The sequence below is a fragment of the Artemia franciscana genome, chromosome 3, assembly GCF_032884065.1.
Source record: "Artemia franciscana chromosome 3, ASM3288406v1, whole genome shotgun sequence".
NCBI lineage: Eukaryota > Metazoa > Arthropoda > Branchiopoda > Anostraca > Artemiidae > Artemia > Artemia franciscana.
In genome coordinates, this window is record NC_088865.1 from 33661913 (window position 1) to 33920980 (window position 259068).

General features: G+C 35.7%; 4 protein-coding genes across 4 annotated transcripts in view; 2 read left to right on the forward strand and 2 right to left on the reverse strand.

Moving 5' to 3' along the window:
- The window catches only part of LOC136025199 (solute carrier family 25 member 44-like), a 22115-nt gene extending 21393 nt beyond the window's left edge, over positions 1–722 (reverse strand). The window contains exon 1 of the mRNA XM_065700999.1: positions 634–722. The gene's annotated coding sequence lies outside the window, so the exon portion shown is untranslated. The remainder of the gene's footprint in view (positions 1–633) is intronic.
- Positions 723–23192: 22470 nt separating this feature from the next.
- LOC136025198 (uncharacterized) lies at positions 23193–27869 on the reverse strand. The gene is made up of 2 exons (XM_065700998.1): positions 27396–27869; positions 23193–24345 (listed from the first exon to the last, which is right to left on the reverse strand). The coding sequence occupies exons 1-2, from the start codon at positions 27810–27812 to the stop codon at positions 23362–23364; spliced, it is 1401 nt and encodes a 466-aa protein (XP_065557070.1). The 5' UTR covers positions 27813–27869; the 3' UTR covers positions 23193–23361.
- A 15260-nt stretch (positions 27870–43129) lies between these two features.
- Positions 43130–94644, forward strand: LOC136025200 (programmed cell death protein 4-like). Its single transcript, XM_065701000.1, has 10 exons — positions 43130–43209; positions 46620–46750; positions 52966–53111; positions 56906–57063; positions 62066–62285; positions 66828–66987; positions 70038–70260; positions 72478–72588; positions 81319–81458; positions 92559–94644. The coding sequence occupies exons 2-10, from the start codon at positions 46623–46625 to the stop codon at positions 92611–92613; spliced, it is 1341 nt and encodes a 446-aa protein (XP_065557072.1). The 5' UTR covers positions 43130–43209; positions 46620–46622; the 3' UTR covers positions 92614–94644.
- A 13221-nt stretch (positions 94645–107865) lies between these two features.
- On the forward strand, positions 107866–243301 carry LOC136025201 (DDRGK domain-containing protein 1-like). The gene is made up of 7 exons (XM_065701001.1): positions 107866–108048; positions 121397–121504; positions 124349–124500; positions 156838–156942; positions 182494–182649; positions 227587–227692; positions 243060–243301. The coding sequence occupies exons 1-7, from the start codon at positions 107964–107966 to the stop codon at positions 243233–243235; spliced, it is 888 nt and encodes a 295-aa protein (XP_065557073.1). The 5' UTR covers positions 107866–107963; the 3' UTR covers positions 243236–243301.
- The last annotated feature ends 15767 nt before the right edge of the window (positions 243302–259068 follow it).

The window sequence follows — 259068 nt, forward strand, 5'->3', positions numbered from 1 at the left end:
ATTCTAGGTAAACAGCCCTTGTTTTATATGGGTCATTCTTAAATAATTGGAACGAAAAGTCACACTTCAGCGGAAAGAGCAAGGTACTGAGGAGAGGGCAGCCCCCCTCATATGCATAATAGCCTGATTTTTGTTCGTTTCGGGTTTTAATGTTGCTCCTCAGCTGAAAAAACTTGTTTTTTTATTTAGTATTTATAAATGGCCTCTGCACCTTTTTGTTATTACTCAACTTTGGGACTTCATTTCATCTTTTCTGAATAAATGGAAATCAACAAAATTAGTATTTGCTAGAAATTATATTAATTTACAATCACCAAAATCCTGTTAGGGTGGAAAATCATAAATTAAGTACAAACTCAAGTGTCACTCTACGAGATTAGCTATCTATTTTGTTGTTTATCTTGCAATAAATTATCGTATTCTTATCAGTTTATATCATTTCTGTCTTACCCTCTAAATGGAATCATGAGCTTTCTTATGAAGATGGGGCTGCAAACTAATAAAAAGTGGATATTAAAAGGGGATACACCTCTTTTTTACTGTTGGGTGATAAAACCTCTAGTTATTAGTCATGAAAAGGGTAAGTGGTAAGCATAATTCATATACTGATTGAAACAAGTCTGAAAGATTTACCTGTAAAGTTCTTATTTCAACCCTAGAATTACTATTTTAAAGATGGCTCTATTGTGCACTATTTAGACCAAACAAAATTAGCAAATTGTGAGCTTCCCTTGCAGTGAAAATCAAGGGTAATTTTTTAGAAGACGCTTATAATGTAATATAAGGGGTTGAATTTCAACATAAACTCACACTAAATTATGCCTAAGTAAGAAAGAAAGTATTTACTTTATATCCTTCATCTTTTTAGTTTTAACTTTGAAAAGGCTGATTGACTATTGATATATCAATAAAACTACTAAGTTAGAATTCTTTTTTCAAATACATTTATGTAAAAAATATATTTCCTGAGATTCTAAGAATTACTTATATTTTATGTCATAAGGGCAAGAATTCTTTAATATTTATTTTGTTTTTCATAAAGTGTAAATGACACTTTTCTTAAGAAGAAGAGGTGACAGTCCCACTTCTTTTTGCCCAAAATTTGTAATCTTTTCATTTATGTCTTGGCCACACATTTTAATTTCGTTTTTATTTAGATTTTAATCATTCACTAATAGCAATTTCTGTCGTTTCAACTTCCAGTTTATTATTCATTTTAGTTTCTGTTCACCTTGTGTCTCATTTACTTATTCATAGCAGTTTTATTTAGCTTAAATTTAATATATTATATGACTCTATTTATACATGGTATCAAACAGCTCGTGGTACTTACGAACTTTAAGTAAGGAGTGACACGACGCAATAGTAACCGAAACTCAAAATCTGGAATTTTGATATCACTAAATGTATAAAAAAAAATTAGCTTATTATGCTGATTCCAAATATATAAGATTCATGAAGTTTAGTGTTACTCATAAAAGGCTATGAGCCTGAGAAAATTTGTCTGATTTTCGAAAAAGCAGGAAACTCCCGATAAAAGTCAAGGAATCTTAATGAAAATCAAATCATCAGATTCGGCATATCACAGAATCCTACTGTAAAGGTTTTAAGTTCCTATCCGCAAAAATATAGAATTTTGTTTTTGTGGTAAGAAGAAAGATCACGGATGCATGTTTTTTTTCTTCTTCTTCTTTTCTCCAGGGGTGACCGTATTCAACTAATGTTCCTACAATATCGGTAGACGGTTCATTTGAACGAAAATTAAAAGTTGTAGTGCCCTTCATAAGTGACCAAAAAGATTGGAGGACAACTAGCACACCTCCCATGCCCCTTTTTTCCCAAATTATCTAATCAAACTCTGAGATAGCCATTTTGTTTAACATAGTTGAAAAGTTAGAAAAAGTATGTCTTTGTAGAGAACATGGCCCCTCAGCCCCTGGGGATAGGTCTTTAAATTATAAAATTTGCACTTTTTTTGCGTATAGTATTTGTTACTGGGAAGTAACAAAAAGTGTTTTTGGGAAAGGGGGATTTTGTGCTTGGGATAGGTTTCTATGAGGATACTTTTCCATCTGGAGAAAAATTTCTGGGGATGAGCTTTCCAGGGGAAGTTTTAGACTGGGGAGATTTGACAGAATTCCGATACAAAATTATTTCTATTTGTCTTACTTTGTCTTTGCCAGTTCACTTTTGCGTGTGGGGATCCCCCGAGGAAATAGTCTGAGGGAAATTCCTTGCGTGTTTGAATTTCAAGGAAATAATTTTCACGGAGGGGGGAATTTCTGGAGTGAACGAGAAAGCGATTAGAAGTTAGTCTTTTCAAATGAACGCATGCTTAGGAGAATTTTTCAGGCCAAATCGTCTGCAAGAAAGTTTACGGACCGTGGGGGGGGAATTTTCAGTGAGGATCGAATTGTCCGAAAGAAATTTCAGGGGGGATTTTACACGAGAGAAACTTTCCAAGGAGGAGTTTCTCATCAGGGAGGGGAGGGTAAGCAAGATTTACCGGGATTATTCGAAAAACAATCGGAAACTAAATAAAAAACAAATTTTTTCAACTGAAAATCGGGAGCAACTTTACACATTAAAACTAACAGAAATTATTCCGTATATGAAAGGGTTTCCCCCTCCTCAATTCCTTGTTCTTAACGTTAAAATTTGACTGTTTGTCCCAATTTTTCAACACGGACTCCTGAAACATAAGGGCCATTTAATTTGAATAGGAATCTTTTTGAAAAGTGCTAAAATTCTTAGCGTGAAGAGGAAGGTATTTAGGAGAATACAACCCGTTCATATATGAAATAATTTTTGTTCGTTTTGAGTTTTATTTTTGGTCCTTACTCTCAGTCGAAAAAGACTTATTTTCTTTTAATTAATAGGTTTTAAAATCGTTCTCAGCTTTTCTTTAAAAAACCTTTATTTTGATTTTTTTTAAATACAATGCTCTTTGTTTTTTAATAGACATAGTTTTTTTTTGTGTTAACTAGCAGCAAAGTCTATTGGACGAAAAAAGCCCAAGTATTTAAGTCTGAAAACTTATCATAGGTAGCACAATGATGCTGACTAAGCAAAGAGCGAAGTGGGCAAAACATATTATTTTTTTTCCAACCAAGGTACTTCGCATAGAAGGAATTGTCATAGAAGCTTCAGAAGGAGCTCATTCGATTGAAAATTGAAAACAATAGTGCCGTTTTTAAGAGTCAAAAGTGATTGAAGGGCAGCCAGTCTCCCCTGTCCATTACTCCTCCAAACATATTCAATTCAAATTTTGTTGATAGCCATTTTGTTCAGGATAGTTGAAAGGTCCAGTAATTATGTCTGGAGACGTCAACCCCCTCTCTTCAGCCTCAAGGGAAAGGGCTATAAGTTATGCTAGTTGCCCATTAACCTTTGTGGTTTTTACGGAAGGATCGGTTGCATAAACTGCGGAAAGGGCTGCTTTGATTGGAAATCGGAAGTTTTTGTGTCCTTTTTAAGAGCCAAAGTAATCGGAGGTTACCTAGCCCCCCACCACGCTCTTTTCCTCCAAATACATCCATTTAAAAATTTTAGATAGTCATTTTTTTTCAAATTAGTCCAAAGATCAAACAACAATGCCTCAAGGGTTAACAAAATCCCTCAGAACCCAAAGGAAAAGGTTGTAAGTTATGCCCTGTGGTCATATTAGGTTTTTACGGAAGGGATGGTCGTGTAAACTTTGGAGGATGCTCATTTAATTGGAAATTGAAAGTTTTGGTTCCCTTTTAAGAGCCAAAAGTGACCGGAGGGCAACTAGCCCCCATCCCTCCACTCCCTCTTTCTCCAAATACGTCTGATAAAAACTTTGAGATAGTGATCTTTTTCAAAATAGTCCAAAAGTCTTCTCCTGGGTTGAAAAAATCCTCCACAACCCCCAAGGCAAGGGCTGTAAGCTATGTAAGGTGTCTATTGTTCATACATACGGTAAGGATTTCATGGAAGAGTTGGTCGTATAAACTTCGGAGACGGTTCGCACAATTTGAAATCAAAATTTCTGTTCAAACCAGTCGAAAGGTCAAATTAATATAGTTAGGGGTTAGATAATCCCCCCTTGGCCCTTGGAGCAAGGGCTATAAGTTATGCTTGTTACCCATTGTTACTCGATTTGAAATCAAAAGTTATAGTTGCCTTCCTTAGAGTCAAAATAGGAGTGCAACCAGTCCCACCCTTTTCTCCCAAATGCTTCAGATCAACATTTTTAGATAGCCATGTTCTTCATAATAGTTCGAAGGTCAAATAACTATTATTCAGCCCCCCCCCTCCAGACCTCGAGGCAAGGGCTGTATGCTGTATTTATTCCCCGTTTTAACGTATAAGGTTTTTATGGAAATAGAGATCGTATAAACTTTGGAGGGGGCAGCTTTGATTGGAAATTGAAACTTCAAATGTCCTTTTTGAGAGCCAAAATTGATTGGAGGGTAACCAACCCCCTCCATCACGCACTTTCTTACAAAATGCATCCGATCAAAATTTGGCGATAGCTATTTTGTTCAATATAGTACGAAAGTCAAATAAATGTAACTCAGGGGCTGAAAAAATTCCCCCAGCCCCTGGGGCAAGGGCTGTAGCTTATAGGGCATAAGTTGCCCCTTATTAGCATATTGGATGGTTTTTGTGGAAGGTTGGTCGCATAAACCTTGGAAGGGGCTCATTCAATTAGAAATTGAAAGCTCTAGTTCCTTTTTTAAGTGCCTTTTAAGGTCAAAAGCGATTGGAGGGCAACAGCCCCCACCCTTTTCTCACGCCAATAAATTCCCCAAGCACAGGCAATCACAATTTTAAGATAGCCATTTCGTTCAGCATGGTTGAAAAATCCAGTAACTTTGTCTTTTGGGTTATCCACCACCCCTTAGCTCTCAGGGCAAGGGTTGCAAGTTATGCAACTTTTGTTTGCATTGTTCCAATTAATCAAGCTATTGTCCACATTTTGAGTTGTTTCGACTATTTTTCTAGCGTTTCTAACTTCACCAATTTCTGTTTTCATATTGCTAAAAATTTCATTCGTATGCCTTTTTCTTTTTAAACTATTTGTTCGCGTGTTTCTGAATTGATCAAGTTTTTTGTTAAAGATGATATTAATCCACTTGAAATTTTCCTTCGGATTCTTAAGTCATAAAAACTATGCTTGAAAGTTGATTAGCGTCCCATCATCCATGTGATACTATGCTGTGGCTGGGTACTACTCTTGAAAGACCAGAAATTAATTTTTGAAAACTAATACTCATAGTTCCCAATTTTATATTTCTACCAAAAATCGCTGAAACTTATAAATACATTTAAATTTGAAAGAAGTACCATATTGAGTGCAAGCGATTCGATTGGAAGTATTAATAAAGCTTTAACCTATTTAAAGATGCTTTAGAATATCAAAGCACTTACGGGAAAGAAATAGAAACGACGATTTGATAAAGGCGAATTGATAATTTGATAGATCTACAAAGTCAAAATCAGGTAATAGAAAGTGTTGTTTTTAATTCAAGTAATGTCTAAGCAAGTAGATGGACAGTAGTAGAATAACATAGATATTAGTCTACCACAAATCTTATGAGATAAAGTAAAATACTATATTTCCTAGTTCAGCAGGGTGAAGGGCAGACATGCTGTTTTTTTCGGTAGAATATTCTCAGTGACTGCTGGAGAAAGGTTTACAGGCTTACAAAACAGCTGGCGAGGATTACTTTTTGCTTGTTTTCAAACATGGTGTTTCCAGTTGTGTCGGAGAATTTTGAATGCCTATATAATCAGTTTATAAAATGTTGTAATTTTCCTGATTGTCTTAAGTCCGCTAAGGTTATACCATTATTCAAAGGTGGTGGTAAGAATCCTTTGCATAATAATTTACCCAATTCTATTCTCCTAGTGTGGAGTAAAGTTTTGGGTGAAGTGTTGGAAAGATAACTAATGTTAAATTGGCTGTGCTTCTTAAGTCACGAAGACTTTTAAGTCCAACCCAGCTTGGATATTAAAAAGAGTATATACAGACCAGGCAGAGCTTTTATGTTGATGTTTGTTAATGATGTCCTAGATGCTGGCTCGAAATTGGCTTCAGTTTTTTTTATTGTCAAAAGCTTTGATTCAGTTGATTGCTATATTTTGCTTACAAAATTTGATAGTTATGGATTCAAAGGTTTTTTAGTAACTTATAGAGTGTCTTTTATACTCACTCTTCATTTGTGAGTGTTGGTGATTTCATGTCGGGTATAAAGAAAATTGATATGGTACCCTCCAAGGTACACTGCTCGGGCCAACAGTGTTTTTCTCATTTACTAACCACTTGCGCGGACGGTCTATCGTTTGGCTTAATATTTCCTGCCATTGATTTTTATGGAGTCAATTGCTGAACTATTTATGGATAATGTGCGCTTCACTGTGACAGTGAAGACAAAATGGTTACTCGCGATTAAGCGGATTTCGGGTTTATTCCCAATTGAGAAATGGACAAGATCTACCAAATTGAGATTGAATAGCACCAAATTACAATCTCTAGTTTATGGAAAAGCTCCAATTGCTACCAGTGTATTAACAAACTAAGACTTGGTGGTACCTCAATTGAAAGACTTAAGTCTGTTAAATACCTTAGTGTCCTAATAGATGAATCCATAAGTTATGGACCCACATAAAGCTTTTATGCATTAAAGCTCTTTGAAATGTTGAAGAAGCTGAAGAAAATTTTTTCCAAATGGAGTAATAATTTCTATATTTTCGGTTATTGTTCATCCTTACCTTTAGTACTGTAGTGCCTGTACAATTACTTTCCCAGACCATTTACTTCCTCTTTGTGCGATCCAGACACCAGCAATCAGTGTACAATATACTTATCAAAAAATTGTGTCAGTAAGTCAGAGATATATTATATTATGTATCCTTCATTGATTTCTAGTTTCTAAGTTTTAATCAGCGTTATTTATTTTTAAATATCAGCACATATAACTTCCACAATTTGAGTAAAATATGCGTGGCTGGTAGTGATCTCTCCGGACGCTGAACCAGACACACATCCCCAATAGAACATAACCGTGCTTTAGTTTGAAGATCATTTTTCTATGTTCTTAACGTTGAGCCGGTGTCTTAAAATAGTTTATCAAAACAGTATTAACAGAGGGAATTGTAGCAAGTCTTAGGACTAGGCCAAAATCTCTGAATTTCTCTGAGATCTCTCAGTTGTTATTTTTTGTTTTATTTTGCTTTTTTTACAAGGTGGGATTGAAAGAAATGTAATTGAGAGTTGTATTTTGGTGATTTATCTTTATTTTGTTTTCTGCTTTTCCTGTCTGTTTTCTTATTTTGTTTCGTTCTTTTTGTTGGTTGATAACAATGAAAATAATAATGGTCTTGTTTTAAATGGGGGTTTAGCGTAAACAAGATGGCTTCTGGCGTTCGTTGTATTTGTTTGTTTAATGTTTATGAATAAAAAAAAACTTTCCGAAAAAGAAGTTTTTCAAAGAAAAATAAAGGCTATATTAAACTTAAGATTAGCAGAGATAAAAAACCTACAATAATTCAAATTCAAAACGACCTACATTAGTATTAAAGAATAAATGAAACCCAAAACGAACAGAAACTAGACCTACGTTTCCTGAGCAACGTGAAGTGTTGCGGCAACCTTTCTCCGGCTTCGCCGAATAAAGTGTTGCGAGAGCAACACTTTGGTTTTGTTTCTTTGCTATCGGTTAAACGCTGAAATTGTCAAACAATTTCGAACATAAAACGTTATGTTCAAAGAAGAACGCAATCAGTAATCACATCATCAAAGGCTATTTCTCAGTGTTGAAAAAACAACAATAACAAAAGAATATCGAAAGAAGGGACTAAATTAACTTTGCAGCCAGTTGAACTTTATCCTTTTCAATCGTAGACATCGTGACGGATGAAAACTTGGAACAATATCTTATATAGTCTAGTGGGTATTATAAAGCTATCCGTAACTTTTCAGGATTAAAATACCATGAGTGACACTAATTATTACGAAACTACCTCATTTTTTACGTTATCCTTTGTACCCGTTGCGTAAACACTTAATTCTAGGTTACAGTGAGTATGGGTAGGCTACACCAACCAGCAAAAGTTACAAACCCCTCTTCACTGAAGATGATTGTAGCCTAACAGACGATTATTACTTACGAGTCCCCTGCATGTCTTACCGCTGGAACCAAATCGGTATTACCATCAAACACGCCGGAAACAAATAATAGGTACACCAACTAGCCAAAGTTGCAAGCCCCTTATTTCCGAAGGTGATTATAGCATAACAGGTGACTGTTGCTTACAAAATAAGTTGCTTACAATAAAAAGTTTGTTTGTATACATATGACGTCATTATAAGTATATAAGGCTTTGTATATGACGTTATTATAAGTATATACAGAGGCGATTCAAAGACAAAGTTTAATATAAATCCTACAATGGCAGAAGAAACAGCCGAGCAAGCGGCTCAAAGAGATAATGCCAAAAGGTTTGCGGCTAAAAGACTAAGTAAGAAAAGAAAGCGTGCCGAGGACTCACAAGAACAACGTAAAAACAGGCTTGCGGCTCAAAGAAAAATTACCAAAAAAATCGTGCCGAGGAATCACAAGAGCAACGTGAAAACAGGCTTGCGGCTCAAAGAGAAATTACCAAAAGAAAAACAGGCTTGCGGCTCAAAGAGATAATGCCAAAAGAAAGCGTGCCGAGGAATCACAAGAACAACGTGAAATCAGGCTTTTCCCATGGACAATTATATGTTGCATGTTCAAGAGTCGGTAAACATGACAATCTATTTATATGCACAGACAATGGGACAGCAAAGAATGTTGTATATTCGCAAGTTTTACGTAGTTAAAAACACATATATATATATATATATATATATATATATATATATATATATATATATATATATATATATATATATATATATATATATATATATATATATATATATATATATATATATATATATATATATATATATATATATATATATATATATATATATATATATATATATATATATATATATTCACAGGTGGGACACAGGGACACAACTACAATGGCGCGTAACTAATATGGCGCGTAACGACTTACACGTGTGGGGGGCTTGGGGGTAACGAAGCGCCCCCACCAACTAAGTGTTGGTGCTTCAAAACCACAGTTTTGGGTTTAACAAATCTTGTATTCGCTTCCAATTTAGAATAATAGATTTTCCAATGTGATGAAGAAATTTGTTAATGTGAGGTGTGTAGAAAGCATATAGTAGGCCAAGAGGATCGAAAAATTCAATATTCTTTGCTGGTTGAAAGATGAATATCCAATGTCCCGTCTTTATAGTTAATGGACTACTATTAACAATGATAAGGGTGTTGTTGACCCATTGAATATGGTCGAAGAAATCTGGGGGCATGCAAAAGGATTTGTATTTGGATATATAAAGACCCAAATTGAATACATCGATTTATTGATTTATGTTCATGGTGCCAAGTCCAATAGAACACTGCCATCAGGGGAAATTTCCCAGTAGGTTTCAAATTGATTTAGCGAAGTTAATGCTTTACTCTCTGCTAATGACTGGGCAAAGGTGTACTCTTGTTGCGTACTCCCCGTTCTTACAATTCTCATATCTTGAGTGCTAGACAAGTCTAATACAATAACACCATGAGTTTTTCCGAACATTGTATCAGTTATTTCATTTTCAAGTCGTTGTGAATCTTGATCTAGAAACTGCAGTTATAACTCATATAGTGTCCTATAGAATTTATCAAAGGATAAATTGAAGAGGGGATTCCATTTACTTTATATACAAGAGAGAAAAGTCCAAACATTTCAAATTCATATTGGGAATTTGTCCACTATCCTATAGCACTAGCACTTTTTACAAATGCAAATGCCGGTTTGGAAGGAATTTTAACATTGATAAATGAAGAATTGTTGAAGGTACGTGAGCCCATGGCAATATGTCGCTGATTGCTGATTTTATGAGGAACAATTAGTTTGATATTATTTCCACTAGCTCTCAGGTTTTCCACTGCCAAAGCAACAGAACTCATAACCACTTGCTTCTGCAAATAAGGTATTACCAAGATGGGAAAGATTTTGACATCGGATACCTTTTGAAAAATGAAATTGGATGGATCAATCATTAATTTTAGGTAAACCTTAATATGCAATAATAGCCATTGGGATATATTAAATGTCTCGTGATCCTTTTTCCCAGCCAAATGTAATTCACTAGTTGTCGCCCCTTTAAGCGCATTTGTGGTGTCAGTATCTTGTTTTTACTCATATCTATTGGCTGAACCCCTAAATTCCTTATATGACTTTTATGTCATCAACATGAAATGTGTGCAGTTCGTATGATTAAAAGATTATTTCTAGTGATAACCCATGTTCTGTCTATGTAGACATTGATTGGTCGAAATAAATTATGCACTACACAATTTTTATAGGATATATCATCAGTAAAACTTGTCATTTCTTTGTCAGATTTCTTTACTACCACATGCAAATCTATAAATTTGGAAGACAAATCTACGAAATAATCTTTTTTGGAATAAATTTTGAAAATGAATGTTTCAGTTTGTGTGGGTGTTTTTGTTCATAGTAACCACTTTTGACACTCAAATCAACACTTTCAGCATTGAATATATTTAAAATTATACCGATTGATGGATGGGATTCCTTGTGTGGCAAATATGCCATTTCAGTCTAGGAAAGCGTTTTCTTTTTTGATTAGCAATTTTCTTCCTTGGTTTCATTGGCTTCTTTGACAAGAGTGATGTCTTTTGTTTCTGATCTGAGTACACACTGGTGAGTGATGCAGTGTTTTCTTGACCTTTTTAAACTTTTTTAAATTCGTGGAGATTTCAACAGCTCGCTAAGGGACCGTGCACCAAACCTGATAGTATCTGAAACATATTTATAAATTATTGCCAGAGCCACCATAGTGTAGTTTAGAGTATGCAAAATCCGTGGCTATTTTTCTAAGAAAAATTGGTTACAAATCCTTAAATTACTGGCAATAAAAGTGTAAAAAGGCTTTCATCCACATGTAAAAGGTGTTTTTTCTTAAATTTTAAATCTTTTCCTTTGTTATTCTTCTTGCTAGGACACGTACAATGGAACAATATTGCTTTGTCTGGTGCTTAACTACTTCTTGCAATTGAACATTGCTCTCGGTTAAATTCAAACTAAGTTCAGATATGAAATTAATGAATTCTTTGTCAATTCCATGTTTGAGTATGGCTTTCCTAAGCGCCAGTTAGTAACTGTTTAGAGTGGAAAATAAATGTATTTTTTCATTTATTTCTCATGATGGCAACTAATGACCTTTTTTACTATCCAATGTAAAGATGTACGGTAATTTCATTGTCATATATATCTATTACTACATGCAAATCCTCTGGTGAATTCTGATTGAGATCCAGTAGAATGTAAATATAGGGTTTATTTGTTCCCTGACGGTATGCTGAAAGTAGAAATTTTGGAGCACTGGGATATATTTGTTTATTGAGAATTATTAGAGAACTTGAATCACGAGCAACCGTTTAAATGAAATAGCTGGTATAATTAAAGGCAAGTTTTCTCATACACTTGCTCTGGCAAAAGAGATTGTGTAGAACTACGGTTGCGGAGATCTGTTCATGATAAAATTGGACAGTAAATAACCGTAGCATTTCCTGAAACCATTGTTCAATGGATTCAGCTAAATCATCATTCATCAACCAAGAGTTTAGTTTAATATATTTGAACACGTCCAGTCCCAGTATGAATTTTGTATCTGGTACATTAGCCTTTATTTATTATAGAAATTTTGCCAAACACCGTAGCAATAATACGTTTTTTGGGTTTTTCCAAAAACATTTGATTACGATATTGAATTATTTTGGGAAAAGTGTTTTTTTGCCTGAAATTGATTGACCACAAAGAAACGATGTAAGTGGTGTTTTAAATTATTACATATAGTCATCAACGTCTTCAACAACTTGAATACAACTAACTTAAATTATATTTGTCTAATGAATAAACAATTTCCCTGTCAATCCTACTCCTACTTCTACGATGTTGAAGAATAACAACTACAAATTTAGAATAATATATGTTTTTCCTTTATTTTTACAATAAACTTACAATGTTTTTATTCAACACACAAAAAATATCACAATTTAAAAAGCACTTTTTTATTCATACAACATTTTTTAATCAAAAATATCAGTGTTCAAAATACATTTAAAAAAGGATACCCCATCCATCACCCCAGTAAGGTGTGTTGGCCGCTGGTGGTGGCCGTTCGAAGACCGGACTCACTCCCAGGCCGGCTGTGGACTTTGGACCGAAACAAGTTTAAAAAATACATTGAAAATACAACTCTCCCTTGTGTACACACGTAATGCTAAGAAAAAATCTCTTCCCACATACTACTATGGAATTTAAAGAAATTTCTCCAGACCTAGACGTTGTCTATATTTTACACATTCATCTTCATCTGAAATTCGGTAGTACCCATGGGGCTGTACCCTCCCACCCTCACGTACATAGACTTTGTCTTATATGGCTGACATTTCCTACTCTACTTTGGCGTTTTTAAATTTTAAAAAAAGAATCGCCACGGCTTTGTTCTTGGTACTAAACTTCTTTTTACACAGGTTCTATAAATGCTAATATCAAAATTATTTTTAAAATAGTGTTTAGGCACCTCCTTGTAGACTTTTTTGTTATTCTCATTGAGCCTTTGCACGCAGTACACCTACGGACCCGCAAGCACACCATGGGATATCTCAGTCTCGGATTTTAGCATTAGTTGTTGATTGGGGTCTGGTACTTCACCATATCCAGATAAATGGACTCATCCCAACGGGTAGCGTCCATTCTAGAGCTAATATAGTCACCATTTTCCAAATCATTTAATAAATATTGAGTTTTAATTTTTAACAGGAGTGAATCTGTATACACTCCATAATACACTTGAACTTTCCCCTCCCTCGTCCATTGGAGCATACACACATTTAAAAGAATGACAACATGAGTATTCTAGAAATTTCTAAAAATGTGCTACAACCAGCAATATTTATATTTAAAATAACATTTAGTTTTTTCCTATGCAAAAGGACTATATTGGAGTCTAGGATGGGGAAGGATTTAAAGTTGGGATGGGTAAATATTCGAGCACATTCTCCTATTGCACATACTCTCGCACATTTTACCGAAGGCTGAATTTAAAATAAGTTTAAAGATTTCTTTTTCAACCTTCGTCTTTCCCTCTGAACATTTACTGACAAATGTGTCAATAAAATTTTCCATGTATGGCTTTTGATCAAATTGAAGAGATATATGAGTCCTTTCTACCTTAAAACCCTTAGCTACAATCTATCACAAAAAAGCATGATGAACGACAATATTCTGTTTCGGATCTGGATCGGAAATCAGATTTTCTGTTGAAGACGTCCACTGCCTAACCCCATCTGTATCAAAAAAATACTATGTGGAATGAAAGAGGCCACCGTTCTACTTAAGAACGGGAAAACAAAACCCTTTATCGATGCATGAAATTCCACCAATTTCAAAAAATTTACAATTCAATTTCAATTCATTATACCATCAATTTAAAAAATAAACATCCTTGCAGCCCATTCTTCTCAACAGTGGCAATGTCGAGGGAATTTGGAGGACAAGCATTGTCAAGCCAACTGTTATTCCTACAAGGCAAAGAAGAGTGAGATATTGTTAACGGATAAAGGCTATTCATATCCAGAAAAACTGCATTCGATTTTTCACTGGTGAGTTGGCCAGTTGGATCAGTTTGCAAGACACGATCCCCGTGAAAAACAAAACCACCCCTCATATATCTCTCTGTAAATAGATGCTGATTCAGGTCAGTAATCAGACTTATGTCTTCGTTACTGATTCTTTTAAATTAAATCCATCACCAGATGAGGCGTTTAAAATAATAACCCAAATACAAACCGGATTTCTGATTGATCTTATCCGTGTTTTTACAGACAGTATCCAACAACGTTAGTACATCACTTGCCAGGTACATTTTACAATAATCCTTCCAATTTCTACGCCCTCCCTTTGCCCAAAATTTTATAAAATTCGTAGTTGACAATGGTGCATTGACGATCGTGAAGTGAATCATAAAACGTTTCGATGGTGTTGATCATAAATCTTATCATCGGCATAAGTGCTGTTTAAGGAGGAGAAAACTATTAAAATCGCCACTTTTCTGTACTTGATTCAATCGACTTTACGATTTAGGGAAAAAATTATAGGAATCTAAAAAAAGGGTTTTATTCAAGCATGTACTACCATTAGCTATTGTTTTTAATAGGAGATCTAAGACTAGCAGCTTCTCAGATTGTTTGGTTATAATATTAGAAGTAAAAGAACCATCACCTATGTGTCATCTACACCATTGACAACCGGTAGAAAGTACTGTTGTCTAATATCTAAATTACATGATTTATGTGCCAGTCGAGAACTGACATCCATCCCCCACTACCCTCAGCAAATCCATTGTTACTAACCCAGCAAATTTTCTGATTTTTAAGGGCCAACCCCTCCTCTGGTGATAAAGTCATTGGATACTTTGTCTTAGTAGCATCATCACCTAGGGAAACGGATTTGTACCGAAACGGATTTGGTGTACACTTTGACATCCTTCTAATTCTCGATTATATTTAAATTTTTAGCCTTCCCCGCCCCGCCTCTTAAAATAAAATCTTTCTAAATTCACAAATATTTAAATTAAAATTTACAATAGTTTAAACAACTGCCCCACTCCCCTCTAATTATAGTTAGCAAGTTTTGCGATAATATTATGTAACCACTCTATAAATATTTCCTCAAAATTCTGCAATTTTGCAAATAGTGCATTTTGCAATTTTGCAAATTACAGTTTACAAATAGTGCTAATATACATCACTCGACTTTTTACTATTCCCCCCTCACGCCCATTTTTTTACAAAACACTTCCGATCAAAATTTGAGATACTCGTTCTGTTCAACGTAGTTGAAGGATCCGGAAATTATGTCTTTGAGGATGGCAACCCAACCAAACAATCAGGGCAAGGGTTGTAAGTTTTGCTCTGAGGGTATATAAGGTTTTATAGACAGGGTGGTCATATAAACTTCCAAGGGGACTCATTGGATTCGTAATCAGATTGTCAAAAGGGCGTATCTCAAGAATTAACTTGGTTATTAAGTTAAACTTTCAGAGAGTACTTAAAGGAGAAAATCAACTGACAGAAAGGTAATATATGCATCTCGCTACTAACACTAATACCACTGCTACTTTTACTTATGCTATTACTGCTACTAAAATACTTCAACTACTACTTCAATTGCAATAACTTGTAAAGCTTAGAGTGTTAGAGTCAATGAAAGTTGCATCAAAAGGGTGTCAAAAGCGCACATCGCTTATATTTTTGGAACGGCTTAACGTGTCAAGGTGAAACTTCCGGCTTTATTAAAAGTTAATTTTAAATGTTTTAACTTTATAACTTAAATAAATCAAATGTTATTAAATTTTCAAGGAATAAGTATCGGTATATGCATATCAAACTGACAATGCATAGGCTATTCATTTGTTTTTTTTTCAGTCAAGTGCAACTTATGTTGTTCCTCAGGAATGTATTGGGGTTTTGAGCCCTACTAGTATTAATTTCTGCTCGTTTTGAATTTGACTCGATTATTTATTGTAATTTCTGTTCGTTTTGGCTTTCCTTTATTTATCGATACTGGTTTTTGGTAGTTTTATGGTTGATTGATTATTCGTTTTGATTTTTGAACATTTCTGTTTTAATGAAGTTCTTTAGTTTACTTTGTGGCAAAAGTTTTTCTTTTAACAAATTCCAATAAAAGGAGTCCCGTCTAAAGAGTATATGACCACTCCTTCCACAAAAACCTTATATGCCCACGAGTTGTAACTTTCAACACGTACCCCCAGGTTCATTGGAGTTATCTTGATCCCGAAGTTCTTCTTATCTGATCTTTGAACTATTTTGAACGAAATAGCTGTCTCATAATTTTGATTGGTGGCATTTTGGGAAAAGAGGGCCTGGGGGGTGTAAGGAGGCTAACTACCCTTCAATCACTTTTTGATAAAAAAAAGAGCACTAAAATTATATATGTCCAGTCTAATGAGCCCCTCAATAGTTTTACTATAAATTTTTCCATAAAAATCTTATATGCCTCTGGGACATAACTAAAAAAACTTGCCCCCGGGCTCTGGGGTGTTGTGTCAACCCTGGGTAATTTTACTATTTGATCTTTGAACCTTTTTGACCAAAATGGTGATCTCGAAACTTTGATAAGATGCATTTGGGAAAGTGGGCGTGGAGGGCGGAGGGGTCTACTTGCCCTCCGATTACTTTTGACTCTTAAAAATGGAACTATAATTTTCCAATTCCAATCAAACAAGCCCCGTCTGAAAATTATACAATCACCCCTTCCACGAAAACCGTGTATGCCCCTGTGGGATAACATCCAATACCAGCCCCCAGGTTCTGGGAGGTTTTATGGACCCTGGAATTCTTCATCTGGTTTTTGAACTATTTTGAACAAAATTACTATCTCAAAATTTGATCAGATGAATTTGGGGAAAAGAGGACGTGGGGAAAGGGTTTAGCATCCCTCCAATCACTTTTATCTCTTAAAAAGGGCCCTAGAACTTTCAATTACAAATCAAATGAGTTCCTCTGAAGTTTTTACGATCCCCCCTTCCGTTTAAGCCTTATATGCCATCGGAGGATAATTTTCAACACATTTCTTGGGGCTCTTGGGGTTTTGTTGACCAGGATCTTTGTTTTATCTGATCTTTGTACTATTTTGAACAAAAGGCCTATCTAAAAATTTTGATTGGAAGCATTTGGGAAAAAGAGTGCTTCGAGGGGGGCTAGTTGCCCTCCGGTCACTTTCGACTCTTAAACATGGAACTAAAACTTTCAAATTCTAACAAAGGGAGCCCCATCTGAAGTTTATAAAACCACTCCTTCCGCAAAAAACCTTATATGTCCCCGGGGCATAACTTTCAACACCTCTCCCCGTTTTCTTTAGGGTTGTGTTGACCCCAGAGTTTTTATTATCTCATGTTTAACTATATTGAACAAAATGGCTATCTCAAAATTTTCATCGGATGCATTTTGGGAAGAGAGGGCTTGGAGAGATAGCCGCCCTTCAATTTCTTTTAATCCTAAGAATGGCTCTAGAATTTGTAATTTTATATCGAATGAGCCCCCTCCAAAGATAATATGACCACTCCATAAAACCATAAAACCTTATATACCCCGGTTGCACAACTTACAACGCTTGACCCAAGGTTCTAGGGTGTTGTGTCAACCCTTGGTATTTTTGTTATCTGATCTTTGAACTATTTTGAACAAAATGGAAATTTCAAGTATTGATCAGATGCACTTGTCGAAAACTGGGCTTGGGGGAGGAGTCTAGCTTCCCTCTAATTACTTTTGACTCTTAAAACAAGAACTAGAACTTTCAAGTTCAGATGAAATGAGTCCCGTCCAAAATTTAAACGACCACCCCTTCCACAAAAACCTTATATGACCCCGGGGCATGACTTTTAACGCATGTCCCCGGACTCTGGGTGGCTTTGTCGACCCCGGAATTTTTGTTAAATGATCTTTGAACTATTTTCAACAAAATGGCCATCTCACTATTTTGCTTGGATGTATTTGGAGAAAATAAGACATGGGGGAAGGGGCAGACTGCCCTCCTATCGCCTTGCGCTCTGAAAAGTGGCAGTAGGACTTTCAACCTCCATTGGAATAAGCTGTCTCTGAAGTTTAGACGACCACGCCCTCAGTTAAAATCTTATATCCTCCCGGGCCATAACTTTAAACACATGCCCCCAGGCTCTTTGAAATTGTGTCGACCCAGGAGCTTTTGTCATCTGTTTTTTTTTTACCTATTTTAAGCAAAATTGATCTCTCGAAATTCGTATCAGATGCATTTGAGGAAAAGGTGTGGGGGGGTCTAGTTTGCCATCCGATCACTTCTGATCCCTAAAAAGGGAATTAGAACTTTTAATTTCCAATCAAATGAGACTCCTCCAAATTGCACACGACAACTCCTTCCATAAAAACCCTATATGCCCCCAGGGCATAAGTTTCAACACGTGCCCCCGGGCTCTGGAGGTTTCGTTGACCCCAGAGATTTTCTTATCTGATCTTTGAACTATTTGAAACAAATAAACTACCTCAAAATTGATCGATACTTCTATCTGATCTTTGAACTATTTTGAACATTAAAAAAAAACTAGTTTTTTTTAACTGAAAGTAAGGAGCGACATTAAAGCTTAAAACGAACAGAAATTACTTCGTATATGAAAGGGGCTTCCTCATCAACGTCCTGCTCTTTACGCTAAAGTTTGACTCTTTCTCTCAACTCTACTTTTTAAAACAGTAAAAAACTTTAGCGAAAAGAGCGGGACGTTGATGAGGAAGCAGCCCCTTTTACCTGTATATTGTACTTGTATATTATGAAACTTGTATATTTAAAATCAGCATTAAAATGCGATTCTTTTGATGTAAATATTGGTATCAAAATTCCATTTTTTAGAGTTTTGGTTACTATTGAGCCGGGTCGCTCCTTACTACAGTTCGTTACCACGAACTGTTTGACAATGGCTGTCACAAAATTTAGATCGGAATCATTTGAGAAAAGAGGGCAGGGGGGATAGTTTCCCACTGGTCACATCTAGCTCTTAAAAACAGAATTATAAATTTCAATTTCCAATCAAATGAGCCCCCTCCGAAGTTCATATGACAATTACTTCCATAAAAACCTTATATCGTCCCAGGGCATAACATTCAACACGTGCCCCCGGGCTCTGGGAGATTTCGTTGAACCCAGAGTTTTTCTACCTGATCTTTGGACAATTTTGAGCAAAACTGCTATCTCAAAATCTTTATTGGAATCATTTGGGGGAAAGAGGGCATGGGGCTAGTTGCACTCCGGTCACTTTTCGCTTTAAAAAAGGGCACTAGAACTTCCCACTTCCAATCGAATGTGCCCCCTCCGTATGAAGTATCTACAGCCACCCCTTTCGTATGAAGTCTCTCTGGCTTCAATATCAAAAACATTGAAGCCTTATGGCCTTTAAAATAGGCACCGCTATAGGTTTGCCTCTGATAAAATCCTCATTGATTGATTTATTATGGCTGAACTTTCCAGGGAAATTTTACACTATGGGGATTTGAAAAAATCCCATTGCTACATTTTTTTTTATTTGTCTTACTTTTTCTTTACCAATTCAATTTTGAATTTGGATATGTCCCAGGGGAATTATCTGGGGGCTATTTTCAGCCTATCTGGATTTCTGGGAAAAAATTTCCACGGAAGGGGGGTTTCCGGATTGATCAGGAAAGCGATTAGAAATTAAAGTCTTTTTCAAATAAAAGTATGCTAATGAGAATTGGGACTTTCTGCAAGGATGGAATTGTCTGTAGGGAATTTTAAGGGGGTATATTGTGGGTGGGGGGAGATTTCCACAAAGAACCTTCCAATAAGGGGGAAGGGGGAGGGGATTTTTCATGAAAGGGTAGCCAGATTTGCCAGCATTATTTGAAAACAATGAGAAATTAAACTAAAAAAAACAAGTTTTTTTTAACTGAAAGCAAGGAGCAACACTGAAACTCAAAACTAACAGAAATTATTCCGTATATGAAGGGGCCCCTCCTTCCTCAGTACCTTGCTTTTTACGTTAATTTTTTACTTTTTGTCCCAATTTTTTAAGGACAGCTCCTGAAATACAAGTGCCGATTAACTGGAATAATAACCTTTTTTTAGAATTTCTAAAAAAAAAACCGTTGAGAATTTGTTGAGAATTTCCAGTAGAGAATTTGGTTCTATCAGAGGTAGTATCCTAGTGATGTATAGGTAAAAAGTCATATACCTTCAATGTATTATCTTTCATCTACTTTTTTCCATGGCCACTGCGTATGGAAAGAGCAATTTTGGTAGTTTTCGGATGGGTTCATCCAATTGGAAATCGGAAGTTCTAGTGCCTTTTTAAAGAGTCAAAAGTGATTAGAGGATAATCAGTCTCTACGTAATACTCTTTTGCTATCCGTCCCGTAATGTCATTGTCCCCTAACATAGCTGATCGAAATTTTTTGTAGCTATTTTGTCTAAAATGATTGAAAGATACAATAGAAATGCCCCTGGGGATGACATGATCTCCACGGTTCCGGGGACAAGTGCTGTAAACAATGGAAATCGCCAGTTCTTTAGAAACAGGCTCTAAAATGGAAAAAGAGGGTTTCTCTATTTTAAATATATATTTGGCTTCAAACTATTAGGAGTCGTTTAATAAACGACTCTAACATAACTTAAACATATTTTTTAATCCATCCCCATCCCCAAAACAAATTATGAGGGCTTTTCTAAATTTTCCATCGATAGACCAAAAATCTGTTTTTCTAGCCGCTTCGAATAGAAGGGGTGAATGTAAAAGCTTTATTGGGGGCTCGTTCCATTGGAAATTGGAAGTCCTAGAGCCTTTTTTGAGGCCCAGAAGTAATGGAAAGGCAAATAGCCTTCCTCTTTTAATTTTTTGTGCTAAGGTGCCATAAGCCTGTGAGCAATGGCCCATAAGCATATAGCAATGTGCCTAGGCATTTAACCCTTATGGGCTAAAGGGGCTATAACCCTCATGGCACAACTTTCAAGTTAAAAAAGTTGTATAATGATAAAACTTTGAGACAGTTATTTTGCTTAGAAACCTCAAAAAGTCTAATGTGCATACCACCAGGGTCAAAATCAGACGATAACCGCATTGGTAAATACCCTAAATTATTTAAATTATGCATTGTCTATAGATAAGTTTTAGTAGAAAAGGCGACCATGTTTGATTTTGGTTGGTGGATTAGCAATGAGCTCTTAGAGATCGTTTGCTAGTCCAAGATTCTCGAAGTTTCCCGAGGGTTGTTTCCGAAAATGACACACCTGCCTGAGTATATCAAAAGACGATATGTGCACCCAAGTTTTAAAATTATCTGCAATTCCTTGGGAATAGCTTGGGGGATGAAGTTGAAACTTTCAAAGAGAGATGGATAAGGGTTAAGTAAACATCAAATTTTAAAATGGAGGAGGGGGCAGAATTAAACCAAAATAAGCTCTCTGCATCCAAGTCATCGTACTAGCATACCGGCAATATCTCGGGAACGGCATGGGGAAGTGTTAAAACTTTCTGGTACTGATGGGAAAGGGAGGGGTAGCTGGGGGCTTCAAATTCTGATTCAGGGGGAGGGAGAAAGGACTTACCGATTTTTGTTTCTGACCCACGAAAATATTTCTCTACAATAAGATTCTATAGGATTTATAAACTATGGACAGTTAATTGGACATGTAAATCAAAAGACTGTACATTATTAGGTTATCGAAAAGGTGTAACTGCAATAATATGGCTAAAGGTATCAAATTGATACTCTCAGGGAATGCTGGGGGGAGTGGCAAGTGGAGTCAAAACTTTAACTTAGAGTTTAACTTTAGGGTAGAGCTAACTCAAAGATTATTATGTTCATCATAGATATTAAAATATCGTTTTGGCAATATCTTGGGAACAGCTCGGGGATGGAGTTGAAACTTTCGCGTAGTGTAAGAGAAGGAAGGCCCAGAGAGACAGGAAATTCTCAAATTGTTTAGTGGAGAAGTGGCTAAAAGTTTTTTCTTGTTAATTTTGACGTTTTTCAGCAGAAACTGGTTTGGGACTTATAATATAGTCACAGTTAAGTAGTGAGGTAAATCAAAAGACACTGTGCACTCCCGGATTATCAACAAGGTCATCAGCAATATATTAGGAACATATTATAGGCAGAAATTTCCGAGGGGTTATTTTGCTAGCAGAGGAAGAGGAGGGCCAGTTCACGTGGACTTCAAAATTCAAATTGGGAGAGGGGAACAGAAGGCCTATATATTATTTTTATATATATTTATATATATTTTAAGTGATAATCGAATTCTTATTTGTAAACCATGAATAATGTGACATAATTTTTGTTGGTTGTTGTCGGTGTTATTAAAAATAGAAAACACAGTGCTCGAAACACAAATTGTTTCCAGTTAAGCGTGAATGACATTATGGTATTTAGAAGGTTTACGCAGCGATAGTCTTATAAGTACTGTTGGTGCTATCCCTCCCCCCACTAACCTTCTAAAAACACGATATATTGCTTCATGATATATGACTTCAGCTTCATTCACGATATATTGAAATGGTTTGTATTTGAACAAAGTGGTACTTATTAGTCAAAACATTAACAAAGAAAAGAATAAAATGACTATAATAATTCAAGTTTAGTAGGAAGAACTTGTGGAAGCAGACTGGTTATCGAATGTTTTCAGACTGGATTTAACGGTATTCATTCCTGGAAGTCTCAGCAATAGTTTTTTTTCTGATGCAATATGAAAATGATCCGATGCAGACGAATGTTTTCAGACTGGATGTAACGGTATTCATTCCTGGAAGTCTCAGCAATAGTTTTTTTTCTGATGCTATATGAAAATGATCCGATGAATTTGTTTAAAATATGTTTTCTTCTCTGTAGAGTGCAGATGAAATTCTGGTCCTTAGAAGTTTTAGGACGTGGTAGACCTAATAAGACTTGTAGTAATTTCTGTTCGTTTTAAGTTTGACTTAAACATTCTATTTCAGTTTTGTTCATTTTAGAATTTATTTATTCACCTGTAGCAATATATTTTACCATCGTGCTTGATCTGATTATTCATTTTAATTTCTCTTCGTTTTAGATTTCATCTATTCAATGGTAATAATCTATGTTGGTTTTGTGTTTGACTTATAAAATGACTTTATTTCTGCTTCTCTTTGATATTTACTTGGTTCTTCACTTTTCTTTGAAATACTTCTTTTCTCAAAACAGAATTTTTTCAAAATACTAGCTAAATAAGATGAAAAGCTAATCCAAAATAACATTATTTAGTGCCACAATTCGCCGAATTTACGGTTTTTGTTTGGTAAAAATTACTGATTTCTTCTAAAAAAAGGTGCTTTTGCGAATTTTGCCTTGTTATCAATTTTTTCATTGAAAACATGGCACTGAAAGCCTAGTATTTAAAAAAAATATGATTCATACTTTAGAAAATAGCATGACAGAACTATGCCTTTACCGTTATGCATAAGGGGCAAGTTCAAACAAAGAAGGAATGTTTTCCTACTCAAAAAATCATTTAAGTTTTAATAGTATAATACATAGGAAAACATTTGTACAAAAAACTGTTTAATTATATCACAACTCATTTATTTGATAACACGCTTTGCCAAATGCAGGTAATGAATCAGTAAATCCCATATATCAACGGAAAAAGTAAAAGCTAAGGAATATCGAAAAACAGGAATTAGGCACAAATAGGAGTCAATAAAGAATTGATAAAGCCTGAAACAGAAGTTGGCACAATTTTTGATAACATACAGTAGTTCCAAGGAAATATTGAGCACTTTTCGACGGGATAAACTACATAAGTGTCCAAAATTTTGAGGGCCAAATCCAGAGGGGGCAAATAATCAACATTTGATATGCCTTTAAGCTTCATATCGTCTTTTAGAACCTTAAGGACATCTTGAACATCAATTTTGTCTTTATAATCAGCCCATTTCTGCTTCATTTCTTGACTCTCAAAACATCTTGATCGCCATACCAAAGATATTCTCAGATCAGAAGTTTTATACAAAGCAATGATCTCATCATTGGCCTTCAACTGCCAGAAATCATCACCAGCATATACAAGGCTGTTCTTATCACTGGGGTTAATTATAGGAGGAAGTTTCTTAGGTTGGTAAGTATTAACTCCGTGGATTAAAACAGAGCCATCAAGGACAAGGCCAGTGTTAAATTCAGCCGGAACAATCTCTGCTCTGCCACCTGTTCCCTTGGGATAAAAATAAAAACCTCCTCCATCTTTTTCGTGATTCAACCATTTATGCAAATAAGCGACTCCTTGTGATTGCCGAACTCGAATATTTTCAAATAATCCCGAGCTTTCCATTGCAATTAAAAGCCACTGTGGAATATTAAACCTTGTGGCACCCCAATACCATGGTACATCATAATGCATAGCAACAGTTTGTCCTGGTAAAAGAACAATTATACCAAGTTGAATAGGATCAAATACTGTCATTCCTCCGCATGATGCTGTTGCTGCATCTTTGTATTGCTGCGATTTAAATAGTCGGTCAAGAACGGAGCTGTTCAGACTGTCAAAAATGAATCCTGCAAACCCTTGCAAACGGCTGGACAACGATGGATACAACTCTTTCAAGCAGTCCCTTCCACCATACTTGAGGAAATGTTGAGCAACGTCAATACGAGATGGCAGAATGCACTAAAAAGAGAAAAATTAAATTTTGAAACTCGCAGGATGTACAGATCGATTCGTGTATACGACACCATCAACTGACTAGACAATAATTATACAAAAGAACAAGTTATTCAAAAACATTTAAATTTTGTGTATAAATTTTTGCTTTCTTGTTATGCTGAAATAAAATTATTATTTTAGATTTCTAAAATAAATCTTTTGGAAATCTTTTAAAATAAAAATATTTTTTTATATATTGCTTCAATCTGAATTTAAAAAAAAGGCTTATTGACTGACACACTGTATGATAGTATGAATTGTCATCACGATTTTAATATCGCAAATAACAAACATGAGCCTATATGGGCTCTTCCGTTTCCAAGTTATGACTGGGTCAATAGTTATAATCTAAAATGTCTTGACGAGGCAACTTGATTGTGGCAACAAATGAAGTGGAACAAACAAAAGAAGAAGACTGCTCACAGCTTTTCAACTAGCTTGGTAATAAGTCAATAGGATAATAATGGCAAATAAACAGAACTTTCGATAATATTGTGCTTATTCGGGAGATCTTAAAGTTTGTTTCCTCAACAACTTATCTTCACGGAAAAAATGCAAAAATATTACCTTATTAATTTTTTTGGCGTTTTTGGAAAAAATACGAGCTTTTCATATTGTAAAAAAAATGACATACTAATCAAATTATGGTCACGTGAAAAGCGAAACATACAGATGATCAGAAAATTAACCTTGGCTAATGCATGTTCGATAGTTAGTTAAATTTGAGTCACTGATGTCTGACAACTGAAGGGCTTGTCTATGTTGCGTGACCAAGTAATCTTTGGCGCTGGCCATAATAAGAGAAATAAGCTGTGAAAAAAATCGAAGAAACATTGCGATACATTAGGCTCTGCTGTCTAAGTTAGAACGTATGTAGGAACAAAAACTTGATTATTGCAATATAAGCCTATGTTTTTATTCCTATAACTCAAGCTAGAGCTCTGACTTAGCTAGTAATTAGACTAAAATTGTGTTGTTGTACCACCGCCTGGGCGGGTGGCAAAACTTTTTGCTGTTATTTATTTACTTTTTTTGGTGTTCAGGAGACAGAAAAACTAGAGAAAACTGAAAATAAACATTCAAAACACGAGATTTTTTCGATTCAATATCTTTGGACCTATAATGCCAATTGGATCAGCACACGTATCTTAAGTCAAAAAAGTCACCTAAGCAACTTAACGAAAAAAAAAATTTAAAGAAAAATTTGAAAACTCAAATATCTGATTTTTTAATTGATAATTAAAAAAAAAAACAATTACAAATCAACTACAAAATCAAGGCTTTATATAAACAGATACTTAGAGGTATACCCCGTCCTCTTTATTGTAAAGATTTCTCCATAATTCCTATACTTTTCATGTAACTCCTCTGCGGTGTTTTTTTGTCACTCCCCGTCTCCTCACCGATCCAAAATAAATACCTATGAACACGCCTGATCTCCACGGCTGTTAACCCGTAGTAGGTCACATGTTTATGTCACAAATATTAGTTACAAAACAATGATGATACCTCTTTCCATTTCAATAGAGGGGAAGATTTCTTGTTCAATTCAAGATGGGGCAAATGGTTTACGGCAATCAGCCATTGGATTTGTCTGTGCGACGCAGTTTCTGGTGAAAAAAAATGCCCCCATATACTTATAATGCGGTTTTTCACATGAATTTGACAATTCAATAAAACTTTTTACTTTCACTCCGGTATTTGTGTAAGGACTTTTTTAGTTTTTTTGTGAAATTTTGAGATTTTGACCTTTTCAAACAAAAATATGTTTTATTGTTGAGGAAACTTTTTCTTTTGTGACTTCTTATCCTGATCTTAAAATATACTTACATAAAAAAAAAACTATTTTTTTAACTGAAAGTAAGGAGCGACATTAAAACTTAAAACAAACAGAAATTACTCCGTATATGAAATGGGTTATCCCCTCCGCAATCCCTCGCTCTTTACGCTAAAGCTTTTAATTGTTTTAAAAAGCAGAATTGTGGCAAAGAGTCAAACGTCATCCCCAAAGACATAATTATTATGGTTTTTGACTATGCGGAACAAAATGACTATCTCAAACTTTTGATTTGTTGACTTTGGGGAAAAAATGAGTGTGGGAGGGGTTGTAGGTGCCCTCCAATTTTTTTGGTCACTTAAAAAGGGCACTAGAAGGCACTAGAACCCTTCCTATATGGTTCTCTGATACGCCGAATGCGATGGTGTGATTTTCGTAAAGATTCTGTGATTTTTAGGGGGTGTTTTCCCCTATTTTCTAAAATAAGGCAAATTTTTTCAGGCTCGTAACTTTTGATGACAAAGACTAAATTTGATGACACTTATATATCTAAAATCAGCATGAAAATCTGATTCTTTTGATGTATATTTTAGCATCAAAATTTCCGTTTTTTAGAGTTTCGTTTACTATTGAGCCGGGTCGCTCCTTACTACAGTTCGTTACCACGAACTGTTTGATCAATTGTTGTCTAACCCACATAATTTTACTACCATGATATTTTTGATCTGCAAAAAAAACTAGAATACACCAGCAACAACTAAAATGACAATGGTGAAGAAGCTTTGAGTAATAAAAAAAAATATATTCAAAATTACCTCCCCCCCCCCCTACTACTAATAGTTCTCTTATGACTGCTACTACCATGAACTCTCATACCACCCCAACTTTCACAACAACTGCTCTTACCATAAGAACTCCTAAGAGAATTACTACCATCGTTATTCGCGGTCCAACTACTTCCACTCCAACTACTTCTGCTCCTTTTTTCCTACTACTAGTATTCTTACTAGGACTACTCCTGCGAGAGCTTTTTCCTTGAAGCCAGCTACTACCGTGGCTACTTCAAGCAAAATTACAATCACGACTACTTCCACTATCACGACAATTGTTACCAAATTTTTACTATTAGTTGAATTAATCAGACTAACTAAATATAGTCGAGCTGTTGATATTAATGTAACTGAACCTTGGGTTACAGCCTTAGTTATAAATTTGATACAAAGAAATAAATTCTTACTTCAGAATGATTTTGGTTGGGTACCAATAAAAAAGGACATTGACCCTTTTCGTCAAATGGTGCCGCTTCGCCAATATGTTCAGAAACAGATGTAAGGTCTGATGCTGTGGTTGGGAATTCTCTTAAATCCTTTACGTAATCAATTAAATTGTGAATGTCTTCATCTGTCCAAATATCTCGTAGAATATAATAATCACTTCGTGCCGGAACGATATTTCTCCTAAAGAAAATCCTGTGCACTACATCAGGTCCATATTGCTGCAGTAACAGGGTAATGCCAGCAGTTACAAAGAAAAACTTGAAATAAGACGCTCTTCCCCGTTTAGGGACATTTTGCAAGCCGTTCTTTTCCACGCCACTGTTTTTCTCAAGATTTTCTTTTTTTGTAGCATTTCTTTGTCTTATTTTTTGTCCCATATTTACAGTACTTGACGACACACGGAATTAAAAAGTTAACTAACGGTTTAGATAAGAATTCATTCAAGGACAAAAGTAGCAAAGAACTAAAAACATTTTTATTTTGTTTGTCTAAGCCAGATAAGGGCCATAAATAGAAATAGAACTGCAAATAAACGAACAACTTAAATGGAAAACAAACCTTTTCAAAATTCACAAAAGAAAATTAAAGATGAGAAATACTTCATAAAAACACTTGAAACAAACTATTACCGGTTTAAATGGCAAATTATTATGTAAACTGAGTTACGAGGGAAACGGTTCTTTTGAATTTTGCTTTTCATTAGAAAAATAGACACTAAAAATGTATCAGTAACACAATAAAAAACTACAAGCAAGAGAAATATGGTAAAAACATTTTGACCTATGAACACTTCTAGGGGGGCAGGGGCAAAAAGAAACTTTTAGATCGTCTGGTTAGCCAAGCAAAAAATTTTACGTTCTAGATGAAAAATTTAGCTTCTAAATTCAAGGAAAATCCAAATTTACTGGATCCCTCACCTTGGTTATCGGCAATCATTCAACTTAAACAACATTTTTCCAAACTGTGGAAATGAAAGGTAATGAATTATGTATTACCTCTGCTATTCTTTCAATTAAGGAAAACGTATCTTTTTTCAAAGCACTTATTTTATAGAAACATATTCCCAAAAAAAAAATTTATGTGAAAAGTATTGAGCTAAACAAACAAGACGAGCAGAAACAAAGTTAAATCCTAATCCGAACTTATTATGAAAAGAAATTATTATTAATGAATAAACGAAGCCCAAAACGAACAACAAATAAAAAGCATGAGCAAGTCAAACTTATAATGCGAAGGAAACTAACACAAATAGGATTAAGGCTATTGCACAATGAAACTGCTAAAAGTCAAAGCGTGCTTGGGCCCATTTTCAACGAAAATAGATTTCATTTCAATTTTTTTTTGTTCTTAAGGGTTCTCTTGACTCAATAGCTTGGATATAGGTTTTTAACTTTCAAGAAAAAAAATTTGACCCTTTTCTAGAACGAGCCAATTTTAGGGAACAAAATGTCAAGTTACTCATTTTCTTTTTTGCTCATAATCTTTTACTTTACTTGTTCTTTGAACTCGCTCCGTGAATTTTTTTTTTAATGTACCTTATTATTTCACAATGGAAAGACTGAAAGTGCTACTACACATAATAGGACAAATCCTTTTTGGTTGATCAGAGACACACGTTCTTTTTGCCTCCTCCATCTACATACTCTGACGCTCAAAAACTTCCATTTAGATCTCCACCCATCATTCCCCGAAATGTTGCAGATATGCCATTTTGACAGTTTAATACAAAGTTTATTTCAGTTTACCCAGTAGTATCCTTGTATGCACTACAAGAAAAGCCCAATCCACAGCTTCCACGGGTCTCTTCCTTCAAGCCTTAAGATCATGAAGAAGGTTTAACGTTGATTTACCCAATGCTACCATCTACGTAACTAAAGTCATAGATGGTGTTATTTTAACTACAATTATAGATGGTGACACGTTTTTTTCCAGCGACAAATTTCTTAACTTCTAAGCAATATTTCATATTTACAGTTTGGTTTCTACGGTTTGGTTTTGATTTCTATGGCTTGGTCTGGATTTCAAGGGTTTTCCCTGGTTTCTATAGTTTGGTCTTGATTTTTATGAATTTTTACGGATTTATATGTATATGTCATAATTTATTAGAGGTTAGCCATTATTTCTAAAGTTCGGTCTTGATTTCCATGGTTTGATCTTGATTTCTATGGTTTTTTCTTGTTTTCTAGGGTTGACCCGGATTTTTATTAATTCGTCTCCATTCCTAAGCATCGGTTAAGATTTCTATGAGATTTTTCTTTTATGAGTCCATCGTGGTTTCTATGTATTGGTCATGATTTTTTAGAGGTTGATCATGATTTCGGTAGTTTGGTCTTGATTCCTGTAGTTTGGACTTGATTTCTGTGGTTTGGTCTGGATTTCTAGGATTGGCACTAATTTGTAAGAATTTGTCTGGATTTTTATGCATTGGTTAAGATTTATGTGAATTCCAGGGAATTCCTATGCATTGGTTATGATTTCTTTGGGGTTTTTCTGCATTTCAATGGACCAATTATGATTTCTACAGTTTTGTTTTGATCTCTTTTGTTTGGTCTGGATTTTTAGGGTTGGTCCTGATTTTCGTGAATTCGTTTGGATTTCTCAGCATTGCTTATGATTTCTATGAATTCTTGATTTTTATGAATCTGTCTGGATTTCTTTACATTGAGTATGATTTCTATAAAATCTCCTGAATTTCTATGCATTGATTATGACTTCTATGGGATTTTTCTGGGTTACTATGCTTATGGTTTCAATGAATTCTTCCAGATTCCTATGTAATGGTTATGATTTTTTGAATTCATCGGGATCTCACTGTATTGGTCAAAATTTTATGAAGTTTTTGTCTGATTTATGGATAGAACTTGAGACCCTTGACTTCATGTAGTAAAAGAACGATATGTTACTCGACTGAGCCAACAAGCCATTGAAAATATACTCTTTGTCCTTTGAAATATCTTCTAGGCAGTCAATGTATTATTTCTGGGACGCTAGCCGATTAAGCGTCGCAATATCGTAACAAGTAATTCGTGCAATCAATTTCTCAATTGGAATTTTGGTAAGTGTTATCAGTGATCTGTTTCCGGGTACATTTTATTGTCATCATTCTGTTTCCGGGCATCATTCTGAGAACATGCATACCACGTTGATTTGAGATGCACACTGGATAGATGTATTCTTTCGATGGTTAATGAAACTTTATCTCCAAAAAATTTAGTGACTACAACTGGCCAGGTATCATTATTGTTATGTTATTGTCTTCAGCGCATCGGCTTTTTACTACTGGGCTTGCGCATGAGTCTGGATCCCCACATTCCCATCCAGGACCCAATGCCCCCCAAAATGGCTTCATATCCCTCTCCAGAGTTCCAAGTTCCCCTCCAGGCCCCCATGCCCCCCTTTAGGTGCCCTATACTACCCACCCCCAAGTTACCCCCCCAACTGTTTTTTTTTACTTTTTATTTTATTTTTATGAATTTGTCCGAATTTTAAGACGAGTTCCAAAAAATTGTAATAACTACAACCGGCAAGGTATTATTGTTGTAATGAATTGGTCCTTAGCACATCGGTTTTCAATTACCGGGCTTGCGCATGAGTTTTGGTTCCCACACTCATCCAGGACCCAATGCCCCCACCAGGGCCCAATTTACCCCTCTAGGTCCCCACGTCCTCTTCTAGGGCCCTAATTCCCCCTCCGAGTTTTATCCTCCCAATGATTTTTTTTCTTGATTTTATAAATTTTTCAAGATTTTAAGAGGAGGGTTTTAATCATAATTTTTTAGAGGTTGGCCATGATTGCAACAGTTTGGTCTTGATTTCTATGGTTTGGTCTTTATTTCTGTAGTGTAGTCTGGATTTCTAGGGTTGGCCCTGATTTTTATGGATTCCTCTGGATTTCCATGCGTTGGTTATAATTTCTATGAATTCCCATTCATTTCTATGCATTGATAATGATTTCTATGAGATTTTTCTGGATTCAAATAGACCGGTCATGTTTTTTCAGTTTTGTCTTGATGTCTCTGGTTTGATTTGGGTTTTTAGGTTGGACCCTGTTTTTTTTATGAATTTTTGTGGTTTTCTATGCATTGCTTATGATTTCTATCAATTCTTCCGAATTTATCTGTATTTGTTATGATTTTTATGAATTTGTCGGGATATTTATGTGTTGGTTATGATTTTTTAGAGGTTGGCCTTGATTTGTACAGTTTGTTTTTGATTTCTATGGTTTGGTCTGGATTTCTTGGGTTGGCCCTGATTTCTACAGTTTGGTCTTTGGTTCGATACGATCACCCTGGCAAAGAAAAAAACAAACACAAAAAAAAGAACAAATAAACACAAATCCTTGATGAAGAAAATTTCACATTTTTGCGGATGGATGCTGGAAAACCTTACAGCATGGTTGTTTGATATGTCAAATCTAATATGTGATTTTTATAAAATCTATTGAATTTTTACGGATGCTCCTGCCCTTTCTAAAAAGCATACACATTTTCTCAGGTTCTTGGCTTTTAATGGGTACATGAAACTTGATAAATTCTATATATCTGAAGTCGGTATAAAATCCAATTCATTTAATGTATCTATTGTTATAAAAATTCAGTTTTTTAGAGCTTCGATTGCTTTTGGCTGTGTTGCTTTTGGCTGAGAATTTGGCTGAGTTGCTCCTTACACACAGTTTGTTACCAGAAACTATTTTATTAGGTAATAAGGCTTGGAATCCAATTTCAGAAAGTATATTGATGGCAGGCAAGGATATTTATTTTGTGGTAACTTCGTATATGTATTTCTTAGACCCATATTACAAGACGGAGTGAGGTATGTGGCAATTTTGTCGAGTGTGATCTGAACCACGGTTACCAACTTGCACCCTTTTTGTATGAAATGCACTCTTTTTCCATGCACTCTTTCACACCACGGACCCGATATGCACTCTTTTTGCCCATTATTTGCTCTTTGCACTCTTTTATGGAAGGATTATAGAAAAAGTATTAAGAAATAAAAAATGGTACTTAAATTGTCAACAGTAAAGTCAGCTCTAGCTTACGACTAGTTATTTAGACCTCTTATATTCCTTTCAAAATATTTAGATAAAAATTGGGCAAAACTTTAACTAAACATTTGATGCAGTCAACTATAGTTCAGGTAAAGATCCAAATTATCGAAATAAATACCTGCAAATTTTCAGCAGAGGATTACCTTTTAAGCTAAAAGAATGATAATTATTATATAAATCATTATTTAGAGGTTGATTTACGTAGGGATTCCTCCATATTTTCAACCCTGATTGGAACAAGGCCTAAGGAGGCCTAGGAGGTATTTTATCCAGCCAAACCTTTGGGAGGTTCTCAGAATCGTTTGAGTGTCCACCCTCACTAAACGTAGTTTATGAACAAGCTATGCCATCTTTTAGATACAGCTGTTTATGTTGTATATCAGCATATATGAGCATGGATTGTTCTGCTTCTCTGCTATTTGCGAAAAAACTTTTAATGTTCGATCTTTTCAATATTTGATGCAATATATCGCTATTCAGTATCGCCCAACACTACATTTAACCCAGGGAACAGGGTTGCCAACTTATATACTTTTCGTGTTAAATGCACTCTTTTTCTCCTCAGAGTCGATTCAGAAGAGGGATGCGCAAAATTTGTGACTTGCACTCTTTTAGAGCAAAAATCACTCTTTTTTGGCCTTCATTTGCCCTCTTTTTAGACCTCGCCAGTTGGTGAACCTGCTTTGGAGGAAATTTTCTAGCTGCTAGTATGGCCATTTGGATGATACTTTTGACATTTCTGATTGCCAAGGGTATAAGATATGGCTAATATTCTCTATATGTTAAGCACAGTTCCCACCGTAAATGAATCGTTATCAAATATGATGATTTTAAAAATTATTCAACAAACAAAGTTCAATCAGGGTTAGTAGATTCAATATTTTTGTTTCCCAACAAGCTGGAAATTCAGCAATGATTTGGGAATTCCAACGAAGCCGAAAATTTTCAATTATTAGCCGTTTTAGTGATAACCATTAGGAACATTTTTTTATAGTATATAATTATTGAATCTCCAGTGTAGATTCAAAGCCCCTTAATTATAATTGAAACGTCTAATAAGCGCTCATAAAGTCGTATTCCTTACGTTTTGGATTCATATATTTAGAGCTACCTCAATGCAGAATAACATACTGTGTAACCGTTATTTTCTCTTTTTTAAGTATTTTTTCTAACCACCTCCAATAAAAGAATAGACATAAATGTATGGGTCACATAAACGTAAATGTTACGGGTCCAGTTTCACATAATACCAGCTCTATTTGTGAGATATTTATCTTTGCTTCACAATGCTGAAGAAATATCTCCTAGTAGGATAAAGTGAATTCGAGCAATGCATGAATATTTTTCTCAAAATTTAGAAATTATGCATGTACCAACCACACAGTTTGAAATATTGTAAGGTTTCTGCCGCAGTGATGCCAAGAACTGTTCAGATTTTCTGGACAGTTTTTTAAACAATGTCGAACGGTTAAGTTAATAATTCTAGCTTTATTTTGCGAATAAACTTAAATTAAAAATACCGTCGCTACTTTAAATGTAGCTTAAAATTTACAGGGAAGTATTATCCGTATGGGAGAATTTTCCGCAGAGGTGAAAGGTATTTTAGGTGAAATTTTTTCGCAAAGTTTTTTCATTGGACAAAACCTTTTTCGTTATCTTCATTTTAAAAATGGGTAAACACCCTGAAGTGTACTTTTTGGGTGCCACTTACCACTTTGTGATTGTCTTATTAAGTTGAATTTGAAAAAAGGCAATTAAATATAGAAATTTTTGCAATGAGATTCCTTTATTGGTCAATTCAGAAAACGAAAAATCAAATTAAATAATCATAGCCACTACTAGAAAGTCAAGTAGCCTGTGTGCTGTGACTCAATTAATTAATTAATTCGCATAATCAATAAAATGCAAATTAACACACTAAAAGAAAATGAAGAAAATAATAAAAAGCAGAAGAAAAAACAAAAAAAAAAGAAAAAAGACTAAACCATCGCAAGGGCCTTGCTCTCATCCTACATCTCGACCAAGTAGGAACTTTTTAACCTGCGATTTAAATGAAGAACCCATAAGGCTGTCGAGAGTTATTCTAGTGGGTTACACTTAAGTAACGAAACAAATGAGCTGATCATGCTGTATTTCACTTCTAATGTGCTAGCTTATCCGCATTCCTAGTATGATAAGAATAATAATCAGAATTAGAATAAAAATGCCCGCACAACAAGCTGGTGAAAGACTATTTAAAGATTGGTATACCGATGTTTTAACTGGTGATCCAGTAACTGACCAGCATTTAAAATTTTAAATGGAAGTAACAAATAAATATATCACTAATATTAGCACATTCTCCCAAAAGAAGAACTGCTTTATTCTGAATCATCTGGATTCTTCTATAATTAGCTGAAAACTGCATGCCTAAAGAGCATATCCACATACAATATAAGGTTGGATAATCGTACCATAAATAATCTTTAAGGCTGAACAAATTAAAATCAACAAATCGCAAACACATCGTTCCAAAAATTTGATTGACAATAATACCAAAGTAAATACCATCCAAAGAATTTATCACAACACTGGTACGGCTAAAAAATCATATAATTAGTTTTACTAACATTAACACTTAAAAAACTAAGACTAGTAAATGTATTCAGGTACTGCAGGGCATCATTTGCGTAAACTACAAGATTTAGAAGGTTCGCCTCTGCAATTGCTATTGCTGTGCCATCTGCAAATGCTGTAAGAATAGCACATGAGAGGTGATATCTCAACGTATCAACATATACTAAAAGTGAAAATGGTCCCAAAATAGATCCTTGCGAAACTCCACAAGTTACTTGTGATGCAGCACGGTATCGTTATTGGCAACCTGCATTGATCTTCCATGCAAATAGGATCCAAACCACTGGAGACAATTATCCCTGATACTCAAATCGCTAAGCGTGCACAGCAATAATTCAAAATCAACTGTATCAAATGCCTTTTTAAAATCAATAAGCACTGTTAACGAAATGTTTCCACTTACAAATGCAATGTTGATATTATCAACCAAATGATACGTCGCATGACTTGCTGAGTGGCCCTTTCTAAATCCAAATTGAGCATTTCATTGTAATCCCAAGAAACCAAGATATCTGCAAAGTCGCCCATATATAATTAAAAAAAAAAATTTGAAAATAGAGGTAGGATTGATATTGCTCTCCAACTACTCATCTCTTGCTTATTTCCACGCTTGTGCAGTAATATGACTCTTGCCTGCTCTAGAGCGTCTGGAAATGGGCCTTTCTTCATTAAAAGATTATCAAAAATAAAGGTGATGGTATTAAATAGCATGCAACAGCTTTAGAAGCTTTAAAACTTCGGCTATCCATCCCGGCAGAATTTGACTTAATTATCTTAATAACCTTTTCAAGTTCCGGCATAGTACAGAGCTCGATAAAATGTGTTAGACTGAGTTAGACTAGTGTTAGAGTAGTTGTGTTAGAATGAGCAAATCACTTTTAATTAAGCCCCAATCTTTGAAAGATATTTACAAAACTAATAACCAATATGCTTCGGTTCAACCACTCGCCTTCCATTCATTAAAAAATTTCATAAATTTTACAATTTTTACGCTTACCCTTCAATACATCATTTATAATTTGCAAGGTATCTTTTGTATCACCAACATTTTCACTGAAATTTTCCGAATAATAATTTCTGACAGCGAATTCTCTCAGAGAATTCACCAAGTTCCTTGCTCGCTTGAACCTTGCCATATCTGCTTACGTATTAAATTCTAGATACATACGGTAAAGCTTGTTTCTTTCTTCAATATTTTCTATTATTGCAACATTGATCAATGGTTCTCTGGGCTCTTTTTTCCCTTTCTTCACAATTCTTATCGGGCAACAAGAATTGTAAACCGGGAAAAGCAAATTTAAAAGCTTATCAAAAGCAACTGAAGCATTTTCCTTTTCTTCTAAAACTTCATCCCATGATATACAACTAATAGCCCCTTGAAATCTTCTCGAATTTGCCGACTTAAGTTGCCTTATTTTCGTTTTTTTCTCGACTTCTCTTTGCTCAAGGACTTGAAAGAACAAACTATTGGGAGATGATCAGATTCCGACACAATCAGAACATCATAGACGCATTTAGAAATCAAACTTCCAGGCACAAAAAATTATCAATTAAAGCTTCTGAATAATCTACTAATGGTCTACTATTACTATTTGGTGACATTTAATGGCACAATTTCTAGTTGGAATTCCAGTAGTGGGAAAATAATAAGGCGAAACCCTCAAATTTAAGAAAATAATCAAGATTCACTCCATTAAGATATAATAGGTTAAAATTAAAATGATCCACATAAATACAAACTAAATTTACTCGCTCTTATTCGCTACATAAAACATTCAAAACTTCTAAAGAACTTCTCAGGAACAGCACAAGGTGGCCGGTACACCAGGCAAAACAAAATCTTTTTGTTTTCTAGCTGCACCTCTAGTGTAACAATTTCAATCTTACCTTCAATCCTACAAGTCAAATCATCCCTCACCCTGTACCTTAGTTTGGTCCTTCAGTGCTCCACTCTGCTGCATTTCAGTTCTAGGTTTTGAGACCAATGAATAAACTGGGGAAAAAATACGAGGAGAGAAGACTATCCATGGTAAGAAAAGACTCAGACACGCCAAGAATATCAATTCGAACATCAGAAGACTTTAGAAAATTCAACACACCTAAAGACGATGACGTAATATGGTAGTTACGCTTCTAAAGACACAGTGGTAAATCCTCCAGTCCATTTATATCCCCACTCGTAAAAATGCAAATATTAACTATATCGACACAGCTTGAAATTTGTATATGCAACATCATTCATAATATTTGATGCTAAAAATCTTATCCGTTTGAAAAGGGTTACTTTCAAACAGCTTATGCTGTGAACGTTGGACTATATTATTACTATTTGGTGTTTAATGGCATAACTTGAATAAGGGATTAACAAAGGGAAAAGGGTTTTAATTCATAAAGTACAACCATATGATTAAATAATTCATAAACGAAACTTTCCAAATTTGATGATTTTAACATTTTAACACTTTTACGATCTCCTTTTCACGGAATGTAATCAGCACAAGGGCAATTTTATCATGCCGAACAGAAATTCCAAAGGCGAATTGGTGCACTTTATTTATGTCAGCATCAGTTATTCTGGCGATTTCCATCTTTTCTTGGAGGATATTCAACATGGTAGTTATAAGTCTAGCCGAGCCTCTCCATTCCAGAAATGTCATCCCATTTGCACTTTTAGTTTACCATATGGCACTTTTTGACGGCTTATTCGAGTCTAATTTATAAGAAAAACGATATGATAGAAGAATTAGCTTTTAAATGAGGCCTAAAACTGTTCTCTATGCTGTTCCAGTCCCTCGATATCAATGAAAAAAGCAAACATTTCACTGCTGTCCAAGCAATAAGTTTAATTTTTCATTGTTTTTCAAGGGGGGAGTTTTCTGTTTAAGGTCTCGTCAACGGCGATTTGAAGGTAGTAGTTAATGATTTGCTCAGACACTGTTTTTAAATCACAACTTACTGAATAGCGCGATGTACAGGGCTGTTGGAATGCCGCTTGGTTCAACTACAATATTGAGAATCCTGGGTTGTGCTTGGGGGTTGCTGAAAGTGAAGGAGTCTAGGAACTGCATCATAAGTGGTGAGGTTGGATAAAAAAACGAGTGTATGTCCACCTTTCCCCACCCGAAAGCTTGTTTAAACTAGACTAGTTTCGTTTGCAACAACTCGTTACTGAAATTTTAATAAAAGGCGAGCACTAGTACTTTATTTTATGTGTTTTTAATGTAAGGCTATTGTTTATTATATGTTGCACAATGTCTCGAATTTAATAAGCACTATCTTTGCTAAATAGTAACTTTTCTTCACTACCGCTTGAAGAAAATTGTGAAATTGAAGACTTAGCGCAGACATATGACCCTTTAATGTTTTTTTTTTTAGTGCTCAATATCCATTTTAAAAGAATCTCAAAAAACAGTTTTCATACGTCTTGAAAACACATTTAGACTCTTGTTTTCACAAATGTTCTAGCACCCCTTTCCCTGAAGCATATCCCATGCCCATTGACTCTCCCGGGCTGTGAACTCATCATACACCTTCCCCACAATAAAAACTAGACCTATGTTGCCCGGGCAACGTGAAGTGTTGCGGCAACCTTTGTCTGGCTTCGCCGAGTCAAATTTATAAGAAAAACGTTATGATAGAAGAATTAGCTTTTAAATGAGGCCTAAAACTGTTCTTTATGCTGTTCCAGTCCCTCCATATCAACAAAAAAAAGCAAACATTTCACTGCTGTCGAAGCAATAAGTTTAATTTTTCATTGTTTTTCAAGGGGGAAATTTTCTGTTTAAGGTCTCGTCAACGGCGATTTGAAGGTAGTACTGAATGATTTGCTCAGACACTTTTTAAATCACAACTTACTGAATAGCGCGATGTACAGGGCTGTTGGAATGCCGCTTGATTCAACTACGAAATTGAGAATCCTGTGTTGTGCTTGGGGGTTGCTGAAAGTGAAGGAGTCTAGGAACTGCATCATAAGTGGTGTGGTTGGATGAAAAAAACGAGTGTATGTCCACCTTTCCCCACCCGAAAGCTTGTTTAAACTAGACTAGTTTCGTTTGCAACAACTCGTTACTGAAATTTTAATAAAAGGCGAGCACCAGTACTTTATTTTATGTGTTTTTAATGTAAGGCTATTGTTTATTATATGTTGCACAATGTCTCGAATTTACTACTACTACTACTACTACTAATAACTCACTGCAGCACCAAGCCGCCTGAGGCCAACACAGCTACGCACGCTCCTCCTCCAACCTAATCTATTTAAAGCCTCCCTCTTTACACCCTCCCAGGAAGTTCCCATTTCCTTTAAATCCTTATTTATGACATCCTCCCAACCCAGACAAGGACGACCTGCTTTCCGTGTAGCCCCAGACGGTTGGCCAAAAAGGACAATCTTCGGTAATCTGTCATCCTTCATCCGTAGAACGTGGCCTACTTTGCTAAATAGTAACTTTTCTTCACTACCGCTTATAGAAAATTATGAAATTGAAGACTTAGCGCAGACATATGACCCTTTAATGTTTTTTTTTTTAGTGCTTAGTATCCATTTTAAAAGAATCTCAAAAAACAGTTTTCATACGTCTTGAAAACACATTTAGACTCTTGTTTTCACAAATGTTCTAGCATCCCTTTCCCTGAAGCATATTCCATGCCCATTGACTCTCCCGGGATGTGAACTCCTCATACATCTTCCCCACAATAAAAACTAGACCTATGTTGCCCGGGCAACGTGAAGTGTTGTGGCAACCTTTGTCCGGCTTCGCCGACAAAAGTGTTGCGAGAGCAACACTTTGGTTTTGTTTTTTCGTTATCTATCAGTAATCACATGATCAAAGGCTATTCCTCAGCGTTGAAAAAACAACAACAAAATAGTATCAAGGAAGGGACTAAATTGACTTTGCAGCCAGTTGAACTTTCTCCTTTCAATCGTAGACATCGTGACGGATGAAAACTCGGAACAATATCTTATATAATCTAGTTGAAATTATAAAGCTATCCCTAACTTTTCAGGATCAAAATACCATAGATGACATTCTATTGATTATTACGAAACTATCTCATTGTTTCACATTCTCGTTTGTGCTTGTTTCTTCGCTATGGGTTAAATAATGAAGTTGTCAGCCTATCGAAGTTTTGAAAACGGTATGTTCAAACAAGAACACAATCAGTTATCGCATGACCAAAGGCTATTCCTCAGCGTTGAAAAAACAACAACTACAAAACAAAATCGAAAGAAGGGACTTTGCAGCCAGTTATACGTTATTCTTTTCAATCGTAGACATCGTGACGGATGAAAACTTGGAACAATATCTTATATAATCTAGTTAGTAGTATAAACCTATCCGTAACTTTTCAGGATTAAAATACCATAGGCGACACTAATTATTACGAAACTACCTCATTGTTTTACGTTATCGTTTGTACCCGTTGCGTAAACACTTAATTCTGTCAGATTTAAAGAGATCGAATACAATATGCACAAATTCGCACAAATTTCTAGCCCAAAGTGAACAGATTCTTACTTACAAGTCCCTCTCCCGTAATAGACATCAAGTTCATCGGAAACAAATAAATGGGTACACCAACTTGCAAAAGTTGCAATCCCCTCATCGCTGAAGATTATTGTAGCCCAACAGCCGATTATTACTTACAAGTCCCCGACATGTCTTACCACTGGAAACAAATTGGTTTAACCTTCAAATACACCAGAAACAAATAATAGGTACACCAACTAGCAAAAGTGGCAAACCCCTCATTGCCAAAGATGATTATGATCTAACAGCCGTTTCTCATCCAAAGTGAACCGATTTTTACTTATAAGTCCCTCTCCCGTGATAGGCATCAAGTTCACCGGAAACAATGAATGGGCACACCAACTAGCATAGTTGCAAACCCCTCGTCGCTGAAGTTGACTGTAGCCTAACAGCAGATTACTACTTACAAGGTTCCCACATGTATTACCACTGGAACCAAATTGGTTTTACCATCAAATACACTGGAAACAAATAATAGATGCACCAACTAGCAAAAGTTACTAACCCCTCATTGCCGAAGTTGATTATTAGCAACACACTGGTCAGCTCATCAAGAGCTATCGATTGCCGTCAAAATTTTTTTTTTTTTATCTGTTTTAGTTCAAAAGTTGATTTTTTTTTCGCCGTAGGCCAACTTTCTAACGTCACCAATTAGAAGGGAGCAAAGGATAAGCTCCAATTTCTTTAGCAATGAGAGAACTTTTAAAGTTTATTAGGCACATCTGATACCATTTCTCTAATGCAGTCCCAAGTCCGAAAAACCAAATGATAAAATCAGCTGAAATCACGAACAGAAAAGGGTAGAAACAATAGATGGCAGCACTTTCGGTCCCGTGAGAAAATGCCACATTTTTGTTTCTGTAAATTTTTTTATTAATCACTCAAAGAAGACATATTGGCTGTGGAGCCGGGTGACTGCTGCATATATTTAACACTTATAGATTTTAGTCCATCTTCAATTTGAAGTGGTGCCTGCCTGCTTGCCTGCTAGAACAGAGCTTTCCACTCGAAAGCAGAAACATGGTTTGATGAAACGAAAGCTTGGCTGCACAACTTAAGATACTCCTCTCTGACATAGGCTATATAACTCCACTTCACTTCGCCTACCATAGGCTCTGGCTCGTGGACAAGCAAAAGCCATCCTCTTTGGCCCCAGGCAAAAGTTATGTGGAGCATTCCAAAATGTAATGTCATATTTATCAATCCGGCCTGAGGTCCACACTTGCCGTAAAAACCGCACAGGTTAGACCCTTACTAGATTCCAGGAATAAGCTGAGATCGGCGACAAAGGAAAAAAAAAAAAAAACGGGCAAAACCTAAGTGTTGCTCTCGCAACACAATACTGAAGCTACATCCTTGATTGGACGCTTCAAGTACGCTAAACGAAATGGTTACCTCAAAACATAGATTAGATGTGTTTGAGAAATTGATGGGCATGGGAGGGGCTGGTTGCCCTCTAGTCAGTTTTGGTTCATTAAAAAGGGGCACTAAAACTTTCAACTTCCGTTCGATTGAGCTCCTTTTGAAGTTTTTACGGCAACTCCTTCCATTTGAAGTGCCTTGGTGAAAAACAAAATGAAAATAGACAATATAGTGTGCACCCATCTTTTGCTAGAAAAATTTTATGAAAAATTGCAAATTTTTCCTGGTCAGTTTGGCTATTGCATTTGTAAATGCTTTGTTTTCATTATATCAAAAATTGGAGAATTGTGAAGTAATTTCTTTTGGGGTAACTAAGTTAATACAGTGGGTGGTTTAAGAAAAAGATAATTACCCAATGCTAGTTTCTTTTTTATAACAATATGAAGAAAAAACGACTCTCATTACAGTTTGTTGATAAAAATAAATCATTTTTTCTCAGCTTGCATGGTTTCCAATTCGAATTGACAGCAAATTTTTACCAACATAGTCCAGTGCTAACTTTGACTTCTCTGGTCTTAATTCGATTATTAATTAATAATCAATAGATTTTCCTTGGGCCATATGAATGCTTTGCTGAGAAAAAATTTGGATTTACAAAGCTTAAGCATCTTTCAGACCCTAAGCCCTGTCTTGAACTCTTTTTCAAACGGGTTGGCAGTTTCAGATCTTGTCTTGAAACCCCAGTTCAACATTATTCACTTTTAACCAATAAGATCTATGGAAATTGGCAATGTTTTAAAATAAAATATGTGGATCAACTTTTAAGACCTTAATCTTAAAAATTTTGAAATTTGAATTGTTTTTCAGCGTAGAATCAACATCAGAATTTGCTTGATTCTATTTTTATCTTAGTGCTACTTGTTCCGCTATCCAAGCAAGCCAGCTGTTGAAAAAGAAATGAAAAAGAAGATGGAGGACTGAGAAACTTTCTGAGGATGAGAGACGCCAGTTATCTGGGCCATACAATTAACTGCTGATCTTATCTCTTCGCCTGATGTCCGACACTGCTCAGATTATATGAGAATGTTTCAGAAACGGCTTACTGATTGACAACATTAGTTCAATATTTCTTGCTCGACTGAAGCAAAATATCTTTCATTGAAGAAGAAAAAGACTAATCTTGTCTTGATTTTGCTGTTTGCTGAATTTATTTACGTTTGTATGCTAATAGATTACCTTATTCGTATCTAAGAGCTGTGTAAAAGAATTAGGGAAGATTAAACATAAAACCTTGCAGATGAAGATGCAGATTGCCCACTTCCCCTCTAGACCGTAAAGAAACCTGGTAAAAGTGTTAACAATTTCAGAATATGAATTTGGTGGGCCTATTAACCAACAATTAGGGTCATTGAGAAGAATAAAAAGCTAAAATCGTAATGTGCGAAAAATTGTAGTTAACATATTTTGGAGATGCTTCCATTATATGCTACTAGGCTACATCCCCAGTCCCTAATATGCAAATATATAGGCCTAGCTCAAATTGTAGGCCTACCTCTATATTTCCTATGTGCTTTTCTATTATTGATGCGTAGGTTGATGCAAGATATGAGAGATATAACAGCAGTGCTACTTAGCAGTTTTCATGGCCTAGTGAAATTTTGGTAAATTTATAGCTAACCATATAACTGGCTTTGGTAAAATTCTAGTTAATTGACTTCTTGCTATCTTGTAAAGGATTTAGGTTAGGGAAATGAAACTCAGGGATGGGTCTACAGGCTAAAGTATTTCCCATGAAGGTATTTTAAAGTACCCACCTCCACTCTTTCTCCCTCTAGAGGGCCCTGAAGTTTGCCTACATGGCAGGTCTATAACTATTGAAATTTTGACAAAACAACATTTTACCTTAATTTTCAGTTACTAGTTGCCTTTTCTCTGCCTTTAGTTCTGAAAATGCAATTCCTGTTATTTGAGTAGAATTTGGAGCCATATCAATGTTTTTTTTTTCAAAATTTAGGAAATGTACTTGGATATCTTTAAAACCTTATAAAATGGAATTGAGCAAAGTTATGAAGCTGAAAACAATTTTGTTGTACTTCAATTAAGCAGAAGATCTATTTTGCAAGGTTTCACTTTTATAACACACATATTTTTAAAGGTCAGGGCCCTCTAGAGAGAGAAGGAGTAGAGATAGTTCCTTCAAAATACCTTCCTAGGACATACTTTAGTCTGTAGATTCATCCCTTAAAGTTTCATTTTCCTAACCTAAACCCTTTCTGAGATAGCAAGAAGCCAATTAATTAGAATTTTACCCCAGCTTTTTGTATAAAGTGAATATACCACTTGATGTCTTTTTTATGCTCTTTACAAATATAATAATCACTCCTAACATAAAGTCAGATTTAAGTACTTTTAAACCTACCCTAAACTAACCTTATTATAAATAATTTTAGCACTAAGAAAATGCAGTATTATTTTGTTGAAAACAGCACAGAGAAAACATAGTATTATTTTGTTGGAAACAATAGATAACTCATACTTTAATTGAAAATTCATCATTTTTAAGAGCTTAAAAAGTGCTTAAATTTGAATTTGTGGTAGAAGCAATTATTATATTTGTAAAGAACATAAAAAAGGCATCAAGTGGTAGGTTTGCTTTATTGGTAAGTCAGTTTGTATGAACTGTCATAATTTTTTGGCAATTTGTCATTTTTAAGAGCCAAAAAAGTGCTTAAATCTGAATTCATGGTAGAAGCAATTATTATATTTGTAAAGAGCATAAAAAAGGCATCAAGTGGTAAATTCATTTTATAAAAAAGCCAGTTACATGGTTTGCTATAAATTTACCAAAATTTGTTGGCAGATTTGGCAGCTTTTGGAATTCTGCTACTGGCAGCTCTGGAACTTTTGCCATACCTGCTGGTGAGCATACCACAAGGAACCATTCTTTTACACCTGTTTAATAGAATGTAAGGTAGCCTAAGGTGATACAGAGGCATAATCACATGAAGGATTTCCAATTTTATTAGATTTGATCATAACATAGGCTACCTATGCATATGGAATATATAATTGAATTGTCAACATAGCATTGACTTTAGAATTCTGCAGTATGTTTTAGTTTCGTTCTACAAGCAAAAATACAAAGACTTTTATAAAGTTATATCATCCTAAGGTAGAAGTCAGATAAGGAAAAACAATGGTAAATATTTTGCAGTTCATATAATTGATTTACCAATAAAGTAAACATTCTACTCAGTACCTTTTTTATGTTCTTTAAAAGTATAATAATTGCTTCTGTCACAAATTTAAGCACTTTTCAAGCTCTTAAAAATGATGAATTTTCAATTAAAGTATTAGTTATCAGTTGTTTTTGACAAAATAATACTACATTTTCTCAGTGCTGTTTTCTTGGTTGTTTTCAACAAAATAACAGTTGTTTTCAAATATGAATTGCAAAATATTTACCAAAATAACATGCCATTATGCTCTACATTCAATGATTTTTGTAAATGTAATAACCACTGCTTAGTCTGAAGCATTTCTAATGGAACTTTATTTTAAATGATTCACTAGAAAATATAGAGTTATATACATTTGAAAATATTTTAAAAGTATAATCTTAATATTTTGACAAAGATATTTTTGTGTAAAGCTGTCTATTCTATGTTAAATTAGAAGTTTTCATTCTACATAAAAAACAAACAGCCAAAAAATTACCATTTAAAACTGGAATATTTTTAATCTTTTTAACAACAATCAAATAGTTTCTGCTAGGAGATGGGAAAGAAGGCTACTACCTTATCTACAAAAGATCAAAAATGCATAAAAATTGCATGCTCAGTAAAATCTGTATTACTTGCAAAAGTTTTTTTTTCAACTCTTCTCCCTTAAAACAATGATTTAATTGCAACTTTATTGTAAGTAAAAACAGCTGTATTATAGTTCAGGTTTTTAGTATAAAGTCTCACTGGTAGTAGTTTTTTTTTACTTCATATGGGGGGTTGGGTCCTCAGGTTGGTTTTACTTCCTCCTAAAAGTGTTGAAAATATAGAGGCCTAAAAAGGTAAAATGTATTTTTGTGTTCTCATTTCCTCCCTCCCCCTAAACATCAAACCAGTACAGTGTGCACCCATATTTGCATTGTATGGTTATGTGTAAATAAATTAAAAACATTTTTAGGTTGACTCCTATTTTTGTTTTAAACCATGAATTGAACTGATTAGGTAATTTGGGCTTGTTGCTAAAAAGAGAGGAAAAACATATTTTTTTTTTAATTATTAATCCATTTCGAAAATTATGAGGCTGACTATTATACTAGTCCCACTGAAAATATATTCACTTTTAATTCTAGTGTCATTAATAAAGATTTTTTAAAGTTGAACTTCTTAAACTATTTAGGATGACTACAGAAACATGGCAGAGATTTGCATAGTTGGAGTTAAAATTGTGACAATTTGCTAATGGAACTTGCATGCTTAAAGACTTCAAAATTCAAAAGCCAGGAAGTGTGGGTGTCTTTTTTACTTATAGCTGTTGATACTGTAGGACTATTTATTAAAAAGTATTCAAAATAACGTGAGATTCTTTTTTTAACATATTTTAATATTGGTATAAAATTGTTCCAGGTCATGGATCAGTCTGAGCCCTTAGATTTGACAAGCACAGAAGTAGAAATGGTAAATACTGCAACTGGTGAGCTGCAGGATAGAGCTTCTTCTGATCCTGGTACAACACCACTTGACAGACCACAGAGGAGGTAAACAATTCTGTTTTATGGAAATACTTTATTATATATAATTTCTGCACTGCAGTTCCATTTTACAAGAACAAACTAATTCCAAGAAATTAGGACTTTCCCCTGTCTAAAACAGTGAAAAGCAAACTAATCTTGATATTAGTTGTGTACAGTAATTTGCCTGCAGACCAATGATCCATGCAGGGAAGGTACCAATATTTAGGCCTTCTGTTCTAGGTTAGGAGTGCTATCCATGGTTGGGGGCAAATCATCTGATGTTTCCACTGTGTTTCCCCTACATTTTCCAGGTCTGTCTGTATCTTCCCTTCATAGCTTGGTCAACTCTAGCTGAGCTTATGGTTTCATACCACTCACTGTCATCCCAGAACAAATAACCAGTGACACCAGGATGTGAACTTTGCCACAGAGGAAATAGGATTTTGGATCCAGTATGCCAACCCCTTGTCTGTGACACTCCTAGAAAAGGAGTAGCAGGAGTTTCAAGATTAACTAAAACTGAGTAACCATTCTCAAAACACTAATTATAAATCATTGAATAACTTAGAATTAAAACTCTGTCATGAGGTTTTTTATGGCACTTGCCTGTTGGGAAGGTTGGTCTGTCAGTCCCAGTTTTACTAGTTCAGGCACCTCCAGATAAGCTAGGACAATGAAAGTTGGCAGGCATATCAGAGACCAGACCCGATTGAATTAGAAATAATCATTTCCACAGTTTGACCATCTGGGGGGGGGGGGGTTGGAGGGATGGTTAATTTGGAAAAATTAGAAAAAATGAGGTATTTTTAACTTACAAATAGGCAATTGTATCGTAATGAAATTTGATATTTGAAAGAACCTCGTGTCTCAGAGCTCTTATTTTAAATCCCAATTAGATCTGGTGGCATTGGGGGAGTTGGAGGGGGAAACCAGAAATCTTTGAAAGTGCTCAGAGTGGACAGATCAGGATGAAACTTGGTGGGATGAATTAGCACAAGTTCTAGATACATGATTAACATAACCAGATTGGATCTGTGTTATTTGAGGGAGTTTGGGGGGGGGGATTTCCAGTGCTTTGGTGGGTTTGGTGCTTCTGGACATGCTAGGACAAAGAAAATTGGTAGGCATGTCAGGGACCTGCACGCATTCACTTGATAGCAGTCGTTTCCCCGATTTGACCGTCTGGGAGGGCCTGGAGGGAATGTAAATTGTGAAAATTGAGGTATGTTTAGCTTATGAATGGGTGATCAGGTCTTAAATTAAACTTGATATAGAGAAAGATCTCATGTCTCAGATGCTCCATTTTTAATTCAAATCAGATCCAGAGACATTGCAGGTGGAGGGGGGAAATGGGAATCTTGGAAAACGCTTACAGTGGAGAGATTGAGATGAAACTTGATGGGAAGAATAAGCACAAGTTCTAGATACATGATTGACATAACTGGACTGGATCAGATCTCTTTGGGGGAGTTGGGGATTTCTAGTGCTTTGGTGAGTTCAAGAATAAGCAGAAGTTGAAGATGCATGATTGACATAACCAGACCAGATCTGATCTCTATAGGGGAGGACAAGGGATTTCTAGTGCTTTGGTGAGTTTGGTGCTTCTTGATGGGCTAGGATGATGAGAATTGGCAGGTGTGTCATGGACCTGCACACTTTGACTTTAGAACAGTCTTTTGCCCAGTTTGACAGTCTGGGGACCTGGAGGGAGAGGAAATAATGAAAATTAAGGTATATTTTTCTTATGAATGGGTGCTAGGTTCTTCTAGTACCAAGCCTAATTATAGGTTCCAACCTTGTTACAAGTGCCATATGAGGCCTTGTTTCTTGTAGCCTGTGCATGACTATTGGTTGTATGGCCAAAATCTTTGTATCTGCATGTGTAATTTTGCCTATCATGTTCTTATTTGGGAAATGTCTTGTTTTTCAGTGGCATTTTGTTCTTATATGAGAAACACCTGAAAGTGTCTATTTTTAAGGTGAGATATAATCATCTCTCCAGTATTGTCAAACTCATAATCAGGATCCCTACCTCATAGTGAGGTTTGTATTTTCAGTATTCAGTATATAAGTATGTACAGGATTGTTGGAAAAATGTGACTGCATTATATTTATTTTCAGTTTATATAAAGAATAACAATTAACTGGTGTTAGTGCAAATTTTCTCAGCAACCTTTTTATTCTTTCAACAGGTTTCTGAATTTCATGTCAAAATATATGTATAGGGCTTGACAAGGCTTAGAGATAACGTTCGTGTCTCCAATTTACCAGCTCTATTTTTTTTTTTTTTCTGGTTCTGTTATTTTAAGCAGATGATTATAGAAAGCTGTGGGAGGACTAATTTTCAGCTAATTTTGAGATCCAGCGCCTTTTTTAATTTACAAAATTGATAAGAAGATGGCTAAATTCCTTTTGTACCTTCCCCCCTCCCCATATTAAATCAATGCCTTAGTTGACATTGGATCAGAATCAGATAGCCGTGCTAATCAAAGTTGTATAAAAGAAGTGACAAAATGATGCCAGAAACTTTCCTGATTCCTGCTCTAGCTCCAATTGAACATTGATGTCACAAATCTGATATGATTCCTGATTCTAAGAATAACTAGACCTATGTTGCCCGGACAACGTGAAGTGTTGTGGCAACCTTTGTCCAGCTTCGCTGACTAAAGTGTTGCAAGAGTAACACTTTGTTTTGTTTCTTCGCTATCGATCAGTAATCATGTGATCAAAGGCTATTCCTCGGCGTTGAAAAAAACAACGAAAAAATAGTATCAAAAGAAGGGACTAAATTGACTTTGCAGCCAGTTGAACTTTATCCTTTTCAATTGTAGACATCATGACGGATGAAAACTCAGAACAATATCTTATATAATCTAGATGGTATTATAAAGCTATCCCTAACTTTTCAGGATCAGAATACCATAGATGGCATTCTATTAATTATTACGAAACTATCTCATTGTTTTGCATTCTTGTTTGTGCTTGTTTCTTCACTATCGGTTAAATGGTGAAGTTGTCAGCCTATCGAAGTTTTTAAAACGTTATGTTCAAACAAGAACGCAATCAGTTATCACATGACCAAAGGCTCCTCAGCGTTGAAAAAATAACAACTACAAAATAATATCGAAAGAAGGGACTAAATTGACTTTGCAGCAAGTTGAACTTTATCCCTTACACTCGTAGACATCGTGACGGATGAAAACTTGGAACAATATCTTATTTAATATAGTTGGTATTATAAAGCTATCCGTAACTTCTCAGGATTAAAATACCATAGGTGACACTAATTATTATGAAACTACCTCATTGTTTTATGTTATCGTTTGTACCCGTTGTGTAAACACCTAATTCTGTCAGACTTAAAGAGATCAAATACAATGTGCACCAATCTGCACAAATTTCTAGCCCAAAGTGAACAAATTCTTACTTACAAGTCGCTCTCCCGTGATAGGCATCAAGTTCACCAGAAACAATAAATGGGTACACCAACTAGCAAAAGTTGCAAACCCCTCATCGCTGAAGATGATTGTAGCCCAACAGCCAATTATTACTTACAAGTTCCTTACACGTCTTACCGCTGGAATCAAATTGGTTTAACCGTCAAATACACCAGAAACAAATAATAGGTACACCAACTAGCAAAAGTGGCAAACCCCTCATGGCCGAAGATGATTATGAGCTAACAGCCGTTTCTCGCCCTAAGTGAACCGATTCTTACTCTCCCTCTCCCGTGAATGGCATCAAGTTCACTTGAAACAAATAAATGGATAAACCAACTAGCATAGTTGCAAATCCCTCATCGCTGAATTTGACTGTAGCCTACCAGCAGATTATTACTTACAAGTTCCCTACATGTCTTACCACTGGAATGAAATTGGTTTTACCATCAAATACACTGGAAACAAATAATAGATACACCAACTTGAGAAAGTTGCTAAACCCTCATTGCTGAAGGTGATTATTACCTAACAGCCGACTGTTGCTTACAAGTCATCTATATGTCTCACAATTTGTATCAGCCTAGATTTCGTTTCAGTGTGTACCTTAACACTGAAGTTTTCAACCCTTGAAACTTTCAAACTGGTATACCTCATGAAGGAATTTTTGTACCAAAAAATGGATGTCATATACTTTGATCAGCTCATCAAGAGCTATCGATTGCCATCGAAAAAAAATTCCATCTGTCATAGTTCAAAAATTGAATTTTTCCCGTAGGCCAACTTTCTAACGTCACCACTTAGAAAGGAGCAAAGGATTAGCTCCAATTTCACTAGCAATGAGAGAACTTTTAAAGTTTATTAGGCACATCTGATACTATTTCTCTAATGCAGTCCCAAGTCCAAAAAACCGAATGATAAACTCAGATGAAATCAAGAACAGAAATGTGTAGAAACAATAGATGGCAGCACTTTAGGACCCGTGGGAAAATGCCACATTTTTGCTTCTGTAAATTTTTCTATTTATCACTCAAAGAAGATATGTTGGCTGTGGGGCCGGGTGACTGCCACATATATTTCACACTTATAGATTTTAGTCCATCTTCAATTTGAAATTGTTGCCTGCCTGCTGGCCTGCAAGAACGGAGCTTTCCACTCGAAAGCAGAAACATGGTTTGATGAAACGAAAGCTTGGCTGCACAACTTCAAATACTCCTCTCTGACATAGGCTATATAACTCCACTTCACTTCGCATACCATAGGCTCTGGCTCGTGGACAAGCAAAAGTCATCCTTTTTGGCCCCAGTCAAAAGTTATGTGGAGCTTTCCAAAATGTAATGTCATATTCATCAATCCGGCCTGAGGACCACGCTTGCCGTAAAAACCGCACAGGTTAGACCCTTACCAGTGTCCAGGAATAAGCTGAGATCGGCGGCATAGGAAAAAAAGGGACAAAACCAAAGTGTTGCCCTCGCAACACAATTGTATTTTTCTCTTTTGCATTATTGATAACAACTGCAAGACTTTAAAGTAGTCACATTGCCTACTTGAATATTAATAACCAAGTTTTTTTCTAGTGGAAATAAATGGCAACTTTAGAACTGAAAACAAGCAGAAATAATCATGTACGTTTAGGGACTGCAACCACTCTCAACCTCCTGCTCTTTATGCCAAATGTTTACTGGTGCTTATATTAAATACATTTTAGTATACAATATGTATACCAGCTAGTAATTCATCCAAGTATGTGTTTGACCTAATGCCTTGCAGAGTATTTGATCTGAAAATTGTAATGTTTAGCACATGCTTATGAATAAGATTTTTTATTCTTCAAGCGCTATGATGTATTCACAAAAAAAAAAAAAATGTTGCAAGATAACTGTATTTTTTGTTGTTGTTGTAACCAATATCAGCTAGGATTTGTAATACTTTCGTTTTACACAGTTGCTTGACTTTTAATGTCTTGGATGATTCCCAACTAAAGCACTAAAAGACTCGGGATGCACACAAATGGGGCCTTAAATGTTGTCTCTCCAATTGGCTAAGGAATGACATTCATAGGTTTTTTGGCCAGTTGGACCCTTGTGTGAATAACGAGTTCGAAACTAATTTTGACCTTATTGATTCATTATGCCCAAAATGGGCCTAAAATTGGTTTTGTCTCCAATAAGGCTGAAACTTGCAGGGCATGTAGATAGGACCGGGTGGTCCTCAATGAAGACAAAACATTATGTGACACCTGAAACTGGATTACAAATGTGGTTTCCCTTGATTGATTTAAACACAAAAATATTTCGATAGCAATAAAGTTATCTCAATGAGCACAAAACTATTGAAGAAGACATTATATTGATTTGTGATGCCCATTTATAATTTTTTAATCCATATGAATGAAAATCCGCTTTCCCATCCAACCATAATTGTGTCATTGGCCGAAATTATAGCTGATTGTACATTTTGACTAAAATTTCAGATTGTACTGGAACTTAATTAAAATCTTAACATTTTAGATCAAAAATAATTAACAAAAAAAAAAAAAAAAGAAAAATGCAAAGATTCCTACAGTTAACCAATACTAAGAATATTTCAATTAAAAAGCAAATAGAATAAAAATTTAAAAACATTAGAAAAAAACAGTTTTTCAAAGAAAGGTAAATAGTCATATTAAAACCTCAAACGAGCAGACACAAAATCATGGAATAATTCTTGCTTGAAATGAACAAAAATTACTATGAATGTGTTTGGAGTAGGCTACAGCACATTGGGACATAACTTTGTATTCATGTACAACTTAATTTTCAGGGCTAAAAGACCCTCGAAGCACTTAATCAAATTGGCGAAAGAGCATGCAATAGGGAAGGACAGATTTCCTGGCCCAAACACTGTGAGATCAATAAAGAACATGAGAAAATCAAGAACTGGCTATGGCCGAGGTCTTGCAAAAAAAGGTAGGCAAATTTGTATTTGTATTAATTGAAATTTTTACCCATTTTGGAAAATTACACGCCATGAAATTTCTATCTTTCAACAATACAATAATTCCACTTAAAACATGCTTTATATGAAGTTTATTCTGCTTGGATGTTTGGTTCTTATAACCTGTTCAGATATCAAAGTCCTTCAAGAAGCTTTAATGGTCTACTTGCAAGGACACCTTATTGGCCTTTAGGTAAGGGAGGCTATTACCTGCCCTACATTTTTGTGTCCCCTCTGTTTTTATTACGTTCACTGAAATAAAATAACCATGAAAATAACAAAGAATTTCCCGCTGTAGATTTTGGAAAATACGCCCCCCCCCCTACATTTTCTAAATTGACGCCTCTGCTTTATAGGATGTCTATACTGCTGACTTCTCAAGAGGAAAGTGTCTGTACTTTTGTAAAACTAGAACGAATCGTTGAAGGACATGAACAATTATGTATGATTTAAACCTTTCAATGGACCATTTGGACAACTCTTTAGAACAAACGGAGGAGAAAATTTGATTTTACGCATGTATTTTATAATTAAAAGCTTTAAACCAATTAAAATTTTTGAGTTAGAGTAAGTATTCAAACGAGACTTGGGTTTATTTTAAATGATTTAATTAATTGATCTGATTTAAAGTCTAATTAAGTTAAATGTCTTCAAAAATTTTACTTTGAGTTTGATGGCAAAAGCTTTTTTGCCACTGTTCATTATGAATCCTTATTAGCTTCCTGGGCATTTTCTATGAGTGTAAAATTTAACAAGTCATTCAAATACATTGCCGCAAAAGCCTTAGAATGTAAAAATGGACTTAGTCAGATTAACATCTCTGACGACAAATGAAGGAGCTTTTGCGTTTGTTAAGTATTTTCTTTTGCTTGATAAAACTAAAACTCTTAAATATAATAACAGCATTTGAGATTGGAATGCTGTTGTAGTTACTGGAAAGGAATCTGTGGGCTAAGTTGCTTTAGAAACCATCCTTAGTTCAAAACACCGTTAACATAAATATTTTGCTGCCTTCAAGAAATTTTTAAGTAGTCACTCCAACTAAAAAAAGTATATAGCAATTTTTACCTTGTCAAGTTTTTCACAGATGTAAATCCAATAACTTGAGCATAAAATAACCTTTTTCTTCTTTTTTTGTATAAATTACGCAAATTTGTATTTAGGGAAAAAAAAACAAATAAAATTCAATTCTAACAGTTTTAAAAGTCCTCAGCCGTAGCTGTTCCAGTCCTTATTTGAATTTAAACCCTCAAATGAACATTCAAATAACTAAGTTACATTCTTTTGATTCAGTTTGCTGTTGTCAGATGCACAGGTTTCTTTTTTGAAAAAAAAATTTTCAGTCTCTCAGGTGAAAAAGTGATTGTTTTATAACAATCTTTGGGATAAAGGCGAAACTAACATTTTTACGAATGCCCAACTTTAAATAGTTGTAATACCTTTGCAAAATGATGGAGTTGGGAAATACCTGCTTGTTTTAACATTATCGACGAAGGAATTTTCAGCCAAGACCCTCATGGACTCTAGGGGTCCGTGTGATCCTTTTAAGGATCCACTGACAAAACATAAGAAATTAGGTATATTATACCTAATTTGTACTTCAATATTTGTATGGATGATTCTTTTATTTTCTATCTTTTTTTTATACTCACCTATCAGTCAGTGGCAAGAGCAAACGATAGTAAAGTCTTCTATCATTTCTAGGCTAGCAGACGGCGAGCTTTGATGTTTATTTTAAAGCAAATATCTGCCTCTCAATGCATGGTACCTAATCTGGCCCTATATCAACATTTTACCTTTTATTTAGTTTTGATTTAGTAGGGTTTCTTAACTGTAACCGAAAGCTTGCTATAGATTTATTATGAAAATAGGTGATTTTTATCTGCCATTAGTATCAATAGAACTAGATAAAAAGAAAATTGTTGAGGAACCTCTACCAAAGGAATTTCGTTATATAAATATGCCTGTCTCATTTTTTTTCGCAAACTTAAAAAAACTCAGTCAGATGTGACATTTCAGATGTCACAAAAAAGCTCAATCAGATATGGCATTTTCCCCTAATCTCCCTCAAAGTAGTCCCCTTGGGCAGTCACACACTCCTCCCAACAATTCCCAACAATTCTGCCACTTCTGGAAGCAGCGCTGGAACGCTCCTTTTGAGACGGAGTGTAGCTAGTACGTCATATTGTGCATGATGTCTAGTCTGGACTGAAATTTGGTTTCTTTCATTGACATTTTCACCTTGGGAAAAGCCAGAAGTCATAAGTAGCCGTGTAGAGAGAGTAAAGAGCCTGGCGGAGCACAGATGAGGTGTGTTTGGCCACGAAATTGTACATCAAACGTGAAGGACGGGCAGGTGCGTTGTCGTAATGCCGATTGTCCGGTACCCATAGGTCTGATCAATTGCGTTTTACAGCCTCACAAAGGTGACGCAAATCCTTTTGGTAGTATTCCTTGGCGATGGCTGTGTCCTGTGAAGCGTACCTGTGACGGACCACGCCACTGGAGTCAAAGAAGATGGTCAGCATGACCTTGACTTTTTTTTTGCCTTGGGGACGTTGGATAAATTGGTTTCATGGTCATGCCCATAAACCCAGGTCTCATCACCAGTGATCAGTGTGTTAAGTAAATTAAGAATACTGTTCATCGTCCCTAGCATGTCTTGTGCGATCTTCATACGAAGTGGCTTCTACTTGGTGACTGGCAGCTTTTGCACGAACTTCGTTGAGACTCTCCTAAGGCCCAAATTCTTCATGAAAATGATATCATGGATCCAATACTGATGGTCAATTCGTCTGCAATGTGATCTTTATTCGACGACCCTTTATTGACTTTATTGACTTTATTCGAATATTGTCAAAGAAGATACTGAGTGCAATAGATTATCATTGTAGTTATTCTTATGATTGTCAGATAATTTATTTCTATTAAGTCAGTTTTCATTTAAAATAGAGTTCTTCGACTTTAACCTCAAAATTGATTTTAATGAAAAAAGGTAAGTTTTTTTCTCCAATAGCTATGAGGAGGCTCATCAAAGAAAAAAGGAAGGGCTCGTAGTATAAAAAAGATCCCCAAGAAAAGGGCCCATGGTATAAAAAAAGGTTGAGAGCCAGTGATGTGTAAAGTAGATTATACCTGCAAACAGAAGGGGACAAGGGGAATTCCCTCTGAGACTGATTCAGAACCCTCCCACTACTGAAAAAAATTAAGAATATTGGTATAAAATTCACTTTTTTCTGAAATTTCAAAAACTCTTTTCATCCAGATAGGTGAACTACATGAAATACGTTAATTTTTGAGCAAATTTTAGTAGTCTTGATGGTGCACTTTTGATTACAGTTTATTTATACCAGCTCTTATGAACTTTCTAGAATTGATTTTGTTCACACGAATAATGGGTTTTAGTGCTCACAAAATTTTTGCTGAAGTTAACGAACAGAACTCACGTTTGTTGCAAAGCTAATTTAAAATACTATTAATTGGATAATTGATCTAAGCCTAGTGCTAAGTCTGTTGTCATGTTCTAAATGTGTGTCGAAAAATTAAATAAGCAAACTTGAAACACTCATAAATATACTTTTTTGGTAAAAAAAAAAGATATTTCAACAAGTTGAGTTTGGGCTTAAACCCTATATTTTTTTGTTTTTTTCTTCTTTTTTTTAACAAAATTTGGTTTCACATTTGTAAAAAGAAAGATGTTTGTAACGGAAAATTGACTTCCCATAAGATTTGTGTGGCCTCTGACGCTTTTAATATCTTTTCTCAGGTGGTGATGGTGGAAAAGGTGTTTGGGGTAAACCAGGCTCTGAACTTGTACCAGTGGAAATAGACCCAGAAGACCCAAATTATGAAAGTGATTCGTTTGAGACGAAGGAGGTTACTATTCATCCTGTTGTACTCGAACCCTCTGATGGAGAAATAAATGTAATTTTTTTTATTTACATCTAAGGATTCTTATGTATTTCTAGGGTGGTTATGAGAATTACTTCTCGTACTCTAAGCTTAAATAGAAGTGTAGAAGCTTCTCTTTTCCATAGAAATTGACAGATATAGAACGTTAAGATTGTATATTTATTCTTATAGTGGTGGTGTTTTTCCTTTTCTTTCTCTTTTTTTTACTTAGTAACATCGGAAAATTGCAAGCGATATAGGCCTCCCATTTCAAGGATATTCTAAAGCAGTACTACCAATAAATATATTGATGTCAACATAACGAACTCCTACGAAAATTCCGAAAAGTTGAAAACCAAAGTTTGTTTCAGTGCCTGGTTATGGTGCGAACAATTGCTTGAATTCTTTTTGAAAGTACTGTCACTGGCAGTAATTAAAGTTGATAGGATTTCTTAGTAAATAATTGCAGCTGGAAATTTTTAGTCTATACTGCCTGATTGCGCAACCTACCTTGGGGTCTGCATTTTCAATATTTCTCAATAAATCTTCAGACTAACTAGATTCTTTCTCCCCAGTTATTGCGGATGTAAGTAATGCAAGAAGTTGTTCTTCTTCGAAAACTGCAGAGACCATGGTAAATAGTATAGATTCTTGTAGACCTGGTATTTTGAAGATGTAGAAAATACTTGAGTCAGTACTATCAGCCATTTTCCAATAAAATTGGCTGTAGGGTATTGCTCGCCAATAATTTAGTTTACCTGGTTTTATCCTTAAAGGACTTTATCCGTTGCATTATGGGGCGGGGAAAATCGTTAGCCATGTAATATTCACCGAGAGACTGAATGCTTTTCTAGACTCACAAACTCTGAAGGATATTCCAAACTTGGATCATCACTGTTCTGATTTCATCCCTCCTTATAGCTTGCCTTATTTTTTGTTTCTTAATTATCATGGTGTGAAAATTATATATATTTTTTTAAGAGTTAAATGAAATTGTGTCTAAAGTTAGAACTTTACCCTTTAAATGCTCATCCCCCTTTGTCCTGCAACTGCTAGTGCTGGAAATCATTATAATGACACAAATGGGCACTGTTGGAGTTCCATTCCTTGCTCTCTTCTATTTTCGGATAAACATCTGTTTTCGTTTTTGTAATTACACATGCTTAGATTTGCCTATAGTATAATTTTCAATGATAAGTTAAAATCTCGTTGCCAAGCTAGTGATTTTGCAATAAGTAAGCTTCCAAGCTAAATTCTATTTTTATCTTCTTGATCAGGGCCTTTGGGGGATAATATTATTCAAAGGAAGCCGGTGGTTTGAACTTTAATTTAGCGGATTGGCCAGGGCCAATCGAAGACCCCCCCCCCTACGCAAGTTTTTTGTATAGAACAAGTGATTTAGTTTTTAGTCTGCATTGAAACTCCGCTTAGGGAGTCTGTCTTCAGAGTTTATAGATGTGTGTTTAAGTGACCTTTGTTAGAAATACAAGTGAGTCATTTTCTACAACCGTATTAGAATATTTTTGCAGGAATCCAGGCAGGTTAGGAAAAGAGTTTATAAGAAACTCCGTCATTAGTATATCGACAGAGGGGCTCGTTTATCCTCCAAAGAGATAGCTGGAGATATTAGCGGTGATCGAGGTGGGGACACCCTTGGCCTAGAGTTTATCCCGTTTGACCGTTCGATCACGTTAACATATCCGGGAACAAGGTATACCGTAATAGGGCATAGCCATACCATTTATTTACGTTACAGTAGTGGTTGCCGTGAGGCTCTCCATTACAATATCTGGTGCTGGCGTTGATTCCACCACAACAAGTGGCTCAGCATCAATTTCCATGCCACTAGGCACCGTCCATTTCAGTTCTACTTAATTCGGTTTCTCTTGATCAACGAAGGTCATGAAATAACAGAACTTAAAGCACCCTAGAGTCGGTCTGGCTCCTGTCAGTAAAATTTGAGTCCTTAAATAGATGTAAGCCGAAGTAATGACCGTTATTTCTTTTGTTTGTGGTTTTTTTTTGTGATATACCACGAGCTTAAGTATGCCATTAGGCATTTGCGCTGTTTGTTTATATGGTCTAATTCTTGTTGTAAATAAATATGTATCTATCTATCTATCTATCTATCATAATCTGACGCTCATGCAACTTTATTTTTCAGATAATAAAATGCACATGAGCGTCAGATTTTGTTTTATTTTTTTCAGTAAGGATCTTTTTACATTACTTGGTAATTTTCTCTAATACCTATAATAACATGTTATAAACAGAACTTAGACCAGGAACCATCCTTGTATGATTCTTAAAGCATTGGACTGGAGCAAGCGAACAAATTTTGTCATGATATATTATATAACTATTCAGGGACTTTAAAGACACCCTATCTTAGGATGGGAACATAATGACCACATCACATGATTATCAGGAAGTCTTACAAGTGTTTATGTCGTGAACTTTCCACTATTTCGTTTCTAGTCGTATAAATTCTGCATATTTAATGGTGAAAGGTAAAAAAGTATTTTTAACATTTCATGCATTTGAAGATGAGGTATGTTCTAAAAAACAAATTTTGTTTTTATAATTAATTTTTTGGTCTTTCCCATCTTTGGTAAAAATTTTGTGATGATTTTACCCCCTCTCCTTCATGCCTGCATATGTTTTATGTAATTGAGTTGGAGTAAGATACATTTTTGAGGGATTTTTTTATTAATACAATTATTACACAAAAATATAAATATACCCTTGTTAAGGATTAGTGGAAGCTTATAGATTAGCACTACTTTATTGTGTTTTGAAGACACAATGCTATATAAATAGAGAATTAACTAAAATTAATGAACTATTTGATTATAAATTATTCATGCATTGTCATCTGAAATCATACATATGCCAAATTTCAGCTCAATTGGACCATGGGAATGAGTTTAATACTCACTGCAAGATTTGAAGAAAAAAGGAAACCCCTTGGTATGACAAAATATTGTATGTGTCGTATTTTTAGTGGGTTGTTCCATGATGTCTAAAATTACAGTTTTAGATCTTAAAATTTTTGTGAAATCTTTTGGACTAAAACTTTAGAAATCTCAACGAAGAGACAAAAATACCACCCTCCATTACCTTTAAAAGTTGCAGTTTAGTCTTAGTTGCCTTTAAAAGTATCACTGAAGCTTTTTTTTTTAATGGGCTATTTGGACAATTTGGAACTTTTTGAGATGAAGTGATTTGGGGTATTCAGACACAAAGGGCATAAAGGACCCTGAAAGGGTGGCTGTTTATTTCCAATAGATTTTGATCCTTAGAAGGACCACTAGAACTTAGAATTTTAAATAAAAAAACCCTCACTCAAGTTTCTTTGATCTTTTTTTTCCTGAATGCCAAGGCTCAGAAAAAAAAACAATAACAAATAAAAGACACATTGATCTCTGTTGTCAGCGCATTATCTTTAAACGATTCGTGGAGTAGGAAATATTGACACGAATCACGTGTGGTAACATAAAAAAATATGGCGTATTTTGCAACGTTCAAAGGCAAGTTATCAACGTATATTTTGCCACTTGCAGTTCAGCCTTGAAACTTAGCATCAAAACATTATTTTTACCGCCACTTCCTAGCATAAAAGCCTTGGAAGAGAGACTTGAGCTTGAAATAAAGTAAATTTCATATTATCATATCCATACAATTTTTTAATCGTGTCAAATGATAAGTATTATCGATATTCGCCAATTATTATTAATTATAATAAATATATGTTGTCAAATATTGTCATAAATCAAATATGGATTTGTCATAAATCAAGTATTGTAATTCCATATTGAATTGTATTTTGTATTGTATTGCATTGAATAATAATTGAGGTCCTTTAATAATTGAGGTCCTTTTTATGTTATCAAATATTTGTTGTAAATATTTGTTCCTGGGAGGGTGTAAGTAGGGAGGCTTTGAATAGATTGGGATGGAGGAGAAACCTGCTTAGCTGTGTTGGCCTCAGGTGGCTTGGTGCTGCGATGATATGATGTTACCACCTTCATCCTAAATGGCTCATAAGTAAAATTCTGTCCTTTATATACTTATAACAAGCAATGGCTGTTAACATTTTTGCTATTAAACTTATTTATTTTATTTATTTGTTTTTAATTGCAAAGAATTTACTAGTTTTTTTTGTTATCTCGTGTTTTGAAGTGCAAATAATAAGGAATAATTTATCGTTATTAATAATAACTTCCTTATGGAACGCTCCTGGTGACTTTTGTAATCGGCTCGTCTTATCTTTTTGAACAGCAGTCCTTATTGGGCGATAGACATAAGAATAATCCATGGTGTGTATTCTTTTTTTTTGATTGGAGGAAACTGTTGGCGTTTAAATCCAAGATCCTTTCATTAAGAATCCTATGAATCCCACGCTCTGCTCACTTAGCTAGCGTTGGTTGCTACTTGGTTTTATACCTTGGTGTATTTATACTTGTAAATAAACTGGTATCAAATGGGTTTTCTCTAGAGTTGCGGGTATTGCCAAACATATAGGTAGATGTGTTTATAATATTTGATTACAATTAGCAGTTTCTGGGATTCAACAAACGAAACTTCAGTCTTTTTTTGTTTGTTTTTGGTACTTACAACTAAGAACAATGGTTTTTAGGTAGTACGTAGTTCGTCTTTTCTTATTCAAATTGGAGATGACTTAGCAGAAGTATTCCAACCCAAGTTGCTTTTAACTGGAAATATAAGATCTAAAGACGTTGCCATCAAAATTAGTAAAATTTAAATTGTGGTGACTGTTGATGTTCTAAGACAAATTTGGTGTAAAGATCTTAAATTACTTTTTGCAGTCAAACACAGGAACCAAGTTTTGGAATATATACGAATCTAAATATAAGCTAGCAAGTTCAAAATTAACATTATTAAATTAAGTAGAGGTGAACTTTAGAGACAAAAAGTGGCGCTGGGAGCATGGTTATATTTTTAACTCATTATTTTATTTATTATATGCATTTAGGGTAACCATATCTAAGTCACTTTAATGAAACTCTTTTAGAAAGCGATTCATCCCGTTCTCCTGGAGTATTTTGATAATGGAGACACAAACGAAGTATTACTGGCTTTTGAGGATATTGCATTTTCCGGCAAAAAGTACCGTGTTGTCGTTGATGCCATTGAGCTGTCCATGGATCATAAACCGTCTCACAGAGAAATGATCAGTGTCCTAATATCTGATCTGTATAATTGGTTCCTCTCTGAAAGGGATATTGAAAGAGGTAAATCACTTATTTTTGTGCTTGAATATTGGTGAATGATGATGATGATCATTGATGATCATAATGAATGAATTAGACGTGTTATAACTGTGTCTTCAAATGTGACGTAAAAATTTGTAAATACCTAAAAATTGATTACAACAATGGAAGCATCGTCAATTCTTATACGACTTTGTTACATGCAATATGCTATTATTTTTACTTGCCTGTCTTTTAAGCTAGTTTTGCTGTCCATTGGTTTTTTGCGGCTAGTCCTTTTTTGCTACTAAAACATGTCTTGTTGGGAAGACCCCCCTTAGATTTAGCAGCAAAGTACCAACATCAACAAAATCAAGAAATTTTAATCAAAATCTCAACCAAAATGAAATTTTGGTTTTGTTCTTGGATAATGCTAAAATCATGGTAATTGAATTGCATACGTCTTCAAAAGTGACATAACTGTAAAACTTTTAAACTTTGCACCTATCTATTTATTTTATATATCTATTTATTTTTTCTGGTATTTTAGCCTTATTTAAATCTGAATATGTTTCTTTTCACAGATATTTTAAGCAATAATAGCAGAATAGAGATGTTAAATACATACTAATGCCAGTGATTTAAGCAAGAACACTCTGTACAACGTCTTTGTACTCTCCCAAGATATCTTAAGTGTTGACGTGGCCTTTGCCATTTTTTTTGTGTTTCTCAAAGTGACGTGGCTTCATAAGGCCAAGTTTTAAAACAGGATCGCACGTATACGAGCTTTTGATTCGCTCAAACGTCAACTAAACAACAACAACAACTATTTTGTACCTAGTTTGGTCGACCATTGACCAACTGGTGCTACCAGTTGTCATCCCATAAAATATGCCTCAGGATGTTAGCGGCGTTATAATTTTCCTTTTTTTGTTTGACACACCTTATTGATAGTATCAAGACGGGGAGGGGAGCAACTAGAAGCTGTTAACCTGGCAATGCTTATTGAAGAGACTGTTTGTTCAAACCTCAGAGTCTGGCATGACTGACGCGCATTTACAGATCAGTCATAGTAACTAATAATTTAGAATTTTTGTTTGTTTAAAGCCTTTAGTAAGACCACCCAAAGAGTATGGGTAACTTAAGAGTGAAAACTGGCGCTAGTGTCGACAAAAAACTATCAACGTCGTCTAGTATCTGGAAAAACTTGGCATTTTTTCAAGCTTTGTATTCGTTTTTTTTTCTCTGTCAGAAACTATGATCAGAGACTTATTAATACCATAATTCTACCAATTATACTAATTAAATTCCTTATTTTTATTATTAGACTGAAAAAAATGCCAAGTGTCTCCAAACGCTCGATGGCTTTGATAGTTTTTTTTTTGTGGACACTAAACACGAAGTTCGAGTTTCCCAATTTTTAGTATTAATACCTCGAAAGTAGACTCAAACTATGTAAGATTTTGTTGTGAACTTATCAGTGTTAGGTCTTAATTGCCACTTGAAGCATTCTCATGGAAGTATATCCTTTAGCAAGATATGACTAAATGCATAAGTAGAATAAGCAACAAGGTATAACTAAATGATGCCATTTTACAGGAAGCGAGCACGATACGGGAGGAAATGACTAATTCTTTTATAAACTTGATTTTGTTTCTCATTACTTGTATTACGAATACAGGGAATAGCGTTTTATACGTAACACATACAGAATATGTTTCATTAGTGGGCTATTGAACTTCTTGGGAGGGTGTAAAGAGAGGGGCTTTGAATAAATTGGGATGGAGGAGCATATGCAGCTGTGTTGTTCTCAAGCGGCTTGGCGCTGTATTGAGTTGTTAGTAGTAGTAGTAGCAGTGGATTATGTGTTAGTTTGGTATGTTTAGACCACTAGAAATTTGGTCGAAAAAAAACAACATCGGGTGACAAGATTAAGTGTCCTTGTCTTTATGCAACCAACCATATAGACGTATTTCTTTCTGTTGAAATATCTATGTTTTTTAGAAAGTTCTGAGCTAATGCATGAGTTTTGGAATGCCCTTAATGCTCATACACTTTTTTCTTAAATTTTTTTGTAATTTATAATTTACAGGCTATCATGATCATCATCGTTTTTAAGGGGAACACAAATCTAGAAGAAAAATCTCAATACACATGCTGATTTGAGTTCTTAATGTCTTAACTACAAATAAATTTTGACTTCTTTAGTTACTTATTTTGGAAAAAAGCAGTTTTTCTCTATAAAATTATGCCCCCCTCCCCTTTACAGCCAGTGTAATAAAAGCTCCAAATTTTTCCTCGATTGCTTTTCCATACGCTATGGATAATAAAAAACAGTTCAGAGATCTAAGGAAATTCTACTGATTGGTAAAACTATATATAATAGCAAACACTATAAAGATCTGGTGTCTGGAGGAATTAAATAAAAGAACAAAATTTTTCAACTGAAAGTAAGAGGCAATATTAAAGCTTAAAACAAACTGAAATTATCACGTATATGAGGGGGTTTGCCCCTAGTCAATATCTCGCTCTTTACGCTAAAGTTTGACTTTTTTTCCAACTCTTTAAGAATGAATCACAAAGGCCGTTTAATTAGAACAAATAGCTGTTTGAAGATACTAAAAAGAACTTTAGCGTGAAGAGCAAGGTATTGACTTGGGGAAGAGCCCCCTCACATACGTAATAATTTCTGCTCTTTTTAAGTTTTAATGTTGCTCCTTACTTTGAGCTGAAAAAACTTGTTTTTGTATTTAATTTCTGATCATTTTTTAAACAATGCTGGGAAATCCGGTGCCCCCTTCATAGAGATGTCCCTTCCCCCATGAAAACTTCCTCCATGGAATGATCCTCCCACGTAATCCCCTCCCTGGACCCCCTCCCCGATAAGAAAAAATTCCCCTTGAAAATTTCTGTATACTTTTCAATAACCAATACTATGTGTAAACAATGGACATATTTCATTACTTGCCGCCCTTCCCCCGGAGACTTTGGGGGATTAATTCATCCTCAAAGACATAGTTATTAGATTTTTCGACTATGCTGAACAAAATGGCTGTCTCAAAACTTTGATCGGGTAACTTTGGAGAAAAAAGCATGGAAGGGGACCTAGTTGCCCTCCAGTTTTTAGAACTTTTAATTTCCGTTTTAATTAACCTTTTCGCGATATTCTAGGACCACTGGGTCGATACAATCACCCCTGGGAAGAAAAAAATAAAAAATAAACACGCATCTGTGATCTTTCTTCGGGCCAAAAATACAAAATTCCACATTTTTTCAGATAGAATTTGAAACCTCTACTATGGGGTTCTCTGATACGCTGACTCTGATGGTGTGATTCTCAATAAGATTCCATGACAATTAGGGGTGTTTCCCCGCTTTTTTCAAAAATGCGGCAAATTTTCTCAGCCTCGTAACTTTTGATTGGTAAGACTAAACGTGATGAAACTTATTTTTGAAATCAGCATAAAAATCTAATTATTTTGATGTATCAATTAGTATCAAAATTCCGTTTTTAGAGTTCCAATTACTATTGAGCCGGGTCGCTCCTTACTTACAGTTCGTTACCACGAACTGTTTAATATTGGATGCTTGTACTCAAAATAACGGTTAATATTCGCATCTTTAAATTGTTTCTTAGCAAAGAATAAGAAAGCCTACAAACAGTTAGGATAGTTTATCTCTTGCATTGCAATTGTAATCTGTCCATCAGTCCATCAAGAGCACTGAGGGTGGAGTAATTCCCAAGAGTATTAAGGTGGTATATTTAATATTCTTTTTTTTTATTTACGTTTATACCCTTCCCTCCTAAACTATCGTCTAGTTACTTTCTTTGTACCTAATTTCAATTTTCAAGATACTTAGAGGATTTTAATGTTAAGACGAATGCTATTTAATAACTTGCCAAATACTTTTAGAATGGATTGTTTAATACTAAACACCTCGTTTTTCTTTTCTTAGATACCTTAAAATTTTTATTTATTTATTTTTACTTTTTTACAAAATTGATCACTGCTAAATGTCAAGCAACCCGGAAATAATTTGTAATGTTAAATTACCTCTTCTTTTCCATTCCGGGTCGAGATAGTGGTACATCATAGGGGACAGACCCCCCCCCCCTCTTTTCGGCGTTGATTCAGTTGTCACTATGTTTAAATGAACTGGCAAAAAGGCAAATTTCAAGCTATGAAGTGACAATTCTAAGCCATGACCCTCCCACGTATATGTGAGATAAAGTAAGTTGTATAAGTTAGAGCCACAAGTTCTTCCCTGCAATTAGTCCAATACCTGCCGCAATACTTTTTTAATATTCTTCGTACAGTCTTATACTTGTAAAGGGCTTAAACTTAAATTGGCTTAAAACTTGTTTCATGCACGGAATATGTTTTGATTTTCAAGGTATGCAGAATTGCAAGTTTCTTGTGTGCTAAAAAAGTAATTAAAAGTTAATCATCCAGTCAGAAACAATACTCATTGTCATTTTAGTAGAAATTGTATTAGCGAAGCCTATTAGTCATTAATCAAAATAGATTTGTGTATATCTCAAGCTAGAGGAAGGTTCAACTTGCTTAAAATATTTTTTTTTAGGGTTGGATCAGCTGTTATCAAATTTACCTGATTTGGTGTTGGATTTTCCCGAAGCCCCAGTGATCCTTGGGAATTTTATTGGTCGTTTTATCGCCGATGACTGTTTATACCCCCGCTTTATTCGTAACTACGAGGGAAAAGTTAAATGTCCTCTTGCCAAGTAAATCACATGTTTTTTTTCTGATTTTTTATTTGTTTATTTGTTTTTTTATATTTATATTTATTTATTATATTTATATTTGTTGAGTCTGATACTATATCTTACTCGCCACCTTACAAAACAAGAAAACTTGGATGGCTCTGGCTCTGATACTATATCAGACTCGCGGCCTTACAAAATAAGAAAACTTGGCCGGCTCTGGCTTTGATACTATATCAGACTTGCCACCTTACAAAACAAGAAAACTTGGCTGGCTCAGGCTCTGGCTATGATACTGTATCAGACTCGCCGCCTTACAAAATAAGAAAACTTGGCTGGTTCTGGCTCTGATACTATATCAGACCCGCCACCTTACAAAACAAGAAAACTTGGCTGGCTCTGGCTCTGATACTGTATCAGACTCGCCACCTTACAAAACAAGAAAACTTGGCTGGCTCTGGCTCTGGCTATGATACTATATCAGACTCGCCGCCTTACAAAATAAGAAAACTTGGCTAGTTCTGGCTCTGATACCATATCAGACTCGCCACCTTACAAAATAAGAAAACATGGTTGGCTGGCTAGCAGAGTGATAATTTAGTTTGTTTATCTTGAAAATGAAGGGTTTTTTTTTACAGAGCCTCAATATAATTTGGGAACTGCTCTTAGTCCTATCTAGAGTTTATTGTAATATAGATAGTGTCGCAAAAAGCATACGCCAGATATCGGGTTACAATGCCGCAATCTACATTCTGACTTCCAGAAATAAGTCACGGCACGAAAAGAGCTGGACACAAGTGTTTTCAAATTAGAAATGGCTGTATTTTGTCATTACGGATGTATTTTACCCCGGCTGTCAGCCCAAGAATTTTACAAAGAAAACGGATGATAACAAATTGAGGAAATTTTAAGACAGTGAATTACATAAGAAAATTAAATTAAAGTTTTGGCTATATGTCTAATATTCGTCGTCAGGAAAACAGAAACTTAGAATAAAAATAAAACTCAAGTTAAGATAACATGAACACTAAAAATAAAACTAATATTAGATGAGACTTGGCAGCACTATTACTCTATGCAAGTTCAGGAAAGACTAATGAAGGGAATTCATTTAGAAAGAATCAAAGTAAAAGTCTTTTTTTCTTTTCTTTTTTACTGCTAGCCTTGTATGTTTTTTAGATACGGGCACTCTGTGGTTTCCTTTTGGTTTCTAAAACACTAGGCAAGGTTTATTGCTGTAAAAACAGAAAAAAAATGGTTTACTTGCATATCTATAATTCAGTGACTTAATTTCGTCAAATTCCTGGTGGGGGGGAGGGGGGTAAAGTATAATTTTCCTAAATCAAGTGAGTAACAGGGATCAATGAAAAATGAGCCATGTAGTACCATAAAGGTAAATATACATCACAGAAACTGTCATTTTGTGGATGCTTGAATTATGCAGGCTTATCTTAGTTTTGAGAAGATTTTTGAAGAAACTAAATTTCATTTGGGGGTAAACTAAGGTCAGAGGCGGGAGGGGCAAACCGAGGCCTGGAAGGGGTGGTTGCCCCTTCCCTGCCCCATAGAAATTACGCCCCTGTTATAATTACAATAACAAAACCGATTCGTAACTGTCCCTCACGCACATTAAAAATTAAGAGGGGTGTATATAAACAAAGAATAAATTCAGATTGCCTTATATGGTCTTTAGCCTTAATATTTGAAACGTTCACAAGTCAATTTGACCAAGTCCCCAAAGAAATAAGATACATTGCTGGGTTTTATTTAATTGCCAAATTGACTTTTAAACTGCCAAATCTTAAATACAAGAAAGAAGAAAACGTGCAATACTTGTATTTTGCTGATCAAAATGAATCTAAAGCAGATCTATTTTAATATTGGTTTCAACAGCTCTCCGTGGTAGTACACAGGGTGTTATACTCATCAAATGAACTCTTAAATTTTAGAGGATATTTGAAAAAAAAAAGTTTTTAGGAAATAAAAATCTGTTTTTAAACTTTTTAACAATTCTGTGTGCTAAGAAGTTTTTTTAGGCATTTTACACGTGACAATTGATATCTACAGCTCAATTTTCTAACTATTTAGATGAGTAGGAAAGGGGAATAAAGTTTTAGGAAAAAAACTTCTTAGTTTTGTCGAGAATCAAATAAGATACGGAGAAAAAGGTTGATCCACTCGACTGAGCGTGCTTAGTTTAAGAATACTTGGCTATTAGTTTCTGTTTGCCAAGAAAAAGCTGTCGCAAAATGCTTCTTGAATTACCCCAGCTGAACTTCATATATCTTATTGGGAAATATCTGCATTTTCTCTATTTTCCTTATCAGGTGTTTTGAAAAGAGGTAGATTAGGCTAAAATATGGAAAAAACTGAACAAACTCTCTACAAATTGAGAATGTTGTTTTACAGCCTGATAAATGATCTGAGTAGTGCAATACCAGAATAAAAAAAAATATATTAAAATAAAAAGTTGTATAAAATTTAACTATAAAAATTATATATATATATATATATATATATATATATATATATATATATATATATATATATATATATATATATATATATATAAAATAAAATCTGTAATTATCAATCGTCACATGTAAGATTCCTAAAAAAATGGTGATAAAAAATCCATTGTATTAGAGAACTCAGAATGTGAAAAAGCTAGAAAGCCCCTAGCCCAGAACTCAATTATTATTAATAATCATCCAAAAATTGACATATAACAATAAATTTAGCGTTTAAAATGCTAATAATACATAACAGGGGCTGACATTGTAGTCCTTTCTGTACTTGTAATGACACTGATTGCTCATATTTTTGTGTTATTTATTGGCTTGGAACGGAAATCGTAACAAATGGTTGCTTGTTAATAGTAATTTAGTTTTGAAATATACTCCTAATCTTAATTCAGAAGACAGTTTATAAGGAAAACTTACTTGTATATTATTTATAATCGTTTCTGCATTTTCTCCTCAGCACTACGTCCATTGTTCTCTAGTTAAAAATAATAAGATGGATAGTTTCTCTGTTATGTTTTTCTTCGTTTTCACCTTTTATTGTTATAGGCAAGCCCTAGTGCGTGCTGATGTCCTGATCAGTATGAATCATGGTATGGTTCGTTTGGATAATGTTTGGGGCGTTGGAGGTGGATATCGCCCAGTCCGATCATTAATCAAAGCCATGAATTTGATACTCAAAGAATATGTAACCTCTCGAGATGAAAAAGAAGCAGCGAGATGTCTCAAGGATCTTGAAGTTCCTCATTTTCATCATGAACTAGTTTATGAGGTAAACCTAAAATACAGTTCTTTTATTACAATGTTTGTCGTTAGTGTCAATTGACTCACATTTGCTTCCAGCTTACAATCTTTTTTATTCTGGTATTGCACTAGTAAGGTCATTTGTCAGGCTGTAAAACAATATTCTTAGTTTGTAGAGCGTTCCAAGTAAGCCATCTACAAAGATCACTGGCAAACGCCTAATGAAGGGGTATTACTGCTAGCAAATGCTTAAGGCATTTGACAAAACGAAATTTGACAAAACCCGTATGACAAAACGAAAATAAAAAAATATCAAGGAAAATACAGAACTAAATGAGTGTAATTTTCAGCGTGCGAATAAAACGATATATATATATATATATATATATATATATATATATATATATATATATATATATATATATATATATATATATATATATATATATATATATATATATATATATATGTATATATATCTGTGTGTGTGTGTTTGTGTATATACATATATATTCTAAAAGAAAATTAGCGTTGTAAGTAAGGAGTGACTCGACGTTAACAACTGAAACTTTAAAAAAACAGAATTTTGATAACAATAGATACTTCAAAAGAATTGATTTTTTTATGCTGGTTCAAAATATGTAAAATTAATTAGGTTTAATGTTACTCATCAAAAGATACGAGCCTGAGAAAATTTAACTGGTTTTCGAAAAAGAAGGGAAACTCTTCCAAAAAGCTAAGCGATCCTAATGATAATTACACCATTAGATTCAACATATCAGAGGGGTCTTCAAGCTTCTATCTACAAAAATGTGAGGTTTTGTATTTTTTTGCCAGGACAAAGATCAGGGATGCGTGTTCATTTTTTCCCTAGGGGCTATCGTATCGAGCCAGTGGTCCTAGAAAATCGGTTGAGGGCTCATTAGAATGGAGAATAAAAGTTCTAATGCCCTTTTTAAGTTACCAAGAAGATTGGAGGGCAACAGGCCCCCTCCCACGCCACTTTTTTCCCCAAAGACATTCGATCAAAATTCTGAGTTTAAAAGAAATAAATAGGTAAAGAAAAAAACACTAAGAAATGTGACACCTGGTTTTATTGAAAATAATAAGGTATCAGTATTTCTGCTTTAAAAATCTCCTGATTAAAGTCTATTAGCTAGGTTTGTAGCTGCTACATAACCTTTTTAACATAGAATTGATTAGCAGCGAAGCAATAAAAGCTTTAGCCTCCCCCTTCTCCCAAAAAAGGTTATTTTAAGAAAAAAAGTTTTATTTCAAAGAATATATTTTTTTTCCTTTTTGCTTTTTCTGATGATGTTTTTTCTTCATTTTTAGGTTTTATTTTTGAATATTTACAAAAAAAAATTCATTTTACAGAAATTATAGTTTAGTTTTTTCGTTTTTATTTTTTTGCATAATTTTATGTTAAAAGGTTTGAAGATTCAGCCACCCACAGGAATTTATCTTTTATCCGGTTGTTTTGATTTTTGTAAAATGTAGTTGCGGTTATGTTGTTGCTTTTTGGTAAAATAAGGTATCTATATATCTAAAATCACTTTTTACACGCCTTCCAGAGGCTAGTCTGATCTAGTTCTCGCTGTAATTTTTGTCTAGGTTTCAGCATCAGAACACTTACTTAGCCGTGTCACAAGGCTAATCCTTAAAAATAAGTATTGTACAAAAATATATTCTATGAAATACTGACGGATTTCGTGTAGAAGGAAATTTGACTAACTTAATTCTAAATGCTCACATTCTCCATACTCGAGCAAATGATCAAATACTAGATAATTCTGAACGTTTTCACCCGATGACTAGTGCATTAAATCAAAAGCAGTCTTGAAGTCTCGTTCTGAAATCTTGATTTTTTCTTTCTCTCTCTCTTTTCTTTTTCTTGGGTTATGAGCGTCCATATTTCTTGCTCTAATCGACTTTTGATCGGTGCATCAAATATATTTTGTTTTAGAAGAGTTTTTACTTGAAAAGAATCCTTCTAAAAAAGACCTAAAACTTCTGGAAAAGGATGGCAACGTCTCGTTGATCCTTCATATTAACCCAAAGTTTCCCTCCCAAATGAAACTGGGAACCTAAAAAATGAAAAATGTTGTTCATTCGTAATCCCCTTTGTCTTGCTCGGATACGTCCTTTGTGCGCCTAGGGTTGCTATTACCCTCATCGTTTATGTTGTTTTTTCTATTGTGTATTCTAAATATCTTACATTGCTAAGTGTCACTTTCTCGTGCAGGCAATCATGTATGTGCTGGATAGTTGCAACGCGAACGTTGAGGACTTGATTATTCAGCTATTGAAGCATTTGTACGATACTGGCACTTTAACTTACGATCAGCTGAAAGCAGTAAGTTGTTTTTCTTACTTTCTTTAACCCCGATCAACACTGCCGTATTTAAGAATGGTTTATATGTTTTCCGAAATATCAAACCATTTTAACGTCTCATCCAGTGAGGATATTAGTACAGTCTAACTAAGGCTTAACCTCAAACAAATTGCACCAGTTTTGATTTTGGTACCATTCAAACCAGAAAAAAAAACATTGTCTGCAACATATAAAACATCGGCCGAAAGGAGGCGAAATTAACCGTCTTTCGTCTTTTCTTCTAAAATAATGAATTTTTAAAACAAATTATTTGCGCGTGTAGAATTTCGGTAATAGGTAAATCTGGTACATAGATGAAGAAAATGAACTTTGTTTTGTTTCGAACGCTCATGTTCAGTCCCCCCCCTCTCTTGCCCTTAAATCAAGCGTTGATATAGCTCTGAGAACAGCATTACATGAAGTTGAATTCAGACAGAAAAAATTGGACAGCTAATGCAGAAAAAAGTCATGATCATGTCAATTTATCAACTCCCACCCTTCATCATAAACGTGGCCACCCCAAACTTTTAGAATCCAATAAGCAACTTCTCAAAACTAGCTAAATCACTGATTTTAATTTGAACTAAAAGTCACAGATAATTTGAAATTGCAAAAGGATTGGAGAATCCTAACATTTATTTAGTTAATCATATGTCTTCTTCGTATTCGATTTGGATCTGAGCACTAGATCAACTAGTTCATTTGCAAGATTTGCAAGCAATGTCGCAATCGATGCCATTTCGATGACAGCTGCATCACTCACTATCACAGGATCCCTTACAACCACACTTCAGGACGGTGAGAATTTTATTTTTCGATGCTGGAGGATCCGTGAGGATAGGTTACAGTATGCCGTCCTGGAGTCTCCATTCCTAATTCTCAGGACAAGGGAAGGTCTCTGAAGCCCAATCTAATCTTGTACTTGAAGAAAGGTTCGGAAACACCGAAATTTCGCTGCTACTTAAATATGAGGTAGATCATGGGGATGGGCGATAGTTTTTGACGTTGCTGCTTTCTGCTGAAACACTTGGTGCCGGTAACTGTCAAGATTGCCAGTAGATTTTCCACTTTACAATATAGACAGTACAGCATCTTTGGCTGCTTTAATCTCTTCTTCCGAAGCATTAATTCGAGAAAACATTTAAGCATTTTCCTTAAACTGTTCGTTGTCTCTCAGCTGTTTAAGCGTAATCCCTTTGCCAAGTCCATGTAAGTGAGAATTTGTTTCGCAGCCAAGGATTGCGTAAACAAAAGGTAGTAGTTTGTAGGTTTCTGTCCCAATCTTCTTAACAATGGCTTCGTTGTCCCAAGTTGTACCTGAAGCGGTTGCCTTAGGCTCACTGTGCTGGTAGACCTTGTGTTGCTCAGCATTATAATGATGAAGCAGTATCGTCACCTCTAACTGGAGCGTCCCAAGTCTTTCAACACTCGACTTTTGTGATCACAATAAACAAGTCAGCATCAGCTTAACTCGATAATTCTAGACCTTTGCCTCGTAAATAATCAGAAAGTATATTGACAAACGGGGCTTATGTTTTTTACACGATAGAAATTCCTTCTTTTTTTGGTGGTCAGTCTCATTTCTGGGCTAAATAGTACTTCCCGTCCAGTAACACGGTTTCCCTTAAGGTGAGTCGTATCATTTGTCGAAGTAGGGATGTCGTAGCCATCAAAGACAATAGTGGTGTCTGGATATTTGACCAAAACTTGGTTCCAGTCTATGATCTCCGAATATGTTTCTTTCTTCGCCCAGTGAATCCTGTGAAGCAAAGTGCCGCTGTCTTATACGTTGGTGCAAGTTAGACTAAGTTTATCCCCAATAGTATCAATTTCTGAAAGTCGCTTGATAGCTTTTGCCAGCTCTGGTTTATTTGACTTTTGGAGCGTGCCAGAATCATCAAGAAGCGACGCAGGATAAGAGCAAAGTTCATATTTAAATGAAGATTCTTCGTCCATATTCAGTCTTTTGGATACAGTTAGCTTTAGTGATATATTTTCATTCTGAAATTTTGAAATTTTTGAGGTCACTTCTTTATCAACCCTCGAAGCCAAGTAGTTCTAGCCGAGTGGCTAGCGCGTAAGACTTAAAATCCTTTGTCCGAAGGACAGGGGTTCGATGTCTGATGTCCGAAGGACGAGGGGGGATCATCATGAAATGGGGATCTGCACCGCCGGTAAGGACTATAATAGTTCAATGCTGTATTACAACCCACAAACCTTGATCATAAATCTAAATAACACCGTCTTCCGACCTGACTTGATTGGGCTTGAAATACATAATTAGTAAAATGGGGCCTAGCCTATAAAGCAACGTAGAATATGGCAAACGTGAGATTGTTTATAAAAAATCAAGATAAAAAATGTTGAATAACAGTTTTCAACAGCCATGCATCAAAACTTAAAAACGTTTTGTTAAAGTCTATTTAATCTGGATTTGTTTTTGGTCATGGTCACTCATGGGAATTTTGTGACACAAGGGCCAAAAAGAAAACATCATTACAGGATGACATGTATTTTGTCCAATGTGTGGTAATTTATAAGATTTGGAACCTTTTAAGTCTAGTGTATTGATTTATGAGAATTAAGAGCGAATTTATCCGAGATAGATATATATGGAAGTGATTGGAGAATGGTAACCCTGAGGAGTAATTGCATCATTGACGTTAGTAATTTTGATAACTTCGTGTGGATAAGTATACAGTATAGGAATCGTTTTACTTGCAAAGAATCAAACCAGAGTACAGAAGGTGTGTATGACTGCCATCCATTTGTGTATTTGTTTATTTATTTAATTTTTCACCCAAACAATGCATAAAGTAAATATGGTGGAGTAAGAATAAATATAAAAAAACACAAAGCGAAAAACAAATACACAGAAATAATCAACGAAAAAACGGATAAGACGGTGGTGAGGGGATAGGCGCGCAGAAGCTGTACTGGAGAGTTTTCTGTGAAGAATCTCCAACTTTAAAGCTATATCAGGAACTGAAAACTGTCTAACAAGAGTCTGGTCTTTTGTCCAAGGTGTTAGATACAGAAGAAATTTGAAATAATTTGTCCGAATTCTTTTTAAATTACCATTACTGAGAAGGGGGAAAAGTCCTGAAGCATAAAGGACAGAATGTTCACAGAAAGTAGAATAAAGTGTGGCCAGTGCACGTCTATTATACTTCCCTCTGTTTGCAACAATCTTTGCATAGTCAATCTGAATCTTTTTACTTATATCACAAACAGTACGCTGACGTAAGCTCGAAAGATTGTTAGTAATAGAGGTACCAAGCCAACGAATACAATCAACAAGAGGGACATTGAAGTTATTACAGTGAAGGGGAGTAGCAGTAGTACAGTTATAGGGAAGAAACTCACATTTATCACATTAATATGTTTCTATGCAATATTTATTTGTGCTTAACAAATTTCGCGTACCAATTTCAAGATACACTCTTTAATGAGTGTATCTTTAATTCAGTCAGTACCGTTGAGCTCATTCAGTACCGTTGAGCTTCAATCAGTACCGTTGAGCTCATTAATTGATCCTGGAGGTCAAAATAAAGTTAACAAAGTTAAGATGATCCCCAATAAAATATATTACGGACTGACGAAATTCATGGTTGGAAAACTGTATTTCGTTGGTCTTATTATATTTTCTTTTGGTAATGGTGATTCTGCATTTTATTTTATGAATATTTTATTTGTTTTCTCTGTTTATTATGTTTTGAATCATGGCCCGTGTAGCTTTCCTGTTGAAATATATGCACACACACAAGCAAGGAAAGTATAGCCAAAGAACTGAACTATTTTACAGAAGCTGTTCATGATAGTAATCAATATACATTTTTATGCAATATTCATATTTACTTTAAAGATATCTTATACTAGTTTCAAGATACACTCTTTCCTAGAAGACACAAAAACATTTACAGGCCGTACTGTTTAAAATTCTGCAAAAATAAAATTATTCCAGGATCCATTGAGCTTATTTATTAGTCACTGAGGTCAAAACAAGGTTAAAGCAGGCTAGATATTCGTTCATAAAAAATATCATGAAACATGTTTATTACTATAAAATTGATTTTTGTCCAGTTACAATGGCAAAACCCCACATTGTGGGCCTGTCATTTTTAGTCGCGATTTTGCTCATACATATTGAATGTAAATTGGGATAAAGATGGGGGGCTTGAAAACGCAGCTATTTACAATAATAGATGATCTCCTGGTGCCGTCAAAGACGTAGTTTACTGTGAAAAGACCGATTTTTGATTACGGTCTTTGGAATTTTTCCTGCATATCCCCAGGCCCAGATTTACCAATAGGCACACTAGGTTGTGGTTTAGGGGCGTATAATGCCAGGGGGGCGCAATAAATTATCACTGAGTGTTTTTTCTCTTAACAAAAACTGGACCTATGTGATTTATCGTCAAAGTGCCAGGTAATCCGCCGCCGTGCTGTTGATTCCCAGAAAAGTGATTTTGAAACAACACAGGAATTCCGTGGCCACTTACAAACCATTAGATGTCTCCTAAGAATGGCAGTGAGAAGTCCGTATCACCTCTCTCTTTTATTACTTTTGGCTCATCAGTTGTGTTCTGTTCATTGCTACGACTTTCATCAAATTTTTGGTTATATCCCCGAAAATTTGGTAAAAAAAAGTAGCGGCAAAACCACTTGGGCCTAGAAGCTTCAAAGCTTTAAATCCGGTCCTGTATGTCCCTAAATTAGTGCCACGCAGCAAGGGGGTAGATTTCTAGCTAGCAATTATGCTCTTGCACTTTCCTTCATTGGTTCCACATAATCCAAGATGGCCGGCACACTTCAAGTTGAGCATAGTCTATCGTCTCCTTGTAAACCTACGCTGATAACTTCCTCTTGTTTTTATACAAAACAAAATTCATCAGAATAATTCAACCGGAAGAAGAATTGAATCAACCACTTTAGGATCAGGCTCTGCTGGAGACCATCCGCTAAGCATGTAATCTGCATTTACACTTAATATCCCTTTATGCTTGTTTCTTTTCATAGAATGTGCTAAGTAGTTTAGCATACTTATATTGTCTTCCATACAGAGGACTGAATCGAAAGCCTGTTCATAACCAATATACCAAGACACGTGGTATAAAGCACCAGACGAACTTTCAAACGTATGGTGGCTTATTTTTCAAGGTTGATTCTAATCTATACATAGTCACAAATAATTTTATTTACTTATCATATTGTTTTTTCTCTATTATAAATTGGATATATTTTTCATTGTTAAATTTTCTTTTCTTTTTTTTTTAGGCATTTTCATTGATTTTAATTTGGTTCATTTTGATTTGTTTATACAGAGGCGGTGTTTAGATGTATATGTATACAAGCTGTTGGGGTGGCGCTTAGCGCCACCCCAACATCTAGTTGGTGGGGCGCTTCGCGCCCCCCAAACCCTCCCGCGCGCGTAAGTCGTTACGCGCCATATTAGTTACGCGCCATTATAGTTGTGTCCCTGTGTCCCACCTGTGAATAGAGATATATATATATATATATATATATATATATATATATATATATATATATATATATATATATATATATATATGTTTTTAACTACGTAAAACATGCGAATATACAACATTCTTCGCTGTCCCATTGTCTGTGCATATAAATAGATTGTCAGGTTTACTGACTCTTGAACATGCAACGTATAATTGTCCATGGGAAAAACAATCCGTATTCAGATCTATACCTCATTATTCTAATGATGTGTCCCTGTGTCCCGGTCGTCATTTATATTCCCTGTGTCCCGGTCGTCATTTGTGTCCCGGTATCCCAGTTTGTAATTACTCTTTGAGTGTCCCGGTCGTCATTTATATTCCCTGTGTCCCGGTGTCCCGGTCGTCATTTGTGTCCCGACCTGTAATTTCTATTCGAACAATCCCTGTGTCCCGGTCGTCATTTATATATCCCGCCTGTGCCCCCGGCGTCCCTGTTGTAGTTGTGTCCCTATGTCCCGGTCGTCATTTATATTCCCTGTGTCCCGGTCGTGAATTGTGTCCGGGTGTTCCAGTCTGTAATCTCTCTTTGAGGTTCCCGGTCGTCATTTATATTCCCTGTGTCCCGGTCGTTATTTGTGTCCCGGTGTCCCGGTATGTAATTTCATCAGTTGACAAACATGACGTCAGTCGACAAACAACTTCATCACGCATACAGCTCAATCCTTATAATGACGTCAGTCGACAAACATGACGTTAGTCGAGACACAAACATGACGTCACTCGACACACACACACAGACAACTTATTTTTATATATATAGATATATATTTGCGTGCAGGTATTTATGTATGGTTTTGGTATATCCGAATGAAATCTCTCCCCCCTCCCTATCTTTTTTTATGAATAAATGTTTAAAATTTTTTTATGTTTAAATGATTGATAGTTTAATTTTCAAAAAGTTCAATGTTCAAAGTCTATTTCGTCATCCCCTTCTTTTACAGGCCCCAAAGCCTTTTTAGGGATTTATGATTTTATTTATTGAATAATTTTGGTTTTTGTTCGAAATATATCTCATCTATCTAAATAAATCTCTGTTTATCGCTGCTTTCTTTAATTTCTCTCTCTTTTCGCGTGCTCATTCAAAATCCAGAATAAAAATGTTACAGGATGGTCAAAAACTATAATAAATGACAATTTCAAATTTAGTAATTATACAACAATTATTGGGTGCCTAAGACTGCGGTTTATTATCAAAAAAATTTTATTCTTCCGAATATTAGCACGTCCTTAAGATAAGCTTAGTTCTGTGTGGACATGTTCATGGTCCGCAGTAAACAAAGCAAAAATAAATGAATAAATAAGTCATAAAACGAGTAAAACTTCAGTTGAATATGCAAATCATGCTTAAAAGGAACAAAAATCACTGCAAACAATTTTGTCTACTGCCCCCTTCCCGAACTGTAAAAGTCTACTGCCTACTAGTAGTAGTAGCAGTAGTAGTAGTACTGCTTTATTAACCTGCGATAAGCCTACTTCTGTGTGGACATCTTCCTGATTCGCGGTAAACAAGGCTATGATTATGCTGCGAAATGGTTTTAGAAAATAATTTCCTTGTTTATTGATATGTTTTTTCTCTTTTGTCAGAAGGAGCAATTAAATCGTTGATTTATCATTTTTATCACATTTTTATGCTTGAATATAATTCCTTTCTGTTATCCCAAGCATTTATGAGCAGATTATCAATACCTAAGTATTACAATGAAATTTGTGAGAACAATAAAAAATACTTCAATAACAATTTTTTTATAACTGGTAAATAAATCATTATCTCATCGCTTCTCCAGATCCAGTCCATATTGTCTTTTTGCAGCTAACTCAGTATTTATCAAGTTTTTATTTTTTATTGCTGAAGAAATCACTCTGATAATTTTGTTTATTGCTATGCATCCACCCAAAGAATAGAAAACTTACAAGAGTTGTACCCTCAGCGATTTAACATACAAACATAGGGAATAAAAACTACTAGTGCAGAGTAGGGAATAAAAACTACCACTAATAGAGCAGTGTCTGGCAGTCTCTTTACAGAATAGAAAATCAATCGTTTGTCGTTTTCAGGAACAAATTTGAGCCGAAATCCAATATGCTTAAAAGCAGTCTCAGGTTATCTTAGATAAATCTTAAAAAACGTTAAATACATCAAAAAATGTGTTTATATGCACTTTTCGTACGTTTTTACGAGTCTGTCAAAAATTTTGTTGGTGTGGGGTCAGATCCCTTTTACTCTGGTCACCTCTGTTATTAGCCTTAAATTTTTCCTTTTCCTAGGAAATGGAAAGGGATAAATCTTGACATATTAAGTAGGCTTGTTGACAGCGACAGGATTCAATCTTGGCTGAACTTACGCTAAGTAATGATGTTAAGACTATTTTAATTTTTGATTTTAGTTTGAATTATCAGGTATCTTATAGTAAATCTATTTTATTTTTATCTATGTCTTTTGCTGATGACAGCTCTTACATATAAAACCAAAATATTCACTTACTATAAATTTCACCGTTCTAAAATGATTCCTCTTCACTTTACCTTCTGCTATATGTATAATGGAAAGGCAATGGGGTCTTCGTCGTTATTTTTAAAAGCTTGTTGAGGTTTACTGTAGTTCAGTAGAGTTCAGTAAGATATTTCAGCTGAGCAAGAATGATGCTTTCGTCATGCTGAATTAATGACTGAAAATAAGCTCCTGTTTACAGGAAGTCTCATCAAGGCTTCAATTTATCTCATCCTGGTGCTAGTTGTTGAACACGGCTTGCAACGAGGTAGCCTCTATGGTTTCCAACTTAAATGGAAATTTTAGAGTCAAAATGGCGTCTCAAAAATTCGGTTTCTCTCTTTATCTAAACAATTTTCGGAAATACATTTTCAGGCTATATGAATCTAGGTGATTGTAGCTTTTTATAGTTTGGCTGCCAAATCAGGAAATCTCCATAATGAAGAAAAAACTAAGCCTTGCTTTGAAGACAACTGAAACATATACAACAATGATTCCATTAGCATATTTGCTTGGATATTTTGAAAAACTGGTATAAAAATGAGAATTAAATAGTGTATTAAATCTTAAAGTGCTGTAACTAAATTACACTCTAGAAATGTAGTTTTGGGCTAATAAATAAAATGAACGCGCGTATGTTTTTCTGCAACCAAAACAACTCGAATTAGCAGGGTCATTAACACTTTTCTCTTATAGGGTTTCCAACGCGTTCTTGATGAGATTGATGATATTATAATTGATATCCCTAATGTTACTCATTTGCTTGAGCATTTTGCGCAGAAGTGCAAGAAAGCTGGAGTTGTTCAAGAGGAATTACTTGGGAAAATCCCTGTTCGGTAAGCTTCTTTACCTTGTCCTTAAAATTTATTAAAAAGCCCAAAATTCACCACTGGAACATGTTTTTGGAAAACCCTTGGTCGGTCTATTGTCGCATTTCTTTTTTTATCAATGCCGGTGTGGGGGCAAGGGGTTCAATCAATGGGGTCGTACGTAATGAATAATGCTATCTTTTTGCCTAAAATGCATAAAAAATATGAAAATGTGTAAGCATAACGCGTTATATATAAAAAAGCGTAATGTGAACAAGAATTCTGAAAAGGTACATTTTCGCAATTAAATGATCTGATAACCACATTTAATATTGCTTTGAACTTATTTGGTAATCTACCAGTGTTGTTTATGCTTTACTTTCATTGGAGGACATGTACAATATGGATCTCCTGCCATTTTAGGCTCCTCTCCAAATATCTTTATTTTTACCACATGGTCTCGTAGGGCAACCTGGTAAACTACAAACTCTAGCCGATAGTAAGCGCAACTTTAAAACCACGTTAAAAAAAGCCTGTCAAGTAAGGAAGAATCGTCATTGAAACTTATTCGGGAATGGTAACTATTGTTTTTATTAATTTTAATGATAAAAGTTCGTGCCAAAAAAATGTCGCATGGAAGCGGAAAATGCACCATTGGAAATACCATAGTCGAAAACCGCATTTAGGAGAGTTACAGTCTTGAGCAACAAGGAAAATCACTCTTCACGTTGGATGCAGCGATGTTTCTCCTTTTTTTTTTTTCCTTTATCCTTTAGGAATGCATATTTTCCTTTTTTAAAATTCCTTTTTCACGTTGGATACACCTGAAAAAGTCCGTTGATTTTTGAATTAAAATGGAATAGTTGTGGGCATCAAGTCATGACTAATTGTAGAAAAAGCCATGACAGATAGTCCAATTGAGTGAGAAGAAAAACCTAGCATTAATTCCTCCCTCATTGCCGACGGTACCATCTCCCACTTATGCTACACCTCTCATGTTACTCTACAATCCCGAACTTGAGTCAAGCATATTCAGTTCTCCCAAGCATGTCTCCTTTTTTTCTTTCCTTAATCCTTTAGAAGTGCATGTTTTCCTTTTTCAAAATTACTTTTTCGCGTTGGATGCAGCGGTGTATCTCCTTTTTTCTTTCCTTTATCCTTTAGGACTGCATATTTTCCTTTGGATAAGCGTCAAATATGCTGTCTTTGACAAAAATAGTTTGGATTCAACACTATCGATCGCATTAATTATCACCGCCCTTTGACTTATTTGTAGTCAAATGGTATTCAGTGTCAAATTTATTCCTTTTCTGTAAATGTGTTTGATCTTTGTCAGAACAATCCATTGTTTGGAAAATAAGTTTGTGGGTCAATCTGTTTTAAAAGTCCATGCAAGGCCAAGACTGAACTATACTGAGTGGATGATTGGTTGATTTGATGTATGTTTGAAGATATCGTGCAGATAACACTGAGTTAAAAGACTAATGATTGTCAGGAAACAACTTGTTTTTTGTTGTTTTTTATTCCAGCAACCGTTTTGTCTTGCGTTTGTGTCTTTGTGGCCGTGTATATGGGCCTCAGACAAGTGTACGTGTACTAACTATGCATCGGCACTGTTTCTGTTTTCTGTTTCTGTTTCTGTTTTTTCTTGCCTGTTTCTGCCTGTTTCTGTTTCTGTTTTTACAAAAAACAGAACAGAAAACAGAAACAGGCTACCTGTTTTTGTTTTACCTGTTTCTGTTTCTGTTCTGTTTTTTTTTCATCTGTTTTTTTCCGTTTCTGTTTTTTATGGCACTTGGTATTAACCAAGTGACATATAGCAGTCGCCAATTCTGTCGGTCTGTCTGTCGGTCTGTCGGTCTGTCTGTCGGTCTGTCGGTCCCGGTTTTGCTACTTTAGGCACTTCCAGGTAAGCTAGGACGATGAAATTTGGCAAGCGTATCAGGGACCGGACCAGATTAAATTAGAAATAGTCGTTTTCCCGATTTGACCATCTGGGGGGGAGTGGGGGCCCGGTTAATTCGCAAAAAATAGAAAAAATGAAGTATTTTTAACTTATCAGCGGGTATTTGGATCTTAATGAAATTTGATGTTTGGAATGATATTGTGTCTTAGAGCTCTTATTTTTAATCCCGACCGGATCTGATGACATTGGGGGGAGTTGGAGGGGGAAAACCTAAAGTCCCGGTTTTGCTACTTTAGGCACTTCCAGGTAAGCTAGGACGATGAAATTTGGCAAGCGTATCAGGGACCGGACCAGATTAAATTAGAAATAGTCGTTTTCCCGATTTGACCATCTGGGGGGGGAGAAGGGGCCGGTTAATTCGGAAAAATAGAAAAAATGAAGTATTTTTAACTTATGAGCGGGTGATTGGATCTTAATGAAATTTGATGTTTGGAATGATATTGTGTCTCAGAGCTCTTATTTTAAATCCCGACTGGGTCTGATGACATTGGGGGGAGTTGGAGGGGGGAAACCTAAAATCTTGGAAAACACTTAGAGTAGAGGGATCGGGATGAAACTTGATGGGAAAAATAAGCGCAAGTCCCAGATACATGATTGACATAATCGGAACTTATTTGCTCTCTTTGGGGTAGTTGGGAGGGGGGAGTAAGTCTTAAAAATTAGAAAAATGAGGTATTTTCAACTTACGAACGGGTGATCGGATCTCAATGAAATTTGATGTTTAGAAGGATATCGTGTCTTAGAGCTCTTATTTTAAATCCCGACCGGATCTGGTGATGGGGGCGGGGAGTTGGGAGGGGGAAACCTAAAACTTGGAAAACACTTAGAGTGGAGGGATCGGGATGAAACATGGTGGGAAAAATAAACACAAGTCCTAGATAGATGATTGACATAAACGGAACGGATCCGCTCTCTTTTGGGTATTTGGGGGGGGGGGGGTTAATTCTGAAAAATTAGAAAAAATGAGGTATTTTTAACTTACGAATGGGTGATTGGATCTCCATGAAATTTGATTTTTAGAAGGATATCGTGGCTCAAAGCTCTTATTTTAAATCCTGACCGGATCTGGTGACATTGGGGGAAGTTTGGGGTGGGGAGACCTAAAATGATGGGAAACCCTTAGATTGGAAGGATTGGGATGAAACTTGGTTGGAAAAATAAGCAAAAGTCTTGCATACGTAATTTACATAATTGGAACGGATCCGCTCAATTGCGGGGGGGGGGGGGTAATTCTGAAAAATAAGAAAAATAACGTATTTTTAACTTACGAAGGAGTGATCGGATCTTCATGAAACTTCATATTTAGAAGGACCTCGTAACTCTGATATCTTATTTTAAATCTCAACCGGATCAAACGTAATTGGGGGGGGGCAGTTGGGGGGACCGGAAATCTTAGAAAATACTTAAAGCGGTGAGATCAGGATGAAACTGGATGGGAAGAATAGAAACCTGTCTAAGATACGTGACTGACATAACTGGACCGGATCTGCTCTCTTTGGTGGAATTGGGAGGGGGGAGGTAATTTTGAAAATTGAGGTATTTGTAACTTACGAAAGGGTGACCAGATCTTAATGAAATTTGATATTTAGAAGGATCTTGTGCTATAAAGTTTAACTTTAGGTTCTGACCTTCTCACAAGTGCCAAATGAGCTCTTGGCTCTTGGCTCTTCCGACCTCGTCCAAATGAGCTCTTGGCTCTTCCGACCTCGTACCATATGAGCTCTCGGCTCTTCCGACCTCGTCACAAGTGCCATATGAGCTCTTAGCTCTTGTTTTTTATCTGTTTTCTTTTCTTTTTTTTTCTGTTTTTTTTTTCAAATGCCGCGCTATCTAGCGGGCATGATACTGAAACACATGATACCTACCTGTACCTACCGTACCGAAACGCACATCTAGCGGGCATGATACCATGATACCGTTGATTTTTGAATTTAAACAAAAAGGGAATAGTTGTGGGAAAAGTCAGTCATGGCCAATTGTAGAAAAAAGCTAAGACAGATTGTCCAATTAAGTGGGCAACCCAGTCAAGGTTAATTTTACCCCTTTGATTGCCGTTGTGACTGTCTCCCATTTATGCTACACCTCTCCGTGCATGCATGTCCCTTGACAATGCCAAAATAGAGTCAACCCGTTGACTACGGGTTGACTACTTGAAAATTTTCCTCTCATGCATGTCACTCCACAATGCTCAACTATAGTCAACCTCTCATGCTAATTCACGGCGGGGTAAATCTGAGCGAAAGAGAGAGATAGAGAAAGAGAGAGAAGCTTGAACGCTATACAGTGGACATGGGCTAGATGGGAACCCCATATGACAATGTCTCTACTGTTGGTATATGTGTAGCGGATGGCTATTACCGCTTGAGCAACGGTCTAACCATTGACGGCTTTAAGGATTCGTGCTTTAAGCAGCAAACATGGGCTCAATGAAATCCCATATAAAAGAGGAATATAGCGTTGGTATTTACTTAGAGCAATGGGTTACCGCTAGAACAGCGGTCCAACAAGCCACGGCTTGAAGGCATCCGTACTTTAAGCGGTGAACCTAGACACCTTGGTATGTGTGTAGCGGAGGGTTATTACCACTTGAGCAATGGTCTAACCATAGAGCGTTATAGAGCGTTGGTATTTGCTTAGAGCAAAGGGTTACCGCTATAGCGACGGTTTAAATAGCCTCTAACTTAAGCGGTGGACATAAGCTAGATGGGATGACTCTGTGTCTGTCTGGTATATATTAGCAAGCAGCGGTCTAAGTAGCCTCGGCTTGAAAGCATCCGTGCTTTAAGCGGTGAATATAGTGTTGGTATATGCTTTGAGCAATGGTTTACTGCTAAAGCAACGGTCTAAGAGCAACTAGGGTAAATTGTCAATTATAAATTACATTTAAGCTTGAAAGGAATATAGCGTTGGTATCACCCGATTGGACACATTTTATGACAAATTTCGCCCCCCCCCCCCCTAAAAATACGCTAGTGTGTTGAATTACACGAAGTTGCTCATCTTTTGTATGTGACTACAAGGATTTAACAAGAAGATGTTTTCTTTCCTATTAGAAATAGAAGAAGTAAGGAAAAAACAGGAAAAACAGCTGTTAAAACAGCTGTTTTTTTTTAAAAACAGCTGTTTTCTGTTTTTTCGAAAAACAGAATAGATTACAGAAACAGGTCACCTGTTTTTGTTTGACCTGTTTCTGTTTCTGTTCTGTTTTTTTTCTAACTGTTTTTTTCTGTTTCTGTTTTTCTCAAAAACAGAAACAGTGCCGATGCTTAGTACTAACCCAAATCCCTATGACTGGTGGGGGATTATCTTGGGCCAGATTAAAACCAAACAGTCCCCGATTGGAGTCGGAAGAGGTCGTAAGAAACGATTCAAAGGAAATCAGAACTTCTTGGGAGGGTGCAAAGAGAGAGGCTTTGAATGGATTGAGGTGGTGGAGGAGTAAAGTGCGCAGCTGTGTTGGCTTAGGCGGCCTGGTGCTGCAGTGACTTGTTAGTAATAGTAGCAGGAGCAACCCAAATGCCACCAGTAAAAACAGTGGCCTGTAATAAAGCACATCAATGCCATTTCTGAAATTTTGAAAGGGTAAGCATTTCAATTGAGCTGAAAACTGATGGTTGTGCGATACTTCCGGCTGAAGCATGGACAGAGCACATAGTATCATCGTGAATTTAGGTAGGACCCTAAGATTCGACTAACCGTGTCAATAATATACATATATATCTTCGATCTTTTTTTTTTTTTTTTTTTTTTTTTTTTTTTTTTTTTTTTTTTTTTTTTTTGCTCGAATTAATGAACTCTTCGCTTTGTCGAAGTTCAATAACAAAAATTATAATTAAAGAGTATTTTGCACTATTTTTTTAAACATTGGATAATATAAAAACAAGCTTCGATGACATAAATGCTTACCACAAAAATCTGGATTTGAAATTTAACGGACCCAGCCTCGGGATAAAGAAACAAACCTCAGACTATTTTTGGCTACTCAAAATCACCGATATTTCAATGTTTTTCCCAGAGAATTGTTTGTGCCTTTGAGTGATTTAACAAAAAATAAAGCAGATTTTTTTCAACTAAAAGTAAGGATCAACATTAAATCTTAAATGAAATGAAATTATTACGTATATGAGGAGGATACCCCTCAACAATACCCTGATCTTTATGCTAATGTTATTTAGAATGTTTAAAAAGCTATCTTATTTTAATTTAACAAATCTTGTCTTTCACTTGATGCTCGTAAAGGATTGGGATGCAAAGTCATATTTTAGTGTAAAGAACGAAGTATTTAAGAGGGGGACAACCCACCACTGAAAATTCCCCCAGAGAAAATTTTCCTCCCGAAAAACTTTTTTTTTATTATATATATATATATATATATATATATATATATATATATATATATATATTGAATAATATATATAGATATATTCAAAAAATATATTGAATATATATTCTTTATTTTGAATATATATATATATATATATATATATATATATATATATATATATATATATATATATATATATATATATATATATATATATATATATATATATATATATTCACTTAAACTCAGAATTCCGCATTAACTCAGACTTCTTGGAATTTATATTATGCGAAAGTTTAAATACTATATTCTAAATATCTTTTCTCTTATTATTTTGTTTTGATCTCCGTCTGAAACTATTGTTTTCCTAATACCTTCGTCTTCTTTTTTGCGCTTTTAATCCTAGGCATCTATCTTGAGTTGTTTTTGTGTGGGTAATCCCTAAAAAGCTATTCCTTCTTGGGTCTGTTGTTCTTGCATTATAGTGACTCCTTATTAGGTACGGTGAGTCGAAGAAGTGAATACGCTGGCACACATATTTAAATAGATAAAGAAATAATTTTTTTGTCTTGTACTCATAGCCTTTCTTCATAGCATTTGACTCTTTGCTCAATTTCTATAATGAATATAAATACGAGAGCGAGCTACTAAACTGCCAAGTCAAAAGCTGAGGAGGAACTGATCTGACGAGAATTTTTTTTTTTTTTTTGTTTTGAGGAAATGCTAAGTACCAACTGTTAAAAAGATTTAATGAAGATGTTGAATTTTAAAATATGTTTCTGTCAAATTTCATTTCATTGTTTTTGCATTGTGTTCCTTGGTCTTCTGTCTTGGAATATTTTCTAGTCCTATATTTTGAGTATCATCCGAGTCTATGTTCTTCATGTTTGTGCAGAGAGGTGCCTGATACTCCTCCCTCTTTTTTGCCTTCTTCTTCAAGTTTGATTGGACTGCGTACAATGACGTATTTTTGTCGTTTTTATTATGGCACTTGGTATTAACCAAGTGACATATAGCAATCGCCAATTCTGTCGGTCTGTCTGTCTGTCTGTCGGTCCCGGTTTTGCTACTTTAGGCACTTCCAGGTAAGCTAGGACGATTAAACTTGGCAAGCGTATCAGGGACCGGATCAGATTAAATTAGAAATAGTCGTTTTCCCGATTTGACCATCTGGGGGGGAGTGGGGGGCCGGTTAATTCGCAAAAAATAGAAAAAATGAAGTATTTTTAACTTATGAGCGGGTGATTGGATCTTAATGAAATTTGATGTTTGGAATGATATTGTGTCTCAAAGCTCTTATTTTAAATACCGACCGGATCTGATGACATTGGGGGGAGTTGGAGGGGGGAAACCTAAAGTCCCGGTTTTGGTACTTTAGGCACTTCCAGGTAAGCTAGGACGATGAAATTTGGCAAGCGCATCAGGGACCGGATCAGATTAAATTAGAAATAGTCGTTTTCCCGATTTGATCATCCGGGGGGGAGTGGGGGTCGGTTAATTCGGAAAAAATAGAAAAAATGAAGTATTTTTAACTTATGAGCGGGTGATTGGATATTAATGAAATTTGATGTTTGGAATGATATTGTGTCTCAGAGCTCTTTTTTTAAATCCCACCGGATCTAATGACATTGGGGGGAGTTGGAGGGGGGAAACCTAAAATCTTGGAAAACACTTAGAGTGGAGGGATCGGGATGAAACTTGATGGGAAAAATAAGCGCAAGTCCCAGATACATGTTTGACATAATCGGAACTGATTCGCTCTCTTTGGGGTAGTTGGGGGGGGAGTAATTCTTAAATATTAGAAAAAATGAGGTATTTTCAAATTACGAACCTGTTATCGGATCTCAATGAAATTTGATGTTTAGAAGGATATCGTGTCTTAGAGCTCTTATTTTAAATCCCGACCGGATGTGGTGACGGGGGCGGGGAGTTGGGAGGGGGAAACCTAAATCTTGGAAAACACTTAGAGCGGAGGGATCGGGATGAAACATGGTGGGAAAAATAAACACAATTCCTAGATAGATGATTGACATAAACGGAACGAATCCGCTCTCTTTGGGGTAGTTGGGGGGTATTTCTGAAAAATTAAAAAAAAATGAGGTATTTTTAACTTATGAACGGGTGATCGGATCTCAATGAAATTTGATATTTAGTAGGATATCGTGGCTCAGAGCTCTTATTTTAAGCCCAACCGGATCTAGTGACATTGGGGGGGGAGTTGGGAGGGGGAAACCTAAAACTTGGAAAACACTTAGAGTGGAGGGATCGTGATGAAACTTGGTGGGGAACAAAACACGAGTCCTAGATACATGATTGACATAACCAGAACGGATCCGCTCTCTTTGGGGTAGTTGGGGGGGGGGGGGGTTAATTCTGAAAAATTAGAAAAAATGAGGTATTTTTAACTTACGAACGGGTGATTGGATCTCCATGAAATTTGATATTTAGAAGGATATCGTGTCTCAAAGCTCTTATTTTAAATCCTGACCGGATCTGGTGACATTGGGGGAAGTTTGGGGTGGGGAAACCTAAAATGATGGAAAATGCTTAGATTGGAGGGATTGGGATGAAACTTGGTTGGAAAAATAAGCAGAAGTCTTGCATACGTGATTTAAATAATTGGAACGGATCCGCTCAATTGGGGAGGGGGGGGGAATTCTGAAAAATAAGAAAAAATGACATATTTTTAACTTACGAAGGAATGATCGGATCTTCATGAAACTTCATATTTAGAAGGACCTCATAACTAGGAACCTGTCTAAGATACGTGACTGACATAACTGGACCGGATCTGCTCTCTTTGGTGGAATTGGGGGGGGGGGGGTAATTTTGAAAATTGAGGTATTTGTAACTTACGAAAGGGTGACCAGATCTTAATGAAATTTGATATTTAGAAGGATCTTGTGCTTTAAAGTTCAATTTCAAATTCCGACCAGATCCTATGACATTCGGGGGAGTTGGAGGGGGAAACCGGAATTCTTGGAAAACATGAAAATTGGGGTATTTTTATCTTACGAATAGATGATCGGATCGTAATGAAATTTGATTTTTAGAAGGAATTCATGTCTCAGAGCTCTTATTTCAAATCCCGACCAGATCTTTTGACATTGGGGGGAGTTGGAGGGGGAAATCTTGGAAAAACACTTGGAGTGGAGGAATCGGGATGAAGCTTGGTGGATAGAATAAACAAATGTCCTTGATACGTGATTGACATAATCGTACTGGATTCGCTCTCTTTGGGGGAGTTGGGGGGAGGGGTTCAGTGATTTGGCGAGTTCGGTGCTTCTGGACGTGCTAGGGCGATGAAAATTGGTAGGCGTGTCAGGGAGCTGCACAATTTGACTTGATAAAGTCGTTTTCCCAGATTCGACCATCTGGGGGGCAAAAGGGAGAGGAAAAATTAGAAAAAATTAGGTATTTATAACTTACGAGTGGGTGATCGGATCTTAATGAATTTTGATATTTAGAAGGACTTTGTGACTCAGAGCTCTTATTTTAAATCTTGACCGGCATTAAGCCTCTTATTTTCCTTTTTAAATCAATCTATTGATTCATAGAATTTTGTTAGAGCTCATACCATATGATCTCTTGGCTCTTAGCTCTTCTCGCCTCGTCACAAGTGCCATATGAGTTCTTAGCTCTTGTTTTGTGGGAAAATAGTTTTATGCCCTTTCCTTACTGAACTTGAAATGCCGCAATTCCTAAATATTTGTTTATTATGTTAAATATTATCTTAAAATAAAGTAAAACATAGATTAAAATAATGTATATTTTGTATCTTGGCTTCTTTTTTTCTTTTTTTTGCATTTTGTCCTATTGTGGACTCTTATCCGTCTACGAGCATGAGTCGATGCACCGAGTTTGTTTGTTTGTTGTTGTTTTTTCTTTGTGAAACTTTTGCAATAATTGTTTGTATTTTAGTTTAGAAATAAGTATTATTTTAGTGATTCGTTGGCAATTTCAATTTAACAAATATTGAAAAAAGAAGGCAACGCCCAGCATTCCAAATGACTCCTAGAAAATTGTAATGTGACTTCCAAAATTTTTTACAAACTATCGATCTTACAAACTTGATCTGTAAGGTCTCAAGACTGAGATTGTTATTCAATCATATTTTCTTTTTAAAGCCTAAAAATTGAATTTCCATCAATCTTATTTAGAAATGAAATCAGGTTTTCTAAGGATTATATCTATGGACACCGTCAGGGAGGACCAGGAGTAGAGAGGAGAATGTCCTCCTTGCCTGATAAAAAGGATTACTCCACTTTCTGATCTCGGTGTTAGTGATTTTGCCTTGTTTTTTCGTCGGATCAGTTTAGAAGCAACTGGCCTCCATTTTAATGAAGATACCACTACCTATTAATGGAAATAAAGTGCTTTGTTTACCATCATACCTAGTCATTTTGAAGTTACCCCCTCCTCGCTAAATTTCCTGGTCATATCCTTGATTTTAAGAAGAGAAGAAGAAGAAGTTTATTATTATTATTCAATAGAATACAATACAAAATACAATTCAAAATGGAATTACAATACACTTATTCCCCCTCGAAAGGCTCCATGGCCAGGGATACAAGGGGGGTTAATACCTTCAAGGTTAAACTTGAAGGTATTCTTTTTTGTATTATTTTTGATTTTATAAAGTGACATATGGCTTTTTTCCTAAAGAATAAGGTAGATTGTCTCGTTGATGTTTTAAGTCAGGAATACTTGAACATCAACAGCTTGAAAAATGCCAAATAAGCTTTACCGGGGGCTTTCTCTATGGGACAGTTCATAAGCATATCTCTACCAGTTTGTCTCCTATTCCGTTTTGCATTGATTTCCTTTTCTATTTCAGAGGACGGAAGCGCTTTGTCTCAGAAGGTGACAAAGGAGTTATTCGAGTTGAGTAACGGAAAGCAGTGATGATCCTGATTGGAGAGGTGAAACGTCCAGGTTCATTGTCGTTAGCGATTTGGAAGGCTTTTACCTCTTTATGATTATGTTTTTGTTCGTGACCCTTTTTAAAATTTGCTAAGATAAGAAAAGTCATTATCCTTTTTATTCCTTGCTCTAAATATTTCGCTCTTTGTCTTTTGTTTTGTCATTTACTGTTCTTAATTCAACCACTTCCTTTCTCTTCTTACCCATTTTTATTCTCCCTATAGCTTAATCCAAAATCTTGTTTTTAGTTCTATTGTGTTCACTTTCTTCGTTTTATACCAATTATTCGAAGTAGTATCTAGTTTATGTTTCTTTTCTTTGTTTTTGCCTTGGTCTTATTGTTTCCAAGTTGAATTTCCCAGTAACTCAATACAACTGTCCCTAATTTGAATAACCTTAGCGAAGTTATATTTACCGTTTGACGAATCTAATCGTTAAATTTGTTTTTGAATTTATATAAGCATTTGAATGATGTGGCGCATGCTCCATTAGTCATTTATCATTAGTTATCATCAATTTTTCTTTATATCCATTATTTTAAGGGCTTTACAGACCTAATGTTTTCTTCCAACGTTTTTAGAGCACAGTGAATGATAATTTGGATTTTTCAAGTAAAATGTAGTGTATATCTGGCAAACTATTTGAAATTTCTAAAATATGGATACTCAGCGAGGACAATGTACTTGATTAAGCTGTTAAGTAACATATTAAGTGACTATTTTTAACTCGATAATTCTTATATTGAAAATGTTCCAACATGCTGAGAAAATGTCTCAAACATAAAAGCCAGCTTATAAAACCCTGAGAATGATTATTGAACTAGAAAATATTAACCTTGTTTTGGAAGCTGACATAAAATACTCTTGTATTGAAGGGATACAGTCAGTTTTCGTTGAAAAAACACTTCGTCTCTCCAGCTCTTTAGAACACTGTGTAATGACATATTTGTAGACTTTTGATAGATGGCTAAGTTAAGCTGACACACTAGTAATTTCGTCTCTCATCCTTTATAAAGAGTCAAGAAGAAACTTTGCAGTTATCATACTAATAATACGAAATATTTGATACCCAGATTTTTTAACAAATTGCTATGTATTAGTAATAAAATAATTGTAAACACGAATGAAAAGCTAACACAATCAGCTAAATATTTTACCTCTGGAAAAAAGGGAAGGTCTACAGCACAGTAGGCGAAGGGATTGTTTTCTGCTGGCTGCGATGCTGTTTCTTTAGTATATGGTATATCTGCTATTTTAATGAAATCTGAAGGGGAGTAACTTTAGCCCCTTCTGCTTAATGTGTGTAGAGAAGAGGCATAAATTATTTGCTATTTGGGCTCTAAAATAAAGATAAATGTAATTTAATTAGTAATAATCATGATGGACCTTCAATTACACTTAAAGGTTTGGAGCAAAAACGTATTCGGCTTATTGCACAAGAAAATATCTCGTTTTAGTCTTCGTCCTTCTTCCAATCAGAAATGGTTTGCAATGTTTTAGGAAGGCCCATAGTTTTATTTAATTTTTTTTCAAATTTTATGTATTTTGATTTTTGCGCTACTTCGCAACATTGCAAAGGTGAATAAAAAAGCTGTTAATGGATTTCAAAATTATGACGGCAATTACAAAAACGATACTTTGAAAAAAATGTAAAAAATAATTGAGACTATGTCAATCAGAAACGCTATTATCTCTCTATTCTAGAGAGATAATTCGGTCGAGCTTTGTTTTTTATATCTTTCTGTTCACACGCCAGGGTTTGTCCGCATTTAAATTTTGTTAGATTTTTTTACCTTTTTAAATTGGCAGCTTAGATTTGGTCAGACTAGCCAATTTCGGTAGTGCGAAATAAAATGAGATTGAGCGAATACGTGTAAACAAATCTTGATGTTTTTCATTATCGAAGTCTGATTTTCTTTTCTTAGCAAATTAATTAATTTGGTATTATCCTTGTCATTGTAAGTTTGACTGATTTCTATAATAAAGTACTGGTTCATTCAATCGTTTTTCTTTGGAGTAGAGTATGTGTTTAAAAACGCTTCCCTGGTTATAGCTGTAATAGTTTTGCAGTATGCCTTGGTATAACGAGCTAAGGGAGAGTGAAGCTGCCGAGCCATTGTAACAAAACACTATAGTGTGGTAGGAAAAAAAATTTGGCCTCGAAATAAGTTTCGATTGATTGGTCACATCCGCTGTAGAGCTTGGCAGAGAAGTGATCGAAAAGTCAAAGTGCTGGGATTGGCTTGATATTAAGTGATCAGGTACCTTAAGGCACTGAGGCTTTTCCTAATACATGTTAGGTCGTTGACCTTTGCACTCAAATCGCTTGCAGGCTTTAAATTTTGATAGTTCAGGGTATCCCCGACTTTTAAAATTGAAGCGTCTGTAGCGTTTCCATTACTGTAGCTACTTGCCTACCAAATGTTAAGTGATCCAGGCACTTTTTCACAGATGGTGGGTGAGGCTTGGAAGTGGCGTAAGTATCAGAAAATCTTCATTCTCTTTGCTGAAGGGACTTCCCCGTTAGTGTCCTCAAGATCAGTGCACTTTCGTGCAAAGGACAAAAAGAGTATACACCTCTGAATGACAATTTTAATGTTACTATACACCCAATGAATCCAAGCTCTTCGGTGAAAAAGAGGCTGCCTACCGTTGTGCTGAAAACTTGGCAGGGAGGGCTGATGTTGGAGGAGCAACTGGCCCCGGTTAATGTGCCTCCAATTTTACATGTTTGAAACCCTTGTCTAATTCTGTTTTATAAGAAGTATTATGCCTTTCTTTTTGCTAAAAAAGGTCGGTAATGAAAGGGAGGAGAGTTAAGTGATCTACTCTGTGCTTTCAAGCATTTCTATTCCCTTCCCTATGGAAGACATACTCCACTTTGTGCCCTCATAACCTTATATTGAAAATCATTACAAGATTGAGGTGTGGATAAGATCTTTTTTTTGTTTTTGACTAGGCCACTTCTTATCGAAGGATATGTCGGTGAGACTTTGAAAAGAATTCATTGGATTGGAAATTGAAAGGGCTAGTGCCCCTTTTAACAGTCGAAAGTGATTGGAGGGTAACTAACCCCCTCCCCCGCCCACAACTTCCCCAAACACCTCCAGTAAAGATTTGAGATAGCCATTTTGTTCAACGTAGATGAAAGGTCCGGAAATTATTTATTTAAGAATGACAACCCCCCTACAATCCTCAGGGCAAGGGTTGTAAGCTATGCCCAGGGGCCGTATAAGGTTTATATAGAAAGAGTGATCGTACAAACTTTGGAGGGGTCTTATTGGACTGCCAATCAGAAGTTCTAGTGCCCTTTTAGAGATTCAAAATGATGGGAGGGTGGATACCCCATGCACATCTCGTATTTTCCGAAATGGATCGGATAAAAAAAAAATTAGATGTTCATCTGTTGTCGTAGAAACTTCGAAAAAGGCTTATTCGTTTGGAAATCGAAAGGGAAAATGCCCTTTTGAATAGTCAAAAGTGATTGGAGGGCAAATAACCCCCTCCCATGCCCACCGTTTTTCCAATTGAGATGACCATTTGTTGTTGAAAGGGCTAGTCGAAAGTGATTGGAGGGCAACTGAGCCCCCTCCCACACCCACAATTTTCCCAAACACATCCAACTACCACAAATCTCAGATTCAGAGTTAGGGGTGGGTGGATACCCAAACACATCCAATCAAAATTTTGAGAAAAACATTTTGTTCAACGTAAAAGAGAGGTCTGAAAATTATGTCTTTGGGGATGACCACCTCCCCCCTCCCCTAATGCCCTCAAGGTAAGGGTTGTAAGTTATACCCTGGAGCGTATAAGGTATATACAGAAAGGGTAATTGTAAAAAATTCGGAGGGGGCTCATTGACTGGGTTATCAGAAGTTCCTTTCTAGTGCCCCTTTTAAGATTCAAAGGGTGGATACCTCCCTTCCCACATCTCTTTATTTTTCTGAAATGCATCTGATAGAAATTTGAGATGACCATTTGTTATCCGAGAAACTTCGAAAAAAGCTTATTCGATTGGAAATTGAAAGGACTAGTGCCCTTTTTAATAATCGAAAGTGATTGGAAGGCAACTAGCCCCTCTTCTAACGCCCACCATTTCCCCAAACACATCCAATCAAAATATTTAGGGATCCATTTCGATCAACGTAATTGAAAGGTCCGGAAATTATGTCTCTGAGGATGACGACCCCACCTCCCCTAGGCCCTCAGGACAAGGGTTGTAAGTTGTACCTTGGGGAATATAAAGTGTATATAGGAGAGCAATCGTAAAAGTATCGGCGTTGGATTGATAATCAGAAGTTCTAGTGCCCATTTTTAGATTTAGAGTGATTGGAGGGTGGAAACCTCCCCCCCACACACACCTCATATTTTCTCAAAATGTGTGTGACTGAAATTGTGAGATGGTCTTTTGTTTTCGTGGAAAGAGCTAATTCGATCGGAAATTGAAAGGGTTGGTGCCCCTTTTAATAGTCGAAAATGATTGGAGGGCAACTAACCCCACGCCCACCATTTCCCCAAACACAACTAATCAAAATTTTGAGATAGCCATTTTGATTAACGTAATTGAAAGGTCCAGAAATTATGGGTTTGGGTATGACAACCCCCCCCCCCCATAGCCCTCAAGACATGGGTTGCAAGTTATGCCCTGGGGATATATAAGGTTTATATAGAAAGGGTGATCGTGTAAACTTTGGAGGGGGCTCTTTGGATTGGTAATAAGAAGCTCTAGTGTCCTTTATAAGATTGAGAGTGATCGAAAGATGGGCATCCCCCCCCCCACACGCATCTTATTTTTCCAAAATGCTTCTGATATAAATTTTGAGATGGCCGTTTGTTGTCGTAGAAACTTCGAAAAAGGCTACTTTGATTGGAAATTTTGGGGCAACTAACCGCCCTCCCACGCCTATTATTTTCCCAAACACAGCCAATCAAAATATTGAGATAGCCACTTTGTTCGACGTAGTTGAAAGTTCTGGAAATTATTTCTTTAAGGATAACAACCCCTTCCCACCCCCCCCCCCCTCCACAATCGTCAGAGCAAGGCTTGTAAGTTACACCCTGGGGGTATATAGGGTGCCCTGTTTAAGATTCAGACTGATCGGAAGGTGGATCCCCCCCCCCCACATCTCGTATTTTCCGGAAATGTATCTAATAGAATTTTCGAGATGACCATTTGTTCTCTTAGAAACTCCGAAAAGAGCTCATCTGATTCGAAATTGAAAGGACTAGTGCCCTTTTTAATAGTAGAAATGTCATTGGAGGGTAACTAACATATTTTTCCAAAATGCATCTGATAGAAACTTGAGATTGCCATTTTTTATCGTAGAGACTTCGAAAAGAGCTCATTCGATAGGAAATTGAAAGGGCTAATGCCCTTTTTAATAGTCGAAAGTGATTGGAGGGCAACTAATCCCCCTCCTAAACCCACTATTTCCCTAAAACATCCAATCAAAAATTTTAGATGGCCATTTTGTTCAATTTAATCGAAAGGTGGGTATGAGGATGACAACCCCCCATAGCCCTTAGGGCAAGGGTTGTAATTTATGCCCTGGGGGCATATAAGGTTTTTATAGAAAGCTCGATCGTATAAACTTCGGAGGAGGCTCATTCAATTGGTAATTAGAAGCTCTAGTGCCCTTTTTAAGATTGAGAGTAATCAAAGGGTGGACACCCCTCCACCCCCCCACACACACACACCTCTTATTTTCCCGAAATGCTGGTTATAGAAATTTTGAGATGCCCATTTGTTGTCGTAGGTACTTCGAAAAAAGCTCATTCGATTGGATTATTGGGGGTAACTAACCCCCCTTCCACGCCCATCATTTCCCCAAACACATCCAATCAAAATTTTGAGATAGTCACTTTGTTCAACGTAGTTGTAACGCCCGGAAATTGGGTCTTAACACCACCACCCCCCACAGTCCCCCCATATCTTGTATTTCCCAAAATGAATCAAATTGAATTTTTGAGATGACCGATTGTTGTCTTGGAAACTTCGAAAAGAGCTTATTTGATTGAAAAAAGAAATGATTAGTGCCCTTTTTAATATTCGAAAGTTGTTGAAGGGTAACTAACCTTCCTTCCACGCCCACCATTTCCCCGGACACATCTATTCAAAGTTTTGAGATATCCACTTTTTTCATCGTAATTAAAAAGTCCAGAAATTATACGCTTGAGGATAAAAACCCCTCCTCTTCATAGCCCTCAGAACAAGGGTTTTAGTCATGCCCTGGGGATATATCAGGCTTATATAGAAAAGGTGATCGTATTAACTTCAGAGGGGCTCATTGGATGGGAAATAGGGATTTTTAGTGCTCTTTTTAAGATTTAGAGTGATCGGAGGGTGGATACCCCCCTCCACACCTCCCGCTTTTCCAAAATGTATCTGATACAAGTTTTGAGATGGCCATTTGTTGTCGTAGAAACTTCAAGAAGAGCTTATTCAATTGAAACTGAAAGGGCTAGTGCCCTTTTTAATAGTCGAAAGTGACTAAAGGGCAACAAACCCCTCCTCCCCCGCCCACCATTTCTCCAAACACATACAATTCAAATTTTTAGATAGCTATTTTGTTCAACGTATTTGGTAGGTCCGGAAATTATGTCTTTGAGGCTGACAACCTCCCCCAGGCTCTCAGGGCAACGGTTGTAAATTATGCCTTAAGTAGAAAGGGCGATCGTAAAAATTCTGGTGGAGGTTTGTTGGATTGGTGATAAGAAATTCTAGTGTCCTTTTAAGATTCAGCGTGATAGGGTAAAACCCCTCCCCCCCACACCTCTTATTTTCTCGAAATGTATGAGATAGAAATTTTGAGATGACCTTTTCTTGTCGCAGAAACTTCGAAAAGAGCTCATTCGATTGGAAATTGAAAGGACTAGTGCCCTCTTCAATAGTTGAAAGTAATTCGAGGGCAACTAACCTCCCTCCCACGCCCACCATTTCCCCAAACACATCCAATCAAAATTTGAGATAGCCATTTTGTTCAACGTAATTGAGTGGTCCGGGAATTTTGTCTCTGAGGATGATAACCCCCCTCCCTAGGCTCTCAGGACAAAGGTCGTAAGTTATGCCTTGGGGCTTATAAGGTATATATATAGAAAGGGCGATAGTACGAAACTTTAGAGGTTGCTCGTTAGATTGGTAATCAGAAGCTTTAGTGCCCTTTTTAAGATTCAGAGTGATCGGATGGTGGATAAACCCCCCCTACACCCTGTATTTTTCTGAAATGTATCTGATAGAAATTGTGATATTGCCATTTGTTATTGTAGAAACTTTGAAAAGAGCTCATTCGATTGGAAATTGAAAGGACTTGTGCCCTTTTTAATAGTCGAAAGTGTTTGGAGGGCATCTAACCCCCCTCTCATGCCCACCATTTCCCAAACATATCCACTCAAAATTTTGATGTAGCCATTCTGTTCAACGTAATTGAAAGGTCCAGAAATTATGTCTATGAGGATGACAACCCCCCTCCATAGCCTTCAGGGAAAGGGTTTTAAGTTATGCCCCTGGGGGCAAATAAGGTTTATATAAAAAGGGTGATCCCTTTCTTTAATGTCCTTTTTAAGATTGAGAGTGTTCAAAGGGTGTATACCCCCCATACACCTCTTATTTTCCCGAAATGCTTCTGATAGAAATTTTGAGAAGGCCACTTGTTGTCGTAGAAACTTCGAAAAAGGCTCATTCGATTGGAAATTGGGAGGATAACTAACCCCCTCCCACGCGTATCATTTCCCCGAACAAATCCAATCAAAATTTTGAGATTGCCATTTTGTTCAACTTAGTTGAAAGGTCCGGAATTATGTCTTTGATAATAATAAGCCCCCCCCCCCCACACACACACACACAGCCCTCAGGGCAAGGGTTGTAAGTCATGACCTGGCGGTATATAAGGTATAGAGAGAAAGAGTGATCGTATAAACTTTGGAAGGGCTCATTGGATGAATAATCAGAGGTTCTAGTGCCCTTTTTAAGATTTAGAGTAATCGGAGGGTGGATACCCCCCCACACACCTTGTACTTTCCCGAAAAGCATCTGATAGCATTTTTGAGATGACCATTTGTTGTCTTAGAAATTTAGAAAAGAGCTCATTTGATTGGAAATTGAAAGGGTTACTGTCCTTTTTAATAGTCGAAAGTGATTGGCGAGTAGCTAACCCCACTCCCACGCCCACCATTCCCCCAGACACATCCATTCAAAATTTTTAGAAAGCCATTTTGTTCAACGCAGTTGAAAGGTCCAGAAACTTTATCTTTGAGGAAAACAAACCCACAGCCCTCAGGACAAGGGTTGTAAATTATGCCCTGTGGGCATAGGCTATCAGGTTTATGTAGGAAGGATGATCATATAAACTTCAGAATGACTCAGTGGATGGGTAATGTCGGCTAGTGCACTTTTTAATAGTTGAAAGTGCTTTGAAGGGAAACTAACCTCCCTCCCACGTGCACCATTTCCCAAGCCACATCCATTCAAAATTTTGAGATAGCCATTTTATTCAGCGTAATTGAAAGGTCTGAATATTGTGTCTTTGAGGATAACAACCCTCCCCCCATAGCCCTCAAGACCAGGGTTGTAAGTTATGCCCTGGGGGCCTATCAGGTTTATACACAAAGGGTGATGTATAAACTTCGGAGCTCATTGGATTGGTAATCAGAAGTTCTATTGCTCTTTTTAAGATTTAGGGTGGTCGAAGGGTGGACACCCCCCCCACACTTTGTATTGTCTCGAAATGTATCTGGTAGAAATTTTGAGATGGCCATTTGTTGTCGTAAAAACTTCAAAAAAGACTCATCTGATTGTAAATTGAAAGGGCGAATGCCCTTTTTATTAGTCAAAAGTGATTGTAGGGCAACAATCACCCTGCGCTCATTAACTCAAAGCGCATGTAATCAAAATTTTGAATTAGTAATTTTGTTCAGCGTAGTTGAAAAGTCTGGAAATTATGTCTTTGAAGATGACAAACCCCCAACAGCCCTCAACGTAAGGGTTGTAAGTTGTGCACCGAGGGCATATAAGGTTAATTTGGAAAGGGTAGTGGCAAAACTCTGGACAGGGCTACTTCAATTGAAAATCAGATATTTTAGTGCCCTTTTTATGACTCAGAGTGATCGAAGGACAGTCGCCCCCCCAGGTTCTATTTTCCAAAAATGCGTCCAATAGGATTTTTTAGATTGCCATTTGTTCAAAAATAGTCCAAAGATCGTATAATAAGGTCTTTGGAGTTGGAAGAATCCCCCAGAGACTGGTGGTAAGGGTTGTAAGTTATGCCCCAGGGGCATATAAGGTCTTATGAAATGGGTGGTCGTTTGAACTTTTCAAGAACCTCATTTGATCGAAAATGTATAGTTCTACGCTTCTTTTTAAGGGTCAAAAATTATGGATATGAACTAGCCGCCCCTGCACCTGACATTCTCTTTCCCGAAACGCATTCAACTGAAATTGTTAGACAGCCATTTTGTGGCCAATAGTCCAAAAATCACATAACAATGTCTTTAGAGTGGACACAAACCCACAGAGCCCATGAGCAAGGGTCGTAAGTTATACCCTGGGGCATATAAGGGTTTAATGGAAAGCTCGGTCGCATAAGCTTTGGATTAGACGGGGCTCATTTGATTGGAAATCGAAAGTATTAGTGCTCTTTTTAAGAGTCAAAATGGATGAAGGGCAATTAGCTCCCCCCTCCTCCAAGTCTTTTATTTCGCAAAACATATCCGATCGAAATTTTCAGAGACGTATTTTGTTCAGCCTTTTTGAAAGGTCCAGTAATTATGTCTTTGGGGATGTCAACCTCCCCACAGTCTTCAGAACAAGGGCTCTGAGCTAGGCAATTTATCCATTGTTTACACACAGTATGGGTTATGGAGAAAGGTATGCATGTTTTAACTTTTCTTGCAAAGAAGACGAAGGGCATTCAGGTGAGCCTTTCAGAGAATGTTGATGGGAGTGTTGAACTATATCAATACAATATGAAAACAAGGATTGTCAAAAGTGTGTAAAACAGCAATAACTGAGTATATTAATTTGGAAAATTCAAGAAATGATAAGGGATATGATCAAAAAGAAAATATTTGCATGCTACCAATATACTATATCTGTCACCACTACTACTACCATACTACTCTATTTACAGTATTGAGGGGAAATTCAAACGAAATCAAAAGACGCAATGTGCATGTAAATTGTCGAAACAGCGTATCTCAAGAAATGATTTGAGTATTAAGTTGGAACTGCCAGAGAATACTTAAGGGGGAAGATCGTCTCACCAAAAGGAAACGTGTGCCCACTACTGCTAATACTACTGTTACTGTTACATTTACTACTACTAATAATTCTATTGCAAGTAGAAACATAATACATGTTTGAAACTTATTGAGCTATGATGCTAGTAGTATTACCGCTATACAATACTTTTGCTAGCAATATGAGTACTACTAATGTGACTACTATTACAACTATGCCTAAGGGTATGAAGGTGAATTTTTTAAAGGAATTTTGAGGGGGGAAGGTGAACTGAATCACAACACGCTGGTTGTAAGCAGGTTGTCAAAATGGTGTAACAGCAATATCTTAGGAACAGTTTGCTGTGTGAAGTTGAAAATAATAGGGCTTTTTGTGAGGGATGTTGAAATAACCAAAAGAAAATATTTGCATCCGAATGCTACTGGTTTTACTCATACTACTACTACTGTTATTATTATTACTACTTCTGTTACTACTGCTGTCACTAAAGCTTAAGCTACTACAATTAGACTGCTATTAAAAACAGGGGTATTAAGGTGAAAAATTTGGGATAAATAGAGACTGTATGGAAATAATTTGAAACACGCGTTGCACAAACAGGTTGACAAGCGGATGCATCAGAATTGCTTCAGGAATAGTTGATGGTGATGAGCCACAACTTTCAGCGTGTCTTGAAGGGGATGTTGAAGAAACCAAAGGTGTTATGCGCATGCCGCTACTAATGCTGCTGTAACTATTGCGACTGCGCAAGCTAAGGGCATTCAGGTGAAGCTTTTAATGAATATTTAGGCGGATGTTGAAACAAATCAAAACAAACTATGAGCATTGGACTTTCAAAAAGGTGGCAAAGCAGTATCTGAAGAACAACTTATATTATTAAGTTACACCTTTAAGGGTAAGTTGTGATTGAGTTGATCTACCCAGAAGGCACTATGTGTATACTTGTAATACTACCACTACAGTTACTGTAACTATTGACGCTAAGGGTATTAGGTGAAACTTTTAGGGAACGTCTAGGAAAAGTCATCTAAACGAAAAAATTGTGCGCATGCAGGTTTTCAAAAGAGCATATATCAATAATTACCAGAAATGCCATTTAAAAATGTAAAGGAGGTAATTCGATTCAAGATTAAAAGGTCTAGTACCCTTTTTAAGAGTTAAAAGAGATTGGAGGGCAAGAACCCTTTTTCTCAAGCTCATTCATTTTCGAAACAACCCATTCAAAGTTTTGAGACCACCATTTTGTTCGGCATAGTAGAACGACCCAGCAACTATTTCCTTAGGGGTATTGGGCCTGTCAACCCCCTACAATTAAGCAATTGGCCCATTATGCTTTGAAACTAAATTTTGTTTTAAACTAAATCAAAAGGCATTATGTTTATGGTTACCAATAAGACACCTCAGCAATATATCGAGAACAACTGGGGGTATTAAGTTGAAACTTTTGGGGCTACTACTATTAAAACTGCTGCTTTTATGATGTAAATAAATAAAAAGAGTGCAAGTGTATCCAGTTTGTCACAGAGCATAGATCAAATCTTTTGGGAATGATATTAAGTTTTATTTGGATTGAAAATTGTAAAAAAAAAATATCTCCAATATACAAATATCAACTCAAACCATGGATTTTCATAGAAAAAAAACTGAAAAGATATAAAAAAAATTATTGAGTATCTAATAGAAATAGGGCTACCCATCCGAAAGGTGGACTTGCTCTGTTTATTAATCAAGACCTGCATGTTCGTGAACTCGCTGATTTCAGTGATTTATACCAAAAGATGAACTTTGAATTATTGATTTGTTGAACTTACTTCGGGTTATGAGAAGCTCGCACATGTCATTAATTCTTACTTTAAGGACGGAATCTTTACCATTTTTTTCAAGTCGGTGAGGGTTATATCCCTCCATAAAGGTAGCAGCCCCAAGCAGCTTTTGAACTACTGCCCTATCTCTATTTTCTCTGGTTTTTCTAAAAATTATAAAGCGTTGCATCTACAAAAGAGCGATGAATTTTCTGAATTGACTTCATTATCATGAATCAGTTTGGGTTCAGGTCTGGGCAATCTACTGAGCATGCCATACTGGTTTTAATACAATTTCTAGATGATGCAATGGACCTAGACGAAATATCAGCTACAATATTCGTGGATGTGAAAAAAGCACGATTTGTCATCTGATTCTTCTGGGTAAGCTTGACAACTGCAGAATAAGAGGCAATACTCTCTTTGCTCCAGTTTGACATTACTGGTAGGAATCAATTTTTGGATGAAGGTACAGTAAGATCGGTAAAACCCCATGTTCAGGAAAGGTAGCAGTACCGCAAGGCTCAATTCTTGGACAACTTCTGTTTCTAATATATGTCAATGAGTTTATGGACGCAATCGCAGGTGAAGGACCAATTCTACTATTCACAGACGATACAGCTAATTCCGTCACTGGTACAGATGAATTATCGGTCAGAGAAAACATCTGTCATAGTCAAATGAACAACCACATTGCTTTAAATTCATCAAAGACCCATTATATTATTTTTTTTCAACTTTCTCATGCCCTGCTGTGGCTTTCTCAAATATATGTCCATTTTAACGGAGAACTAGTTACCATTACTAGAAAGGAATCTTGCAATTACCTAGGTCTTATTGTTGATGAAAATTTGTCTTTGAAGTTTCAGCTTAATAGTCTAATGATTCAAATAGGAAGGAATGTAGGGTTACAGCGGTATTTAAAATCTTACCTCTCTTTCCCTGCCCTTAGGTGAGTTTATTATTCTTTATTTCATTCTTACTTTAATTAATGTTCCATTACCTATTTAAATAGTTTTAAATCTCGAATTAAGCCCCTTCAGCTTCTTCAAAATAAAACCTTTCGTTCATTAAAAGCACTCCTTCCTTCCCCATCGGCACTCCTTGATAAATCCTCTACTAAGAGTATCTGTAAATTTTTGAGCATACTACCAGTTGATCACGTCCTTCTAGTCCATTGTATCCTTTTTAAAACTTAAACAAATTTAATAATTATTACCATTAGCTCTTGATTCTATCGATATCTCGCTATTTTCTTTTCAGAATAGGTATAGTCTAAGATGACGTCCAGCTAAATTGCCTTGCCCTGGAATTCATACTGAACGATCCAGATTTTATCCAAAAATCAATAATAAAGTTTTGGAACATTTATAATAGTAGTGTAGATTCACATTCTTCTATTTCGATTTCTAAAAATAACGTACAACTGACCCTAATGGATAGTTATTTATTAATATGAAATCATAATTGTCGGTGTTGGTGTTTATCTATATTAAGATTATTATTTTGTTGGGAAGGTCGGCTCTGACTTGAATGTGGTGTCTTATTTTCTTTTTTTATGATTCGTTATTTTTATCGTTTATTGTTATTTATTTTTCATTATTTTAATAATATTATTTTTTTTCTTCGAAGGGTGCCGGTTTTCGAGAATAACTCGCTTTATGGGCACCCTCTTTAAACATTTATCTTTTATGTTGTATAATGTATTACAATAATATGGTGAGTGAAATTAGCTTGAAAATTAAAAGAACTTTAACTTAGTTGTAATAGTAAGAGACGAACCTCAAGGAATCAGGCAGCTAAAGAAAAATATGGCACCTTACCTCAGAAAAGCAACTTTTCAAAGGATGCTTGTATTATGTTGACTTTTAGTTGCTATATACCGTGGTTTATTTTTTACTAGGTTGCAGCTATCTCTACAACCATGATACAAATGAAGCTTACATAATACCGTTTATAATAAACGATGGCGATCCTTTATGTAACATACGCAGAGATACAAATTTTCAAAAAAAATTTATATATTATTTTGTCAAAAGATAAGCGTTTTGCATCATCGTGCATATGACGATTTATTTTAATATTTCAGTTAATAAAGGTTATATTTCATTCTTCACTGTAAAATCTCCTTCAGAATCCTCTGTTAAACAGTTTTCTACGATGTTTCAGCGTCCCGCTAGATGCAGAAAAAAAACAGAAAAAAAAGACACTTTCAATTCATAATATCGTGATTGCAGCCACTTCCCTTGTTTTTCGAGCTAATATATTTTACTTTTTGTTCGAACCAAGGGACTGTAAGTTTCCTTTATAGTTTTCCTTTAATTTTTATTTATATGGGTTTCAGGCAAAGTTGTTCTAATCGTGTACTTTGTGTTTCGATCTGATCTGCTATTTTCAGCAGTTTTGGGATATTAATTTTGTTACTATGGGGCGTGTTCATTTCTTAAAAGATTGGAGCTACCTCTGCAACCCCGACGAGGAAAGCCTTCAAACCATTTACATCCGTTCTTAAGTACGTATTTAACCACTAAGAAGTTTAGTTCGAGTAATAAATACCGATACGTAAGTACAATTTGGTTGAGTACTTGGCACGTATACTTAAATATATTTTCCAGTACTTGGCACAAAAATAGTTTGCATGAAGTGGCCTCTGCTAGCTTTGGAAAATCTTGACAGGTTAAGTAGGCTAGTTGACTTTAGGGTCATAATTTTGTCAAAATTCTGGCAGGAGGGGTAAAGTAAGAAAAAGTAAGAGCCCATTTTCCTTAATCAAGTGAAGATGACCAAGGAAAAAATGAACCGTTTAGTACCATAAAGACAAAGGCATGCTAAAGGAAACTGATTAGCTTCTGTGGATACTTCAAACATATAGGCTTATATTAACTTAATGACAAAATTTTTGATCACCCTAAATTTCAGCTTTGAGAAGCCTGAGTCTGGGAGGTAGTTGCCTCCCTCCGGCCCTATAGCAAATTACGCCATGGTTGATTTTAAGCTGAAAGGCCCAGCGAAGGTCGAGTTTTGGTTTCTTTATTCTCCCTTTCGTTTTAGTACCTACAAAGGCAAGTACGCAGCAGTTTCGAGTCAAACTAAGTCGCCAAACGCTAGATGAGGTTTTGTTATAATTCTACAATTAGCGCGAACTCCTTTGAGTCAAAATATCAATGACGCATTTTAGCATGTATTTCAAAAATTGTGAACGTTGCAAATACATTAAATCTTGTTAGACGTTCAAGGGTCCTAAGAAGATAGAGAAAACTCTATAACCTAGATATAAATTTAAAATGGATGACACGGTTTTCTTGGTTTCAGCTGCTTTAATTCTGGTAGTCACTCTATTTGTCTTGAAATGGTTTTCAGGAAAGACAGGTAGAAATTTTGTCTGAGCTAGGATAATTTTACTTTGATTTCAATAAGAATTTAGGGTTAATTCTAGTTTAGTGACTTCTTAATATTTTGTAAAGGGGTTAGGCTAGGAAATGAAACTTTCAGGGATGGGTCTACAGGCTAAAGTATGCCCTGGGAAGGTATTTTGAAGTACCTACCTCTACTACCTTTCCATCTAGAGGGTCCTGACCTTTAAAAATATGTGTGTTACAAAAGTGAAACCTTGGAAAATAGATCTTGTGCCTGACTGAAGTAGGCTCCAACAAAACTGTTTTCAGCTTCACAAGTTTGCTCAATCCCAATTTATAAGGTTTTAAAGATATGCAAATACATTTCCTAAATTTTGAAAAAAGACATTGATGTGGCTCATAATTCTACTCAAATAACAGGAATTACATTTTCAAAACTAAAGGCAGAGAAAAAGCAACTGGTAACTGAAAATTAAGGTAAAATGTTGTTTTGTCAAAATTTCAAGAGTTGTAGACTGTAGGGCTCTCTAGAGGGAGAAGGAGTGGAGGTGGGTACTTTAAAATACCTTCCTGGGATATACTTTAGCATTTAGACCCATCCCCAAAAGTTTCATTTTCCTAACCCCTTTCTGGGATAGCAAGAAGTCACTAAACTAGAATTTTACCAAATTTAGTGACAAGAATATGACAAAAAGGAATATAAATCTGAAATCTACTAGTGTTTGCATGGGAAAGTGTTTACAAATAGACTTAGCCTACAAAAAGAGGCAGACAAATTAGAGAGAAGATTCTGATAAATTTGGTAGTACTTTATCTAAGGGTTGGTTGACTATCTTATATAGCCTAGTAGTCAAGTTACCTTCAAATGTGCATTAAATTGCACTTTTAAGTAACAAGGTGAAACTGTTCCTTTAGATTTCATGGCAGGTGATAATCTCAACACAACATATAAATAAACACAATGATGATTAGTATTGGCTAGACATTTGTTTTACTCTGTAATTTAATCTGTCATTTGCAGCTACCATCAAGGTGTGTGCCAAGCCTGCACTGGGCATACTCTGATGGTCTACATTTGAAGCTACAGCACAACAGCAACTTAGGATTGAGTATGGCCAGGTGGTTGAGTATGACAAGTTGAAGTATACCACAACTAGTTGAGCTTTGATCAATACCATCTGCTGTATTTGTACACTGATTTTGGAGCTTTACAGTCCAGTTCCATGATTTACTTGATCAATCAGCATCTATACCTTTCTTGAATGTGCAGATTGATAAAGAGGAAAACCACCCCATTTGAAAAGAATGTAGCTCTGCTTCTTCTCAAACTTAATTTTACTTGTAATCCATGACTATGGGAAGTCCTTGTGTTTTGGTTTGATAAAAGTTTATAGACAGTGATTACATTTCCTAGTCTCTTCCTATAAGTATAGGTAAATGCACTCTCTGTTGATAAGGGAGCTTAGTACAACTACTGACAAGTTTTGTTGCTTTCCTTTGTGCTTTTTCTATTGAAGTTTTTTCTCATTTATTGACTGGGCAGGTTACTGTCATGCAGTATTCCAGTTGTGCCTGATTAAACCTTTATATAGTTTAGTAATCATTTTCTTTGATCTGCTGGGTATTGTTCTCTTGATGAGTGATATGTTGGTAAAACTCACAATAGATTATGTATCAAAAGTAAGTATCAGTTACCATCTACAGTGATGCCAAGGTCCAGTCCTTCTGACATTCCAAGAATCCATCAATTTAAATTGTTTATTTCCTTATGAAAACATGGTGTCTTTAGATTGCTAGACCTGAAGTAGATGAGTTTGCACTTATCTGTATTAAATTCAAAAGCTAGGTTGAAGTCCATGTCATAAGCATATCAGGGTCAATTTGGAGAGTGTTACTATTGTCAACATCATGGTGTATTAGACCTATTAGTTTTGAGTCACCAGCAAAGAGGCTGAATTAATTTTTCTGCTGCATCATTAATGTAAATGTTGAAGAGGGTTAGTGCAAGGGCTGTTCCTTAAGTTTTACTGCTCAAGATTTGTGTTGGTTCCAATAAATAGATATGCCTTCCTGGTCCCAAAATAGTAACAGATTGAATATGGTCATTCAGTAACTCAGTAATATATTCAGTGAAAGTTTTCTGCAGCCCTACTGTTTTACATTTAACATTGACATATGTATCACCAGCTTTATCAATGGCTTTGGCTAGTTTGAGAAGTATTGTATCAATAGCATGTTTTTCTCTAATAAGGCTGTAACATAATTGTAGGTATCTAGCAATTTTGTTTACTAAAAAGTTAGCCAAATTCATATTGGCTGTGCTAAATAATCCTATTTAGTGTTAGGTTATTGATAACTGCTGCATTTAGGATTACTTCTATTATATTGCAGATGATCAAGGTCAGGCTTAATGGTTAGTAATTACATGCATTATCTTTACTACCCTTTTTGAAAAGAAAAGTAACATATGCTACTCTCAAATCATTCAGCACTGTTTAAGTTTCTAGTGAACATAGGATAATTTGGGTGAAAGTTTTCTATATAATTGAGGATGTTTCAGTAACCTAGGGTAAATACCATCTGGTCCTTTAGCTTTTCAAGGGTTTAAATTTTCTGCTGTAAAAATTTTATATTTAGGTGGGTTAGGTTGGGGTTCAAGTTGTGCTTTTGTTGAGACAGAGACAAATTGCTGGATTAGAATATCTGCTACTTCTTTTTGATTGGTGGAAAGATGCACCATTTTCATCAATTAAAGGATGATCTTGTGGGTGCCCATAAGGTATGGGCTGAATGGTGCTGTCTTATATTTTTGTCTTGAGATTTCTATTATATGGCATTAGAATTGCCAAATAGACCTGGTAACCCCCCCCTCCTAAAATTCAGCTTATGGACACCCATGGATGAACTGAATGGTGCTCAGATCTATTAGATGATGTGTATTTCCAGAATAAAACTTTCTAGGCAAATGAGACCTTCAGAAATGAATCCAGATCTTAAGTTTATGTCATGGGAAGGTATTTTGAAGAATTTATTTCCAATTTTTTCCCTCTATAAGGTACTGACCTTTGGTGAACTTAGACAGGTTTATGTTATAAAAATAAAAATTTGAGATGTAGACTGGGTCTAAAGCACAAATGAGCCCAAAGCAAAGTGTTTTGAACCTTTTATCTGGGTTAAATATTGATCTCTATGGTTTGAAAGGTCTTAGAAAACATGCAGGCCACCTGATAATCTACCCTTCTTGTTATATTGCTAACAAGTCCATGGGGGGAGTAGGGAGTTCAAACCAGTTACTCTCATGCCAGTAATCTGAAAAGTCATAGGAAGTATTTTTAATGATGCTTCCTTGTCCCATACGGAATATATAAATGACTCATTGACTGTTTACATGGTTTTTGTAAGGGTAGGCCAGTTGAAACAATTCAAGTTTAGTCATATGACATGATAAATTAACTTTTGGAAACCTTTAAACGACTTTATATTCTCCTAATTGATCAGGTGAACATATTCGGCAAAGTAAAATGATCATTTTGGAATCTGAAATTGAGAGTATATCAAGTCAAGATTCAAAAATTCCCTTTTTAGGTGTGATAACCCTCACCACACTTGCTATATTAGAGGCAATCAGCTAGAAGTAGTGGTGGGACTTTCAAGATATGTATGATAATGAGCTGCAATTTCATAGCCTCATGGAAGTCCAGGTACTCAAAGCTAAGCAAGCCCTTGGGCTGTTAATTGTACATTTATTACAAGGAACCCATTTCATAGCCACACACAAGATCAGGTAGCCAAAGCTAGCCAAATCCTTAGGCTTATTAAGAGTGCATTCATTACAAGAACATATGTGTTTCTTATGTGTTCCCCCTAATTCAAGTTTGGAATGGCTGTAGCATCCCTTGCATTACAATGTGAATGCTAATGACTTAGAGAGTGCCCAGAGAAATGCAACAATACTTATCTTCAGCCTGTAAAATTCACTTTATTAACACACAAGTCCTCCCACTGCCCACCCTGAAATATTGAAAAAAGGGGGTTGATGTGATCACAACTCAAAAGCTGCTAAACTTAAGATAATAAAAAAAAATTTCTCCTTCTCAGGCCATACTAGAAGTCACAGCAAAAAACTCCTATCGTCCTGGTCCCAACAAAAAGAGCAGCATAGCTTTACAGCTGCGCCATGGTGGAATGGGTTGACAGAGAAGACAACATAGTCAGCCACCCTAGATTTATTCAAAGATTGGACTGATTTTGACTGGTAGCTGAATTAGAGCTTAACTTTAAATAAAATTGACGCTTCAACACCAGCAGCTTAGGGCTATATCTGGACCCATTAGAGTGTGCAACTATTTTAGTAGGGAAGATTATTTTTGGAAAGAGTATTAAATAAGGGATTTAGTGGTTCCACTGTTATTGTGGTGTTTCCTTCCTTCTCAACAGGAGTTTTCATGTAGGAATACTCAGAAGACAAAAAACATTCTTAAAAACAATTTTTTTTTAGTGATGTTGAAAACAGATTAGACCTGTTTTTTATGCAATTTTCCAAGCCTTAGAAACAGAGGAGTTGAGATGGTTACTTGATGATTCTTTCCCAGAGACAGTCTCTACCACATTCTGTAAACTGTTTGAGCTGTTTTTTATTGATGAATTAATGGAGAAATGTAGCATTCTGCTGTACCAGTTTGGTTTTTGGAATAAAATAGGGTTTGTTGATGCCCTTAGTGTTGTAGGTAATGTCATAATAGAGGCTGAACTGATCCAAGAAGGTCTTGCACTAGCAGCACACGATGTTAGGTGTGTATTTGACTTTTTGGTACATGGGGCAATGCTCTTTCATACTGCAAAAAGAGGTAATCACCCCTCTATTATTTGTACCTTGGGAAATTTATGTTCAATTCTGAAAGTACACATTAAAAATACTGATTTATTTAACTAGCTGGTTTCCAGTTCATCTAACCTAACACACGCTCTACAGAATAGACTTTCTTGCTCCAGTAGCCCACCAAATGATCTGAATAGTTTTGTTTCTGTCAAACAGTTTGTGGTAACGAACTGTAGTAAGGAGCGATCCGGCTCAATAGTAACCAAAACTCTAAAAAATTGAATTTTGATATAAATAGCTACATCAAAAGAATCGCATTTTAATGCTGATTTTAAATATATAAGTTTCATCAAGTTTAGTCTTAGCCATCAAAAGTTACGAGCCTGAAAAAATTTGCCTTATTTAGGAAAATAGGGGGAAACACCCCCTAAAAGTCGTAGGATCTTAACGAAAATGACACCATCAGATTCAGCGTATCAGAGAACCCTACTGTAGAAGTTTCAAGCTCCTATCTACAAAAATGTGGAATTTTGGATTTTTTGCCAGAAGACAAATCACGGGTGCGTGTTTATTTGTTTGTTTTTTTGTTGTTTTTTTTCCCCAGGGGTCATCGTATCGACCAAGTGGTCCTAGAATGTCGCAAGAGGGCTCATTCTAACGGAAATGAAAAGTTCTAGTGCCCTTTTTAAGTGACCAAAAAAATTGGAGGGCATCTAGGCCCCCTCCCACGCTCATTTTTTCCCAAAGTCAACGGATCAAAATTTTGAGATAGCTATTTTGTTTGGCATAGTCGAAAATCTTAATAACTATGTTTTTGGGGATGACTTACTCCCCCACAGTCCCTGGGGGAGGGGTTGCAAGTTACAAACTTCAACCAGTGTTTACATATAATAATGGTTATTGGGAAGTGTACAGACGTTTTCAGGGGGATTTTTTTGGTTTTGGGGGTAGGATTGAGGGAGGGGGCTATGTGGGAGGATCTTTCCTTGGAGAAATATGCCATGGGGGAAAAAAATTCAATGAAAATGGTGCAGGATTTTCTAGCATTACTATAAAAAAAAACAATGAAAAAATAAACATGAAAACGTTTTTTCAAATGAAAGTAAGGAATAGCATTGAAATTTGAAACAAACAGAGATTTTTACGCATATGAAGGGTTCTAAAAATACTTTAGCATAAAGAGCGAGGTATTTAGGAGGAGATAAATACCTCGCTCTTTATGCTAAAATATTTTTAGTGATTTCAACTATTTATTCTACGGCCTATTTGATTCAGGGGTCATTCTTAAAGAATTGGAACAAAACTTACGATTTAGTGTAAAGAGCGAGGTATTAACGAGGATACAAACCCCCTCGTACACATAATAAAAATATAAGAATATAAAAGTTTGTTACGTAAGTTAATTCTTAAGTTACGTATATTTTTTACTAATAAAAACGTTCGTTGAATATTAAAAGTTCTAGTAGCCTTTTTAAGTAACTGAAAAATTGGAGGGCAGCTAGGCCTCCTTCCCCACCCCTTATTTTCAAAATCGTCTGATCAAAACTAAGAGAAAGCCATTTAGCCAAAAAAAAATTAATATACTAATTTCATTTCAATAATTTATGTGCGGAGAGCCAAAATCAAACATGCATTAATTCAAAAACGTTCAGAAATTAAATAAAAAAACTAGTTTTTTTAACTGAAAGTAAGGAGCGACATTAAAACTTAAAACGAACAGAAATTACTCCGTATATGAAATGGGTTGTCCCCTCCGCAGTCCCACGCTCTTTACGCTAAAGTTTTTAGTTGTTTTAAAAAGTAGAATTGTGGCAAAGAGTCAAACTTTAGCGTAAAGAGCGAGGGACTGCGGAGGGGACAACCCATTTCATATACGGAGTAATTTCTGTTCGTTTTATTTTTTAATGTCGCTCCTTACTTTCAGTTAAAAAAACTAGTTTTTTTTATTTAATTTATAAAGGTACGTGTCAAGGTGCTTTTATTTTGACTACTTTTTTTTAACAATGGTGTCCTAGATACTCAATCAAAATGCATATCCTCATGCATTGAAGCAGCCACAAACGCGACACTTGTCTGTTATGCAGATGATGTCTTTAATCTTAGCAGGTCATAGCTGCATATCAAAGAAAACTTCAGCATACTTGAGAGTGAATATTCCAAATTGGGGCTGGAATTTAGCTCTGAGAAATATGAGATTCTTCTATTTAATTGGTGCAGTTTGGGTCTCACACAGTCAGTCCAACTGGGACATCCTTTAGAAAAGCCAGTTAAAAAACTTGTTTACATTAGTCTACCAATTGGCCCATCCCTAAAGCACACCTATCTGCAGCTGGTTTCCCACCTTGAAAAAAAAAAATCTGTTGCATCTTATGCTTCAGTTGTGCAAGATAAAAAACGTTTCAACCGAATAATCTTTGCTAAACTATATAATTTAACAGTACTACCACATTTTCTATACTCAGCACCATTTGGAAGATTTTCTCACCAACAGATAAACTTAAACTCTGTTCAGTTTATTTCAAATTTGTAAAATGTTTCCTTCATTTGTCTCCATGGACCCGAAATTCAGTACTAATCCGTAACTATAAAATAGCGTATTTTGAAACAGGATCCTATCATCAGTTTTCATCCATGGTGTCCCCTTCTTATACAGTGATACTTAAAGTTGTATGTATTAAAAGCTGCTCAGTGTCTTATAGATGTTATTTATTAATTGTCCTGATAGTTGTGATGTCTCTCTTTTTTCCTTCTCTTACTCCTTTTTTTGTTGTTTTCTCTATGTATTCCGTCTGTGTGGACCTCCTATTGTATGAGGTAGAGATAGATAAATATAGATTTAGGCTCAAAATTTATTCCTATAAATTGTAGTGTTTATACTCAACTACTTCCCAAAATAGCAAAAAGCTCCCCATCTAGATTTTTTGTAGAATTTTATCCAATATTTGCAGCAATGTTCTCTGTTTACCTAGAGTCGTTTAATTTTGACATTGTATGGTCATTTCAAGAAACCTACTATGTGCTCTTTATTTGCTTATCCTAAGAAAGAAGGATACCTTAATTACTATTATGCTAAACTCTTGAAATTGAGATCATGATTTAAAGATACAGAAATTTGATAAACTTGTTGAATGTTACCTTAATTCTCTTCGCTGAAATGTAGACATACTATTTGTAATTCAGTTCTTGTCCAAAATACTAGGCTATAATTGCTACTGTTGCAATTGCATTGTAGTCCCCCTCCCTCATGCCTGTATGTAGCCCTAGACTACATAAGATAACAGAAGTTCGCAGTTTTGTTTCTTTAAAATTTACATCATGACCCAGCTATTAATAAGAAACAACCACAATAAATAATGTAACCCAACATGGTTTTTCCTTAGGTATTGCGTTGGTGGGCTTAATTTTCAGTTATGCAGGTAGCAATTATTATATTTTGTATTTGGAGAGTGTTAAATGGCATCTTTTATTTTACCTAATGATTTAGTTGAACATACAAAATATATATATATATACTAGCTGTTGGAGTGGCGCTTCGCGCCACCCCAACACCTAGTTGGTGGGGGTGCTTCGCGCCCCTCCAAGGCCCCCCGCGCGCTTAAGTCGTTACGTGCCATATTAGTTACGCGCCATTGTAGTTGTGTCCCTATGTCCCACCTGTGAATATACATAGAGATATATATATATATATATATATATATATATATATATATATATATATATATATATATATATATATATATATGTTTTTAACTACGTAAAACTTGCGAATATACAACATTCTTTGCTGTCCCATTGTCTGTGCATATAAATAGATTGTCAGGTTTACCGACTCTTGAACATGCAACATATAATGGTCAATGGGAAAACAATCCGTATTCAGATCTATACCTCATGATTCTAATGATTGCCCTTGAGCTTTGTTGATGGTGATTGCTAATCGACCATTCCCTGAGTCGCCATCGTCATTTATATATCCCCCTGTGCACCCCGGCGTCCCCTTTGTAGTTATGTCCCTGTGTCCCGGTCGTCATTTATCTTCCCTGTGTCCCGGTCGTCATTTGTGTCCCGGTGTCCCAGTCTCTGATTTCTCTTTGTGTGTCCCGGGCGTCATTTATATTCCTTGTGTCCCGGTGTCCCGGTCGTCATTTATATCCCCCTGTGCCCCCCGGCGTCCCCGTTGTAGTTGTGTCATTTATATTCCCTGTGTCCCGGTTATCATCCAGGTATACATTCGTTTTTGAATTGGTATATGATGAAATAAATTTTTAATTTTTTCCCTTTTTTTCCTTTTAGTTTTTTTTTATTGGTTTTGACCTTTTTTTAGGTTTTTTAGTTTTTTTCTTTTTTCTTTTTAGTTTTTTTTGAAGTTTTTATCTTTTTAGTTTTTTTATTTTTATTTATATTTTTTTAGTTTTCTTTTTCTCCTTTATTTTTCAGTTTTTTTCCTTTTTTTAGTTTTTTTTTCTTTTTAGTTCTTTTAGTTTTTACCTTTTTTAGTTTTTTTTAGTTTTTTAGATGAAAATTTTTTTAGTTTTATTCCCTTTTTTCTTTTCAGTTTTTTATTGGTTTTTACCTTTTTTTTAGCTTTTTTAGTTTTTGGACCTTTATTCTCCGTTCTGACACCCTCTCTCACCGAGTGACTACTCCAGCATGTTCATTTTGGTGTTTTAAATGGTATATTATTAACCAAATTAATGTGTTTTACAATATACTAAGCATCGTCATAACAAAAATGACGACAACTAATTTCATGACGTCAGTCAACACAGAAATTAAGTTCTGAAATTAAGTCATGAAATTAGTTGCCGTCATTTTTGCTTTGACGGTGACGTCATTCAAGTTATATAAGACATATGTTCACGTAGAAATCTATTAATGTTTAAGTTTACAATGACTGATGAAGATGCTCAAAGAGTCTATGCCAAAAAACTTGCTGCTGATAGAGAAAGTCAGAAAAGAAAGCGTGCCGAGGAACTATCAGCAGCAAGTTTTTTGGCATAGACTCTTTGAGCATCTTCATCAGTCATTGTAAACTTAAACATTAATAGATTTCTACGTGAACATATGTCTTATATAACTTGAATGACGTCACCGTCAAAGCAAAAATGACGACAACTAATTTCATGACGTCAGCCGACACAGAAACATGACGTCACCTCACAACTAATTTCATGACGTCAGCCGACACAGAAACATGACGTCACCTGATCCACAGATCCACAAACAGACAACTTATTTTTATATATATAGATATATATACCAAAATTTGATGCGATTTCGATTAATGACAAAATATGCCCACTATTCTTCTTTCCATATATATGAACCTACTGACCTCATATCCCCTTTAAGGATGCTGATTTCTTATAACGTTTGAAATTAATTTTTGCAAAGGGAGTGTAGCTTTCAGAAGTAGACTTACAGCCTAAGGAAGAGTCAGATAAGATTACTCCTTCCCTACTTTTAGGGTAAATCATTGTATTTTGAATGTGGTTACATTCCAGACACAAGTAGATAAGATAACATATATTAATTAATGAGAACTCCAGAAGCAGAACTACATAAATTTTTCAGAGAGGTGATTAATTTTGTAACTAAAAGGTGAATACAACATTTGATTCCCTGTTCAATGCTCTTCCCAAATATAAGGTTGCTACTGTTGCAATTGTTCCTCAACTGTACTCCTAGTGCCTGGACATAGCACTAGGCAATATATAAAAGCTTGAGGATTGTTTTTAGATTGGTAATGTTTGGCATTTACACCCAAGTATTGATGAGAAATAAGTAGAGAAATAATGAAAATAAAACAAAATAAAAAAACAAACGAAATACTCGAAATTATATGTTTGGAGCTAATTGAGAGATATGCTCTTAAAGGATGTTTTTTAAATAGTAATAGTCCATAGGAAAATTCAGTTATACACAAAAATAAAGATTAAGACTGAATATTATGGATAAAGGAGACACAGGACATTACCTAGCTATGTTAAAAGGGCACGATGTATGGAATTTCTTCTTAAGAAGTAACTATTTTAATGTATTTCTTGGTTTATTCTCATCAGCAAAGCTTCGCTAGACAGATTTTTATAAGTCTTATCAGTTTAATCTAAGTTTTATTGCCTCTTTTGAAAGATATTTTGAAAGAAAGAAAGATCTTTTGGAAATATTGCTTTATCATTTACGTTATATTCAGTTAAAATACTAATTTAGATGCAAAAAAAAAGAATTTTCTTGAAATTATTTCTTAAATTTAGAAAAATAGACACAAGCCCAAATGAATGACAGTTTTTGCCTAAGTTAAGACTTGATTTCTATAATAGATTAAATTGGACAAAACTTGGATTACACTAAAAACTGCAATAAAAATCTGTTGAATAAAGTTCTGATGATGAAAATGAAATAGTAATTTGGTTGTATAGTAATTGTTTTGAAGGAGAATATTACTATAATACTATCATAATCTCCACTTTAATAGTCAACCGCTATTCAAAAAATCCAATAAATGATGCAGTTCGAAATTATTAGATATAAGAGAGATTTCGCACCTTATTGAAAATCAAGGTATTTGTTTATTCACTAAAGGGAGTCTATGCATTCCAAAATATAGCAAAGAAGAACAGTAAGCAAAAGGAGACATTTGATTAATATGCGATGTATTATGTTCCCTGTGCAAAGTTTTGGCATGTTATTTTTCTGCAATCCTACAGTTAAAGTTTCTCTGTAAATTAATAATTTTGTTCTTTAACTTCGTTCAGCATTCCTTAATTTCACTTTAAACCCTTGAGCCTTTTCAGACCCACTATGGTTCAAACATTCCCCCATTTCTTTGTAGTAAATTCTATATGTAAACAATGGACAAGTTGCATAAATTAAAATTCATTGCCTTAGGGGCTTGGGGGGGTCACGTCATCCCTCGGGTCATAGTTATTGAACTTTTTGACTATTCTGAACAAAATGGGTATCTCAAATGTTGATCAGTGTTGAGCAGGGGTATTTAAAAAGGGAGAGTGGGACGGGATCTGGTTGGCTTCCCATCACTTTCCATCATCTTCTTCAGCATGCTCTGAAAATTTCAAAATAATAACCCCAGCCATTCCTGAGATACTGCAGCTACACCCTTTTGATAACCTGCTTGCACATTGTGTCGTTTATTTTTTTTCAACACCTCAACATTTCCTAACGTGTGACTTTAATACCCTTAAAACATTATCGCCTTTCTCGATTATAAATTGTATGTGTAAACAACGGGCAAAATGTGCAATTTCAAACCCTTGCCCTTGAGGCTGTGGGGGAGGGGGTTGTGTCGTAACTGGATGCATAGCTATTGGGTTTTGACTATTTTGAAATAATGTCTATATACAAAATTTGGTCAGTTTTCAGGAAGGAATATGAAAAGGGAGAGGGGAAGGAGGGCTGAATACCCTCTGATCACTTTTCAACATCCTCCTCAACATGCCCTAAAAGTTTGAATGTAATATCCTCAGCTTTTCCTGAGATATTGCTGATACACTCTTTTAACAAGCAGCATGCACTTAGTGTGTTTAGATTTTATCAGTATTGCCCTCAAAATTTCCTGAAAGTTTAATCATAATACCCTAAACATTTTTGGGGACCCAGGATCAAAATGCCACTTTTTTTGTAAAAAAAACAAAACAAAAAAACAGCCCAAACGTAAACAATTGGTAACTCGCGTAACTTATTACCCTTGTCCCAGGGGCTGTGGGGTGTCATTTTGTCCTCAGAGCCATGTTTATTTAGCCTTTAGACTATTTTAATGGTAAATTTCAACAGAATTCAAACAAATTCCAAATTTTTATATTTTTTGGGGGGAAGGGCATCTGAAAAAGCCATGGGATTATATTGAGAAAAATGGGTTTAAAGGAAGGTGTTATTCATACAAATTAGTGCCAAATCACTGAATTAGTGTCATATCATAAATTGATTGTCACCAAATCACTATCTCAAAAAACTTCTTTCCTTGAAGTTTTTACCTTGAATATTTTGTATGTTATAAAAAAAGCCTTTAGTACATTTCAGTAATGGGGAACAATATCCTTAAGGGGGGCATCTGGCACCTAATGCTTGACCTATAATCTCTTTAGAAGGGCGGTCAAAAAGTCAGGTTAATAATGTTATCATATTTATCTGTAGCCTACTATGCTCAGCATTTTATTTGACCTTTATTTTCGACGGGGTGTGTGTTCCGAATGTTATTTTTCAGATATACATACCGTTTTGAGAGTTTTGACTTGTTTTGCTTGAAGCTGAAAAATTCTTTATGGGAATCCCCTTGCGTCCTGCCATCTTTATGCATAAACAATTTTTACCGCTAACTATTGTAATACTGATGCATGAATTAGGATAATGGAAGGACGAGAACTGCCAGAGCCTGGCGGACACACTAATATTTACCAAGTATTTTCAATAGTAATAGACGCACTTGCTTCAGCTTTTAAACTTCTTTTGTATTTTTAGTAATAAGTACTAAAGTGAGAGCTATGAATTGCGGCTTGCATCTATAGGCTGTTTATTTTATTTGTAGAAGAAAAGCCAAACGAGGAAGCAGCAATTCCTGAGCCAGCTGTTAACCGACCTGCACAAGTTCGAGCAGTAGGAGGAAGACATAATCAAGCACGCATGCGCGTAAGTGGTAAGTCCAGATACGAAAAAATGTTCTATAATTTAACGTATAGGTTAGTTTCATTTAACATATGGCTAATGCTTATGCTACTATTGTAGGTTAAGTGAGAGTTTATAGTGGGATGATTTTTTGCTCTTAAATTGACAATAATTAATTTAAAAATCTTAAGTTCGCGTTACCTATTGGGTACGCTACTAATGAATCCAATGCTTACCATAGGAAAAAAAGAGTAAAAAGATGGTAGAACTCAAATGAAAACACAGCAAAAATAGAATGTAGCCTTTTTGGAATGTTTTTTCTCTTAGTGTTCTCTGTTCCCTTTCCTTGGAGTTTTTTAACATTTTTTTACTGTTAATTTCTAGAATTGTACATTTAAAGAAGGAATTAGCAATGTTTTGTCACAATTTTCTAATAATGACTTGTTTATTGTAAGATATCTTGGCACATTAAGAAGTTGCCATGTTATTAGCCGCTAAAATTTTCTTCAAGTTTTGTTTTGAATTTAGTAAATAACTTGTGCCTATTTGAAGATGTTCTAGTCTTCTTGAATGATATCGATAGCCCCTTGAAATTATCTTGGTTATCCCAGTGCCCCAGGGAATGATAATGCCCACTTTAGAAGCCTATGATCTGAACAGCCATAAATTATTAATTTTGTAATATATTTATTACCCACCCAGACAAAAAGAGTATGAGGATTAAGTACAATAAGAAAAAAATCACACAAAACGAAGATAAATAATAAAGGAAAAAGTCAGATAAGTAGTTGAGAGAAGGTAAATACGCATAAACGAGATCAGAGAGTTTCCTATACCGTATAGGACTCGTCTTTTATATTTTCTTCTATTTGCAACAGTCTTTGCATAATCGTCTAGGTTTTTTCTTTCTTTTTTTTTGTTTTTCTAGAAACCATTTTTAGAATTGCTAATCAGAAACAGGTCCTCGCATAAACAAGGTAAGAAACATCATCAAAATAAAAAAAAGGTATCTTAGCACCAGAAATACTAAAATACTAGAAATCCGAATCTTAAAAAGGGCAGGAGGTAAGATTATTCCCTTCCTTTATTCTGTTTGCGCCCTTATAATAGTATCAAATGCATAAATTAGTGGAAGAAAAGAATTTGAGTGCCAAAATTTTAGAAGCTTTATAGTAGAAAGGTTAACCCCAGGTAGATTCAAATCCAGAATTTTCGTTCGGGGGGGGGGGGGGGGTAACAAAAGGTTTTCTATGGGGGGAAGGGGGAAGGGTTAACAAAATTGTTTAAAAACACATCAGTTTTTTATATTTATGTCTGTTACGTTTTTACGAGTCTGACAAACATTTCGGGGGGGGGGATCAACTCTATCCCCCCCCCCTGGATACAGCATTGACCCCAGGAATATAAAGAGAAGAAAAAAGTTGACTGCAGAGACCACACTATTGAACGCCTTCGAAAGGCCTAAGTTAAAAATATAGAGACCCCTCGGAAGAATTATCAAGGAGGAAAGAAGACAGAATCCAATATGTCTGCTGCCAAACCAACCCATGATGAAGGTCTTTTTTTTAGTTAAAGAAGAGAGGTATGCTCAGAAATCTCGCTAATAGTGCAAAAACAATAATAGGTCTATATGAAGAATGTTCGAATGGTGACTTACCTTTTCTTTAATTGATGAAATTGAAACTCTCCGGTACAAATGGAGTACATAAACATATTTGCTAAAGGTTTGAATCCAGGATTTTCGCTGGGGGGTGGGTGGGTGGGGTGTTTACAAAAGGATTTTTTTTTTGAGGGGAGGGTACAAAATTTTTCAAAAAACGCATCAATTTTTCTATACTCATGTTTGTTACGTTTTTACGAGTCGGACAAACATTTCAGGAGAGAAGGGGTTCAAACTCTGTATCTGCCCCTGTATCAAGCACACAGTGGAGGACAATTTTAGTTATAATAGTAATTAGTAGTTATAATAGCAATTTTAATTTAACAGAGTTACTAACTTTTTGCGAATGTTTTCTTCTCACAAGATAATCCATCCCGCATTAGAGTTCGGACCTCAGAATGATTTGGATATCATTTTTAATTTTGCAAAACTAACAGGTAACCTCAGTTAACATCTGCGGTAGCCTTTTTGAGGTAAAAGGCTAGTAATTCTGTTCATCTTCTATAAAAAACAATGATTTTGAAGAAGTATGAATGATTTTGTTTGTCCACAGAATGATAAAATTGACACGGAAAATGGTAAATGGGAATCTAAATAATTTCTCTTTGGATTAGGCTTATTTGAATCTTTCTTATAAGCTGATGCATAGCATAACAAAGAAATAGACTCGGAAAAAGTTTCAAAGCCCTTCATTGTTGACATTGTATGCATTAATATTCTTTTTTTCCTTATCCAAACAATTAGAGGGGAAATTTTCTGGATTTTTGCCGGCATGCTTTATTATATGAAATTTACCAAGAGATTATAATGTTTTCATAAGTGAAGTTTGTTTTTCCGATTTATCATTTGAGCTATCATTCTTCCCATGTTCTCTCGTTCCTCTTCGTAAGTGGTATATGAAACGCATCTTTGAATAATAGATCTAAATGAAGTGTTTTAATGGGATATAAGGGGGATACAAAAGAAGAAAGGACAACAAGGACAAGTCCAAAGTTGTCTACTTTTAAGAGTTGTGGATATTTTGGTATAGTTTCAGAGATATGCTTCTGACAAAATCATCAGCACTGTGTATGAGTCTCTTAAAAAAACATAAGGGTTTATCAGCTTGCCGTTGAATAGCTTTTTGTTTCTGTCTCTAACTGGGTTTAGATTTTTAGTATCTCAGTATTTTCATTTCGTGATAATTCAAAGCTTTATTATATTTCCTTTTTCCAGCAGCTAGACGAAGGGAATTAGAAGGATCAGATGAAGAATTATCTGAAAGTGAAGAGGAGGGCCCGAAAGTTGAAATTCCTGAAGGTGTTAAAGTGGGTAAGAAAAAGTTGGCAAAACTAGAAGCAAAGGCAGAGAAAAGGAAAATGAGAGAAGTAAGTTGTGGAGTCTTGCAGCATTAGACACTTTTATTTTGAAGTTCATCTACAGGCCCATTATTATTTTGTACTTTTAGCATCGCAGAAGACTACTAAGTTCAGCCATCGGAAGACCCATAGAGGGCATTTTCTTACATATTTACGTGAAAAAAAACAACAACAATCAAATAAATATGCAAAGAATGCAGTATTAGTATATTTTTTCCATTTGATCTAACTGTTTAATTAATAGAAAAACAATTACTCAAAGAATGGGAACTATTGAGGCTGCTAGATCAATATAATAGGGAGCTACTTGGACAGCTGCTACTATATTTACTTGATGGTATATCGAACAGCCTACTTAAGAACCTTTATACATGTGTATCACCTTTCTAAAAGATTTGCTTTCTTATTGTTCCTGCTCTTATTTTTCAAAATATGAGTATGTTTAATTCTTTTGAATTGGTAGTGCTTGCAGAATCTTGCAAAGGAAAGAATCAGTTTTTGTTGCGAGGTTGCGAAAACGAAGAAGAAAATTGTGCTACTCTTCAGGTTGACTTTTGAAATTTAAGGTGAACTTTCGTAAAAACCTGAATATTCACTACCACTCATGTCATCCTTCTAGTAACAATTCATGTCTCTTACTGGTAAGCGCAGTAAGGCGATAGAACATCCTCGGTTGTATTTTTTATCCTTTACAGTATATGAAATTGTGAAATATTTAACGCTTTCAGGAAAAAACCAAGTTTATTGGTAAAAAAGAACCTGTTAAATAAGTATTCATTGTTAACGGCTGTTTGCAATCCTTCAAATCGGCATATAGCCATCTGCCTTCAAGCACCCCTCTCAAACTTCTGCGTAAAATATCCCAAGCGTGACGCTGCATTTTCTGGTGATTTAATCGTTTATAATCTATCCTAATAGGATTTTAATTCTCTACGTCATTATCTCGTTTTTTGATTCTTTAAAGCAAAATTTCTATACATCTGTTTGCTTAGAGCATTTTCCTTTTAAAAAATATGTGATTTTGAATAAAAGTACTTTATTAGCTGTTCTTGAGCTCAAACCAGGTGAATTCCGAAGGAACAGAGCTGTGGAATTTCCTTAACAAGATTCTCCGAAGTTTTGAAAATCATGGTTTCTCTTCCTCCTTAAGTCTGTAAGCATGGAACCAGAGTTTACAGCACATTCAGACATTGGTCAGTTCGCATCTAAGAACAGATACCAGGACAATTATTCAGTTTTCCTTTTTTTGGTATATTTATGTAAAATTATTTTACGAAAAGTATTGCATCTCTGTGAAGATTTCGCAGGCCAGACGAGATGATGTCATTGGCCCAATCTAGCCCGCTCATTTGGATCAGACACATTTGAATTAGAACGGCAAAAGTTATATCATTTTGAAGGATATTTTAAAAAGAGAAAAGAGGGTAAAAGAAAAAATTTACTCTATTTTCCTAAAGTTCATTGAAATTGACTTGACCTTGTCTAATGTGTTTTTTCAATGCTCTTTTGTCTCACTAATGATTGTCGTTAACAATTATTGTGGGTGCGTTGGATTACAGAGATTGTAAATAATGCTGTTTGGAAATAGTACCAGTTGTTCAAGTGGTTTCACAGCCATTGGAAGTGTTTGGGGGTTAAGATCCGTTTTCAAAAACAAATCAAGTATACTTATGCACCTGTGATGATATGCATACATTTGCAATAAAAATACCCTTTTTCGAGTTCTGTTTTAAGAATTCGGCATCCAAGGCAATTCTGTTTTGCTTTTTTTTTTTTTTTATCTTGAGTGCTTGTAACCAATATGTATATTTTCTTCTTCTTCTTTTTTTTTTATCTCACCCACGTATTTAATTTTCTCTTGTATCTTACTGTAACGTATTTTGTAATGAATATATCTAGTATTGCAGGATAAATACGGTTCTTGAATTGTTTATTATGATGGCAATTGTCCTCTTGGGGAAAACTGCTAGCTTCCATAGAATATTCCCGAGTATGCAAGGAATTTTGTGAGAACGTGTATATATTATGTCAGTTTACAAAGTACAATTGAAAGGAGCTTCTGTGTCAGTTAAAGTGGAAAGCAGTCTATTCCTTCCTGTTCAATTTGAATGAAATGTTGCGAACCCGTAAAATGTAAAACAATTGATTACAGTAAGAGATCTTGAAACTTACTCTCCCTTGATTAAAAGTAACATATTTCAGTTGAGATTCTAATTGAATATGTCCCAGAAACGGGGTACTTTCTCCCTAGCTTTATCCATTAATACTGCTAAGACAACTAGCTCCGAAAAGTTTTAAATTTTCCAGTATTTTTCTCCTTGTGTGAAGTGATTGCAAGTTGTAGTAGTAATGTCACAAGGATTAAGATTTGGAAGCACTCCTATCTCTCAGGTTGGTAAATTAGAATAAACTTGTGTAATGTAACGTTGTAAAATGACGTAATTTATAAATCGACCTTATTTTCCCAAAATGGGTTTTTCTCCCAAAAACAATTTTGGCCAAACCCTAGGTGTGACTAGCAAAAAGGAATTTCTTTTAAAAAGGAAAACTAGTTTTTTTTTGTTTTCATAAATGTTTAGGACGCTAATTTCTTCATAACTATTTTATCTCTTAAGCCCTTAGAATCTGCCCCTAGTTTACAAATGTAATTTACGCTTGGTTTTGTCTAGACCCTCCTAATTCCCTTGTCTTACGCACATACGCTGCTGAAATTAAAAACCTTAATGGGTAAATTATTCATGACAGTATTGAAAATATCAAAGAAACATTTTCTTCTATTTATTTCCAATTTAGACTGTTTTTAAATTAGATATAAGCTAAATTTCTCTTAATATTTAGCAACGAAAAGCTTTTTAGCCGTTATTTATGCAGTGTCATATCTGCAGTCTTAGAGGATTTGAAGCCTAATGTTGTTTTTTTTTGTTTCACATAAGACATTTATTTTTTCAATGTTTTCCCTGCTGTTCCACTTTTCACTTAAGATTAAAAAATAACCGGACAAATAATGCAACATATACTATATACTGTAATAGAAATATAAAATTTCTGAGACTGAATGAATGGGGAGGGAGTGTTATTAGACTGGAACCCCTCCCTCCTGTTCTGGCCGTAGTTGGAATTAGTATGTTTTCCCTAGGGAATTGTCGTATTCTGGTCAAGTAAAGCCTTGAAATGTTGGGATTACGGGCTTCTTCATTTGAATGGTCAATGTGTCATTATTTCATATTCTTTTATTATTAGGTTAACTATTTCATTATTAGCTTTTTAACAGAATTCCTAATATCTAGTTTTTGACAAGATTTTACCTAACACTAAGATCAAATGCGGTGTAAAAGAAATTACCAACAGATTGCTTTTAATTACCAACAGTTTTAGAAGTACATTAGAAATGAGGTTTTACTTGGGAGAAGATTCTTTTAAAATAGTTCTTGGTCCTAGATTGAAACTAACGGACTCGAATTTTGTTGTTGAGTTTATAGCAAAATATTTTTAACTGACCATATTGCTTTTATCGTTTTCTAACTTGCCACTCGATTGATGTCGGCAATGGCATCCCTTTTATGACACTTACCAGTTCTGATACATTATGTGTAATGAACATGCAATAATAGGGTAAAATTTTGCTATATCTTGCCTAATTCTATCGAAAAGCACATGAATCAGTGCACACCTAGCAAAACGCTAAAATAAAGCAACAAAGTCTTTTTTTTAATTAACACAGTCACTCTGTTAAGATGGTTCTGAATAACTTAGGCAATTATACTGGGACCATGGATGCGCGAGAGGTAATACTTCCTTTTTCTAATACTTCCTTTACCCGGAACTGTTAATTTCCAAGCTTTCTATAGGCTGCAATTTTACGATAAATCACTTTAAATTCAGTATCTTTTTCACTTATTCTACGGATAACTACCCTGTTCATCGACTGAAATATCTAGTGAGTCTGCAACGGGGTTGGGACTTATCTCACAGGAAAAGGAGTCTCCTGAAGAAAGAAAAAATCATCCGAAATGGCATGATTTACCAAAGACAAGAATTCAGCGTTGAAATCAGAGGTTTACCTTGAGCTGTGGGAAAAACGCGCATTCGTGCATTCATGCAAACGCAATCGAACCGTCAATAAATCGTCTTCTTTGATGTGTTTCCTTAGTTTCACGTTATTAATCAATATTGCCTCTAAACGATTCTTTAACATGGAGTTTTGTCCATAATTACATCGTGATTTTGAATCGTTTTCCTACATCTCAAGAATTTTAAAAAGAGTTTTACTGGATGTCGTTTAATGGAGACGAATAAGAATATACTCTCAAAAGTTTTAGACGTGAATGCTGATATTTTAGAATTAGAAAAAAAGAAAATAGCGGAGATGATTTTTATTTTTCATGTCGATAATCTGTTGCTACCCGTAAGACCACAATTTGTTAATGACGAATATTAATGAAGACCCTTGCTATTATTCTTATTTACTGTTTATTCCAACACCTGTCTTCTTTAACTAAAAGAAAAGACAGGTCAATCAAGGAAAATATGAACATTTGCGTTAGCAAAATAACCATAACCACATGGTTGTGTAGCCTATACAAGAAAAAAAATTCAACATTACATTCTGAATTCAAACAAGAATACTTAAATCTGGTGAATTGCACTTTCTTCTTTATACTGTTAGAAAAGTTTTAACACTACAATTATTCGAACTGCAGTGATGTATATATTGATTAATCTTGTATTTCACGTCCTTAGCATAAGGGGTAGCATTTTATTGTATCTCAACTAGAAGTGCCTCAATTTTGGATTTCTCGTTTATCGTATCTCACATTTTGCCGTTTCAAACAGTTCGTGGTAACGAACTGTAGTAAGGAGCGACCCGGCTCAATAGTAACCAAAACTCTAAAAAATGGAATTTTGATACCAATAGCTACATCAAAAGAATCGCATTTTAATGCTGGTTTTAAATGTATAAGTTTCATCAAGTTTAGTCTTACCCATCAAAAGTTACGAGCCTGAGAAAATTTGAGTTATTTTAGAAAATAGGGGGAAACGCCCCCTAAAAGTCATAGAATCTTAACCAAAATCACACCATCGGATTCAGCGTATCAGAGAACCCTACTGTAGAAGTTTCGAGCTCCTATCTACAAAAATGTGGAATTTTGCATTTTTTGCCAGAAGGCAGATCACGGATGCGTGTTTATTTGTTTTTTTGTTTTTGTTTTTTTTTTTTCCCCAGGGGTGATCGTATCGACCCAGTTGTCCTAGAATGTTGCAAGAGGGCTCATTCTAACGGAAATGAAAAGTTCTAGTGCCCTTTTTAAGTGACCAAAAAAATTGGAGGGCACCTAGGCCCCCTCCCACGCTAATTATTTTCCCAAAGTCAACGGATCAAAATTCTGAGATAGCCATTTTATTCAGCGTAGTCGAAAAACCTTATAACTATGTCTTTGGGGACGACTTACTCCCCCACAGTCCCCGTGGGAGGGGCAACAAGTTACAAACTTTGACCAGTGCTTACACATAGTAATGGTTATTGGGAAGTATACAGGCGTTTTCAGGAGGATTTTTTGGTTTGGGGGAGGGGTTGAGAAGAGGGGGATATGCTGGGGGAACTTTCCTTCGAGAATTTGTAATGGGAGAAGAAAATTTCCATGAAGGGAGAGCAGGATTTACTAGCATTATTTAAAAAAAAAACAATTAAAAAATAAAAGTGAAAAAGCTTTTTCAGCTGGAAGTAAGGAACAGCAATAAAACTTAAAACAAACAGAAATTATTACCCATATGAGGGGCTCACCTCCTTCTAATACCTCGCTCTTTACGCTAAAGTATTTTCAGTAATTTCAACTACTTATTCTACGGCTTTTGTGATTCAGGGGGTTATTCTTAATGAATTGGGATAAAATTTAAGCTTTAGTGTAAAGAGCGAGGTACTGACGATGGGGCGAATCCCCTCATATATGTAATAAAAACATGAGAATACAAAATTTCTTTACGTAAGCTAATTTATAGGTTACGTAAATCTTTTACCAATAAAAAGATTCGTAAAAAATAAAAAGTTCTAGTTGCCTTTTTAATTAACCAAAAAATCGGGGGGCAACTAGGCTTCGTCCCCCGCTCTTTTTTTCTCAAAATCATTCGATCAAAATTATGAGAAAGCCATTGAGCCAAAAAAAAAAATATGCAAATTTTGTTTTGATTATTCCTCTGCGGAGAGCCAAAATCAAAACATGCATTGATTCAAAAACATTCAGAAATTAAATAAAAAAACCAGTTTTTTTAACTGAAAGTAAGGAGCGACATTAAAACTTAAAACGAACAGAAATTACTTCGTATATGAAAGAGGCTGCTTCCTCATCAACGCCCCGCTCTTTACGCTAAAGTTTTTTACTGTTTTAAAAAGAAGAATTGAGAGAAAGAGTCAAACTTTAGCGTAAAGAGCGGGGCGTTGATGAGAAAGCAGTCTCTTTCATATACGAAGTAATTTCTGTTCGTTTAAGTTTTAATGTCGCTCCTTACTTTCAGTTAAAAAAACTTGTTTTTTAATTTAATTGTTAAAAGCGGTTTTGCGTATCTCAAATGGGAAAATTACATGGGCATTTGTGTCGTAACTTCGTCGACATATATTTTTGAAGAAGAAAAGATTTGGTAAAAGTTTCACAATCAGACACAAACGGACATTATTTACATCTGCACAAGCTGCACAATATTTACAGGAATCCAAGTACCTCATTTTTGTGGAATTGACTAATATTTTGTTCCAAGAATATAGTGTATATTATATCTTATATATATATATATATATATATATATATATATATATATATATATATATATATATATTATATGATATGTTGTAGATATATAGAGTATAATTTGATATGATCAAATACCTGATTTGTTATGATTTTTGTTGCGTATCAGTTGTCAGAATAAATTTTGGCCATAACTGTATTTTGATAGTGCTTCCTTGTAATGCAGCAGTCTGTCGGTAAATTTTTTTGCAGTTCATATTATTGACTTACAAATAAAGTGAACATACCACTCGATGCCTTTTTTTATGTTCTTTATAAATATAATAATCGCTTTTATCGCAAATTCAAATTTAAACACTTTTTGACCTCACCTAACTAACCCAGCCTAACCTAACTAACCCAACCTAACCTGACTCTGAATAATTTTGGGGTTGAGAAAACGTAGTATTATTTTGTCAAAAACGACCGAAAACTCATACTTTAATTGACAGTTCGGCGGCAAGGAAGAAGAAAACGGCATAAACGGCAAAATAAAATTTATTTATTCAACTTAATCGTTGAAAATTGGTGCCTGTGGATTATATAACATTAAAAAATGGATTTATAATGAAACAGTAAGTTTCTTTAAACAGTCTGAAACAGTAAGAAAATCAATGAGGTATACTGTTGCATTTGGTCCGAGTTTGAGGCTGGACGTGGAGCAAACGAAATACCTAGTGGACTAGTGGCCATGCTGGAAAAGGTCTTAATATTTACCCTGATATCTGTCAGTTGGACTCCTGCGTGTCTCAGAGCCGAAACTCAATTATAAGCTTCGCCATTCAAGATGATCTAAGAAAATTTCCACGCTTAGAAAGAGTTGCTATGAAATTTTGTGAACCAGGTCATTCGACTATAAAGGAGGTTGATGCTGTACATAGCACTATTGACCGGGGGCTAAAGCACCTTGATTTGTTTTCTCCACTAGGTCTGGTGAAGAAGTTAATGAAAGTAAGAAAGACACGTCCTTTGAATGTCCTACAAATGACCCAGTCAAAGTTCTTTGACTTGCAAAAGCCAGCAAAGCTGTAAAAGTACCCGCTGGTACCGTATTCAAGGGTAAAACAACTTGAGTTCCGTCAAGATAACGCTGAGAGAGTTTGGTTCAAAACTTCCTTCTCTGGAGGCTTGCAAATGGCTACTATATCACAGGAATGTACTTCGGTTAAAAAGTGTCCCAACACTTCGGCTGTCCGTGTTGTTGAACGTTTTGTTTTGCCCAAACTGCGCTGCAAAAATATTGATCTACCTGATACGAAAATCAAAGATGTCAAGTATCTCCTGAAGTTCATCCCCAACCAAGACCAGAAGCATTTTGAAACCAAGATTGAACAGTACTACAAAGCCAAAGGGGCTACTGAACGTTTGGAAGCCTCTCCGTCTGCGCGAAATCCATGTCCAGAAGAGGATTCCATTGAAGCAAAAGGGCGGCCAGCAAAAAAAACTCAAGAAAAATGAGCATTTCTGATGTTTTTGTTAATTTTATACTTGCTGCATCAGAACTCGTTTGTCGTACCTTCATAGTGAAAAGAATAGGCAGTCCACACCATTTTGTCGTATCTAAATTTACTAAAATTTCGGTGAGACCAGATTGTTGTATCTGTATTTCAGTTCAATTTTTGACAATGAAAACTTCACCTTTTTCATATAATATTCGGGAGACCCTCCTAGCTATTTTTCTCTTTTTTTTTTATGTATTTGCTACGGCAAAACCGCTCTCAAGGGACGAAATGTTTGGAAAAGGAGAAAAAGATGGAACAGATTTTTGCTTGTTTTTCCTCTTTTAGCAGCTTCATATTGAAAATAATTTGCTACTCACACGGCAAGAGCCTGAGTTCTCTGGTAAATAAAAGGTACCAGCATTGGCTCCTACATGGCAAATCTTTTTGAGTGACCATAGCTTTTCACTGTTACCTTATGTCCATGTGATGAAGAGAACATGATTATTACCTCTACGTTTGAAAAAAAAGACAAATGACTATTTGCTACTCCTAAAATGAAAACAAGATTTTTCTAAGCAATAAGAAAGTGTTTCTGCGTGGTCTCTAATTTCTATTATATTTTAAGGCTGTTCGAGTGACCATATCTTTATCAACAGGCCTTATGACCGTGTGATAGTGACAATGATCTTTAGCTTTACCATAAGTAAGATCATATGCTTCCCGCAAAACAAGAATAAGGATTTTCTGGGATATTAAAATTTTTTTGTGAATGTCCGACATCTGGTAGTGTCGGCATTCACTGAAGAATTTCCGAAATTCATTTTTCTGTGCCTGGATTCAATTGGCTTTGCAAATAAGCTTTTTCAGTCTTATGCAAGCTTTGATGGCAAAATTTAAAGTTAGATTAGGTTGGGTTAGGTTAAATTACGTTATAAATCTCAGATACAGGTTAAAAACCTAACCTAACATATTACCATCAAACCTTGCATAAAACAGAAAAATATGACTTGAAACGCTGTCTAATTCCAAGAAGAAGAAAGGTATTTTAGAAATTCACTAGCGAATGACCAGTTTTGGACATTCACGGTAACATCCAAATTTGTTGTTATACGGTAAAACTGTTCGAATACTATTGCTTTATCATATAATGTAGTGACCGTGATCTTTATTCCTGACATTAACGAGCGCATTTGGTGTTTGTAAAAAAAAGAACACGGTTTTTCTGTGTCATTGAAAGGTGTCAATCTCTGCTATTGTGTACCAAAGTAGTGTAGGCTCTTAAGGTTTTATGACGCCCATATCCACTACTCCTTTCTTCCTTTAACGATTTAAGTTGAACGGCGACCCCTTCCAGACGCAGGTGTTAACAATCTTCTAAGAGATGCAGATGTCTGTTGCACCATTGGGAATGTTTTCTTCGCGATGCAGATGTCTGTTACGTCATAGGGAATGTTTACTATTGCTTGTTAGGTAAATAGGACTGGTTAGAGGGCAAACAAAGAAGTTGTTACGTAATAGGATTTGTTTACTTTTGTTGTTACGTAATAGGACTTGATAGAGGGCCAGGAAAAAAAGCTGTTACGTAATAGGCTTTGTTTACTTTAGATCTTTGCGTAATAGGCTTTGCTTGTTACATAATGTATTACATAGATGTGTTGGAAAAAATTTCAGGGCTTACTAGTGGGGGAACTTTGAGACGCCGTTCACTAAAGAGCAATTTCAACGGGACCCCTAGCATTCAATTTCACCTGAGGCCACCTAATCTAGCCACCGGTCCCCTATTATCCAATTTCACTTAGGGGGTCTAGCATCCAGTTCCTTCGGGACCCTAGCAAAAAATTTCATCGGGGGCCCTAAACTAAACACAGGGGTCCTAGCAACTATTTCAACTGGGGGGAGGCTAGCAGTCAATTCCATCGGAGGCCCCCTAGAGAGCAATTCCAACGGGACCCCTAGAATCCAATTCCAATGGGGGCCTAGTATCTAATTTTACAGGTGGTCTCCCTAACCTAACCTAACCAACAGGGCCCCAGCAACCTTTTTAAGTGGGGCCCTAGCATTCAATTCCATATTGGGCCCACTAGCAACTAATTCCAATGGAGGCCCCTTGAGAGCAATACAGCGGGGGACCTAACATCCAATTCTATCGGGGCCCTAGCATCCAATTCAACCGGGGCCCCACCGAGCCATTCCAACCCGTGGCCCTAGTAACCAATTTCACTGACAAGACGTTTTTCAAAATGTCTCAATATTTCTTTGGATGCCATGTAGTAGGGAACATTTACGTATGTTAAGGCTGATACAATCTCGCGTGATATGCTAGACTTCAGGGTCCGTGGGGAATCCCCGCTTGTAGCTGTGGAGGGCATGCTCGTCGGGTGTTATGTAATGACGATGCAAATGTGACTGTTTGTAACACTTTAAGATATTTCATTTTCTTTTAAGACGTTTTTCTGAAGGAGCCTCTATATTCTAATGATTTTTATCCCCATTATGATTCGAAAGGGCATTTACATCTAATGGAATGGAGCGTTAACCAATGGACTATGAAAATTTTTCTAATATTATGATTCAGGAATAACATTCTACGTGATAACCTTTTGCTCGCAAGGAGAATCCCCTGTTCGCACTAACGAGAGTAATTAAATGAATTGCGTGTTCCCATATGGCTGCAATAATTGACATGCTAGAGGGAATAATCGATTACTAGAAATTGCTTCCCTTACTTCTCTTGCAAAGTGTTGACAACCTTGCCTAGCTATAGCGGAATAAAATTGCAGATTTATTTCACTTGGGATATATTGGCAATTGCCAGTCCGTGATCAAGTGAGGGTCCCAACCAGAACTTACGCTCTAAATCCGCCCCGTTCTCCTCTCGCCGAGATGCATAACGATCAAGTGGTATGGTGCCCTATTTTGAATTTTCTGTTTCGAGCGAGGGCGATTGGAAATATTTATGTCGATATAGCGAAAGCTGCCTCGGAATTTTTCGAAAGTGAAAAGATAATGGGAGCTAAGAAAAAACTTTGGGGTTTCGCGAACTTCATTAATCGTCCTAGTGACAGGCAAAAATCATTGGAAAACTGTCTTGACATGCTGAAAATTCTAGAAAAGTGTGCCGAGTGCCAAATATTTTCCCACGTTTTGTGATCTATGAGCCTTACGAAGTTCCCGCTATCCCCGGTGAGATGAGTGCAACCCTAACCCGCAGAGTTAATGAACTGTTCTTGAAAGTGACGTCTCTAACTGTTTTCGGTGGAGTGTATCTTCGGACATTTTCGATTTATATTTTCCCCATAACTCTGTAGGAGCTGAAGGAGAGCAAGCTGTTAGAGTGATTCCAAACAATGCACGAATTTGACTTGGAGTTGACGTTTCGCACGCGTCATTGATGCAGTTATCCCAGTGTTGGTCATTCTCCAATAAATTCAGAGCTTGGCATGCACTGCGTTAATTGTCATGTATAGTACCGTTTACAGTTCTCAAATACTCAAAGGATGTCGGACCGGGTACATTCACCAAAAGCAGGCGTAGAAAGAAGCATTCATGTTGATTGGGGTGAACGGTGAGTCTTTCTATCGTGGTATCTTTGAAGATGGCCGTCGACTGACTTACCCTGTTTTCGACGTTCAAATACTTTATTTTTAGTATTCCACGTGTAATATGAAGGCACTTCAGTATACAGCAGTTTTTTTGCAAAAGAATCATTTTTGCATAGCGAAAAGAAAGCAGTTAACTTTGTATCCGGTGGATTCAGGGCTTTTTGTTGCACGTCGGATTCCGAAAAATAAACACGTTCACAATTCTGTAAATGTACCGTTAAGTGAACAACAGCTGGACTACGGTCATGTATCGGAAATGAAAGAATTCGCCAAACAGCCTCATTACCGCTTATGTATCTTCCAGCCTGATATTGTACGATTTCGTCGATATCTTTGATTTCGGACTGCAAGCCAAAAACTGCCATGTCACTGCCTTTGTTGACGTATTTACATATGTATTTGATTGCCTTTACGGAGTTACAGTATTCAACGTTTATGTGTGCATTAAGTGTTTTTGATAATCATGGGGAATATCGAACAACCCACTGGTTATCTACTTCGATGGTGGCCAGCCTGATATTGTACGATTTCGTCGATATCTTTGGTTTCGGACTCTAAGCCAAAAACTGCCATTTCACTGCCTTTGTTGACGTATTTACATATGTATTTGATTGCCTTTACGGAGTTACAGTATTCAACGTTTATGTGTGCATTAAATGTTTTTGATAATAATGGGGAATATGGAACAACCCACTGGTTATCTACTTCGATGGTGGTACCGTTGTGCTTCTTTATTATTGCTGTTTTACCGCCATCTTCAGTAGATCTTCTTCTATATTGTGGGTAACCATCATTACCAGTAATTGTGCTGGATACTAAAAGTCGAGGATACTGCTTTTTGCACCTTCTTTTGGCCATGCATGGTGAATTTTCGTTCAGTGCTCCTTAGCGGAAATCACATCATCAATTTCGAAGTAATTTTATAATGCAGCCAGATTAGTATATGTGCGTGTGGCAATCCTCGTTTTGCCATTCCACTCAGTATATCCACCATCGCACTGACCCAGGTTGCTCTTGTGATTCCTCGGCACGCTTCCTTTTGGTGATTTCTCTTTGAGACGCAAGCCTAATTTCACGCTGTTGTTGTGATTCCTCGGCACGCTTTCTTTTCTTACTTTCTGTATCAGCCGCAAGCCTGTTTTCTTGCTGTTCTTGTGATTCCCCGGCAAGCCTTCTTTTTTCACTTTCTCTTTTAGCAGCAAGTCTGGTTTCGCGTTGCTCTGGTAGTTCCTCGGCACGCTTTCTGTTCTTACTTTCTCTATCAGCCGCAAGCCTGTTTTCTTGCTGTTCTTGTGATTCCTCGGCACGCTTTCTTTTCTTACTTTCTCTATCAGCAGCAAGTTTTTTGGCATAGACTCTTTGAGCAGCTTCCTCGGCCTTTGTCATTGTAGGTTCTTCAGTCATTTTACAATTAAACATTTTTACGTGAACGAATATCTTAAATGCCTTTAATGACGTCATCGTTATAACAAACATAATGACAACTAACTTCATGACGACATGACATGATGACATGACGTCACTTGACAGACACACAGACAACTTCTATATATCTATATATATAAAAATAAGTTTTCTGTGTGCGTGTGTGTCTGTCGAGCGACGTCATGTTTGTGTGTCGACTGACGTCATGTTTTCGACTGACGAAATAACAGACCGGGACATCGGGACACAAATGACGACCGGGACACCGGCACATAGGGAATATAAATGACGACCGGGACACTCAAAGAGAAAGCGACCGGGACACAAGGAATGTTCGATTAGCAATCATCATCAACAAAGCACCGAGTAACAAATGACGACCGGAAAACAGGGAGTATAAATGACGACCAGGACATAAGTAAAAAAAAAACTAGAAAAAGGTAAAAACTACAAAAAAACTAAAAAGAAAAAAAAACTAAAAAAGCTAAAAAACTAAAAAAACTAAAAAAGAAAAAAAATAAAAAAAGGAAAAAAATGAAAAATAAAGGAGAAAACAAAACTAAAAAAATAAAAATAAAAAAAAAACTAAAAAGAAAAAAGAAAAAAACTAAAAAGAAAAAAGGGGAAAAATACATAAATTTATTTCATCATATACCATTTCAAAAACGAATGTATATACAGACCGGGACACCGGGATACAAATGACGACCGGGACATAGGGAATATAAATGACTACCGGGACACAGGGACACAACTACAACGGGGGCGCCGGGGGGCACAGGGGAATTTATAAATGACCACGGGGACACAGGGAATGTTCGATTAGCAATCACCATCATTAAAGCTCAAGGGCAGTAATTAGAATCATGAGGTATAACTAAAAAAAACTAAAAAAAGGTAAAAAACTAAAGACTAAAAAAAAGACCAATTCAAAAACAAATGTATATACAGACCGGGACACCGGGACACAAATGACGACCGGGACACAAGGAATATAAATGACGCCCGGGACACTCAAAGAGAAATCACCGACTGGGACACCGGGACACAAATGACGACCGGGACACAGGGAATATAAATGAGGACCGGGACACAGGGACACAACTACAACGGGGACGCCGGGGGGCACAGGGGGATATATAAATGACGACGGCGACACAGGGAATGGTCGAATAGTAATCGCCGTCAACAAAGCTTAAGGGCAATCATTAGAATCATGAGGTATAGATCCGAATACGAATTGTTTTCCCATGGACCATTATATGCTGCTTGTTCAAGAGTCGGTAAACCTGACAATCTATTTATATGCACAGACAATGGGACAGCATAGAATGTTGTATATTCGCAAGTTTTACGTAGTTAAAAACATATATATATATATATATATATATATATATATATATATATATATATATATATATATATATATATATATATATATATATATATATATATATATATATCTATCTATCTATATTCACAGGTGGGACATAGGGACACAACTACAATGGTGCGTAACTAATATGGCGCGTAACGAATTACGCGCGCGGGGGGCTTGGGGGGTGCGAAGTGCCCACCCCAACAGCTAGTATATATATATAAAACTAGCTGTTGAGGTGGCGCTTCGCGCCCCCCAAGTCCCCCCGCGTGTGTAAGTCGTTACGCGCCATATTAGTTGTGTCCCTTTGTCCCATCTTTATATATATATATATATATATATATATATATATATATATATATATATATATATATATATATATATATATATATATATATATATATATATATATATATATATATATATATATATATTACATATTTAACTACATAAAACTTGCAAATATACAACATTCTTGGCTGTCCCATTGTCTGTGCATATAAATAGATTGTCAGGTTTACCGACTCTTGAAAATGCAACATATAATTGTCCATAGGAAAAACAATCTGTATTCAGATCTATACCTCATTATTCTAATGATTGCCCTTGAGCTTTGTTGATTGTGATTGCTAATCGAACATTCCCTGTGTCCCTGTCGCCATTTATTTATCCCCCTGTGCCCCCTGCGTCCCCGTTGTAGTTGTGTCCTTGTGTCCCGATCGTCTTTTATATTCCCTGTGTCCCGGTCGTCATTTGTATCCCGGTCGTCATTCGTGTCCCGTTGTCCCAGTCTGTAATTTCTCTTTGAGTATCGCGGTCGTCATTTATATTCCCTGTGCCCCGGTGTTCCGGTCGTCATTTGTGCTCCGGTGTCCCAGTCTGTAATTTCTCTTTGAGTGTCCCCGTCGTCATTTATATTCCCTGTTCCCCGGTGGTCATTTTTGTCCCGGTGCTTTGTTGATGGTGATTGCTAATCGAACATTCCCTGTGTCCCCGTCGTCATTTATATATCCCCCTGTGCCCCCAGCGCCCCTGTTGTAGTTGTTTCCCTGTGTCCCCGTCGTCATTTGTGTCCCGGTGTCCCAGTCTGTAATTTCTCTTTGAGTGTCACGATCGTCATTTATATTCCCTGTGTCCTGGTGTCCCGGTCGTCATTTTTGTCCCGGTCGTCATTTTTGTTCCGGTGTCCCGGTCTGTAATTTTTCTTTGAGTGTCCTGTTTGTCATTTATATTCCCTGTGTCCCGGTCGTCATTTGTGTCCCGGTGCTTTGTTGATGGTGATTGCTAATCGAACATTCCTTGTGTCCCGGTCGCTTTCTCTTTGAGTGTCCCGGTCGTTATTTATATTCCCTATGTCCCGGTGTCCCGGTCGTCATTTATGTCCCGGTCTGTAATCATGTCAGTCGACAAACATGACGTCAGTCGACACACAAACATGACGTCACTCGACAGACACACAGACAACTTATTTATATATATATATATATACTAGCTGTTGGGGTGGCGCTTCGCGCCACCCCAACACCTAGCTGGTGGGGCGCTTCGCGCCCCCCCCCCCAAGCCCCCCCGCGCGCGTAAGTCGTTACGCGCCATATTAGTTACGCGCCATTGTAGTTGTGTCCCTGTGTCCCACCTGTGAATATAGATAGATTTATATATGTGTTTCAAACTACGTAAAAATTGCGAATATACAACATTTTTGGCTTTCCCACTACTGGGAGCTTTCCGTTTCCAATTGCCAGCAATTGATCTGAAAATGTTTGACCAGAGTCATCGTTTTGCAATCGGACACGCATATTTGTAGTTAATTTTAATATTTTTACGTGTGCCCATAAATTAGAATTTTTTAGGCAAGCATTCATTTCGTCTGCAGGAGTTAAACTACGTAAAAATTGCGAATATTGAACATTCTTGGCTTTCCCATTGTCTGTGCATATACAAAGCCGTATGTACTAATAATGACGTCATATACAAACGCTCTTTTTACAAACAAACAAACATGCATACACACAACTCGTTTTTATATAGATAGATAGATAGGTAGATACAATACAAATTAACTGCGTAAAACTTGCGAATATACAACATTTTTCGCTGTCCAATTGTCGCTGCATATAAATAGATTGTCAGGTTTACCGACCCTCGAACATGCAACGCACAATTGTCCATGGGAAAAACAATCAGTATTAAGATCTATACCACATTTTTCTAATGATTGACCTTGAGCTTTGTTAATGGTGATTGCAAATGCTAATTCATTTGGTTCCAAAACTGTGTCGACTGACTTGTAAAGGACTGCCTGGTCTCGAATCTTGGTCAAAACAATATTGTTGATTTCGTGGACGTCTATATTTTTGGGTGCGAGAATCGCTCTTTCACTTAGCCATTTATTATTTTTATAATTTTTTAGAATATTCGGAAATACTTTTTCAATCAATTAATTTTTGGACGTCACTAAATTACAGAAATCAGCAGGTAGTTGTATACGTCCTGAAATTGAGTCTATCGTATCATAAATGTCTTTTTGTTCCGACGTTAACTTGGAAATGTTATTTTGTACATACGACAATAGATCATTCGTACTGTAACTTTTTTCACGATCCAATTCTACACATGTCGAAACAGCAGCGATACGGTTAGGCGAAGGCATTCCCAAATCCTGAAGAGGTTTGTTTGCCATACGTACGCACAAATCTTCTATAATAACTAAAGTGTAGTTATAAATTTCTGATGTAAAATCAAAAGTCATATCTGACGTCTCTAACTGTTTTCGATGGAGTATATCTTCGGACATTTTTGACTTATATTTTTCCCATAACTCTGTCGGAGCTGATGGAGAGCAAGTTGTTAAAATGATGCCAAACAATGCACGAATTTGACTTGGGGTTGACGTTTCGCACTAATGGGGAATATGGAACAACCCACTGGTTATCTACTTCGATGGTGGTACCGTTGCCATTGTAGGTTCTTCAGTCATTTTACAATTAGAAATTTCTCTTTCAACGGTCTTCTTACAATTAAAAATTTGTCTTTGAACGATATTCTTAAATACCTGTGTCCTGGTCGTCATTTATATTCCCTGTGTCCCGGTCGTCATTTGTGTCCCGGTATCCCAGTCTGTAATATCTCTTTGAGTGTCCCGGTCGTTATTTATATTCCCTCTGTCCCGGTCGTCATTTGTGTCCCGGTCTGTAATTTCTCTTTGAGTGTTTTTTCTTTTTACTATTTTTTAGTTTTTTACATTTTTTCTTTTTTCAGTTTTCTTCTTTATTTTTCAGCTTCACTATGAAATACATATCGCCGAATCTTTGTTTTTTTAACTAAAATCTGGTAGGCATTGATGACCTTATCCGAGTCAAAATCCCAAACCCAATCATCATCGCTATCATTTTCAGTTTTGATATGTTTTGACTCTCGCTGTCCAGGTGGATCTTCATCTAACTGCGCGGTTTTGCGTTCTTTAGCCTCAAGCCTGTTTCCTTGCTGTTCTTTTGATTCCTCGGCACGCTTTCTTTTCTGACTTTCTCTATCAGCAGCAAGTTTTTTGGCATAGACTCTTTGAGCATCTTCATCGGATTTTGCCATTGTAAGTTCATCAGTCATTTTAAACTTAAACATTAATAGATTTCTACGTTAACATATATGTCTTAAATATCTTTAATGACGTCACCGTCATAGCAAAAATGATGACAACTAGCTTCATGACGTCAGCTGACACTGAAACATGACGTCACCTGATCCACAGACAGACACACAGACAGACAACTTATTTTTACATATATAGATAGATAGAAGATGACGTAGTTGTACCGGACACGCATATTTGTAGTTAATTTTAATGTCTTTACGTGTAACCATAAATTAAAATTTTTAAGGCAAGCATTCATTTCGTCTAAAGGGGTTGATCTAGGTATTATAGGTAATGTTTGCCTGAAATCTCCCGCAAGCAATATTAATGTGGTGCCAAAGGGTTTCGAATTTCCTCGCAAATCTCTCAACGATTGATCCAGAGCCTCAAGACGCAATTGGCAACGCTTTGTTATTTTTTGATCGAATTGATGCCAGAATCAATTTTATCATAAATTTTTTACCAGTACTTCCTGGCACATCCAAAAAGAAGATTTCTCCAACGTTGTTATCGACACAATGCATTATTTTATCATAAAAGTCATTTTGCTCAGACGTTAACTTAGAAATATTATTTTGTACATATGCAGTAGATCACTCGTGCTGTAACTTTGTTCACGATCTAATTCTGCACATGTTGAAACAGCAGCGTTACGATTAGGTGAAGGCATTTTCAAACCCTGAAGAGGTTTGTTTGCCATACATACGTACAAGTCTTCAATAATAACTAAAGTTTAGTTATAAATTCCTGAGGTAAAATCAAAAGTCATATCTGACGTCTCTAGCCGTTTTCGATGGAGTATATCCTCGGCCATTTTCGATTTATATTTTTCCCATAACTCTGAAGGAGCTGAAGGTCAAACAATGCACGAATTTGACTTTAAGCTGACGTTTCGCACGCGTCATTGATGCAGTTATCCCAGTGTTGGTCATACTCCAATAAATTCAGAGCTTGGCAAGCACTGCGGTAAAGTGTCATGTATAATACCGTTTACAGTTCTCAAATACTCAAAGGACGTCGGACCGGGTACATTCACCAAAAGCAGGCGGAGAAAGAAGCATTCATGTTGATTGGGGTGAATGGTGTAGAGTCTTCCTATCGTGGTATCTTTGAAGATGGTAGGCTGGCCAGCGACTGACAATTTTAAAATATAATTGTCTTCATCCTGCCGAACCATTGGTCTATAGGAATAATAATGCATTGCGCTGCATTTCTTATCCGTTTGTTTGTTAGTGGATCGATCTTGCTATTTATTATTAAAGTGATAGCCGTCGGCTCCATCCCAAAAAATGATAGGATATTGTAGGGCATCGTAGCATCGTGAGTTTCAGCAATTCTTACCAGCTGAGGGTTTCGCTTATGAAGAATAATATCTCGAGATAAAAACTGATCACCTACCATAACGATTGCCACTTCGTCGATAGTTATAGCATCGTATCTACACACATGTTTGCCAGTAGGTGTTTTCCCAGCGAGAGTCAAAACGTATCAAAACTGAAAATGATAGCGATGATGATTGGGTTTGGGATTTTGACTTTCATAAGGTTATCAATGCCTACCAGATTTTACTTAAAAAAACAAAGGTTCGGCGATATGTATTTACGTCTGAAAAATAAAGAAGAAAAAGAAAACTTAAACTAAAAATGTAAAAACTGGGAATTGCATAAACATTTCAAAATATTTTGACAATAGATTGAAGTAATTCGAAAACCTTGAAACAGAAACTTAAAATTTGAGGTTTATTATAAATTGTTGAGCTTTAGCATACTTGGCACATGAAGATTTTTCCAACTGTCAATGTTAGAATGAACATTGACCGACAGACCGACAGAATTTGCGATTGCTATATGTCACTTGGTTAATACCAAGTGCCATAAAAAGGTAAAAAACTAAAAAGAAAAAAAGCTAAAAAACTTAAAAAGCTGCAAAACTAAAAAAAAAGAAAAACTGAAACAGAAACTATATATATCTATATATATAAAAATAAGTTGTATGTCTGTTGACTGACGTCATGTTTGTGTGTCGACTGATGTCATGTTTGTCGACTGACGTCATTATGAGGATTGAGCATTATTCCGTCATGAAGTTTTTTGTCGACTGACGTCATATTTGTCGACTGACGAAATTACAGACCGGGACACCGGGACACTCAGGACTACCGGGAAAAAGGGAATATAAATGACGAACGGGACACTCAAAGAGAAATTACAGACTGGGACACCGGGACACAAATAACGACCGGGACACAGGGAATATAAATGACGACCGGGACACAGGGACACAACTACAACGGGGACACCGGGGGACACAGGGGGGATATATAAATGACCACCGGGACACAGGGAATGTTCAATTAGCAATCACAATCAACAAAGCTCAAGGGCACATTCGATTAGCATTTGCAATCACCATCAACAAAGCTCAAGGTCAATCATTAGAAAAATGTGGTATAGATCTTAATACTGATTGTTTTTCCCATGGACAATTGTACGTTGCATGTTCGAGGGTCGGTAAACCTGACAATATATTTATATGTAGCGACAATTGGACAGCGAGGAATGTTGTATACTCGCAAGTTTTACGCAGTTAATTTGTATTGTATCTATCTATCTATCTATCTATATAAAAACGAGTTGTGTGTTTGCATGTTTGTTTGTTTGTAAAAAGAGCGTTTGCTTATGACGTCATTATAAGTATATAAGGCTTTGTATATGCAAAGACAATGGGAAAGCCAAGAATGTTGTATATTCGCAAGTTTTACTTCGTTCTAAACACATATATAAATCTAACTATATTCATAGGCGGTACACAGGGATCAACCCCTGCAGACGAAATGCAGATAAATGCATTCCAACCCCTGCAGATCAACCCCTGCAGATAAAATTAACTACAAATATGCGTGTCCGATTGCAAAACGATGACTCTGGTCAAATATTTTCAGATCGATTGCTGGCAATTGGAAACGGAAAGCTCCCAGTAGACTCAATTTCAGGACGTATACAACTACCTGCTGAATTCTGTAATTTAGTGACGTCCAAAAATGAATTGGTTGAAAAAGTATTTCCGAATATTCTAAAAAATTATAAAAATAATAAATGGCTAAGTGAAAGAGCGATTCTTGAACCCAAAAATATAGACGTCCACGAAATCAACAATATTGTTTTGACCAAGATTCGAGACCAGGCAGTCCTTTACAAGTCAGTCGACACAGTTTTGGAACCAAATGAGGCGGTTAATTATCCATCTGAATAAAAAACAATGATAAAAAACATGATAAAAAAAACATAAAAAAACAATGGAAACGTAATAGAGGCCACAATCTTGACAGGGCCTTTTGAGGGTGAGGCTGTTCTTATTCCTCGCATTCCCATGATTCCAACGGATCTGCCTTTTCAATTTAAAAGATTGCAATTCCCAATTCGATTAGCATTTGCAATCACCATCAACAAAGCATCAGAGCGCTTGCATATGACGTCATTATAAGTACGTAAGGCTTTGTATATGCACAGACAATGGGAAAGCCAAGAATATTGTATATTCGCAAGTTCTACGTAGTTCAAAACACATTTATAAATCTAACTATATTCATAGGTGGTAAACAGGGACACAACTACAATGGCGCGTAACGACTTACGCGTGCGGGGGGGCTTGGGAGGTGGGGGGCTTTGAGCGCCCCCACCAACTAGGTGTTGGGGTGGTGCGAAGCGCCACTCCAACAGCTAGTATATAGATAGATAGATAAGTTGTTTGTTTGTGGGTCTGTCAAGTGACTTCATGTCATCATGTCGTCATGAAGTTAGTTGTCGTCATGTTTGTTATGACGATGACGTCATTAAAAGTATTTAAGAAAATCGTTCAAAGACAAAATTTTAATTGTAAGAAGATCGTGCACGGAAAAATGTTTAATTGTTAAATGACTGAAGAACCTACAATGGCAACAGCCGAGGAAGCTGGCCAAAGAGTGTATGCCAAAAAACTTGCGGCTGATAGAGAAAGTAAGAAAAGAAAGCGTGCCGAGGAATCACAAGAATAGCAAGAAAACAGGCTTGCGGCTAAAGAACGCAAAACCGCGCAGTTAGATGAAAATCCACCTGGACAGCGAGAGTCAAAACATATCAAAACTGAAAATGATAGCGATGATGATTGGGTTTGGGATTTTGACTTGGATAAGGTCATCAATGCCTACCAGATTTTAGTTAAAAAACAAAGGTTAGGCGATACGTATTTCATAGTGACGCTGAAAAATAAAGAAGAAAAAGAAAACTGAAAAAAGAAAAAAGGCAAAAAACTAAAAAAAAAAATTAAAAAGAAAAAACACTCAAAGAGAAATTACAGACCGGGACACAAATGACGACCGTGACAGAGGAAATATAAATGACGACCGGGACACTCAAAGAGAAATTACAGACTGGGATACCAGGACACTAATGACGACCGGGACACAGGGAATATAAATGACGACCAGGACACAGGTATTTAAGAATATCTTAAAAAAAACAAAAAATGGAAAAAACTAAAAACTAAAAAAGAAAAAAACTAAAAAAGGTAAAAACTACAAAAAAAACTAGAAAGAAAAAAAACTAAAAACTAATAAAAAAACTAAAAAAAACTAAAAACTGAAAAAGAGAAAAAACTAAAAAAGGAAAAAAAAACTCAAAAGTAAAGGAGAAAAAGAAAACTAAAAGCCGGGACACAGGGAATATAAATGATGACCGGGACACTCAAAGAGAAATTACAGACTGGGACACTGGGACACAAATAACGACCGGGAGATATAAATGACGACCGGGACACTCAAAAGATAAATTACAGACCGGGACACCGGGACACAAATTACGACCGGGACACAGGGAATATAAATGACGAACTTTACGCTCAAAGAGAAATTACAGACTGGGACACTGGGACACAAATGACGACCGGGATACTGGGAATATAAATGACGATCGAGACACAGGGAATGTTCGATTAGCAATCACCTTCAACAAAGCTCAAGGGCAATCATTAGAATAATGAGGTATAGATCTGAATACGGATTGTATTTCCCATGGACAATTTTATGTTGCATGTTCAAGAGTCGGTAAACCTGACGATCTATTTATATGCACAGACAGTGGGACATCGAAGAATGTTGTATATTCGCAAGTTTTACGTAGTTAAAAACACATATATATATATATATATATATATATATATATATATATATATATATATATATATATATATATATATATATATCTATAACGAAAAGAGAAATATTTTCTCTTTTATCTATATTCACAGGTGGGACACAGGGGCACAACTGCAATGGCGCGTAACTAATATGGCGAGTTACGACTTACGCGCGGGGGGGGGGGCGAAGCGCCCCCACCAACTAGTATTTTATATATATATATAGATACGTCAGTTGACGAACACGACGTCAGTCGACACACAAACATGACGTCAGTAGACAGACACACAGACAAACAACTTATTTTTATATATATAGATAACAATTTTCCCCCTCTGGAATTGCTTGCTAGGGTGGGCTAACCACATATTGTCACTTTGGCGTGAATATGCATATTCTTGGCTCAAAGAAACGTGGCATTTTTATTAAGACCTCTCAGAAATAACTCTTAATATAGCCTAAATTTACCTTTAATAACAAGCCCCGCCCCCTCTGAAATTGGTTGCTAGGACCCCATCCTTTCTTTAATTCACGCTTGTTTTTTGTTTATTTTTTATTCTATATCTGGTTTTTTCTCGTTTTGCTTTTCCATTTGTTGAGTTTTAACTGCTTTTTCTGTGATTTCATGGTTCTCTTTGCTTATATTTTATCCTTTATAAGCCTTTTGACGTTTTGTTTTTTCTGTCTGTTGGATTTTAAATGCTGTTTCTGTGATTTCATGATTTTATAACGTTTTCCTATTAAAAAAAGTTTTGATTAGAATAAAAAGTCTGTGTCTTTTTAGATTACTTGTTGCATGACGAATCTTTAATACGTTTTACTAATGCATTTTAACCATCTTGTAGTCTATGCACATAGGTATGCCCATTCAGGAATGTCCTTAATATAAGTGTCAAATTCTATGTATTAAAGAGAAAAAGGTAAAAAATTAGATCGTGTATGAAGGTTACCATATTCTCGCCATAATGGTACTCTCACTTATTTAATCTCTAATAGTAATATTACCGAATAACAGTCTAAAGTGTTATTTAACATGCAGGTGCATGCCTAATGTAAGGAAGTTCTAGTAATAAATGGGATTGCCTTTTCGAATCCGAATTTGGACAAAAATTATTAGAATATAAACGTTCCCTTAGAAAAACTTCTTGAAAGGAAATGAAATCTCTTAAAGTATTACGTAACACTCACGTGTGCATTGTCATTACGCGACACCCCGTGTGTGCGCCCTCCACAGTTACAAGCGGGGATTCTCCACAGGGCCTGAATTCTAGCATATTACGCGAGATTGCGCCATCCTTAACATAGTAAACATTCCCTATTATATTTCATCCATAGAAATTTTGCAAAATCTTGAATAACGTCTTGTCTGTGAAATCGGTTGCTAGGGCCATTTTCTGAGTTGCTCTTTAGGGCCCAGGTTGAATTAGATGCTAGGGTCTTCGGTGTTTGGTTGGCGGGTATTGAAATTGGATACTAGAGCCATCGGTGGAAATGGATGCTAGTGCCCAGATGAAATTGGATGTTAAGGCCCCTGATTGATTCGGATGCTAGGGCCCCGGTTGATTTTGTTTCTTGGGCCCTATTGCTTAGGTCCGGGGGCTATTGGTGAAATTGGATTCTAGGGCCACTTTGGAATCGCTCTCTAGGGGGTTTCCGATCGAATTGACTGCTAGGGCCCCCTCTGGTTGATATGGTTGCTAGGGCTCCCGTTGAAATTGGATGCTAGGGCCCCGAACAGGCAAAAGTAAACATTCCCTATGTCGTAACAGACACCTGCATTACGTCGAGAACATTCCTTATGATGCAACAGACACCTGCATCTCTTAGAAAATTAAAAACACCTGCGTCTTGAGGGGATTGCCGTTCAACTTAAATCATTAAAGGGAGAAAGGAGTGGTGGGTATGGGCGTCATAAAACCTTAAAAGTCTTCACTACTTACCAAAGCTTTTCGAATGCCGTCGAAATGGATTGGCGTTAAAATGTGCCTTGATGAAGAAATTAGACAATTTTCATCCCTGATTCACAGGAATAGATAATAATGTGACACCAAGAGGGCTATTTTAGAACAAGATTTGCAATTGAATGCATGAAAGAGGGGTGAAGTATTTTTTTTTGTTTCAATATTATAGTGCTTGGAAACAAAAAAGAAAATGTTGGATTGGCATATATTGATAAAATTCAATTTTTTACTTCTGAATTTATTGAAGAGAATATCAAGAAATATGATAAGAGTTACCCATAAGACGTAGTAAACACATAAATAAATACCACTTTTCCCCACAAAAACTCCCTGGCCTGTTAAGGAGGGGAAGATACTCGTCTTGTTTAGCACAAAAGCAAAAAAAAGCTAGAGAGAGAGAAAGAGAGAAAAAGGGAGAGAGATATCTAGAGAAAAGAGTGAGAAGAAAGAGAAAGAGATAAAAACCCAAAGAAACATACTTTAAAAAAATGAGCTGAAGTGCAAGCGTTTCTAAGCTGATACAAATGTATTTATATTGACTTCAGTATCATACAACTTCGGAAAAGTTCTCGTTGAAACTAGATCCTTGTAAGAAAAAAAATAATAATAAAACGTGACACAAAGAGATTCCTTGAAATATATATTTCAATTTCAAACTTTAGACAAGGAAAGGTACTTTGATCCTTCACTTGATGCATAAATCAGATATAGTGAATAGAATTCAAAGTATGGGAAAGCGTCACATTTTTCCAGTATTAAATTGAAAGAAATTGAAGCTGAATCAGCATCCTAATCTCCAGGAGTCGTTTCCAAGAATGTTTTCCTTTAATTCCTTTTTCAAAGTCTAAGATTCATGTCACAGTTCTTAAAAATATATGTTCTCTCATTATTCTTTTTTAAATATTTACCAAATATATTCCTAGAACTTTTGAAATTGAATTAGAAAAATGGAATGAATAATTAATAATCATGGGATCATTATTTTTTGGAGAAAATATTATCATCGTGCCATAAACTAAAGAAAGTATTTCCCCTCTTTTGAACATAGATTATTGTGTTCCTCAATGTTCTGCAGTGGGCTATATTCTTCTAGTTGCATTTGCAGGGGCATTTTATTTCATAGCAGATAGAGATAAGTGCCAATGATAGGTCTAAAAAATATGGTTCGTTCCCTCAGCCTTAAACCCATTATGGAGTAATTGCGTGTACTGGATACACTATTAAGCTACATTCTTTAACTTTTCAATTTTTTCTGCTTCCTCCCCCCTTCACCCAGCGAAAGAGCTTTTCCTTTGAAAACCTTGAAGCTGTTATTTTGTTCTTTCAAACTATACAAACGCGACATGGGCCTTCAGGGTTGGTCATGGTGACATATAGGTATACCCTGGAATCAAATAATGCAAAGAATAAAACAAGAGATTTGACTGCTAGCGGAGTTGCATACGGGTGTTGCTTTTAGGGAGAGGTGAAAAGTTTTTACCGGGCAAAGGTGGCCTGCTGCTTCCAAGAGTAGTTTCAGGTCAATTTTGTAGTTTAATGAGATTTTTTTTGATCAGTCTTAAGGAAGAGTAGATTTGTATTGCCCAAGGAACATAAAGCATGTGTTTAACCTTTGGTCGGCTCAGCTACAAAATTCTAACTGGACTACCACTTTGGTTTCGTTTTTTCGCCTTAAATTGAACACTGTAGTTACCAATCCGACAAAACTTTAAAATGGTATGTTCCAAGAAGAATTTTTTTTTAATAAAGTGACCACACGTTCCTTATACAGTCTCAAAATATGCTGCTTCTTCTCAAAAACAGCTTATTTTCTTATTGTGTCTTATTGTGTCATCAGTTTATTGTGTCTTATTTTCATGTGTATAAAGATCCTTGGCGTAAGATGCTTGCCCCATAAGTGTCAAGTGGATCTGATTAATCTTTTTAAATAGTTAATAGAAAGGACATAATCTGTAAAAATCGTCATTATCATAGGGCTATGTGCCCAAGGTATTTGCCCGATAATTTCCAATCTGATCGATTGAAAAAAAATGTCTTCCTTTCTGCTGAAAAGTTGGCTGTGTGGCATAATTTGTAGGGGCACGTTATGTCTTTATGCCTTCAATCATTGCACATTTTGAATTTAAATAAGACGTTACCTGCCTATTTTTCTGCTAAAAAGTTAGTAGTGGAGGGGGCATAAGTGCAACTTGCACTCTGCTTATTTTTACGCCGAAACAAGGCTTGCCAAGCTTGCAGTCCCAAACTCAGCTTGTTTACTCACGGAGTCAGGACTTGAGCCTTGGAAATCGTAAGTTTTTATCTATTTGTATCAGTCTACTCAATGATTTTTTTTTGTACCTCCTCCACAGGAAAAATTGTCTGCTCCCTTAAGAATCGGATCTATAACCCTATGGCCATAACTAATGTTTAACATGGATAAGTAGTCCAGCGAAAACTGGAAATAACCCTGGAGTTCAAACTTCTCCCAATATAGGTGGCATTGATGTTTATTTGCTTTTTTTTCTTTGGTGTGATGTTATAAAAAGCAACCTGGTTCAGATATGTCACCGAAAAAGCATTCATATCTAAATCTTTTTACCTTTGATGTTATTCCAGCGTAGATTCTTTGATCAATATGAATAGATTTTGCGAGCTCTGGAAAAAATCTTGATTGTAACGAATGGTTATATGTTGCCAATTGAATGGAAAAGCCCTTTCTAACCTCCCTCTTGAATCGTCCGGGATATTGGAAAGGTATTTTCGTCCGATCTCGACTGTAATCCAAGCATGATCAAATCAAACTGGATTCGATTAGAAGACTTTGCTCCTTTTGTGAGGCTAAATTGAAGAAATAGGTTTTTCGCAGAGCTGAATCAACATTCAGACTCAGAAGCTGAATGCCTTTCAACTTCTGTAGAAAATTTCGTGGGCTTATATTTATTATTTTTTTTATGGCGTAAGTCATTTTAACAGATTTTCAAGACTGTTAAAAGCAACTTACGATTTACATTTTTTGGAGGCTGCTACTCGTTAGTAGCTCTTATTAAAGTCTATAAGTTGTTGAGCAGCTGGATAATTTCGGAGCGAGGTGTTTAAAAAAAAATAACACTAACACCCCGATATTGGTAAATTCTCTAGAAAAATGTCGAGACTCCTATTTCATTATTGGTCAAATTTATCTGTAATGATTTATCACATTTCCCCGTAGACAGGGAAGATGGCCTTTGGGGCAACTTGCTGCTCCTCGAAATATCAAGGTTTTTGTCGTATTCTCCTATGTATTTATATTTTCCTACATATTTCATATTCTCCTATTTATTTCATATTCTTCAGTATATTTTATATTCTCCTATGTATTTCATATTCTCCTTTATATTTATATGTTCCTATATGTTATATATTATCCTATGTATCTTATGTCCTTATATGTATTTTATGTTCTCCTATATATTTTATCTTCTCCTATGTATTTTATATTCTCCTATATATTTTACATTCTCCTGTATGTTTAATATTCTCCTATATATTTTATTTTATCCTACGTATTTTATATTCTCCTATATATTTTATATTGTCCCATGTACTTTATATATTTCCTATATTTTATCTTGTCCTATGTTTTATGTTCTCCTATGTATTTTTTATTCTCCTATATATTTTATATTCTCCTATATAGTTTATTTTCTCGTGTGTGTTTTATATTCTAGGAGAATATAAAAAACAGGAGAAAACAGCATAGAAGAATATAAAAGACATGGGAGGATATAAACTATATAGGAGAATATAATAAAATATATTAGCATATAAAATATAATAAATATGCAGGAGAATATAAATATATGGTTCGTTTTCTTTTTGTTTTTATTTCAGTTTAGCTCATCCACAATATTATCATGCATACGTGCCTTTTCTGAGTCCTTCACTTTGTTGTTGCCAGTATAACAAACAGGAAATGGTGATCAAGAGTGCTTCTCCATAATTACTTAAACAATCGTCAATGTTAGTCTTAGCTTTTTCCAAAAAAATAACTAAAAACAAAATACATTTTAAATGTTTTCTCTTTTTTAATTTAATTTATCCAAAATTGTTAAGACTTTCAGGAGTGAATACCAGCATATATATTGAGCTGTCGATCCATATTCATTTTTTTTCTATAATTTTGGTTGTGATGTTTTTTCTTTTCTTTTTTTTTGATACTATAAGAAATAAAACACACAACTCAAAATAAGGACTGTTTTCAGTCCTGTTTTCAAGTACAAATTATTTTCTAGTCTTTAGAAGGCATGGGGGGCGTCAGCCCCACTCCTGTTAGTTTCTGCTAGTTTTGTGTTTGATTCGGTCATTTATTCAATTTCTGTTCGTTTCGGGTTTCATTTATTCATTGAATATGATTTATGATTTCACGCTTGAAAAATCATTTCACTTTATTTCTGCTCTTCTTTGGTTTAATGTAGCTCTTTAATTTTCTGTGAAAAACTTCTTTTGTGGAAAAGATTTTATAAAATTAATATATAAAAAGACCAACTTAGGAGACAGTGTACAACCCTATTGAACAACCCTGTCATTATACAATCATTATACGATCGAAAAAAGAAAAGAAAGCACGCGGAAAACATACGTTCACGATGTAGATTCTAAAGTTTGGTTTTATTTTTCATTTTATGGATGAAGTGAAAAACTAATTAACCAATGAAAGACGGTTTTTGAAAACTGCTGAATGAAAACAGAGATTAGTGGGAATTAGTGCCACTCCGTTTTAGCCTGTATTCGGGTTCTGAGTGAGAAATTCAGAACATCTTTGTCAAAATTAACACAATAACTTGCTTTAGTTGTGTAAAATCGTTGTCATTTCGTTCTGAATTCTGGATAAGATACGATAAGTAGAGAATGGTATGCAATGTAGTCCAATTTCTTCGGATAAATTTTGGATTGATGGCTGTCACCAGTAATTTGAGGAACGGATTTGGTACTTGTGTGCTATTCAGAACACTCAATAAGTGAAGTTAGGCTAGGTATCTTCTATCACTATGCGTTCCTTCTCGTAATGTTCCTTCTTGTAAGAGTTTAAAGTCATGTTGTGTCCATTGACGCACTATTTTGTTGTGGGCAACAACCTCTTATCCTGGAAAAATATAATTGCCTCTTTTTCAGTCTTTGGCGAATCTTCATTTCAAAATCCATGTTCAGACACTATCTTCTATTACTATGCGTAGCAAACTAAATTGAGTTTTGTCTTTGTGGCTATGAACCGATTTTTCTCATAAAATTTACCTGCATCGTATTTTGTTTCACGAAAGAACCTAACTTCCCTTCTTGAGTGTGTTCTGAATCATACGCAATTACCACGGATTTTTTAGTGCCAAAATAATATCGAGTAAGATTTCAAATTGACGAAAGGTCTTGAAACTTGATTCTGTTATTACGATTTAAAGATTTTTTTACGCGAAAAAAAAATTATTACGTGATAAAGATTTCTATTGTAAATATATATACTGTAATTTTTTTTTTCGTGGCGATATGTTAAACTTGAAGAGGCTTGTATTGTTTTTGCGTGATTGGCAGAAGTCCATAAAATAGAAAAAAAAATTCTACGTTTTCTAAGATTCGTCAATAAATAGAGACACGGGGAACCTGCGTAATAAAAATGGAGCTTACATATTGATTGGGTTTGTGGTAATGCTTGTAAATTGAACCTATTGTTAAAATAAGTTCCTAAGCCATAAAAAGCTCCCTGGAAAATCAATCAAGAATACAAGGTAAACGAAAAGCTAACTTAAATGTGAGCTAAGTATACTTTTGACAACTAAATCGGTGCACAAGAGAGGAAAAAAGTCAGTGTTTAAAAATTATAGACCAATAGCAAACACTTCTGCTTCGTAGAATTTTTGAGAAAATAATAGTGATCAACATTCAAAACTATTCTGAAGTTAACAATTTATGGAGAAAAGCTCAGCATGCTAGAAAAAAACGGTCATCTAACACGCAGCTTCTAGAAATAATAAATGATATTCGTAAAATGGCTGACAGTGGATCATTTTTATTGAATTTATTTTGATTTCTCCAAAGCATTCGATAAAATATGTATAGAACTGTTGATTTGTAAGCGCGAGAAGCGTAAAATAAGTCCTCAAGCTTTCTTCCGGATCTGCGAGTGTCTTACTGGAAGAATACAAAGTTTCGTAGTTGGTAGTAATGCCTAATCACCGATTAAGGTAGAAAGTGGAGTTATTCAGGGATCTGCCTAGGTTCCATACTATTTTTTATAGTATGTAATATGTTGAATGTTCGGGGAGTTTTGGACAACTTAAGATTTCAATACCCAATAGTGATTTTTACCATTTTGCATTCGAGTATCCTAGGTCTAATCTTGGAATGTGAAGTGTGGTGTTTTTTTGTCGCATTACCTTTTACTTATATTAAATATTCCAAGTGCTGTATTATATGTTTGTATTTATGCAAGTATTAGCAAAATTAGAAACATTTCAAATTTTTGCAATTATTAGAGTAGTGCTTATGTGCAAATATCTTGGTGACAGACATAGCATCAAATCGCCCTTACAACCCTATGCATCAAATGTGATTGGTGGTTTATATTTTCAATGCAAAACTCCATAGTCTTAGTTTGTATGTACTGGAGTTTTAGATTATCCTATTTTTCTTCCCCGAACTCCACTGACCTGAAATTTTATTTCCGAATTTAATTTCTTTTAAGGCGTTAAATCATACTTTGCTTTTGAATTGTAAACAGTATATAGTTTTATCTTTTGATCGAATTGTATAGGTTGGTTAAACAATAGACGGCCGTTTATATTTTTTTTAAATATATATTACTTCAGTACTTTTTTATATATGCTTTTGAAGTAAATAAAGTGCTACCGAATAGTTTTTAGTTTTAAATCAGGGGATAAAAAGTTATTTTATTTGGCAGTCTTATAGTCTATTATAAAGGATTTATTGATACTATTATATTTTTCAGGCAATGGATCGGGAAATTGAAGAGAAAAAGGAAAGAGAAGCTAGGCTTGAAGAGGAAAGAAAGAAGCAAGAAGAGCTAGAGAAAAATCTGGAAGCCGAACGTGAGGTCTGTTTATTTTATTCCCTTTGAGTATTATATATGTTTCGTTTTTTAACAGTCTTCATTTTGTTGCAAACCATTTTACAAGATGTCGTAATGTTTTGAGATTGTAACTTCGCCCAGCAAATCAATTATCATTCTCATTGCCTCATTTACAGTTAAAAGAATTGATCTCCACTTATCCAAGGATGGGTGGGCCTTATCATTTTAACCCTGATTATTACCAATTTGCAGACGGTAAAAACAGATACTTTATATGAAGGATTTTTACCTGTGTAAATAGGAGGGTGTGGGTGGCAGCTGCTCTCCCTAAAAGACATGTACCTAATCTTTTTGGAAGTCTTAGACTTTTCCCACACAAATTTTTGATCCTCTCCCCCCCCCCCAAAAAAAAAAATTACAGACTCAACTTCCCTTTGAAGATTGTCTGCGGACGCCGAACACCCGGGGCGGCTCGATCCAGTTGCTTCCTCCCTCCTTGAACGGCTCTGCTGACAATTAAATTCTTGTAAATTGTAGTAATGTCAGTCGTCGTTAAGAAATGAGTAAAAAACCCAGACTTGTTATTAATAAGCAGGTGCCTCGGTCAACTTTGATAAAAACCAAATTCAACGGAGGTTTCAAATGTTTATTACCTACGTGCCTCGATACATCCCGTTTAGGGCAAGACGGGCAATGCGCGAATGATCATCCTACTCTTAGTCCTCTTACTCTAGTATGCTTAGTCCTACTCTTACTCTAGTATGCTAGTATACTTAGTCCTATTAGGACAATGTACAAATGATCATAGTATACTAGGACTAAGAATAGGATGATCATTTGTGCATTGCCCGTCTTGTCCTAAACGGGATGTATCGGGGCACGTTTGTAAATAAACGTTTGAAACCTCGGTTGAATTTGGTTTTTATCGAAGTTGACCGAGGCACCTTCTTATTAATTATAAGTTTGAGTTTTTTACTCATTTCTTAACGACGACTGACGTTTCTGAAATGTAAAAGAATCAGATTGTCATCAGAGCCGTTCAAGGGGGGGGGGCAACTGGTTCAAGCTGCCCTGACGCCGTAGTTGTGGGGTTTGGCAGAAGTTTGTCCTATTTGGTAAAATGTTCATTTTGATATGGCTTTTTTATGGTTTTATTTGAGTTGGGAGGGGGGGGGGGGGCTCTCAAATTAATTTTCCCCAGGCACTATCGACCTTAGGAGCGTCTCCGCTCGTCAGCTATTTTTTCTTTTCTTTTTTATAATCTTATCCTTTTTGGATTCAAGATATTCTTTTGTTCCCATCCTTTGTCACCAATTGGTTTTGCTCATTTATGAAAGTCACGGGGCTTGGAACTAAATTGGTGTAAAAGAAAAAGGGTAAAAAAGAAAAGCAAACCTTTTAAATTCAAAGAGAGTTTTCGTTTTTAGTCTCATCTTTTGTTCCCATCCTTTGTCACCAATTGGTTTTGCTCATTTATGAAAGTCACGGGGCTTGGAACTAAATTGGTGTAAAAGAAAAAGGGTAAAAAAGAAAAGCAAACCTTTTAAATTCAAAGAGAGTTTTCGTTTTTAGTCTCAATTTTCCAACGTCTTTTTGTCATTAACAATAGAATAATGAAGAAGAAAAAGAACGCTTTCAAGCACTTCTGGAAATCGGACCACAATCACTTCTTTTTCTCATCTTAGTTGTGGCGAAAAAACCTCTGAATAGAGAATCACGCTGGTAATTGAATTCAATGGTTTCATTTTCTGTTTATCTTTTGGTAAAATTTTTGATTCTTGAAGACAAGGCTTACAATAATAGTGTCAAAGGAAAAGATCTCTGCATCGTTGTTGTCATTTCTTATTGTGTATTGATATTTCAACAAAAAACATATTTCCCTTCTACTAATAATAGGTGTACCTAGGGATTTGATGGAGTTTTAAGTACATATTAAGAATTATAGCCTAAGATTGGTGTTTTCCTTTTATTTTTCCTAAGGCTAAAAGAAAACCATCGAATTCTTCTTCGAATTTTGTGTTTAGGCTATCAAAGAAGGCTATTGTTGAATTTCTTGTCCGTAATTGTAATTTTCGTTTCTCTAAAACTAGAAAATAAACCTTTCCTCTTTATTTTTTAAATAAAAAAAAGTCAAAATCCTACTTTTTTAGACTTTCAAATTATAATATCATCAAGAAAGACTTTTGTGAATTTTGTAATTTGTTGTCCGCTTCAAATGTAGTGAGTGCCTTACAAAAATGCAATAAAGCACAGTATTGAATTCAAAACAATCAGTTTTTATGACACTTGGTATTAACCAAGTGACATATAGCAATCGCCAATTCTGTCGGTCTGTCGGTCCCGGTTTTGCTACTTTAGGCACTTCCAGGTAAGCTAGGACGATGAAATTTGGCAGGCGTATCAGGGACATGACCAGCTAAAATTAGAAATAGTCGTTTTCCCAATTTGACCATCTGGGTGGGGGAGTGGGGGGCCGGTTAATTCGTAAAAAATATAAAAAATGCAGTATTTTTAACTTATGAGCGAGTGATGGGATCTTAATGAAATTTGATGTTTGGAATGATATTGTGTCTCAGAGCTCTTATTTTATATCCCGACCGGATCTGATGACATTGGGGGGAGTTGGAGAGGGGGAACCTAAAATCTTGGAAAACACTTAGAGTGGAAGGATCGGGATGAAACTTGATGGGAAAAATAAGCACAAGTCCCAGATACATGATTGACAAATCAGAAAGGATCCGCTCTCTTTGGGGTAGTTGGGGGGGGGGGGGTAATTCTGAAAAATTAGAAAAAATAAGGTATTTTTAACTTACGAACGAGTAATCGGATCTCAATGAAATTTGATACTTAGAAGGATATTGTGGCTCAGAGCTCTTATTTTAAACCTGACCGGATGTGGTGACATTGGGGGGGGGGGGGTTGGGAGGAGGAAACCTAAAACTTGGAAAACACTTAGAGTGGAGGGATCGGGGTGAAACTTGGTGGGAAAAATAAGCACAAGTCCTGGATACATGATTGGCATAAACGGAATGGATCCGCTCTCTTTGGGGTAGTTGGGGGAGAGGTTAATTCTGAAAAATTAGAAAAAATGAGGTATTCTTAACTTACGAACGGGTGATCGGATCTCAATGAAATTTGATATTTAGAAGGATATCGTGTCTCAAAGCAATTATTTTAAATCCTGACAGGATCTGGTGACATTGGGGGAAGTTTGGGGTGGGGGAACCTAAAATCATGGAAAACGCTTAGATTGGAGGGATCGGGATGAAACTTGGTGGGGAAAATAATCAGAAGTCTTACATACGTGATTTACATAATTGGAACAGATCCGCTTTGTTGGGGGGGGGGGGGGTTAATTCTGAAAAATAAGAAAAAATGACGTATTTTTAACTTACGAAGGAGTGTTCGGGTCTTCATGAAACTTCATATTTAGAAGGACCACGTAACTTAGATCTCTTATTTTAAATCTCAACCGGATCAAGCGTAATTGGGGGGGGGGGGCAGTTGGGGGGACCGGAAATCTTAGAAAATACTTAAAGCAGTGAGATCAGATTGAAACTGGATGGAAAGAATAGAAACCTGTCTAAGATACGTGACTGACATAACGGGACTGGATCTGATCTCTTTGGTGGAATTGGGGGGGGGGGGTAATTTTGAAAATTGAGGTACTTGTAACTAACGAAAGGGTGACCAGATCTTAATGAAATTTGATATTTAGAAGGATCTTGTGCTTTAATGGTTTAATTTTAAATTCCGACCAGATCCTGTGACATTGGGGGGAGTTGGAGGGGGAAACCGGAATCTTTGGAAAACGTGAAAATTGGAGTATTTTTATCTTACGAATAGATGATCGGATCTTAATGAAATTTGATATTTAGAAGGAATTCATGTCTCATAGCTCTTATTTCAAATCCCGACCAGATGTTTTGACATTGGGGGGAGTTGGAAATCTTGGAAAAACACTTGGAGTGGAGAAATCGGGATGAAGCTTGGTTGATAGAATAAACAAATGTCCTTGATACCTGATTGACAGAATCGTACTGGATTCGCTCTCTTTTTGGGAGTTGGGGGGAGGGGTTCAGTGATTTGGCAATTTGGTGCTTCTGGACGTGCTAGGACGATGAAAATTGGTAGGCATGTCAGGGAGCTGCACAATTTGACTTGATAAAGTCGTTTTCCCAGATTCGACCATCTGGGAGGCTAAAGGGAGAGGAAAAATTAGAAAAAATTAGGTATTTATAACTTACGAGTGGGTGATCGGATCTAAATGAATTTTGATATTTAGAAGGACATCGTGACTCAGAGCTTTTATTTTAAATCCTGACCGGCATTAAGCCTCTTATTTTCCTTTTTAAATCAATCTATTGATTCATAGAATTTTGTTAGAGCTCATACCATATGATCTCTTGGCTCTTAGCTCTTCTTGCCTCGTCACAAGTGCCATATGAGCTCTTAGCTCTTGTTATAATGTGGTCGTTGTGGTCGTTAAATATTGATGCATTAGGTTTATAATTTTTGCCATATAAAAATGAATTAAAGCTTGATTTAAACTTAAAGCAATTAATTTTTATAGTGTGTTCGTAATTATTATTATGTTTTTTTTTTCACCGATATTTTCTAAAATCTCATTCCATATCGTACTTATAACTAATATAAAACTTTTTCATTTCTTTGAATTTTGTAATTGCAATGTCGTTAAAGAATACCTTTACTAGATTTACGATTCGTGCCATGCGAAAATAAGTTAAAGCTTGGTTTAAATATAAAACAATCAATTTTTATAATGTGGTCGTGATTTTTATTATTATGTTTTTGGGCAACATTTCATAAAATCTCATTTTGTATCGTAGTTTAACTAATATAGACGTTTTCATTTCTTTGAATTTTTTAATTGCAATGTCGTCAAAGAAGACCTTTATTAGATTTTAATTCCTGCCACAAAAAATTCAAAGAAGCCCTTTATTAACTTTGTAATCCTTGCCTTACCAAAATGAGCTAAAGTATGGTTTACAGCTTAAGATACTCACTGTCTATTATGTATTCGTGACTGTTATTATATTTTTTCCCCTCTTTTTTTTTAGAAAGAGATACTGATTATTAATCTTCAATGTCTTAGTGAGAATCTTTACCAAAGAATCTTCTAGTTTTATCTTATATTGATTTCTTTTGTTAATGTGCTTGTCAGATTGTAGAAAATTGTTCTTGTCCAGAATTTGCTAAATGTTAAGGAATGGCATCTTACCCGTAAAAGGGAGTGCCGTTTTTCATAATGTTGTGTCAATGAGCTTTTTCAAATCTCACGAATATCCTGATTAAACTGCGAGTAAGGTTTTGCGTGATCTTTCACGGAAGGGAGCATTGAAGGGTCTTCTTTAAAGTTCACACGCAACTCAACCTCAGATAGTTAATCCAAAAAACAATTAAGTTTTTATACATCTCACCAAAGGCACCAATCTGGGGGGAGGGAGGGAGGGGGACAGTCATCTTGGATTCTTCTGTCTCCCCCTCTGTTAGGATTTTCTAAAATACCTGTTTTTCTTTTTCATTCAAAAATACCTTGTTTTGATTTTTCTTGGAGGAAGAGGTTTTGAGAGTTCAAGGAGCAATAATAGGTTTGGAAATTAATGTTGAGAAACTAAGTCGCTTAGTCTAGGAATAAATTGAAGGTGAAGAGTTTTGATGCTGGGTAATAAGATGATTGACCAATTCGATAGCTTAACTTGCTTGGGTAGTATCATTAGTAAAGATGATGGATGCATTGTAGATATAAAAAATAAAATAGTCAAGACCCAGAGAGTTTTTTCTAAGTTGACAAAAACTTAGAAGAACAGGAAGATGAGTCTGCGAACCAATATTAGAATATTAGAAGTTACGGTAATGACAGTGGTCAAGTGTGATTCTGAAATGTGGACGCTTAGAGAGGCAGAGGGGCTTCACTTTTTTGATGTGTTTCCAATAACCGACAAGTACCCAAAGATCTCCCTATGTTTCTCCATAGTTGTCTTCATAACCACTGGAAATTTTTCCTATTCATCCGCCCCCCCTTTAGACCTAACTTCCCTGTTCTGCTTCAAACGAAAATCCCCATTTTTACCTTAATAAAATTTCCAGAAAAATATTTAGGAGTTTTATCCCCACGTAACTGGTGTTTTATGTAAGTGAATCTTTTCCCCTTCTTTCCTCCTTTTACCATTCACGGTGTAATGTTTATTTTACTGATTTTGGGAATTTCATTTGTAAAATCCATAGTTTGATGATTTTAAGTATAATATATTTCGTTTTTAATTAGTTTTTTAAGGTTTGTCTGTTGTTATTTGTTGTTGCTTTTTTTTGTCTTTACTTGACATGAAAAGCAAATTTGGCTCCACTACAGCTAGGGATAAAACTTTTAAAAATAAAAATTGTCTTATTTCTAAATGCTAGAAGAAAAGATTGCCATCATCACAATTCATTTAACTACTGTAACCTATTTATATGAAGCTTTTGGCAAATCGTCTACTTTTCCTGATCGTAAAAAGTAATAAAGACTGATTGGTTCCTACTTCCTGACAATAGAAAAAAAGACAATTAACGGTGTTAACTTTGTTCCATTACTGGCAAGACCTCTGGAACAATTAATATGCCTTTCTTTATAAGCAAATTTATCATAAATTAGATTAAGTAACTTCGCACTTCTTTTGTGCCAAATTAGCTGTAAGCCTTTGCCAAAGCTCGTAATAGAGGATCTGTTTTTAAATTCCTAACGACCACCATCCTTTTTGGAACTGCTTTCAGGCTAACTTATCCACTTTATAGTCTTACATCTACGGTACAGTTAAGACTGTACCCAAGAAAGGGGGTATAAATTCTGCGCCCATCTTTCGCCGTGAAACGTGAAAAATGCAAATATTTTTTTTGTGTGAATGGACTCTTTATTAACTACTAAATTACAAAAACTATACGTACCCACAACCGCCGGGGGAAGGCTCAACCTAATTATTAAAAAAATAAAAAAAAATAAAGAAGGACAAAAACACTCTCACTCAATTACCCTTTAATACCAGAATATACATAAATAAAGGCTAACAATAATAAGAAAAAAATTATCTCCCCACTTCCAATATATTTTTTTTTTAATTTTACTTTACTGACCCTATTTTACTATTTTGACCCTATTTTTAAGTTTACTATTTCAGTTACTTAATTGCTAAAAGGTAACTAAGATTGCTTTTTCAGTGTTCACGTTTCTGTTGTGCTCCTTGGTGAAAAATGATACGCTAGTACATTGAACTACCGGTCTTGCAGGTTATGTATGTAAACAAATTAATAAAAAACAAGTTTTTTGAACTATAATTAAGGAACAAAATTAAAACCTAGACGAACCGAAATTATTTTATTCATGAGGAGGGCTGCCCCTTCTTCAACCCTCGTTCTTGACAATAGAGTCTAAAAGCTCTTTAAAAAAATTTCATTCAAATGTAACTGCCCTTGTGCTTGAGCAGTTTTTCTTAAAGAATTCTGACAAAAAGTCAAACTTTAGAAAAAAGTAAGAGGGTTCATGTGCAAATTGCGTAGCTTACAGTCCTTTCCCCGGGGATTATGGAGGTCATGTCGTCCCCAAAGGCATACTTGTTCAATCTTTTGACCATGCTGAATCGAGTGTATTTCTCATCACTTGACTGAATGTATTTTGGAATAAATTGGCGTTGGAGGGGGGCTAGTTGCCCTTCAATCTTTTCTGTAACTTAAAAAGGGAGCTATAACTTTTGATTTCCGTTCGAACGAGCCCTCTCCTGATCTTCTTGGACTATTTGTATGATACGATCACCCCTGGAGATCTTTCTTTTAGCAAAAACTACAAAATTCTACTTTTGTGTAAATAACAGCTGTAACATTTTTGTAAATTGGTACCGTGAATCCTTCACAGTGGGGTTCTCTGATATGCTGATTTTCATTAGGGTCCTTGAATTTTGAGGTGTAATTGTGGTCTATTGCCAGAAAGATAAATGTCCTATTTAAATATGTTTTCTGTCATATTTAGCAAATATAAATTGTTGGTGCATGGTTGGTCACCGGTGCTATTAAGTATTCTCATTTGGTCTAAAATTCTGCCAAAAAATTAGTAATTGAAGATTTTAAGTTAGTTATAATTTATCAATCCCTAATATCATGGTTAACACAATAGCGTTGATTAAATAAGATTCTATTATTTCCCGTGTTCTATTTTTTTTCTCTTGAAATCCATATAGAACAATGGTCTTGGAAAGTTGGGAAGAGCTCAGTTGATCACAAACTTTAAGTTCTAGTGCCTATTTTAATCTGACCCATGTGCTACTTGTCACCCTTTAGAAGCCTCGCCGAGCGCTCACGCAACCCCAGAGGCAGACCCAGTTTTATTATTGCTGTGTTAATTAAAACGATCGAAGGGTGCAAAAACTAAGTCTCCGGGGGCATCATGATAAGTCCATCCCGAGTGTAACGACATGAATTAAGCAAATAACTAGTATAAAATTCTAGCACGTCAATTACGATCTGACAGCTAAGAAATAGCAATCTCAAAATTTTGATTGGATGACTTTTTGGAGACAAGGGGAATGGGAGGGGTAGGGCCGTTTCCTGGAATTTTTTTCGATGGGAGGGGCTAAAAATTTGAAAAAAAATAATAAAAAAAGCATCAAAAATTTGTTTATGTTCATTTTTGGTATGTTTTTACCAGTTGGACAAACATTTCGGAGAGTGGTTCAAGCCCCGAACCCCCTGGATTCGGCCTTGGCGAGGAGTATTAGTTGCCTTCCCCAACTTTTACTTTATGAAATGCTCTAGAACTTCATATTTCTTTTCTAATGACCCCTCTGATTTTCTAGGACCATTGGTTTGAAACGGTCACCCCCCGAAAAAAACAAATAGACACGCATCCGTAATCTTTCTTCTGGTAGAAAATATAAATTCCACGTTTTTGCAGATTGGGAGCTTGAACCCTCTACATGAGCGTTCTTTGGCACGCTGAATTTAATGATGCGAATTTCATTTTTTTTTTAGTTTTCGGGAGTGTTCCCCCGCCCCCTCTTTGTAAAATATAGGACGTGTTCTCAGATTCGTAGTTTTTGATGGGTAATAATAAACTTCCAGAATTTTATATATTCGGTATCATTTTGAAAAGCCAAAACTTTTGATGTATTTATTCTCAAAATTACGCTTTTTAGAGTTTCAGTTACTATTGGGCCGCGTCACTCCTTACTAGAAACCGTTCGATCATTTATGATTTTATCTAAAAAGTGCCCAAATTTTGCTTGAAGAGCCGTTGAAAGGCACATTTGCGGTTTAGGACAACATAAAAAAAAACAACAAACATAACAGGTGCTATTAAGCTTGGGAGAGGGAAAAAATAGGTGCTATTAAGCACCTATTAAAATATGGAATTTACCTCTATTATTTATCGTTATGTAATTTCTGGAAAATTTGACCTGGAAATGTCGGCATTTCAAAATTGTCAATTTCCACATTATCCAAAACTGTCAAAAATCTATGCAAGTTCTAAAATGACGAACTTTTTTTTTTACAAGGATAAAATGATACTTTTCTTTAAACTCGCAACTTTTATAGATAGGTTTTTGCCTAAAAATTATGAACGCGGTCATTCAAAAGAACAGATAACAATTAATATGAAAAGTCAGATAAAATTGGTGGCTAATGGTATGGGATACATTAGAAGTGAAAAGATGAAAGCAGATATTACTGTTCGGGCTTATTCCCTCTTCATGAGTACAGATTAGTCCCAATAGCAAACATGAATTAGTAGTAGCTAATTAACAAAGCAATATTATAAGTATAGAATTCTGGAATGCCGACAATGCCCAAATTACAGACAAACTTAAGTAGTTGCCAGGATAAGCAGAATAGGTTTTGACGTCACCCTGAGTAGTTGCATTATGCCAGAGAGGGTGTTTTCTAAAGGGTCAATTATTTGTTAATTAACAACGTAATTAACGTGAAGAAATATTAACGAAGATCTACTTTAACTCATAAATATTCCCGTTCGTGTTGTTCTACCTATAAAAAAAGAAAAGGTAAAGGATGCGGCACTAGACCCTTAAGGTCCGAACCGGCGGTGCTGATCTCCGTCTCAAGGCCCTTTAGCCAGGAAGTGCAATGGGGGGATGAGGGCCAGTCATCCTGTGCTTTTGTGCACCCTTCCTGTTTACCTTCCCCAGATTTCTCCAGGTACCCATTTAGAGCTGGGTCGACTCTGGCTGAGCTTACAAAGTCACGCCACCGACCCCCGCCCCAAATGGGGGACGGGGTCTACCTATAGGTAAGATGGGCTCAACAACAGAGAGGACTACATATTCATGGGTTCAGGATCAAATAGAAACTAAAAAACTGCTTCGGTTTGCTAGAAGCGTGATATATGATATCTGGAATATAAAATTAAAACTTTATAACTATCAAGTAACAATAAAAAAAAAAAAAAAATTCCACACAAAGTAAGCTAAAGAAGCCGTGTTAGTTCAGATCTAAAAATAGTTTCATTATTAATACCTTAGATTCTGATTGTTGACAGGACAGTTTCTGTGTAGAAGATTACAAATTATGTTCTACTGAATTGAACATATCACAAATTCCTCAAGTTTAAAATATTAAACCATAGGAGAAGATACTTCAAATTGGGCGTATCTATGGAATTTACACTAATGCTAATAATTTTACAGGACAATTTTTCTCTTCAAATTTTGACTTTTTTTCCTTTTCTCGGGAACTCCTTCAAAGAACAAGAGATAAATGTATGAGTTTACAAAAGAAAAAAAAAACAAAAAAAAACAGGTGTACAATCTAAACACCTCAATTACATGTGTTACAAGTTACAAATCGGGGAAATTTCACATATTTTTGGAACTTTACAAGGATATTCATAGAGTTCGTGGTAACAAACAAACAAGCCCAATAGTAACCGAAATTCTAAAAAACGATTTTTGACGGAATAAATATCTCACAGGGATTGGATTGATATACTAATTCCAAATATATAAAAAGCTACGAGCCTGATAACAAATCATAAGCTGATCACGAGTCTGAGAAAATTTGACTGATTCTCGAAAAAAGGAGGAAACAGCCCCAAAAATTCAAGAGGTCCCATTGAAAATCAGGCCATCAGATTTGGCATATCAGAGAACCATACTATTGGAGTTTCAAGCTCCTATCTACAGAAATGTTAAATTTTGCAACTTCTGGCAGAAAAAGTTCAAGGATGCGTGTTTATTTGTTGTTTTTTTCCCCAGGTATGATCGAATCGAACCAATGTTCCTAAAATACTGAAATATAGTTCATTCCAGCGAAAATCGAAAGTTGTAGCGTCCTTTTTAACTGACCAAAATTTTTCTCCAAACATGTCTGATCAAAAGTTTAAAATAACCATTTGATTCAACATATTTTAAAGGTCCAATAATTACACTTTTGACGATGATATGCCCCTCCAGAGTCCCTGGGGAAAGGGCTGTTTGTTACGCAATTTGCTCGTACTGTTCACATAATTATAGTATTTGTTATTGGAAAATATACGGAAAATTTTGGGATAATTTTTTATGGGGAGGGGGATTTTTCATGGGTAGAATTTTCCGCAGGGAGGGAAGTTTCAAGGGGAAATATTACAAGGAGGAGGGGAGAAAATGGGGTTCCCTGATATGATTTGAAAAACGAACAGTAATTAAATAAATATTGAAACTTAAAACGAACAGATTTTTTTATATGGGGGGGCTGCTCCTTCTTCAACCCTCGCTCCTTACGCTAAAGTTTTACTTTTTTCCAGATTTTTAGGAAAGACTACTCAAATATAAGGGCCATTAATTATGAATCAGAAGCATAAAAAACTTTAATTCTTTAGCGTAAAGAGCAAGGGTATAGCATGTGATAGTCCCCCTCATATACAGAACAACTTTTGTTCGTTTTAAGTTAAAATGGTACTCCTTACTTTCAGTTAAAAAAAACGTGTTTTCTTTTTATTTAATTAATCTGTAGTATTCTGAGCCCCTAATAATAATAATAATAATAATAATAATAATAATAATAATAATAATAATAATAATAATAATAATAATTTATTGTTACCCTCTCTGCACAACAAAATGTACTAAAGAGGAGTATAAGAAAATGAAAAGAAAAACAAAAAGGGCACGGACAAAAGTTACTCACAATTCTTCAACTTTCAAACACTCATTCAGCATCCAGTTCCAGTTGTGGTGTCATTTCTCCTGCAAGACCCCTCCCTCCACTCCTTCACCTGTCATGGGCATGTATACATGTTTTGCATATTTTCATGATTTTTATCACAAGTCAAAATTTTCTGTTTACAAATAAGACTGCAACATGTAGGTAAAAAAACAAAAAAAACCACTGAAATATTTCACGAGTGTCTGGTTTCCACCAACGTTTTATGTAAGAGTTTAGACTCCTGGTTACTAACATTAGCACAAGATCAAAACACATAAACTGTATATTTTAGAAACGGTAAAAATATTGGATCATTTTGAAAATTGGAGTCATTCAATGAATTTAAATCCAAAAGTAGGGCAAAATAGAATACTTATGCCTATGCCCTATCCAACACCCCTCTCATAACCCCCTGCTTAGAAAATAAGGACATGTTTTATCTCTGTTGTCCTTGACTGTTCAGGAATTATTTTAGGAATGTTCCTTAATAATTAACTGCTTACTTACTTAGTTAACTCTCATCTGGCTGGGTCGGCCGAGTTATGGCTTCTTCTGAGAGTGGATTGTGCCAAGGCTTCTTATAGCTTTCCGTGTTCCATGTAGTATGTAGAAGTACTGAAAAAAGGTGTTTCGAAAGTTTGGAAGTTTTCAATCAAGAACTTCTTGGTTGGGGCATCAATCGTTCAATAGAACGGTATTTTTGAAGTTAGACACCGGTTGAATTTGGCCCAACCATGGAAGCTACTGTAGTTGGATGACGTAGATGATGGTGTGAATAATTGATTGAAGATAGTAGTTTTTGTTTTAAAATCTGGTAATTGCCGCTGGCTGTCTGCTTGTGAAGTCCATTTCTCTGCTACGTATTTTGCTAGCAAAATTAGTAGAACTTGAAAAAGGTGTGTCCTCAGTTCCAAGGGTAGATGTTTTTCCAGGTCGAGCGCAAGGACATGAAGTATGCTGGAGTAACGACAAGGTGTCGTTTAATTTCATGAGAATTTGTTTGTGGACGCCAGCTCACTTTCTAGATATACGAAATGGTCAACCCATTCGATTCTTTTCCCCCTGGATCGTAATTTTTCTAGTTGGAAGGCCTGTATTTGTATCCGGATATTACCCTCATAGCTTTTGTCTTGCTAGCACTGGTTTTCTTAGGAACTAATTGCGTCATCAATATTGTTAAATCCTATTTGCACCTACTGTAATTGTTCGTTGAAGCGATTAATGTCAACTGCGTATGCAAGCAAGTCAAAATGATTTTAATTTGAGAGAACTCTGTCACTAGTTTCAGTATAATAGTCAGGAATAGGCAGAATAGAGTGGGAAGAGTAGGCATTTTTACAGTACTCCTGTAGAGGTGGAGAAATACTTCGTGAGGGCTTCACTAGATTTTTTTTCAATTGTGTAAACCTTTTGTTTTTGTGTCAGTATTTGGTCGTAGAGCGACTAGGAAACACGAAATATCATAAAGATTCCCAATCAACGATTTTTGCTTTTTTTTTTTTTGATAAAATGATTAAAGAAAAACGAACCCTAATAATCTTAGATTACCCTACAGTGTTTATTGTGTCCTATGTAGTTATCATTTTTCTTTCTAGTTCATTATTACTATAATTTGTTGTTTGTCAAACACTGATGCGTTTTGTGAACGTTTGCAATATTTAATACCAGCCTTCACACAGAAGTCTATGATGGATCTGTTTGAATCTAGGTTAGTTACCATAAAAAAAGAAAACAATATAAAAGTCTCGAAGAATGGTTAACCAATATATAGATGGTCCGCTAACTTTTAGCTATTTCAAATTAATTGCAATAAGCTTAAAGCAGGATTTCTATTCTCGAATATTCTCGAATATACCCTTTATTCTCAGTAATGGAATTTGACCGCCCATGGTAATGATCAGCTAGTAGAGAGCGATTCTTAACAAAGAAGTTTGAAAACGATAATACATCCTAACAATTTAATTTTTATGCTGAAATCAAAATTGTCTATGGATCTTGTCCCTTGAAGCATTGTCCCGTTCTACCGTCAGTTTTTTAAGTGTCTAAAGTAAATAAGATCGCGGAGCAATTAACTACCGTTTTCCATCGTCTTGTCACTTAGAGTAAAATTTTGGATTTAGTTAGGCCAAACATGGTAAATGTAAACAATATTATTCAAAGATTTTTCAGAGGTATAATCCCCTACCATGTCTTATGAACGTGTTGAGTCTTTTTAGTAATACAATTTCTTTAATTCCAGCTCTATTGTCCAACAAGGACCCTTCAGACGCACCTCACTTTCTCTCTACTTTTGACCGCATTCCTTTCCTTGATTTTTTTTTTCTAGTGCTAGTACTCTTCAACAAAAAGCAAATCTTAGAAACTATCTTCATAATGAGGGCTTGATATCCCTGCGACAGTGATTGGTCGTTCAAACGATTGTTTGACATAGATAACAAGTGGAAACTCTGAAAATGCCCCCCTTCTATTCTGAATGGGAAAATAGAGCCAAATCAGTTCCAACACACCTGAAATATGACCCCAAGTCGTTACAATTTAGTTTGAAGAAATAAATTATTTATGACACGTGTGCTAAGGACGCCATTTTCTAATCAAGCTCTCCTGATCATTGAGCTTCTTGTTGATGCTGATTGAATGTCGAAAGTTCTGGGTGTCATATTTGATTAAGAAAGAAGACAAGAGAGAGAAATTAGTGATTTGAAAAAAGAAAAGAAAATAAAACGGTAAAAGGTTGGCCCAACCTCAATACAATCATTCCTGGTGAACAAAAGAGAATAGAAAGGGAGTCACGTAGCTGCTATCCATACAAAAAAGCGATTTTTCTTTTTTTTAGATAGGGGGTGGTGGTGTAAACCTAACGATGGGTGTTTAGTGACGGATTTTCAGCTGGTGTACTTTTTATTTTTATTTCATGCCATTTTTGACAGGGCTCCATCTCAGAATTTAAAAAAAATATTCTTATTATACAGATCATAGTTCTGAATAAAAGTTCTTATACCAAATGAGTATTCATGGGAAATGTTCCTCGTTTGACAGTTTCTTAGAAAACACATTTTTAAAATTTAGAATATTATGGTCAGTGATTCGCCCTTCACAAGATAACTTCAAATGGCAAAAAAAAGAACAGTATAATCGAAATAATCGATGTTCGAGCTGGGAGTAAATTTATTTGTTCAGAAAGCATCCGGTTAACAGAATTCACAAACAAATGAGTTAAAGCTAAGGTAGGGTCCCGGGCTTTTTTAATAAGACAGAAAATGTCAAACCAAATTAAAAAAAAAATTGACATATTATTTTTATGCGCCGAAGCAAGCATCTAAATACGTAAAAGCTGAAGTAAATTTATATTGTGTTCTGTTTACCATATATATGTGAAAGTAAAACTAAATTTTAAAATCGACAAATTGTTTTATCTTATGAGGTATACACGTTTAAAATTAGTTTTTATCGTTCTGTAAAGATATTAGATTAAATTGTTTAACAAATTTACTTTGATCTTAGTAAGAATAAAAAAATCGTGTAAAACTAAAGGCCATTTTTTTTTTTATTTTCCTTCAGTATTTTCAAACTAATAAAGCTTATTGAAGTCTACAGAGGTTTCATATTTGGTGTGAAAAAAGATCACTAGATTCAGATTTTGCTATAACTCATCAATTTGTAAATTTTGTTAATCCGAGGCTTTGTGCATAGACATATTCACTAAGAACAAAGATCGTTCTACTTTTGGTCGTGCGATTTGCCATTTTGAGATAAATGTAATAATTGTTTTCTCTTACATGTCATTTGACCTAATAATACAAGAGCTAAGAGCTCATATGGCACTTGTGACGAGGCCGGACGAGCCAAGAGCCAAGAGTTCATATGGTATGAGCTCTAACAAAATTCTAAGAATCAATAGATTGATTTTAAAGAAAAATCGGAGGCTTAATGCCGGTCGGGATTTAACATAATAGCTCTGAGTCACGAGGTCCTTCTAAGTATCAAAATTCATGAAGATCCGATCACCCACTCGTAAGTTATAAGTACCTCATTTTTTCTACTTTTTCCTCTCCCTTCAGCCCCCCTCCCTCCCAGATGATGTAATCGTGGAAAACGACTTTATCAAGTCAATTTGTGCAGTTCCCGGACACGTCTACCAATTTCCACCGTCCTAGCACGTCCAAAAACACCAAACTTGCCAAAGCACTGAACACCATCCCCTAACTCCTCCAAAGAGAGTGGATCCAGTACGGTTACGTCAATCACATATCTACGACATTTGCTTATTCTACCCACCAAGTTTCATCCCGATTTCTCTACTCAAAGCGTTTTCCAAGATTTCCGGTTTCCCGCTCCAACTCCCCCAATGTCAACAGATCTGGTCGGGACTTGAAATAAGAGCTCTGAGACATGAGTTCCTTCTAAATGTCAAATTTCATTAAGATCCGGTGACCCGTTCTTAAGTTAAAAATTCCTCAATTGTTATTTTTTTTTAAATTAACACCCCCCAGCTCCTCTAAAGTGACCAGATCCGTTCCAACTATGTCAATCACATATTTATAACTTGTTCTTGTTCTTCCCATGAAGTTTCATCCCGATCTCTCCACTCTAAGCGTTTTCCAAGATTTCTGTTTCCCCCCTCCAACCCACTATGTCCCCGGATCCAATTCGAATTGAAAATGGAGCATCTGAGACATAAGATACTACTATATGTCAAGTTTCATTAAGATCCAATCACCCATTCGTAATATAAAGATACCTCAATTTTCACGTTTTCCAAGAATTCTTGTTTCCCTCTCCAACCTCCCCCCCAACGTCACCGGATCTGGTCGGGATTTAAAACAAGAGCTCTAAAGCACAAGATCCTTCTAAATATCAAATTTCAATAAGATCTGATCACCCGTTCGTAAGTTACAAATACCTCATTTTTTCTAATTTTCCGAATTACTCCCTCCCCCCCCGCAAATCTTCCAAAGGGGGCGGATCCAATCCGGTTTTGTCAGTCACGTATCTTGGACGTGTTTTTATTCCTCCCACCAAGTTTCATCCTAATCTCCCCGCTCTTAGTATTTTCCAAAATTTCTGGTCCCCCCCCCCCCAATGACGCTGGATCCGTTCGGGATTTAAAATGAGAGATCTGAGTTACGAGGTTCTTCTAAATATGAAATTTCATTAAGATACGATCACTCCTTCGTAAGTTAAGAATACCTCATTTTTTCTAATTTTTCAGACTTAACCCTCCCCCCCCCCTTCCCCAACTCCTCCAAATAGAGCAGATCCGTTCCGGTTATGTCAATCACGTATCTAGGACTTCTGCTTATTTTTCCCACCAAGTTTTATCCCGATCCCTCCGCTCTAAGCGTTTTTCAAGATTTTAGGTCCCCCCCAATCCCCCATATGTCACCGGCTCTGGTCGGGATTTAAAATAAAAGCTCTGAGACACAATGTCTTTCTAAACATCAAATTTCATTAAGATCCCATCACCGGTTCGTAAGTTAAAAATACTTCCTTTTTTCTATTTTTTCCGAATTAACCGGCCCTTCACCAGAGGCGCCATTTGGGCCAAATCTTGGGGGTGGGCATGGGGCATTTGGCAGAACTTAAGACTTTTATTATGAATCTAACCTATTTTCAAAGTTTACAATTATTAATAGCAAATAGCGTAATTACCCCAAGGGCCGTCAGGTAATTACGGTCTTTGGCTAATAGGCGTGCAGTTAGTTCAAATCGTTTGAACAGAATGGATTATGTTGGATATAATGGATAATTATGGCCGGAAAAGGACCCTTTGTGGTGGAAGCTTGGGCCCCCTGGAAAATCTGGGGTGGGCATTTGCCCACCCCTGATCCCCCCAAATGGCGTCTCTGCCCTTCACTCCTCCCCAGATTGTCAAATCGGGAAAACAACTATTTCTAATTTAATCTGGTCCGGTCCCTTATACGCCAGCCGAATTTCATCTTCCTAGCTTACCTGGAAGTGTCTAAAGTAGCATAACCGGGACCGACAGACCGACAGAATTTGCAATCGCTATATGTCACTTGGTTAATAATACCAAGTGCCATAATAAGAAATCCATACAATACGTGGCAGCTTTTCATTTTTTCTAAATAGCTCAGCATTTGAAATTGAGTTTGCTCGTTAAGTGTTTGTCGATTCCTCAAAGCCTTGTCAGCTTTATTTATGCGAGCTGATTCCACTAAGCAGCGTTCGAAAGCCGGTTCTATCCCCTCCAAAGCCAATGCCTATGGCCTGGATCGAAAGCTTCAGAGTAAAGGCAAGCGAAGCAACTTTTGTTATTGCTTTATCACGTCAATGATAATTTTACCCCCCTTTGGATTTATTTCTGTTGACCATAAATACTCAGTGGCAGCCGCAAAACTTCAATGTTTGAAGATGAAAATCTTCATAAATTCATAACTAAAATGTTCGGAGATTTTCACTTGTATCTTCCGATTTTTGTATCTTTGATTTTTAGGTATGACTCACCAAGTGAGGACAAGAAATAAAGTTATACGATTGCTACTTACTAACAGTTTACTTCAGCAGCAAGCTACCTGAGGGCAGCATATCTGCGAATACTTCTCCTTCACTCCAACCTATTCGAAGTTTCTCTCTTCACCCCCCCCCACGTAGTTACAACTTTCTTCAAATCCTTCCTTATGACCTCTTTCCACTCCATTCGGAGGTGATCCGCTTTTCTTCTGACCCTAGATTGATGGCGAAAGTGGAAAATCTTTGACAGTGTGTCATCCTTCGTCCGTAAAACCTGGCTTAGCTATTTTAACTTTTCTTTTATCACAACCCGTACGAGTGAGGCTGCTCGTGCCACAACTTACTATTTGATATGCGATCACCCTAACGAGTACATAGGCTATCCTTAGGTTACTCCTTTAGAAGACATTTCACATATATTGCTTAGCTTCTTAATTCCCCGTAATCTTCTTTCAGATTTAGCATTTCAGAGCAAGCCATGGTTGATCACTGTCAAGAAACTGGGTCTCAATATTACAATCTTTATTTGCGGGCTTATGGTTCATTTACATGTTGCGGAAATCCGTTTGGATTTAGTAATCCGTTTTGAGATTCCGCCCGTTTTCGTGCTTCAAAAACTCTCTAGCTTTCCGCAACGATTTGACCAAATTGTTGGGGAATGCTAGATTTACAATCAATTATGATAATACACAGTAGTGTTTATGATAATTTTTTTAATTACGAATAAGGGGCTGTCAACTCTACCCCTTCCTTATTTACTTGTGGTGGTGCAGTCATTGACGATAATTTCTTGGAAATCGTTGCTTTGTTGTGACAACGAAAAGGAAGAAAAATCAGCCTGGAAAAACTAATATTTTTAGCTATACGAGCTTATCATATGGAATTGTCATATTTTTCTGTGAAAAGAGATCTTTGCATATTTCTTGAATTTATTATTGCATTCAAGAATAGAAAAATACCTGGCTGTGTGTAATCGTCTGGATTTTCTCACAAATTTATGATTCACCATAAATAATTTTGAGGGGCTTAGTGACCAGTTTTGCATATGTGTCAACATTTACAAGATAATAAGTCTTTACAGGTACCTAGAATTTGGTTTAAGATAATGTTGTATATTTCGTATCTATGAAACCTACAAGCTCTTAAACTAAACCCTAAGAGTATCAGCTTATTTATCCATTATGTGTTTTTGAAAAATCAAATATCTTTGACATTTGGGATGTTAGATTAAATAAATAGTTGTGTAGGATTTATTTCCCCCTTTGGTGCCCGAGAGTAAAACCAATAAGGAGATCTTTGATATTTTCAAATATTAAGGAATAAATTCAGCGCATGATGTCAAGTGTTCCAAGTTTTTACGTTTCGCCCTTTTTCATTGAGAAAGTTCACAGAAAGAAGGGAAAATTCAAAATCTGAGAAAGATAATTTTCCATTAAAATGATTAGCATTAGTGTAAGTTTGGTAGATACCCGTATTTAAAAGTATCTCCCCTATGGTTTAATCCTTTTGACTTGATGAATTTTTAATATGTTCAATTCAGTAGAATGTTTCTACTCATAAATTTTCCTGCTAAAAATCAGAATCTAAGATATTAACAATAAACTTTAGCGAGAGGAAACATTTTTTAGAACTGAAATACCATAGCTTCTCTAGCTTCCTTTGTGTTTAAAATTTATGTTTTTGATTGTTATTTGATAGCTATATAGTCTTGATTTTATATTTATAGATGGCGCACTGCTTGTAAATTGTAACAGTTTTTTATTTTCTATTTGACCCTCTTAACCAATGAATACGCACTCTTCTGTGTTGTTGAACACATCTTGACTATGAGTAAAACAATACTATTGGTCAAATTATTGAAAAACTAGCTCTTGGATAATATTTCTTCACGTTGATTGCATTGCTGATTGACAAATAATTGACAATTTATAAAACACCCTCTCTGGCATAATTTTGCTTCTCAGGGTGACGTCAGAAAGTGTTTTCCTTATCTTGGCAATTACTTAGGTTTATCTGTAGACAATTGTCGGTAATTCAGAATTTTACACTTCTAGTATTGCTTTATTAATTAGCTTCTACTAATTCACGTTTGCTATTGCGACTAATCTGCGCTCACGGGGAAAAAGCGCGAACAATAGTTTACTTCCATCTTCCCACTTCTAATATATCCCAGACCATTAGCCACCAATTTTGTCTTGCTTTTCATGCTAATTGTTATCTATTAATTTGAATAACCCCGTTCATAATTAATGGGGAAAAACATGTCTATAAAAGCTACACAAGTCAAAATGATTTCCTTTTATCCTTGTAAAAATAGTTCATGGTTTAAGAACTTACATGGATTTTTGACAGTTGCGGAAATTGAAAATTTAGAGATGTTGACAACTCCAGGTCAATTTTTCCAGAAATTACTGAAGGATATATAGTAGAAGTAAAATAATATCAACCATTTTTCTTTTCCCTCTTGTAAACTTAATAATACTTACTTTTTTTTAGCATATCCTGCTATTTTTTTAATGCGGCCGAAAATGTACTTTTTTAACAGCTCTTGAAGTAAAATATGGCCCTTTTTGGATAAAGTCTGAGACAAATACAAGAATAAATCCGGAAACTTAGAATTTATATTATGAGTTCTTGGTCCATTGATATTTGAAATTGCCAAATTCTTGGTAATTAAGCTTAAATTTTTAAAGGTTTTTGTCCTCAGGAATAGACCCAGAGAGGGAGTGACAACTAATCTCCTCGTCTTAGGCTGCCAAACAGAAGTGGCGGTCACCGAAATTCTAACCTACAATATGTCGATCAAAAAAGAAAGAAAGAAAAATGAGACAAAGATATGATCTAGTCATGCCCTCTCCCTCGGTTCCAAAACCTTTAATGCACATTTAGCTCGTTAGATAGGTTTTAATTTTAATAATTTGGACTATTTTTTAAACTTTGGACACCCGTTCTTAGATAATGTAGTACTATCAGTTGGGTTCCGGCCTTGATTCTGAAAATTTATTCTGATCAAAATTATGTTATTATATTTTCTTACTATCCAGTCTTGATATAAAATAAGGCCATCGATTGTTCAATATCACAAACTAACCTAGATTTGTTCCTTCCAACACTTAACCTCGTTATTGCCCTTTCTATTCCTGAATTTGCTCTAGGACGTTCTATTTCCTTGTTGACAGGGGAAAAATAAGACAAGGCAGTTATTGGATAAAAAAAGTCTAAAAGTCAGCGCCTTGTCGGTAAGTGCAAAATCAAACTGGTAGTGTTGACAGATATTCAAAGAGAACGGCGGAGGTTTGCCTCGTGTTGACATTTATTGTAAATCATTTCTTAAGGTAAAGAAAAAAGATGGTAATGCGAAACCACAAAAACAGTATTAGTCTATTTCTGTACTTTTTACGGAAAAACAGAAGAGACAAATTGAAGAAACATTTAGATAACTTCGAAGACCACACTGCCTTTCCATGACGAAAAACTGACCGCATTTTTAGAATTTGTTCTCCAAAATTCATTGAGGAGGAATTATTATTGCTAAAAGACATTTTAATAAGTAACCATTATCCGGGTTGGTTAGTTGACCAGATTTTTTCGAAAAGAAGGAAAAAATTTCTAGAATGTTCTGACGATATTCTGGAAACAACAGAAAAGAAAGATATCTTTTGTTCTCTACCATATGTTCCAGGTTTGAGTGAAAAACTTAAAAGAATTTTACAAAATAATGGTTTAAAGGTAGCTTTAAGAGGTAGTAATACTTTGGCAAGTTTTTTAAATTCTGAAAAGGATCGAACTTCCGTAGAGCAACAAAGTGGGGTTTATAAAATTCCATGTACTTGTGGAAGCTCTTATGTGGGACGTACTAACCAGAATTTAAGAACGAGATTGCTACAACATCATAATTCCATTTCATCGTCTTTAAAGCAAAATACCAAACCTGAAGATTTCACGTCGGCCCTCGCGGAGCATATCTTTAATTTTCCAAATCATTTTATTTTGTTTGAAAATGTTTCTTTGATTTCTAGGGACCATGGTTTAAGGCAAACTTTCAGGGAAACAATCGAAATTAAAAAAATTCTATTCAAGAATAATTCCATAAACAGAGATACAGGTGAATTTGGATTGAACTCAATTTATGATAATTTACTGAGGTCAAATAAAGTAAATATCACTTCACCTAAGAGCTATGACCTCTATCCACGTAACACGTCAGTTAAATCTAATGAACCGGAACCGAAAAGGTCAAGGCGATTTGCCTCGGCTGTTGCATTGAAAAAAATAAGAGCAATAAACTATATGTAATTAGTTTATTAAGTATAAATTCTGTTTATTTTTTATTCATGTCTTTTAGTTTTACTGCTGATGATGAACACTGTATATGTGTTCGAAATATCCAGTTAAATAATTTTATATTTCACTGTCAATAAAAAGGTATCATCCCTATTTTGAACTGTTTTACTTTCGTGAAGAAACATTAAAGAAGAAACAGGAGAAAACAGAAGAAATCGAAAACATTGTAGCGTTTAATCATTTGGAACATGATAACTGCGAAGTTTAACGCAAAGACATCAGATAAGCTCAAGTAGTTTAAGTACAATATTTGAAATGACAACAAATAAACTACGAATACCCAAACCAACAAAAAGTACTTGCGATGGCCAAAAAACACTTGCAACAACAAAAAAGTGAGAATTATAAATAAATAGAGATTGAACCGTTTCTCAGTAAATTTTTTTGCAAGGGAATACTTGAAGAGGAAAGAAGGGTTTGGAATTGGTATGAGCACCATGCGTTTTTATTGCATGTTACCCTAGAAAAAGAACCCAGAAAAAATCGTTTTATTTCTCAGATAATAAAACTTTCGTATGAACCTCACTTGAAACCTTTTGAGCAAGTCCAACCACCTCCCCTTCAAAATCAATAATCACGTCTAAATCTTCTGCTGGTCAATTAAATCCTTTTTATAACAAATTGAATACTGTTCACATTTCTCTAGCGTTCGATTTTGAAAAGCACAGTTTATAGCAATCAATAAGGAAGTCACTAAGGCCACCCAAAATCTTAACACGATCCTGGCTGAAACTATTCTTGAGTAATTACCGTTTTAATTTCTCAGACTATTGGGAAAATAATGGTAAATGTTGTTTTTTAAGCAGATAAATATTGATAGGTGTCATCTTATTGGCAGTGAACCTATTTTGATTTTGGACGGCTGAATGGCTAACCTCCTTACTTGCTCAGACTTTATCAAAATTCGTTTACTGAAATAAAAGATATACACAAATATATGTGTATACATACATGAAATAATTAGATATACAGAGATATATATCTAATACTTATATTAGCTCTGTGCAGCCGTAAGCAACCTAAGACAAATTTCTTTTCCCGTCATTTTGTTTACCTTATTCTATTAAATTTTTCTTACTGCTTCTTTCTTTTCTCAGAAAACTACTGTTTCTTTCTTTTTGGCGCTTACAGTAATTCATTTTTTCTTTTTCTTTTCGGCCTTGAACATAAGCTATTAGAAAGCTTATCTCGGCGATATCGTAACTGACATATTCACACTCCTAAGATAATTTTCCAAAACCTTTTTACTAAGCTATTCTCAAAGGCGTTATCAGCAGGAATTTTTTTTTCAGCATGGACATTGTATAATTAATTGCGCTTTGATTCTCCTAATCTAGGTTCTTCGGCTGATCCCTATTGCTCTGTCGAAGTTGTCTTTGAACGTAGGAAAATTTCCGACGGGAAAGTGACTATTAGCAACTAAAGACGTCAGCATGACAAAAAAACTATAAAACAAATCACATCAAAAATTCGTTTATATGCATTTTCGTTGTGTTTTTACCAGTCGGACAAACGTTTTTTTGGGGGGAGGGGGGGGGGTCAAACCCCCTAGCTCCCACATTGGATACAGCCTTGGCTGACATGAATACCAGCCAAAAGGTTCTGTCATGTTTGGTCTTCTCACTTTCCATTTTAATCATTTGATTTTTAAAGATGCAGATTTTGTTTTTTGAAATTTGAAAATTTTTACTGTAAATATTATTCTACCTATTTTAGGCAAAGATGGCGAAAGTGGACAAACGTTATCATCATTAAATTTCTTAGAAATCTTTCTAAACATTGACTTTTCACAGCATTACTTGAAAGGTCTATACATTCTACTGCTGATGTTACAATATATTCTTTTGCTGCAACTTTTATCTAAGTTTTTACATTACTTATTTTTGTGATTTAAATAAAAGACACATGGGCTTAATTCACGATTGTAATACGGATGATCTAGGTTAATCTGTTTTCAACCCTTTTTTCTACCTTCGAACATGGTTCAGTGGCAGAATAGCTTCCCATTAAAGGCTATTTTTATCAGAAATGTTGGCTCTAAATTCTGTTTGATCCATCCCATAAATTTCAGGTAGATTTAAAAAAGCAAATATTAAAGATTGTTTGCTATTGTTTGATTATTTATCATTGATGACGGAAAATTAAGTTATTTGATTTCCTTCTTTGTGTGTTTTGTTTTCGTCTCCCTGTGTTTGGGATGTCTTTCCACGCCCCTCCTGCCCGATATTTAGTTTTTTACTTATCCTTGTTACTTCTCTTTTATGTGTTTTTTTTCCTATTTTGTTCGTTTTTTGCCGTGTTAAATTCTGGAATTATTAGTATGATGAGACGTTGATGTTTTTTCTATGTTTTTGCATTGTACCAGTCATACGAGCTCTGTCCTGTGTTGGGACATAATATTGTTTTTGTAGGCCTATTTTTTAAGTTGAATAATAAATAACCGGTATGTGGCCCACAATTTACAACAATCTATGACAATGACTTTACAATGATCTACAACCACATAATAAATTTTGAACAGTTACTGTATTTGACCCCCTCTTGAATGGTTTAACACCTGAATCTGTCTCTTTTCAGGAGGCAGAAAGGAAAGAAAGAGAGGAGAGGGAAAGAAGAGAGAATGAAGAGTATTTAAAACTTAAAGAATCTTTCGCAGTTGAAGATGAGGGCTTTGAAGGAAGAGAAGAGGACAATGACCGTAATCTTTTGCAAGACTTTGTTAATTATATCAAAGTAAGTCATATCCAAGATATTTTTTTTCGGGGATAGGGGTTTATAAAAGAATTTTCTTCGGGGATGGTTTTTCAAAAAAAAAAACATAAAAAACGCATCAACATTTTGTTTATATTGATTTTCAATACGCTTTTACGATTCGAAAAAGCATTTTTTTGGGGGGGGGGGTCAAAAACCCTACCCCCCCTCTGGATACGGCCTTGGTCATATCTTCTTTTCTTCGTTATTCTAATCATAGGAATTAATAAAAATAATGCTATTTGGTGGTCTAAATTTTTGTGTCAAGTTTGTGTCAATTTTTGTGTCAAGTTTATTGTTTGTAATGTACAAGATAATAAGTGGTCAGGGTAGTTTTTTGCCGTTTTTGGTGTTACTGACGCTTGAAAAGGTAGTTTCAGCTAAGGTGATGCATTGTTTAGCCGTGGAGGAAGGGTTTCTATTGAGTTTGTCTTTTCTGCTAAGTTATGTATCCGAAATGAGTATTTTGATGTTTAGGCTGTATATTTTTAATTGTTTTAGTAGTTGCTATTTTTTAATGTTTCTTTGTACAAAAAATAGCTTCCGATATACTAAAAATACAGATTAATCCTTTATGACTATCCCCGTTTTTTACTTTATTTGCCCATGTCTAGAAATATTAAAGACAGAATCTATATTTATGAGTTGTAAGAATTGCAGCCAAAGAAAAAAAAACCTTTCTTGGACCTTTCTTTAAGACCTTCTACAGGATTAGGAAGAAGGTCTATTTAAAAACTCGTATAAAAATTCCTAAATAGATTGAAAACCTATATGGAAACTGAGGTTTATTTAGATTTTTGCTATTCCTCCTTGTGCGTCTTAAGTTATGTTTCTGTCTTTCTTTGCGAATTTAACAGTGAAAAATGAAGGGAAAATTTGGTAAATTAATTCCATGAGATTTTCTATAAAAAAAATAGTAATTACCATGAGTAGTAACTTCCAGAAAGAAAGATTTTTGCTGTTCTTCGTTGTGCTTCTTAAGCCTAAGTTTCTTTTTTTCTGTCTTTCTTTGCGAATTTAACAGTGAAAAATGAAGGGAAAATTTGGTAAATTACTCCCAGGAGATTTTTCATGAAAACATTAGTAATTACCATGAGTAATTACTTCCAGAAAAAAACAATTTTGCTATTCTTCGTTTCGCTTTTTAAGACTAAGATTTTTTCTGTCTTTCTTTGCAAACTTAACAGTGGAAAACGACGGTAAATTTCGTAAATTACTTCCATGAGATTTTCCATGAAAATAATAGTAATTACCATGAGTAATTACTTCCAGAAAAAAAGAAATTTTTGCTATTCTTCGTTGTGCTTCTTAAGCCTAAGTTTTTTTCTTTCTTTGCAAATTTAACATTGAAAAATGGAGAAAAAATTTCATAAATTATTTCCAGGAGATTTTTCATGAAAAAATAGTAATTACTATGTGTAATTACCTCAAGAAAAAAAGTTTTTTGCTATTCTTCGTTGTGCTTCTTAAGCCTATTTTTTCTGTCTTTCTTTGCGAATTTAACAGTGAAAAATGAAGGGGAAATTTGGTAAATTACTTTTATTTGATTTCCCATGAAAAAAATAGTAATTACCATGAGTAACTACTTTCCAGAAAAAAGATTTTTGCTATTCTTCGTTGTGCTTCTTAAGCTTAAGCTTTTTTCTATCTATCAAAAATTTGGTAAATTACTCGAATTCAATGTGTAGTGTTTCAGTAAATGCGTTGCTAAAATAAAAAATAGTATGCTTAATGGAAAACTGATGTTTATTTATTTATTAATTGAAAACGCGTCTACAAAAACGTGAAAAGGATGGAGGAAAATTTGAAAAAAAAACTAAAAAAAGAGAACAATAGTACGAAACGAAAATCAACAAAACCAATAGAAATCAAGTAAGAACTCCAAATTATAAATTGATCAAGGGCAAAATAAGAATAAGGACAATATAAAAACAAAGCAAAACCAAGGACTAAATAACAACAAAATCAAACGAAGTGAAAGCCAATTCACACATACAACATTAACATATATCCTACACAAATAAACAAAAGAATAGATATCCGCAATAAATACACGGAATTAACACAGATCACTTAAATACTATTGAATAAATCCTAAATAATATTGAACTAAAACGGGGCAACTTATGTTATTTATCTATTTTTGAGCATATTTTTGGGATATGTCGATTTTTGCAATATCATGAATTCGTTGGATTGTCTTCTGCCTGAAATGTCTGTTATTTGTTTCCTAGACTAAACTCACGTTTTATTTACGATTATCTTTCTTTTGCGAGACCATCGATGTGTCAAAGAAAAGAAAGGTTGCTCGCAATTTGTTTTTGTAAAAGAATCAGCCTAGAAATTTTATGGGTAACACTCAAGGTGTCACCCATAGGTGACACCTTTAGTGTCTGCAAAACTATTTTAAAGATTAACGTTTAAATTTATTTGCATTTTATGTAAACTAATTTAATTACAATAAGCATCATTTACATTATATCATTCATATTAACCTATTTATTAAAATTTAGCATCCTCTTCTTCTTATATTATTTTAATATTCTTATAATTTATTGTTATTAATTAAAAATTTTTTTTTTCACAAAATAAGTTTTTCAAAGAAAAGTAAAGAGCTCCACTAAGCCGAGAATGTATATAAAAAAAATCAAATAATCTTCCAAGCGTAACACTATCACAAATCACTATCAATAAACCAATGAAACTCAAAAGAACAAAAATTAACATGAGTAGAGCTGATAACCCCTATGCCTTCTCAAGACCAGAACACAATTTGTGCTTTACTGAAAAAACAAACTAACAAATGACCGTGGATTGTCAGTTTAATTGACGTAAACTGACGTTTTCCCCCTTAATGTTTTGATAATTTTTAATTTATGAAAGCAAGAAAGATGAAAAAATTTCAAACGTATTTTGTTTTCAGTAAAGCGCAAATTGTGTTCTGACCTTGGTTCTAAGGGGAAGGGGGTTGCCATCCTTAAAGACATCCCGGACCTTTCAATTATGTTGAAAAAAATGGCTATTTCAAAATTTTAATTTGGGGGAAATGGTGGGCGTGGAAAGGGGGATAGTTGCCCTATATTCACTTTTGATTATTGAAAAGGGCAGTAGCCCTTTCAATTTCCAATCGAATAAACCTTTTTTGAAGTTTCTACGACAACAAATGGCTATCTCAAAATTTATATCAGATGGATATCGGGATAGTTCGATGCGTGTGTGTGTGTGTGGGGGGGTGTATCCACCCTTCGATCACTCTGAATCTTAAAAAGGGCACTAAAACTTCTCATTAGCAATCCAGTGAGCCTTCTCCAAAGTTTATATGATCACCCTTTCTATATAAACCTTAAATGTCCCCATGGCATAATTTACCACCCTTACCCAAGGGGTTGGGGGGGGGGGGTTATCTTCAAATGCATAATTTCCGGACCTTTCAACTACATTAAACAAAATGGCTATCTCAAAATTTTTATTGAATGTGTCTGGAGAAATGGTGGGGGTGGGAGGGAGGTTAGTTGGCATCTAATCACTCGACTGTTAAAAAGGGCACTAGCCATTTCAATTCCCAATCGAATGAGCCCTTTTTGAAGTTTCTACGACAAGTCCTTCGATACGAAGTGCCCTGGCCTAAGACCCACAAAAAAAATAAGTAAATAATATATTGTGCCCACATCGTTCTTTACTTAGGCAGCGCTACTGCGCTGCGCATGATTTATGCTTTTTCATTTCCTCCATGATCATAATTGCTTTGAAAATTGTCAGATTTAGTTCACCACTTTTTTACAATCCCAGCATTGCCATTTAGGTTTGTATGAACCATGCAGGTTTATATAAACAAAGCAACTTCTATAGTCCCTGTCTCTTCTAAAATCTTACTTTCTTTTATAATTAATAATCAGAAATGGAGCCTGATCTGGAAATTCAAGAAAAATTAATCGAATTCGCTTCCATGTTAGCTGGTCTTGTCATTTTCATTATCTTCTGTTGCGTGCCCTAGCCCCAGGTTATGTGGAAGTAACGGCTCAATATTGCTCTGTCAGCCTAATCATCCAGTAACCTTGAGGATTGCAAGAAAAATTTGTAATTAGTGATTAATGATATCTCAATTTGGTACTAGTGCCGCTCTAGTGTCGAATGTCATACTATTTTTTGTCAAGAAATCCCCCGCAAATTCTTTAAGTTAATATTTCATTGTGAAAATCTGTGTAAAATTTTGAACTCATTTTCTATAACGATTGAAATTATTTTTTGTCCCATGTAAAAGTTCTATCCCAAGAGTATGGTTACCTGATAGAAGTGGTAACTAGCGCTAGTGTCGGTAAAAAACATCAATGCCATCTAGCGTTTTGCGACACATAGCAGTTTTTGGATCTTTTTAATCGTTTTTCTGACAGGAACTGAGTTCAGCCTCTTATATCTAAACTAATTTTACCAAGTACACAAATTAAATTAGTTATTCTTATTATTACACTGAAAAAATGCCAAATTTCGCCAGACGCTAGATGGTGTTGAGGTCTTTTGACACACTAGTGCGAGTTCCCATTCTTGTAAGTTACCCACACTCTTTGGTTCTATCTTAAAAGAGATTTAATCTCTTTTCTGAAAATTAATTGGAAAAAACGATACAGGCGTGTGGCTCCAAGGTGGTGCTTACATCGAAGTATAATTTGGCTAATTGAAAAAAATGGTTCGTCCTTCCCTGGATCTGTCAACAGACTCTGATCAAAAAGTGTCAACCTAAGTAGTGGTGGGTCTCTACGTCCAGAGCTAACATCCTGAGGCTATAATGATTATAGCCTAAACCTCATTACATTTACCCTAAACCTCATTGTATATACCCTAACCTCATTGCATATACCATAAACCTCATTAGCATCATATTCCTGTTGGGACATGATTAATATATATTCGACCTTCACTGAATAAGATGAATGAGCAGTATTATAATACTTAATATTCAGTAATCCTCCGACATTTATATGAATAGTTTTTTTTATTTGGGTTGAATGAAACTGGTCTTATGACACGTGCTTGGGTAAAGTAAACCGGATGCATTTTATAATACGAACCGAATTTTATTGAATCGAAAAGCGACAAATCTGCTACCCCTTTGTGTCTTATGCCACGTGCTTGGTTAAGTTAAATCAGTGAACTTGTGTTCCCCATCAATTGCTGCGGAATTTTTTTAGAGGAACTTATGGTCATCAGTATCCCACCTCCAATGAATCCCCAATACCCCCCTCCAATTCCCCCCCATTTTTTGGACTTAAATTTTTTTGGGACTAAGAATTTTTTGGACTTAAAATTTTCCGAACTTAGAATTTTTTGGAATTTAGAAGTTTTTGGAATTTAAGTTTTTTGGGGACTTAAAATTTTTGGACTGGCGAACATGGTTTTTTGGATTTTTCTCATTTGGCTGCCCCCGTGGTACTACATGGCTGGTCATCGACACTACCTAGTTGATTGTATGTTTTCAATGAGTATCTTTTTTTTCTACATTGGAAGGATAAACACTTGCATCCTATTTTAAAAAATGTGAAGATAAAATATTCCAAGAAAGTGTGTGTACATGATCAAACTACCCTTACATTGAATGCTGCCAAAGACGAATATTTGAACTATGAAGCAAGCAAAAATGTGAATCTTATTGGAAATTTATGTGTGCGTTGTCATGACAGTGAGAGATTAAAATCCTTTGGAGTACCGAAAAGATTCAACTCTTATGATGATGGGTATGTGAGAGTAACATTTCAAGAGATAATACCACTCACAGAAAGTGCAAACATAAAATCTTCAGTTGATGATGAAGGTCAGCTTCATGCTTATGGTTCCGGCAATATTTTACCTGTTGATATTAGCATTCAAATGAAATGAAAGGGAAAAAAAGACCTATTGTTGCAATCATATCATAATGCATATCTTGTCTATTCGCCAAAACTGTTACCTATGTAAAAATAATGTAGCAAATCACAGTGAAATTGAAAGCAAATTAAAAAGGACATTGACAGGTAATTTCACCAAGGAATATAAAGAAGAATCAATGAAAAACAAAGCACCTGCAAACGCTACTAGTATAATCGACAGTTTACCAAGAGATACACTCAATGAATTATGCATTACTTTGTTATGTTTCCATTATTTTTAGGATACGCTAGCTAGTCGAACGTTTGGAGTGTTTTTTAAAAAGCCGGAGATCTAATAAACGACATTTTCAGTGACAAAGATACTACTAGCGGGCTCATAGGGAGTATATTAAAATCTGAGGTTAACAGGGCTTTAACCAAAGTTTGAGAGACATGAGCTGGATTTTTCCCAAAATTCACACATACAAGCCAATACCTGCTCAGACACACAGACACAGACAGAGAGAGAGAAGGAGAGAAAAACACATGTAAACAAACAAGCAAACACCCGCTCAGACAAACAGGCACAGAGAGAGAGAGAAACACATACAAACAGACTTTGTCATACACACATACACACAAAGACAGACACAGAGACCAGCAAAGATCCCGCTCAGACACACTTGTATCTCTCTCTCTCTCTCTCTCTCTCTCTCTCTCTCTCTCTCTCTCTCTCTCTCTCTCTCTCTCTCTCCTCTCTCTCTCTCTCTCTCTCTCTCTCTCTCTCTCTCTCTCTCTCTCTCTCTCTCTCTCTGTGCTTGTGTGTCTGAGTGGGTGTTTGCTTCTCTGTGTCGATTTTGAAAAAAAAAACAGTTCACCTCTCTCAGACTTAGGTAAAAAAACCCTTTTAACCTATCTGAGATTCCAGGCTGCAGATTTCAGATCCAGATTTTCAGATTCAGACTCCAAGTCAGCCTGCTAGTAGTATCTATGTCTCTGAAACTGCCTTTTCTGACATCTCCCACTTTTTATGGCACTTGGTATTTACCACTTGACATATAGTGATCAAAATTTCTGTCGGTCTGTCCCTGTCTGTATGTCTGACTATTGGTCCCGCTTTTGCTAGGTTGGGCACTTAAGCTATGACGATGAAAGTTGGCAGGCGTGTCAGGGACCAGACTATAGTCGCTTCCCCGATTCGACCATCGGGGGGGGGGGGTAGTGGAGGGGTGGTTAATTGAGAAAAATTGGAAAAAATGAGTTAACTTACGAACGGGTCATCGTATCTTAATGAAATTTATATTTTGAAGGATCTCGTGCTTCATAGCTCTTATTTTAAATCAAGAACGGATCCGGTGACATTGGGTGGAGTTGGAAGGGGAAACCGGAAATCTTGGAAAACGCTTAGAGTGGAGAGATCGGGATGAAGCTTGGTGGGAAGAAAAGCACAATTCCTAGATACGTGATTAATATGAATGGGACCGATCCGCATTTTTTGTGAGAGTTTTTTTTGGGGGAGGGGGGTATTTCGGTTAATTCGGAAAAATTAGAACAATTGAGGCATTTTTAACTAACGAACAGGTGATCCGATCTTAATGGAATTTGATATTTAAAAGGACCTTGTAACTCAGAACTCTTATGTTAAATCCCGACCGGGTCCGTTGACATTGGGGAGAGTTGGAGGGGGAACCGGGAATATTGGAAAACGCTTAGAGTGGAGAGATCAGGAGGAAAATTGGTGTGAAAAATAAGCACAAGTCCTAGATACGTGATTGAAATGACCGGAACGGATCTGCTCTCTTTGGGGGATTGGGGGGGGGGGCAATTCGGAAAAATTAGAAAAAAACAGATACTGTTAACTTACGAACGGGTGATCGGATCTTAATGAAATTTGATATTTAGAAGGATCTTTAAACACAGACTTCTGATTTTAAATCCTGACCGGATGCAGCGCCGTTGGGAGGGGGGAAGTTGGAGGGGGAAACCGGAAATCTTGGAAAAGGCTTAGAGGGGAGAGATTAGGATGAAACTTGGTGGGAAGAATAAGAAGAAGTTCTAGATATGTGATAGACATAACTGGAATGGATCCGCTCTCTTTGGAGGAGTTTGAGGGACATAATTCGGTAATTCGATAAAATTAGGAAAAATGATGTATTTTTAACTTACGAGCGGGTTATTGGATCTTAATGAAATTCGATATTTAGAAAGACCTCATGTATCGGAGCTTTTTATTTTATATCCCGACCGAATCCGGTAACAGTGGGCGAAGCTGGAGGGAAAACCGGAAATCTTGGAAAACACTTAGAGTAGAGAGATCGGGATGATACTTGGTGGGAAGAATAAGCACAAGTTCTAGATACGTGATTGGCATAACAAGACCGGATTTGCTGTCTTTAGGGGAGTTGGGGGGGGGGCTAATTGGAAAAATTAGAACAAATGAGGTATTTTTAACTTACGAATGGATAATCGGATCTTAATGATATTTGTTATTTAATTGTATCTCAAAGCTGTTATTTGAAATACCAACCGTATCCGGTGATACGGGGAGGCGAGTTAGAGGGGAAAATGGGAAATCTTGGATAACACTCAGAGTGGAGAGATCGGGATGAAACTTGGTGGGAAGATTTAGCACGAGTCGTTGATACATTATTGACATAGTCGGACTGGGTCTGCTCTCTTTGCAGGAATTGGGGGGGGGGGGGGGTTAATTTGGAAAGATTCGAAAAATTGAGGTATTTTTAACTTAAGAATGGGTGTCCGGATCTTAATGAAATTTGATATTTAGAAGAAACTAATGTCTCAGAGCTTTTATTTTAAATATCGATCAGATCTGGTGGCATAGGGGGGGGGGGGTTGGAGGGGGAAACGGGAAATTTAGGAAAACACTTAGAGTGGAGAGATCGGGATGAGACTTGGTGGGAAGAATAAGCACATTTCGTAGTACGTGATTGACGTAACCGGACTGGTTCCACTCTCTTTGGGGGAGCTGGGGGGGGTCCAGTGCTTTGGCGAGTTCGATGCTTCTGGACGTGCTAGGACGATGAAAATTAGTAGGCGGGTGAGGGACCTGCACAAATTGACTTGTTAATAGTCTTTTTCTGCGATTTGACAATCTGGGGGCTGAAGAGAGAGGAAAAAATTTGAATAAATGAGGTATTTTCAACTTACGAATGGGTGATTCGATCTTAATGAATTTTGATATTTAGAAGGACCTCGTGTCTCAGAGCTCTTATTTAAATCCCGACCAGCATTAAGCCTCTGATTTTCCTTTTTAATCAATCTATTGATTCTTAGAATTTTGCTAGATCTCAAGTCATATGAGCTCTTGGCTTTCGGCTCTTCCGACCTGGTCACAATTGCCATATGAGCTCTTGGCTCTTATTAATAAACATTCTAAACGTTCGACTTAAAAGCGTACCCTAAAAATAAATGGAACAACAAAGTAACGCATAAAATATTAGTTAAATATTGGCATTTAGAATATCATCTTAAAAATAAAAATGATTGCTTTGAATCCATTCCCTGAGATACTTCATTGTGTTTTTTCTTCACGTGGCAGTTATTCCATTTTAAAGTTATACAGTAGTGTCAACTTGGTTTCAGCTACTATTGCATCACACAATTTGTCATTATTGTTATTGGGTTCATTGAATGTATTTCTTGGTAAAATATTGATAGTACTAGTACAGTTTGAGGTGCTTTTTTTTCATCGATTCGTCATTGTATATACCATGGATACGTCATTGTATATTATCTACCAATTTCCTTGTTATTTTAGTTTTGATTTCACTGTCTATTACCAGATTATTTTTACACAGGTAACAGCTTTGGTACGTAGACAAGATATGCATTATGACATTAGTACAGCAGTAGGCTTGTCTTTTTTCCCTTTCCTTTCATTTAAATTCTAATACCAGAAAGATGATGATAGGATATATCAACAGGTAAAATGTTACCGGAACCATAAGCGAGAAGTTGACCTTTCGTTATCAACTAATAGTTTAGGTTTGCAATTTCATTGAGTACTCGTATCTTTGGAAGTGTTACTTTTGCTTATCCACCAGCGAAAGAGTTGAATCTTTTCGGTAGTCCAAAGGATTTTAATCTCTCACTGTAATGACAACACACATAAATATTGCTAATAGGATTTCCATTATTGCTTACTTCAATGTTAAAATATTTGTTTTTGTCAGCATTCAACGTAACGATAATTTTATCATGTACACACGCTTTCTTGGAATATTTTATCCTCACTTGTTTTTAGAAATATGATGCAAGTGTTTATCCTTCCAATACAGAAAAATGCTGATTGAAAACATACAATAAACTAGGTATTGTCGATGACCAGCCATAGAGTACCACGGGGGCAGCCGCATGAAGAAAAATCAAAAAAATTATATTCACCAGTCCAAAAAATTCTAAGTCTAAAAATTGTAAATGCCAAAAAATATTTTAAGCCCAAAAAAGGAGAAACAAAAAGTTGGGGGAGGGGGGTATTGGGGCCCCTTGGAGGTGGGACATGGATCACCATAAGTTCCTTCTTAAAAAGCCATAGCAATTGATTAATTGGAAACATAAGATCGCCGGTTTACTTTACCCAAGCGCTTGTCATATGAAACAAAGGGGTAGACGATTTGTCGCTTTTTGATTCATTAAATTCGGTTAGTATTTGATTTGAAAATGTATCCGGTTTACTTTACCCAAGCGCGTTTCATGAGACCAGTATCATTCAAACCAAATAAACAAAATTCATATAATTGTCATTGGAATGCTGAATATTAAGTATTATAAAACTGGTCATTCCTCTTATTCAATTTAGATTGAATATATGTTAATCATGTCCTGACAGGAATATGATGCTAATGAGGTTTAGGGTTTATGCAATGAGGTTTAGCGTATATGCAATGAGGTTTAGTCTATACTCATTAGAGCCTCACGCTGTTAGCTCTGGACGTAAAGACCCACCACTACTAACCTACTAATAAGAATTATTGTATGGAATATTCTGAATGAGTAGGCAGCAGTTACGTCTCAAATTTTGAGAAAATTTGAAATTTTTATTTTCATCTTAGTTGCCTACATTTCCTTATGAGCGTAATTTTATGCTCAGACTATATGTTAAGGTTTAAAAATATGGATTTGCATACAATGATTTCAAAACTTCATCTCAGAATTTATCTCAGTTTTTTTTCTTTTTTTAGGAGAAAAAGTAAAACCCTCTTTCAAAGTGTTGGTTCATTCAGTTGAGTAGAAAATATAAGTAGCGAGAACAACAGGTTTTTTTCTGTTGTCTAGCCTAACACCTTTCGGTGCCTAAAACTTCAAAGTATGGAGATTTGAATGTATGCTTACAAGATTCTGATCTGTTTTCCCTGAATTCCAAGTGCAGAAGTGTCCTAGACGCTCCTATCTTGTCGGTTATTTTGATGGTATAAAAAATTTCTCTTCTCGATTCTGCCAATTTCTTTGGATTGCAACATTTTAGCAATTACAAATGTTATGTTCAGACAGAGATTAGTGCATAAACTAACACGGAATCCACTTAATGGAAAAACTGGAAATCTTCTAGACCATATATTCCTTAATCGTAGACTAGCTTCATCAATCTTAGATGCTAGAGTATACTGTAGTACAGTGATGGATTTTGCTAGTAATGGCCATCCTTTGGTAATCGGAGAGGAAAGTTCTGAAACAAAAAACTTTGTAAATCTGCATAAATCCACTACGAGAAACAAATTGTTCCCAAAAACTTTCATAATGAACAACAAGTTTACATCGTCATTTTACTTAATGTGAAATTAGTATATTTTTAAAAGTAGCGATGAAATGGGATGAGGGGGAGAGAACCTCTTTTACTAAGGGGAAAATTATACAAGCACTAAAAACTAACAATATAAATCCTTATTAAAAACCAAATTTATGCTAAAACTTTGAAAAAGTAAAATTACCCTATGTATGAGAAGAAGCTCTGACCCCCACTCTCCATCGATCCTTACATTAAAGCTACCTTGCACTTTATCAGAACGATGTCTGCTGTAACAGTTTTTTTTTTAATTAAGCAAGTATAATATTTTATTGTTTTTAAAAGCCAATTAATGAAAAAGCGAACAATAAAATAATATTTATTGTATATATATATATATATATGTGTGTGTGTGTGTGTGTGTGTGTGTCTGTCTGTCTGTCTGTCTGTCTGTCTGTCTGTCTGTCTGTCTGTCTGTCTGTCTGTCTGTCTGTCTGTCTGTCTGTCTGTCTGTCTGTCTGTCTGTCTGTCTGTCTGTCTGTCTGTCTGTCTGTCTGTCTGTCTGTCTGTCTGTCTGTCTGTCTGTCTGTCTGTCTGTCTGTCTGTCTGTCTGTCTGTCTGTCTGTCTGTCTGTCTGTCTGTCTGTCTGTCTGTCTGTCTGTCTGTCTGTCTGTCTGTCTGTCTGTCTGTCTGTCTGTCTGTCTGTCTGTCTGTCTGTCTGTCTGTCTGTCTGTCTGTCTGTCTGTCTGTCTGTCTGTCTGTTGTGTGTGTGTTAAAGCCTGCCGTGTACCAGACTCCAGAGACGACCCAAAACCACAAATTCAAAATTGTTAAAAATATTTCGTCACACAACAACCAAGATAATGAAATACCCAGATCTGAATGGGATAGAATTCCAGGACAATCAATATCGAATTCAACGTCAGTGTACAGAATCCCGTTGAAGAATTTTTTGTCCAACGACCTGGACCATCCGACACGGCAAGATCAATCCAAACAGCTAAAGGCATGGAAAAAATGTCTGAGATAATGCTGATACTTAATGAATTTCAATTCAAAGAGCACTTAGAGTGTATGTGACAACGAGCATCATAGCGAATCGCAAACGAAAATGAAGTACAAAGAAGTCTATGGTTAGAAGACATGCGACACAAAATGTGCGGTTTAGAAGACAAGCGACAGTGGGAATAATATATATAAGAGCCTGTCGCGTGTCAGTACCATGGACCGGATGAAACTCTGTCTCCTGGTACTCTATGCATACGAATGCGTAAATATTTATAAGTTTAAGCGTTATTTATGTATCTGTCTGTTCTATGATCTGTTGCTAAACTGTTTAAGCTAGAAATTTGAAATTTTCCGTAAATAATCCTGGGACCATAAGAAAACCATTTATGCGAAAGGGCACTTTTCGTTTATTAGTTAGAATTGTGATGTCATGAACAAAAAAGGAAGGGTGGCTAAAAGGAGGGCAACGGTACCTCCCCAGTCACTTTTTGGAGAATCCTTTTCGGCATTTTCTTATGAACCTTGAAATCAATACAAAGACAATGCTTCAGTTCCCATCGAAACACTCTGAATTGGTAGATGGAATGAAAAGTTATGGTTCGCTTGGCTGAAAACTTTTAACTGGCTTGCATATCTTCAATTGAAGTCTGAGCTTTTTACCTTTGATTAGGCAGGCATTTCGAGTTCGTGAATTCTCGTCACTTGATAAGAGAAAGATTCTCTTGATAAAAAAATGATATCTTGATAAAAATCTTGATAATAATCTTGATAAAAATGGCATCAAAGAAATTTGAAAACCACCTGTGTTCAAAACATCAATGTTTGGATATTCAAAATTCATCAGGAATTCTATGTTGAGAGCCAATGATTTAATAAAGCAATTAGAATACTCGATAAATAAAAGGATTCAGACATCCAGACTACTTCAAACTGTGGAGATAAGGGCAAGACCTAAACCGATTGACAAAACACACCTCTTCAGGCTAAGGCAGACTCAAGTAATTTTGCATAAATAATTTATTAATCGAAAATCAAGGAATATTTGTGCTTTGCGAAGGGGAAAACAAATAGAAAATTACCATGAAAACTTTAAGAAACAGTTCTAATCTTTTTCATAAAATGCAACCTACATAAGCCCGAAAATTAAAAATAAATTATATGAAGCTCGCTATGAATCTATTACAAGAAAACTAATCATGATGTAAACAACACAAGCTCTTTTCTGTGTTGCACTTCGGACTTTAAACAGTTAAGTATCTGAATACAAAAGAAAAAAAATCAATCACATGAGGGTCATATGTTTCAGGAAGTTGTGCACACATACATTTAAAGAGAACAACGGACAAAAAGTATGGCCGAAAACCTCATTCATGGAATAATACAACTAGGCATAGACGCGAATTTCTCACAGGTCAAGGCTATGATTGGAATAATATGGTTTGAGAAAGGCTTCATCTTAGAGAAGCACCTCAATGCAGTACATATCCACCTTTTTTCGCCTAGCTGGAGCCTTGTAATTTCTAACTTTACCATCTTTAAAAGTCTATTTTAGAATTGTTCGAAAACCTCGGCAGCTTTCCAATAAGCCTTTTGCGCAAACGCCAGAATTAATTAGGTCGCTCAAGAATCCCGACAATGTCGTTTTTAGTGAAGAAATTTTTTAAAATGCTATAAAGACTGAAATTGTAAGCTGCAAATAAAACCACGTTCTCTAGGAGTGTCCGGGTATGGATTAATGGCAAGGGAAGGTCTAATCTTATATATCTTTGACATATGTTTTTTTTTTGGAAGTCTCTAAATCCCCCCCATCAACCCCAGAGCCAATTCAAGGTTGCGTATCTCTCTCTATCTCTCTCTCTCTCTCTCTCTCTCTCTCTCTCTCTCTCTCTCTCTCTCTCCTCTCTCTCTCTCTCTCTCTCTCTCTCTCTCTCTCTCTCTCTCTCTCTCTCTCTCTCTCTCGCTTCAAGTTAAAAAACTTTACGACTTTAAAGCAATAAAATTGCAAATGAAAAGGAAATATCTATGATGAAAAGCCGCAGGCAATTTAGGTTACGCAGCTCAGCTAATTTCTGGAAAAATGTAGTGTGTGGAAGTTTATTTCTAGAGTGTTTATTAATTAAGAGGGACTCCCCTGTTGTGACTTGACTTCAAGACGGGACGAAAACCAGACAAAATAAAAACAAGCTTGGTAGAGTGTAAGCCTACTATAGCGTATGGTGTATAGTATAAAGGTATAGTCATGTAGTATATACTATATAGTTCAGTATAGTGTTAGGTGTAGTTTAGTAGTTTAGCAGGTAGGGTTGCCGGATGTATCACTAAATTCTTAGCTCCCATGATCTCCGACCTCGGAGACTTAGTTTACCATGTATGCCAAATATGTCTCTATGTTTTCACTTCTGAATTCCTAATCCTTTTTATGGTATTAATGATTTGGATTGATGCGATGATTGAATTCTGTGGGGGACTCTCTATGCCTAATTTCCTCAGTTTGTCCAGTCGATTGAGTCCATTGATGAAATGTTCCTATCACTCATCTAAGACAATAGGACGGAATCCTTGGTCTTTCAACTTCCTTGGTCTCCATTGCTCCATGCTATTCCCGAGAGTAGTCTAGTGCTCAAAATATTTTCCCAAATTTAGACTAAAAAGAATCAGTGTCCAGGAATTGGGAGGTGGATTGGTGTAAACTTAATAGGCTTCCCTCAGATGTTATTCTTGGAGTGCAATAGCATATGTGTTTTGTTGGTTTAGGGTGATAAAATTGTATTTGGTTTTATAAGTTTTGTATGTGTTTTGTGGTTTTGTTTTGGCACATGGTCTCACTTGCTAACTTTTCATGGTGTGCATTATTTCTTTGTTCATTTATTTAATATTTATTTTTTCGTTTGTCGTGTTTACCAGCTCACCCTTGTAAGCAATGTTTTCGGGTAGGTCTAGCAGATAGTTTTCAAGTTGCAACTGTTTGGTATTAGTCAATTAACCTCTATTATCTAAGGACACTATTAATTGAATTCTATCATTTCGAGGATTACATTGCTTTTAAGTTTATTTTGGACTATAACTAACTTAGAGAAGTCCTGAATGTTTTTCTTATTAGTCCAGGATTGATTCATCAACATCTTTGTGGTTGATGTGGCTGTGGCCCAAGTATGCTTGGGGCTAGTTGGAGAATCCTATTGATCCAATTTTGAAAGTTTTATTTTTTTTTGCATTGAAACAGAGTCCAAGAAGCGGTCCCAGGAGGTCACATTTATTTCCGAAATAACCCAAGCTTCAACAGAATCACGATCGTTCAAGCTATTAAGTACAGTTCTAATAATAATTAAATTTTTTCAATAGTTCCATCTGACCAACAACACTTTCCACGTGAACACGTCAAAGAACATTGCATTGTCAGTCCTTTCTATCAATGAGAATTTACTGGAAATTGATTTCTAAAGTTTACTAAAGAGGTCCTTAGAAATTGAGTGTCACTGTCCCTAATTATCGTGATATATTGAATAGAAACAGAAAACTTAAATTTATGAAATTCCGAATTTCTGAATCGTTTTTGAGTATGTAGAAAAAAATATTTACAAGAAAAACGTTTTTTATTTAAGTATTTGAAACAAGATTTAAATTGTATAGTCGAACCTCTTTTTGTTCTTCGAGCTTAATATAAGCTCTCTGGAGGAAAACCTACAATTTCAAATTTGCATCAAGATGACACTATCCCTAATAAGTTCTTGTGCAAAGAGTTGGCTTTATACTATTTAGAATTTTTTATTTAGGAAAAAGCTCAGGTGGTATAACAAGATCCTTTAATGTGGGTTTACAGATGAAGATGTGGAACGGTAATCAGACAATATGGGGATTGTACTAGATGATTTTATATATTCCACAATAACAATTAAATATATTTTTAACACAGTTAGCAGATTGGCTTAAGTAATTGCTCTTAGTACCAAGATGAGATGGGAACAAAAAGTGAATGGGCATTTAAAATGTTAAAGCGTAAATAAACTGGACATAATCCATTCAACAGAAGGGACGCCACCAACATAAATCGGCCACGATAAACTAATGGTGTTACGGGACATATTTTAAGTTCAGGTTTACTCTCAACCCTTCCCCTAACATCCAGTACACTGGATAGATAGGTCAGCCACATTTCCAATCCTTTATTGGGCCTGAAATCAACTATAAGCTTTTGTGCTGTCTACTGGTTTACTTTTTCGAAAAGGTGCTATACTCGCTGAGTGTGGAAATGGTTTTAAATTCATGTCATATGGCATGCCTGCGTAACTGGGAAATACGAGAAATATCTTGTTCCGTAGGAGCCCCCTCCCCTGAGGAGATTCAAAATAAAATTGCTGAAGAATAAAAATCAGTAAAACCACATGCATACTCATTTACATTTTTGATACATTTCTAATAAAAGGATAGTTTTAGTGACTTGTGACTACGCAACGGTCCTGTGATTATACGTGTCTTGTTAAGCGTTTTACGTCAGACCTGTCAATATTTTTTTCAGGATTTCTATTAGTTTTTCAATATTTATAAAGTTATACATTTCAACAGTATAACTTATAAACCGAAATATATAACAATGGAGGGCAACTCTATCGTCACCTACGTAAAGAGCCATTTAACTCCCATGTGTTATTTTTCATTGATCCCCTTTCATGAAAGTTAGGTTGTAGGCAGAGACAACAATAAATAGGTAGGGGTGTAATTTACTATGGGGCAGGGGGGTAACTGCCCCTCCAGACCCAAATTTGCACCCTCCCCAGACCTCAGTCCCCCCAGCTGAAATTTATTTTTTGCAAAAAATCTTGTCAAAACTATAATAAGCCTGCATAATTAAAATATCCAGAGAAACAGGTCAATTTTCTTTAGAATATCTTTGCCTTCATGGTAACATAGGGATGATTTTTAGGTGTTTACTGCCATTTTCACTTGATTTGGGAAAATTGAGTCCAACTTTGCCCCCCCCTCAGAATTTTGACGAAATTACGCTACTGCAAATAGGTGCCAGAAAATGTTTTTGTTTGTTTGTTTTTTATTGACTTGAAACTTATATCTGTAGTTCCCTGGGCAACGGGGCCAGGATTTCAAAAAAAAAACGAAATTGAAAAAAAAAATTATGGATTCGTCCTCAAAGGGAACCCTAAAAAGAGCCAAGAAATCTGGACTGATTCAAGCTTAAAACTTTATTTACCCGACCAAGCGGAATCCAATGTAAAAGAAAATTTTTGGTTTGGAGAAACGGACCCCTCAGAACTTTGGCCGCAAAAAAGTGCCAATAAATGAGAAATCGAATGCAGAAGTAGAAATAAGAATAATTACATATTAAAACTTTAGCGTGACACTACCGAAGGAGGGGAACTAATTTTTTCTCCTGAACAGGTTAAATCTTAAAACTACAAGTCCACGAACCAAGGGTCCGTTAACACACACAAGTATTTTAGTTTGGGGTTAAGGGGTACCCAGGAATGGGACATCAGAATGGTACAAATCTTCGATCTGATCGGTTTGAAAGTCGGTAGGCCACGAGGATTCTAATGCACAAGACCAATGCGCATCGACCATATGATTGTACGCGTTATTTAAGGATTGTGTGTAAGACGTGTCATTCTGACATGTCAGGGCCTTGACAAAGGATGTTTATACTTTTCCTTCTGTATTCGGGTTCCCTTACCCGAAGCCATTTTCAAATTGATCAAGGACAACGCTATTTCGTCTCATTACCGGGCCCACTAACATCCTCTTCCCTACAAACAAAAATGTGATGCGCCCTTATCCAAAGCAATGATCCTTATGAGTTTCAGACCAATCGTAAAAAATGTCATGGCCCTTTTTGGGCCAAAATTTTGAGGGGCCCGTTTCCCCTAACTAAATTTTCTTTTATATTAGAGTCTCCTTGGCTAGGCATTTATGATTTTAAACATCAATTGTCCAGGTGATGACTTGACCCATTTGGACGAACCTGTTTTTTCTTGTTTTGTTTTTTAATTTTTTTTTATGTGAATAGGGGGTCCCCTTGATCCAAGGAATTACAGATATAAATTTCAAGCCAATCAGAAAAAAAGTTGTGGCAACTTTTTGTGTGTTCTTTTTCTTTCTTTTTTTGTTTTGTCGCCAACTTTTTTTTTGTTTATGTTTTTTTTTGTAGACGGCTCTACAAAAAAACGAACGAAAAATGGGCCAAAGTCTGTTTTTTTTCAGATGGCATGAAACTTTAGTGGACTGTCGTCTAGGTTAAAGGGACCACACATATTGCTGAGAGGAGATTGAGTCAGGGATCCCATAAGTTGGTTGATAAACTTGTTGTTGGGGATTAATTTGAACTTACATCAGGAAGTCCCTGGGTCAGGGGGAATTTTATGTAAAAAAGAAAGACGAAGTGCAGTGCCAACGAAAATTTTCAAGCAGTAGGTTGCATCCATTCGTGACGTCAGAAACTAGGGGCAAGATTTTTCTGTTTCTTCTATGATCTGAAACGCGATATAGTGCTCAAAGTGTATGGTCAATCTTATATGTTCTTCAAATATGCTTTAAATTAGCTTTACTTAAATGAAGCTATAAAATTCTTCATTGATGGAAAAATAACAAGTTCAAGTTATGGTAAAGTGAATTTACTAACGATTCAAAACTGAAGTTATTCCTAACTCCCAGTCCTAAGTCTTAACTACTAAAAAAAAAAAAATCAGTAAGTACCTAAAACCTAATTGAAGAAAGCAAGCATGATTTATAAAGGTAAAAAAAAATAGCTTTAGCTGTATCGATTCATGAAGCCGCAAAATGGGCCAAAATCTGCTTTATCTCTAACAGGCTTAAAACTTACAGGGAATATAAACAGAGTCAGGTAGACCTCAATGAAGCCTAAATATTTTAAAGTTTGGTACGTTACTCTCGATATGTGACACCTGAAAATGGAAAACATTTTTTTTCTACAGTTGGCTTAAGACTTATAGGTCATGTAGACAGGGACAAGGGGATCTCCTCTTAATGAAAACAAAAACTATTGAAACCAATTATTCTTGTTGATTCTTGACGTCCATAATAGGTCCATATTTGCTCTGAATCCAATCAGATTGCAGCTTACTTGAGTGCAACACGCCTAAAAAGCGGAAAGTAATTTTGAAACAAATTTGGTTATTTCGATTTGTGACAACCCAAAATTGGCCAAATCTTGTTTTTTTTTGGAAACGGCATGAAATTTTCATTGTAAGTAGACTGGACCAAGGGGGTCTAACAACTTATTTCGGAAGAAATATTGGTTGTATTTATTTGCAGCATAAAAAAAAAATTCACGGATCTATTTGAATTCATCCTCTGAGTTCAAATCTGAATCCAATCTGACTGAATCCCAAAAAAAAGTTTTTCAAAGAAAAGTAAAGAACCATATTAAAACCTTAAACAAGCAGAAATCACGTCATCTTAAAACGAACATATTTCAACCTTAAACGAAAAGAGATTACTATGAATAAATGAAACCCAACACTAACATAAATTAAAATGAATCATCACATCAAACATAAAGATAACGGATGCTGCAATGGATGAATAGATGAATCTTAAAACACACACAAAAAAAAAAATTAAAATCAGGAATCAAGTCAAACGTATTATGGACAATAATTACCACAAGTAAAAGTACAATTACGCCCCCCAAGACCTCTAAAGACAGGGGTGTAATTTGCGCTTTACTTAAAATAAAATGTTACATAGTTACTCTTTTGTAATTGTAAAACCAAAAACTCAAAATTTCTTAAACTTCCAAGAATTATTATAATTATATTTTAAACAGTGTTTATACTAAGATAGTCACGGAAGTTTGCCACTAGGGGGGGGGGGTCTCGTCATTCCCGGAACCTTATTCATTTAAGCATTGAACCTTTCGACAAGTTTAAATAAAATGGCCATGGCAGGGTTACGGTGGGACCGGGTAGTAAAAAAGGGCACAGAAGGGGGGCTGGTTTTTCTCCAATAACGTTTTAGCTTTAAAAATGTTAACAAAGCTTTCAATACCCTATCAAACTAGCTCCCTCTGATGATTCTATGACCGTCCTTTCCATAAAAAGGGGTTTGGGAAAAAGACAAATAAATATAACACTTTGAGATATTGAAGGCTGTTTACTTTGGCAACAACAGAGCGTTGCTTCTGATTATTGCATAAACTTCTGTTTTCTAAGTTTTACTCTTGACGTGTAAGCAAAGATACGAAGCTTGTTAAGTGTACTTGTTCAACACAATATCGTAGTACTGTTTTTTCAGTGGGAACGCTACTAGAAATCCTTGGGGAAAATATTGATATGTCTCGAATAAAATACTAAAGCACCAGAATGATCACAGGTCGTTTCTAATGACATGTCTTCAAAATTATCCTTTGCTAAGCGGCTTATCAGCAGCAGTAGGTCAATCTATGTCTATCAAGAGCCTTTTTCCAATCCTGCAATGTTAGTTTGCTTAAGTTTTCTTTTTTTTCACTGGATCATTTTTTTTTTTTTTTTTTTTTTTTTTTTTTTTTTTTTTTTTTTTTTTTTTTTTTTTTGGCAAATGCAAGCTTTACAAGCTAAATAATGGATAAGATATCCGTAAAATTAATATAAAAAAAAGGTTCGGAACAAAGCTTTACATTGTCTAAACTCTATAAAATTGTTTAACATCTTAGGGATGTAACCCCTGCCCTCTGGGGGCAGTAGAGTTAACTTCAATATTTTGTAGATCACACTCAACAGAATGTTTTTGGAATCTGTTAGAAAACTTATGGGAACAGATTGTGTCTGAATGTTTTAAAGATATAATATTTAAATGCGGTACTTATTTAAGCATTTGCAGATAAAGTTAAAAGCATTTGAAGCCTTTGATGAAAGTCGAGCAGCTTCAAATGTTTTTTTTTGCAAAAATTTCTGAAGTCTTTGTAGAACCTCAAGCCTTTAATTTTTTAAACAAGGGCTCTTAAAAAGATTCTCCTCACCAGCTGGTCAAGGAATTATATAGCGTTTTGAGTATATGCGCTTTTGTCTCTAGTAATATATTTTAGCTTGATAAGCTTAATTTTAGTAGACTTTAAGTTCTTTTTGGACTCTCCTTGTTGATTCAAAAAAGGAAAATCCCGTGAAGTTTTTCTGAAATTATTGAAAATCCAGGGAAGTACAATATAAAATTTCTTGAGAAATTATTTTTTGCAATATTATTTGATTATTGTTATAAAGATTATTATCTGCTTTTTTCTAGAATTCAACCTCTTCGTCACAATAAATATGTCCGTTCTTTCATTCATATTATTCCAGGTTCTACCTTTTTTTTAGCGTAAAATGAAAAATCCTACTGGTTCATGGTCATTCGAACATAGATTTGAAATTCGGCAGCTAGTGGGCAAACTACACAAGTCCATAAGTATCTGCCCCCTGTAGTGCTCTTAATCTTTTGTTCTGATTATTTTTTTGCTCATTGGAAGCGTTTTTTTTTTGTATTCTTCTTTGGCTTTATGCAGTAGGTTAAAAATAAACTTTTATTATTATTATAATTAGCCTAATATTCAAGCTGGGCTAATAAAGGGTGCAGAGTGCAGAATGGAAAAAAAGTATGAATATTCAATTTTTATGAGTAATAATGTTAACGTGAACCATAATTTGCATTAAGAAATTTGTTAGATTTGACTAAGTTTATCCAGAAAAGAGTAAGAGTGACAGCTGCTACTTCTTGAAGATCAAAATTCATGCAAAGTCTGAGACGTGTTGGCTATTTATTGGGGAAATAATATAAAAAAACAAATCTACCCTGAATCGAAATACCGCTTAAAAAGGCGGAGAACCTCAGCCCCCTCCACTGTCTAAAAATTATTTTAGAGGATATTAAAGATTTCGTGATATTTAATTTTAGTAGAGGTTTTGAAGGATATCTTTATTATTGCCAAATAGAATATAAATTGTAATTGTCCCAGCCCACTCCAGGAAAAGGTTGTACCCGTAATGCCTGCAAAATGCATAATAAGTAGGGTATGGAAATAAAAAGATAAGTAAAGAAAGTATGAATAATTGTTTATTCCATTGAAACTAAGTTTGGGTCTGACCAGTCTAAATGTGCCTGGCCTATTGAGAAATCTCCACCCATGGCCGCCTATGCCAGTCTGCCCCTGGACAACATGCGCATTACCAGTGCAACAATTTCACAGTTTTTTGCGTCGCAGCATCTTCCAAAATCATCAAATATGTCGTGTCCCTTATTCATTTGCCTATTTGTTGAGAAAATGATGTTTTTTCAGCACCTTCTTTGCACAGTCTTCCAGATACCATGTCACATTTTCCATAGATGGCCATTCCTTTGTATAAGACAGATTTTAATTGCATATAGGATCTTTATAAGACTGTCCCAACTGTACTATAATTTTCATTTTCCCCTGCAATAGTTTCTTTTTTCTTAAAATAATAACATTGAAATACCGAAGAGTTTGTGGTAACGAACTGTAGGTAAGGAGCGACTGTGCCTAATAATAATTAAACTCTAAAAACAGAATTTTAATAATAATAGATAGGACATTGAAAGAGTTGCTTTTTTTATGCTAAATCCAAATATATTAAATTTCATGAGTTTGATGTTACCCATCAAAATCTATAATCCAAAAAAAAAATCCCGGAAGCGTCTTTATTTGTCTTTTTTCCCCAGGGGTGACCCAATGGTCCTAGTAGATGAGTAGAGGACTCATTCGAACGGAAATCAAAAGTTCTGTCGCCTTTTTTAAGTGATCAAAAAGATTCGACAGCTATTAGCCCCCTCCCACGCCCCGTTTTCCCGCAGAGACATCCGATCAAAAATTTTGAGATAGTCATTTGGTTCAGCATAGTTGACAGTTCCAATAACTATACCTATGGCGATGATATTATCCCCCATAGTTTCTGGGGAAAGGGCTGTAAGCTACGCAATTTCCCCTTTATTCACATATTATATTGTTTTTGGGAAATATATGGATTTTTTGGGGTCGGGGGGGGGGGGGGGTTTGTATTCCACGAGGAAAATTTTTCATGGGGAAGAAAGTCTCCGGGGATAATTTTCTAGGAGAAATTTTAAAAGGGTGGGGGGAGGGAATTTTCTAGCATTATTTGAAAAAACTACCCAAAATTAAATTAAAAAAAAAACTATTTTTTCCTATAAAAGTAAACAGTGGTATTAAAACTTAAAGCGAACAGAAATTATTCTATATATGAAGAGGTTGCCCCTTTCTCAACTTTTGCTCTTTACGCTAAAGTTTAACCCTAATTATTTGAAAAGAAAACTTCTTTAAGACCGTTAAATTTGAATCAATAACATTCTTAAAGAACTTTAAGACTTTAGCGTAAAGAGTGAGGGGTAAGGAAGGGGAGTCCCCCTAATATACTTAAAAAATTCTATTCGCTTTAAGTTTTAATGCCGTTCCTTACTTTTAGTCGGAAAAACTTAATTACTTTAAAATTAAATTTCGATTAAAGTTGCTTTACCCGATTAATCTGGATACTTGCTTGCATTCGATGTTGTGGGGCAAATGTACTTGAACCAGGACCTGCTAATACTTCATAGTCCTTGAATTTGGAAGTATAACAAATTTGTTTTTTGTTCCTTTTTATTAGAGAAGTAGCTTCATTTTGGTTACGAATAGTAAATTACATAACAAGCCCTAGAATAATTTGCGTATAAAATTACAACGCCTTGCCAAACTTTCGCTGTCAAAATTGATGTTGACGATGCAAAAGGGTGCTGTCATAAACGAATGAATATGAATAACTTTTTAGAGAAACAAATGAAGAGCCACATGTGTTAATCTCTGAAGTTATATGACAAGGAGCTAAAAGTGATGAAAGCTAAAGTAAAATAGATGGGACATGATAGAAGTTACCCATTAATTGGTTATAAATTGTGAGGGAAAACTGCTTGTTAACTCTGTTGTTTGGAAACAGACTCGTGATTCTGAATTTATAAAAGTGCTGAAATGTTCTATTGAGGAAAAGAAAAAACGGTTTTAAAGTATTATGTTTTAGTATTCCGTACCCCAACTTATTATTTTCAAACTAGGGGATGCTGTTTTCTTTTGATTTCATGTCTATAAATATACATTAATTATTACAGAATATGTGGCAACAACTGTTTATCTGATAGTGCTGCAAACCGTTTCTTCATGTTCTTGCGTTTATGTATATTTAGTCCCGTTTTTATTCTATTTTTATATATAAGCTTGTTTTAGTCTTCTCGCAAGGCCGCATCCAGGGAAGCCAGGGGTTTGACCCCGCTTCCCCGTAAATTTTGTCCCAAGAAATAAAAATGTATATGAATAAATTGTTGATGTTTTTTAAAGTTTTTTGTAATCCCTCCTCCCCCTTCGGTAAAAAATCCGTACGTTTTGGCTCGATTTTTTTTTCAATATTTTTATTCTTTTAATCTTTGTTTTTCAGCAACGCTGAATTATTGTCCATGTTTGAATTCTTTGCGATATTAACTGGCTTTTAGTCCCATTTTTACATTTATTAGGCCATTCTACACAGTTATTTACGCCAGAATTCCTTCGTTATGGGGTCAAATTCGTTAGAAAAGAGAAGTAAGGAAATGAGAAACTAGGGGATGCTGTTTTCTTTTGATTTCATGTCTACAAATATATATTAATTATTACAAAATATGTGGCAACAACTGTTTATCTGATAGTACTGCAAACCATTTCTAGAAATGTGTTATGTTAAGACATTTTTGTATTTTGGACATGCCAGAAAAGCCCTTGAAAAGTTGTGACTTGATCCCAAATAAATTATTATACTGATGATTCCCTCTTAGTCTGGATAAAAAACTTACTGATGATTCTAGAAATGTGTTATGTTAAGAAAATTTTTGTATTTTAAACATGCCGGAAAAGCTCTGAAAAAGTTGTGACTTGACCCCAAATAAATTATTATACTGATGATTCCCTCTTAGTCCGGATATAATACGTACTTGTTCTGAAAACGATAAGCCTAGTACTCTAGGCTTTTTACAGAGTTGAATTTGCGGTTGAGATTACGGGTGCATTCCAGTGTAAAGACTGTCGTCAAGCAGTTCAGTTTCATCCTAGAATCTTGCTTAAGGGTTTGGCCTAGTACCTATCTACGCAATACATTATTTCATAAGTATGCGTTGAGGCTGGAAGTAGTAAGGTATTTTTTAAGGGGAAGTCATGTTGCGTAAAAAGCCAGGCCCTATCGAAGATTGCTATTGTCAGTAAGTTCAGAAGGCTTTCCAAGTCTCCAGTTCCTATCTTGAACATTCTGGGTTTATTTTCCAATAGGAGCGAAAACAAATAGGCCAATTATAGCTATAGAGATATGCTAGATTTTTCTAAAACAAGGACTGTCCAGGAGCACAATAGAATTACATGTGTTAAATGATTCTCAAGGCCATTATTATAATTTCTATTGATATTTGCAGACAGTGAGGCAAATTTAATCTTCATATGTCAACTCTGTCTTGAGGGGAGTGGATGCTCCGGTTTCTTACAGCTTCAAACCTTGACTTTTACACCAAGTTCTAAAGAATTTGCTTTCATAAATGGCTGACTGGGAAGAAGCAATTAATCATGTATAAAAGGATTTGAGGAAAACAGTAATGTTATGGCATGGTGCTCCGACTGTTTTTTCTGCTGGTCTTTCCTATGACCTCGTTATAACTCATCTAATGATGTACTTAGTTATTTACCCCGTGTTAATTTTCAGAGACTAGTCACTGCTATCAGGATAGAGATCATGAAATCTAGTCATTTTTCAAGTAAGAGCTCTCCTTCCCACCCCCACACTATTTAATTTGAGTGGTCTCTTTTGATTCGTGGAGGAACCACCGTCTACCGATGTGATATGGCGTAAAGTGCTGTGGTGGTGCTCTCCTGGTAATAGGAGAAAGTGGTAGGAGCGGCAGAGCTCGCAAATATACTGTATAGGGGGAAAAATACACCAATGACCCGGGGTAAAAAGAACAAAACTTTCCAATATATATCAGAAGCACCCCTTGATTCAACCTCTTCCGAAAAATACTGACATCAATGAAGATATGTCTCTGTTTTGCTTTTTACTGTTGCAGAAAATGAAACAATTCCTGACTAGGTTCCCTCAGTTAGGTCGTTAGGGAGAGGTAAAGAGAGGCCTTTCCCCCTTCTCAATAATTTGAGAGAAAAATTATTGTGTAACCCATGCCCCTTAACTCTTTGGATGTGGACCCCTCTTGCCGCCCCAATAAAAACGCTGGAGCTACGCCCCTGGATATCCTGCAGGAAGTTTCTAGAAAAAGCCAAAAGTGGTATGAGGTATGCACAGGTTGAAACACTATGACCAATGTGGGTCTTTGCAAGTTTTAGTTACTTCAAGTGTATGATGAAGCGTAAGCATAGAAAAATTATTAGCTTATGGTAGGTTCTGAGGGCTTTACTGGGACCCCTAAGTCTCATTTATAAATTTTAACTATAAGGGTATTTAGTTCCGGCTATAGTTCTACAAAGCCCTCAAGTCACTTCAAAAACAAGTGGCATTTTACCTATTTGTGGTGATATTTTATATATGTATATACATACATGCATTTAAATATGTATATATGTATATTCTTATACACATATATATATATATATATATATATATATATATATATATATATATATATATATATATATATATAGTGTATTTTACTGCGGTGGTATTTTACTGCAACAGCATGTGTGCCTTATTCCTTTCCTGGGGTGATTTCCACTATGACCCCACCCGAATTGAGGCAACAACAAAAACTTGTCACCTTGCTCTGGCTAATTACTCTCGGTAGGGAAACTATTTGTAATTATATTGCCGGTATATCTTTACCTAAATATTATTATTTGCCGATTATATGTCTCATGCAATTATTTTCTATGCAAAACAGACTTCCAGCAGAAGTTATCGTAAAGTGTTATCTTAAAACTCTTTTAGGAAAAGTTTCAACCATTTTATATGGTAAATAAATCACGGTAATCTCCTTATCTTCGTTATTGCTGGCACCTTGGAACTTGAAAGAAAAAATAAATGAATAAGTAAATTTCTCTGATGTACTTGAAGGGACTTAGTTTGTAGACCCTTGACTCATTCGTAATATGGAATCTTACTGGCTGAGCTTACTGGCTCAATTTTGCTATTCACACTCATGTTTGTTCCATCTGCTTAGTGTGGTATTTTCTGGTCAATTCATAAAAAGTGGCAAATCTCCAGCTTGTAATGTGACAGGAGGGCTATTCAAAAAGTTCAGTTTTTTTCTATTAAGAACTTCTGAGACTTAATAGATGACCATTGGACTGACGATGGAGTGGCGCATCTGGGCTCTATCCCAAAATCTGTCGTAGTAGTGACAATTCCACAGATATCTAAATGGATTCGGACCGCCTGATATATATTTTTTTTCTTTTTACAACACTTAGTTCCAGTCTCGAAATGACTTTTTTTCTGGGTTTCTACGGAGAAAAGACTGAAGGATAAAAAATAGCGTCAAAAATTGTTCTGGCTATAATTTGATTAATACACAATTTGATTTAGTGTAGTTAAATCTAACCAAAGTCGATATTGGTAAGAATGTGAAATCTTGGGCAGCATAAGGTTCCCGTTAAGCTTTATTCCAAGAGAAAATTACAAAATAATTGTTTTTATGCAAAACAATAAAAAAATACGGAAAAATGCTTATCTCTCTTTTGGGTTTTGATTTGAAGTTTTCTTGTTTTTAAAGCCCTTATTTCTAAATAATATAGGCGGCATTGTCACACTCGACACATTGCGTCATCCATTTTGCGTTGTAGGCTATCTATAAGTACTGCATCTTCTTTCACAGTAAAAAAAGAAGACAAATTAATTTCCGAGAGGAGTGATTACAATTGATGATTACAGTTGATGTCACAGCTTATTGAGTTGTCGTTGTCATAACTTTTCCGTATTTTATCATGGAATTAAATAAAAAAAAAAGTTTAATAAATTGAAAATAAAGATCGACACTAAAAGTTAAGTGAACGAGACCCTTGTAGACTGACTTTGATTTGAGCATCCTTCTGATCGTGGTTTTTGGGCGATAAAGGGATGAGACGAGCAAACAGTCCGTTAGAAGGAAATGGGAGGGGGCTACGTGGGAGGATCTTTCCATGGAGAAATTTATCATGAGGGAAGAGAATTTCCCTGAAGGGGGCGCAGTATTTTCTAGCATTATTAAAAAAACAAGAGAAAATAAATAAAAAAAAGTTTTTTCAGCTGGAAGTAAAGAGTAGCATTAAAACCTAAAACGAACAGAAATTTTTAGGTATATAAGGGGTTCGTCTCCTCCACAATTTCAAATTAATTTACTTATTCATTTATCTCACGTCTTTAATCTTAGAGGATGAAGATATCCTCTTGTTCAGTCCTGCACGTTTGACGCTTAAGTTGACTGTTTGTTTACCTCTATGTTTTTAGAATGAAATGGGTCATTTATTTATATGCTCTTTGGTTTTCAGTTCATACATTTTGAAAAACGACCAGAGCCAAAATCACTAGCAATTACCTACTTACTGTATTTGTTACATTCTAAGATGGCTCCAACAAAGCACTCTTGAAGATTTATTAAAATAGCGGAAAATTAAAAGGGGTGATTGCACCACTCATAGATGGGATGATGTCTTTTTTTTATTTAGTTTAACTTATTTGTAGCCAATAAATTTGAGCACAAACACCTAATAATAATTGTAACTGTTGATGTGGTTTAGGTGAATTCTGTCAGCCAACCAAGAAATTAGGCTGACGAGAAGAGACTGGAAACCCCTTATCAACCAGAGATCTAGAGCCTCTTTCAGTAGAAAAGAATTTTTGTCCCGGTGAAAAGAATCTAGGGATTCCCTCCTCATAAAGGTCAAATTAGCTCTTTATCCCAAAAAGGCACAACTTGGAAATTACTTGTCCCTATCCTCTGCCTTTTCCCCAAAGGGGCGGGATTAGTCTCCATCCTGAAACTTCAGAAGTAGGACTCTAGCTCTCATTTTTCACGTATATTGAGATTCGGTTAACCTGTTCTGGTAGATTTGATGATTACCAGAATTTCGGGATTCCCCTCCCTGCATAGTTAAAATTGTGTACTTACTCTTACCTCCGACCAAGTTTTGTGTATATAAGATAATTCGGCCTGCCACACATCTTGATGAAATTGATTCAGGACCACTTCATCCCAGAGAAAGTCGAAATGGGCATAAACCCCCAAAATGCAGAGGTAGGAGACCCAACCTTGCTTTCAACCGAGGTTCGCTTAGATCTGATAATCTCTTCCACTAGACATTCTGATAACACGGACCTTGAGACGTCTCCTATCCCCCTCCTGTCTAGATGGATCACAGATGGATTCACTATAAGAATTTCTTGGGCTTTTCCCACAGAATTCGGTTTAGAACCGATTGTCATTTTTCATTTATTGATTGGAACTATTTATTATGTGTACAATTCTCAGTCTTTTCATTCAAGAATTTTTTCTCTATTTTAAATAAGCTGGTAAATATTGTACTCTTACTTATAGCTATGTACAAGGGAATTTATTGGGGGGGGGGAGAGGATGTAACATGAGATAATATTGGCGACCTATTTGGAAAGCCCAAGAAGTTATTGGAACAATTTTAAGGATATGGACATTTTCGATGCGACAAGTTCGAAGTTCTGGTATTTTAGTGTTATTTAATTGAATGGAAATAAGTCAAATTTGGTGAGGTAAATGAATTTTACTTTTTAGGCTTAGGTGGATGAAAACCATTGTTGTCTGAGCGTACTCGATGCCTTTGGTTGGGAGCAGGAGCGCCAATGCAAGAGAGAGGAACAATATTGGTGGTTATCGTTTTTCAAAGAAAACGCACAAAAAGTATATTTCAATGAAAATACCAAAAAATGTATTTTTCAGAAACTAAGAGGGGTCAGAAAAAATTCAGGAAACAGCTCTCCCCTCATAATTTACGTGACTGGTCGAGGGACAAACAAAGAGTTCCCTTAAATTTTAACTATTCATATAAAATTGTGGTGTAGTTTCTAGAAGAAGATTACTATTTAAATTTGTTTTAATTCAGGTAATTTGCACAAATGGGCGATTGACCTTGACGATCAAATACAATGTTCATATACATAAAATGTTGAGAAGAATATTTAAGTGACGGTAAAACAAAACTAAAAAACTCCTATTTGAGCGTGCTCTCCTTCTCCCTTAAAACTTCTTTTTGACGTTCTTCTTTTATGCTCAACCTCTGGACTATCCCCCGTTAAAACGCATCAGAAGTTGGTTTGCAGGTTCTTGTCTCATCTTCCTTCATATTTCAGCTCCATTGGTAAAAACTTTTCACCCTGTTCTCCCCTTACTGATAATTTATTTCCAGGGAAAATCAGTATATTAGTTCATAGTTACTTTATTGTCAGTAATTGAGGTAATTGCCAAGTCACGTACTGACGGCGTCTTTTAAGGCAACCCCAGCTTCTTTTATTTGTCATGCAAGTCCCAAATTCCTTGTACTTCATGAGCTTGAAGATATCTAGACCAACAAAGATTGACCCCCTCAACCTGGTTTCGAACAATCAAGGAAACTTGTCGCCCAGGTATTTAAAACAAGTACCATATGACAGTCTCCATTCATTTTCGTCTTAATTTGAAACTGAATTTGATCTTTGATTCGGAAACACTGGAACAGTAGACCAAGTTGTCTTCTTCCTGAAGGTACTTGACAAATTCCTTTTCCGAATTCTTCTAGCCCATCAATAAGGATAGATTTCTTTAGCAAACATGTTTTTTCAATCTTAAACCCAACAATTCAATGGCCGGTTTTGAAATGTCTAGATCTCTGGTCAGATTATTTTTCCTAATACTGAAGAGAGTGCTTGCAATTTTATTGGAGGGAAAGCTTTTGATATTTGCCGTTATACTCTAGGTCAGGCAAAGAACAAAAGTAACAACTATCAGTGTTCTTTTCATGCCATAGGAATTCTAGATGTCATATTCTTTCATTTGAGCCATTTTACAGACTGAGATCAAGATCTGGAAACTAAATATTTCGGCAGATTCTGATAGCAATGAATGTCACGTCAGTATTTTCCTCTTCTTCAATTCATCGTATCACTACATTTATTTTGTTATCATCTTATTTATTTAAAAAATTGAGACAGTGAAGCTGAGATGCTTCACTACCATTTTTCATCAAATTGCCAAAGAATTGGGAAGGAGGAGGGGGTACGTCCCTCCCCGTGACCAAAGCTGTTGCTGCCGACTTTAACAAGCATTCCTATTGGGTCAGTGAACTAAGATAAAATTCGGAAATAAGGATTGACACGACGGTACCCTTAGACAGTGGAAATTGATTAAGAATCGAAGGGAGGAAATGCGAAAGGGAGATGTTGCAGAGGGGTATTTTTTACGCTTTACAGCCATTGAATTATAGTTGGGCAGCGAAATAAGAAGTTCAACGCAGAAAAAAAGTTATGATGAATGTTTATAAATAAAATATCCATGAGAGTAAATCAAATGTTTGAAAAAAACATGGCATGATAGAAAAATTGAAGGCCGTTTTTGAAATCAGCACCAAAATTACATTAAGTTCAGCTATCAATTTCATTATATTTTTTCATTACAGGCCTCTGTTATTGACTGTTGATTTTAATGTGGAAAATTTATTGACTCTAGAACTTCAAATGTGTTTACCATCCTTATTGAGCATTAAAAAAAGGCTGTTTGATTTTAAAATGTAATAACTGTAAAAATTAAAAGAAAAAAACACAGAAAAAAAACTGAGAAGGCAAATTTTCAAAAATTCAATTGAAAAAAAAGGCAGAGTCTGCACAAAAGTAACCGACCTGGGGAGAAATCTCCCGTCTCCTGGACCACTCCGACCTTCCTGCTGGGTCCTATGTTGGTGTCAAAATCGACAGGCTATTTAAGCTTGTAAGGAAAGTACAGAGTACTTGTCTGACCTTTTAATCGGTTTTGCTTCTTTGAAGGCAGGTTTGATGGTGAACGTTAAAGTCACCACGAAAGACAATCGTAATCTTCTGATATGCTTAAAGGACACCGTGAGATAATTTGTTGTTTGTTTGTTCAGAGATTTGAAAACAATAAAAAAAATTCTCATTTATTTGGCTCACGTTAACCCACGAAATGTCACTATGTGCTTTACCTTGCTTTAGCAGTGAGTGACTAAACAGTTAAATTTTATTTTGCTTTCTTTTATTCGCTAATGACTAGCGGTCGGGCTTAAAAGTGTATCAAGCATAAAACTTCATAGTATCAAGATAAATAGTTGACGGATAGTCTTCCAGAGCTGAAATTTAGCCCAAACCTTCTCTGAAAAAATAATAATAATAAAAGCACAAGTTAGGGATCTCCTACTTCAAAATGCAACATTGTGTTAGCGTAAAACAAAAATATGACCAGAAATTACTCTTCTGTTTTCAGAATATATACCGTTTGTTATAATTCGCTTTCTACAACGATTCCAATTTTGGGCTTATAGGCAAAGATTTACCTGATCTAAATGATTGTTTGTCGCTGACCCCCAATATTCGGAATCAGCACAACGGGTTATCATAGAAACAACCCTCAAATCAACTGCAGCAGATGCGTGCCTCCAAACCCCTTTTTTCAACAATAGCCAGCCGTGGATAACAGACTATTACGCCGAGTCTAACTTCGAGTCAGAACCAAGTAAATTTGAGATAACATCAAATGAGCAAGCAAATTTTTTTTAACCATCATTACATCCTGCTATGATAACTCAACCCCCAGTCTCAAAAATACGAAAGAAATGAATTAAAAGAAAAGAACTATAAAAATACATCATATAGGATATCCTAAACCGTGTAGTCTACCTGTATTTTTGAACATAGGTAGCATCTTCCAGAATGCTTTCTTTTTGTTTTTCTTTTTATTTGTCTTACTTTCCCTTTGGCTGCTCAATTTTACACGTGGGAAGAATTTTCCGGGGGTAATTGCTTAAACTGGGAGTAAGTGAAGGTTAAAAAGCGATGCTGGGTAACGAAAGGATCGATCAAGTGGTTAGTAAAGACGGTGGATGCAGTGACGGCGTTAAAAGAAGAATAGCCAAGGCTCAGGGTGTTTTTCTCAGTAGGAAAAAGTATTAAATATTTGAATTAAAATATTAAATCTTTGAAAAGAATCCCTAGAATTGTCTAAGAATTCTTTTGGGTTCTCGCGATTTTTGATTATTGGTTAGTGATTACTGATCATTGATCATTTAGAATTTTTGGGGACTTCGAATTTCTGAGGACTTAAAAAAATTTGGACTTGATTTTTTTCGGGGGACTTAGATTCTTTTTTCATTTCTCAAGACGACATTGTTTATAGATTTTATTTTATGCGGCCAACCCTGTAATACTCTATGGCTGGTCATCGACATTAGTTGGTTTATTATTTTTGATCAATATTATTTGCGCACTGGAAGGATAAACACTTGTATCATATTTAAAAAAGTGAAGATGAAATATTTCAAGAAAGTGTGTGCACATGATAAAGTCATGTTGTCATGACATTGAGGTGTTAAATTCCTTCGTAATACCGAAAAAATTCAGCATTGCTGGTGGTGGTAGATATGCTAGAGTAACACTTCCAGAGATGCTAGCATGCAAAGAGACTGCGAACCTAAAACTTTTAGTTGAGTAGGAAAGCAAATCTTGTTGGAGAATTTACATTACCGTTCCATTTCAGAATGAAATAATTTCCTCAATGTGGATTTATGTGAGGATCTCGGTTTTAAAGATCGTATTATTAAAACAGAAAATTTCAGTGACAAGGATAATGTGAATCATCTATGCAGACTATGCATCCGGCTTCTGAAAAGACAATTGTATTTTCTTTATGCATCCTTTATCGAGACATCGAGAGTCCGTAACACGAATATCCCCCTTTTACGTATTCCTGAACGGAAAACCAACCATGATCATATTTACCACTACAATATAAAGCACCCTCAATATATTCCAGTCAGCACTTCGTACTTGGAGCTCTGTCAGTCAACATAAAGATGTGAATTGGGCGATCTTCTAGCCAAAACAAAAGGTTTGGCTGTGGTTACATGTCATTTCCGACCCATTCAGTGAGATGGTTCACAGAAAAAAATGCTTCTGTTTGTCATGATACTGATTGCTATGTTACTAATCTTGGACCAGGACAATTTGGTTGTGGAATTGAGTATCACAGGGATCGTTCCTCCATGTCTGGCTATGGTCTTGGCAATTGGTTTTCTAAGTTGTTTCACTCTGCTGTATTCCTGGCTAAAAAATATTTCACCGGTTGTCTAGGATTTTGCGTCCTCTGCACTACAAGATTGGGGCTGTGGGAAGGATTTTAAAGAAAGTATTTCACAAAATCTTAGGTCCGGTGCGTGATCCCTCGGCGATAAATTGAAATCACGACAAAGCGGAAAAGGTTTAAAAAGGGCGAGAAGTATCACATCACTCATCCATCTAAACTCATGCCGGAAGGGTAAAACGCCGCTTGTATCAAAGAAGAACAGAAACCAAAAAATTGTTCGATTAAAACAGGATTTCTTTTCCTAAAAATTTTCCTAGCGTGATCCCTCGGCGATAAATTGAAATCACGACAAAGCGGAAAAAGTTTAAAAAGGGCGAGAAGTATCACATCACTCATCCATCTAAACTCAGGCCGGAAGGGTAAAACGCCGCTTGTATCAAAGAAGAACAGAAACCAAAAAATTGTTAGATTAAAACAGGATTTCTTTTCCTAAAAATTTTCCTAGAACGATCTCTCACCCTTGCCAGTTCGAGTCTTTAAAATCTTTTGAATTTGATACATTACATTGTTTTTAACTTTTTGCAATTCATAATCGTAAAAACCACTAAGAATCTCGTTATCTTTCATATCACGTAGACAATACGTTATAGCTTTAGCGTCTAAGACTTTTGACACTTAAAATAGTTCAGTGGGCCACAAGTAATTCCCCTTTCCAAAAATAATACTTAATCGATTGATTCGAACTGTATCACCAGTATTAAATTTCTTCTTCACAACATTTTCGCTGGAATATTGTTTGAGACAAATTCCAAGTATATTGTCACTGTGATGAACTTCAAAAGGACTATGATCTGACACGGATCGATTAGGATGTTGGTTATAAATCAACATGGTTTTATCTAAATCTTGAATAAAAGCAACAGTATTTCTCAATATACAATATCTTGATATTAGAAGTCGAAATATTCTTATCAAACGTTCAGCTGATGCCGCCTTTATTGGACTGTGACTAAGATAGAGCATTTTATTATATTTCAATAAGACTTTTTTTTACTTGTGGATTAACAAATTCACTACCCCTATCTGTTTGAATTTTTCTATATGAATCTTGTTCAAAGATAGATTCAAGGGCTCTATCAACTTCTTTGAACGCAATTGAACAGCATATGGATTGGAACTAAAAACACGGATTGCAAGTAAAATATTCTTGTCCGGGTTATTATGACTTCTTTGAATCTCGTCTATAGTCAAAAGATTTGCTTGTAATATATGCAAGGGGAAAATTCTTTAGTTTTTCGATAATGATTACTGCGAACTCTATGATTTCGATGAAGAGTGTTGCTGGGTTCTTTCTGTAAAAACTCTCTCACGAACTCCGGCAGGTGTGGTGGGGGAACTTCCCGCCTCGCCAATATTTTCATAAATTCATTTCAAAACTTGAGCCATTCCGAATATAAACGGGGTGTGAAGTGCTCGCTACCCTTTTGCATACTAAATATGGTGGAAAGACGCTTTCGTTCAATTAAATCATAACGCCCACTTGGCGTTCCTTCCGAAAACGATTTATCTTTTGATATTTCTCCAAATTCCATTAATCATTTTAAAACGTGTTTCTTCCCAATAAGTCTTTTTGTAAAACTTGGTAGCTTTAAAAGTTTTTACAAATGACAATCAAATGATCCAAATCCTTTACAATTTGCAATCAAATCTGACACCAAATCAATTAAATTGTAACTCATGCCGTGGATTAGAACTTCATTCTTTTTGTCGTCAATTTGAAAATGTTCATTTTCAGTGTGATAAAACAAGAGTCTTTTACTTTACTTACGACACGATTGAGGCATTAGATGTACAACACTTGATAAAACTTGAGATAAATTTTCTTCTTTCTGTTTTGGTGCTTTCAAAGTTTCAGATCTTTCATAAATTGGAAGTTCATCAATGAAATTTACTTCGAGTGGTTTTTCACGTTAAGATTTATGCCTGTCGGTACATCGAAGGGCATTTTGAAGCAAAATTAATTTTTCATCATCGATAATTATTTCATTGTTAATACATTTAGCAAGATCATCTTCAAAGTGCTCTTTTGCTGAAAGAATGAGTTTCATTGGCTTCAATATGAAAGGTTTAGCCTTTTCTAAAGAATAATGTTTACGTGTCCTGCATTATTGGTAGTAACAATAAAAATGATCAACCGCCTACTTTAACAAGCTGTTTTCTTTTAAGATCTTCCTTTCTTTTTACAAGCTAGGGCACGTACAAGTGAGCGATGTTGCTTTGTCCGTAGCCCAACTACTTCTAACAGTTGAACATTGCCTTCAGTTAAATTTAAACAAAGCTCAGATATGAGATTAATGAATTCATTTTCAACGTCTTGTTCGAGTATAGCTCTCGTAATCCTCGGTTTTGAATTACCTTGGACGTGAAATAAATGTCTTTTTTCATCTTACTTCTTCAATGCCATAATGGCGACTAATGACCTTTTTACTATTCACGGCTAAATATACAGTAATTTCATTGTTAAAAATATATCTCTGACTACGCGTTACTCTTCGGGGCTGTTTTGATTGAGATCCAATAGAATATAATCATAGGGTTTGTAACTAGCCTGATTGTATGCCGAGAGTAAAAAATCTGGTTCACCGGGATATTTTTGCTTATTTAAAATTATAAGAGAACTTGAATTGCGAACAACCCTATAGATTATATAATGAGTACAATTCAAAGAAAGTGTTCTCACATATTTGCTCTGACGAAAGAGATTATGGAGGACTACAGTTACAGAAATTTTTTCGTGATGAGACCGGACCCTAAATAACTTCAACATCTCCTGAGACCATTCTTCAGTGGATTCAAATAAATCATTAATAATTCACCACGAGTTTTGTGCTAAAATATTAAATACGTCAAGTCCCAGTATGAATTTTATTTCTGGCTCAATAATCTTTATTTTATCATTTGACTCTTTCCACACACTTTAGCAATAATAGATAGTTTTAGGATTTTCTAAAAACATTTGAATATGGCTTTGTATTGATTTTGTTAAAAGTATTCTTTGATGGATTCTTTAAAAGTATACATTGATGGTCCGGAAAGAAATCATCTGAATGGGTTTTTTAATTGATACATACTCCCCCAATGTTAAATACAACTAACCGAACCCAACCTTACTGTATTGAATAAATAATCGAAAAATAGAATACATGGTTTCTTTAATACATAAATAAATACACATTTACATAAAATATATTTACATAGACATAATTACAGACTTTAAAAACACTAGGAAATTTAAAATGCACTTCGACATCCAACCTGCCAGCGCAGCAACCGCTGCGATTGACTGATTGGATTCAGCCAGAAGACGTAGTGGCTGAGGGGCCGGGCCCCATTTGGCTATGGTAAAATAATAGTATAATATTAAATACTTTGTAAACATTGATTTCGCTTTGTACAAAAAATAAAAACAAAAACATGTAAAAACAAACACTAAAAAAACATTACTTACAAAAACACTAGGGAACAACTAGCACTAGGAAACAACAAACAAACGCACATTGCTGAGCTAGAAACCGATCAAATCCCCTCCCACCAATTATCGATTTTTCTCCATACCGAGACGCGTCTGTACTCTACACGTACGTCTCGATCTGAAGTCGGGTAATGTCCATGTGGTAGTACTCTCACACTGTCCGTGCGCACTTGGAATTTGTCTGATATGATCGATATGGTATTTTTCTTGACTTAAACTGTCTAGTTTCTAAATTTTATTTAGTGAATCGCCATGACCTTCGCTCTTAATGTTTTTTTGAAATTACATTTCTTTTTTCTGTGTAAAAGAACCATATTAGAGTCTATGATCGTTAACTATGTGAAATTTGAATCTGCAATGATTTGGGCACGTTTTTTGCGTAAGTTACAACATCACAACGACTCCCATTGCGCGCGCTCTGGCACATCTTACCAGTGGATGAATTTAAAATAATTTCAAAGATGTCCTTTTCAACCTTTGTTTTTGCCCCAGATCGTTTACTGACAAATGTGTCAATAATAGTCTTCATACATGGCTTCTGATCAAAGTGGACGTTCTTATGAATCTTTATTACATAGAAATCGGTGACCAGCATCCACAGTAGAAGAACCTGATGAACAACAATATTCCGTTTCGGATGAAGGTTGGCAATAAACTTTTGTTTTGAACGTGTCCAGTGTATACCCCTGTCCTCTACCAAAGATAAATTATAGGGACTGAATTAATCCCTAGGCACCGGTATATTTACGCACGGGAAAACAAATTCCTTTACCAGCGTCATGAAGTTCCATCACCATCAGTTTTGAAAAACAATGTAAATTGTTTTACACTCAACAGTGTAAATGGCGGAGGAATTTAGAGCAGAAGGATTGTCCAGAAAATTGTAATTCCCACAAGCCAAAGAGGAGTAAGACATTGCCGACGGATAAAGGGAATCCATATCCAAGAAAACTGCATTCAACTTTTCACCGTTGCCTTGTCCATTTGTATCGGTTTCCAGAATGAGATCCCCGTGAAAGACATACCCTTCCTGCTTGGATCTCTCTACAAACAAGTGCAAATCCACGGCGGCGATCAGACTTTTTTCATCACTAATTTTAAGGATTAAATTCCTCATCAGATGCGGAGTTGAAACATAATTCCCAAAATTTAACCCAAATTCCTCGTATATTTTATTTGTGTTTTTCAAGACAATATCCAACAACGTCAATACATCACTTATCAGGTACTTTTTACAATAATCATCCCCACTTTTACACCCTCCCTTTGCCCAAGCCCTCTTAGCAAATTCATAGTCTGCAATGGTGCATTGACGATCGTGAAGTTAAACATAAAACGCTTCAACGGGCGGCAATATTTCCTCACGTAGCCTTGAGATAGAATTGTAGTACTCGTACGGGTAAATGTCCTTACACGTTAATAAATCATACATTTCATGATTTGGAAAGTGCTGTTTAAGGAGGGGGAAACTATTAAAATCGTCGCTTTTTTTACTTGAATGATTTTACTAAGGAATTTGGGGAAGAAATTATAGGAATCTAAAAACAGATTTTATTCAAGTACGCTTTATTAGTTTTAACTGTTTTCCATTTGAATTCTAAGAGCAGTAACCTCTCAGGTGATTGGGGTATCATGTCTTAAGCATGAGCACCTTCTATCCATGCGCCATCTACAACTTCACCTTTATGCAAACTTGTCATTACTGGTAATATGAATTTCCAATCATAGTTGGAATTGTTTATGTAAACCGGTAGAATGTAATTTTGTCTGAAATTTACATTACAAGATTTATGCGCCACCCTGGAATTTACTCCCTTCCGATAAAATTGGATTACTTAAATGGTTAAGGTCGAGGGCTGCCATATCCCACGTCCCTCAACAGACGCAACACTTATCTTTTGTTTTCAATTGCCAACCCGTCTTCTGGTGATAGAGTCATTGAATAATTTATATTGCGCAGCCGTGAAATTGACTTATTAGATGTTTTAATAAGTGCAACCATAGCTGTACCTACACTATCTTCCCCACCCAGTGTCTCCCCTCTACCAATTGCATGGTATTACTCGAGTCTTTTTGCCTGTGGGCATGAGACCGCAATTGCTTCATGCTCTTTAAAACTGCTCGAGTTTGATGGATTGCACACATCCATGAGCTTGTCCTCGATGTCTAGTGTCACCTTGTCGCTCTCCAGGAGCGAATTTTGGAAATTTTCAAACCGCAAGATGGTACTGTCTCCCGAAACCGTCTCCACGGACTGCTACCCATGACACTTGCATTGCCTCGAGTGATGTTTTAATTTTAACTCTGTTTGGAAAGGTGATAGACACATTAGGTAGTAATGGTGTAAAGTATACTTCTTCCCTTGACCTAAAACCTGACTAATATGTGAAATATGAAAGAAATCTCAAATTGACAAGGAGTCTTTGGCAGGTTCGTAAAGAAGCCATGCCCAGTGTTTCGCCAATTCAATGGACGGAGCCCTCACTGAGTATATTATACCCTAGTTATCTAAGTCCCGCCTCTTCATACTCAGTATCATACTGTAACACTGAAACTCCAATCTTTAAATACTCGTTGGCTCTCTCAAAAATGTCTAGCCCCTTAAGTGTTACAGGATATTGCCCCATTAAACAATAAAAATTGACTTTAGGAAACTGCCCTCGTCCCATCCATTTTAACTGCCAACTCATCCAAATTTGTGTTACTAGCATCCTTTGCCTCTGGTTAACGCCCTGCCAAGAGGACTGAATACTTGAAGCACTCTAAGCCCTATCGAAAGAGGAACTGTTTGCACCTCTACAACCCTTTAAATCAGCAGTATATTTTGCACTTCCTTCCCCTTCCCGCCTCTTAAAACAGATTCACTTTTAAATTTACTTACATCTAAATTTTCAATAAACAAAACCACACATCGGCTCCCATTTTCATTATGATTTTCCACCCTTTTAACAATGCTACCCACCCAATCCGAAAAACGGCCTCAAAATTATGCAAGTCCGGGTGAAGCTTATATGTCCGTTTATAGGGAATGCGAGTACACATCACCCCACTTTTTATTGAAAAAGATTTTGCGATGGATCCTTTCACGCTGTCTCGCCCTCCCGCCTCCCAAATCTGTCGTTCAAGAGATACCAGAATCTTGCTGACATAGGAGTGTTCTATGTCCACCGGATCTGTATGGATACTACCACTTGTAAGAGTATTAAAGGGGTATCCAAACTCAGTTCTAAAAACATTAATATAGCGCAAAGCGGTACCAGCCAAATAGAATTCAGGTAAAACAGGGGGTGAGCCGGCACCACTTTGTCCTACTTCCCACCTTATCACTTTGTGGGTCGGGCACTTTCTCGACCTCGCTTGCTGGTAGCTGATCAACCCATTCATAGTCCTTATCGAGGCCGATTTCCCGCACAAACGTATCTAAATCAAACATAGGGGGCTACATTAGCTGGTTTTACTTTCAACCTATAGTCCCCCTCACGGTAACCATTCTCAGGGGAGTACATGAATCGTCACGGAATTGGGTTGGCGTTGACAGGATAGCCATCTCAATATACGGCCCTGTTGTTTGTGCCAATACTTGTGTGAACCTAGAAAATAATAAGAGCTTATCAGCCCAATGAAACACTTTTGATTTCATTCTGTGAAAGATTTCATAGTCGGCTGAAAGAGAATAGAATAGTTGAAAGTGACGCTTCCGGTGTATTGAGACCACACTACCACCTAAAGGTGTAGTGATCAGAATTGCCCCTTGCCGAGGGGCTTCTTCGGAGGATTTACACCTCACTACCAGTTAAGAATGGAATGACCATACATGGGGCAACAAAGTGACTCTTCGGTCCATAGCCCCACACTACCGGTTAAGACTTTAATGACCAAAAATTACCACAAAAATGTGGGGTTGAGTGTGCCCTCTACGTTTTAGGTCTTATAATGTTCTAAAGAGTCTTAATAATTATCTGAGGGAGTATTGACATCCATTGGTGCATCTTCTTCTTCCTCGAAGACATTGGTCTGCAGATACTTGATCCACGCCGAGAGATCATCATTTGCGGCCTAAAAAAAAGAATAAAAATACTTACCCTCTTGAATTAGTTTTGGTTTTAGACTGTGAATAGAGATGGTTATTATGTTTAAAAGGAATATTAATATGATGATCCTCAAATCCCCTTCTTAGGGGAAACAGTTAAATACATGTCAACACTAGAATGCGTTATTTTTAGAAGCAAGAAGGTTTTATTTATTTCCTCTTTTATTAACCTAAAGTAATGTCATATTTTTAGCTATTTCCCTGGGGTACCCCCTCAAAACTATAGTGAGAGCCCCTGATATTTCCCCCATTATTCAGTTAAAAAAAAACATTGTTAATCTGGGAATTAGGATCACTTTCTCTCAGAGAACGCTAGTCAACAGTAGAATGCAGGATCTTAAAAACACCGTATTTTCAAAACATTACTAATAGCTAAAAGCATGGTGAAAACTCCATTTTCTTTAGGACCGACAGGGTCTTCAAAACTATCGAAAAGGTTCCTATAGTAAACTACCAGGAATGCGTTACTTTTTAAAGATGGGAACAAAGCATCAATATTCTTAATAGTTTCCAGAAAAATTTAGTTTTTTTGTGAAAGTCCTTCAAAGCTTGAAAAGAATGGTTTATTTTTAGGATGGGGCAATAGCATTAACTCCCCTCATACATCTTCAACTCCATCCAACACAGATCAACAGCTCCATCTTGCATGTTGGGAGTAGAAGATTCAATTTCTTCGCAATGGGACCTGGGGGTCGAAGGGGCGTGTCTTTCCCTTGCACATGGGGCCTATAAGGTCCAATAGATTCATTGTTCTTCGGATTCGGGAACTTAGGGGGTTGGTGGGGAAAACAGAAGTCTTAGAAAACGCTTAGAGTTGAAAGATCAGGATGAAGCTTGATGGGAAGAATAAGCACAAGTTCTAGATACGTGATTGACATAATTAGAATGGATTCGTTCTCTTTGGAGGAGCTGGAGGTGTTAATTTGGAAAAATTAGAAAGATTGAGGTATTTTTAACTTAAGGACGGGTAACTGAATCGTAATGAAATTTGATATTTAGAAGGAACTCATGTCTCAGAGCTCTTATTTCAAATTCCAACCAGGTCTGTTAACACTGGGGGGAGTTGGAGGGGAAATCGGAAATCCTGGAAAACGCTTAGAGTGGAGGAATCGGGATGAAACTTGGTGGGTAGAATAAGCAAATGTTGTAGATACGGGATTGACGTAACCGCTCTGAGTTTGCTCTTTTTGGGGGACTTAGGGGGTGGGTTCAGTGCTTTGGCGAGTTTGGTGCTTCTAGACGAGCTAGGACGATGAAAATCGGTAGGCGTGTCAGGGAGCTGCACAAATTGACTTGATAAAGTCGTTTTCTCCGATTCGACCATCTGGGGGACTGAAGGGAGAGGAAAAATTAGAAAAAGTGAGGTATTTATAACTTGCGAGTGGGTGATCGGATCTTAATGAATTTTTATATTTAGAAGGACATCGTGACTCAGAGCCCTTATTTTAAATCCCATCCGGCATTAAGCATCTAATTTTCCTTTTAAATCAATCTGTTGATTCTTAGAATTTTGCTAGAGCTCATACCATATGAGCTCTTTGCTCTTGGCTCTTCTGGCCTCGTCACAAGTGCCATATGACCTCTTAGCTCTTGTTATTCTTGCTATGCTATAGTTGCCAACCCTTTTTACAACATCGTTTAGATTTAATATTTAAACGTACTCCCCTGCTTTATTATTGTCAGAAACCTTCCCCCTCTTCATCTTAAATTGTCGTACAAGTATTTAAGCCTGGTAGTAGTTTTTTTAGAGAAAAGCCTTTAAAAAATTTGCTATGATTCACCCGTCTTAGAATTTTAGTGCTTTCAGTTCCAGGCCAAGAATTTTGAATTCAGGCCGCAATTGAGAATACAAGGTTTCGTGCTTACCAATTTGAAGGGTGGAAAAATAGGTTTTGGTACTCAAGCCAGGGATAATGCTTGAATAGGGCTCTCACGGGGAGTTTTATGGCGATACTACTTGCCTAACCATCCAAAATACGGCCAAGAAAAGTAATATTTTTTCAATTTTGATTGGATAACAGAGTTATCTTCTAATGCCTTAATTGATTCTTACTTGAGAATACCCGACGGAAGTATTTTGCCAGGGCGCATCCTCCTATCAGAATTAAAATTGCCTTTCTCAAGGAACCTGCAGATTCCTTGAGAATCACTCCACTAACTAATTCTAGCAAAACCTGTGCTAAATTTGAGGGGTTTAAATCATTCCGCTGCACAATGCAAAATACTAACTATGTTGAGTAGAATTGCTGTATTTTAAACTTTCTGTTTTGAACCAACATAAAAATACTCCCTGCTCAATCTGGTGACTCCACAAGGGTATCTATTACTATTACTGCTACTGCCAGTAGTAGCAGCACCTCTATTACTACTACTACTACTTCTTCGGGCTGGATCACACCCGCAATGTGGATTGCAAGATTTTTTTATACATTTCGTCTGTTTTACTTTTATATATGTTTTTTTTTTATTTTAGAGTGTGAAAGTTGTTCCTTTAGATGACTTGGCAGGACATTTCAAATTAAAAACTACTGACGCTATCAGTCGAGTTGAGGCCCTCGTTGAAGAAGGAAGTTTAACAGGTTATTTTTTTTTGTTTCATTAGTTTTTGAAATAACCTTTGTTAGTTTAACTTTTAGTTTTTATTTATTTTTATTTCATGGCTGAATTATGATCTTCTCCCCATCTGGACGTTCACTGTAATAAGTACAGCTCTTTTGGGCGATTAAACAAATATAAAAAGATAGTAATAAGTAAAGAGCAATATGAAAAGGTAGAACTTACAAAAATTAGACTGTATGAAGAAATGGAAACATGGAATGATCATAAAGTACTAAGAATAAAGAAATTAACAATAAATGAAAAAGAATTCCAACACATGATGTAAAACATAAAACGGACATAAATTTTAAATATGCTATTTGGTTATAGAATTAAAAAAAAAAATAGACCGCTAAACACTTTTCTAAAGAAAAAAAAACCTTTTAGCTGTATAATCACATTTTTTACGATCAATTCGTCCTTATGTTTATAAAGTTAACAGTCGAATAAGAAAAAAAAAATATTGGGAAATAATTGAAGCAGTCTGTTTTGCTTTGCGTAAAGCATAGATGCATATTCGAAGGGGACGGTTAGCGCAACTCAAACTTGTTGTCGTTTATGTTTATTATATGTTTCCACTATGATTTATGTGTATTGTATCTCATTTTTGCAGTATAACAGCAAAAATATCATGTCTACTTCTGCGTTTAGCGCTAGACTTTACAAAATAAAATATTCAAAGAAAAATAACGATTAAAACCTTACAACTTAAATTGATGTTTTTTGCTTCTCCTTCTCTCTCTTCTTTCTCTCCCTTTCATCTTTCTCTTACAAACCTCTCTTTACCCTCCTCCTCTCTGCATGAAGAAGATTTAAATAGCGACGAAGACAGCACTGCCTTTCCATCACAAACACCAAAAAACAAGAAGAACAATAGGGAATTTCTCAAGACAGTGGGAAATAAATTAGATCTATAAATAGACCTATGAGATCAGCAGCGAAAAAGGCTAGGCTGGCATTAAAAACGTGTTTTTAAATCATTTTCTTTCATTTCAATGAATTGCCTCGTTTCATCACAATTTATCTATCAGTCCTGGTTGAACTTCACTGAGGTAAGGATGCTGGGACTGTTTTGAATAACTGTTCATTCTTAGTTTTATTGATTTTATCCTCTAGTAAGTTTTTTTTATTTGTATTGCTGAGGACGGCCCTTGGACATAGGGCCGAAATGTTCATTGTAATTTATTTCCCACTGTCTTGAGAAATTCCCTATTGTTCTTCTTGTTTTTTGGTGTTTGTGATGAAGAAGATTATTTCAAACAGTTTGTAATCCTTACTGCTTACATATTTTTTGTGTATGGGGGGAGTCTTCTTTGGACAGGATGTCTGGCCGTATAAATTTGTGAGAGGGCACAAACAACACGTTTTGTCTCCGTTGACCCACAAGGCATCGAATCAAAAGTTCTATTTATACTTTCGATGAAAATGATCGAAAATTTCGGAAACTACGTTTCTAGTGACGACATGTCATCAACATGGGCAAGTAACTCCAATTTTAAAATAAAGGCGTCTGCGATATATTTGATTAGAAAGGTATACCTATTAATCCTATTGAAAACGATTTACCATGTAATCCTAGGGAACGGGATTTTAACAAAGTTCATTGATATTTTACGATATGCTTCTTAAACATAATACGAGTAATTTATTAAAAAAGTGATGGATCAAGGACGGAAAATATCTTGACCCCAGCTTATAGGTATGATGTTCACTGAAAAGGGCGATTTTGCTGTCGGTTTGGTGGGATTAGAATGAACAAGTGTAGGCCTATTTTACTAGTGAACTTTTAATAAGTCACCAATTGCTTAATTCAGATTCTTAGCCTACATCCAACAATTCATAATACTGAACCATGCACTACGAGAAAAGGAACCAGAACTGGGCGAGAGAAAATGAATCGTTTAATTAAAGTTAAACTTCTTATATGAGTCAATATCCGTTTGTTTTAAGTATAATTCGCCTTTTACTTTTAAAGAAAATCAAAACGTGGTTGTATAAAAAGGAGCAGAAGGCATTAGTCGTTATTTGGAAGCCAACCAAATTCAATACCATCTATTTACTTAGAATAATTTTGGATGCGAATGCTTACAGAATAATTTGTATGGTGATAAGCTTTATTTATTATTTCCTGTCTTTAATACATCCCTTCTCCTTAATGGCTTTTTATTTTTCGGAAATATATCACATTTTGGGGCTTGATGAAGATCTAAGAGCTTGAAAAAGATTCTATTCAGGAATATTCTCTTTTTTAGGGTAATCCTAGAATCTCAATATGGAATTATGTAAAAGCCTCTGAAAATAAAACCTGAGATATTATAAGAAGTATGATTCGTTTTGAATAACTATCTTCTAATAGTTAATTATAAAATACTTTATTATTGAATTTGCAGAATTAATGAACTAGCTAGTATTCTTCTGGAAGGGGGAAGAGGAGGCTGGTAACTTCCCAAAAAGTAAAATTGGACTAATGATACGGAGAAACAAGAATTGTTCTCTCTTTCTCTCTCTCTCTCTTTCTCTCTCTCTCTCTCTCTCTCTCTTACTTTCTATCTTTTTCTTTAACTGTTTCTTATACTAGAGGAGACTATTTGAAGGGGCGGGAACTAGCATGCATCATTAGGGTTTTTGTTCTTTTACCCGGTTCCAGAAGAAGATCATGTCCTCAGTGAAGTGGTGCAGAGGCCAGTGTTCTGCTCTATTGATATGAGTAAGGAAAGGAGTGAAACACAAGATGCTATCTTAGGGATCCCAGCTGTCTGCAGGTGGCTATGAGGCGTAATCTATCAAAGACAGCTACCTAAGTAAAGAATTATTTGCCCTCAGTTGATTGTCTTTTTTCCCCTGCCACTTTGTACGGGACGGTTGTTCGTAAAAACGTTGTATATTGGTTTTACTCAAAATGGGGTCCGACAAAGGTTCATAAAACTTTTTCTTGTCATTTTTTCGTCCATTGATGGGAAACTTGGAAAGGACGTTATTCGATTAGAGATTGAAAAGTCTGGTACCCTTTTTTACGACCAAAGGTGATTGGAAGGCAACTAGCCTTCGTTTTATGCCCTTTTCTGCTACACTGCCTCTCCTGTAACCCCAAACTGTTGGGTCAAAATATGAGAAGGTAATTTTGTTCAAAATTGTTGGAAGGTCTAATGGGTATCTTTCCGGAGTCAACCTATTTCCCACAGTCCCCTAATGACCCAATAACCCTAAGCTATGTAAATTAGCCATTTTTATAATGTAGATTTTATCAGATAGGCTATTTCAGCCTAAGGGAAATATTAGGGATCTTTCTTTTGACCAAGATTCCCAGAATTTCATAAGGGTGTAATTTGGCAATGACACGAGTATCCGAATAATCAAAAAACGCTATGGTCACCCAAGATTTCAAATTTCTGCAACATGTCGTGAATGGCTTGTAGGATGGAGTTGAAACTTTCAAGCAGTTTTGGGGTGGGTCAACTGGAGTTTAGATTTTGACTTATGTTAGCGGGAAAGGTAAAAAAAAAAGACACCACTATGTGTAACCAGGTCATCGAAATAGCCTATTTGCAAGATCTTAGAAACAGCTTGGGGGAGGGAGTTGGAGCTTTCAGATACTTTTGGGTAAAGGAATGGGGCAGGGTGGGACATTGGGGCTTCGAATTTTGTGTTTAGTTGAGGGGAAGGTTTAAGTTTAATTTTTAATGTTGCTCCTTACTTTCAGTTGAAAAAAAAAATAATTTAATTTGTGATCGTTCTTTAAATAATGCCAGAAAATCTGGCTGTGTCTCCACGGAGAAATAACCCTCCCCACGGAATTATCCTCTAGACAATTCAATCCCGGTGAAAATTTACCTCGGACCATTAACAGCAACATCTCCAAGCGTAAAATCAAGATGGAAAAGAGAAAGCAAAACATAAAAGCAATTTTGTATAGGAATTATGAAAAATTCCCCCACCGTAAAATTTTCTCTGAAAAGTTCACCATTTGGAAATATACTTCCCCATGGAAAATTCCCCCGTGGAGAAACCCTCCAGCAGAAAATTTGTCCCCCCTCCACTCGAAAATATAGGCATACTTCCCAACAACAAATACTAAGCGTAAACAATGCGTGAATTTTAAATCTTAAGGACCTTCCCAATGGAGCTGTGGGAGGGGGGATCATGTTATATCCAAAGACATACTTATTGGGCCTTTCAACTGGAATGAACAAAGTGGCTATTATCTTTTTAGTTTTTTTTATTTTTATTTATATTTTTTTAGTTTTCTTTTTCTCCTTTATTTTTCAGTTTTTTTCCTTTTTTTAGTTTTTTTTTCTTTTTAGTTCTTTTAGCTTTTACCTTTTTAAGTTTTTTTTTAGTTTTTTAGATGAAAATTTTTTTAGTTTTATTCCTTTTTTTCTTTTCAGTTTTTTATTGGTTTTTACCTTTTTTTTTAGCTTTTTTAGTTTTTTTTCGTTTTTTCTTTTTACTTTTATTTTAGTTTTTATCTTTTTTATTTTTTTTTATTTTTATTCTTAATTTTTTTTTTATTAGTTTTTAGTTTTTTTTGTAGTTTTTGCCTTTTTTAGTTTTTTCAGTTTTTTTTTTTAGTTTTTAGATTTTTACCTTTTTTAGCCTAACCAGGATTTGAACCTGGGACCTTCATTCTCCGTTCTGACACCCTCTCTCACCGAGTGACTACTCCAGCATGTTCATTTTGGTGTTTTAAATGGTATATTATTAACCAAATTAATGTGTTTTACAATATACTAAGCATCGTCATAACAAAAATGACGACAACTAATTTCATGACGTCAGTCAACACAGAAATTAAGTTCTGAAATTAAGTCATGAAATTAGTTGCCGTCATTTTTGCTTTGACGGTGACGTCATTCAAGTTATATAAGACATATGTTCACGTAGAAATCTATTAATGTTTAAGTTTACAATGACTGATGAAGATGCTCAAGAGTCTATGCCAAAAAACTTGCTGCTGATAGAGAAAGTCAGAAAAGAAAGCGTGCCGAGGAACTATCAGCAGCAAGTTTTTTGGCATAGACTCTTTGAGCATCTTCATCAGTCATTGTAAACTTAAACATTAATAGATTTCTACTGTTTTCTTGCTGTTCTTGTTATTCCTCGGCACGCTTTCTTTTCTTACTTTCTCTATCAGCCGCAAGTTGTTTGGCATAGACTCTTTGAGCAGCTTCCTCGCCTGTTGCCATTGTAGGTTCTTAGTCATTTTACAATTAAACATTTTTCTGTCCACGATCTTCTTACAATTAAAAATTTTTTCTTTTGAGCAGCTTCCTCGGCTGTTGCCATTGTAGGCTCTTCAGTCATTTTATAATTAAACATTTTTCCGTCCACGATCTTCTTACAATTAAAAATTTGTCTTTGAACGATTTTCTTAAATACCTTTAGTGACGTCATCGTCATAACAAACATGACGACAACTAACTTCTTGACGACATGATGACATGACGTCACTCGACAGACCCACAGACAACTTATTTATATATATATATAGATATCTCATGGAAAAATTATTAATTGTAAAATGACTGAAGAACCTACAATGGCAACAGCCGAGGAAGCTGCTCAAAGAGTCTATGCCAAAAAACTTGACTGCTGATAGAGAAAGTAAGAAAAGAAAGCGTGCCGAGGAATCACAAGAACAGCAAGAAAACAGGCTTGCGGCTGATAGAGAAAGTAAGAACAGAAAGCGTGACGAGGAACTACCAGAGCAACGCGAAACCAGACTTGCTGCTAAAAGAGAAAGTGAAAAACGAAGGCTTGCCGAGGAATCACAAGAACAGCAAGAAAACAGGCTTGTGGCTGATAGAGAAAGTAAGAAAAGAAAGCGTCCCGAGGAATCACAACAACAGCGTGAAATTAGGCTTGCGTCTCAAAGAGAAATCACCAAAAGAAAGCGTGCCGAGCAATCACAAGAGCAACCTGGGTCAGTGCGATGCTGGATGTACTCAGTGGAATGGCAAAAACGAGGATTGCCACACGCACATATACTAATCTGGCTACATTATAAAATTACTTCTAACAAAATTGATGATATGATTTCCGCTGAAATATCTGATGAAAATGTCGATAAGGGGTTATATGATATTGCTGTAAAAAATATGATACATGGACCTTGCGGTTCACTGAACGAAAATTCACCATGCATGGCCAAAGGAAGTTGCATAAAGCAAGATCCTCGACTTTTAGTACCCAACACAATTACTGGCAATGATGGTTACCCACAATATAGAAGAAGATCTACTGAAGATGGCGGTAAAACAGCAATAATAAAGAAGCGTAACGGTACCACCATCGAAGTAGATAACCAGTGGGTTGTTCCATATTCCCCATTATTATCACAAACATTTAATGCACACATAAACGTTTAATACTGTAACTCCGTAAAGGCAACCTCAAATACATATGTAAATACGTCAACAAAGGCAGTGACATGGCAGTTTTTGGCTTGCAGTCCGAAATCAAAGATATCGACGAAATCGTACAATATCAGGCTGGAAGATATATAAGCAGTAATGAAGGTGTTTGGTGAATTCTTTCATTTCCGATACATGAACGTAGTCCAGCTGTTGTTTACTTAGCGGTACATTTACAGAATGGTCAACATGTTTATTTTTCGGAATCCAACGTGCAACAAAGAGCCCTGAATCCACCGGATACAAAGTTAACTGGTTTCTTTTCGCTATGCAAAAATGATTCTTTTGCAAAAAAACTGCTGACTGAAGTGCCTTCGTATTACACGTGGAATACTAAAAATAAAGTATTTGAACGTCGAAAACAGGGTAAGTCAGTCGACGGCCAACCTACCATCTACAAAGATACCACGATAGGAAGACTCTACACCGTTCACCCCAATCAACATGAATGCTTCTTTCTACGTCTGCTTTTGGTGAATATACCCGGTCCGACGTCCTTTGAGTATTTGAGAACTGTAAACGTTACTATACATGACACTTACCGTAGTGCATGGCAAGCTCTGAATTTATTGGAGAAAGACCAACACTGGGATAACTGCATCAATGACGCGTGCGAAACGTCAACTCCAAGTCAAATTCGTGCATTGTTTGGAATCATTCTAACAACTTGCTTTCCTTCAGCTCCTACAGAGTTATGGGGAAAATATAAATCGAAAATGTCCGAAGATATACTCCATCGAAAACGGTTAGAGACGTCAGATATGACTTTTGATTTTACATCAGAAATTTATAACTACACTTTAGTTATTCTAGAAGATTTGTGCGTATGTATGGCAAACAAACCTCTTCAGGATTTGGGAATGCCTTCACCTAATCGTACCGCTGCTGTTTCGACATGTGTAGAATTGGATCGTGAACAAAGTTACAGTACGAGTGATCTATTGTCGTATGTACAAAATAACATTTCCAAGTTAACGTCGGAACAAAAAGACATTTATGATACGATAATGCATTGTGTCGATAACAACGTTGGAGAAATTTTCTTTTTGGATGCGCCAGGAGGTACTGGTAAAACGTTTGTGATAAAACTGATTCTGGCATTGCGGGAGATTTCAGGCAAATATTACCTATAATACCTAGATCAAACCCTGCAGACGAAATGAATGCTTGCCTGAAAAATTCTAATTTATGGGCACACGTAAAAACATTAAAATTAACTACAAATATGCGTGTCCGATTGCAAAACGATGACTCTGGTCAAACATTTTCAGATCAATTGCCGGCAATTGGAAACGGAAAGCTCCCAGTAGACTCAATTTCAGGACGTTTACAACTACCTGCTGAATTCTGTAATTTAGTGACGTCCAAAAATGAATTGATTGAAAAAGTATTTCCGAATATTCTAAACAATTATAAAAATAATAAATGGCTAAGTGAAAGAGCGATTCTTGCACCCAAAAATATAGACGTCCACGAAATCAACAATATTGTTTTAACTAAGATTCGAGACCAGGCAGTCCTTTACAAGTCAGTCGACACAGTTTTGGAACCAAATGAGGCGGTTAATTATCCATCTGAATTTTCAAATTCCGTGGATCTTTCAGGGTTTCCACCACACGTGCTACAACTAAAAATAGGCGTACCAATAATACTGTTAAGAAATATCAACCCACCAAAGCTTTGCAATGGCACGCGGCTCGCCGTAAAAAAAAAACAATGGAAAACGTAATAGAGGCCACAATCTTGACAGACTCGCATTCCCATGATTCCAACGGATCTGCCTTTTCAATTTAAAAGATTGCAATTCCCAGTTCGATTGGCATTTGCAATCACCATCAACAAAGCTCAAGGTCAATCATTAGAAAAATGTTGTATAGATCTTAATACTGATTGTTTTTCCCAAGGACAATTGTACGTTGCATGTTCGAGGGTCGATAAACCTGACAATCTGTTTATATGCAGCGACAATTGGACAGCGAAGAATGTTGTATATTCGCAAGTTTTACGCAGTTAATTTGTATTGTATCCATCTATCTATCTATCTATATAAAAACGAGTTGTGTGTATGCATGTTTGTTTGTTTTTAAAAAGAGGGTTTGCATATGACGTCATTATAAGTACATAAGGCTTTGTATATGCACAGACAATGGGAGAGGCAAGAATGTTGTATATTCACAAGTTTTACGTAGTTCAAAACACATATATAAATCTATCTATATTCATAGATGGTACACAGGGACACAACTACAATGGCGCGTAACTATATGACGCGTAAGGACTTACGCGCGCGGGGGGCTTGGGGGGGTTGCGAAGCGCCCCCACCAACTAGGTGTTGGGGTGGCGCGAAGCGCCACCCCAACAGTTAGTATATATATATATATATATATATATATATATATATATATATATATATATATATATATATATATATATATATATATATATATATATATATATATATATATATATATATATATATATATAAACACAAGCCTAGTGGTTGGTTTCATACCATTTACTATCATTGTCTGTGCTTGTGTCACTCAACGAAGCAATTTGAACAGGGAATATATTACTGATAGGCATATGGTCTGAGGTTTAATAAGTGGAGTTTTTGAGGATCTGGAGTCTGGTTCCATATTGGGGAAACACATGAAAAAGTTGAGAGAAGAGGTACTATCGGATCTATATTTTATTAATATATTTATATACATATATTATAATATTTGCATAACTGCTACTGACCTAAGAGAGGTTAAAGTTCGTGTCACCAGCAGCGATCGCTGCTAGGTTTTGCACTTCACAATCTGGTACGAGGGAACTGACTAGGTGGCAGGCTTGAAAAAAATCGTCTTTTTGCTGTAGTATCACGGTAGTCCGTGCTTAATTACACTGAAACCACCACATAATTCTGCATTTTGACTGCCGTAAAATATTTGACTGACTAGGTGGTAGGCACCACGATAGTCCGTGGGTAAATACACTGAAATTGCCACGGAATTCTGAATTTCGACTGCCGTAAAATAGTCACAGTCTTGATAGTGTTCGGGCAAAATAACACTTCTGACAAGAATAGCAATACTTCCACTCGACCGACCAGTCCCGGAGTTTCTAGTGGCACGGCTTATTATGATAGTAGCAACAACTGTGCTCAACAATGTTCTCACTGTGGGCAGTGAGAATGTGTTCCTGTAGGCAAAGAACGTCTTTTGTGTCACTTAGAGTCTGAATCATGGGTAATTTCTCTTAAACGCCTCCACGGAAATTCCATGATATAACTCATTGACCAGTGTTCATTTTTCTGGGATTCATAAGTTTCTGTGCAAAAGAGCATTGTTAGCTCTAACATGGGTGATCAGTCTGGTTGTATAGTGCACGCTGCATTTGTTTTGACATGGGTGTCCGGCTTGTTCGAATGTCATGTTTGGGAACTGCGCGAGTAGCAAGCAAGAGCTTTACAGTAATGAGCAAAATGTTGTTAGGTAGTGAGTAATTGAGGTACTGGGATAGATTAGTTAGGTTTTTAAGAGATAGGGAGGTAGTTTAGGCGATTCGCGGTGAAGTAACCACGTCAAAATACTTTCATTGTTGCCAGATGATCAAAATGGTATGTGTGCAATAACCTGGGAGCGAGTCTGGGGATCAAGTTGGGAGTTTCAAGAAATGTTGGAGGACGCAATTAAACCTTGAATCTTATTAAGAGAAATGGAGCAGAGGAGAACGCATTAAAGATTTTGGTCTTCAAGTTCTTTGAATGTGTTGGCATTATGAGCCTCTGTTGGACTAAAATCAAGTCCTGGTGAAGTAGTGGCGTAGACAAAAAAATCTCTCCAACCAGATGAAAAAATTTGTCTTTACTATCTCAGTTAAAGCTTGGGGGATGTAGTTGAAATTTTCAGGGGATGCTAGGTCGCCGAGTGGACCTCGAAATTTTTGACCTGGGGGCGGGGAGAAACTACGTATCTAGTTTATCAAAATGGCATATTTGCAACATCTTGGGAACTATATGTGGGGATTGAGCTGAAACTTCGGGAAAGCTGGGGGAGGCAATGTGGCTTCATGTTTTCCGTTTAGAGGGAGTAAATGGGGGGTAGTCAACAAATGTATGTCTCTGAGCTCTCTAAAAGCCTCGGCACTATTAGGCCAAAAGAACTTTGAATGTATTGGTGCTAAAGTAGTGAGGTAAATCAAAAAATAGCATATTCACCAAGACTATCAAAAAAGTAATTTACCGGGTATATTCACTGGGTCAGACGAATCTACGGGGAAAAGAAATATTTCGAAAAAAATTGCTTTTGTCGATTTGTGAAACACCAAGATTTGCCAAACCTCGTCTTTCCTCGATTGGTGAGCGTGAAAATTTCAGGGAAATAAACTGTACCAAGGAAATTTAGAAGGGGTTAATGAATTTTGAAAGAAAAATACGATTATATGGATTCTTGGCGCAAAAATTTGAAGTTTTTCCCCTGATCTGCTTTAAAATTTCAAGTCGTTTGGACTCCTCAGTTAAAGCGTCAAGGCCAAGGGAACCTCATTTAACCAAAAAAAAAAAAAAAAACTAAGAAAACAAATCTGGTTTATTGATTTGTGGCGTGCATATACGAGTATGTTAAAGAATGTCTACAGAAGGATTGCTTAAGCCCTATAGAAGACAAAAATTTACGGATATTTCAAATCAATGAATAACAATAATCTCCCAACTTCAAAAAAAAGAAAAAAAATAACAGTGCTAATTTAATTTGACAAAGTATACGTAATTTTTTCCAAAATATAAACTGCAATACAAAATTTATTTTTTAAGCAGAAAAACTGAATTAATAAAACCTAATAAAACATTAATTAAGCTATATTAATTGAAAACAAACAAAGATTAAAAAAGAAGTTGAAAAGTAAAGTGAAATATTATAACCTAAAATAAGTCTTTTTAAACAAAATTTGTTTAAAGATTTCTTTTTTATAGTTACAATATCAAAAACCAAAAATTTCTGAGACTTCCAGGAAAGAACATCATTATATCTTACAAAAATCAATATGCTTTCTTTAGTTTTTTCAAGTAATTGTGATTACTATGATTATTTTAATTTTCATTTTTTGTCGGTGTGTTGACAAATAAAAACTATATTGTCAAAGATATCTATCGTTGTCAATAAAATGCAAACGACTCAAAGGCTGTTTAGAGGGTTTGGGTCGGGGTGTTGCACCCCTCTTATTTAGGAACCTTGGTTAGCTTTGTGATATTATTTTTGGATGGGTGCTTATGGATGTTATGACAATAGAAAACACGCTGATCAAAATACAAATCGGTTTAGTAAAACGCAAATGATGTTCTGGACTTTAGAAAAGTTTAGAGGGTGGTGTCCCTTCTCCTGTTTGAGGTAATTTTGTTCGTTTTAAGTTTGACTTGATATTCGTTTAGTTTCTTTTTATGATTTATTGTATCTATAGCCGTATCTGTACACTTACATTTGATGTGGTTGCTCCTTTAATTCCTATTTGTTTTGGGTTTTAACTGTTCATTAATAGTAATTTCTGTTCCTTTTAAGTTTGAAGTATGATATGAATTATTTATGCTCGTCTTAGGTTTTAATATGGTTCTATATGAAAAACATCTGTTTTCGAGGACTTTCTTATAAAATAATTCGCTATAAATGATATATAGCTTAGAGTATAAGCACTGAACTACTCTTCAATGTAACTTTTAATTCTCGTTGGTTTATTAGACAGCTGCTGGCTAGTGTCCCCAAAACAGCCAATTTGTGTTCATTTCAAAAACCTTTAATGAATCACCAAATTCTTTTTCAACGGCTATTTGGGACGTCAATAGAAAATAATACAGGTTTGTTGTGAAATTCTTCCAAGAAGTGAAACCAATTTTCCACCCTACATTACCGATCAGGGAGACAAGATCTTTTCCGTCAAAGAGCAAAGTGTAAACAAAAGGAAATTAAAGCTCTTGTCTCTTTCTTTGTGTGAGTATCTTTTATCCATTTCTGAACATAAGGGAAACTTCTATTCTACCCAGTTCCGGTTTGGGAGACACTTTAAAATTCGCCAAATTTTTGTAAGTGCTCTTTTTTTCTTTTTTATGGTTAGTCCCTTAAATACTTAATTCTACTGATAAACTTCCTTTCTTCAATTTTCATGTATGCATCATTGCTGTTAAATTCTAACATTACCGAAATTTTATCAAATAGCGTATACTTTCTGATGAGAAGCTTAATAGCCATTGTTGAACCGTGGTAGAAAAATCGCTATGATAATAACCAGAAAGTCTTTGTATCATATTTATTCATAAGATAAAAGGAATGTTCATTTTTCTAGTTTTTCTGAAAGCTATATAAGAATTTGCTAGAATTATTACTATAATACTCGTTAGCCACAAAAAGGATAATTGAATAAAATATTAATTTCTCGACCTTGTGACTTGCTAGAAACGAGTATCTGTTTCTAGTTTAAGACAGTGAGAGGTAAATGAAGGAATAAATACTATAATTATTTTGAATTATTATTAGCAGACACCAGCCAATTCTTTTAACCTTTTATAAGTTGATCAACAAGCGATTGAAGAAGAACACAGAAATTACTGGTTAATTAGCAGTGTTATATGTCCAATATTATCAGTTTGTTTTGATAATAAAAACATCAACAGAAAAAAATTCTTTAACTCCCAGGACTCAAGGGTATTTTGATATGTCCCTTTCAGCATTTAAAAGAAGTGTCATAGATTGAAATTCTCGCCGTGCATATTTCTATCATTGGCCAGCGAGTTTAAGCATTGTGCCTCTTTATTCTATTATTGTAATTTTGTCCTAGTGGTTGAGAGGAGGGGGCGTAGGCCTTGCAACAAACTTCACCTTTCTATTGTTCCATCGGAACTGCATCACAAAAGGCTTTATCTTATGACCAAAAGCTTTAGTACGGATCTCAGGGAGAGGAAAGAAGGGGTATGATAAATATTGGTGCTTGGGTGCACTACAAAGACTTTACAATCAACCTGTTAGAGCGCGTAATAAAGAGGATTCAAACTGCTTTGATGAAAGCCAGGACCTGATGAAAACCTCGTGGTTCGAAAACGACAGAATACCGTTTTGTCGCACCAGAGAACAGGTGATATCCCCTTGTTTATTTTATCTTCTTTCTGTCTTCAAATTTTCGCTTGTCATTTTTATAGTTTTTTTAGTAGTACGGTCTTCAAGTTTGTAGCAAAAATAGGAAATTATACTAGGCTTCTATAAAGTGTCATCAAACATGATTATAAGGCATTGAGACGTGGAATAGGGTTGTTGATCTTTCATTCTTTTGTCATTTTATAGCTTTGATGGAGGGGAAAGCATTTGTCCTGCAGCTTGTCTCCAAAATGGACATAACTCTTGATCTAAGTTGAATGTTTTGACTTTAGCACATCGTCTTTTGGCCTTACAGTGATTTGTTTATTAATTTCCTTCTTTGTTTTGTGTTTGAAGATCCAAGAGGAATCATTCTTTATTGTAGATTGGTTTCTCGATTGCCGGGTGCTAAAAGGAAAAGAGAAAAACTGTTAAAGTTGAAAAAATAATGCACACGTTTGTTGAAATGATGGCTATTCTCTAGCAAATAAAAGATTGAAAGTAAATAGCGGTAGATTAAGCTATGAGAAACTGTTAATTAACGAATAAATTTGGATTTGTTCTGTATAAAAATCGTAAATATTGACGTGACATAAATATTCCAATAAATATTGACTTCTTTAGAAGTGACAAAAACCTTTACCTGCAAAAAATTACTGTTTTTAATTCCTAACGTTATAAATAACAAACATCGGAAGGTTGCGGGTCGAGGAATTTTTTTTTTCTTTTTTCTGAATTGTTGTGAAAAAACTTGTTTGAAAAATTGTAAAGAATGACTTTACACTTTTAAGTTTTTGTTTTGATTGTTTTAGTTTTGACACAAAAAACTTTTAAGTCTTCCCATCACAGGCATCCACAGGGGAGATTATATGCAGGCCTCAGCCCCTCCGCCACTCCTAGAATAAAATATATGCAACAAATGAAAGGTAAAATTCTAGTTAATTGACTTCTTGCTATTTCAGAAAGGGTTTAGGTTAGGAAAATGAAACTTTCAGGGATGAATCTAGAGACTAAAGTGTGTCCCGGGAAAGTATTTTGAAGCAACTACCTCCACTCCTTCTCCCTCTAGAGGGACCTGACCTTTGATGACCTTTAAAAATTTGTGTGTTATAAAAGTGAAACCTTGCAAAATAGATCTTCTGCTTAATTGAAGTACAACAAAATTGTTTTCAGCTTCATAACTTTGCTCAATTCCATTTTATAAGGTTTGAAAGATATGCAAATACATTTTCTAAATTTTGAAGAAAAAAAAAACATTGATTTGGCTCAAAATTCTACTCAAATAACAGGAATTGTATTTTCAGAACTAAAGGCAGAGAAAAAGCAACTAGTAACTGAAAATTAAGGTAAAATGTTGTTTTGTCAAAATTTCAATAGGTATAGACCTGTCATGTAGGCAAATTTTAGGGCCCTCTAGAAGGAGAAGGAGTGGAGATGGGTACTTTATAATACCTTCCCATGACCTACTTTAGCCTATAGACCCATCCCTGAAAGTTTCATTTTCCTAACCTAAACCCTTTCTGAGATAGGAAGAAGTCAATTAACTAGAATTTTACCCAAATGAAAAATTGTGTAATATTTTGGGAATCAAGGCTGATCCCCATCAGAAAATTTAATGACAAGGACTAGATAGAAAGGGGAGGAACCAACAATAAAAAAAAGATAATTTCAGGTACGTATACTCAGCTATATGCGTAGAATATTATATTCCAAAAAATGTAAGTGCAGAAAACCAGATGTGACCAGAAACATGAATTAAAGTCATCCATCTGTTTAAAATCCTTTCCAGTGGCAACAATGTAGCGAAATTTTCAAAGTAGTTTTATTTCTAGGAGTTATGGACGACCGGGGAAAATTCATTTATATTGCACAAGAGGAACTTGAGGCTGTAGCTAAGTTCATAAGACAGCGAGGAAGAGTTTCTATTTCGGAACTTGTGCAAGAATCGAACAAGTTGATTAATTTAGAACCGGATGTGAAGGCATTAGAAGCTATTGCCAGTCAGTGACACATATTTTGAATGATTTGATTCTGGAGTTTGGTTTATTAATAAAAAGGTTATTTTGTATGTAAAGGCGTCCATAACATTATTTGATTAAGTAGCCTCCGAGAACCAGGCACTCTGTAGAAGAAGTGTCAAATACTGTATAGAAAGGCAAGATTCCTCTGAAAATATTTCATCTATTCCCGTGAGTCTTATTTTTGACACCCTCAGATATTTCAATAGTAAACAAAAAAAGTACAATCTAAAAAATTCGATGTATTTATATGACCCTTAAAATTAAGAAAATATCGCCCGTGAATCTAACTATTAGTTATTTTCAAAATGGTCTATTTAAATACACTTGCTTCAAATCGAACTTTTCCTAATGTTTTTGAGGAAAACTGAACCAAAGAAGAAAATTTATAATCTTATTTTTAGAGACATCTAATTGATTATAAGTAAAACTTGGTTATCGTTAATCAGAACTCAAAATATCCTGCTAATAATTAATATTCTGCTTACTTCCTATTATATTAAATTCATATAGTTCGTAATGGGATTTGACCATAAAAGTTACCCGTTTTACATTCTTCTTATAAAATTAAAAACAAAGAAAACTTGGCCATATTGAATAGCGGTGAAGAATGAAATAGTCAACTTAATGTCCCATAGAGGAGGGCGCTGCCGCCCATTCAACCTTCCACCCAAGTATTGAAATAAAGTTTAGTCTTTCTTGAAATAGTTTCTTGAATTCTTTCTTTTATTTGTCATTTTTTTTAAGTAAGTGTTAGTTATATCGCAAGACACGCAGAAGGGACTTAACATGGGTTGCAATTCTCTTCTTGTTATCAAAAGATTAATAATCATTGCTAACTTGGACTGATGTAAGTCTATAATTTAACTTTTTAATGAAATTTAAATATTTTTGTTTTTGTTAAGTTACTTGTCTTTTGTTTGCACATGCGAAGTTCATTTTAAAACTACTGCTGTAGTAGTAAATACTCAGCCATCTGTAAAACTACACTTTTATGGGGTACCATGTTGATATTTCTAGCATTAGATTGAGAGGCTATCATATTAAAACTGGGGTGAATTTTAACGTAAAGCGTAAAAGCTGCTTAAAGTAATGTAAAGATTGTATAACATAATTAGTTTTATTTGCATGGGACCTCCTCCAGGCAACTCAGGGTGTCGCTGGGCGGAGAATAGGTGAAAGTCCTGAATATACAGGGTACCTTCGGGTTGGGTAGATATGGGCTGAGGGGGACCCGGTCTCTGGGAGGTTTTGAAACATAGTTAGAGCACCCTGGTCCAGGGGTTATATATTCAGACAGAAAAGGCGTAATGCCCCTCTGATATGGATCTGACAGAGCCCATCGGCACAAGGAAATAACCTTTACCTTACCATAGACCTTAATTTCTCTAAGGCCTCCAGAAGTGCATAAGGTGTCAACGAGTAGCCTTAATCATCTCTCAGGTTAGCCGCCGCGTATACGTCTTCCTACTGAGTCTAGAGGGCTCTTCCGTCACGTTTGTGCGTCCTACGGAGCGTGTCCTTTGGCCTTCCTCAAATGTGGGTGCTTATCGGTTGCCAGTGAAGGAGCATTTTCGGAAGTCTTGGCGATGCTAAAATGATTTTTCCTGCTGATCCAGCGAAGGTAATTATTCTCAAAGGTAGTCAGGCCTTTCTCCTTACAATTAATATACGGCGTTCCTTATAAGAATTTACAAGACAAAATATTGTTCTGGAAAAGCCCCATTTGTGGATTTTCAGACTGGTATGGTGACGCTGTCCTGGCAAAGGCTTTTTAGATCTATAGTTCTTTTTGGAGTCGCCATTGGAAGTTACTGTACTTCCCAATTACTTGAAGTCTGTCACCGGTTAGCCTTTGAATTTTTGATATGTGGTCTGAACTGCTCCTTTTTTTCATCAGTTTGTTCGGAAATACTTGAAGCTTTTGTTTGTTGGTTTCTAGTAGCTCTACGTTATCGGTAAAGTCTACGCCCTGAAGAAGCTTACCTAAGATTGGGATTCCATGTCCTTTTATCTGTCTAAAAATGTGTTTACAACTAGGACTAAAAGAAGCGGTTACAGGACAAAGTCTTGTCTGAGGCCAGATATCATGTTGAAGTAGTGCGTGTTGCCCTTTGATGGTTTTAACACAACATTAGGTTTTTTTGTAGAAGACAACTGTTAGACGAAATAGTTTTTGGGAATACCATTGAACCAAAGGACTCTCCACGTTTTCTCGAAGTCGACGAAGAGTATGCATGAATGTTATTACCATTCATTAGGTTCCTCCGGCATAATGCGCAAAGTGAAGATAAGGTCAGAAGAGCATTGTATTGGCCAAAATCCTTGCCGTTCTTTAAATAATTGGGGATGAAGGCCAGTTATGCATCTTTCTAGCATTATAGTCGAGAAGAACTTCGTCAGGATCGAGAGAAGATTGATGCCTCTGAAGTTGTCACATTCTTTTGCATCGCCTTTCTTGAAAACTTGACAATAATTCCTGTTCTCAATTATTTCGGGAACATTACAGTCTGCCACAGGAGCGAGAAGAATGATAATCAGATGGTCGCGTTTGTTGCAAGCTTGTTTTTATTATTTCCTCTGAAATCCGGTCTGTACCACCGGCTTTAGAATTTTTTATTTTTGGTTCTGCAAATGACTTCAGCTTATGGATCTTCATCTCTTGGCCGGAAATTTAAAAGAGGCTGACCTAGCATATCAGACGGAACTAAAGGTTCAAGGCGATGTAGTAGAGCTTCGAAATAACTTGCCCACTGTCCTTTTTCTTCTTTCACATATGTCAAGAGTCTCCCCTCTTCATCTTTCTCAGGAAAAATTTGGTGAATTTGAGCTGCCTACGATTTCTTTGGTAAGGTGATACACGGTTTGTGCGTGTCCGTAGATTGCTTATTGTTCTGTTGTCTAGCCCTTTAGTAAATATATTGTACTCAGTCGAATGACCGTATTTCTGTAATTTTAGTAGATCGTCTCCTTAGCTTCTTAGATGTCTTTTGGTGGGCCACCAAGGGCTCTAAATTTATAGTACAGTTTTATACCCAACTGAAATATATTTAGAAAAAAAAAAAATCGGGGTTTTCAAGGTACGAATATATCTAAGATGGCCCAGGAGCAAACAAATATTTGAATTTTGATTTCTTTGGTGGCTCAAATAATTAATTAAGATAGGCCTGAATGCACATTGAAGTTTTCTGCTGACTCTAAAATTACCGAATCATTTATTGCCATAAGAGTGAGCATTGCCCAAAGGAAATAAAACTAATAAATAGGAATAGTATTGCCCAAAGGAAATAAAACTAATAAATAGGAATAGTGGCCTCTAAATTAAATAAAAATATCATACAATAGACCTTTAATACTATATACAGAAGAAGAGTGGGAATTTATTACGGAAAATCTGTAATCAGTGAAATTAGATCCCGTGGCTTATTTCAAAACTTGTAACACTCAAAAGTAAAATCCTGGGCTACAAATCTAGCGTCGTTTCAGTAAAGTTGCGAAAACTAACTTTTTCGTATACTTAAAATAATGAATCGTTGGATAGCTTAGAATTTCCATTTCTAATCTATTTTCAAAACTAATAAATGGGAACAAAGAGATCTAAATTAGAAAAAAAGGAAAAAAAAATAATTCCGCAATATGCACAATATGAACAGAATTTATCATAAAAATTCTACAATCCGTGAAAGTTTACACTGAGAAGTAATCTGAAAATACACATCTAGCGCCATTTCCTTAACTTACGAAGAAGCAAAGTTTTTTAATATTCAAAAAAAAATTATGTCCATTTCTAAACTGTCCCCAAAACCAAGACCGTATCTAGATGTCAGGCTTCAACCCCTCCCCTCCCCCCCCCCCAACAAAAATTGTCCGAATCATGAGAAAGTAAAAAATTCTTATAAATAAATTTTGTAAGGGTTGTTCAGTATTTTTATAAAATCACACCCCCGAACAAAATCCTGGATGCGCTTTGAAAAAACGAAAAAACACCCCCCCCTAAAAAACAATACTCACCCCTCGAACGAAAATCCTGGATTTTCGTTCGAGGGGCAATTTACAAGACAAAATATTGTTCTGGAACAGCCCCATTTGTTACTAGTTTAACTATGTTAAGAGTGATGTAAGTGCAAAAGCTTGGTAGCCAATTTTTTTTCCTCAAAATTGATAGTTTGAATAAAAAGTGCCAGTTTTACCCCTTGATTGGTAGTTTAATAAGGATCCAAAGCTAAACATGGCAAAGAACAGTTTGGAAACTGAAGTAAAATACAAAATAAATGTAAAAATACATAATGCGATTATTCCTCCCGCATAAAAAGAAATTATCATCGGGTAATATTACAATCTTTTTACAGTTTTAACTACATTTTTTTTACTCAGACATTTTTTGCCTATAACAGCTTAATTAGTTTTCACATAATATCAATTTTTGCTATTTTTATAAATTCATCCTGACCCCCCCCCCAAACCCTTTTTTATTTTTTCAGAACTGCTATGTACCATAAAAGCCTATGAAGCATACGCAAGGGTATTCAAAATAGTCTCTTATCAGGCTGAAGAAGGTACCACAACCTTCAAATTAAAGCGAGGTCGTTTCAACCATGTTTTCATCAATAAATTTTTGCGTGTGCAGGGCTCAAAATTTCAGGTCATGTAGATGCATTAAATTCTTCACAATCCCAAGGTCACCCACATTATTAGTACTATGCTCGTGTAAGCAGCTATTACTCTTATAAAAATGAGAAAAAATATGTGGGCATAAATCGTTTCAACTTTGATACACAAAAATTGCAGATTGATATTCCCTGAGTCGTCCAACAATGGTCATTCTTAACTTTCTATAGCGCGTCTCTGTATCATTCAAGTCTTTCACATATTCTCCAATTATTCTCATCTATTTATTTTGTGAATTTCGAAAAAAAATTATAATTAGAGTAGAAAATACTAACCCATAAACCACAACCATATAAAATATAAGGACTAACATTGTATAATATAAAAGAAGTAAAATTTTATTCTGCAGAAAATGTTTCAAACAACGAATAGCTCCAACTATTCTAGCCACTTTAGTAGCAACTAAATCACTATGCAATTCCTAAGATAAATTACATTGAAGAAAAAAAAAAGCAAGATATCGCCCATAGTTTACCTGATTCAACAGCTCTCCACTCAATAAAATTTTTCCACCAAGGTCAATCGGTGTTCTCACTCTTCTATACTTTAGTAGAAACATACTCCGCGGTTTTTCCACGGGGGTATTTTATGGGGGTATTTTTCGGGGGGACGCCTAAAACCATTGAAATTAGTCCGTTATCTGGCTGAAGATTGCCACAACCTTTAAATTAAAGCGAGGTCGTTCCAAACATGATCCCGTCAGTGAGTATATGCATGTGCAGGCCTCAAATTTTTCCTTCACTTTTAGAAAATATAAATGAACACAAAAATTGATAGATATAATTAATAGAGCACAAAAATTTTTATGTTCTGGCCCTTAGCATCAGGATTATAACATGTTTGACATGGTTGCAGCATATATGTTTACATTTAAAAGTACTGGTCAGGTTGGGATAACACAAAACCACTATTTTAATCGATGAGAAAGCATTTTGAAAAATTACTAATTGATATTGGCCTGTAAAGGTTTTTCCCCATTATAAAAGAAATAATAGAGGCTTTCCAATATTGAGGGTTTTTTTTCTATAAAAATAGATTATAGTGATTCTCTCCCAGAAACTTCTAGATCTTTTGGTGAATAAACCGACTCCCGTAAAAGCAATGAGGAAGTGGTGTCGTAACAATAAACGAAAGATTATTATGGAGTAGCTCAAGGACATTGGCACTATAGGGAACTTTGTTTTTGGGCACCGAATCAAAACAATAAAAAAAAAAAAAATTAAATCAGAAAATTTTTCTAGCTTATTTGTTTGAAAAGAAAGTTTTCAAAATGGAAAAAAAAAACGAAAAGGAGTTAAGACAAACAGTTGTTTGAAAAGGGAGTTTCTTTTTTATATCTTTCAATGAAAGTAAAACAATTCTAGTTTCGCGTGGTTTATTATCAAACTATTCTCAAAAGAAACAGAGAAAACATGACATATTCTGACCTATTCAACAGTACACCAATTCTAAACTATATTCTGAACAGTACACCAAATATTTTGGGGTACTGTCGAACAAGTGTACCAATTGGGGGCAGAGGAGGGGCTACTGCCCATGGTAATGAGCTCTTAATCAGTTTATGAGTTCATAAACGACATAGTAATAATAATATCCCACGAGTAAGAAGTAGGTGAGTAGTTGGTTTGTTTAGAATCACACCATAATTACGCAACAATTAACAGAAAATGGGTATTCACACCTTACATTTACTAAAGGTAGAAACGTCAAGAAGAGGTTCATTGAACCTCCAGCAGTTGACAGTAGGGCAATACCAGAACATATTCAAGAAAGATCTTTTTAGCTAGGAAAACCAATTAGACAGAGTTTGGGAAGGGGTGAACGGTGATATTTTTCTGAAAACAGGTTCAATTGACTTGCATTTCTATATGATCTTTTTTTATAGGCAAAACTTTCGACTTTATTGCGAAGGAGCCAATAATTTTATTATTATAGAGGCATATCTAGCAAAACAACTAATTCAATACTTTATATGTTAATTTTTTAAATTATCACAACGCAGAAAAATTTTGCTTATCGCGCAAATCAACGCCACAAGCAGGGCTGTATTCAGGATGTGGTTACCGGGTTCGACCTCCCCCCCCCCAGAAATGTTTTTCTGACTCGTAAAAAATAACAAAATAGAAGTAAAAGAAAATCTTTACAACGTTTTGTAGTTTTTTAACCCTTCTCCCACAAAACTGACCCGCAAACAAAAGTCCTAGTTCCCACCCTGGGCACAAGGCATGATTTTGGGATAACATTGTTTTCTCTGATTCACTATTTTGGGAGTATCACGAAATAAAGGTACTAGGTAAGCACGAGTAGCCGGATAGTAGGCAAGGCCGTATTCAGGTAGGGGCTTGGGGTTTGAACCCCCGAGCCCTCATAAAAAATAGCAAAAATGCATATAAACAAATTTTTGATAGGCATTTTTAAGTTTTTTTTAAGAACATTAACACTCCAAAATTTAAAATTTCAAGCCTTGAACAAAGCCTGGTTTCAGGTCATTCCGTACCCAACACGAAGTTCGACAGACCCGTGGCCAACACGCTTGGAGCCGGTAAACAAAAACGCTTAAATTCCCGCTGGGTTGAACATGGAGAACATGAAAACAAATATTTACCGAACCTGCTTAATATACGTCTGGAACATGTGCCCGAAAACGTGTCCCTTGAACGTGTGCCGGTGCCTGAAAACGGGACTCAAGAGGGATGGCTAAAAACCAAAAAGTTTGTATCTCTCATAAGTGAAGAAATGACTCATGGATTAACTTAGAATCAGATTTAAAATGACTGTAACCGTTTAGCTGTTTTTAAGCATCTGTTAAAAAGGTTACTGAGCCGAAGATTAATATCAAAACAAAATAATTTAAAAATACTTAAGCTAAATTATTAGTCTGGCTAAAGATCCAAACAACTAAACGTTGCCAGGTGTTGTTCTCATCTTGAATGCAGGAATTAATTCAATGATTTCAATCATTAAGTCAAGGATGTAATGTCAATGATTTCAGATGATAATTTGTTTATGTCTTCATTTATGAGACTAGCATCATTGGTTTTGCGTAGAATTACGGTAGACTTTGGCAGAATTAAAAGTAATGTCGGTAATTTCTGGTAATAATTTGTTTATGTTTTCATTTATGAGACCAGTATCGATGGCTTTAGATAGAATTACAGTGGAATTTGGTAGAATCACGACTATTATCAATGATTTCTGGTGACAATTCGCTTATTTCTTCATTTAAGAGACTAGTATCAGTGGCTTTGGGTACAATTACAGCACAATTTTGGTGTAATTTTGGTTGATTTGCGAGTAATGTCGATAATTTCCTGTGATAATTTGCTTCTGTATTCATTTAAGAAACTAGTGTCAGGAGTTTTGGATAGAATTACAATAGAATTTTGGTTGAATTGCGAGTAATGTCAATAATATCCAGTGATAATTTGCTTCTGTATTCATTTAAGAGACTAGTGTCAGCATTTTTGGATAGAATTACAATAGAATTCTGGTAGAATTTTGGTAGAATTGCGAGTAATGTCAATAATTTCTGATGATAATTTGTTTATTTCTTCAATTAAGAGACTAGTATGATTAGTTTTTGGTAGAATTACGGTAGAATTTGGTAGAATTACGAGTAATGTTAGTAATTTCTGATGATAATTTGTTTATGTTTTCATTTAAGAGACTAGTGTCGATAGCTTTAGATAGAATTACAGTAGAATTTAGAATCTGGTAGAATTACGACTATTGTCAATAATTTCTTGTGATAATTCGCTTATGCCTTCATTTAAGAGACTAGTATCGGTGGCTTTGGGTACAATTACAGTACAATTTTGGTATAATTTTGGTTGAATTGCGAATGACGTCAATAATGTTCAGTGATAATTTGCTTCTGTATTCATTTAAGAGACTAGTGTCAGGAGTTTTGGATAGAATTACCATAATAGAATTTTGGTAGAATTACGTGCAATGTCAATAATTTCTAGCGATGATTTGTTTATGTCTTCATTTAAGAGACTTTTATAATTGGCTTTGGGTAGAATTACGGTAGAATTTTGGTAGAATTGCGAGTAATGTCAATAATTATGATGATAATTTGTTTATGTCTTCAATTAAGAGACTAGTATGATTGGATTTTGGTAGAATTACGGATTATGAGTTACGAATTACGGATTAGAATTATGAGTAATGTTAATAATTTCTGGTGATAATTTGTTTTTGTCATCATTGAAGGGACTAGTATCAGTTGCTTTGGATAGGATCACAGCAGAATTTTGTTATAATTACGAGTAATATCAATAATTTCTAGCGATTATTTGCTTGTCTTCATTTAAGAGACTAGTATCATTGGCTTTGGGTAGAATTACGTCAGAATTTTGGTAGAATTGTGAGTAATGTCAATAATTTCTGATGATCACTTGTTTATGTCTTCAATTAAGAGACTCAGGCGGCAGAGAAAGGTGTTTGCCTCAGGCGTTTTGGTGCTGCAATGAGTTTTTAGTGGTAGTAGTACTTAAGAGATTGGTGTCATTGGCTTTTGGTAGAATTGCATTAGAATTTGGGTACAATTGCGAGTAATGTCAATAATTTCTGATGATAATTTATTTACGGCTTCATTTAAAAGAGTAGTATCAGTGGCTTTGAGTAGAATTACAGTAGAATTTTGGTAGAATAGCGAGTAATGTCAATAATAATGCCCCCTACAAAAAATATACCTCCCTATAGACTTGTAAAACATGTTCTGCCTCCCTTCATCCCCAACATTTCCGTTAATTAGTGTGACTATCAGTTTAGAATACATAGTTGATATTCATAATATTTTTCATTCTCTCTCCCTTATAGAAGCTTTATTTTTCTTTGGTGTGTAAAATTTCTTAGATTACCTTTATGCTTGTTAAAGCAAGAACTCTTCATTAATTTCAAAAGAAATACAGTAGTTGCGTTCTAAGCTGACAAGAGACACATATCGTACTTGATGGGCTTGATATTTATCTTTGTTTGATGTTTTTTGTGGGCTCATTGAGCGGTAAAAACGATTTCCATTTCTGGTGTCAATATGAAGGCGAGCGTGAATTGATCCTGATTATCTTAAGCCCTGATCTCTGGATGACTGGTTCTTCTAGTAAATTAATCGCTGATGATGTACGAAAGATATAGGTTTCAGAAAAAATGAATATGAAAGCAAAATTAAACGCTTGGAACTTTTTATTTAAGCTAGTTAGTATTTTACCTGTTGTGGATCTTACTGAGTAGCCTTTTCGTGGTGTATAAAATGAATACTTTCCTTCCAAAACCTTGCAATTTCAGGTAGACATGTGATGGAGTTTTATCAGGTTCGAGAAATGCTCTAAATGTCTCCTCCTCTTATGTTTTAACCTTCCTATGTTTTTTCTTCCCTTCTTTCATTATGAATATTGAAGTATTTTACATAATTTAGAATTTTATCCAAAGGGCATATCCGTTTAATAACCGCTATCAGTTTAATAACTACTTCTCCTTCTGAAGAGGCCGAGATGATGTATATAGGTCGTAAGACACAGATCATAAATGAAGTCTTTGAGAATAAGTCAAGTGAATTATTTTGCTGTTTTGTTCTTGTTTTTAGGGCAGAAAGTTCATCAAGTTTTTGTTTCTGCCTTATCTCACTAGCCATTCTCTCCTATTGTGCTGATGGATTTCTCTTTTATAAATTTTACCAAAAGGAGAAAAAATTTCCTCGGACTTGCCTTAAAACAAATGTGTTTTCTTAGGTAATTGGAAACAAGTGCATCTACCTATACTTTGACGGGGGGGGGGGCTCTGCTGCGTTCTGCAAAGTTTAAGTGTTAAGCCCTTTTATTAACATTTTTCGTTATTATTCAGTTGATTGACACGTTGACAATGCTGTGCGACTTATTGGTGGATCCTTAGAAAAGTCAATGACACTGAGGCATGATATCATAAACTTAAAGTGCTTAATTTTGGACAACTTCGTCACTACCAACAAGGAATATTCTCAGATCAGTGTTGGAATTGTATCAGTCCTGAGGTATTCCATGGTTTTTACAGAGAAAATAAATCACTTCATAGTTGTAGTACTAGTAATGCTGATAATGTAGTCACTGAGTACAGAAGTGGAACTAAAGTATGTTTTCTGTCAGATATCTAGGTCCTAAGGTTTGGAATTCTCTTCCAGAGAGCATTCAGGCGGACTTGATTTACTTGAGAGATCAAGAGCTAAGAGCTCATATGGCACTTGTGACGAGGCAAGAAGAGCCAAAAGCCAAGAGCTCATATGACTTAAGATGTAGCAAAATTCTAAGAATCAATAGATTGATTAAAAAGGAAAATCAGAGGTTTAATGGCGGTCGGGATTTAAAATAAGAGCTCTGAGATACGAGGTCCTTCTAAATATCAAAATTCGTTAAGATCCGATCACCCACTCGTAAGTTATAAATACCTAATTTTTTCTAATTATTCCTCTCCCTTTAGCCCCCCAGATGGTCGAATCTGAGAAAACGACTTTATCAAGTCAATTTGTCCAGCTCCCTGACACACCTACCAATTTTCATCGTCCTAGCACGTCCAGAAGCACCAAACTCACCAAATCACTGAACCCCACCCCCCAACTCCCCAAAGAGAGTGAATCCAGTACGGTTACGTCAATAACGTATCAAGGACATTTGCTTATTTTATCCACCAGGCTTCATCCCGATTCCTCCACTCTAAGTGTTTTCCAAAATTTCCCCCTCCAACTCCCCCCAATGTCAAAAGATCTGGTCGGGATTTGAAATAAGAGCTCTGAGACATGGATCCCTTCTAAATATCAAATAACATTAAGATCTGATCACCTATTCGTAAGATAAAAATACCCCAATTTTCACGTTTTCCAAGAATTCCTGTTTCCCCCTCCAACTCCCCCCCATGTCACAGCTCCAATTATGTGAATCACGTATCTAAGACTTCTGCTTATTTTTCCCACCAAGTTTCATCCCGATCCCTCCAATCTAAGCGTTTTCCATGATTTTAGGTTCCCCCACCCCAAACTCCCCCCAATGTCACCAGATCCGGTCGGGATTTAAAATAAGAGCTTTGTGACACGATATCCTTATAAATATCAAATTTCATTGAGATCCGATCGCCGGTTCGTAATTTAAAAATACCTCTTTTTTTCTAATTTTTCAGAATCCCCCCCCCAACTACCCCAAAGAGAGCGGATCCGTTCCGGTTATGTCAATCATGTATCTAGGACTTGTGCTTATTTTCCCACCAAGTTTCATCCCCATCCCTCCACTCTAAGTGTTTTCCAAGATTTTAGGTTTCCCCCTCTCAACTCCCCCCCCCCAAAGTCACCAGATTCGTTCGGGATTTAAAATTCCAGCTCTGAGACACGGTATCCTTCCAAACGTCAAATTTCATTATGATCTGATCAACCTTTCATAAGTTAAAAATACTTCAATTTTTCCCGAATTAACGGGCCCCCCACTCACCCCAGATGGTCAAATCGGGAAAACGACTATTTCTAATTTAATCTGGTCCAGTCCCTGGTACGCATGCCTAATTTCATCGTCCTAGCTTACCTGGAAGTGCCTAAAGTAGGAAAACCGGGACCGACAAACAAACCGACAGACAGACCGACAGAATTTGCGATTGCTATATGTCACTTGGTTAATACCAAGTGCCATAAAAAGGAAAAACTTTCTTTTGGGTCTTGATTGATACAGGATCTTTGTTTTGTTTTTTCCTTCTTTTTTTTCTTTTCTTATGATTAAAGATTGGCCATAATTTGGTTGTTTATTTATTATTATTTATTTTCTTTTTTTGTTTGTTTATTCGTTTGTCAAGAGTTTTGTTCGTTATATATGCCGTCACCCAATATTAAGTGTTTTTATGTCTTTGTTTGGCAGCAACTTCGATTAATGTTATGTGTTATATCTTTTGTATTAAAATGAATTAAATTGACTGTCCTTCAAAGCGTAATTGATGCATTCTAAGGAACGGGAACATTTAAACCTAAGTATTTCATAAAATAGATAAAAGATTTTTTTTTATGTGAAAAGGTAATCGATATAAAAAATTAAATAAACATAAATTACACTGCATATTAGGGGATGAGCAGGAGTCAAGGATGAGCAACCCTAAACTGTACGCTCTTTACGCTACGCTTTTATAATATTGCACTGAAAGCATTTATGTGCAACAAATGTAGCTATTGGGTAATTCCAAGAGTGCTATTTACCTACTAACTCTTAAAACATCTGAAGTGAAAATAAAGCTAATGCGCTCCAGTAAACTCTCTTGTTGTTGAGTCGTAATGAAAAAAAAAACTTGTTATTCTTTTTCTAGTTTCCCCTTGTGTTTGGCCAGTCGTTCTTAAGGCAATGGGAACAGAACGTCAAACTTTAGCGTAAAGAGCAGGAGATTGAAGAACGGCAGCCCCCATCTTCGTATGCAGAATAATAGCCGTTCATTTTGATTGTTAGTGTCGCTCTTTACTTCCATCTAATGAATCTTGTTTTTAATTAAATTTCATTTGTTTTAATAAGTTGCTCAGAGTATTGTTTTAATAATAGGACTCTATATATAAGGAGAGACCCCTTTCCTAAAACTCCACTCTTTACATCGTTTGACTTTTGGAGAATATTGCTTCGAGAAAAGACCTCATTCAAAATATTTGCTTTTCCAACAAATGTGTAATTTCCTAAAACAAATTATCGTCTCCACAATAAGAAAAAATCTTTTGACAACTCAGCACCTATGCTGCACGCCTCCCCCATATACATTAATAGATATATTCCACCTATCTATGGGCTATATATTCCATATACCATTCACAGATATATGTAAATTTCCAAATATAGGCTTAAAGAGTTCTTTATATCTCACATACCCTCCTCCCCATAAGGGAATCCATTGGCAAACATATCAATAGATGGTGTGCAACTATGCTATATTTTATAGCCGTTAAGTTTATTTGATAAACTATCAGCTTATGAACTGCGTTCACGATAAGGGAAGAACGTTGCAAAACAACGCCGATGCAGCATCTAAGACGGGGAGCAGCTGACACTTTGTCCCTTTTCGGCACATAATTGCTCAATTAAGGGCAAACTGTGACGCTTCCTGTAGCTTTATCTCATTTGCTACTTAAAAAGAACACTAGAACCCTAATTATTTTTTCGAATGGACCCTTTATCAATAATCTATGACTACCTGTTCGATGCCATCACTCATGGGGAAAAACATGAAAAAAAAATGTAATCTATATTGAAACGTTTTAAGATTCGCTTCGTAACAGGAAGATAATGATTTATTCATATAAATTTGATAATAAATTTTGGGCAAAAATATTCTGTAGATTCGTTACTTTAAACTACATTTATCAAGCGATGAGTTGCCATTATTAGATATTGTATGCAAAATACAAACAAAGTATTACGAAGAATTTGGATTTGTTTTGGATGATTGTTTTTCAACTGCACATTAAGCGATGGATTTAATTCTAGAAATTAGTAAAGAGACAATTGTATTGATAGCGCTTATTGATTAGTATGTAGTTACCGATTGATCCGTGGGAGGTGGATATTTTTTTCATGAAGAAAGCGTTTTGAAACCAATCCTAACAGGCCTTCTGGGGAGCGATTGGGCGCAGTGTTCTTTAACATGAATTCATTCTACTTCATTCATACGCCCGGCCGACAATCCCAATCTCCCAGAGGATCCAGCTGTATGGTGGTTTTTTAAAGGGGGCGGTAAATAACAGTTGTATTTTGTTATTCGGCAAAAGACTTTGTTTTCCTATGTTAAAACAGATTTGTGATTCTTGAATCTTTGGGTATCTACAGTAATTCCCTAGAAGATGGAGGGATGTATTACACTTCACTAAAACAAAAATTAGTTGTGGTATCTTCTACAAAAATAAAAATTGTAATAGCTCTTAATTTGTTGAAATAGATGATGATAAATGGTTTAAACCTACAAAAATCCACAAAGCAGTGATATTCGATCAAAAACTACACTTGAAAACATTCACACAGACACCTCTATTAAAAAATATCTGGAAGCTAAATCCAAAGTTGAAAAAGAAATATCTTAAGTGATCCCATGTTCAGCTTTTGTGAGCTTTTGTTGAACAGAAATAAAGCAGCGGGTAGTTCAATCCTTAAGATATCTTAGAAGCTCATATTCGACTTTTTCTGTCATGCAGCTAAAGTGAAATGGCTGAAGGTGAGGGGAGAGCAAATATGCTATGGTGACATGAATCCACTATTTTTGAAGGTGAGAAGCGATAATTTAATAAGGGAGGTGCCTAATGGCGACATCACCAGATCGCGGGTGGATTGTGCAAACTGTAGCGTAGAACTGTTGCCTGAGCTAGTGAAGTGTCGAGCTCCAAATCAGTTGACGTACTTGAAGCAATTGACAAAACTTGATGAAACTTATATTTGAAGAAACTTGTACTTGAAGAAACTTGTACTTGAAGCAATATGATTTGCTAAGCTGAAGGTGTATCTGTGAGTCCAAAAACCCACTTTGTACTGACACAGAAGGCAAAAGTGAAAAAGTATTGCAAGGGGGTGTCCACTAGCTACGTAAATCAAAATTTCATCATGAGTGCCTATGACATTTGAAATGTAATGTACAACATTTGAAACATAACTTGAAATGGATGTAGTTTGAAACGTAAAAACGACACAGTTGAAATTTCAAAAAGTTTAACGCAGTCAATATCCGATTAAGTATAGGCTACGTTTGTAGGGATAGTTTAATTGTACTTCTCTTTGGCAGTATTTAGTATCCAACCGACAAGTATATCTAAATTTAGGAAAAATCTTAGTCAGAGTAAAATATATTGAATACTAGCTGCTGGGGTGGCGCTTCGCGCCACCTCAACACCTAGTTGGTCGGGTGCTTCGCGCCCCCCAAGCCCCCCCGCGCGCGTAAGTCGTTACGCGCCATATTAGTTACGCGCCATTGTAGTTGTGTCCCTGTGTCCCACCTATGATATATATATATATATATATATATATATATATATATATATATATATATATATATATATATATATATATATATATATATATATATATATATATATATATATATTTATATATACTAGCTGTTGTGTTGGCGCTTCGTGCCACTCCAACAGCTAGTCGGTGGGGGCGCTTCGCGCCCCCCCCCCCCCAAGCCC

What these genes read in the sequence shown, in the direction of transcription:
- LOC136025198 (XM_065700998.1), bottom strand. Translation starts at nt 27,812, where the DNA reads ATGGGACAAAAAATAAGACAAAGAAATGCTACAAAAAAAGAAAATCTT. An exon ending in CCAACCAAAATCATTCTGAA is followed by an intron (nt 24,346 to 27,395) that starts GTAAGAATTTAT and finishes TTCTCTTTTTAG; the next exon opens with TGCATTCTGCCATCTCGTAT.
- LOC136025200 (XM_065701000.1), top strand. Translation starts at nt 46,623, where the DNA reads ATGGATCAGTCTGAGCCCTTAGATTTGACAAGCACAGAAGTAGAAATG. An exon ending in ATCATGAACTAGTTTATGAG is followed by an intron (nt 70,261 to 72,477) that starts GTAAACCTAAAA and finishes TTTCTCGTGCAG; the next exon opens with GCAATCATGTATGTGCTGGA. An exon ending in CTTGGGAAAATCCCTGTTCG is followed by an intron (nt 81,459 to 92,558) that starts GTAAGCTTCTTT and finishes TTTCTATTTCAG; the next exon opens with AGGACGGAAGCGCTTTGTCT.
- LOC136025201 (XM_065701001.1), top strand. Translation starts at nt 107,964, where the DNA reads ATGGATGACACGGTTTTCTTGGTTTCAGCTGCTTTAATTCTGGTAGTC. An exon ending in ATGGTTTTCAGGAAAGACAG is followed by an intron (nt 108,049 to 121,396) that starts GTAGAAATTTTG and finishes TTTTATTTGTAG; the next exon opens with AAGAAAAGCCAAACGAGGAA. An exon ending in TGAAGAAGGAAGTTTAACAG is followed by an intron (nt 227,693 to 243,059) that starts GTTATTTTTTTT and finishes TTTTATTTCTAG; the next exon opens with GAGTTATGGACGACCGGGGA.